Consider the following 288,358-nt stretch of genomic DNA (forward strand, 5'->3'; position numbering starts at 1 on the left):
AATGAATGAATTGATGGGTAACTATAAACTGGGCTACTACACACACATAAACAAAGGGAAACAATCTTCAAGTAGAAGAACTTGAACTTAAAAGTTAGAGATGATTTAAGTTCAGGAACTGGAGGCAAAACTATTTGCTTCTCCGGTTAGAGTTGATGTGCCAAAGGATTTGTCAGAGTGCCCTGAAAACATCCACAGTGAATGAATGAGTGGGTGTTATCAGGGACCTTTACTCCAGAGATAATAAGAGTGAAAGCTATAAGGCAAAAGTTTTCCATTCGTGAGCTATCATATATATGTTATAATCTCAGCTCAAAGCCACCTTCCTATAATTCTGAAATAAAGACTGTTATGGTGAAAGACTAGATGCCATTTTAATTTTTGATGATTCCCCAAACCAATTTTGAGCAATTCATTTCTTTTTCTGTCCTATTTTTAAAATCCACCCCCCTCCGCCTACCCCCCCCCCTGCCTTTTCCCCCCTCCCACCTGTCCCCCCCGCCCCGCGCCTGCCCCCCCCCCCCCCCCCCCCCGCCGAGTCTTTAGAATGAACCACAGTCTTTGCCATTGTTCTGAAAGGCTGATTTATCAGCACACGTGCCTGCTATCGGAGCTGCCAAGTGACAAGAGACACAGAGGAGCTGAAGCCTACAGTCTTGTGTGGAGGGTGAAAATAAGGAAGTTCCGTTTTATTGGCTAGCAAGTTTCTGACAGATGCACAGAGAGAAAATGGAAACAAACCCCTTTCTGGGAAGGTTTCCTTGTGGCACTGACCTTGACGGCAGCAGCCTCGCCTTGCTTTGGCAGCAACCGCCAAAGGGCACTAGGTCAGCTTCACAAATGACGCGATAAGTGAACCTGCAGTTCCCAAGGAAGCCAAACACAAGCAAACACATCCTGTGCCCGACGACGGAGGACTCTGCCCCAGTCCACGTGCGGCCGAAGCTGCCAGGTCCCTTTTCCTTCCAGGCAAAGAAAGCCAGTTGTGACAACCCACCTCTCGGTCTCATAGGGCCCAGGACTCTCCCACTAATTATTTCAGCCCCTTCTGGTCTCCTTTATCCAGCCACTGTGAACGAGATCAGAACCCACGGTGGTATTCTCCCTGGGAGGATTTATACAAACTTACGTATGGACATCTGTGACATAATCAAGAAAGCTTCCCCCTCATTTTTCAGTCTTTTCCAGAAAATCCTCCCCCACCTGCACAGGAAATGGCTACATTCAGAACGTTCAGAAGGGTGCAGCCGGCTTGGTAGCTAAATTAATACTATATGCAAAACAAGAGAGGAAAACACCCTTTTATATGTCTTGTTGGATGTGTGCCATTGTGGTTTACAGAAAACTCCAGAAGATGTGAGAGAGGCAGTGCAGACATGGTGGAAGGCTAGGGAAAATGGACCATTGGAGGGTTGGTGGGAGAGGGGTACGTCCTAGAAGTTCTAGACCTTTCTGTTGTAAATCTGATGAGGGGTGCAAAGTTGAGACCACCTCCATGTTGGTGAGGTCTTCTGCCCGCCCAAAGCCCTTAGAATATAGAGTCAGTCCAATTCTGGATCTCTCTCTCACACAAGACACCAGAAATACACAGGGGCTCTGATTAATAGTTTCCTAGCACACCTATCTTTCTCCAAAGGGGAAGCTTGTTGGTGTGATGAAATATAGATACTAAACAACAGTGAAGCGTTGACAGATAGCTAAAAACCCTGCTGCATTTGGAGGGACTGAACAAATCCAAACAAAAGGGGTGCTTACCCCACTTCCCACCCTCACTTCATCTTTTACCCGCCCCCACCCCCAACAGCAAAATAGCTTTTGTTTTTCCAAAGTCCTAAGAGGCACAAACAGGAAGCAAGAAGGCCGAGTGAAGCGTCGTCTTTCTTGGTGCTCTTCTGTCCTGTGCTCAGGTGATGACGGTGGGCCCCCTCCGGCCAGTTCTCTCATGAATCTGGGATATTTTCAGTGCTATGGCTATGAGAGGGCTCAGCACCGCCTGGAGAAGAAAGAGAGAGAATCATCAGTTTGAAATCAGCCACAGTCCAGGCTTTGGGATGGATTTCCACCTCAGAGGTGCCGACTTAGATTGCATTTTATAGCCTACAGGCAGTGACTGGAATGGACAGGACACAGAAGCAGAGTAGAAAATTGCTCTGTGAGGTTTTACTTCACCCCAGAGAAATTAATTCATGATAGGAACAAGTATAAGCCTGTGAATTTCGGGAAGGCTGGAAACTTCCATTCTTTCTCTGATACACTAATCCCTTCCAAGTTAGAGCCCCGTCAAATACCTCCCCACATTCAGCGTGAGGGCAAAGCTCATCCCGAGGCCACAGGCCTAAAGAAGCCACCATTCTGACATTTCAGAGAAGATGGCCACACTAACGCTGTAGAACTAGCCGATCCACTCCCTACCCTATACCATCCTGGCTACTGAACTTCTTCCGTGTTCCCAGGGAGGAGGGGGTGGTTAGCGAGCTTTGGAACACAGCTCAACAAAGGACTACGAATCACTTCTTGAACTTCAATTGCTTGTCCAGTTTCTGAAGAGTGGAGCACATGCCCAAGCATACTCCTAAGATGTGAATTATAAAACGGTGGGGGAGCTGGTCTGTCTGCATTCCTCAGTCCAGATGCTGCCACAAACCAGAAAGGCTCTTTTCTGCTGACCTGCAGCCCTTTAAAGAAAACAATTCTTGCTGAAGAATGACTTCACCTGAAGACATTCACGTGCATGTTTTTACTAAATTTATGTGTACAGTGCACTCATATTTATCAAGCAATATTGCTCTTCCATGTGGAGGACTAATGTAAACTTCTATGTAAGTATAAAATGAGTCCATTTAAAGACAAAATCCCAAACAAAGGCATTGATAGAGAAGTATTGGGCAGCAGTGGAGTAAAGGAATAAGTAAAGATTCCATAATTCTGGAAAGTAAAGCCTGGGCTGAGGGAGGGAGCATTCTGTTCCTGGCACCCCAACCTGTTCCTAGCGGATGAAAGCGTGAGGCATGCTCAAGTGTTGCAGCCCGACAGAAGAGCACGCACAGGGCACAGAGAGCACAAGCATCCTGGTATGTCTTGAGTACAGGGAGAATCCTAGAAGATAGGAAAGCCAGTCTGAGGTGAGGGGACCCAAGTGCCAGGGTGGGATGCACTGATTTAATTCACTATGCAATGGGAGATGCTGCCATCTTTGGAGCCAAAGGCTATCATAATCAGAGCAGTGGAGATAGTGGTCTAGGGCATGTTTGGTGAGGCATTACTTCAGGGGCTACTACTTCATGTAGTTCAATTGCACAACCTCAATAATGAACAGCCACAAAATAATTTCACTTCATTCAAATCATTATATTGAAATTTCTTCAATACAATACCCAAATAAACAGTAAGATGTCAACACACATATAGAGGAGTTTTTCTTTTAAAAAATAAAATTTAGTATTTTAGAGACAATAGAGAATGATGTTTAGTTTATCTGTCAAATTAGATATGCATGAGATACTGTAACATATTAGTGAGAAACAAAAAAAAAATATAAAAGAATTCTAAGCTCGCTTCACTATCACACTTAGGCTCCAATGGCATTAACTAAATAAGGATGAAAACTGGCCATTATACAGGATGAAACAGAACCACAATTCTCAACAATGTACTCATATTCAAAGAAAAGATGTCTGATCCAAAACTGAATGACTGGGAAATGATCAATATGTGATTGGAAAGACACAGTGATCAAGATATGTATGCATCTAGTAACTTCTCTGAAGTCTTTGTTTTAAAGACTCAAACTTGTCTCTTGTTTTGATTACATCAGGCATGAGGCCATCAGTGACGATTAGGCCAGCTCACGGAAGTCAGATCAGGGTGCCCCTTTACCCTTCATCCAGTAACTGGGCAGCCCTTACTCAAAGCACTTGGAGTCATGTTTCTGACTTTTCTATGTGTTTGGAAATATGTGCATAAATAATGAAATATCTTGGGGTGGAACTCAAGTCTAAAGACAAAATTCATTTTTATCTCTCATACATGTTCTTTTACACATAACCCCAGGTCATTTTATACAATGTTCTTAATATATCTTCATTTTGACTGTGACCATATCACATGAGTCAAGGCCTAGAATTTTCCAGTTCTAACACATCGGGCCTAACAGTGTCAAAATTGGGAGCACTTTAGGCCTTGGAATTTGGGGTTTGGTGTGCTACACCTCTCCACGCTCTCCATTAGGGCAGCTAGAGCACTTTTTGTTGAGTCTTTTTTCCTTCCCAACCCACTGGTAGTCATCAAATCCTTTGGCCTTATTCCCACAGTGGCTCCTCACACATATTCTCCTCTCCCCTTGATTTCCCCTAACACGGTTTCCTAGCATCCTTGGCTCATAGGTGACAGTCGGCCGCTTCCAACCTTGCCACACCAAGCTTCTTTCTGGAAGTGATCTTCTGACGTCCAAGTTTCAGGAGGCTTCTCAAGCTCTGTGGCCAGCCACTCTCACTCAGTATGGCTGCCGGGTTCCTGATGTGCTGTTGATAATCCTTCGTGCCTCTTCCCACTGCATGCCACATGATCTACCTTTATTTTAATGTACCTAAAACTAATCAAAGTAGACAAGGAAAAAAGGCCTACAGAGAAGTCAGAATGCAGAGCTCAACTCTGAGAGAATTTATCTTCTCCAAATGACAAAACAGGCCTCAATAAAAATACTTCTGAGGGGGAAAAAAATCCCTCTCCAGATTGAAGCAGAGGAAATATTCCCAAAGAGATTCATCAAAGCAAAACCAAGCCAGTGTCTGTGAGTTCAATGTGCCACCCACAAAAACCACACAGGCAGGCGAGATCAGCCTTCTTCTCTGCCCACCCTTCCCACTTTTATCATTGATTGGGGCCACTTGCTAAGAGGTGGCATTTATATTCCAACCTAGCAAAAGTACGAGAATCGTGAAGACAACTGTCCCATTTATTCAGTTGTGAGCTCTGTCTGGCTCCACACATGGAGGCCTCTGGAGAACACAGGGTGGGGAGGAAGTAAATAGTAAATCTCTATGGATTCTGCTAGTGGCTGGAAAACACTGGGCGTCCGCCCTTGGAATCCTCCCGTGTAGATACAAACCAGCCCACAAAAGTTCCCATCTTAAGCCTCACAGTAGTCCCCTGCTCACAACTTCCCCCTTTCCTCTCCTCTCGGCCTGTACCCACCTCATTTTCCATGCTGCCAAGAGCATGGCAAAGGGATGGGGAACTGCCAGCTGGTTTAGGTCCCTGCATGCCCTCCCAAAGGTCCCCACTATGTCCTCATGTTTCTATTCACTGGGCATGTCCACAGCACACTTCAAATTTTTCCTTTGTGCAGAATACACTTGCTAGTTTAATGGAAGATGGCCTCCTACCCCTCACAAAAATTTGTAGCAGAAATAGATCTAAGAGACTGAAACCAGGACTTTTAAAAAAGGGACTGTAATCTATAGAGTCTGTCACTCTGAGTCTTCTCTTTCTCTCCGCTCTAAGGCTGCAGAAGACTAAGGTCACTCTGTTGTTTATAGCAGCCTGAGTTCCTGTGGTTGCAACACTGGTATGCTTCAGTTTGGTGCTCTGCTTACAGATGTTCCTTAGGAACAAAGTCGAAGCCCCCACAGGTCTACCTGAGGTTTGCCAGCGGCCTGCTACCCAAGGAACAGCCAAGAATCACCCAAGGATACTGCTGTGGGTCCTAGTCAGAAAGATGGAGTACTTGTGTTCCTATGAATCCTGGAGTGTGTAGCTATGACAAGCTTCCAGAATGATCCCGGCGCATACTCAGGTCTGGGACCCTGTCTTGCAGCATTGTGTTTCTTATCTTAGGACAGGCAGAACAAGACAGTGCTGAAATGACTCTGGATCAACTGGCTCTATCCCTTATGAGCTGTGTGATCTGAGTAAGTCACTTAACCTCATTGGACATCAGTTTTCATTTCATTTCACAGAGGTGAGGGGCTAGGCAAGCCAGTGAGTAGGAAACAGGACAGTCCCAGGCACACAGGGCAGACACATAAGTGATCATTATTAAAAACTGGGAAAGGAACTGTAGCATGCCAACTGGCAGTCACATGGCTGCTTGGTACAATCTGTGATCTTTTACCATAAAATCAACTCACACTTCCTCAAATGTCAAATGAATGCCTCTGGTATGCACAGTTCAAACAGTAACTTTCTTTGGTCAGGTCTTACTGCACGTTTTACTCTTGTGAGTTATCAGCCTGCCATTTGGACCTCTGACCCCAGAGATTGCCAAGAGGACCGTGACTTGCATTTACCATGGCTCTTTCTGAGAAGCCGGCCCCTGCTGTGATATGGTGGGTGTGTCAGGAGTGTGGTGTGCACACGAACTGTGCTCTTCCCGAATATAGCTTCACAGTAAACATGTCCTTGAAAGCTGCTGGCCAGAAATACCCCCCACCCCCACCCCCGGCTGGGCTTTAGGGCTGCACAACCCATGCTATGGTTTAGATATGGTTTGGGTTTGCCCTGCCCCCAGGAGTCGTGTGTTAAAAGCTTAACCTTGGGTGGTAATACTGGGAGATGGTGGGCCCCTCTAAAACTGTGAGCCAAAATAAAGCATGAATTCTTACAGGAAAATTATCTGGGAAATTTCATCATGATGATGCAAAGTTGACTAATACACTAAATAAAGGGTACAAAGAGTCTTTATGTGGCTACAGAATCATTGGCACTTCTCACACTAAACCATGGGTTTGGAGCTGGAGAGATGGCTTAGCAGTTAAAGGCCTTGCTGCCCTTGCAAAGGACTGGAGTTTGTTCCCAGCACCCATATGGTGGTTTACAACCATCCTTAACTCCAGTTCCTGGGCATTTAATGGCCTCTTCTGACTTCCATAGGCACCAAGCATTCAAGGCTGCACATCCATACATACAGGAAAAACACTCATATACATAAAATAAAAAATAAAGTGGCAGATTTTCTTCACCTAGCCTTGAAATTTAGCAAGCGTTTGAACTCCAGCCATAGAGTTCAGAAATTATTTGATGTGACTTCACAGACTGGTTTCCAGGAGGTCCTGACACATCCCATCAAGCCCTTAGCAGTTGAGTCAAGAAATCTGACACAGGCCTAAAGCATGAATACAAAGGTTCCTCCGGAGCATCCCAGCTCCAGCCATTTGAGTCAATCAGCTTTCCCACTAGACACTAACATCATAGAGGTGGGTAGGGCGAGCTATTCCAGAGCCATGTTCAAATACCTGGCTGGTGGGATCCACAGACACACAGAATGTGTCGTTGCAGTGTGCTGTTAAGTTGTGAGGAAACTTGTTAAATAACACCAGCTGATGACAGCAGCCAAGGTCAAAGTGCTTCGTTAGGTGAGGGAAGAGGTAAGGGCTGAGCGATACAGGAGACTCCATAGTGAGTGGTTGACTGCCTGTATGGGGAGGGGGCTGGCTTTATTTCCACCTCGAGTACAAACTAGACAAGACATTTAATCTCTTGTGCCTTACTTTCCAAATTGGAGTCTAATAATAGTTCCTACCACACAGAGTTGTAAGCACAGAACGGGATGATGTATGACAGTGCTTAGCAAAGTGCCTGTCACGTAGTAAACATTCAATTAATCGTGCATATTCATGCATTAATAATATCATTATCAAGTGCTCCCGGGCAGTTTTAAGTCAGGATACTTTTGCAAGCATCAAGTGACTCTCAGATACAGAATGTTTGGTTGGCTCTTTTCTCTATGGACAAGCAATTTTTAAAATCCACATCTGAAAGCTATACCCTATCTGCCTTTAAACTGATACCAAGCCACATTTCAGAGCTGTTCTTGCAAATTAATGCTAATGAGGATGGATGAAGGGATCTTTTTCACACGGCAGGGTCCTCTGGATCAATACGCTCCACAGCTGACACCAGCGCTACAAAACAGGCTGGCACAGTGGTTAGCAGGCAGGCAGGCAGATGTATGTACAGCTGCATCCTCAGCATCATCCTACTGCTGTGGGATGTTCTGTATGTCCTGTGGGAGCCTGTTCTTGGGTTCCTCCGTGGCTTTACCCAGCAGGTCCGCATAGAGGATGATCAGGACCACGGGCCTAAGTGCAGGTGTCTGAGATGGTCTGCACTTGGCTGTGCTGGGGGATGATCTGTATGGTAAATGTGTTGCTCTGATTGGTCAATAAGTAAAACCTGATTGGCCGTGGCTAGGCAGGAAGTATAGGCAGGACTAACAGAGAGGAGAAATAAAAGAACAGGAAGGCAGAAGGAGTCCCTGCCTGCAGTAGCTGCCAGGACAAGGAAGATGTAAAGTACTGGTAAGCCACGAGCCACGTGGCAAGGTATAGATTTATAGAAATGGACTAATTTAAGATATAAGAACAGTTAGCAAGAAGCCTGCCACGGCCATACAGTTTGTAAGCAATATAAGTCTCTGTGTTTACTTGGTTGGGTCTGAGAGGCTGTGGGACTGGCGGGTGACAGAGATTTGTCCTGACTGTGGGCAAGGCAGGATAACTCTAGCTACATCCTACCCTGTAGTCAGGGTTGTTAATAGGTGGCCAAGGGCCTCACTAAGTACACATGTAAAATTAAGAGTAGGGACTCCACACACAGAGAACCTTCTCACTCTTGCCTAGGCAGATCTGGACACCAGAAAATAGCTCCTGGCTGGGGCTTAGCTCACAGGCAACACAACCGCCCCCAGTAAGGCAGGGGACTGAAATATTGGCTTTGTTTGCTTCTTCAACAGTGTTTAGTAGTGGACAGACACCGAGTACCAACTATGACTCCAACACTGTTCTCAATCTGTGTACCAAACTGATCTTGATAATGGCTACTGATCTGAGCCTCTAAGTTGGGCTATTATTAGCAGAGATGACCCCTCATCCATAAGGAAGTTTCCCTTTTCTGAAAGGGGGGGGAGGCGTTGTTTGTTTGTTTGTTTGCTGTTGTTATTATTATTATTTTTTTTAGAGTTGTCTGAACGCCTGTACTGTAAAAGGGTTCTGTCTCAGGTGTGGCATTTGAAATCTGTCCCTTAGAAAATGTGAACGGTCGTTCGGTCTGTGGCTCGCCGTGATCATATAGTGGTTAGTAGAAAATGTGAATGGCTGTAACTCCAGTTCCAGGGGAATCCAACATCCCCTTATGTCCTCTGAGGGCAGTGCACACACATGGTGTGCAGACATACATGCAGGCAAAACACCCACACCACATAAACTAAAAGAATTGTAAACGGTTATAACCACAGAGAAGTTTATTGAATTTAATCTACTTGAATTATATGTAAAGTTGATGTCTGGACTCCTGAGCATAGCCTGAGTCGTGTGCAAGCCTGCCCACTGGCTCTCCTTAGCAGTACAGTTAGCAGCACATACTGCCTGCACCCGAGAGGTCCCAGCAGCACCCTTCTCTGAGTCTAAAGGATCCTCTTCTTCCTTTCCGAAGAATTTTGACCATAAACGAGTGCCACATTTTATCAAATGCAGCCTGTGTGTTTTTGACAGAAGCCATTCACTCTACCCATAGTTAATTATTACATTGTCTCTGGGTCATGTTTATGTCACCTGCTGAGGTATCTATATATGCCCATTAAGTTGGGTGTGTTAACTGATCTATATTAGCACTAATAGTATGTTTACTTGTTCTGATAATTACTCAAGCAGGGTTAAGAATACCCTAGGATTAGTAAGGATTCCCTTAGGTTTTTTTTTCTTATACTTTCTCCAGTCTTTTTGGTTTAGAGATTTATATTTATATTTTTTGTGGAGAAATCAAACCTAGTTTTCATTTTGAAGAGTCCCTCTTTATCTTTAGCAAGAGTTTGACCTTAAAGTCTACCTTTTCTGAAACAACGATTGCTGTTTTTGTTATTAGTTGTGTGCACGTACACACACACACACACACACACACACACACACACACACACTTCTCAGTTTTAAAACCCTCAAATTCTGATTTTTGTTTCACATGGCCTTCACATTTCATCCCTTTAAAATCTCTTCTGTGGGGAACATAAGGACACAGCCCTGTCAAGGACCTCAACACCTCAGACCCACGCGAATGGCCAAACCTTTCCATGGCCAGGCTCAGAGGGATGGCAAAGCCCTCCTCTGATCCAAGTGTGAATGTTGATGGTGTATGCAGCAACTATCCACCACAGCTTCCTTCTCAGGGATGACTGCAGCCTGAGAGCGCTCCCTACAGAGACCTCCTGCCCAGATTAGCTAAAGCGGCCTCCTTGTTGGGCTGTGTACTGTAACCCCACGCCCATTCATGTGTACACAGTAAACCTGCTTTCTTGATTCAGATGTAAAAACCCGCTGAGGTCCTGACCTGCTCCTGCAGTTGATGCTGCTGTCACCGTGAGCACAGTCCACCCAATTCCAGCTTTTCTGTCTGTGTGTCTGTCCTAGCTTCAGTCAGGTTTCCAGGACCAAACCATGCGGGACACCGTACTCTTTGTTTTTATTCTAGAATCCGTCTAGGATAATGTCCCCCTGCTCTGACACTATGCTGGGGGACTTCTTTGTGTGTCAGTAATGTGGGGCACTACTTCCCTGTGTTGGTTGTTGGAGAAGCTCCTCCATTTTGCTTTCATTTTACAAGGTAGGTTCCACTACATCGGGAACTCTAGACTTTAGGTGGTTCGATTTCAGCCCTTTGATCTTCAGTGTTGTTGCTAAAGCTAGTTGTCAATAAAACAATTACTTTTAAGACTTTCACTTTCTGTGATTCCAGTCTGGTGTATCTAGATATGAATTCATCATTAATTATATCTTCTGTTTTGCCATCTAGTTCCGTCTGACTGATAGCTTTCCAGGTTCTCTTCTCCTTTTGAGACTAATTGATCATGTAACTCTCGTGTCTCACACGCTCTCATCTTTTTTACTCTAAAGATTTGTGTGTTTTTCTTTATGTGTATGAGTGTTTTATCTATGGGTTGCTGTGTGTGCACCACAGGTGTTCCTGGTACCGGAAGAGCCCAAAAGAGGCTGTTAGACACCTTGGAACTGGAGTAATAGTTATGAGCCACTTTGTGTTTTCTAGAAACTGAACCTGGGTCCCCTGCAAAGGCAGCACGAACTTTTTAACTGCAGGCCTGTCTCTCTAGCTCCCAACATCTTCATTTAAAAAATACTAGTTTCTAGTTATTTACTGATGACTTTTTGTCCAGTGTTTGAATTCTATGAGTACAGTGAAAACAATTGCTTTATAGTCTGGCCAGATAAACTCCCCCACCTGCGGGTCTCTTCTGGCTGTATATAAGGTCTGCTGATTCTGATACACAGTGCTTTGTCTCTTTGGGTGACCTGCAGACTTTCACTGGGTGCTGTCCATCTTGTTTGAAAAGAGGTTATAAACATACCATGAGGCATCAGATAATGTCAGCCTCCTTCATTTCCTTCTGTGAGACATCTGGGGGATCCAGCAGTTCTTGAACTTATGACTCTTTGATTCCCACCTTTATCATGGCTCCCTTTGTGTTATCACCCAGAACAGGGGTCACCATGAGGATCTCCTGCCTTTGGTGGGAACTCACTCACTTCTCCTTCAGCCACATGAAGCTGCCACAGGTCTGCCTCACTGGTGCCTCTTTGACTAATCCTTTTCATAGCAGGGTTTGTAATGGAGTAGGCTGTCCACCTGGACCCGTCGCCTGTCACCTAGACCCTGTGTAGATAAGCAAATGTCCTAGACAGAAAGGGCCTTGGCTCATCTCCCAAACTCCATCTCCTTGTTTCTGTTACTGCCTCATAGGACCGGTGGTGATGGATGTCTCAAAAAAGATGCTTTTACAGACGTCTTTCAGTTTGTTTTTGCTGTCTGATTTTCAGATAGTTTGAATTACGCAGACTATTGCCACCGGCAGCTAGCAACCTTTCACACAAGGTTTGTTCTATTTTATAATTATATTACTGCCAATTAAAAAATATATATGAAAATCAAATACTTTGAAATTCTTTTAAAACCAGAAAATCTAGCAACCTCAATGCCATATATTAATATAACTGTCCCTCCAAATTCCCATCCCACTCTAATGTCTCAAACACTCCAGTCTACACTCAGGGCCCATGCTGGTGGGGTTCTGAGTTTGTTACCATGGAAAGCAATAATGGAGCAGAGGCAATAAAATAATTCCATATGAGTGAGTGAGCAAGCATGGATTATACCTGGGTAATTACACACCCAAAGATCGAGGACATTCTAATTTATTTTTTTTCTCTTTTTCTGACATAGATTCTTGTTATGAACTTGAAGACCCTGGGGAAGGCTGACACATTATATGTGGAGCCCAGAAACCTTTAGAGGGAGGAAGGAACTGAGATCCCCATCACTGGCACTGTTCCCAATGATGTAAACTCTCAGCATGGACTACTCGGAACTGACTGTGACTCAGGCACAAATCTGTAATCTACAACTGTCCCTGTGTACCTGGTCTTCCCTCGGGATACATGACAGCCTGAAAAAGCACAGTGAGACAGTCTTTGATTCTTCTCTTGGAAGCATTCTTATTTATTCTTTGAGAATTTGTAAAAAAAAAAATAATAATAAAATAAAAAAATATATTTACTTTCCTGTCAAATGCTTCATTTCCATGGGTAGATAACTCAAAAGTTACAAGGTAATGGAAAAGTTCCAGGTAAATCAAAACACCACAATATCAAGGTCCTAAATATCTGCGTATAATAATATTAGGAGACAGGTATTTAGTATGGATAGACACAGACTAGGAGAGAAGAAATGGCAGAAGGTAAGTGCAGAAATAAGAAAAATAAAGAGTGATTAGACCACAAAGTAATATTTGGATGTTACTGGATAGGTCAATCATTTCCTCTGGAATGTATGTATTTTAATTTATTACTGATACTTAAATTAGAAGACAAAGACAACCCAAACAAAACAGTATGCATTATTTTGCTAAATAAATATTTGTAAACAAAAAAAAAAAGGAAGGAAAGAAGGAAGACAAACTACTGTGAGAAGAATGGGCTGAACAGAGATACCCAAGCCTTGTGTCTATGTTAGCAAGGAGGGTTCCCCCCAAGTGGAGCCCTGAGAATGCCTACTCTTTTCTCCTCACACCCTAGGAACTGCCAAGGCCTAGGCAAGGACCTTCACTGCTTTGAGATTGGAGGCCCAGCACCACCATGTCCTTTCAGGCCAACCCTTGGGAAGGCCATGCTGGACTGGTAACACTGCTTCTCTGGGGAAGAGTTAATAGACACTCTGTCCAGCCGCTCTCCCACAGCCTGCTTTACACAGCTGATATGCTTGTCCCCAGTGCCTAGAGGACATTGCTTTCTAAGAGGGCTGGTCTCCTGGAAGAAAAAGGGTGTCAGAGTTAGATCTGACTTCTGCTAGTCTGGGATTGTGCTGCTGGAAGATGAGATCTGGGAACTCCCCTGGAGGGTGGGCTGATGTTCAGTAATTCTATTCCAGACTGAAGGTGCTCTGGGTACTTACTCCAGGGCATTTTTTCAGAGGTGGAGAAGCATCCCCATATTCTTGAGTGGCATGTAGTACAACACCATAGCTAAGACCATGGGCTTTGGGGCCAGAATCTGGATTCAAATAGCAGTTGTGCTATTTTTAAACCATATAGGTAATTTAGATTTTCACAGCCAAAGTTTTCTCATATGTAAAACATGGATGGTTCACATAAGCACCTGTGGCTACCAGTGCCATTGGCATGCGGTAGGATTAAGATATGGTATGCAAAAACCCATAACATTCGACACAGCAAACACATGCTCTATGCCGATGAACACTTTTTGTTTTTCTTGAAGGAAGCATATATGCCGTAACAGTAGGCAGAACCAAGAACACTTTTCATCTGCCCCGACGGGCTGACCTTTAGAAGGGAGACAGCAAACCTCCTCTTTCATCTCCCTTTATCAACATAATGAAGTTCATTTATCTTTTCAAATGAAAGATAAGATTTAAGAAGAGATCAAGCATGTGAGAGAGTTCTCAGTTCTTTGAATGAAAGCCACTTAGCTCTGCTGCATCTCTGGGCCAGTAAGGGGCCCAGCCTGCTTTCTGTTCCTTGCACTGATCCCTGCAGTCAGCCAGAGGGAACGCCATCAGATTGTAGCTGGACCAGACAGTGATGACAACAGTGGGAATGGACGGTAACAGCCATTGGCCACGTGTTCCCTATGAGCATCTCAACTTCTTAGAGCAACATCAAGGATAGCGATGTCAACTACTGCATAGCTCAACACTGAGCCGCAGAAGCATAGAGAAAGGAGGAGTTCTACCATGGAGGCTGCTTGAGTCTCAATAGAGCAGGCAGCTCAGCAGGGCACTCATTCATGCCACAGACCAAGGATGGAAAAGAACCCATCACAGCGAAGGAGTCTTCCTTGCACAGCCATTGGAGGGGTTCATGGATGGCCACTATACATTTGATGAGTGTGCTTAGTCATAGGAGCCTGGCTTTTTTTTTTTTTTAATATTCTGTGCCTTTAAGATGCAGCTGTCATACAAACTCTAAGTGTTTTAAATAATTGCCTTTTTTTTCTGAGTAATTTGAGTTGTGCTAGACTGTCTACCAACAAATTTAGCAAGACATCCGTGTCTTGGAAAAATATCAAATTAGAAGTGTCTTCACTTCATCCAGGGCGTATTTTGAATTTCTCTGCTTAGCTAAGATAACTATGCAAAGAAAACAAGCTCACTTGTGGATTGACATTGAAGTAAGGTTCCCATGGAGACACAAAATGAAAGTGATCTTGTTTCCCTTTTTGTGAATTGACCTGAAAAGCAGGAAGAAATCTTCCCAGATGCTCAGGATTGTTTCTTCTTGGATTGTTTTCCACACTCTCGGTAACTTTCCAGGTGCAGGAAGGAAGGGCAGAGGCCGGTTACCCTGGTAACTACATGGTAGTTGGGTTGGCATTTGAAGATTGATCTGCTAGGCAGAGGCAGAAAAAAGGATCTCAAAGGTCATCTACAGAAGACTTTTCCAACTTTAAAGTACACGTGAGTCACCTGCGAGCTTGGGGCAGTGCAGAATCTGCTAGGTATGTCTGAAAAGGGGCCTGAGCCTGCAATTCTAAGCAGCAGCCTGCTGCCGTGGATCAAGGACCTATTGAGTAGGGAAGGTTCTACAAAGTTTGGTAACCATAAAAATATGATTGCTTTGTAATTCCTTATCAATTTTTACTTGTTAAAAGTGAATTTGTAATAACTGCCAATTCTGAACCCTGTTAATACGAACTATACAATATTAACACAAGTGTGAGTGACCGGCTTGATTCACCGATAGACGAACACCCACGGAGTCAGGAACAGTGTGACATGGACAGCTGTAGACTCTCAGGACTACATCATCAAAGTGTCTCAGCATTTTGGGAACACCACACTAGCCATCCGGACTGTAGCTCCTGAAGATGTGCCTAAAAGCCAAGAACAGAAAGCGAGGACAGGCTCATGGCTTTGGGAGGATGTTGACTTTGGAAGTGAGTCTGGGAGTTCCCATTAAGGCATCTGTCCCTGGTGACCCTTCAAGGGAAGCTCGTTCCCACTAGTGTGGCTTGGGCAGCTGCTGAAGAAGCCTGTGTTCTAACAGTTCGGCACAGTTAGCATCCAGACTTTTCTTCCTCCGTCCCATTTAACCCTTTTCTTCTGGCATAAGTAAAATATTATTCACCTGCAAATCATGTGGAAGCAGCAGCTTAAAGTGAAAAGAAGAAGAGGTGGAACAGGAGGAGGAGGAAGAAGAGGAGGGGGAGGAGGAAGAGGAGGAGGAGGAAGAAACTGTCCAATAGGAAAACAAAACACTTGAAATTAGACTTCAGAAACCAAACATACTTTAAAACATTTTCATGTTTTAAAACATTTCAAAAGCTAAGAAATTCAATCTCATTAGGCTAATTTTGCTGATTTTTATAAACTCTTGAAATTTATCTGGAGTCACAAGTACACATAAATGCTAGTGTAATTTTGCTTTTTAAAATAGTTGATTTATTTTTATTTTATAGGTATTAATATTTGCCTGAATGTGTATCTATGTACCACACACATGCAGTGCTCACAGAGGCCAGAAGAGGGATGGGGTCCCCTGGAACTAGAATTGTCATGTAGATGCTGAGAACTGAACACAGGTCCCCTGAAAGAGCAGCCTATGTTCCTAACCACAGAGCCATCTTTCCAGACCTGTAATTTTTACCTTCTATAAAATAAAATCTTTAGACAAATACATTTGGATACGTGCATCACTAATGTAACCTGAAACTGTGTGCTGTCATGTTCAGAAGCTACAAGGCAAAGGCACTCATGGTACAGTCCTTGGTCTGAACCTGGCCTCCACTCATTTCCGGTATAGCCTATGAACTAAAAACGGGTTTTGTGCTATTAACTGATCTTTTAAAATTTATCCAAAGACATCGTGACTTGTTAAAATTTGAAATTCAAGTTTTGGTACCCATAAATGTAGTTCTCTTGGGATGCCAGCCTCACTGATTTATTCATGAAAACCTGTAACTGCTTTTGTAGCAGTCAAGAAGTCGCACACAGACCAGGTGACTAGCTTCTTGGGTTGAATCGTGCCCACCCACCCACCTACCCCCAACATCCCTACATTGTAGTCCCAGCTGCTGGTACCACAGGATGCTACCTTATTTGGAGACAGATATCACTAAGTTAAAACAAGGTCACTAATTCCATCATGATGTATGCTATTAATTGAATTTTAAGTGTCTGCCAAAGGTCCTTTTGTTAAAATCCCAGTCTCCAGTCTGGGGCACTATTAGGAAGTAGAGTCTAGTACAAGAAAGTTAGGACACCAGGCACTTGCCATTAAAAGGAACATTGTGACAATAGCTTCCTGGCCATCATGAGGGAAGCCATTTTGCTCTGCCACACATATCCCACCCTGACGTGCTGCCCCTACTGGAAGGCAGTAAGTGAACCAAGCATGGGCTAAAGCCTCCAGAACCACGAGGCATATGTAAGTCTTCCTTCCTTCTGAGTTGATGGCCTCGGGCATTTTGTCACAGTGATGGAAAGCAGACATGACTGCTGTTCTTATACAAAGAGGGAATTTGGACAGAGAAACACAGGGGGGAGATAACACAGAGACAGAGAAGACAGCTGTGTTCACACCAAGAAGGGAGGTCTAGAACTGTTCCTCAGAGCTACTAGAGCAGTGGTTCTCAAGCTTCCTAATGCTGTGACCCTTTAATACAGCTCTTCATGTGTGGTGACCCCAACCATAAGACTGTTTCATCACTATTTCATAACTGTAATTTTGCTGTTGTTATAAATTGTAATGCAAATATCTGATATGCTGGATATCTGATATTCAACCCCTGTGAAAGGATCGTTGGACCCAAAGGGGGTTGTGACCTACAGGTTGAGAACCACCACCCTTAAAGGAAACAAGCCTTTTGACCCCTGGACCTTGAACTTCTATCCAGAGTCAAGACATGGTGAATTCCTCCTCTTCAAGCCACCAGTCTGCAGTGCTCTGTTATGCCAGCTCTTACAAACTAATGCTGCTAGCACAGTCGCCCCCCCCCCCCAATTTACTAACAGGCATTTCTGGAGGAAGCTTACCGGCGTCTGCTCTAGGAGACTCATTTTTCTGTTCAACTCTGCAAACTTAACAAGCACATGCCTACTGGCCAGCAACAAATACTTCAAAAATTCTTCCTTTGGTGAACCCACCCTCTATCTCACACTCACTCGAGTGTTTATTATGTACATGTATAGAAATGGCCCACAGATGGCACATTTTCTTGGATACATTGGATCACTGAACAAACCCAACTCCATACGCCTTGCTCTGAGCCAGGAAGACATTGAATTTGCGTCACACTCTCTATGGATGTGGGGCTGCTCCCAAAAGATGGTGGCAAAGAGCTAGCAGAGACTCTGACGTTCATTTCAAACCCTTCCCCACAGCACAGTAGGAGAAGAATGCCGTGGCTCAGGGCCTGGCAGCTTCTCCTAGGAACCAGGTTTTTAGACACTGCCAGCTCCAAGGGAAGCTTCCCTAGACCCAGATAGACACCAATGACAGGTTAATTCCATTTTTAAAAAGTTAATAATTATCCAGAGAATCTTTTATCTTCATGTGAGCAGAATCTTGTCCACACTATTATTAATTTAAAAAAAGGGGGGGGGATGAAACAATGATGAAACCCGGCATTTATTAAACAAATTCATGAGCCATGCATGGGGCAAACTTTTTACATGAAGAATCTGCTTTACGGGTTATTATAAAAATCCCGTAAAAATCAAAGGCATCTGAATGTTGCAGTTAGAGTGCTCTGGTAAATGACTGATATTCAAACAAGCTCAGCTATGCAGTCTCATGGAACTGGGCAAGGGAAGTAACAGAGCTGGAAACCACACTCCTGACTCTGAAGCTTGACTGACCTCTGACCCAGAGACTATCCATCTGACACTAACTGTATGTAAAAGACAAGCAAACAAACAAACAAAAAATAGGCCCTTCTTGGAGCATCTTTCCAAATTTTAGCCACCTGAAGAATTGATTGGCTTTACCATTTTATCTCTGTATTCAGTCCATCTGGTTATTCTGGTACTTTGACATCCCAGGGTCTCACTGACATGGGAGAGGTGGCCCTCCCAGAAGTCTTAGAGGTATCCACCACCTGCAGGCCAGTGGCTTCCTTCATTAGAGGTTCATCTTAGGCCACTGTTTTCCTGCCCTGCATATACAGGCAAAGCCATACACAAGGCAGTTTAGGGCCAGGCCCTGTACTCTGGAACGGAGCCTCCTGGAATTATCCAAACCGACTAGCCCTAAACTTGCTTGCCTGGCCCAGCCTACTTTTATCACGGAAAACTAATGGAGGCTTCAGCCCAAGGTTTCCCCTTGCCTCTTCTGCCTCCCAGCTGCCCCCTTATACACTCTGCGTGATCTGGTATGGGGGGGGTGCCCCCTCTTCTTCAAGAATGTAATAAATCATTTTGTCACTGGCAGTTATCTCCTGATTTGCTGGCCCTTTCACATCTGACAATAATGGAACCATTACTTTAAGCCACTCTCATGGTCTCATCTAACTTACAGGGCTTACACGGGTCCCAGCTAGCCACGCAGGGCCTCCCATGACAATTTCTACAACGGATGTGTTCTGAAATGGGCCCCTCCCCTCACACTACTTAAAACCAGAACTTCATTACCCCCCTTTTCCTTTCCTCCTTCCCAAGACCTAGTATTCTGCCATCAAAATACCCCGCCCCCACCCCGAGCTCCCCTTAGACCCCAGCATTACTGAGAAGCAAAGTCAAGGACAAGGGACTCCCCTGTTGAGCATCTTGCACAGGATCTCTCAATACGACACTAGAATGGCAAACTTAAACCCAGCCAAGAGTCTAAGGAGAGCTGAGGCAGCTGACCTCCTCTCTCACAGTAGCGGCCATCTCCCAGCTGGTGCATGGCTCTGGTGAAGCCTGGCAGTGCCCTCTCCAGGTGCTAGCTGAATACACTGAGTCTGGAGCTTTCTGCCAAAGGTCTCAGCCTCTGCCCAGGTTCCCTGCTAGCATTCATGTGCTGTGACACACGCCTGCTGCTGAGCAAAGGCAATGATTTACTAGCCACACCAAAAGGCTTCTACTTCAAAGAAACCCTGAATCACCACCAGCCATGAGACTTGTGTGGCTTTCTATGAAAAGGCTCTAAAGTGTTGTGTTGTGTAGCGGGGCTGGAACAGACATGACGCTAGAAAAGCCAGATGGCGCTGGTCACAGCTTGTCAAACCCATTCATCTGGTGAGAGGAGTTGGACTAGTGACCTTCTGTACTTGAATGACCAGCACAAATTCATTCATGCTTTCTTCTGAGGCCGAGTAAACAGGATCCAGCAAGACTGGATGATGTGTAGACATAAACAGTGCGGGGTGAACCAATGGCTGTTTAAACAGGTGCTTTGCACACAGCAATGCTGAGGCTCAACAGAGACCTGGTAAGAGCTGAAACTGTCTTTAATTTTGGAGAGTCGGTAGAGCATCGGAAGGAACAGAACTCGAAAGTGATGTTTCCTTACACTCGTTTCATTGTTCTTGTTTTGACCTGTGAGTGTTACATGAGAATGGCACATCTCATTTTGTTAACCTTTGGGGTTTCTAAACCTTAAGCCAAACCCAACCTGAAGCCAAGGTCAAGGTACACGCTCTGTTCCTCCACGTTCTGTTCTTAAGGCCACTCGGTTTTCTTGGACAGGTTGTCAACTTGAGACTCTGTCATAAGACTTGGAGAGTCTCTTCTGTTTATACTGCTCTAAAGGAGATGTGACCTGGGCTCTGCCTGTAGGATTGACATGAGGGATATGCACAGGCAGTTGTCTATTTCTCACAAGTTCTAGACAGAGGACAGTGTGGGTAGACAGGGCCATCACACACTCAGTGCCTTGAAGAGAGTTCTGATCACAAAGGTTGGTTGAGGAAAAGGCCTGTTGTCATCAAAACTCTAATCAGTGCTGGTGTGTGACACCCTTCGAAATGTCTGCCAAACTCCCAGCTCAAAGGAGGCTTTCACCTGTCATCGGATTCCCAGCCATCCAAGGAGGCTTCTCAGCTCCAGGGAAATAACAGAAATGGCTGAGTTGGGGGTCCAGATCTCAAGATCAAGGCCAGAAAAGGGAGAACTGTGGGTCTGGTGGTTCTTTTGACTTCGTTTTGGTTTTCCTCAGCAAGTAATTCTACTAAGCCAGCAGAAATATAAGAAAACCTGTACAACAGGGCCAGAGATGGCTCTGTGGGTTAAGACCTGGCTGGGCAAATGCAAGAACCTAAGTTCAGATTTCCAGTACCCACCTCCCACACTGACCACACACATGCATGGGAGCGAGTGGGAGAGAGGGGGGAGGATGGAGGGAGAGGGAGGGAGAAAGAGAGGGAGAAACAAGACAGTAACAACAAAAACAAGAAAACTATATAACTTTTTATTTGTTTAAAGATTAATTCTGCTCCAAGTGGCAGAGTTGTGAAAGACAGTTTCTTTCTGCACCACTAGAGGGAAATCTAACCCACCCTCTAGAATGTGATCTCTCTCTCTCTCTCTCCCTCTCTCTCTCTCTCTCTCTCTCTCTCTCTCTCTCTCCCTCCCTCCCTCTCTCCCTATCTCTCCTCCCCCCCTTCCTCCCTCCCTCTAAGCAGAATTGGCATTTTAAGGCTGAAAAAATACATTGAGACATTATCTTAGTCAATCCTCTGCATTCTTGCCCACATTTTAAAATTATTATTTGAATCGACACGATTACAGAGACTTCTGGAAAAGCACAAACCAGCCATCCCTGCAGGGCTAGTGGAGACATCACTGTTGGGAAATGGTCCTGACAGCGGATCTGAATCTCTCCTCCTTCAGCTCGAGCTTATTTCCATTTCCTCAAATTACATATTCATTAGCTATGGCCAACAGCTGGTCATCTTTCACCACCTCATATTATTTTTACATCTCTGAAGATGTCTGGGTCATCCATCTCTCCCAAGGAAGAGAGCCAACTCCGTAACTCAGCCATGGAGTCTATAACCCAGCTCTTTCACCACGTGTTTCTTCTCTAAACTCTCTGCCTGACTTCTCCCTCCTGCTCTGTGCCACATGACAGCAACACATACTAAATTCTGAGGAGAAAAGGAAAATGAAGTATTTCCTCATGGATTTCTTCAAACATGTGTCCGTTAAAACATTCCTATGCAGATTTTCTGTCTAGATAACAAAATAGTGTTTTACTATATGTTTATCATATGACTCGAACATCATGCTCTCTTTCTCTCTCTCTCTCTCTCTCTCTCTCTCTCTCTCTCTCTCACACACACACACACACACACACAGAGACATATAAATACATATGCATAAATGTTCATATACACACATGTTTTCATTGTATCATGAAAGTGGACTGGCTAAGTAATGCTTATTTGTGTTATGTTGAAGTCTGGTATGTTTCCAACTCTCACATCATAAATACCTCAATTTCTAATTCTATTCTTCAAGGTTTTGACTAATAATTTCAGGCTCTTTATTAGCTATAAAATACAACCAGTATGTATTGAGAACATTATGCTTTCAATAATGTTGTAAAAAGCTACTCATTGCTAATAAAAAAAATAAAGGGGAGAAAACTTACCATTTACCCATGTCTGATATGGTAAAAACCATATGTGGTTTTGTTCCTGTTTCCTGACATAGACCTAACTCTTTTGGGACTTCCTGGGTGATGAGTGTCTGTGTTGATTATATTCCAACCATACCCAACTTCATACTCACAAGGTGTCTTCAGGCTGGGTGATGTCTGACAAGGACACACCCATGTGGTTAGGCAGTTTGAACTTGTGGTGACTCCCTGACCCCAAGGTGAGTTCAACAACTAAGGACAATGGCTTTATCAATCAAATGTGAGTAATGAAGGCTCCATAAAAACCCCTGAAGAGGGCTGGGAAAACTCATGGGAAGGTGCACACAAAGAAGTATTGCGTGGGGGTTGAGGGGTGTTGGAGGGGTACAGAAACTCCTCACTCATCCCCCATAGTTGACCTTGCATATTTCTTCCTTGGCCATCCATGAGCTGAATCTTCTGGAACAAACAAGTCAAGTGGAGCCCTTTCCTGAGGTCAGGCAAAATGGAGTTGAATTGAATTTTACTGAGTTCTTGGAACCCAATTGATGTTGGAGGCTCAAAGAATAAATAAATGTGGAAAGATAAACCTCATAACTGCTGAGCCATCCCTCTAGCCCTAAAAGGCAAGTCTTTTAATAACAAAATTGAACTAAACTTCCAGACACAGCATTGAACTCAAGCTCAGGTGAGAAATACCCGCCCCTTTGGACTCAACCATTAGTGTGGAATCTTCCTTTATACTGTGTAAATATGCGTCACTGTGATTGGATTAATAAAGAAGCTGACTGGTAGAGGTCAGGTGGGATTTGCAGAAAAAGAGAGAGCATGAGGTAGAAGAGGAGTCTCTCAGAATCTTGGTGAGATGCAGAAAGAAGCAAGATGAACATGCCATGTTGAAAGAAGGTACGAGGGTAGATAAGAAACGTGGGTTAATGTAAAATGTAAGAGTTAGCTAGTAACCAGCTTGAGCTATCAGCTGAGCACTTCTAATTAATAATAAGTCTCTGAATGGTTATTTGGGAGTGGCTGCCAAGATACAGAGAAACTCCACCCACACATTAGTCTGATTGGAAGTCTTTCTTAAAACAATACCAATGCAGAAATGACCTGATCCATGGATCAGAACAACTCCCTATCTCAGTTTTCTCTTTTGTAAAACTAATGACAATCCCAGGCTGGGGGCAGTGAAATGAGGGATAACAGGGTATATGGAGTATGTAGAATTGAGCCTGGCACATTACAGCTACATTAAAAACCAGCATTAGAAGCATCTCAACAAATCACAAGTTCTACATCAGGCCAACTGAATCTCTGCACATGGGCCTGCTGTGGATGTTTCTATAGATCTCGCCAAGTGGTTCAGATGATAGTCTGGACTGAACGTTGATGATCTGACTCTTCACTCCTTTCCTCTTCCTCAGAAGTCTCCATCTAAGAAGCCATACAGTTCTACACCAGGATGGAAGCAAGTAGCTGGAGTAACCACATGGCCAGTTGATAGGGGCCAATCGCAATGTATTAGTAGATACCTCCACTCTCAAAAGTGCCCTGACCTATACATTCTCTCTGTAGACAACAAAATGGCTCTATATTGTCTCCTTCTGAACTATAAATTATTATAAGAACTGTTGGAACAAAATGGCCATGGGCTTGGGCTTATCTGACATGTGAATTAAATATAAAAAGACTCCTGGTGCTTTAGGCATTCATCTGCTAGATGCAGCTTATCAAAAAGACATCACTTAATCAGTTTCAAGGAAGGTTCACGAGTATTGGCTCCTTCCCAAGATTGGAGCGGGCTGGGGTGTGGTTACATCTTGATTAGTCCCAGGCTGACCTTCATTCTCTGATAACCTAGCCCTTAATAAAACGTTCTTCCTTTTCCCTTCAACTGTCTTTTGTACATTAGCCACTCCACCCACGGGCTCCTCTGGACAGGGGACTAAGGCGAACACAATGTTAATTGAGCAATCCTGTTGAGAAGCGGGATGGAAAGACTATGGAAACAACCTGCCATTTCTAGTTACCTGTGAATTTAATCCATTTTGGCTTGACCCTTTCTACAAATTCCCACCAGCTGGCCTGAGAGCTCACCGGGTTCCTGCTCGCCAGTAACACTGAAGTAACTATGCTTGAAAACCATGTGAATTTTCAGCATCTGCCCTTGGGGAGGCTTTCTTTCCTCATATACCAAGGACCAAAGCTGTGCAAATACCTTCAGTCCTGGGGCCTTCTCTATGTCCTTCCTCCACTCACCACTGACCCACAGGGTAAGGAGTATGGAGAGAATATTTGAAAACAGTTTGTGTCAGTAAATAATGACTTGACATCAACTTAAAACAAATAACATGACCGTCTCTACAAAGCGATACAACCGACACTCTAGCTGTAGGGGTCAAGAGCAGCATGGGTGTAGGTCATGGGGTTTCCTGGTAGAATCACTAGGCTAATTGAAACACTTCCTCCTTGAAGTGATGAGTCTAAATGTCTAACACTTCCTCATGTGCTTTAAACATCTGAGAAAGAAACAATCCACATGCAAATGAAATAGCCAGGAACCAGTATGGTATTTGAAGAGAACTCTGGCCTCATGCAAAATAACTAGTATGTAGATGACTACAGCATTGGGCCAGTGTGTGTGTGTGTGTGTGTGTGTGTGTGTGTGTGTGTGTGTGTGTGTTTGTGATGTGTGTGGTGTATGTGTGTGGTGTGTATGTGTGTGGTGTGTGTGTGTGGTATGTATGTGTGTTTGTGGTGTATGTGTATGTGTGTGGTGTGTATGTGTGTGGTGTGGTGTGTGTGTGGTATGTATGTGTGTTTGTGGTGTATGTGTATGTGTGTGGTGTGTGGTGTGTGTGTGGTGTGTGTGGTGTATGTGCATATGTGTGGTGTGTGTGTATGTGGTGTGTGTGTGTGGTTTGTGTGTGGGGGGTGTTGTGTGTATGTTGTGTGTGTGTGTGTGGTATGTGTGTGTGTGTGTGTGTGTGTGTGTGTGTGTGTGTGTATGGTGTGTGTATGTATGTTCTCTGCAATCTGGGTGATAAAACCGAAGTAGAATCTAAGGAAGTACAAGCCAGTCTTTGCCTGCTGGCCGCTTGTCAGTGGGGACTGGGCAGCTCCAGGGTCCCTCTTTATCTCTGTTAGTGGCCAACCAAAGCTTTGTCTCGTGGTTCTTAGAAGGAAAAAACAGTTTGTGCCAGAAAGCAACATTTCTTAAAAGACTTAGAGCCGCCAATGGAAGGACCCAGATGGAGCTCAGCAGTGATTAATGCGGGTAAGCTAGCTGAGCCTCCCTCCCCTCCCCCTTCCTCCCTTCCTCTCTTCTCTTCTTCCTCCCCATCTCCTCCCCTTTCTTATGGGGTTAGAATTCTTTTACATTTTGACTATTATATCATGATCCCAATGTTTTATGCAATAGGGCTCCAGTTAGTGAGCTGATGATATGTGCTATTTTAATCAGGAGTTCTATTTTAATACAGAACTTTTAACTAGATCATGTGCTAAAATAAATGTACTGAGCCCTGTCCAGCTGGGTCTAGGGAAAGACTCTTACTTGGGTTAGAGAAGGAGAAAAACGACTGAGATCCTAAGAGAAACTGTAAAGAAGGGATTCCTCAGCCATTCAAACTGGCGAACTAGTCCACCCACAGGGTGGAAAATGTGCAGTAATGGGGGCTAAAACAAGCACTAGTTATGTTTTCTTCACCCACACAACCATCTAAAAGCAGGCCTGTGGAGAATTTTTGGCCTCAGGGAAAACCTTTATCAAAAGCGCCACTTGCTTCATGGACCTCCTCGGAGACGTATTTGTGTACAGAAGGCCTAATGGCCTGGATGAAGCCCAGCAAGGCAGGTAAATAAAAACAAGCAAGTATCTTAACTACTTTTCCTGTGCAAATAGGGAAGAGAATGCTAAGAAAAAAAAACAGTCTCAAGTCAGAGTGACTCAGAGCTGGGGAGGCCAGGAATCCCATCCCTCACCCAGTGCGGAGCTCCTGCCTTTCATCTCCGGCCTCGACGTGAGACACAGAAGACAGTTTTATTCGGAAAGAGAATGTAAGTTCTTGCGTGGCTTGGGACTATCTCGGGTGAAGTGTGCTCACTAACAAGTTATTTTGGCAGAGCCTGACCCTCCCTGCACGGAGAGCTCACAACCCTGAGAGGAAAGGCTAAGACTAAATGCTGGTCACGGACACTGTCTACTCATGCCCTGGTGACCCTGAGAATGGCTCTCGGGCCTCTACTTCCCCGTGTGGGATGATTTTGTTCTGACAGACCTTTGACTTATGGGAGCAGGTGGAAGAATCCACAATATGCAAACTAAACTACCTAGAGAAAGGGATGGCCCCGGGAGACAGATTAGAGCCAGAAATTCTAAATAACTGTACAATGAGAAATAGCCTGGATTTCTGCCCTCTGCTTTTCCAAACAGAAGTATAGCTAATGTTTTAGCCCAGGGAGGCACCCAAAGCACCAGATCAAAGGAAAGACCAAGGAGGCAAGAGCACCTGGCAGTATGGCATGATGCGCTCAATGATGGAATGGGTCTTTTCTGATTGGTCAGTCTGTCTGCCATGTCAGTAAATGCTGAAGTGCAGTGGTTTATGGGTAAAGTATTTGTGAGTGCTTCCTCAGTCTGAGAGAGGAAGCCCAGGGCGGTATTTGTACAGTTACCTCAATATCTTGCTCCAATCCAGGGTTTTCCTGATACCTAAAGGTTAATCATTTACATTGGCACAGTCAAGGGTTTGAAAATTTTGACTTTAATTTCCTTATGTATACAATATGCCTGTTCTTATTGGAACCCATGTTCAGCCACAGGACACTGAAGAGAGGTGAGTTATTTGGGAAATCCTGGCCTGAAATCATCCCAGATCTTGGAGAGAAGTTCTTCTGCTTCAAACACTTCCATGAATGAAGTAAATTTACTTGAGGTCACACACAACTTACCTCCCACTGAAGCTATCATTATGTCTTGTCATGAAAGGCCCATGGGAGCTCTAAAAGGCAAGACACACAGTGCCAAGAGCAGAGCTCTGATGGTGTACCTGTGGTTCCTGGTCGTGACCGCTGGGATCCCTCTCGTAGCTCTCTGCATACAGTCTGATGGTAGCCCGCACACCACTGGAGGAACTGAGCCGGAAGATGAGCCGTGATGCATCCGAGAAAATGATCCTCAGGCCCTGAGACCAAGAACATCCCAAACAGCTCACTGAACAAGTGAATACACAGGCCACGATAACCAATACATACCACAGAAATCAGAATAGCTCTATACACCAAAGCCCATCAGGGCCATGCCAATTTATAGTTGGTCCTGTGTCCTCACTCAAGCACAACACTGTGGTAAACCCAAAGGCTACTTGAGGTTATTCATTTGTTTCTCGATTCTATTTCTGGTGCTAATGTGGGCAGATGTTGAAGAGCCAAACTACAATCACATGTTCAGATTGTCTTGGTCTAGTGATGTGAGAATTGGAAAAACAGTAGAGACAGCTGGAATAGAATACCATTTAATAAATGTTCTCAAATCCATGGTGGAACCCTTATAAATCTGAACTTAATAGGCATGAAGCAAATTATCTACTGTAATAAGAAACACTCGCCGGGCGGTGGTGGCACACACCTTTAATGCCAGCACTCGGGAAGCAGAGGCAGGTGGATCTCTGTGAGTTCAAGGCCAGCCTGGGCTACAAAGTGTGTTCTAGGAAAGGCTCCAAAGCTACATAGAGAAACCCTGTCTCAAAAAACCAAAAAGAAAAGAAAAGAAAGAAAGACTCTGTTTCCTCCCTCCCCACCCTGCCCCTATTTCTTAGACTGAGTCTTGCCATGTCAGCCAAGCTGGTCCTGAACTCAAGACCCTGTCCCCACCTTACAAGAGTGGTATTACATGTGTGTACCCACATGCTAAGTAGCTGCTTCTCATTTTAAGGTTCAGGTTTCCCCGTACACTGTTAGGCTTAGCTTCACCCCTTTTCCCATTATCATTGTGGTAGAACCCCACAGTGAAGTGCTCAGGGCTGCCTCTTCATCCAGGCTGGGAGTGTTGCTGAGAACAACCTCATCGTCTTAGGTGACCATTTCTTTCTTACCTAGAAATGCTGGGCACCAGCTTGGGGTCAGGACAGAGCTGTGGCCAGGTGAATGAAAGGCTACCCAATATTAAATTTGTTTTTAGCTTAAAAAACCTCTATTCTATGTACTTTTTTTCTCATTGGTGACAGGGATAGTCAATATATGACCATACTTTTATGACCATGAGATCATATTCAGACCACCAATGGAAATATGTTCTAAGGCAGCTAACAAAGTCTGATCAGTACAGCATTAGTGAGTAAAAAGGATGTAATAGAGTGTCTGCCAGTCACCACTTCCTAAAAAGTAGATGTCTTAGGTGACCTTGATGTCAGACATTTTCCCTAAGTAATTTATCATGGCGATGGCCCCGGCGTCCAGTCCTGCTGGCTATGAACTGGCATTACCAAACTCACACCTTACCTGCTATGTACATCTGACTGCAAGTTCCTTACCCCATCCCAGACCTGACCACGGCTGATACAGGAGGGCATCTGATCCCATATGCATGGTTTTCTACTTTTTAAAGTTTTGTCTCAATCCTCAAACACAACACTTTTGTTTCTTTTAGAGTTGTTCAACACAGACCAATGGAAATCAGCTCCCTTATTGGCAACCAAGTACTAGTTTTTACTCCTTGGGTTCACATATGAAAGTGGTCCTATGGAATAAGCACTAGGCTATGTCCTAGGTATATGAAGGTAAAGACACAATGTTTGCCCTTCATAAACCTGGGGTCATTTATTACAATCATCAAAACCTCATTTCTTAGCTAGCTACCCTTTGCCACCAGAGAGCTGAAAAGTCAACAAATCCCAAATGGAGTAAAGGAACTGAACAGTGAACATGGAACAAAGAAATATATTTCCTACTATCCAGAAAATGCCTGCTGCAAAATGCTGTTCAAACCAATCCCAGAGCCCTGAAAGTCCCACAGATATGCTCACAGTTACATTTTCACAGATGCTTTCAAAATTGTTATTGATATTGAAGCCTACATTCTCATTGTCACAATATGAGACACACCAGAACATACATACCTCATCACTCCCAGGACTATGTATGGCTTGTCTACAGGTTGATTAAAGCAATTCTAAAGCTAAGGTACTTAACACACCTCTCTTTGCAAGTGTCAAATAACTCAGGAGATACTTTTTCTGGTCCTTTCACAGACTCAAGTCTTTGAGACAGATTCCATCACACAATGAACCTCCTGGGTCTGTTTATGGCCAGTGGGAGGTATGTAAGACTTCAGGTCATATTGACTCATCAATTTCTAATAAGTTCATAACTAAGCCTTTACAAATGAAATCACACTTCCCCATTGGTAATACTGCATGCTACCCACATAGAAGAGCATTAGTAATTAGTAGGAAGGAAGAAAGTTTGAACTTGAAGAGGTGATATCCAAGTGAATGGCACACACCTGCCTACTGAGAATAGTTTACCATCATCTCTCTTTCCTAGAATGCCAACCATAAGATCTTAATTGAGAACCAAGGTTGTTTGAGAAGCCATTACAGGCAAACAACATCGCAATTCTCTTCTCCGCATGGAATGCATGACTTTTCAGACAGACCCTCCCCCCTTCTACATTACAATGTCATGTCCATGGGTAAGGTTAATATTCATTGTTGATTTGACTTAGAGTTATCTAAGAGACACACTTCTGAGTGCATCTGGAAGAGTGTTTCCAGAGATGATTCTCCAAGGAGGAAGACCCGCTCTACATATGGGGGCGCACCATCCTATGACTTGGATCACAACTAACTAAAATGGGGAAAAGGAGAAAGACATCAAAGCACCAGCATTCCCCAGCAAGTGGCTTTGCATGCCTACTGCCATGCTTTCTCTGCCAAGGCAGACTGTCGCTATAGCAACTGTGACACAAAATTAACCCTCCTCCTCTTCAGTCACTTCTTCGCAGGTCTTTGGTCGTGGGGACCAGAAACAGAACTAATACACCATGTCTGGTGAGTACTATTTCTACATGTGAAGAGTTAGATTGGATGTCTTTGAGATCTGCATGTTCCTTCCATGAAAATAATGACTTTGCAGTTCATACATGAGCCATGTTCTTTTCGGCATGAATCATTATTACTATGAATAAAACCAGTAAGGCCAAAGTCACTATTAAATAAGACTTGTCAAGCTTCTTGCCATTCCTTCATTTCACCAAAACCAAACAACAATAATATGGGTTTCCTTTGTTTTCATTGGTGTTTTTAGGTTTTTCAGAGGTTGGCAACAGATTGCCTGTAGGTGAAATCTGTCAGACCCTCTGTTTTTGCTTTGGTTTTTAATTAAGTTTTATTGGGACACAACTATGCCTCTTCAGTTAGGGATTGCCTCCAGCTATTTCTGCCCTGTAGTTTTAGAAACTCATAATTGTGGCAGAGATCATCTAGTGCATCAGACCTAAAATATTTATTATATAGTTCTCTACAGAAGTGTTTGCTGGCCTCGGGTATAAACGATTACATCATGCACAGCCTGGAATATTTACCCTTTAACCTTATAGTAGAGAACAGAAACTGTGGCCAGCTGCCATATCAGAATTTTAGTAGGCAAAAATGACAGTGATGGAGATCATCATCAGGAGATTCAACCCCTTCGCTTCCCAGTGTTCCCGTTCCAGCTATAGATGCATCTGAACTACGGTTGACCCACATCAACTGCCTTCTGACCACCTGCTCCTGCTGTAAGTGATTTAATGAATGGAACTTTAGTTTGCCATTCTTTCTCTTGGTGCACACTGCTACACCACGGTCTTATAATGTCCACTTTCCCAGTCCTATAGAAATACTGTCAGAGACAGTAGGAAACTAGATATGAGACATTGTCTCACAAGCCAAGTGTTTTGAAAGTCTTTCCTTCCCTCGAGGAACTGGTCATCTTTTGCTTTCTGACAATAAACACTTTGTAACTAACCATATTTCCCTTCCCAATATGGCTGCCAGAACATTTAAAACTAAACTTGAAGTTGCGTCCAAGTGGACCTCCATGATTATGAGTTTTTCTTCTTCTGCCCTTGGCGTTTCAATTGACACATTCCCCAGTTTTGATTTCTGTTTCTTATTTATATTCTAACAGCTTCATTATGTGTTTCAGCTGCCATAAATCCTCTTGAACAGACAAGGCCCAGAGCAAATGGCTAAAACAAGTTCCCATGGCAACTTGACACTAAAGTGTTTGACCTACTGTGCTTTGTCTTCAAATCACTCATCAGCTCTGAGAAGAAGAGCCTTGCACATCCTGTTCACTTCCACTTTAGCTGCAGAGTCAGGACAATGCCAGACATAGTGTAGATCCGCCATAACCACTTGTTAATTAATGTCACTACATGTTCAACACCTGGAGTGAGCAATTTTAGGGACCTCACCAGGCAGTCCTGAAGGATCTTGGACCTTTAGCTACATGAAAACAGATACACATTCTTTGTGGTGAACTGGGACTGATGGCCCCACCTGAGCAGGGAGTTGTAGAAGATAACAATTAGAGATAGAAATCACCGGCACATTACAAAGAAGTCAGCATCCTACACTTACTAGCCCATCCTTTACTGGCACCATGTGCTAAAACCGAGCAAGTTTGTCTAAAGCAATAAAAGTTGAGCCAGTGTGGGTTCCTGGCTATGCAACTGTGGACAGATTGCAAACTTTGCTGCACACTGGAATTAGCTGGGAGGGGACTTGTCCTTATAAGACAGTAGTGCTAGGCCCTTGGCCCAGACATGGTGATTGAATTTGTATGGGAAGTCCCTTAGGCACTGGGATATAGTGGCTGTCTTGGTGAATTGGATGTTGCAATCAATCGGGACCACTGCAATAATATCTTTGTGCTACATGTCAGTTTTTAGATTTTAGCATAGTATTCTAAGGAATTCCCAGAATAGCCATGAAGGAATCTATGACTTCTCTGTAGCTATAGCAGCTAGAATGTCAGAATGACACACAGCCATGATAAAAAAAATGCATAGGAGAGGGTGCTGGTCTCCTTTAGCAGATGGGGTGAATTATGGGGCTGGGTGGTATAAAAGTTCCTGCCTTAAATTTGCCTGCAGTACACACCTCGGTGCTGAGAGCAGAGTTGGGCCCACCCTAGATCTGTTGCAATATCACCTACTGCACACAGCTCTCTCCACAAATACCCCATCAGTGTCTAGACACCACAGTAGCATTTCTTTCTTTCTTTTTTTTTAAATCTCAGATTTACCCCTCTCTGATTTACTGTGCATAGGCAGTTTGGAGACATTCAGGAATAGCAACCAGATAAACCCAGGCTAGAATTCCAGCTTGGCCACTCACTGGCTGGTGGTCTTGAGTAAGTCATTTAAGCTCTCCAAGCCTTAGTTTCCTATCTTGGATGAAAAATCGTACAGCCTGGCTTATAGGGTGGCTAGAAGCATCATATCAGAAACTGTGTGTGAAAAGTGCTTTGGAAAGTATCAGTCACCATAAAAGACATGATTCTTCCTATGTTAAAGTTGAATGATTCTGAATATGATTACCAAGTAAAGCCTTCAGGCTGATACTGTACAATGTAATGGTGCATCCTTGTTTATTTTTTTATTATATTTTATTATTATTGTATGTGGGGTGGTGGGGTAACACATGCATGTGCCACAGTGCATGTGTGGAGGCCAGAGGACAACTTTTGGGAGTTGGTTCTCTCTTTCTACCATGTGGGTTCTGGGGATTGAACTCAGGTCATCAGGCTTGTTGGCAAGTGCCTTTACCTGCTGAGTCGCCTCACTGGCCCTTTTTAAAAAGTAGGCAGAATTAAGATTAGTCTTCATTTAACTAAATCAGAATGTTGCCTTCCCTCTGAAATCACAGCTGATCTTTTCAGTCTCCTGCCAATGATCTTCCCCTGAAATGGCTTCTTCAGCAATAAAGGGCTCCTTTGTTAGTAGTCATTAGACACTTAAGGACCTGAAAACCCTCAGATGTGATCCTGGCCTTTTCTCTGCTTATGGAGAAGAAAGGAAATTGTCGAGACTGGCCCACTGTTGGAACACAGTAAGAGCCTCTAGGTCTCGTGACTCCAGGCAAATATGGATGCTACCCTACATGAAAGAGCTCATGTTCACATATCCATCGCTTCTCATGCAAAATGTCCAACCAATTTCTCCTGTTTTGTACGATCCTCAAAGCTGGCTCAGAGCCATATGCAGAGTAAGTATCTGATAAGTGTTTGATAAATGAACGTTGGAGGAGTTGTTATTTGGGTTTTTTTTAAACCCAGATGTAATTCAAGGCAGAGAGATCTGCTAGTTGCTAAATCCATGCAGAGCCGCCAGATGTTAGCTTGGAGACTATAGGACATGTTGCAGCCAGGCAGCAGGAGGATCTGTACATTACCAACAACTATTGGCAGCAGCAGACTCACTCAAACGCTGATGTAGGATGAATTCCAGGGGAAACAGCATATGGCCCTGAAATCTGGTACAGCGTCACATGGACAGTCAGTTGGCCACATGAGGCATGTGACCCTGGAGAAAGAACAACTTTGGAAGACACTCTGAGTCTAATGTGGATATTATCTCCCACAGGAAATCCTGGCCATTTATCTGGAAAGCGTCAAGGTGCAAACATCGCCATGTAACATCTGAACCATATTTTGTAGAAGAAAGCACGCAGCCCATCGAGCAGGGGATTTGGATGGAACACACACACTAAACTACATGGAGTTGCCTGTTTTCCTTTATTTAAGTCATAGAATTAATTGGAAACATGAGTTCAAAAATAATCAAGTAAGGCAGCAGCTCCTCCATACAGGGCCTTTGTTTGAATTATAAAATGCGACCCCTTCTGGGTGGGAGAGGGACACCAAAGCATCTTTCCTCTTGGCTAGCTTTGGACTTTCACCTTTCCCATTAGGCTAGCGGCCTTTGTGCAGTGTACTGACTGCACACCTACACCCAAGGACACATTCTCACTTAGGCTTGGTCTTAGGGATTTTTCTCCTGCTGGGACAGAACATCATGACCAAGATAACTTATAAAAGAAAGCATTTAGGTAGGGGCCTCAAGGTTCCAGCAGGCAAGAAGGCATGGAACCAGAGCAGTGCCTGCTTATATCTGATCCACAAGCATGAGGCAGAGAGAGAGAGAAGAGAGAGAGAGAGAGAGAGAGAGAGAGCTTATGGGCCTATGAAGTCTCAAGTCCCATCTCCAGTGACACACCTCCAACAAAGCCACACCTTCTAGTCCTTCCCAAATAGTTCCACCACTACAGACAAAGTGTTCAAATAATAAGCCTATGGGGACCATTCTCATTGAGGATTTTTTTTAATAACAAACAAGCCCTGTTGGGTCCAACAATTAGAAAGAGTGAAAGAATTACCTGGGGGGAAAATCAAAGCCAAATGGCTCCTTAGATGCCCTCTCAAAGCACCCATCTAGCAAATGCTACCTCAAGCAATGAGAAGTTGCTTGTGTTTTCCTCATCAAAATCCTAACCATCAAATGTGGGTCAGTGGAAACAGATCACACACATTTATCTATTTCTTGGTTAGAGCTATTGCTCATCCCTGTTCACCCAGCACCACACTGGCCCTGAGTCTGGAAGACTCTGGATTCAGAGACACTTCCCCAGTCATAGTAGCACTTCCTCCCTTATTTCCTGTGAGAGTGTACGGCCTTGCCTTTTATACTAATATTTCCTGGTTTGGGTGACCCTCCTGACTGTACAGAGACATTAGCATCTCAGTAAGAAGTGCCTATGACTGAAGAACACTTAGATGTGTCTCCTCACAGTTTAGAAGACAGCCCTAAACCTAACAACTTTTTCCAGGAGAGTTTAATTCATTGTAACTGAACTCTCTAGAAGCAGAATGGGGTCTCCCAACTAGCAAGAAACCATGTTCCCATCACTCTATTTTCATAGCAGTAACAAGTAGATAACTATAAAAAAAAAAACTGTGTTTGGTCCTTGGAGGACAAATAGGAAAATTTCAGGGAAATGGAATACTAGAAAATATTTTTTCCAATAGCTTTCAAGATGTTCCACTAAGAGGCATGTATAGCAAAGCAGATAGCTAAGTTGTCTTCATTTGCCATGACTACAAGTGTGTCAGAAGTGTTGAAGTCCAAAAATATAACTGTAGGTATCATAATACCCCATGAGATTGTCAAGAATCAATCTCATTAGCAAGAAACCTAAACAGTCATGTAATTATATTCAGTTGAAGAAAGTTACAGAGTATGATGCAATGATCTTACCTGGGCCAGCTCCTGTTTACTCTCCTGAGCATGGCTTAACTGTCACCTCCCTCTGAAGACCTTTCTAGAATCCTGGTCTACGTTAGTTCCTCTGATATGCATGCCCAACTAAGTTCTTTCTCCATAACACTGTTCAATAAATTCTACAATAATTTCAAATTCAACATCAAGTTACCTCTCCAGCTAAACTGTCATTAAGCAGAGGGCAGGAATCATAGCTGCCCTGTACACCGCTGGGTTCTCAGGACCAGAAGACTGAGTGGCATACAGCAACTGTGTGGTAAATGCTCATCCAATGGGTAAGAACATGAAATAATCAATTCAACTACCTGAGTGGCATACAGCAACTGTGTGGTAAACACTCATCCAATGGGTAAGAACATGAAATAATCAATTCAACTACCTTCTCCATAGTTTCCTAAGTAAGGACAGGAATTCATATTTATCACTGGGATTGTTTTTCAATACCACTCAATACCTATTATGGTAACTACACACTTCTGTTACTCCACACAGAAGGATTACTACATCTGAGTGCCAACTTTCAGACTTAAATAAACTTTATTGGTGGCTTACCAGTCCAACTGAATCTTTTCCAATGTTCTGCTTCTAGATGCAGAAACCACACTCCAGTAATGGCATACAATAGAGCAATGGTCGCTGTCACTGTTCTAGTCTCTCAGGTGGTTCATCGATAATGATGTGATTGAAGTAGACAGGTGAAGCTGAAGGTTGACCAGTTATCCCGGATAGAGAAGCCCTGGGCTTTGGAGCTCCAGTGTCCTCAGTTAACACTATCCAGTGGCCTTTGTATCATGTAATAGATGCTGGGGGCTCAGTAAATTCTGGGTGTGGGGTGGAGAGGGTGATGGCACCTAGGGACAAAGTCCAGCACCACACCCCAGAACTTAAGTGTGATTTCCAGACTGCCAATTTATGTTCTTTATTGTTTCTAAATACAATAAACTTTATTGTATTTAGAACAATACAATTAAATTAAAAAGGACAGACCAGGTTCCTGTGTGTTAAAATGACAAGTCTGAAAATGAGTGGTCTTCACATTTCCTCTGAATGAATTTCTTTCTCCCAGGTTGAGAACATCCAACTGTTTCCATGAAGCCTGCATACCTTGAAGCATTAACATGCCCAGAGTTACAAATAAGCAGATTGGATTTGGCTTTCCTTATTAGCTTGCTGGTACACATTTACACCAAGTTTTAAATATCAGCTGAACTGCTACTTGCCAATTATTTCATCACTGGTAGGATTTTCTGATTTTTGAGCCTGCTAAATGGAAATACAGAAGATTTGGGTGGATGAGTAGAAAAAAGAAGTCTCGGTTGCTTAAATTGTGTTCCTTAAGTATCAGGTTTTCTCATTTAAAAAACAAATTTTCATGATACAGCTATACAGGTATTAGCTCTGGGTTGAGGCCACTATGGTGGCAATAATGCCAGCTCTCAGTGTGTGTGATCACCTTTCCCAACTGTCCTTCATTCACAGGAGCAAGACTAAAATTTTCCTACTGTTAGCACTGGAAGAGTTTCATAGCTGTGGGCACTACAAGTGCACAGGACTGAGGCTATAGGTAGATGGAATGAGGTCATGGCAGGACACCATCTTGGTACTAAAATGTGCCTTGGGATGTTGGTGGTAAAAGGGATAGAGGCCCAGCCACAATGGCATCCTGGATGTCAACGGCATCCTGGATGTCTGCACAACAAACTTGGGGTTTGCCAAACTTCCTCTCACCTTATTACAGGGCATGCACGGAGAACATCTTAAACTACTCAGTGATTTGATCAAATGACTCCCCTACTCACTCACATTGCAACTATTGCTTATTTTTCTCACTCATACTTGAAGAAAGCAGCATTCGTCACTCCTGTGACTCAATTTTACCTGAGAATAAACAGGGACAGATCTCCCAAAAAAACATGGAAGAACTTCAGTGGAACCATGCCTTATTAAATTGTGATTTCTAAATCCAATAGACGCTTGGTTCCAAATGGAATAAATAGCCAGCACTTTAAAAGAGGTCCTAGCAAATCCCATGAAGTCTGGAAAGCCACACAGGATTGAGGAGGCCCTTGGAATTCAAGTTGGGGTGGAGTGCTTCAGGGCTTCCTTCTTGCCTCTGGCATGACCCTTGCAGGGTTTCAGGCAGGACAGACTTCCCTAGATGTTTCCTTGGCCATGGGGCTAGCCAGGGACTTATCATCACAACAGGATTTTAGCTTCAATTTGGTTGGAAAAGCATTTCTACTTTATCTCTAGAGATGCATGTGGAATGGTTTTTTTCCCCCGTTATCTGTTTCCTGACTCTGACCTCAAATTAAGGACAAAAAGGGAGGACTAAGCTGCTATAAAGAACCATTCCTCTTCTGATTCAGAACGTATGCGTTATGAGGGGGTGTTGTGGGGAGGGGGTGCCAGCAGTGGGGAGGGAGTATGTGAGTGGAATCACTGGGCGATGGCTCAACACACCCTAACAAGGCTACTTTTCCTTTGCTTTTCTTACTTGCTGTGGCTCACCAAATGCCCAGATCTCTCCATCCCAGGATGGTCCTTTTGTTTCAGTGGTTAGAGTGTTGGGGGTCAAGGTAGTAAAACGCTCAATGATTGTGACATCCCTAGTGCTCTCAAGGTTGCTTAAGTCAGCTTAGGTAATCATTTCCTAATGGTCCTTTTGTGGCAGGAATTCACAGGTAGTATTTAATTTTCCCAGTGACTGTGTGATGTAGCCGTTTATTAATTATTCTTATTTTCTCAGATAGGATATCATAGGGAGCGCAAATAAGATAACTCAAGAAAGTAGAAGATCACCTCATTGGATTGAAGGTCTACTCCATATGAAGGAATTCATGCCTGGTAGTGGAAACCTAGCCAATTAACTGTAACTGAAGTCATGGATCTTAGAGGAGAACATACCACTGCCACTTTCTTTCACCAGAATCATTCCCAGCTGCATTCCAAATACTTATCCTCATATCCACAAGTGCAGCCCCTCCTCCACTCCCCACCAATCAAAGACACTTTTTTTTTTCCTGTGGACAGAGACCATTAGAGAAATCCGCAACTGGTTGACATGAAGAGAACAATTGACTGTGGGGACCCATCCCCAACTGATACATCTATAGCACAGTCCTCATACCTAAGGCTCAGGGAATATCATGAAGAGGGCGTGGAAAGACATGAGCTCAACATGTAGGATCAACATGTGCCTTCTGTATATCACAAAGAGTTGTACCCATGAAATCTTGACAATGTGGTCACCTTGACAAGACCTGTACAATGATAACACCAGTCAACTTCCCAAAGTAGATGGAGAAATCCTACAAGGTCCCATCTTTGGATGAAGAGCTACAGACAATTAATGGCTGCGAAGAGAATAATCAGTCTTTGACTGGGGACCAGACCCTGATAGGTTATCCAATCCCAAGTGGTCAGCCCTAAACAATGTATATATGAGCAACACTAAATGGACTCATCACATTTATTATATACATACAGATATATGTAACAACAATACCTAAAGAAGAGGGGGTCATGAATTTGGGGAGACATGAGACATGGGAGGAGCTAGAGAGGGGAAAGATTGGGGAAAAGATACAAATACAGTATATAAGTATAAAATTCTAAAAAAAAAAAAAAAAGAAAGAAAAAGAAAACTTTAAAAAAAAAAGAGGCAGAAAGCTAGGCGGCTGACTCAGTCAGCAAGTTCAAAGCCAGCCTAGGATATATAGTGAGTTCCAGGACAGCCCGAGCTACAGTGTGAGACCCTGTTTCTATATATATGAGGCATAGGCTACTTCAAAGCAGAATGCTGTGCTTACACACAATTTCTGCAGCTGGGCGTCATGGCACACACCTTTAATCCCAGAACTCAGGAGGCAGGTGGCTCTCTGTGAGTTTGAGGCTAACCTGGTCTACAAAGTGAGTTCCAGGACAGCCAGGGTTGTTACAGAGAAGCAATGGAGAGAGAGAGAGAGAGAGAGAGAGAGAGAGAGAGAGAAGAAGAGAGGAGAGAGGAGGAGAAGGAGGAGGAGGAGGAGGAGGAGGAGGAGGAGGAGGAGAAGAAAGAAAGAAAGAAAGAAAGAAAGAAAGAAAGAAAGAAAGGAAGAAAGAAAGAGAAAAAAGAGAGAGAAAGAAAGAAAGAAAGAAAGGAAAGAAGAAAGAGAGAGAGAAAGGAAGGAAGAAACCAGACAAGTTTTGTATTAAATAAACCACAAAACTTTTGTATAAAAGGTATTGTTGGAAGCCATGTTCATTATCTACTTCTCTCCTCTAGTAAGTGGAATTTAGACCAAATAAGTAACTAGAAACCACCCACTACTATGGGGTCATTCATCTGAGCCTCAAATTTCACTGCAAATATCTGAAGGCTAGGATAGAACACAAACTTAGCATAATGTTTTCTAATGCTACTACACACCATCTATCATTTTCAAACCACATACCTGTTCATGCATATGCATGCATGTGTGTAGGAACACACACACACCTCTGGGAGTAATGGGGATGGAAAGACAGAAAAAGGGGAAATGATGTATCCTCTGCTCACTCTGATAGTCAAGTTAAGGATTCTGGAGAAAGAGAAGGAACTAATATTTCCTGAGTGTGGATTAGCTACCAGCCCCTACACGGGAGCGCTATAGAATTTTTTCCGCAAGCACCCTCTATTATCATACATGCTGATTAAGTTGAAGTTCAACCCAAAGTCAAATATCTGGACAGTGACAACAACAGTCTTCCAATCTGTGTCTGTCTGACTTCAAACAATAGAGTGCTGAAGAGAGATAGGATGCCAAAGAGGACCACATGATGCTGAGGAGGAACAAGATGCTGAAGAGGACAGTGAGCTGCCTTCCGTAGCACATGCACAACTGAAGGAGTATCTCTGTGTCTGGAATACTGCTGTTTTTGTTTTCCCTTAGGGTTATAACATTTTCTGAGGTTTTTTTTTTTTGGGGGGGGGTCTCATTATATGGTCCAGCTTTCATGACCTCAGATCATGATTCTCAGCTTCCTGAGTGCCAGAATTTTGTGTGTGTGTGTGAGAGGGGAGACAGAGAGAGAGAGACAGACAGAAAGACAGAGAGACAGAGAGACAGAGACAGAGACAGACAGAGATAGAGAGACTTGCTTGGCTCTGCTTCTATCTTAATATTAAAATAATCCACAGTATAGTAGGTTGTTTAAAAACAACAGTATTTGAATATCAAAAAGATATAGTAATAAATGTTAGCAAAGGTGTGGGAAGCTGGACCCGTCACATTCTGCTGGCCAGAATGTAAAGTGGCAGAACTGGGTTTGAAGATGGAATGACAGTACCTTTGAGGTTTAGCCCAACAACTCCACTCTAGTTGAATACCGAGAGTGCTACAACCTATGTCTGCAGAACCACTGCATGTGAACATGCACCCCCGGTTCATTCCAAGAGTCAACAATGGAAACTGTACTGAGAAGTGGACACCCATCAATGGACAAATGGAAAACAAAGTGTGGCATTGACAATGGAGGAGACCTCCGTTAACAAAGGAAGGAAGTGTTAGTGTGCAGCACAATACGGAAGGCCAGGGAAATGGTCCACCCAGTGAGAATGGTCAAACCACAAAGACCACACGTGATTCCATCTAGAGGCCATGTCCAGAACAGACAAATCCAAAGACACAGAAGTAGGTCACTGATTGCCAGAACCTGGAGGCTGGAGGGTGTCGGAAGGGAGATGGCAGCTAAAATGAACAAGGTCACACTGTGGTGTGATGAAAAGGTTCTAAAAGTTAATAAGGTGGTGACTGCATTACTTTGTCAATGTAAAAACCATTGAAACATACACTTTAAATGAATGAACTGCACAGTGTGTAAGTTATAGGACCATAAAGCCATTATATATTTATGTTTAGAAAACTGCACAATGAATAAATGCACAAAAAACCAAAATTATGTATTTTGTAGACTTTCAATAAATATCTACTTAGTGAGTACCCCAAAAATACTTTATGACTATTTTGAAATCATACTAGTTAATTTAAACTCAAGTATGTCTTTTAGGTGTCTGTAACTCAGAAAGTATGCTGATTTTGCACAATATTACCTGAAGTGTGCCTCAGACTCAGTGATCCTTGAGTTAAATGTTGGTTTCTGCTGATAACCCCAAAAGGTTGCACAGCCCTACGAAGCTGAGTCCCCCTATACAACACCTATACAGTCCCTCTATGCTGAGTCCACCTATACAACACCTATACAGTCTCCATGCTGAGTCCCCCTATACAACACCTATACAGTCTCCATGCTGAGTCCACCTATACAACACCTATACAGTCTCCATGCTGAGTCCCCCTATACAACACCTATACAGTCTCCATGCTGAGTCCACCTATACAGTCTCTATGCTGAGTCCACCTATACAGTCTCTATGCTGAGTCCACCTATACAGTCTCTATGCTGAGTCCACCTATACAGTCTCTATGCTGAGTCCCACTCAACTGAACAAACTGTGTCAAAGAAGTCACTTTTGATTAGCTGACAATGCACGAGCTCAGTGTTAACTGGTCCCTCATCATCCTCACTAAAGCAAACCCAGGCCTGCAGAAAAGCTCCAGCAGGGATCAGAGCCACCCTTAAATGAGGATGTCACTCACAGGGCCCTGATATGTGAGAAAAGGAGACAGTCTCTTTCCTTCTCTACAAGGAAATTCCCAAGAGCAGGTCCTGGTGACACTGATCTATTTATAACTACATTTGTGCTCTGGTGGAACAGTGGAGGGAGGAAAGCATGAGAACTACTATCTGTGGTTATGGAGGGAACAGGGAGTGGAATAAACCCACATCAGAATCTGAAATCCAGGTGAAGAATGGCCTGATATAACTGACTAAAGAGCATATAAGAATATGGCATCTGAATACCAAATGCCCCAGAAAAAAAAATAAGGTAGAGAAATGTTGAATCAAACAACTAATAAATTAGCTCAACAGCTAAGCTGCCCATGACTAGACAACATCATTAATGTAGCTGTATCTAGACCAGTCCCCCCAAAAGATGGTCCCAAGCTTTCTCCAGAGACCAGAAACCTCACAAGGATACTTCAGACAAGATGGGGGAAATCCAGGGAGTTAGAGCTGTAGATCCAGAAACATACTTTAGAAAGTATATATTTCAAGCCTCTCAAATCTTATGGCGTCAAAACGCAAGTGAACCTTGAGGATGGGGGAGGCTGGTCCAGAGGGAAAGTGAAACAAAACCGGAAATGTGGATTCAGGACAGAGGACGCAGAGACGTCAAGTGAGCACCCGACCCCGTCACCGCCGACGGCCGAATCACTGCTGTCATTTCACAGCGAGGCCGGTTGGCAAGAACTATCCTTGGTGAGACGATGAGCCACAGACGTGTGAGGTGCTCCCTACCGAAGGGGAACTAGTGCTCCTGTCTATCTTAGAAAGGAAACTTATACATCTTTCTATCTTATTTCATTCCACTTCTGAAACAACTGTGTGCAGTGAGTACTCTATGGATGGAGAAGAAAGTGCGGGCCTAAGAAAACAAGGAACTTCCCTGAATTCCACCTAGCAAATGGCATGATTCCATTCTGTCTTCCAGATCGTGACTGTTTTCTTGACTTTTGCCTTTCTCAGCTGACCTTAAGAACTTCTAGAATAAAGGACTGCTTATTTTCATTGGTTGGTTGGTTGGTTTTTCAAGACAGGGTTTCTCTGTGTAGCCCTGGCTGTCCTAGAACTCACTCTGTAGCCCAGGCTGGCCTCGAACTCAAAGAGATCCACCTGCCTCTCTCTCCTGAGTGCTGGGGTTAAAGGCGCGTGCCACCATCACCTGGTGCATGTTTTCATTTTTAATGCATGTGAGTGTTTTGTCTACATGTATGTCTGTGTATCACGTGTATATCTGGTGCCCACAGAAACCAGAAGCGGGCATCAGAGCCACTGGAACTAGAGTTTCAGATGGTTGTGAGCTGCCATGTGGGTGCTAATAACTGAACCTGGTCCTCTGTGATAGCAAATGCTCTTAACTGCTGAGCCATCTCTCCAGCCCAAAGGACTGACATCTTGATGGTGATTTAAAAAAAATAGCTATAAAACCAAGCCAACTGGAGGTAGTACCAAGAGAATAAGAAAGAATGTACCAGGATTTGGAGTACCCCAGTACTGGAGCTTTCACATTAAAGATGAGAAGGGAACTACTAGTTAAATTAGGCTAGCAGTAACCCATCTTATCTAGTCCCAAACACCTGCAGCACCTGCCTCATGTTACTGTCTTCACTTACAAAAAAATATGTAAGAAGACAAGAACTTGGGGATTTATGAACTGAACCACTCTTAACATTACTTGGGTTATGTTACATACTCTGTAAATGTTAATGTCTATGATGTGCTCCCGAAAGGGTCAGCACTTGCCATAACCAATAAATACACAAGACCGAGAGGGAAAAAAAAAAAATCAGTGTAGAGACATCAACTTTTCTCACACAGTTCACTAAGACAAGAGAATAATGGAGTTGGCTGCAGTTGGCTTTGCTACTTGCCTGAGATTAGCGTTCATCCATGAATCTTCCACTTGGCTTTCTGGGCAAACTTTCCAACTGTTCTTCCCCTCCCAGGGACACTGGACTTATCTAAGCCCTTAGGTTTCCTTGATGACATAGGTAATAGAAGATGAAGTACCCATAGACTGGGAGACCCCGACGACAACAGGGATATTTTGCTTTAGGAACTCCTCTGAATTTATCACCAAGAATAGCCACCACACAAAAGCACCTGTAGGCTGCTACCATTAAAGGAGGAAATGAGAGACCTATTCCTGTTTGAGGTCTTGGTTCATCAGTTACCAGGTGTAAACAATATGGGACTAAAAGGCCCAGGTTCTAATCTACCCTCCACCAGTAAGGAGGTAACCTTCATGGAGGGCTTCCTTTTCCTATATAAAGAACTCTTGTTCAAAGTGAAGAGCATGGAGAAGCCGACCCCTCAAGATTTTTCCAGCTCGGCACCCTTTGCCCACCAGCTTTGCCTGATCCACCTGTTTCTGTGATTCCCTAGCAAGTACCTGTTTCTTGGTCACGGTGCCATCCACGGGGTCCACATATTCAAAGCTGTCTGTCTTTGCAACACTGTAAATGTGGCTCCCCACGGCAAACTGCTGGCCGATGAAGGACTTGTCTGTAACCAGAGCCTCCAGGTCCCGCATGATGTAATAGGTCGCCTTGGGCTCCAGTCCCTCATAGTCAAACCTGTTGTGGGGAGGACAGAAAAACCCAATCAGAGAACCAGCAGCTGGGTGGACCGATCCCAGGAAAGGAGATAAAGAAAAGCATCTTGAACGGGTCTTACTTTCTCCTCACAGCCTTTACAATGCAGTCTCCACATGGCGGCCAGTGGCCTTGGAAACTCAAATTATGTCGCTCCTTTCTTATAAGCCCCTCCCCAAACCCCTGTCATGTTGAGAAAAACAAAGACAAAAAAAAAAACACCCAAGCACAGACTGTGGGATCCACCCCCGCCCTACTTAGCCTGATCTGAACTGACTTTGTCCCACTTTGCACTCTATTTAGTTCACTCGCTCCAGCCACCATGGCCTCCACGCCAGTCCCCGGTGACACCGCAGTCACTCCTGACACTCTGCTCTTCCTGTTTGCCCCTCCATCTCGTACGTTCTCAGATTTCTTCGTACCCGGTACCCTCAAAGCACTAGCTCATCCCTTTCTTTCAGTCTTCAGATCTCTGAAAGTGACACTCTTGAGCATCCATCCATCCATCCATTGATCCATCGATCCATCCATCGATCCATCCATCCATCCATCCACCCAGGGCGCTTCCCTTTCTCCCCTCACCCCCTGCACATTTTCTTCTGCATTGTCTTGAGGATTCCCTCTGGCTTATTTGCTTACTTCAAGTCTGACTTTGCCCTTCAGAATGTGAGTCCAAAAGGCCACAGACCTCAGTGCTCTTATCCTCTGATGTCTCTGGAGCACGGTGCATGCTATGTAAGTAGTCTGGGATAAGGAAGCAATGGGGTGGGGGTGCGGTGGGGGAGCAGGAGCAAAGAGAGAGGAAGAAAGTGAACGTACTATAAAAAATCCCTGGAGAACTTGAAAGAACTGTCACAAGTGTTCCATTCCAAAAGTCTCCCTATCCACAAGCATCAAATGTAATAGTAGCACTGGGGTGATCAGAAGGAAAAAAGAAAGACTAAAAATTATCCCTGCCCTGTTTATTTTGGAGTTTGAAATATGATGATGCATACCACACAGCTGGTACATGCCAGGCATCCGAGCTTTTCTTTTCTTTTTTTTTTTTTTTTTTTTTTTAAAAATCTGTTCATTGGTTGGTTGGTTGTTTTTTTTTTTTCCTTAGTCACTGACATAAAGAAATTGTCTCTCCAAACGTCAGATAATAGGCTCCAAATTCAACTGGCATCCCAAGGAGGGGTTGACTATTTACAGAGGAGCCAGAGGAGGAGCTCTGGGCCCCAATGGCTTCAGAAGGACTTCACATCTGGGCTTTCTGCAGAACAGAAAATGCTCAGGGTGAACCAAAGGATGGAAGCCCTGAGTAGTTTCTACTACTTTTATCACCTTGAAAGGTTTAAAGACGCTTGCCAAAGTGGGGTCATGGACCGACACCACATCTAGTTCATCCTCTTCTTCCTCCTACACCAGGCATTTCTTCCTCAGCCTCAGAAACAAAGTAACAGGAAAGTCCTTAGAAACACTGTTGGTAAATGTGTTCAAATGTGGGACTCTTATTAGAGATAGACACTCTGGGGGTGGGGGAGACCCATCTAGGAGCCAGGCATGACTATTATTTGTAATCCCAGCACTCAGAAGGCTCAGGCAAGAGAATTAAAATCAAGTTCAAGGCCAGCCTAGCTCCACAGTAAGAGTCTATCAATCAATCAATACATAGTAAAATTCTATAAATAAATAAACAGACCAAGACACAGCAGACAAGGGCAGGAAGATGGACAAGACAGGAGAACATCAGAGGCAAAAATTCAAAACTTGAGAAGGTTTACTAATGAAGAAGCCCATGCTGAGTCTAAAGCTGAGATCTTGTACAAGCACCAGACCTAATGGGTTCATCTGCTGGTACGAGCGACTCCTGAAGTCACCCTCCCTTTTCCTCCCTCCCTCTACAGCCCGACGGCTCCTCCAGCTGCCATGACCAGCACCACATTTTCATAGGAAGTGGAGAATTGCTTCTGGAGTGTACCCAGACCAAAAAAATAAAAAAATGAAGACTTTTCTCCACTGCAACTTCAGTCTCAGTATCAGTGACACTGAACTTGTTTTATCATTTTCTCCCTTCCTGCCAAGAAATCTGTCAGCTAGAAATTACTAATTTCAAAAACTTCTCCACGTGCTGTTTGCTAGGAATACAGGAGACTCTCCTTCACTGTGTCTGCTCCCATGGCCCTCTTCTTAATCTCTGTGAGTTTTCTGGACAGCAATTGGTAATACAGTTGAATGTCCTGCAAGAAATTAAGTCTCCATTGCATAGTATTCTCTAATATGGTATTGTTATGAAAAAGGCAACTAACATTACAAGCTCTTGGCCACAAAACATGAAGTATATTATAAATACACTTATCATCACACCATTTCTTCAAAACACAGGCAGGAACCTAAACAGTCATTCCACAAATTATAAGGAGCATATCTCTGACTCAGAGTAATCACTCAGCTAGCTAGCAAGCACAAAATATTTTTATCAGGATGAAATCTTTATAAAATATTCATGCAACAGAAGAAATTCATGTGCTTATTAGTCTTTGGATGTAATTTAAACAAATATATAAATAATACTCCCCAAGAATCAGGGGTATGTGGCCCATGTTAGAAATATTGATGAGTAAAACAAGGTCCTATCTACCTTGAGAATTTCTGTTTTATGGCTCAATGCATAATATGCTGGTTTATTTATTTTCACATTCTCAGTCTTCTTAACTAACCAAGGATCAAAGCTATTATGACTGTTGTCTATATTTCCCAGAACATTGCAGTCCCTTAGAGTTTAATAAGCACTCTCATGGTCTCCCTTATTCTCTGATATTTATCTAAGTAGATGCTTCTTAAAAGAAAAAACAATCACCATATAAGGGAAAAGTCTAGAACTCTTTGCCCCTCAAGCTCTTGAAACTCAACTGAACACCCAAAGCTGATAACTGCACACAAGCGAAGCAAAATGAGTCACACCCTCTGTCTTTAGCAGAGTCTGAGGTTCCTTTTCCCACATAGTTGCTCATGGTCAACTCTTTTTTCTAGCACCCTTTCCCTAAGCATGGCTTGGTAGTAGGTACACACACCTGGCACACACCTAGGTGGCATAACCTTGGAATGTTCTTATACTTTCTTACTTCATCAAGAGGAAAGGGATAGACCAACTACCCTGAGTCCTGGCCCACCATTCTTTCATCTGCTTCCTTCAGAGATAATATTTCCCTCCACTGTGTCTCTTTTCATCAGGGTAAGCCTCTAGCAAAAAACCTGGGGCTGCTGAACCATGTGGAAAATGCAGAGTCCTGGCTCAGCCACGTCAGAATCCTTCTGACCATTAGTATGGACATTAGACCCAGGGTGGGAGAAGATTTCCAAATCATCATATTGTGAGCTTTTGTGTCTGCCCACTTCTTTAAGAGATCCATATAGAACAAACAAGTAATGTGTCTGCTTTGACTACAGGACCCACGGCTCCCCAGGAGCACAAGGAATTTCTCAAAGCCTGGCATTTTGATACCCTCTTGGCATGACCACCCACTTACCTTATAATTTCAATGAAAAGATTAGGGCAGGATGTTACAAGTAAAATCTGTCCTTTCATTTTAGTAGCCCTTGATACTAATCCCAAACAGCCAATCCCAGCCTTCCAGTCCCTCAGATGTTTCTAAAAGATGCTTTCTTCTTAAATTCTAGCCCATAAGGTTTAGAAACCATCTCTAAGAGTGGTGCTCAAGACACATGCAGAGACCCTGCTCATGCTCACCTGCAGTAGTAGTGGCGGCCATATTTGGCCCAATGATCTCTAACTATTTCCTCCACACTCTGCTTCCGGGCAGCAATAATGGACAGCCAGACCAAGACAGCCCAGAGGCCATCTTTCTCTCGGAGGTGATCAGATCCTAAGGCAAAAAGAGAGACTCTGGTGAGGGTTCTCTCCTGGAGAAAAGCAAATTTAACAAGACCATTTAGCAACTTGGAATTTTATCGACAAGGCTGTATGTATATTTTTATCCACTGTGCAGAATTGACATGCTATCATATACATGTTTTTTTTCTTTAAAAACATGTAAATGAAATTGAAGGAATTGAAGGCCCAAATGACATAATGATACATCAAATACAGACAAATGCTTTGAAGAAAATAGAGCAGAACCTGGCACCAGAGGGTAGCAATAAAAGCTGTGGTCAGTACAAAAGACACATCCTTCCGTAACCTATGGATGTGGATTTATTGGGGGAAATGGTCTTTGCAGGTGTAATTAAGTTAGGGATCTTGAAATAAAGTCATCCTGGAATATCCAGTTGGGTCCTAAATCCAATGACAGTGTTCTTATAACCAAAGACATGGAAAAGGGGAAATAGAGCCACAGGCCACACAGACACAGAGCCTGGAATTGTACTGCTGTGACCTAAGACATACACAGAGACAGCTGAACCTGAAGAAGCCAGAAGGGATGCTGCATCATAGTCTCAGTGGAAGCAGGCCCTGGCAGCCCCTTCACGCTGGATGCCTTTAGTGCTCTGGAACTAATGAGAGTCCATTTACACCACCCAAACCACCCTCACTGTAGATCATCAAAGGAAGTCAGGACAGGAACTCAAGCAGGGCAGGATCCTGGAGGCAGGAGCTGATGCAGAGGCCATGGAGGGGTGCTGCTTACAGGCTTGCTCCTCATGGTTTGCCCAGCCTGCTTTCTTATAGAACCCAGGGCCACCAGCCCAGGGATGGTCCCACCCACAATGGGCTGGACCCTCTCCCATCAATCACTAATTAAGAAAATGCCCCACAGGCTTGCCTACAGGCCAATCTTAAGAAGGCATTTTCTTCATTGAGCTCATGTTGAACCATTGCAGCAACCCTGGACACTAATGCAGCTGTGAGGGCCAGGTTCAGTGAGTTAATCACACCTGAGACTGAGAGAGCAGGATGACGAAATGGACACAGACATCTAGAGAAGGCATCCCAGCCAAAGGACAGCAAACCCAAAGTCCCAGAGGCAGGGATGACTGAAAAGCTGAATCCTGCAGCTATTTATACAGAAAAGTGAACCATTTCTAACTGTGACCCTAATACAAATAACTCCTCCAGGCTGAATGGGGAGTTTGCTGTGCCACGCGGGTCCAGGAGTGTGTGTGTTGCAGATACACTCTCTAGGGCAGCTTTCTCTGGAGCAGATAAGGCACTGACTTGGAAGGAATATGCTGCAGTGTGGGGTAAGCATGAGGAAGGCTTTGACATGTGGAGCACAGCAAACCTCTGCTGCTTGCCAGGTGTGAAACGGCATTTAGAAGTTACTAGCCCATGTCAGGTGGCGGCAGCGCACGCCTTTAATCCCAGCACTCGGGAGGCAGAGGCAAGCAGATCTCTTGAGTTCGAGGCCAGCTTGGTGTACAGAGTGAGTTCCAGGATGGCCAGGGCTGCACAGAGAAACGCTGTCTCAAAAAAAAAGTTGCTAACCCTTCCAAGCCTCAATTTCTCATCTGTAATATAATGATACTATCACCAATCTTGTGACCTTGTAACAATTTAATCAAGTTCAAAGGGCAGGCACTAGGATAGTGGTGCTTGCCTGTATCCCCAGCTACTCAATAAGGTGGGGCAGCATTCGAAGTTCGAAGTCAGCCCAGGTAACATAGTAAGGCCATGTCTTTTAAAAGACAGTGAAGGGAAGCACATTCTAGAGACCAATTTTGCATGTTCAGATCCTATCTTAGCCACCTACTTTTGTATGCTATACTTGGTTATACTACAAGAACAGTTAACAGCCTCTGCCCTATGGCTTCTTCTGGGATTAATCAACTAAATCTCCATAAGTATTTAGAAGTGACTGAGATGTCACAGAGGCTTGTGGCTCAGTGTAATTCTCATAAGATGCCTACAATGCTGATTCCTGGACACTTGTTTTAAAACAAGTCATTCTGTTATTAACACAAGCCTCTTTCTCCTTCTTCTCAACCTAGCAATAGCAACATCTTAAGAAATGAGACTGGGATCAGAAGCAGACCATTTCCTATTGCAATCAGGCAATGAGAATGGACAAGCTCATTCTTGGTTTTAAGGTGATGAAAAAGCAACAAAGTAGACTCATGTCATGGAGCTCTTAAAACCTTGAAAATGAGACAAAGTGTTTTCTCAGTTAAGTCAAACATCTGTAAGGACTAAAACTGAAACTACAGACTGTTTACCATTGTTTTCTATCTACATTACTAAATGTTAAATGTTTTCTCTAGGGGAGAAAAACTTGTAACCAGAGAGAACAGCAAAGTAACTTAAACCAATAGGAAAAAGAGTCACATCTTTAGTCTTTAGTTCTTAACACATGCTGATCAATGGTCTGCCAATGACACTGTTGGATGTCCCACTGTGGCTGGCTCCAGGTTAAGAAGACCCTGGGCATTAATCATCACACCATAAAGAAACTTGTCCCAGCCAGTGAACTCTTCATGCTGCTACAAGAAATGGAAGAAATTTGGAAGACTCAAGCATAGCAATATGGCCAGCTGCCCAAACAACAAGCCTAGGACACCCTGCCCAATGCAATCATCTCAATCCTTCTTGTCCTTTTATAGCTGAAAAAAAAAGTCAATTTTACTTACTGGCTGGAGAAAAATACCCCTTTGTCTAAAACAAGAGCTTTGCATACCTTAGATCTCCAGCTGGATTCCATTACCAGAGATAGAACCATTAGATGCTGTTAAGTCCTTAAGAAAGATGTCAGAATTTAGTGGCATGGAGACATGGAGTTCTTTCAGAGGGATAAAACCCACCCCAGTCATCTGCAAATAACACGCAGTAAATTGTGAGCTGTCCTGAACGTCTTTGCCAACAGGGGTAACATTTGCCAAGAATCATAAGGGACCAGTGATCAAGTCAAGTTGGCTGTGCTCTCTAGTTCATTGAAGAAGTGAGAGAGACAAGAAAGGTGCTGCAATTATTTAGATGTTGCCTTTGGATGATCACAGTGCTCGGCGGGAGTGGAGTCCTTTAACACATTTTCAAGGCAAGTGAACTTTAATGCCCTATCAGTGTCAGGTAAATTATGTAAAAAAATATGAATGCACAAAGAAGCAAGGAGTTTCCCAAAAACCTACTACAAACAGGGGGGAATGCACGCACACACACACACACACACACACACACACACACACACACACTATAAGATATAGAGAGATAGAGAGATGATAGATAGATAGATAGATGATAGACAGATAGATGATAGATAGAAAGATAGATAGATGATAGATAGGCGATAGATATAGATGATATTGATAGATAGATATAGATGATAAATAGATATATAGAGATAATAGGTAGATAGAAAGAGATAGATATAGATGAGAGAGAGAGAGAGAGAGAGAGAGAGAGAGAGAGAGAGAGAACATAAATAAGGAACTGACTACTGTAAAATGTTTCCAGGATTTAATAATAGAGGAACCCCAACCCAATAGACAGCTGTGGGAAAGGCACAGGCACGCCCTTTTCTTTTGAGGCCACAGCACCGTAAGCCACGTCCCAAACTAGCAACTGTCAAGAGGAAAGTAACAATGGCCAGCAAACATCTGAACAAATGTTCAGTCTTACTGTAGTCAGGGGAAAGCCACTGGAGTGAGACAGCATTTGGAGACGACTGCCACACTAGCAAAGGCTGCCTTCAAAAGGAACTTTCCCAGCAAGAGTAAAGCACCAATAGATGAGGGCAGTTTGGTCCAGTAGTTTGATAATAATGACCAAAAGCCTCTACATGCTGGTGACCTCTGGTTCTCTTCCTTAGCCTTTACTCTTAACAGACGTTCACTAATGGATATAACTTAGAGGGAAAACTTGGAAGAATAAATATTAATTGTTGAACAACAGAGTAATTGTGAAAAAGCCCAAGGCAAACCTCTTGCATAGATAAGATATTAAACAAGAGTCTTCAGAAACATAGAGTCATGCTCATGCAATTTTAATAAATGGAAACATTAGTTTAACAAAAATAATATTGTGTGTAGTCTTGTGGGAAGTACATGAACGCATGTGGGCACAGGTGGCTAACAGAACTACTAACAATGCTTATACAGCTCTGAAATGTCAGAACTCTGGTTGATTTTCTTCTCTGCCTCTTGCTTTCTTTCTAAAATAAACATGTACATATTACTTTGAAAAGAAAACTTGAATTTTTAAATTTGTCAGTGACGCATAGAGATTCAGATGTGAAACACGTATGTTTCAGAATGTCGCGTGGTTGGATTCAGCCAGGATGCAGCCTTTCGAGTGGGCGTCTTTCACTCTGCAATATGCTTATCTGTGTCCTTCCTGTCTTTTTGTGGCTGGGGACGGGCATCACCTCTGGGGTCCTGAATAACACCAGTACAGTTTTTGAAGCTTGGTTCCTCTAGCTTCTGGCTGGCCATACAGCCAAAGACTACCATTTGGTTGGGACAAAGTGAGGAGAATTTAGGCCCAATTTCAAAAGTCTAAAGGTACCACTCAGCTTTCCTTCCTCTATCCAAGCCAGCCTGCCCCAAGCGCACCTCACCTTCATCTGCCCAGCATGCACCACTGCCATCATGCCTGAATGGGCCACAGTTCTTCGCTGCCAGACTCCAGCAAAGGCGGCACAAACAGGATCTATTTTCTTGTCACAAATATCACTGATCCCTCTCTCCATTCAAATCAGACCTGGAGCATTTTCAAGCTTTAAAACCACATTCCTTGGGCCTGTGTGATGTCTCAGTGGGTAAAAGTATCTACCACACAAGCCCGATGACCTGAACGTGACCCCTAGAACCCACAGTGAAAGGGAGAAGCAATGCCCAAAAGTTGGTCTTTGACCTCCACACACATGCCCCCATATTATACATGCACACACCATCATCATCATCATCATCTGCTGTGGGATGGTCTGTATGCTAAATTGCTCTGATTGATCAATAAATAAAACACTGATTGGCCAGTGGCCAGGCAGGAAGTATAGGCGGGACTAACAGAGAGGAGAATTAAGGGAACGGGAAGGCAGAGAGAGTCACTGCCAGCCACCACCATGACAAGAAGCATGTGAAGACGCCGGTAAGCCACGAGCCACGTGGCAAGGTATAGATTTATGGAAATGGATTAATTTAAGCTATAAGAACAGTTAGCAAGAAGCCTGCCACGGGCCATACAGTTTGTAAGCAATATAAGTCTCTGTGTTTACTTGGTTGGGTCTGAGCGGCTGTGGGACTGGCGGGTGACAGAGATTTGTCCTGACTGTGGGCAAGGCAGGAAAACTCTAGCTACAATCATCATCATCATCATCATCATCATCATCATCATTATCATTATAATTTCCTCAGGGTCAGCAGTCACCAATGCACATACTATACTCACCAGAGGGGAGAAGAGATAGGGAAAAAAATGAAAGAAGGCAATAAAAGAAAAGTAGAAGGAATATCCTTAAATGAGCAAATCAATAAAGCCTCACACACAGATGTTGCTACCAGGTCCAATTTGCACAACTAAACCTCAGGAATCTTGAATCTGTCAGTCCAGGACATCCTGCACTCACACCTAACACAGATAGGAGATCCAGGGCATCCTGAACTCATACCTAACACAGTTAGGAGATCCAGGGCATCCTGCACTCACACCTAACACAGATAGGAGATCCAGGACATCCTGCACTCACACCTAACACAGTTAGGAGATCCAGGGCATCCTGAACTCACCCCTAACACAGTTAGGAGATGCAGGGCATCCTGCACTCACCCCTAACACAGTTAGGAGATCCAGGGCATCCTGCACTCACACCTAACACAGATAGGAGATCCAGGACATCCTGCACTCACACCTAACACAGTTAGGAGATCCAGGGCATCCTGAACTCACACCTAACACAGTTAGGAGATCAGGACATCCTGCACTCACACCTAACACAGTTAGGAGATCCAGGACATCCTGCACTCACACCTAACACAGTTAGGAGATCCAGGACATCCTGCACTCACACCTAACACAGTTAGGAGATCCAAGGCATTCTGAACTCACACCTAACACAGTTAGGAGATGCAGGGCATCCTGCACTCACACCTAACACAGTTAGGAGATCCAGGGCATCCTGCACTCACACTTAACACAGTTAGGAGATCCAGGACATCCTGCACTCACACCTAACACAGTTAGGAGATCCAAGGCATTCTGCACTCACACCTAACACAGTTAGGAGATCAGGACATCCTGCACTCACACCTAACACAGTTAGGAGATCCAGGGCATTCTGCACTCACACCTAACACAGTTAGGAGATGCAGGGCATCCTGAACTCACATCTAACACAGTTAGAAGATCCAGTACATCCTGCACTCACACCTAACACAGATAGGAGATCCAGGACATCCTGCACTCACATCTGGCATAACAAGGTGCATCCTGCACTCCTACCTGCATGTCTAGAGAAATCCAAAGTGTCCTGCACTCATGCCTGATACAGCTAGGCAATCCAGGCATCCTGCACTCACATCTGGCATAACAAGGTGCATCCTGCACTCCTACCTGGCATGTCTAGGAAATCCAAAGTGTCCTGCACTCATGCCTGATACAGCTAGGCAATCCATGGCATCCTGCACTTGCATCTGGCCCAGCAGGGCTGTCAAGACTGGGACTAAACTCTAGCACAACCCTGGGTAGCAAGTTACAGTCACTGGAGAGCTTTCAGGCTAACAACCTTTCACTCAGTCACTGCACTCCCTCCTCAATAAGGCCTCTTAGTGACTAGTAATCTCCCAAAACCCATTAGGGAGGCTCAAAGCACAATTTCAGGCATTGCATCTAAATCCCAAAGGACAAGACACCTTCTTTAAAAGCCCCTTAATAGACACTGTGCAAAGTAACGCTCATTCTATTTGCAAGTCCTAAGCCTGTGACTAATCAATGGCCATGATCTCCTAGGCTCTAGGTCCCAGAATGCACTGGAAAGTGCAGATGTAGCTCAAAGGCGCCAATCCATTTAAACAACAACTCTCATCACTTTTCATCTTCAACATGCAGGATGCACTCATGGTCCATGGAACATGTCCCATGAAAATCTCATGGAAAGGGGTCATGGGATGGACACACTCTTCTCACTCCAATGGGAGTTTTGTTTCCAACACAGCGGGTGATGGCTTGCAGAGAATCCAAAACGTAGTTTCAATTTTCCAACTTTACAAGGAGGCTCTTGGGGATGTCAATCACGGTGCCTCCACACTCTGCCTAACCTAGACTGAATTGCACACAGCCCATTTCTAACAGTCCTGCAGAGAAACTACTCTCCCAGCCCTGATAATACTGTCATCACAATGGTTCACCCCTTCTGCAATCTAGCCAAATTTAGAAGCACTGGCCACAGAGAAGGAAAATCACTGTACTTGATCATCTGAAACTCGGAGGTACGCTGGCCTCTTTCTTTCTCCTGCTGGCTTGGCAGAATTGAAAACAGACAAATGTGAAATTAAGTCCCCTTGGAAGGGAGCAGACATAAGCTTTCCTTCATTTGACTTGGAGAAGCATAAAACAGTTGGACAACATGGGAGATTTAAGCCTACTCCGTATCTGTGGAGCAGCACTGTTGTGAACCCGGTCTTAAGCAGCGAGAGTAGAAATGAAGGAGAATGGCCCGAGACTGTTGTAAACTGTACAACTTAAGATGTTTGTAGCTCATATGTAGTGAGACTAGAAATGAAGGAGAAAGGCCTGAGACTGTTGTAAACTACAACTACTGGGGACGATAAAACTTCCTTATGCAAAGGAACTGGACAATAAGTCAATAAGGCGAAGCACAAGACAGCAGATCCCAGGATGACTGTGCTAAAGACACTAAGCTTTAGTAACATTGAGGACTGAATCACAAAAGCTGGAAGAAGCCCACGGTCAAGCATAGCCATATCCCAGTTAGTGTCAGCACCCACATGGAAATGGAGAAGTTAATGGTACAAACTACCACACTTTAAAACTCAACCATGAGTATGGGTTTTGGAAGGGGAGATCTTTCTAGAACTGTTTTATTAGCTATGAATTTGTGCTGGTGATGATAAGACAGCAAAAAGCACCAAAACTTAGTTTTATAATTTTATATAGTTTTCTTTTTAATCTTTATTACATCCTCTTGCAACTGGGCTACACTCATATGGTTTGTATGTGTTTGAATTGTTCCAGTGAGTTCTCCAAAATGTTGAGATACCCGTATTTCCAGATTTTAACAAATACAACCACTTGAGAATGATAAAAATACAATTACGGATGAAAGGAAGAAATAGCAAAGTTGAAATCTCCCCTCTTTGCCTTCCCTCTTTCCCTCCACCTATCTTTCTGCTTTTCTATGGGTCCTGTAAGCACTTACTGGAAACCTACCTTATATCAAAGAATGAGGTCAGAAGAAGACAGACATGGCCCCTATCCTTGGCACATTTACAGAACCTGCATGACAAGCAGAGAAATCCCGCAGACCTCAGAAAATCGGAAGGGTACTGAAGATTCTGTGTGGCAAGGCAAGCCACAGGCCTCTTTCTGTTATACTAAAATCCAAGATGTGAAAACTGCTGGTTCAAGAACATGATGCTGTACTCAAGAATTCACAGGGCAAAAATCCGATGGGACAATTTGGATAAGTGTGTTACTGTCAGGAGTTCTGTATACAATTTTAAATTTCCATAAAGAAATGGATGCATACATAACTTAGAAATGCCTTGACTCATTTAAAAAAATAAACAATGCAATTATTCTAGAAAATTCAACATAGCATACTTGTTCAGAAACAATCGATACGGTTGTACTGCATGGTTTTCTTTGGTAGGTATGAGAGCCTTTGCTGCTATGCAGGTGACGGTACTAAAGCTGGTGGTCAACTGTTGTGTGGTATTTTGTTTGTGTTCTGACAAATAAAGCTTGCCTGGAGATCAGAGTGCAGAGCTAACCACTAGTTAACCATAGAGGCCAGGCAGAATGGCTCACACAATTAGTCCCAGCACTTGGGAGGCTCACGCCTTTGATCCCAGCACATTCGGGAGACAGGAATATAAGGTGGATGGAGACAAGATCTCAGCCCCTTTTGGTTCAAGGATTGAGAGAGGAAAGAAGTCTCTGGTGGCTGCTGCTCTGCTTCTCTGATCTTTCAGCTTTTACCCTGATATCTGACTCCTGGTCTTTATTGATAAGTCTAATTAGGATCACGCTTCAGTCAAGTTTGGAGATCTTGACCTAGAGGGTAGTTTTTCAGCATTGCCTGCCACAGGACAAACTCACCAACTCTGGGCTAGGACAATCCACATGCTCTGAGAATAACAAGGCCTCTTAGAAAACTGATGCTAATGATGAAAAAAATGGAGGAACATTTTCAACAATGCAAAAAAAAAATTTCCTCAAGTTTTGGCTTTTTAAAAAATTCCTAATTTTAGTATATTAGTACATTCTCTTTGTTTTTGGAATAAGCCCAGATTCCTTTAAAACTGGAAGAAGAAGCCCAAATGCCATTCAGATGAATAATCTTCTGTTTGAGTATGTACAAAATGTCCCCACCCCCAGGAAAGCAGCTTTCCAGATCCTTCCTGGGACATGGATGGACACCTGGTACTAGCACAAAAGATGACTTCACTTCTATTATCCAGTGTCTTTGATAGAGCAATGAATGCAGGTTCCTACTGCCTGGCACCTGGACCTTCTCACACAAGAGAAGCCTGAACATAGATCTGTTCACCAGCCTGCTACTTTGGCACACCCTGAGAACCAAAGATGCCAGCAGGGACATTTCTATTCAGGATATATCTTGCTCCCTGAGGACCTAACCCTGGGCAATGTCTTGGCATCCTTGAGCTGAGATTGAGTCTTACTTCCAAGCTTTCTTGGCACGGCATTGAACATTCTTGGTTGGTGCACAGTCCATGCCCCAGGGACACTGGCAAAGGCCTCTGCTTTGGAAAGCTGAAGTATACTTTAGAAGCTCCTCTGAGTCTTTCTGTCTCTCCAGTTCTCTTCCTATGCTCAGTTATGGATTCTGAAAGCCATGTTCTAACATGGAGAGATAGCGCTTATGATGGACCCATTGTTACAAGTTGGAAATGAGGGACACAGAAGCCATTTGGTTGGCCTTCAATGTCAAACAAGAGTCCTGGATGTGAGCCACAAGCCTTCTGTCCCTGTGTCCTTGTACTGCTTAGTTCAACTCAGTGTGGAATCTCAGACACACTCTTTCTCCCAGCCCTGATGCAAAGCAAAAACACTGGTATCTCGTCCCTGTCCCTGGATGTACACCAGAACTACTTAATCATATTTTTCTTTAGAATGCAAAGACCCATGGCACCATTTTGAATCACTCTCAGGGATTCAAAGTTTGTGTACAATAGAAACACACACACACACACACACACACACACACACACACACACACACACCAAGCTTCCCTGTGACTCTGACACAGCGGCTCAGAGCTCTTCTAAGCCCTGGTATTAAGGAAGCCTGATGCAGGAGCTGAATGAAGCCGTTTCTCTTCTCTAGATGCAGCGCCATGTTCCTGCAGGTACCAGAGCGCTCACATACTTTCAACTGTTTCCCAGGCAGAAGGAGTCATTTTCATGGAAAGATTGACAGCATGCTGGAAGCAGTGCACACCAAAGAGACAGAGAACCATCTTTTAGTTCTGCTCTATTTAATGAAAATGCAGACTTCTCCCAGACTCCGGCACCCTGGGAGAGCCATTTCACTATTCCTTGGGCTCAGAGGCTTCATCTATCAAAGTAGGCTAACATTTTTAGCCTGCCAAAATGGCAGAGGATGCAACAATTTCAAAGCCCTTGACATGAATGAAAAAATCTCCTGTGTTTCTTGAAAGAAAAATGATAGGCACCTCTGGAAGTGAAAGTTGTTCAAATCCCCATCTAGTCCAGCCTCCATGCTGCGGTCAGCATCACTATCTCAAAGCAAAACTCGCCGGACGCGCCTGCAGGCTGACCTCCCCGTCCATGTAGAATGTGGCCTTCCCACCGCCAGCGAGCTGAGAGTTGAAGCTGTGTCTTGTTGAGGCTCAATATCTAAGGCAATGGGCTTCAGAAACTCCCTTCTCGTGATATTTCCAGCTCTGTCTCTGGAAACCCTCCCCTTTATCTGGCCCTGTGTTCAGAGGTAGCAAATGACAGCCCTTGGGTAAACTCTGACCTCGTGCTTCTGTCCAGGACTAGCACTTTATTGGAGGATAGTCGTGCTGGTCTGTCTAGTCATCATCTGTGACTCCTTTGTGCTACAGTCATAGAGCTGAGCAGTTTCGACAGAGACCCCGTAAAGCCTATGGCTGGCAAAGCCTAAAATATTTACTATCTTGCCTCTTACAAAAAGTTTTATGACTCTTGCCAAAGATGCTTACAGATATTTCCACCATGATCCACAATGAGTGCATTTTACCAAGAGAACTATTGTACACGTATGTGTGCATGTGTATACTTACATGTATGCAGAAATTTTGGCAAGCAACATCTGAATTGCCATGCACTCTCACAGCTTCTATTCCTTAAATCAATTGATGTTACCATATTAATCTCATGATCCATATTTGAAAAATAACATTCCAGGAAAAGTGAGCCATTGAGCAATTGACGACCTAAAAGACACATACATCCCTGCTCTTCCACCTCCCCTGGCTTTCTGACACTATACCATATCTGGCAGGGCCTTGCTTTTTCCTGTCTCGGTCTAAAAGTCCTCCCCATTCTTCAAGTACAAGCTCAGCTCCCATCTCTTTCAAAAAGCACACACGTTAAACTTCCAGCCCCCGTGTCTTGTTCCTTATCTCATTTTCTGAACTACATTCTCTAGGCCCCTTTGTGGTCCTTCAAAGTTTCTGTTTTGTAGATATCTTCTTATCCTTAGGAATATGGTCTTCATCACTTTGTAGTCAACATAGCACCCAATACAATGCTCTATAATCACAAAGCAATTAATAAACGTTTATTAAGTAGAAATGTGTATTAGTAAGTTGTCCTAGTCTGCTATCTGCTGCGGCAATCAAACACTGACCAGAAATCAATGTAAGAGGAGAAGGATTTATTCATCTTACAACTTCCAGGTCATAATCCATCACTAAGAGAAATCAGGGCAGGAACCTGGAGGCAGGAATGAAATGGGGCCATAGAGGAAAGCTGATTACTGGTTTAGTCTTCATGACCTGCTCAGCCTGTGTTCTGAGGACCGCTTGTCCAGGGAAGCACTACCTAGAGTAGTCTGGGCCCTGCAACATCAATCATTAGTTAAGGAAATGCTCCCCCACACTTGCCTACAGGCCATCTGATGGAGGAATTTTCTCAACCAAGGTGCCCTCTTCCCAGATGACTCTACCTGGTATCAAGTTAACGACAAACAAAGGGAGGAAAGGGTTTGTTTGGCTTACAGGTTCTAGTCCATCATCAAGGATAGCCAAGCAGGCACTCAAGACAGGAACCTGGAGGCAGGAACTGAAGCAGAGACCATAGAGAAATGCTACTTAGTGATTTGTTCAACTATCTTTCTTATACGGCCCAGGCCCACATGTACAGAAATGGCACCACCCACAGTGGACTGGGACTGCCTACATCAATTAGCAATCAACAAAACGATCCACAGGTGTGTCCACAGGCCAACAGGATCAAGGCAATTCTTCAGTTAAGGTTTCTTCTTGCCAGGTGACTCTAGGTTTGTGTCAAGTTGACATGAACTAATCAGCACAAAAAGGTACAACATGGCTTGTACATGTAACATTTTATCCTCTTAATTATAAAGAAATTATAAAGCACATAGCACATTGCAAGCATTCTGTAAATGCTTATGAAGATAGAGGAGATGGGATTATGGGAACTTCACAGTTTCTACTCCAATTGCCCTGTTTGTGCTATATTACTAGCAACTGAGCAGAATTGCTATATGCAACACTGGACCTGGGTTAAGCATCTGAAACCTCAAAGCCTGTTGACTTCCCTGGTCCTTCTCTCGTATGAAACAGATTGAAAGCCTCACCCCTCACCCTAAGGGTCCAGGAGAAGATTTATCACTCCTGTATGAGAGACAAAGGTAAAAACACCTCGGCTTCTATGGAGATATCAATAAACCTTCTTGGGCTCAAGACTTCTACATCAATGCTAAGCAAAAAGCACCACCTGATGAGAGATCACTGTTTGTGTTTCAGGCATGCAATATCTGATTGCTGAGTATGAAACAGAAGTATGCAAAATAAATAAGCAAGCAAGAAGCAAAACAAAACAAAACAAAAGCAACCTCCCTGCAGATTCTCATCTCTGGTTTAGTCCACAGTAAAGTGTCCTACTTCTAGAACAATTTTAGGCCTGTGGTACACTAAAGTTTATAATGGAAACAATAAAGCCTCAACCCAACTCAACTACTGCCTACATAAACTTAACATTCCATATTAGTTGGCCTGAAGGAAGAGATGGATTAAAAATGATGGGATCCACAAAAGGCAAGAAAAAGCTAGTAAGTGTATGTTAATAATCAATTGTAATCAGTACAACTAGAATCTCAGATGACCCAGCTATTAGCCAAACGTAATGGAGATGATCAATCAACTTATATAGACAGGCAGTTCTCCTGGAGAACTATTTTAAAAGTAAAGGTAAATGGTAGAAATAGAAAGCAAACTAAAGTATGCTGGCACACATTAACCATCCCAATATTTGGGAGGCAGAATCAGAAAGATTGAGAGTTCAAGTTCAACTCAAGTTACATAGTGAGACTCTAGCTGAACAAACAAAGCATCTCACAGCATCAGAGTTCCTTCCAAAGGCTTATCACACACTGGAAATGAAGGAAAAAATCGATCAATATAAAGATAAGTTGTCCTGTTCCATTCTTTTTTTTGTCAGCCTGAGACAAGCCAAAGTTATTTAGGAAGAGGAACTTCAATTGAGAAATGTCTCTAGTGGGTTGACTATAGGCTAGCATGTGGGCATTTTCTTGATGTAATGATTGACAGAAGAGGTTCTAGCCAACAAGGGGTGGTGTCACTCCTAGGAAGGTGGTCCTGGGTTGTTAAGAAAGAAGGCTGGGCAAGTCATGGGGAGCAAGCAAGTAAGTACATTAGCAGCATTCCTCCACAGCTTCTACTGCAGCTCCTGCCTCCGGCTTCCTGCCTCGAGTTCCTGCCTTGACCTCCTTCATGACAGACTATAAGCTGTAAGATGAAGTAAACTTTTCTCCCCAAGTTGCTTTTTGTCATGGTCTTTAACCAAGTGACAGTAACCTAAGACATATGTCAATGAGGATCATCAAAACTTAAACACAAAAAGAAAAAAGAATAAGCCACATTAGATGAGTGCATGTAAAAGCTTCAAGTCATCTTTGGTCATAGGTGATCCAACATATAGTGTAACTGGAGTCTCATAAGAGAAAATAAAGGATAAATGTTTGAAATGGTAGTAACTGTTTTCCAAAATTAACAATAAATGTAGACCCAGAAACAGGAGAGTTAAAAGGAGGACTAAACACATACACACACACACACACACACACACACACACACTTGCACACATCTAGACATATTAAATTTTAGCCACTGAAAATCAAAAATTAAAAAAAAAAATTGAAGGCTGCTAGAGGGACTTGGAGAAGGCACTTTATATAGAAGAGTCAAAATACAAATTATAACAGTTTTCATGGAAATATGCAAAGCAATGAAGTGACATCTTTAAGTTATTAAAAAAGTAATTTTAAACATTTTAACTGTGACAATGGTGCCATGGTTATATACTTTTTACAAGACAGTTTTATATTTAAAGATTCCCACTAAAATATTCAGGAATAACAAGATGAGCTTCAGGGTGGGAGGCTGTTTCATAACAATTAGGAAAGGTAACTTTCTTTGTGGAGAGAGTAGAGAAAGCCATGTTGATGATTAATTTTAGAGAAGAGAGAGAAGAGAGAGAGAGAGAGAGAGAGAGAGAGAGAGAGAGAGAGATATGGTAGCACCTGCCAGTCATTCAGGAGGTAAAGACAGGAAGATGAAAAGTTCAAGTTTGAGGCCAGCCTGAGCTATCTAGTGAATTCTATACTAGCCTCATATACATAGAAAGACCTTTTAAAAAAAAAAAAAAAGAACAACATAGTGAAGCACACCCATAATCTACTCTGGAGGCCAAGGTCACATGTTCAAAGCTAGCTTGTGAGTGACCCTAACTCAAAATTTAAAAGGTTTGAAGAGGTAGTTTAGTGGCAGAGCACTTGTCTAGCATATGAAAATCCCAACGTTCAGTCTTAGTACTACAAAATCATTATCAAATAACAATCAAAAGACTAACCACAGCCTGGCAGTGTTGGCACACGCCTTTAATCCCAGCACTCGGGAGGCAGAAGCAGGCGGATCTCTGTGAGCTCAAGGCCAGCCTGGTCTACAGAGCTAGTTCTTAGACAACCAAGGCTACACACTGAGAGAGAGAGAGAGGAGAGAGAGAGAGAGAGAGAGAGAGAGAGAGAGAGAGAGAGAGAGAGAGAGCATGAGTTGATAACACTAGAAATTGAGTGGTATGATTAATATGATATTCTGTTTACACTTACCATAACAGAACTTCTTTTTTAATGAAAGGGATTTTTTAAAATAAATATCCAAAAGAAGTAAATGTGTCAGTCAGGCGGTGGTGGCACATGCCTTTAATCCCAGCACTTGGGAGGCAGAGCAAGCCAGGCTCATCTCTGTGAGTTCAAGGCCAGCCTGGTCTACAGAGCAAGGTTCAGGAAAGGCACCAAAAATACACAGAGAAACCCTGTCTCAAAAAAAACAAAAAACAAACAAACAAACAAACAAACAAAACAAAAAACAAAAAAAAAGAAGTAGATGTGTCACTGTACACATCCTACTGGGTTTCTCTGTTGTTCACTTGTTTGTTTGTTTTGGCCTCTAAGTAATTCTTCCTCCAGCCTTTGATGCACAAAAAGATTTACAAGTCTCCACTGGGTTTGCAGAAGTGCAGCCACCCTCACCAGGAACATCAGCCCAGCCCAGCCTACCAGTGCCAAAGCTCTCTTCTCCACACAGAGAGCATCGTCCGGAGTCCATCAGATTTGAGAAGAATCTCCATCCAGCAGGGGTCTCATACACAGGGACCTTCATTGACTTAGCCACTCTGGAAAATGAGATGGGAGGCAACATCAATCCACATGTCCGATTTCCTTTCTTTTCTCAGCTCAGCAGGAAGCCTTAGGCTCTATTTGTTCCATAGGTACATTTAAGAACAACCTGAATGGCTCTAGAGTTTGAAGCTGTAAGTTACAGAACAATTAACATACTTCAATGCTCTCAACTCGGCTTTCTATATAATATATACTAAGTTAATGTATGAATGATTCTAATATCAGTGACCCTATACATTTTCTTTGTCATGTTGCTAAGAGTCTACTTAAGACAAGAAAATCTAAACTAAGATGGCATTTGAGTACAAGCATTTAGGAGTATTGTTTGACAATATCTACTGTAGACAATATCTACAGTATGAATCTGCCCATACCCTATGAGACACTAGAGAATTCAACTCTAGAAATGATATGTAGTGGACACTATGGTTCACTGCTTCTGGACACATGAATCTACACTACACACACACACACACACACACACACACACACACACACACACACACACACACACAGGCATGTTAGATATTTTATGGCTGGAATCTTCATTTGGCAGCATCTAGGAATGCTGATGATTTCCAGCTCATAAACATGGCTCTCTTTCAGGAAGAGATGTCTCACTCAGATTGGAGAGGTGGCTCCGTGGTTAAGAGCACTGGCTGCTCTTTCAGAGGTCCTGAGTTCAATTCCCAGCAACCACATAGAGGCTCATGGCCATCTATAATGGAATCTGATGCCCTCTTCTGGAATGCAGGCATATATGCAGACAGAGTACTCATACCTGAAAAAATACATAAGTAAAATTTTTTAAAAAGAGATGTCTCACTCCAAGTCAGAGAGCCACACTGCTAGGTGAACCCAGTTAGTGACTGACATCTGTGGAAGAGTCAAAGGTCCGTCCTTCCTCGTGTTGGTGCAGCTCTGTGAAGCTATTTCAGTTCCCAGGCTCCTCATGTGTTAGCTGAGGCCTTTCATGTGTCTTCAGTAGTCAGGTGTCTGTCTGATCGTCTTCACTGTCCCTTTCTTATAATGTGGATGTGACATGTTCCCTAAATGCCCTCATGTTAGGGCTTGGTCCTCAGCTCAGCACTATTAAAGATTATGAAAACCCTTAAGTAATACTCAGTGGGAGGTTTAGGGTCACTGGGGGCATGCCCTCAAAAGGACAACAGGACTACAGGTCTTATATTTTTTCTTTTTTTACTTCTCATGAGGTGATCAGTTTCCTGAACCATGTGTTCCCACTGATGTGGGGTGCATCACCATAGGCCCTAAGGCAACATGGTCCAGTGACTATGGAATAAAACCTCTAAAACCAGAACCAACATCTCTTCTTTCTATGTAGACTGCCACAGGCATTTTGTTACAGTAATGGAAACCTGACCGACATAGTGTTGATCATGGAGGCAACTTTGATCTCTAAGGTAGAAAAGAATAAACTCCCTGCAGGCAATTTTTTTTTAGAATCATTTCCTGGAGAGCCCAGTGTGTGATGTTACTCCACAGAGTGTAACGTGAGATTTAACAAGGCTGATCAATCACTATTTTTTTCCGTTTTTGTTTTTGTTTTTGTTTTTCGAGACAGGGTTTCTCTGCGTAGCTTTGCGCCTTTCCTGGAGCTCACTTGGTAGCCCAGGCTGGCCTCGAACTCACAGAGATCCGCCTGCCTCTGCCTCCCGAGTGCTGGGATTAAAGGCGTGCGCCACCACCGCCCAGCTTCAATCACTATTTATAATAATTGAAACAATATAAACAAATGTGCGAGGAGAATGGACAAATAACTTATGATGTTGAGATAGTTAATCTTAACTATCTACTTGACTGAATTAAGAGACACCTAGAAGATTAATGAAGCATGCCTTTGGGCAGGTTGTAGGGGTGTTTCCAAAGATGATGGTGTCATAAGAGCTGTGACCTAATGGTTCAGTGCACTGATGGATTCACATTTTGAGTAGACTGTTCAGAGGGAACAGAACTGTGGAATCCTAGCTGGAAGAAGTAGGTCACTTAGGCTATGCCCTTGGGGACCATATCATTAGTCTGCTTCCTGACCACCATAAGGTGAACAACTACTGTCCTATATTCCCACAACCATGATATTCTTCCTTACCTCAGACCCAAAACAATGGCTCTAGCTAACTTGAACCAAAACTTTTGAAACTTTGACCTAAAATAAGTATTTCCTTATTTCAAAGTACTTTCTCTGGCATTTTGTCATGGAAATAGGAAGTGTACTAACACAGATATATAGACACCATTAAACAAACAATTGTGTTAGGCTCCACCCTAAATGAATAAAGCCCCAAACAAAGAAATATGTGCAATATTGTTCTGCAATACTTACTTAGCGCTCATTAAGCTCAAAGGGTCTAGCTTATCTCCTTTTCGATAGTTTAAGAAAAACATATAATTGCACTTATATCCTGGGAGGAGCAAAGGAAGAGCCTCTCCACAAACTTGAGAACAATGGAGAATGTTCAGAGCTGCTAAGTTCATCATCAAGAGCTCAAAGAAGGAAGAATAAATCACACAGAAGGCCAATGGAGCATGTAGGGAAATGTGGGTCATAGTTAACCTAACAAATGTAAACTCACTAGAGTGCCAAATAGTTTGTACAACACACGGAGACGGTGGGGGTGAGAGAGGCAGGGAGCCGGCATAATCTTGGTCTAAAAGCACTCTTGTGGGTTCAAAGCCAAGTTGGCAGAACTGAAGGGAGGGGAAAGGATTTCCCCAGGTCCCACCCTTGCCAATTAATCACTGTCAGGAGGGCACCAGGCTGTGGCCGCTGGCTGGATTGTAAAGAACCAGACACTTTTGTAACTATGAGCCATGGTTACAGCTTTGCAAGCTGAGATAAGATGGGTAATTAAATTCCAGGACCCTGAACGTTTAAACTGATTGTGCCCCAAGGTCAGAACGGAATTCCCGTCCCTACCTTGAACTTGGGACTCATCCCAAGCACAGCACTCAAGCAGACACTCTGGTTTAGACCTCCTGTGAGCTGTCCACCATCCCCTAATACAAAGGCTGAAAGTGGAGTGGTGTGCGAGCTGGCGCCATATGCCAGGAACAAATGGAAAGCTCTACCAAGGAAGGAGAGTAGGAAGCCTATGGAGGCCGCAACGCTCCTACGAGGGAGAAGGAGCCCTGGTGACTAACAGGACATGCCGCAGTAAGTTATCTTCTCAGCCAAGGTTTGCAGACCTCCACAGAAGTGGCTTCCAGCTGGACACAGTCTTAGCTTTACAACAGCTTCCCCTCCACTCCCCTTGTGTTCTGTGCTCCTAAAGCTCTTCTCTGTTTCCCAAAGACGCCCCTGCCTGCCTTCTGCTATTGCTGTATAGTGCTGGTCCTTCTATGCCATTCATGGAACTCAGAGTAACCCTCCGTTTCCAATCTCTGTCAAAATCTATCTTAAATGATCTGCCATCTGAAAGTCTGCCTGGGTACATTTTGTCATGCTAAAAACAAAATGCCTGAGACTGAGTGATTTATAGAGAACAGAAAGTTATTTCTTATAGTTCTGGAGGGATGCCCAAGAGTACAGTGCCCATATTTGGCCTGGTGGGGAATTTGTTATGTCCTCACAAAGCAAAATATGGAAAAGCTACTTGCCACCTGCTCCATGAAGCATCTTTCATAGGGCTGTAAATTCATTAACAAGGAGGGACCCCTGCTGGCCTCATCATCTCTTCAAATCCTGCTCCCCCACTTTTTTCAAATCTTTCACCAGTTCAACACCTGGGCCCTGGAGGGGATGAACTTTCAACATGAATTATGGAAGGGATCAAAGTTTCTTGGGCACATCCAGTTGATTGTATAATCTCACTACAAGAAAATTGTAACAGATTTAAAGGTAACAAGATCTGGGTCCCTTTGCCTAGATCCCAAATATCACCTTTCTTAAGAACCAAGAGAGTCCACAGGACCATATTCTGTGTTCTGAATTCCTGGCCCTCCTTTAAAAGCCTTTACCTTCACAGTCTGGGAGAAGATATTTGCATCACACATATCCAACAAAATTCTTGTGCACTTTCCACATTTTAAATTCCTATGAATCATTTCTAAAAATTGAAAGCCCACAAAGAAAAGTAAAACAAAATGTAAAATGTGCACACTTTATACAAGATGATATCCAAAGGACCAATTAGCATATGAAACATACTTGGAATTGCATGCTAAAACCACGGTATAGTATCACTACCCACAATCCTACCGGAAAAGAATGGAATTGCCAGTGTTGGAGAAGATACGGCATCTCATCATGGAGGAATGCAGAGTCATACTGATTACAGTATATTTATTCAACACAGCACAGTGCTGTACCATAGGACAACAAGAATGAGCAAACCTCTACAATGTAGAACAACATAAGGAGCTATTAGTAACATGGAGTAAAGCAGCCAGACAAAGGGATACCCCAGTATTCCACTTAGACATGGTGCAAACCTGGCGACAGAAATCACTGGTGACGGACATCAGGGTGCTGCTGCTGATCTGGGGATGGTTGGAGAACGGGATGAGGCAGGCATGAGGAAGCCTGTTTCTTCATAGCAGGGCTGTTGCATGTGTGTGTTCATTACATGAAAATCACTTAGACTATGTACACTTACGTACTGAGCCTTTTTTACATGAATGCTATACTTCAATTAAAAGTTTATTTTAAAGCTAGGCATGGTGGTCTAGTGCTCAGGATGCTGAAGTGGGAAGACCAGGAATTTGGAGCTAGCCAGCCTGACCTCAAAGGGTAAGATCTATGGGGTGTGGAGCAGGGGAACCACAACTATTTAACTATTTTTAAAAGTTCATTTGTATGAAAAATCCCTCTGGAGTATTTAGGATAAATGCATGTTTGAATTAGCAGCATTTTCATACTCCTAGGAAACAAGCTAGCCTCCCATATGTTGTTAATGTCCAGCAGGCACATAGCAGTCTTCAGGTTCATTCTCTGGCATCTTTACATGTTTGTGTTCACTCACAGAGCCCTCTGATGTCTGGCTCTGCTGTCTGGGGATGCTCTCTAATAAAAAGCTTATAGGAACTTGTACTTTGAAATCCTTTCTAAAGGAAGCCTGTCCAGATCATAAATATGAATGAAGCAGAGTTCATCTAAACCTGGTTTTCTAACAGCGGCCTCTCCTGACCCTTTTTCTTTTTTTTTTTCTTCCAGTGATAAAACTTGAATTCAGGACCTTGCACCCAGGGGGCAAGAACTCTGGCAGTGAGCCATACTCCTGAGCCTTCTAATAGTAATCTTAAATCTATTCTGAAACCATTTTTGTTTCGATGGAATGACTCACACTTTCAGGTAAAATAGACACAAAACATTGAGCTTTCACACTAAAATGACTGCAAACATTTTTTTTCAAGCATTTACAAACATGAGCAGAGTTGGATGACCTGGGGCCCATACCATCCCAGCATTGTCTAAACCTGAAAACCCACATGTGAAGTAACACCTTTTGGCCTGTCTTATCAGACAGGCTGTAAGGATCAGATGAGCCAGCACCCTGCAAATGGAAAGAAAATCCTCTCACAACTATAGAAAGGCCTCCTCAGTTACAGCATTATCTCTCTTCTCGGTGTGGGATCTTTACTCAACCCAAAGGAAGCGGACTTATCGCCTGAGAATATTTAAAAGGCAAAGATCAAGATAACCATGTGTCCCTTGTCCCTCTCGCCTTGTAGGTGCTGGCCAACTATAAAGCAATGAAGAATTGAACCTTTGATGCCTCATCTTGACATTTCTGCATATTCATTTTATGCCTCTGCTATGGGAGAAAGTAGAGGACCCTTCCCTATCACACTTCCAAGTGTCCGGCAACATAAGGCACACAGATTTCTAAAGATCCTGACTTAACTTGAAAGAGAAAAATAATCTTGGCTTCAGAAAACTGACCAAAGATCCAAGAAAATAAATATGCAGAACTGAAACAAGCAAGGTTTATTCTCTTTGAATAGTAAGAGATCAAGATGCCTCTGTGTGGGAAACCAAGTTCATGTTCACAGCCCTGGTGCTTGAGTGCTTTGATGGAACTGCCTGTTCTGATTGTCTTCAAATAATAATTTTTAAAAAATGCCTAGGAGCTGAAACTGGAAAAAAAAAAAACTTAAGGTCTGAGTTCTCCAGCCAAGCAAGGGATGGCCAAGAGACAGTTGTCCTATGTCCTTCAGACTTCTGTAAGAGTGTACTAAGAACAGAAAAAGATAGCTCACCTTATTTGATTTCATTTTGCTTTATTTTCTGACTTACGGGGACTTCTGAAGGAAGCTATTAAAAAGCATATTAAATACCTTCAGGAGATCTAGAACAGACTCGTTTGCTTCTAGAGTCCAAAAGTGTGGAGAAGTGTCAAGACAGCTCCCACCTGGGAGAGAAAACTTTTCAGTACAACAAGGCTCCTGAATTTGTAAAAGAGTTGCTTTTCTTCTCTTCTGGGTTCTATTGGCATCTTTCTCTAAAGGGTACCCTAGAAATCTATGGAGTCTACATTGTAAGCAAGAGAGAAGAGACACCTGGACACTAAAATGAACACAAAAACTGTGCACAGGTGCTCACTGTAAAGGAAGAACAGAGACCAGAGAAAATTAGCATCTGTATAAGGCTGCGCCACCACTCTGTGAGGACTGAAGGATCCAGGGAGGCAGCAGTCGTACCTGAACTGTCAGGACTGTTCAGTTTTCCCAAAGCAGACATCTGCTCCTGGTTCTCATGTTTCATAGTGGACTCAGCTTCAGTAGAGCCACAGAGACCTCAGTGTCTGTTCCCGTGGGCTATGAACCCACTTCCTACCTAAACTCATTCTTTCAAGGCCTCATTCGACAGAAGAGCATCCGTGATTTACTTCCATGGATGACTACAGTGAGACTTAGAGGAAACAAGGGAAGAATATGTGTCTACTTAAACGCAAAGGAAATGTGATCAATTTAGTGGCATTAAAAATTACAAATATTTCCATTCCTGCCAGAAGTCCATAAAAAGAGGGCAAGCTGTAGATTTAGAAAAAATATTTGCAATGTGTGCTGAAGGATTCATCAACCTCAATAAAATACTGTAAAGCAGTAAGAGCATCTGAAACGACCCATGCAGTACACAGGAAACAGACTGATTGGTCAGTCTGAAAACATACAGTAAATCACAGGATAGCGGTCAGATAATAGTCCACATCCATGAAATAAATAGCAAAATAAAGGGGTTGGGGAGAGGGTGGAGGGTGGAGAGAGAGGAAGAGAGGAGAGAAAGAGGGGTGTGGAGAGAAATAGTGTAGAGAGAGTGGGGAGGGAGGAGAGAGTGTTGGAGTTTGTGGGAAAACAGAATCTCAAACACTGTCAGCAGGATTATACAGTTATCTGAGAGTTTTTAGTAGAATCGATCATGTTCTATCATCCAGCAAGCCCACTCCTGGGGAACTCTCTAGAGAAACTTGAATGCACGTCCAAAGGTGTCTATTTCAGTGCTATCCTGGGAGAGAAATAAAGCCAAATCAGAAGCAACCTTATTATCCATCAAATGGGAACTCGACAAACTATATTTTATTCATAGCACAGCTCATAGATGGTGTGACTCAAGGGCACTGAAGTTCACAGGGCAAAAGAGTTCAGGGAAGAAATCGTATAGTCTGTTCCTTAGCATTATCGCAGACTTCCATCTACCAATTCCTGCCTCCCCTCAACAGTCCCAGCAGAGAGCCTAGTGGCACAGCATCCCAGCTCTCTAGTAATGGCTTTCAGATATTTGCAACTCTGAAGAACTATTTTTTTTTTTTGAAACAGAGCTTTACTTTCCACCAGAGACAGGTCGATCCAATCGTTGTCTGTCGATGCTGGATACGTCGCTCTGGAACTAGAATTATTCAAGAAAGAATCAATGTCGTACATCATCGTCTGCTGAACTCTGGTAGTGAAGCAGCCAGGACCTCCTGGTGCCACCATAGCCACACAGGCACTTGGAAGATTTACCTGCCCCATAGCTGTGCCTCTCTGGCCAGAAGGCAAGTCCAAGTGTGCTAGATGAGGACAGCTGTAGCTGACTAGTCTGGGTGTTTCTCGGGCCTTTCACTTGCATGGATGGAACACAAGCCCCTTCCTACACGAAATCAAAAGATTGTTTTTGTTATTGTTGGCTTTTTGTTTATTCTGTGTACTTGTACTAGAGGCAGGCAGTTCCCTCCTTTCATCCTGCTGATCAGCCCAATGACCTCATGAAAGACATGCACCATGTCTGTATCGGGTCCCTAACTGAGGCTCATGTTCAGCTCTCTGTCAGATGGTGCTGCTCCTTAGACATGAAGACCAAATATCCCTAAAGGCCCAAACTCTTCAATTTCTATGAGTTGATTCCCTGAGCAGGGCCATATGTAGACATTCAGGGCCCTAAACCTTCAGGGTTCCAGGAGATCGCTCTGGGGGTGAGACGCAGCTGCCATACTAAGTTTGGAAGTCCGTGGATGGAACAATACTTCCTACCTGAACCCTCATTCCATCACGTGACTCTGACCTGTGTCTTATCAAGTGACTCAAGCTGCTGTTTCTCTTGAAGCCAGACCAAGTTACCAGGCAACCATCTCCATCTGGGAAAATAAATGCCCATTAAGAGACTGTGCCTACCTTTCATGGTTGCTTCTGTCCCGTGGGACTGGGTTCATTTTCGCCAGTAAGTATCAGGAAAGGTCAGCCCACATTAGTTCTGCTCTAATATTATTTTTAAAAAAGGTTGTGTTTAACAAGTCAGCATTGTGAGGAAAGCAACTGATGGAAAGGCCAATGTCTTTTTTGTGGAAAATAGAGCTGGACACTAAAAAGTACTCTTGCGTGGGCAAAAGAGCACGTAAACACTTCGTGCTCAGTCATGTCCAAATGCCTTGGCAAGGATAGGCAGGACCCCTAGTCCTCTTCCAACTCCACCCCTTTCTGGTTTTATGAACTTGGCTAAGATATTTGTACTCAGTAAACTCAGCTTTTCTACCTGTGAAATAGAGTAAGAAGCCATCCCCTCACTCAGAGGGGACCGGTTGGAATGGTTCCTGAGAAGCCCTGATTCTGGTACCATCAGCAACAGTGAAGAGCATTTCTGCCTCCTCCTCTACCACTTCCAACCTTGTGGGAGCCCGTTCTGGGGTTCCTCGTGGCTTTACCCAGCAGGTCTGCATAGAGGATGATCAGGACCACGGGCCTGAGTGCAGGTGTCTGAGATGGCCTGCACTTGGCTAAGCTGGGGGAGGAGGTCTTTTGCTCCACCCCCTTGGTGTCTCTATAAAAACCCTGGGCCAGAGACAGTCGGGGCCCGTTGGAATAGGTTCCAGGCCCTCTTGAGGCTATCCTTTATTTTCTATCTGTTTATCTCCACAAGATTCTCCGCTATAAATCCTTCTATCTAATATTTCCTGCTGATCGCACTCAAGAAAACTCTGAGAAGCTGTGGGGGTGGTGGGTAAATGCCCCACACAACCTCAGACTCGCTCCTCTGATGCAGAAAACTGCTCTTCTGATGAGGCCTCCTTCAATCCTGCAGCTTCAGATTCTTGTACATGTCATTTATGCTTTCTCTTCGTGGAGGTCCCATCAGGAAGAAATGATCCACTCCATTTGAGTAATCTTAAGAGAGTTTTATACAAATACTGTCTACACAGGCATGCAAGGTGAAGAAAAGTACAGTGGAAATCCTACTATCCCCCACCCTTGGGCAGGCACCAGATAAGCTGGATTCTCTCACCCAAATATCTATTACTGGAATCCAAAGGTTCTGCCTGGCACCAGCCAAAACCTTTGGAAAGGCATGTTGCCAGCTGATAGAAACCTGTCAGGAGAGAAATAAATGCCTGACCACATTCTCTTCTGCCATACATTTGCAGTATTTGCAACTATCCAACCTTAAAATAAGTCTGAAGAAAAGAGGAGTCTCTAAATAGTATATAGGGGTCAGCCTTCAGGCCATAGGCCTGGAAGAAATGGAAGATACCAGCTTGAGACAGGAAAGCATAGGGAATAATTTAGGAACCTAGGACTCCACTTGGTTTGAGCTATGCACATACCCCTCATTTAACAATGTATGTGGCAGCCTGAGACCCTTGCTGTATGTACTATTCATATACCCTCTCTGAACAATGCACCTAGCAACCTGTTAGCAACCTAGAGCCTCCACATGCATTGAGTTGCATGCACTGCTCTCTGAAGAGTGGAATAAGCTTCTCTTCCCCTTAATAACTACCCAAAACTCTTTTTTCATGGACAGTTTCTATTCAAATATACTTCAGAACATGTTCATAAATGTAAGGGGTCAATCCAGCATAGACTGATTTGGGGTGCATGCTCAGTAAGACAAATGTTATCCTCTGAGTGAATTTTTTATGGTTAAAAAAATCCCTATCTACCATCTTATGCCTATACATAACTGATCATGAATGTGATTAAAAACAGATTCATCTCCCCACTACCATCACCATCAACACCTGAGGCGGGTGGGAGAACTGGTCCTGAGATCACAAGAGCAGGAGAGCTGCCCCCATCCCCCACCAGCTGCAACACTTGGGAAAGCAGGCCCTGCACCTCACCAGGACAGTACAATAGAGTCAACCCTGTGGGTGGAGGTGGAGGTGAGCCAGTCCCAAAGTTGTAAGCATGGGAGAGCAGTCCTCACTACTCATCTGCCAAGCAACGGCGTTGGTGGGGGAAGAGTTGCCCCCCCCCTTACTCCACATCCCTTATTGCCTGCAATAGACAAGAGAGCTGACTCTCCCCCTTATCAGCTGCAGCCCTCAGGAAAGCAGGCCCTGCTCTTCACCTAGACAGCACAGCAGCGTTGGTCTGGTGGTCTGAGGTGAGGGTGACCCAGCTCTGATGCTGTGAGCAAGGGAGAGCTGTCCCCATGACTCATGACATGTGGCAGCATGGTGGGAGGAGAGGTGCCCTCCCCTCCCCTTCCCTCCCCTCTCTCCCCTCCCACCCATCAATGCCTGAGACAAGGGGAGGAGCTGGCTATGGAGCCATAAGAGTGGGAGGGCTGTCCCAGCCCCTCACCAGCTGCAGCACTCGGGAGAGTGGTCCCTGTACTTGGACAGGGCAACACAGTAGAGCTGGCTGTAGGGGAGCACCAGCCCTGAGGGCGTGAGGGCAGGAGAACTGGCTCCACCCATCACTCGTTGCTGCAAGAGGTGAATGAGCAAGGGGCAATGCTGGAGAGCTCCCCCTGGTGGTGAGGACAGGGAAGAACTGGCAGGTAGACCAACCCTACAGCTACCCAGGCCTAGAACCAGGGCTATGACTTGGCCTACCCCAACATGCACCCCAACTATGATCTGCGGGAGCACATGAAGGAAGCTGACCCACACACCCAAAGCTGCAGGATCTCCACAACACAGGGCAACAACAGGATATCCAAGAAGAGCCCCAGTGAGGGCCCAGCATCAATAGTGTAATAGAAACCAGAGGCCTCCAACCAGACCAGTGACTCTTGCAGTGAACTAATGCAAATAAAAATACATGGACAAAGGGGTTTACTGTGTGACTCACTGTGTCACACTACAGCTTCCATGACAAGATTTTTAATATTTTCCTTTTTTTTTTTTCTTTCCTTTATTCTCTTAAATTTTGTTTTATTTTATCTGGGGTGGAGGGTGGGGTACAGGGCAGAGGGCCAATGAGAAGGGATGGGGAAATGAATGAGATCAAGATAAATGATGTAAAAGACACATAGAATAAATAAAAAGAAAGAAAAAGAATCAATGTATCATGGGATAAAAAACGCATGGTGAGCAAAGGCTTCTATAATTTAAGCCTGACTATCAAAACAGAGAATGAGCCAGCCAGATGACTTAGCGGGTAAAGGAGCATGTCACCAACCCTAAAGACCCAGGTTCAGCCTCCAGATCCCACACAGTGGAAGGAGAGAACGGCTCCTACAAGTTCTCCTCTAAGCTACACACACATACACACTAAATAAATAAACAAACAAACAAACAAATAAATAGTTTTGAGGGGAAAAAAAGAAGAGCCTGTGCTACGTCCCTGATTCTCTTGAAGTCTACAAACGTCCCAACAATAACCAGGCCCCTCCAGTACTGTCCCTCCTGTGGCCTGCTGTTGTTCTTAATAGCATAGCTCTTTCTGATCTGTAATATTAAAGAGTTTTCTTGCTGCTTGGTAAATCTGTTTGAGTCTTTATTACGATTTCTTGAGTAACAGGCTAAGAACTTGGAAACACCCTGCCAGGTCCCCAACGACCACTGGTGACAAGTTCTCCCCACTGCTGGCTGGCTATTTCTGCACTGTCCAGCTTGATCCAGCCAGTCAGCTAAGAACTCAGCGGAGTAGTGCACTGGGCGTCCAGAATCTGATCCCCTCCCACCTCTGGGAGGCCTTGCAGGGCAACTGCTCTGGCTGGGCACCCACAGGCGTCACAGGAGCCATCAGAACACAGCCATAGGTAGAAAACAAAGTTTACATTCCCGAACCCCTTAAGAGACAAGCATGAACAGCTCCACAGAATGAGACTAGAAGCTGAGAATAAATCTAAGCGATAGTGGATAACTCTCTGAAAGAGCACAAGATGTGGCGGAAAGTGTTAACAACCTCACTGCTATTATGCACAGTGTCTCTCAGTTTACCAAAGCCAGTGCTGCTGTAGTTCTGTGTGAAACAGCCTAGAGGTCTGGTGACGCCTCCATCCCTGTACAGAGTAAGAACCAAGTATTCCTCTCGCTGGAACGCTTAGAGGAACAGCACACACTTCTCACAGAGCATCCTCTGGGGCTGACCGCTTCATTCAGCACATGCTGGAAAACACTGGCTCAAATGAACGCAGCAGCTACCCTTTACACGGCTATGACACCGGTGTGGTTCAAAGGATTCTACTCCCACTGAACACTCGTGAGGACCGAGAAGAAAGAACATGTCAAACTCTGTTCATCCACCTCAGGGATCAGATCGTGAGCAATTTGCTTTTTTCCAAAGAGGCTCAGGAGAAGAAGGTGAAGAGAATTCCAGGAAGCAGAAAGCCCACCCTCTAATCCTGAACTGCAAGAAACTCTGAGCTCAGCAGAGAAAACAGACAATTGGAACGTCCACCCTCGGCCTCGCCAGTGGGGACACCCACGGCCAACACACGTGACGGCAAGGCTCGCCGCTATCTGAGTGACCTGGCAGTCTAGCCCCGAGCTGACAGCCCTAGGGAGGTGGAGGTGGGGTGAGGGAGAAGGCTGGAAAAGCAGCTGCTCCTGGACAGGGTGACTGTGCCAGCTACAGCTGAGACAGATCCTCTCGGTGGGCCTCGCTGTCGCTAAGGGACAGGAACCAAAATAGGTTGGCAAGAATACAGAGTTCCTGATATGAATGGAGACGCAGACACTCCCAGGAAAATAAGAAGGCCATCCACTGTCCCATCATTCTTCTCTGGGGACCTGGTGGGAGAGTTTGTATTGGTGAGGTCTGATTGCCGGTGGAGCCCATTGGGAGCTTAGGGAAACGGCCAGAACAGGAAGTAAGCCAGGCTGCCGGTGGAAGAGAGCCAGAAGCAGGTAGAAACGTGTGTAGAAATATCAGGGCCCCCGGCTCTGGGAACAACTACGTACAGGGACAAAGAGCTCCCTTCCCGTCAAGATCCCCCCCTTAGAGGAGAGATTGAAATGACAGGACAGGGGGCAATACTCCAGCAGGCCAGAGCCTGGACAGTGCCTTCAGACTCCTCTTACAGCTTCCACACTGGTGCCCCAACAGGCCTATGCGGGGAAGGCTTGGTCTGCAGCCCACACCCTGCTGGGAAGCGGTGGAGTCTTCAAGAGACGGGCCTCGTAGAAGGAAGTTAGGGCAGTAGGGCCACGTCCTTAAGGGAGTATTGAGACCTTGGACTCTCCTCTTCCTCCTTCTCCCCCTCCCCGCTAGTCCCCCATTCTTGCCTTCCACCTACCATGAAGTGAACAGATCACCTCCACTAGGCACTGCAACCATGATGTGCTGTGCCACCACAGGCCCAAAGCAAGGAGGCCAGCTGACCGTGTACTGAAACCTCAGAAACAGAGTGGTCCTCCCCACATCTCAGGCGTGTGTTACCCAAACCTCATTTCCAGCTATCCAAGGGTAGTGCACTGAGTTCCGTAGACCAGAACACATGAAAATCATCTGCTAAAACATCGTCATAGCATTCAAATGGGGGGGGGGGGCTCTCCACGTGACTGCCTCTTGCTACGTAGTACCTTATAAAGGATACATCCAACACAACGGCATGCAGCAGCTCTTCACTGCGTCCTCTGGGTTCAGGCAGAGTAGATATGACCTTCCAAGTCCCTTTAGGACATATTTGAAGTAGAAAGAGGGGATTATACCCTCCCAAGATAGTCACGTCACTGAAGGTATCCCTACTGTCTTCAAAACCATTAAGGACAAAGCATTTCATTTTCCTGCAACCCTGTGGCCTGTTCAATAGCATTGCATTATGGGAAACTCGTGAGTATGTCTTTAAGTGTGTGTGTGTGTGTGTGTGTGTGTGTGTGTGTGTGTGTGTGTGTGTGCTCCACCCCATTTCATGTCAAACATATTAAAACAAATCCACATTTCACATACAAATCTTTACTTTTTGCTCCAAACGCATCTTGAAAGGATTTCTGTAATTTTGCATTTGAAATGATGAACCTCCAAGTCACTCATTTAATTAACTATTGGCAATGATCTCTCATCCCTTGTGCACACTCAAGAATCCTTTCAGAATGAGCAAATCCAGCCTATAAATTATTTTCAAGTGTTCTAATGAGTTCTTGAGTACTAAATTTAATAATAAAATGACATGTTGCATTTTTCACATATTCAGTTAGGCAGCTAATCATGGGAGAGTTTTCTTCATTTTGGAGCTCACAGTGGGATTTAGGCTACTTACAGGCTTATGGATAGCAAAAGCCTGAGGCGAGAGGCTAAATATGGTCATGAGGAAAAAATAAACGGCCCTGGTATGTGTTCAGCATGTGTACAGGTGGCCGGGTGCATATGTGGGCCAGAGAAGGGGGTAACTCTCCTCAGAGCCATGGGCTAGATCCTCTGTGGCAAAGCTTGAAAGACAAGCCTGCTTCCTGTCCACCACTGTCCCCACCACATTCTGTAATACTATACACTATACTTGCTTTCAGAGGCTCCTGAAAACTTTTTTCTGAGCATTGCATTCCACAGTCATCTTAGCCTCTGTCAAAAATCCAGTGCAACTAAAAATGCCCATTAGGAATAGTAGACCTATGTGCAAGCATCCCCAGACTTCAGCCTACTGCTCAAGTATTGACCAAACTTCTTGAAAAGTTCAAAACAGTCAGAACAAAAGGCGGCCAGTCTCATGAGGTAGGAGGATTTTCCAGTGAGTATGAATGCTTTCTGTACAAGAAAAGAGACAAAATTCAGGTCCCGGGTACCCACCAGCAAGCTTAACGGCTGCCAGGACAGCTCCAGGCTTAGTGATAAATCCTGTCTCAAAGAAATAAGGCAAGGAGTGATGAAGGCAGAACCACCAACATTCTCCTCTGGCCTCTGCATGTGTATGCATGGTGTGCATGCACACACACACACACACACACACATACACACACACACACACACACACACACACACACACACACCCATATACAAGCACACCTCCAAAATAAACAAATAAAGCTAAACAAATAGAATGGAAAACATTGTCAATCCCTTACGGTGGTTCATAAGGACAGTTAACTTGATAGAATCACCTGGGGACACGGTTCTGGCACATCTGTAAAGGCTTTTCTAGATTGGGTTAATAGAGGTGGGAAGACCCACACTCATTGTGAGCAGCACCATTCCCTGGGCTAGGGGACCAGGCTGAATGAAAAGGAGAAGACAAGCTGAGCACCAGCGTCCATCTCTCTCTGCTTCCTGATTGTAGATGCAATGTGACCAGCTGCCTCCTGCTCCTGCCAACACTTCCCCACTGTGATGGACTGGACCTTCAAACTGTGACCAAAAGAAACCCTTGATTCTTGCAGTTGCGTTTGCCCAGTACTTTTGACACAGTAACAAAGGCAACTAATTGATTTGTAACAGATTTTCCAGAGGAATGAAGAAGGACAGTTGGCTTTTAGTTCCAATCATGAAGCCAAATGTGTATATCCAACCAAACAAGAGTGGAAGCTGACATTACATAATGTAAACTTGTGTTAAACTTTAAGGCAAACTGCATGTATAGTGTCCCAGATGGTAGCCTTTCAGGTCCAACCCAGAGCACCAGCAAAGACAAGGTTTCCCTCACCATTGCCAAGCTGGAAAACATTGGGGGAGCAGGGAGTGTGCTTACCCACCTAGCTTCTTGAAAGCTGATGCTTCATATACTTTCTGGAGTCTCCCAAGAAGATCATTAAAATAGCAAATTTCAAGGCCCCTCTCCTGATTAAATCTGAATTACATAGGTTTGTTAGATCCCAGGAGTCTGTACTTCTATAAAGTAGCATTTCTTATTCTTGGAGCTTCTTCTAGGAAAGATATACAACACTGAGTTGAGGGAAATTGTTGTCTTTCACTGATCTAGAGGTTACATTCCTTGATGTCCAGAGGTTGTGGGAAATTTCAGAGATTGTCAAACCCTATATAAACGTGGTATTGTGGTTTTCTTATAAATATACACCTGTGATAGTTTAATGTCTAAATTAGACACAATAAGAGATGGGCAACAATAACTAATAACAAAAAACAACTAATATTAAACAATAAAATTGAAGAATTCAACTATAAGAATAAAGGAGAACAATCCCAGCAGGCAGCCACCACTGCTCATGTGCTTTGAGGCCAGTTAAGTAAAAGAAGGGTTACTTAACACGCTGAGATACCCTCATGCATCTGATAACTGAGATAACCACCAAGTGAGCAATGGGCAGGCAGCATATACAGTGTGGACACACTAGACAAAGAGATGAGTCCCATGCCAGCGTGAGATTTTAATCTCATTACTCCGACAAACATACAGTTGAAAACCTATGAACAGTCTTTCTGTGACATTTCCCATTTAATGTTTTCAGAACATGGTTGACCGTGGATAACTGAAACTACAGATAAAGGGAGACTGCCCTACATGCAAATGACAGTGACTGAGTAACCTATGGGAAAGAACGCATCTATTCACAGTAACAAGTCCAATGCACATTACAAACTGTGCAATAAGTCATCAGATAATATTAGCTGCTTAGGGGTTCAGATACAGGCACTACCTGGAAAGCCCACCATGTGATAATCGTGGCTGTGCATGTAAATGAGAGTTGGAGTCAACATCTCTGCTGATGAAAGGGGTTGGTTTTCCTTCCTTACTGACTTCCCACACGCTGACTGAGGGAAGCTGTCAGCACAGTGAAAAGACCTCATGCTTCTTAGTTACCAAAGCCTGCTCACAAATTCTGGCCCCACAGCTCATGCTTCTGGGACTCCAATATGCCTCTGTGTGCTGAATTCAGGATGGGCCTGGTTATAATGCGCAGTCACTGTTCCACAGATGCAAGTAAGACTTTTATAGAGGAACTTGCACTCTGGTGGGAAAAGGGGTATTCTTGAGGGCATCAGATAAAAGTGTCCACACTTCAGTGGCAGCCTGCTAAGATATGGATCTGGCAGGAGGGCATGTAAGAAATGACTGTGTGGGCTCAGGACTGCCTCTACCCTATCCTCACCAGCCATGGTACCTAAGAGGCAGGAAGCAGGCCCTCACTATACAGTAAATCTGCTGCTGCCTTAATCTTGGACTCTTCAGACTTTAAAGAAGGTAAGGAATGAATTACTGTAGGCTACAAGATGCCCAGTCTATGAAACTTTGTTACCATACCCCAAGTAGACTAAGGCATCCAGAATAGAAAATCACCCATAAGACAACCCTGCCATAGTTACCCTTTTAGCTCTCTCAAAGCACTGTGTTATAAGCTTTCTTATTCTAGATGGTTCTGTGCATGTCTAGTATCTTCAAGCAGAAAAAGGTCTCAGCTGAGCAGTGCCATTGCTAAGGAAGCTGGCATGGGGTTCTTGGGTGCTGGGTGGAAACCTCTGGTAGGACAGGCCTCTGCGTGGATCCTTGGACCTGGATAATTTTGATACGGTTGCTCTGAGGGCAACATCATGACCACTCCACTTGTCCCAGAACAGGGGAACATTTAAAAACATACACTCTATCCTTCCTGTCTGTGGTGGTTTGAAAGAAAATGACCCCCAAAGGGAGTGGCACTATTAGGAGGTATGACTTTGTTGGAAGAAGTGTGTCACTGTGGAAGCAGGCTTTGAGGTCTCATATATGCTCAAGCCACACCCAGTATTTCAGACCACTTCCTATTGCGTGTGAGTCAAGATATAAGGCCTCTTAGCTCCTGCTCTAGAGCCATGTCTGCTTGTATGCTGCCATGACGATGATGAACTAAACCTCTGAACTGTAAATGAGCCACCACAACCAAATTCTTTCCTTTATAAGAGTTGCCATGAACCCCGGGTGGTGGTGGCACCCACCTTTAATCCCAGCACTCAGGAGGCAGAGGCAGGCCGATCTCTGTGAGTTTGAGGCCAGCCTGGTCTACAGAGTGAGTTCCAAGACGGTCAGGGCTACACAAAGAAACCCTGTCTCAAAAAACAAGAAAAAAAAAAAGGAATTGCCATGGTCATGGTGTCTCTTTACAGCAATAGAAACCCTAAGACTCGGTCCTTTGGGCTCATCCTATCAACCTGACCTTTTGTATGCTGCAAAGTAAAACTCAACAAGGTGGATTTCAAGACAGAAATGAGCCCAGGATTGACTGCATCCCGGGGGGTGGAGGTGGGGTCATCTATTTGCCCACAAGATGGAGCTCCATCTTCTGAGATGCCTCTTTCTCTTCTACCTTCCCCAGCTTTTGAATTAAGACATAGTTTATTTCAGAGAAATCCCTATCATTTTGTAGTGAATCATTTCTTTTTGCCCTTATTCTGATTTGATTTGTTTCTGCCCCTGGCAACCAAAATGCCTGGATTTAAACAACTCTCATCACCAGACCACAGGCTACAAAACTAAGGTGCCAGGAGATTAGATAGTTTGTCCAACTCCATAAACTGAGGGGTGGCTGGGTGGAGAGCCAGGTTCTGGCCCACCTCACCTCATTTGCTATGCAGAGCCCTGCCAAGTCATTCTTCAGGGATTCTAAGACTAGGTATGAATGTGTTTGGCCCTTAAAGCAAATCACTTTGTCAAAATGGTGCTCAATCAGAAGAGCAGGATTCCAGGGAATACTACCCACAGACGCCAAACCTATAGCGCTCTTCAGCTAACGCAGTAACACCAACAATAACAGCAACAATGGCTACCACTCACCAAGCTTTCATAATGTTTCCAGCTCTGTGAAGAACACTTTGAATGCATTTTATCACATTCGTTTTCTCTATTTTTAGTTGAGAACATTGAGTCTCTGAGAGTTACACCACTTATCTAAGATCTTGGAGGCACTAAGGGAACTGTCTATGGCTTAAAGCAGTCTATCCATCTATCTGTCTCTCTCTCTCTCTCTCCTTCTCCAGAAGTGAACACACAACAGTACAGACACAACCAATCACAACTAAAAGAGGTAGGAAGGAGGGGGGGTGTCATTGTGCCCATCATAACCATCCATAACAGACAGGGGAGCACCCCAGTGAAGGCTAGGATGTGGCACCGGTAATGTTTTCACTAAAAGTCAGAAATTCAGGTGTGAGTTGGGCCATTAATAGAAAGTCCGATGCTGACTGCATTCAGCAGAGAGCATGATCTCTGAATTGTCCTCCCAAAGCCTGATGCCAACAGGCCCCTGTGATTCATACTTCGGAGTCACACAGAGCGTGCAGGCACCGACTCTGCAGCAGCATAGAAAATGGATGGACTGCCTTGAGATGATTTCTCTGCACACACCACGTTTCCTTAAAAGGTCTCCAGTGTATGTACAGTTCTGACACGAGGGAAGGACTGAATCATAGCTGGGCCTCTCTCTCCCCCCTTATATGGTCAAGTATCACAATGATATTCTCCCTTCTAACTGATGAAGCAAAGGAATAGAAGACTGTTGATCAGGAGCTGCAGGGATGTTTCACTAGGGAAGATAGAAAGTTCATCCTGCTGGCAAAGGACTCGAAAGACCAAGAGGGACAGAACGCGTCTGCCTCAGTTGTTTTCTTTTAACTCTGAAGAATAAACACTTCCTTTCTTCTCTTGAATGTCAACATGTCATGAAGCCAAAGACTATGCACGGCTCCTCCCACACACTGGAAAGTGAAAAGTAAAGCAAGAACAAAGATTTCTAGGCGTTGGCCTTCATAAGACAGCTTTTCCCTACCCATGTTTTGTTTCTCTGTTGAACACACACAGAGAAATGCATTCACACACAGAGACATGCAGACACACGACACACGAATGTAGACATGTCAGTATAGACAGAGTCAATTAGGCACCCGACAAAGGGACAATTTCATCTTAAACAGAATACAGAAATGGGACAAGAGACCATGACACTACCAAGAGTTCTTCATATCTGAAAGGCCCTAGCCATGTCAGAAGTTAGGAACCAAAATTTTATATCCAAACTCTGTCCTAAAATTGGAACTAATAAAGATACGGGGTGCAGATACAGTGCAAAGGTATGGGAATACTTCAGCTTGTCATCCTCACAATGGGCTGCTTGAATGAAATCAAGCAAAAATTATATTCTCATTTAACCTATCTTACCCATTGTGACCATTCGCTCTTAAGACTCTGAACCGATCTGATTGATGTGCACTCTGGGCCAAATGATCAAATTCTTGTGCAAGTCTGGTAGAACATGCAGAAGAGAGGTTTGAGGGAAATGGTACGCGCCCTACAGTGACTCACTCCCATAGGAATTGTTCTGTCCACAAGATCTTTAATAATCCCTTCCAAGGATGGTGATCTAGTAGATTAATTATATTCCACTAGGCCTCAGCTCCTAGAGGCTGGACTACCTCAATACTGCCACACTGGGGACCAAGCTTCCAACACATGAAAATCTGAGAGACAAACTTAAGCCATATCAAAAGCAGAGCAAGGGTCTTAAGGACCTTCTATCATTAGTGAGAAAAACAGAAAGACCAGGAAAGAGCAACTTCCCTTGAAATCTTCTCATCAGCTCCCAGCAGGGAGATCTCATTTGCATGTAGCTCCTAGGTCAATGTTTTTTTCTCCCATGACACCTGACTCTGTCACCACACCTCTGTTCCCAACCCATACCTATCCAAACACTCCATAGGAATGTCTAAAACCCACCATGATGTCTGGAAGCTGTTGCTTCTCCCTGAACAATCCCAACTTCTGTCTGAGAAACGAAGACACCTAGGTTACCTCTGTAGAATTTCCCTTGATCAAAACCTGTCACTCAACACAATCTCCTTTCCCATGCAAAAAGAGTGGGTGTGTGACTCGACTTACTCTGAGAAGATGCTGGATTGAGGTGAAAATGGGGGCAATGTATAATCTCCCTTTCCTGGTCAGGAAGGCTGTCAGTCTGGGTTTCTGCTACTCTTTTTAGCTCGTTCCACTGGCAATGAATCTTTCTCCTTTTACTACATTCTTTTTAAGTCACCTAAAATTGGTCTTATTACATGCATCCAAAGAACCCTACCTGACCTCTTCTTCCTGACCCCATCGCCATAAATGCTGAAGTATTTAATCCCATCCACTGCAAAGGGAAGTAGAGAGGATGGCTAGGGCTTTGCATTTGGATGAAAGGGATGCTGGAAACCACCATCCCCTCAATATATCCAGTCACCCCAAATTGCCCAGAATTTTTGCCTTTGATACCCAAACACACCATCCCCAAACTAAAATCTTAAGAGTCTATCTCTGCAGCTTCAAATAGAAATAATCAGGAACCCACTCAGCAAAGTGATCCTCCCAATCCTTCTAAGCAGTTCACACAGCCCTTCACTGGCCAATGCCAAGAAGCCATTGGGCTTTGCCACATCTTCACAAGGAGATGGATTGCCCTGCTTGTCAGTCTGGGCTTCTCTGCCTGGGACAGCACCACAGTCACTGACATCCAGTCCATCTGCATGTGATTTCCACATAATGGGAGCAAGGCTCAGTTATTTTAAAGCCACAAGTACCATTACGGCCCTTCTGCCAAAAGCCATATTTCTCTTTTGTTACAAAGCTATACAAATATTTGTGTTTTCTGTTGAACTTGGCAGCATGGTGCACGGTCAGACTCCCTACTGCTCTTGCTTTGAAACAGCGGCCTGGCTCGTGCTGCAGCTCCCTTACTATTGACTGCGGTTCTCAGAAGAGGTTCGACTTGCAAGAGATTTTCTGACGCTCTGCTGTTAAAGACGGCCATCCACGATACTTGCGCAGAGAAGCAGGGATGCAACCTGGACAGCACACTAGCACTCTGAGCAAAGATTTTAAAATACACAGCCCTTTTTAATGTATTTTTTTTACATTACTACATTTATTTATTTAGTGTGTGTGTGTGTGTGTGTGTGTGTGTGTGTGTGTGTGTACATGCACATGCCATGGCACACATGGAGGAGGTCAGAGGACAACTCGTGGGACTCAGTTCTCTCCTTCTAGGGATCCAACTCAGGTCTTCAGGCTTGGCAGCAAGTCCCTCTCTCTACTGAGTCATCTCGCCAGCCCTGTGTTCGTGTTTGTTGCTTGCTTTTCTTAAACTACCTACAGTGAAATTGCCTTTCTGGTGTGTTCTGTCCTTATCAATTTTAGACGTGAGTTAGATTCACCCACCCAGCACCACACTCAGGCCACAGGACATTTCCACCACCCAAGGAAGGAAGCCTTTGCCATGTCACAGCTGTCCCGTCTCCAGCACCGCTCCGTGTATGCCCTCAGAGTTTTGTCTGTTTGAACACAAAACACATGAACTCATACGGTATGTGGCATTTGAGTCAGGTCCTTTTCGCTGAGCAAAATCCCTTAAGATTCATCCAAACTTGGGCAAACCATTAATGTAGTTCTATTGTGGAACAAACATATCAGTTTGTTTGCTTGTTCACCTATTAAATGGCTCTGGCTCTTTCCAGTTCAGAGCTATTATGAATGAGCTGCTATAAATATTTGTACACAGGTTTTATGTGGATATAAGACTTAATTCTCTGGGGTGTATACATGGGAGTGAGATTACAGGGTCATATGGTAAGCATCTGTTTAACTTCATACGCGTTTGGCACACTATTTCCCCGAGCGGCTTTCTGTTCTATTTGCACTCCCACAAACTCCACACTGTACACAAGTCCCAACGATGTGTAGATTCATCAGTCCCTGGCTTGGCATCAGCACTAACTTTTATTTTTGATATTCTAATTGTTCTGTCGTAGTTTTAATGTGTGCCCCTCCAGGCAAACAGAGTGGACTATCTTTCTGCATACTTATTTGAGATCCGTGTATCCTCTCAGGTGAAGTGTCTGTGCAGATTCCATTTGTTTTTATTTGAGTAGCTATGTTGACTCTTCTGTTATCCTGAAAACATTGTGCTTTGTCCCATGAATTACTTTACCATCATTGTCTGAAATCAACTAGTCGTGATTACTAGGTTTATTTCTGGGTCTCTGCCTGCTTTGTTGAGCTAACCTTTCACTGTCCGGATGTTGCTTTTTAATCCATCAAAAGACATGGTTCTTCTAACAGCCTCCCTCTCCTTCCTCTCCTCTCCTCTATTAAGGGATCCTCTTCTTCCTCCCACTTCCTCTTCCTTCTCTGCTCTCCTCCATTAAGGGAGACACTCTTCTTCCTCCTGCTTCCTCTTCCTTCTCTTTCTCTCCCTTCTCTCCTTCTTGTTCTTCATTTTCTGTGACCTTTTTCTTAATGATGCTGAGGATCAAACTCAGGCCCTCCTCATACATGCTAACCCAGCACACTAACACGAAGCTCCTTCCTCAAGCCTATTCTTTCTCAATCAAGACAGTCTTAAAAAAAGAGTTGTAGAACTAAAAAAAAAAGAGTCGTAGAACTATCCCAATTATCAGTCTCACCTTGAGTTAATGTTGGTAATATGTGGTCTCCAAGAAATTGGCCCATTTCATCAAAGTTGTTGGATTTTTTTTCCTGAAGAATTATTTGTAGTACTCTCTTTTTTGCCCTGCAGGCAAGGCTACAACGGGTTCTCAACCACCCTAAGGAGGGAATGTAGGGACAGGAGATACAAAGGAAAACACACCAACTCTAGATTCTGATCAAGGTGCAACTTTATTTTCTTCCAGAAGGGTTTATATAGTTCCTGCAGGGTTGGGGGAGCTAGAAGCTGTCATCTGCATAAGGTGGGGCAAGCTAACAGGATGTTTGTATAGGATGTTTACAGGGTGAGAGGGTCAAGGGCTCTGACTCAATGTCCTGTTGCTAGGCAACCTGACTGTAAGATGATCTAGTTCCCTATCTTATCGGGGGTCTGTATTTTTCCACTAACTAGAGATTCTAGCCTTGTCCCTGACACTTTTTTATTTTCTAAAATCTAAAGAGTTCAGACAAATATTGCTGAATTATGGGAGACTGAAATCCCAGCAGCATCAAGACTATAATTTTTCAATAATACACTAATTGGGACTTTCATATGAAATTCCCAAGTTTTTAAACATTAGTAACATAATTCAGAAGCTAATTTTCAAGGCCATAAGTTTTGCTGTTTTGGATCTTGAAAGAAACTTGTTAGAATTTCTATAAAATAATTTTAGTATGCATATGTAGTATGTGTGTGTGTGCACATAATGTATGTGTGTTCCTTTAAAAAAATTATCTCTGGCATAGAGATGCCTGGAGATCTCTCATATAGATTAAGAGCAATGCCACTCTTTAGAAACTTAGTGATGAAGTAATGTGTGTCAAGAATACACATTCACAAAGACACTCAGCAGCCCAGCAGATGGCCACACTCCACTGAAGTCCCTGAGCATTGCTGTGAAACCCTTTCTCTTTAAGACATTATCTTCTCATGGAAGTTACTGGGCTTCCTTTTCTCCACTAACAATGCCCTTTATCAGAGCCTCTTCCTTCAGGATGAACCCGGAGGAAATGAAACAAGAGGAGAAAATTGGTAAGTGTAGAGAAGTGAATCTCAATTAAGCTATGCTGTAGAGGGATTTTGATTTGCAAGTCACAGAAGAGAGTGGAAGATGAGGCTGGGTGTGTCCTGCAAATGCTTCATCTACAATGCAGATCTTGACTGTCAGTAACAAAAGCAGGAGCTGGCTCTACATAAACGCAAGCGATTTTCTTATTTTTGTGAAGAAATTCATTGATACAGATGAATGTTTGCATAGTTCCAAGCTGGCTCACTTAGCTGACGTGTGTGTTCCTACCATAACTAAAATATCTGAGAGCATGGGATAGGGCAAAAAAAAAAAAACCCTACATTCCAGCACCTCTACTTGCTATACCATGATCTTGAGCCTTGATTTCATTTTCTATCAAATATGGTTAATAATCAAAGGGTTTAAATCATCTTTTCTAGATTCATGGAATGAAGTCTCAGCCCCAGTGGCCTTGTGTGATAAGGTGAAGGATGTGGTTCTCAGGAATACATGGAAGAACCAGGACAATGACAATTCAATCATAAAATCACACATCACAGATACCTAGCGAATGCTGTACCACCACGCCTCAAGAACACTGTGTGCTGTTTAGGATCTCAGGGGTATACACAGCTTTTCGCTGGGCTTGTCACCACCACCTTGACCCAGACATTCCTTCCCTGGGCTTGGTATCTTCCTTTATAAATGGGGATGTTTTTATCCTCCAGGTTCTGCTTCCTCAATACCCTGTTTCCTGCAACTTTACTCATAATGGTCATCACTCCATGAGTTTCCCTTTGCATCATGACCTTTAAAATGCTCTAGCTTTTTCTCCCTAGTTCTTACATTGTGTGGTGGTTTGAATGAGCATGGCTCCCATAGGCTCATATATTTGAATGTTTGGTTCCCAGTTGATGAACTATTTGGGAAGAATTCGGAAGCGCTGTGTTGTTGGAGGAGGTGTGTCACTGGGGGTGGGTGTTAGTTTCATCACCTGTCGCAGTTGCCTTTCCACTGTCAGCTACAGGTCGCCAGGTCTCTCTTTGCCTCTTTACCTCTCTTGTCTCTGTCTCTCTTGCTCCTCTTTGTCTCTTCTTTCCTCTCTTGCTTCTCTTCTCCCTCTTGTCTGTCTGCCTTTCTCAAATCCCCACTCCAACACAGCCTTCCCCTCCCCCGCCCCATCCCCAATAAACCTCTTCCACTAACTCTGTTGAGAGGGGCATATTTGCTTAATGGCATACTTGGGCAGGGCCCACCAAAAGGTAAACACTTTGCCTTTATTTTTATTTTTATTTATCCTTTCAGTGGACTTTGAGGTTTCAAACACCCAGCCATTCCCAGTTAGTTTCTCTCTCTCTCTCTCTCTCTCTCTCTCTCTCTCTCTCTCTCTCTCTCTCTCTCCCTGCAGCATACAGATCAGATGTGAGCTCCCAGCACCATGCCTTCTTGCCTGCCACCACACTCTCCACCATGATGATATGGACTCGCTCTCTGAAACTGTAAGCGAACCTCCAATTAAATGCTTCCTTCTATAAGTTGTCTGGTCATGGTGTTTCATCACAGCAACAGAGCAGTAACAAAAACAATCAGATTACTAAATTCAAGGTAATTAAAAATAAGACTCTTACAGGGTTCAAACTCTCTGTTTCCGCAGAATTTTTTTTTCTCGGTCTCAAAAGACATTGTAGGTCTAGATACACACTGTAGACTGATCATTATGATCAAAGCTAGAGTCTCGCTGTGAGGGAAGTAAGTCACTTCGGATGAAATTGACAGGCGTGTGGCAGGATTAAAGCCTTCACAAATGTGTAGATGCTGGCACTGGGGTTGGCATTTCTGACACAGTCCTCTTCAGAGCACATCAGACACAGACTATTAGCATGTGTCTGATGCCTGGCAGATCCAATGTATATTAGCTAAACAGCAAAGTTATCAAGCACTACCTGAGAACCCACTGTATCTAGATAGGCACAGAAACTACAGACAGTGACAAGTCAGCTGTGGTTTTCACCTTTATCAAGTTTATCATCTAATGGAAGAGGCGTTACACAAGCCACGAAATTCACAGGGAACCCGGTGAGTCAACTCAGGTATATAATCAAAAGAGGAGAAAACATATTTTTATACACAAACTTGCCATTATTGTTCACAATAACCACTAACAATAACATTCGTCAGTGGAGAGAAGGAGAAGCAAGCTTCATGTGTAAGTTATAGTCACCTTGTCTGGGATATACAAATTCTAAAACCAGACTTCACAACTTTTGGTTGAATTTGCACACAGGGATTATTTACTGGATCTCTTATCCTGGGTCTGGAAATAACCTATCAGTGTAAAATCTGAACACTTGCCTGTGTTGGCATAAGTACATTTCAGATGTGCTCTTTGGCAGCTGAGCTAAAGGAGGGATGTTTCCTTAAGGATCTCCTTGGACAGTGGTTTTCAACCTTCCTAATGTCGCGACCCTTTAATACAGTTCCTCGTGTTGTAGTGACCCCCTCCAACCATAAAATTATTTTCATTTCGCTACTTCATAACTACAATTTTGCTACTGTTCTGAATCGTAATGTGAATATTTTTGGAGCTAGGGGTTTGCCAAGGGGGTCATGACCCACAGGTTGAGAACCATTGTCTTAGGGACTCCTGAGCAGTATATAGTTGCCCCCAACTGTTACTCACAGCTTTAGTTACCCAGGGTCAACCACCATCCACAAATAAGATGCATAAAACGCATGAGGTAATTTAGACATTTTAAATTGTATGACACTTTGAGGAGCATGGAATCCTGGGCTGTTCACTTACACCCCAACCACCATGTGAAACATGCCTTTTGCCTAGTGTAGCCACACTGTACCCACTCCCCACTCATCACTACTGTAGAGCCCTGCTGGCTTCAGCCTGACTGCTGCAGTACCTCAGAGCAAGTGCTTGATACTTATTTAATAACGACCCTCAAGTGCTGGAGTGATGCTGTTTGCTTTCATTATTGTATTCCATTATTGTGGTTAATTGTGAATCTCCCACTGTGCTAAATGTAGAAGAAGCTAAACTTTATCATAAGTGTATGTATATAGAAAAAAATCAGGTCAATACTAGCTACAGTTTCAAGCATCCACTTAAGGTCTTGACTCTTTGCCTCAAAGAATGAGGACAGACTATTGTATTGTACAGAGGGAGGTTCCAGCCATTCTGTAGCCTGGCCCTGTTGAGTACAGTAACAAGTCATCTATTGCCCCTACATCCTCCTCCTTTGGGCCCTGATCCCTCAATAAGCAGAAGATTGAAATAAACCAACCCAGCATCTTTTCCAGACTCTTTGTTTTATTTATGGATCTGATTTTTACAGGGATCAGTGAACAAAACATGGCCTTCAGCTGGAAGATCACAACCACGTGAGTGATGTTCCATCTGACTTGGAACTTGATTAAAACCAAAGCTGTTCACCAGCCAACAGGTCAAACATGCCCCATCCGAGCACCACAGAGCACTTAAGAGTATGCATAAACACACAGCCATCAAACTGATTTGAATCGGACAAAATAAACACACTCTGGCCTAAATGGGGCTTCGCTCAGCAGCGGTTCTCAGCTTGAAAAGGCTCTGAAAGAAAAATTCACAGCTTGAATGTCTCAAAAGAACCTTCCAGGGAGGTTAATGGATCTGTTTACTAATCAAAGCGACACTGGGTGGGGGGGAGCCTAAATTAGCTCTGCTCCCAGCAATCCTGTTTGGAACAGCCCTAAATAAGTCTCAGAAACTAGGTAGCATCTATTTGTATGTAGTAAGATTCAGGGGATGGTGGAGTTGAGAATTTACACCAATAAAGTAACTTGTCGGAAGAGCAAAGGGGGTGGGCAGCTAAATTTGATTAGGACCCTCGGCTTTTGTGCTTTTGTTTTTAGAATACACAGATGGAACGGCGGCAGTTAAAATTCAAAGGCACACTCTTTGATCTAGAAATTGCAATCTTAGAAATCAAATAGTACATGTATAAAAACAGCATATAGACACCCAAACACTGGGGGCTGCCTCCGTGTCCAGGGAGAAAGGAATTGTTGAGTACAGGATGCCATCCCCGTGCAGCGCAACCAAACAGCTGTTCAAAAGGTTGCTGCGTATTTGCATGCTCTGACACGTATCTCCATGACAGACTGCAGAGTGTCAGCGGCGGGCTTCAGATCAAAGAGTGGATATGACCTCACTCTTGTTTGTTTAGGAAACAAATTAAAACTCCATGCACGTGCCTGAGTGTATAGACACGTGTTCACACAGATGTGTACATGCAATGTCCGAAAAGCCACATTTCACGGTCAACAGGGGTTCAGTACAAAGACAGGGACTTTTGTTGTTGTTGTTGTTGTTTTGTTTCCCGAGACAGGGTTTCTCTGTGTAGCTTTGGAGCCTTTCCTGGAACTCACTCTGTAGCCCAGGCTGGCCTCAAACTCACAGAGATCCACCTGCCTCTGCCTCCCAAGTGCTGGGATTAAAGGCGTGTGCCACCACCGCCCGGTGAGACAGGGACATTTTAAAGCAAAGAGCGACACAGTCCAAAACTCCACAGACAATAAAATAAGCTAACTTTCCCGAGTCATACTATATGTAAGAAAGGGCCGTGACCTGCAAGCAACTCACGGAAGCCCTGGCAGCACCAAGCCACACACAGGGCAGACTTTAGCAGGGCACCGGTCTCCATAAGTCTCATCTCCGCTGCAGAAAATGCTGCACTCTACATCTAGCACTCACTTTCCCCAGCAATGCCCTTCTCGCCAGCTGCCTCATTAGCCACTGGCGGAAGGGCATTCTGAAAAACTGGAGCCTGGGGTCCAGGAAAACCAGCCATCAGCTTACCATGGGACAGACACAGATCCTTAAGGGTAGACTTGTCAGAACGTGGTTCTAGACGATTCTAACTGTATTACTTTGAGCTTTCTCTAACACACACCACACTCCGTTGCTAGTGGCTTGAGAACTGGGGACAGGTGGCCTCTTTTGGAAAGTTTGCCCCCTGCTAAGTAATGCAAGAACTTTAATAGCTGCATCAATCCCGTGCTCTTTGTAAAAATGCTTGTGTGACAGAGACAAAATTTATTATTATTTGAACATTCCCAGCCTCACTCTGAAGTCCTTAAAGCCTCCACTTCTTAACACAGATGCTTTCTTTCTCTTTGCCTGTTCAGCTTCCCCCCCTTGCCTCCCCTCTCAGGAGACCACATCTTACTAATCTGATCCCTGGGGTGCCTGATTAGTTGTTCCTGGGCTTCAGAACCAGGAGACAAGGTAAAACTAGAAGTTAATTAAAATAAAATAGGAAATGATGTATTAGAAAGGAAGAAGAGCCGGGCGGTGGTGGTGCACACCTTTAATCCCAGCACTCGGGAGGCAGAGGCAAGTGGATCTCTGTGAGTTCAAGGCCAGCCTGGTCTAGAAAGTGAGTTCTAGGACGGGCACCAAAACTACAGAGAAACCCTGTCTTAAAAAAAAAAAAAAAAAAAAAAGAAAGAAAGAAAAGAAAGAAAGGAAGAAGGTGGAAGACAGAGGCTGTGCACAGGCCTGCAAAGAAATGGAGGGATAAGGTGGATCTCGGACATTATGGCTGGGAACTGTGAAGGGGGTTCCTTTACGTACGCTCTGGGAACTGCAAGTAAAACTTAGCACCCCTCTCATCTGCCTTGGGGGGTTTGTTCGAATACCACCCTGCCCTGAGACTTGGTCACACAGGGCCAGGATGCCCTCTGGTTACACTGTCATCAAGGGAGAAAGTCTGGGCTGGTGCCTTTGAGAGAGGCATGGTTGCTGGCTGCTGAGGGCTCTTTAACCGTAAATAATCAATACACATTATGAGGATTACTCCAATCTCACAAGACAACTGCGAGTCAAGGAAAAGAACCTTCAAACTAGACAGGAGTAGTCACATGAAAGTTTTCTGACCTTCTGTTGGGCTTCACTTTTGATTACAAAAGACAATGGCATTTAGAGCTAATGTACACATACTAAGAAGTACAGTAATGATTATGCTTACAGTTCAGAAGCTGTACCCAAAAAAACTTCACCTCCCATGTTAGGCGTCTCTCTGTTTTAACTTGAACTCTGACCCACATCGGAAATGGGGAATTAATCTTTTCCCAAAATCTCTGGAGTAGGGGCTGAATGGCTCAGAGGTTAAGAGCAGTGGCCATTCTTCCAGAGGACCTGAGTTCAATTCCCAGCACCCACATGGTGACATACAATCATTTGTAACTCCAGTCCCAGGAGAGCTGATGGCCTCTTCTGGCCTCCACGGGCACCAGACACGCGTGTTGTACATACATACATGCAAGCCAAACACACATCCCATGGTATAAAATAAATAAATCCTTTTTCAGTCTCTGTGGTAGTGGTGGTTAGTGCTGACTAATGGCTCACTCTGGGTTGGGGGCTGCTCTGAATGTTTTCAAGTATCACTTCATCTAAGCTCACAGCAACGCTGCTGTGATCCTTCTAATGTGGTGCATCTGATGGAGCAGACACTGGGTATTCTACCGACACACCTCTGACTAGAAGATGTCAAAGCTAGGGTGTTCCCCCTCAACTTTGCAGGTGAGGAGAGCAAAGGACAGAAAGACCAATGATTTTGTCCTAACTAGTAAGTCACAGGCAAAAACAGCACTCCATACAGCATCACGCTAGCTGTAACTCTGCCCCATGTCAAGGTCATACATGGCTGTGTTTCGAAGCATGAAAGTGGAAGACAGCATGGAAGGAAGCCATCCCAGTTGTACATGAAATGATTCCATGCATGAAATCCGAGTTATGGGGAACATTTGATAAAACATAAATCCTCATAGAAATTCCCTGAGTATCGTTGAATGTATGTGCAGATGAAATCACAGGATGTGAAACAGGGAGACAGAAGCTTCCAGAACAACCCAGCCTCCTGCAGCTGCTCTGAATTAGCAGTGAGGCAGGAGACAAGCAAAGCAGAGCTTCCTCTAGCAGGGCCCCCTCACCATCCTGATTCCATGCGGAATCAAAAACCCCAGACACAGATTTCCATACTCCTCCTGACAGGCTGTTAGCTTGCAGCTGAAACGCAATATGTGACCTTGGCTCCGGGGAAAAAGACACTAGTGTGTCTGCCTGAAAGCCGGTCAACAGAGGCAAAGGAAAAGATACAGCCAGGTTTGAAATAGAAGGGGAAATGTAAATTTTTGAAACAATTTGCTCATTGGTGTAAAATGAAGATAATGAAGACATCTATGAGTGGCTAAAATAAACATGTCCCAAACTAATATATGTGTACATGTGAAATAATAGTCAACATCCCATGTACCACAGCTACTGTAGACCTATCTCCCAAGTGATGCTTAATTACAGATAATTAGCATTCTCTAGAACACAGAAAGAGTCCTCAAACCTAGGTATGATCGTTGGTTGAGAGTTTGAGGCAGATAACATTTTTCTGGCCAAACCAAAACAAACCCTGTAATAAATATTTCCAGAGTGCCATCTGTTCACAAATTCAAGCGCATTTGTTTTAACTGAACTGGACATATGACTGTACCAGGACACACAATAAAAGAAGAGTCTAATTGTTGAACCCAATCTGGAGAGCTCATCGCAGCATTGGGAAAGGAAAGCCACAGCATTCTTACTCACAAAGAACCCTGAGTCATTAATGGCTCAGGCGTTCAGTGTGGAGCCTCAGAACCCTGAGTGTTCTGAGGGTTTTCACACAAAACAGTCTTTGGAAGTCTACAACAGGGCTACGCTTAATCGTCTTTGCCCTTAGAGGAATACAAACTATGCCGGCACTACGGGAGGCCTCATGGTAGACCGGCCATTGGTTGTCAGCCAGCCTTCAATAAATTACACAGATTCCCAAGGAATTGGTTGCAAAATATCCAGAGTCTGAGGCCAAAACAAACCCCAAACCTTCTACACCCTTTTCAGAACCTTTGCCCAATTTCTAGCCCCTTTATCAAATTTTCCAGCAACAGCCAAGTGAGAAACATAGGAAGTTTAGAAACATTTTCTCAGACACAAGTTGAAAGCTCAGAATTAGATCTTGCCTGAATTGGCCAGACACCCTGCCCCTAGCGTCCATGCCCCCAGCAGGTGGCTTTATGATTCTCAATAGGATCACATAGGGATTTTCTGCTCCAGGGGGGATTTGGAAACCCTCCCCATCCTGTTGCGTCAAAGAATTCTGTTCTCACATCCAGGCTTTCACAACACAGCTTGGGATTCTTTGACACGGGATACGGTTATCTAACAACATGGCAGGGGCCTGATCTGTCATCTCCGACTCTGAAACAAGATCTGCGCGGCAGAATGACAGACATCAGTGAGGCAGGTGGTGATTAAAATATCTGAGTGAAGCAAGGGCCTTCCCTGTAATTACGGTGCAAAGGTCAGGTCAGCTTTACCCGAAACCCCTTCTCAAGGCATTCACAGAGCTGAGACTTTGACCCCTTCTGTTGCAGGGTTGGGGGAGTGGGGCCTAGACTGGCTGGAGGGATGAGGCCCCATGTGTCACATTTGTCCCAGTCAGTTCCTAGCACCTGTGCCCAGCGTGGCATCTTCAATAACTCTTGAATGAATGAACAGCTTGGCAGGTTGGGTGACAGTAAGAAACCTATCCCATGCTAGCCGTCTGCTGAATTTATTACCATTTAATCATCAGTCACTGAACTCTTACGGGCAGCCTGGCCAGGTGAGGGTACAAGGACGATTAAGCTACAGTCTTGCCCAGAGAAACTTACACTCCCGTAGGAGGCCTCACAGCTGTGTGGGTCTGAGAGCCTAAAGACAGAAATATGGCCACCAAATGTCGATTCCACATCTCTCTTGGCTGTCTTCGAACAGGCACTGAAACACTTAGTGACATTCTAGGAAAGCTACCAAAGGGAAGGGTATTTGGATGAAAAAAAGCTCAAAAGACAGAATAGATTTTTAAAAATGCTCATTCACACTGGCTCTATAAACCCATCCCAGAGCAACTCGTCTCCAAAATAAATGAATAGTAATACACACAGAAGGAGAGACACCTAAGTGTGCAAAGATTTGCATCCCTGCACTCATATAATTGGGCATAAACTGTCTAAAAGTCTATCACAGCAAAAGATCTGAAACTACAGCATCATCATAAAGGTGGATGTATGAAGTATAATGTGCAAGGGCGTCACAACTGGACCCACACACACGTGAACGACACTGAGAGAGGCCAGCACATGCATGCAGGAGGAGGCTGAAGCTAAGTTTCAGTTACGGATTTTCACAAGCCACTCACGACACCCTGAGAAATAAGTAGGATAACCATGACCTTTTTAATGCATGAGGAATCCACATGCTGGGTAGACACATGACTTGTCCAAGGTTAGGGTTGACAACTTATATAGAAGAAAGACATCAAATCCTAAATGATTTCTTTGTGCCATACTTTCTACTTTGGGAGGAACGTGGTTCCTGTGCAACTTCTGTGGATTTTTAATCATTGGTTCATTTTTATCTATTCAAAATGTTCTTAACAGTAAATTAAATTTCAAATATGTATTTTTAAACTTGTCCTTGGACTTTCTAAGGGGCAGAATTTAAGAAAGAAGTAATCTAAGTAAGAAAGGTCATATAGATAAATCCTGACTAACAGAGTTCCCATTGTATTTTCTATTGGATTATTTATTTGGAATAAATAGGCGTTATGCCATTTGCCCAATGAACACAATAACATAGCTTGTTTTTCCTCCCATATGCCATGCTAAAATTTGAAAATATAAAAAAAATACACCAAATATGCAAAACACCTACTATTTTTAATGACTCTAGAAGGTTACACCAAATCTATCTTAATTGAAATTTTGTTTAATCACATGATTATATTATTCATAAGGAAGAAAGAATGAGAAAAAGTCAATTTTAGACATCAAGAAGTCAACCTGAAAGCGCAGTACCACATCTTTCAAAGATTCTTTTAAATGGTTTGGCTTTTCTCCTTATATAAAATCTCCCCCTTTAAAATAAATGATCATGGAGTAACAAACCTGTTGTTCGAATCTTAGATGGTCTTTTAATTTAAAAAAAAAAAAAAAACAGAGCCAGATATCAGGGTGAAAGCTGAAAGATCAGAGAAACAGAACAGCCAGCCACTACTTCTTACCTCTACAAAATCCTCAACCTCAAGAGAGTGAGTTCCTGTTTCCTCACACCTTATATACCTTTCTGTATTCTGCCATATTACTTCCTGGGATTAAAGGCGGGTGTGCTTCCCAAGCAGAGGCATGAGATCTCAAGTGCTGGGATTTAAGGTGTGTGCCACCACTGCCTGACCTCCATGTCTAATCTAGTGGCTGGCTCTGTCCTCAGGCAAGTTTATTAGGGTACACAATATATCACCACACAAACCTCTTTGCTGTTTCAGAGCTTGCTAGAATGTCCATTTACCGCCCTCACATGGGAGAATTAGCAACACTTCTCTTACACTGTTGAATATTTTCCCTCCTTCAAACTGCCACCAGCATGTGCCATCTGAATAAAGACAGAATAAACCTGTCCTCGTCAGGATTACTGCCGCTGTGATAAAACACCATGGCCAGAAGCAACCTGGGGAAGAAAGGGTTAATTTTGCTTATCACAGTTCATTGAGGGAAGCCAAGGCAGGAACTCAAGCTGGGCAGGCAGCTGAAGGCAGGAGTTGATGCAGAGACCATGGAGGACAGCTGCTTACTGGCTTACTCTTCATGACCTGCTCTGTCTGCTTTCTTACAGAACCCAGAATCACCAGCCCACTGGTGACTCCACCCACAATGGGCTGGGCCCTCCCACATCAATCACTAATGAAGAAAATGCCTACAGGCCTGCCTGCAGTCTGATCTTATGGGGGAGGGGGGCATTTTCTCAATTGAGGCCCCCTCCTCTCAGATGACTCTAGCTTGGGTCAAGTTGACCTAACACCAGTCAGCACAGGATCCAAAGTTTTTCTGTTGCTGACTTAGGTAGAAATCTCTGAGGAGGTTCCAATGAACCTGTGCCTCTGCAGCTCACAACGGCTGTGCCTGGGATGGGGGTTCTTTGTTCAAATAAGCATGGGGAGTAGTGTATTCTGTTCTCCTCTGCTGGAAAATCACAAGAGGCCTTGAAAGCTGTCGAAAGTGAAGGGACCAAGACACATACCGTCTTTGTTTCATCATTTTCCAGAAATGCTCTGTCTAGGGAAGTCCTCTGTGCTGTTTTAGAACAGCCACTAACAGTGCCCAGGAGCAGTGACATGATCTGAATGCTTGTAACCCCGCCATCTACACACTGAAGCCAAATCAATATGAGAAGGCTTTATGATGCAGGCCCTTCCAAATGGGATTAGTGTCCTCACAAAGGATGCTGCAGAAAACTGCACGAAGCTCTTTCATGTAAGGATCCAGCAAGACAGAACCATATTTGAACCAGGAAGTAGGCCTGTGGGTCTGCCAGTTCCTTCATCACAGACCTCCCACCCTCCAGAACTGTGAAAAAAATATATTTCATGGGGGGCGGAGGCGGCCCAGTATGTATATATACCCATGGGTGCTGTGGGATGCCTTTCTGTATGCTGCGAATATGTGTTGCTCTGATTGGTTGATAAATAAAGCTGCATTGGCCTATGGCAGGGCAGGATGGAGTCAGGCGGGAAAATCCAAGAGAGGTAGTAGGAGGAGAAAGGAGAGAGCAGACACTGCTAGCGGATGCCAGGAGAAGTGGAGAAGCAAGATGTAAAAGTAGTGGTGAGCCACAAGCCATGTGGCAAAGTATAGATTAGCTAGCAAGAAGCCTGAGCCATTTGGCCATATGGTTTGAAAATACCAAGTGGTTGCAGAACTCAGATGGGAGAGAGTTGTCTGGATCGCAGGGCCTAGGCAGGACCAGAGAAAACTTCTGGTTCCACATGTATTCATGTATGTGAATGTAAGTAGGCATGTGGAGGCCAGGGAACAGCCTCAGGGGGTGGTCTTCACGTGCAGTTTGAGACAGTCTCCCTTAGTCGTTTTTCCACTGCATACACCAGGATAGCGCATGAGGTTTCTGGGGATCTCCTGTCTCCATCTCCTGCCCACTCCCACCCCCTTAAGAATGCTGGGATTACAGAGGTTTCAGCAACACATCTGGCATTTACATGGGTTCTGGGGATTTGAACTCAGGTCCTTACACTTGCATGGCAAGCCCTCTTGCCATTGAGCTACCTCCTAAGAAATACATTTCTGTTGTTTATTGGTCTGTGTTTACAGCAGCCCAAAGGGACTAAGACAAGTAGCACATGGGGTCTCGTCTACATTAAACGGGTCGGGTTTTATCCTTAGCTTGTCCTAGGAGAACATTCCTGACACTCCAACCCTGCTAACTTGAGGTCTGAGGTGTCTACAGGGCAGGTGTGGGTTGGAAGAAGGAAAGGAGTTCTGAGGTGCTGTTAGAAGAGACAGGGTCACAGGGATGTCTGCATCTTACTTTCCTAAGGGACACAGCGGTAGTGACTTCAGAATGGATTCAGAAGATTTCGAAACTCAGCCCAGGCTTCCTCATCTAGGTAGGTCCTGCTTCCCAATTGTTGTCCTGTCGACTCTTTTCTCTTCCCATGGCAAAGAGGGACCAGGAGAAGGCAGTGGAGTTGGACATGGTAAGCCACAGTGCCCCACGTGGGATATTGCGGTCTAATATTTAAGGGATATCTCTCATTATTTGTGGAATGGTCAAGAGTTCTCAAGGTGCTTAGCCCTTAAAAGCTGAAAAGAGAGATAAAAGGAGGGAGAGGGAGAAGGAAGAGAGAGAGAGAAGGAGAGTGGTTATATTCTTTCTCTTATTTCACAAGGATTTCCTCCACGTGGGAAAAGAAATGACCTTTCTGAACAACTACCCACCCCTCAAAAGAAAAAAAAAAAAAAAAAAAAGCTGCTGCCCTGGATAGAAACCTTGACTGAACAAAACCTTTCTGTCCAGCTTCTGCACATCCCCTCATCCACCCCAAGCCAGGACTCCCACTCCCAGGGGTCCTTTCAAATTCAGATCTGTCCCTGCAGACCACTGTTCTCACACGACTTATTTTCCTATTGGTGTGCTAATTTATTTCCTTTATCTCATGGCAGCGTTTACCCTTTCACTTTCTAAATGGACTGGGGGTGGGGGGGTGCAGATCCATGCTGGGGAATCCTGAGGCTAGGATTTCAGCCCTGCCCCAAAAGTCATCCCCTCTCTGGATGGAAACAGCCTTTTTAAGAACAGCCAGCTTGCAGCCAAACAAACCATGCCGCTCACTTCCTCAAAGATGGAGGAGCTCAAAATCCCCTACAGACACACTCTAGAGTCAACTAACTCGAGCAAATATTTTTTTTTCAGGCCAAGTCATTGTTTTATTGTTGCTGGGATATCACCCCCACCCCGCCACTCTCTTGACCTGTCAAAAGTTAGAATTGCAGTGAGATTTCTTACTTGAACAGAGTTCTGATTTTTTTTTAACATTAAAGAATCATTTCTTTATATATTTTGATGTTGTTTAACTTTAAAATTTCATGATCACTATTTAACATGAACAGAGGATCATCTTTGCTTTATTAATATTTTATTACCTTGATTCTTACATTATTTGCTCATGATTTTATAATATTTATATGCATATATATATCCCCTAACTTTTTGTTTTCCACCATTTTTAATTATTTTGCTTTTGATACATCTTTTATAAACAGGATGAAACTAAATCCTGCACAAACGGTGATATTGTGTCTTAATCTAACATTCATCTATGAAGAAAGCTCCTTATTATTCAGAGTCCAGCAGGAAAGCAGCATCGACTCTAGGTATTTTAAACAGAAGGAGTTTAATATGGAAAATCTGTTACCAGGAGATGGAAGAACAAAAATGCTGAACTGAAGAGAATGAGAGGCGTTAGCGACATTAAGACCCTATCACAGCTGTCAGGACAGGAGAGATGCCACCCGTGAGCAGAAACTGGTGGCAGGTGGGACTTAGGAAAAACCGCTGGGCAGACAGGAGAGAGCCAAGGGTAGAGGGCAGGGTATGCTAGCACACTCTGTAACAGGTAGGGACTGAGGGATGCTGGGAGAACCTGGTGGTCAGGTCCACTTGGATATGTTAAATAGGCACCTCAGCCATGTGCTCCAGGATTGAAACTTAACACTCTGGTAACACACACACACACACACACACACACAGAGAGAAGAAGAAGAGAGAGAGAGAGAGAGAGAGAGAGAGAGAGAGAGAGAGAGGCATAAACACACACAACTTAAATAAACAGGAGACTTGAACCTGCCAACATCCTTTGTTTCCATGGGAGATGTTCTGTCTGAGACTGAGAACACAGAGAGCTGGGCGGGGTTCCATACAGTTGACTGCCTGCCGGGCTAAGACTTACATGCTACGTAAGAAGAGCGAGCAGCACTAGGTCTGTAAGAAGCTTCTGTGCAAGACCAATTATCTGGGCTGATCTTCAGAGAAGCTGTGGGGCCCACTCTCCACAGTCCAGTCCCACTCTCTGCTACTGCTCCCACCCAGGAGGGCTTCTTCCGCTGCAGCTTCAAAATGCCCCAATGTATCCGACATGCTGCCTACTCTAACCACACCTTCCCACACGAGCACATCTTCCTGGGTAGGCTGCCCCTCCAGTCCTACATGCCTGGATGTAGAAATGGAGGCGGAGCAAGCTGGCCTGGATGCTAACCATTTGTTAAACTATCATATAAACCATTTGGTTTGCTGTTGTGCCAGTAAGGTGCCCAGCAGTAAGGATTCCACATGGGCACACCTTATAAGGTGATCTTTAGACTTGTGGTACCATATCTAATGACATTTAACCTTCTGTTCTACCACAGGCAACTCAGTGTCTGCACCAAAGCTTATACCTAACTCCTAATTAACCCCAAACAGGAAGATGAAGAATTGCAGTCAATTGTGTTAGGTTGAACCAAAGGAATCTGCCCATGCTTAACTAAACAGACCTAAGGTGGTAGTCTGCTTCTCTATTTACGCTGGCACGGGGCAGGACACTTGGTGAAGTGACTATCGCTGTGAAACAGGCTTCCTGATCCTGCCAGGTTCCTCACAGGGTATCATTTTACCCTCAGATTTTCATTTCCCAACGCCTCCTCCTCCTCCTCCGCTCCAGCTCTGACACCCAAAACTAGAAATTGAAAATGGGCTAGTGGGGTAGTTTTGGCAAGCAGACAGAAGGAGTCCTGAGGGAAAGAGAGACCCAACTCCAGCGTCATCTCGACCAGCCAGTAAGACCTACCCCTGCCCCACCAGGCTCCAGTGAGGTGCCACTGCAGGGCATGCAGGGCTGGGGGCCGCACACAGCAGACCAGCCTAGAGCAGGGAGCCATCCTGCCAGGCAGCAGGCAGAGCCAGGCAAGAGAGGGAGAGGGGCGGGCTGCCTTTGAAACCAGAGCCTGGGTCTTCGCTCTTGAACACAAGCCATCCCATCCTCTCCAGTGCAGGGCAAGCTATCAGAGACAGGGTGTCATTCCCCAGGCGCCTCTCCCTCACACCCTCAACACTGCAAAGATGTCAGCTATAAAGTCTGAGCTGAAAATAACTCCACTTGTGTGCAAAGCTGAGGAGTATAAGACAGTCTGAGCCAAAGGGTATAGTGGGACTTTCCTTTGGGCCACCAGCTCCCAAATAATGACACGGAGACATTAATTATGAAAGTATGCCTTAGCTTAGGCTTTTGTCTAACTAGCTCTTATAGCTTAATTAACCTATTTCTATTAATCTACATTCTGTCACATGACTCGGTTACCTTTCCTCTGTCCCATATGTCCAGTTTGTTCCATTGGCATATCCTGAGTGCCTCGATTATCTCCTCTTCCTCTCTCTGCCAGGAAGTCCCGCCTATTTCTCCTGCCTAGCTATTGGTCGTTCAGCTTTTATTACACCAATCACAGCAACACATCTTCACACAGTGTACAAATATTCTGCAACACAAGGGTGGTGTTGCTTAAGCCAAAACAGAGTGGGTGGTGTCAGAAAGTTCAAAGGGTAAGTTCCCCACCGATCCCTTCCTCCTGTAAATGAAAAAGCCTGTGCTGGCCTGCCCAGGGAAATGGGAGTGTGCTGGGTTGGCAAGCAGGTGTGCCCCTGTAGTTCAAATAAATAAACTTGAGACCCTTTGCTCAAACTCAGCAAACACAAATGGAGCCAGGCAAGCAGCTCATTGTAAAACTGAGAAAGGCATTAGGTGAGCCTTCAAAAACAACTCTGGCTTTTGTCAGGACTGAAACAGAGCAAAAGAGAGAGACCAAAGGCGGAGAGTTAAGTTCCCTGCTCCTGGAGGTATTAGGGAGGACTTTGGCAACTTCTTGTCTCCTGAGAAGTGAAGCCAAGCTGAGAACAGATACTATCCGAGGGTCCAATACCACAGAAGGTGCAATTAAAACCACTCAAGGAGCCAGGGGCAGGGCAGATACGGTCCAAATGAGGCAGAGCTAAGAGGTCTCCTCTGGCTCTCCCTAAGTTCTGGTTTATACCATCAAATTCCAGGAAACCTAGGTTGCAATATAAAATAGTAATCTTCCATGACAAGTGATGGAAAAGAGCATGGGCAGCCGTGGTTCTCATCCTTTAACACTGCGACACTTAACACAGTTTCTCTTGTGGCGAACACCAAGCATAAAATTATTTTCATTGCTACTTCATAACTGTAACGTTGCTACTATTATAAATCATTTTCCAATGGTCTTAAGTGACCCCTGTGAAAGGGTTGGTCAACCCCTAAAGGGGTTATGACCCATAGGTTGAGAACTTGGTCAGGACAGGTTACAAGGCAGATGTTGGTCCAGAACCTAGCATCATTTACACTTCCCTAGCCTTTCTTGACATAGGCATGTAACGAGCTAATTTCCTGCACTAATTTTCCATCTCAGGCCAATGTTGAAGCTAAAAGTGCCTTTCCTGTATCTTAAATATTGACCTGAATGGGGGCATAAGAGAACAACAGTGCTGCATGAATGAATCATCCAGGATAACATCAACATTTCCCACTAACAGAGACACAAGTTCAAGGCAGCCCAGAACCAGGATGGCACTTCCCCTTCTGACAGGCTGCTTCCTTCCTGAGGCCTCCTGGGTGGGCAGGGATCTGGATGGGACTGAAGTGCTTCTGCTGTGTTAGCCAAGTAGAACCCACTGTGGAAGCCCGGGCCTCCAGGTACAGTCTCTACAGATACATCGACCCTCCGGGGGTTTTGATATGAAAACCCATTCCCTGAGAAAGTCTGCTGACTCGGCTGAGAAGGCATCCTGGCTTCTCCTAGCTGTGCTGATGACAGCCCAGGAGTGACAGGCCTGTGTCTGCCTGGAAGGAGGTGATTTTAGCAGAGGAGAGCTCAGCAAAGGATGGAGACTCCTGGGACCTGAGCTCGCCAGTCTTTGCACTTCCATCTGTCATTCATCCCGGCCTTCTTGTCAACCCGCTGAACCCCATTCGAGAAGAAAGAAGGAAAAAAAAAAATCTGTCAACATTCTGAGCTGAAGGGGAAATCCCACTTTAAAGATAAGACTTCCTATGTGCCAGATGCATATCTAATTGGCTTTCTTCAATCTCTTTCCATAAAAGAGTTCTACAGCAGCTAGTCTCATAAAATAATAAAATTATATATAATCAGCAAAGGTAGAAATGCTCCTTTGGGATTACTTATTCAAAGGGGCCCAAGACAATTCCCCAGAGCTGGGCACTTTCTAAGTTACCTGCTCTAATTGTGGAATGTTTGTCTGCAGACATGAACTTTTTTGTTGCCTACTCTTCAAAAGCCAAGTTTGAGTCTGTGTGCAGAAAATTGGCAGGGCTTTAAAATGTCTCAACACCAAAAGAGAAAAAGAGAAGAAACACACTGAGCCTTTGTTTGCACTCTCTGGGGAGAACCTTGAAGCCCGTGGAGATTCAACTACACATAGCTTATTGTGATAGAGAGGAAAGTATGAGAACACAGATAAACACGTAAAGGAAGAAAACTAATACAAATTAGGATCTCAGGCCAGCTGTCTCCATGGGTGACAAGAACTTAATCATACATGGGCTCTCTGGGAACTGGGATTTTAAAAAAGGCCCATCACAAGATCCCTCACAAGGGGCAAGGGAGTTGGGATGTTTACACAGCACTCCCATCATGTGCTGGTTTAGGGGTGCCATCAGAACCACACATGACTTCCCAGATAGACTCCTTTGGACTAAAAGTACTTCACCTAATATCTGCTTTTCTCTTACTTTTCTCCAGTTCTTATAAATGACATAAAGTCATTGATTACCCAATAACCAGGCCGAACACTTATGGGAGGAGCCTCTCTACTCCTCCATCTTCCTGTGCATGGCTAATTTATCTCTCAGGTCTTGGGCATCATTCAATACAAATCAGCCATGCTGGAACTGATATTGCTAAAATCTCAACAATATTGGGCTCTTCTGCGATCATTTCTAGGCCCTAGAAATGGAATTTTTCTGAAAGAGAATGAACTTAATTCAACAAAAACATATCCATATCTAGATATAAATACTATGTCTAGAAACCACTCAAATCAATATGTAACGGTAAAGTATAGTACATAATATTAAGGTATCTTTCGCCTTAAGGATTGAAGTAATATGGCCAGGGTAGTCGGTAAAAGCATTTGCTATGCAAGCCTGATGACCTGAGTGGAATCCCCAGCAGCTGTGTGAGAAGCAAGGCTCTGTGGCATCTGTAGTCCCAGCAGGCCTAGGTGAGGTAGGAGGCAGAGGCTGGAGAATCACCCAGAAGCCTGTAGGCCAGATAGTCCGGAGTCCACAACACAACAGCAGAAATGAGAAGACCCTGCCTTACACAAGACAGAAGGCAAGAACCTTCTGGAAACTGTCTTCTGACCTACATGTACCTGCCCTCACATACACATACATAACACACACATGTGCATACACATGCAAGCACATGCATGCACACACATGCACACACACACACACACACACACACACACACACAAAACTTGAAGTGTGGCTGTATAATAATGCTAGGAGGTAAAAATGAAGGAAGTATGCAATAAAATGAATTAGGGCTGTGCCTAAGCCAAGTCAATCCCTGTTCTGGAACATAAGTTCCTCTGTCCATGCTCAAAGCCACCAATTCAGCTGTCCCATCTTCTGTGACACAGAGATGACCACCCATCACCACCACCCCGCCCAGGCTCCAGGTTGTATTTTGAATCCCCTGACTATGACTTAATCTCTTACTTAGTTCTCATGGTAGTGTTAATGTTTGCCCTGTGGGATGCCCTCCTCCCAGGCTTTGGCTTCAGGATCTCCCAGCAGCTGCCTCTCGGAACATGCCTCTTTCTTCCCTCCTTATGGCACAGAGCTCAGTCCTGATCTCCAGGTCTTCAGATTTGATCTAGCCAGGTTTTCCACCCATATGTGAGGAGCAACTAGCACTTGATCAGGGATCATCCGAAAAAAGGACCTTGATTTAATCTGATTATGGTTGGGGATTCTTGTCTGGGATATCAGCTCCCGTGTCTGTTAGTTGCTTATGATGCCTAGGACATGATAGGCAATAATATTCAGAAATAAATGACAGAAATGGTAAGTGAGGTCAGGGCTGTGAGCCCATACATCTCATTTTGTCAGCCATGTCATGTAGACAGATTTTTCTTTGGGCCACTAGCTCACAAAAAAATGACACGAAGACATTACTAATTATGAAAGCTTGACGTTAGCTTAGGCTTGTTTCTAAAAAGCTCTTATAACTTAAATGAACCCAATTTTATTCATCTACCTGCTGTCACGTGGTTCGTGGCTTTTACCTCTCCTCCTGCATGTCCGGCTTCCTCTCTGTCTCCTCTGGCGTCTCCCTCAAGCCTAAATCCAATTCCTCTTCTTTTCTCTCTGCCCAGAAGTCCCACCTAACTTCTTCCTGCCTAGCTACTGGCCATTCAGCTCTTTATTAAACCAACCAGAAGGCACCTTGGCAAAGACACATCTTTACAATGTACAAAAAGATCATTCCACAACAATGTCAGAGTTGTATCACAGATGTACTGATCTAAAATGTTTAGACGTCTGGGGTGGGGAGGCTGGATCAGGCAGTAGAGTGCCACACATGCATGCAAACCTGAGTTCAGATCCCTAGTCATCACACAGAAAGCTGCATACAGCAGCACTGCCTGTAATCCTAAGTCTAGAGAAGCAGAGGCAGGGGGATCCTTGGGACTTAATGGCCAGCCAGCCTAGGAAATCAGTGAGAACAAGTTCAGTGAAAATCTCAACAACAATAACAAAAAGTAGAAAGTGACTGAGGAAGACACTTGCCACCAACCTCTGGCCCCCACAGACACAGACATACAGACATATGCACACACAAATACATATATAATACATGCAAAAGAATGCTTAGAATTCTTTACAAGGGCAAAAAGTAAGCATCAGGCACCAACACCGCTTTTTCAAATAGTGAGAAATAAGGTAGTTTTCCCCAAAGTAATATCATTGGTTAATTCCAGATAACTATTGTTTTTTCCCAACTGTTTTTGTATATGTGTCTGTATATACATGATATGTATGAATGAGTGTACCTCTCTCTCTCTCTTTCTCTCTCTCTCTCTCTCTCTCTCTCTCTCTCTCTCTCTCTCTCTCTCTCTCTCTCTCTCTCTCTGTGTGTGTGTGTGTGTGTGTAGGGGCAGCCAGAGAACAACTTTGTGGAGTTCAGTCTCTCCTTTGACCTTTACATTAGTTTGACAATTCCATTCATGTAACTAGGTCACATGCCAAGCACCTTTACCTACTTAGCCATCTCACCAGCACGTTTACATTTCTTTAATTACATCTGATTTCTTTGGGGAACATGTGTATGGGTGGGGTGCACGTGCCACAATGTACATGCAGAAGTCAAAGGACAACTTGCAAGAATTGGTTTACTCATTCCGTTGTGTGGATTAAACTCAGGTCTCCAGGCTTGTGGGCAGGCATGTTTATCCTATGATTCATATCCCCAGCACAACCGTTGATTCTTAGGACAAAAGGAGGCAGATAGACCCTAGGTGCAGTTGACAACATCTACGGTTTTGTGGTTGAGTGAGTGTGCCTGTGAGTTGACACAGTGATTCCAGATGTTTTGACACTCTTGGGCACAAACCCACTGCACCACAGGGAGCCTTTGCTACTCCTATGGTGGTAGAGCCCAGGATGCAAAGCCTAGACTTATTTGAAACCCAGGATGGAAATACGCTGAGAGGGGGAAAAAAGAAAACATAAAAGGAAAATGGTGGAAACAAAGATAGCTGGCCAGGTTTAGAAGAAAACAGCCCCTTTAAATAGAAAAATAGCCACAGGATATTCCCAAATACCACTGCTTGTTACATCCACATTTTGACAAAAGAGACCACCTGGTACTGCCTGTCCAAACAGTGCTGATCTCAGCCAAGCCCTGGCTGGAGACATGGAACCAGCACAGTAACAACAGGTTCCTACCACATCGATTCTGTTGATGTTGGAGCAGATTAAAGCAGATGTTTCCTGTCGGACTGTGACTCTCCTCCCAAAGAGCACAGCAGCATCCTCTGCCTCAGCAAGAGCCTCATGCCACTGGATTTTCCCCTGCCTTCACTACCCTATATGTAAATCACATCATACCATTCGCCATCCCATCCCCCCACCCCATATCCAGCAGCTCCACACTCTGGAATCCTCTTCTTAAAATGGAAGATGGGTCGTAGTTCAACAAAGGAGAACTCTATTAAGAAAAGTGCTCTATAGTCTCAGGGGAGGGGCTGCCAAGGACAGCTGTGCACAGTGGCTCAAAAATACTGAACAGTTTTGGTGGAGGAGGGGTGGGATTTGAGCATGGTCCCCAAGATCTAGAAATTCTGGTGGAAATTTATCTGTTGACAAAGGGTGGGTTCATCAAGCCCAAGAGGAGGGAATTTAGCAATGCTTGACCCTCGACTCTTTCATCTCTCAGGAAGTAGCAAACAGAGGAAGGAGAAGGTAGGAAATTTTGTACATGGTAGTCATCAGAATCAGACCAGAAATGTAAACAGCGTAGCTCTCAGCTCAGGAGCCATGCAGCATATCACATTTAGGTTAGCTTCCAGTTGTCATAATGTTATGATATGATTTAGAGACAGGATTGTCTTCAATAAACAATTCAAGAATACAAAATTCTTACGTGAGGGAGAAAATCACAAAGCCGAGGATATTATTAATGATTTAAAAAAACAGATACTGAGTTCTTATTCCATATGGACCTCATTACTTTACTATTCCCCTCTCCAAGCGATGGGGATGAATCCAGGGCCTCCTGTATGGCAGGCAAGTACCTACATTAATAATCCCGTGTGAGTTCATGACAAGCCAACAAAGTTGACTTTCATTTGACAAATGAGAAAATAAACACAGAAAGTTAGATAGTGGAGAAAGGTTAGGTAGGGGTGAAAGGTTAGGTAGGGGTGAAAGGTTAGGTAGGGGTGAAAGGTTAGGTAGGGGTGAAAGGTTAGGTAAAGGTGACAGGTTATGTAAAGGTGAAAGGTTAGGTAGGGGTGAAAGGTTAGCTAGTGGTACATCTACATGATGGTTAGTAACATGGGTCTCAGGCTCAACCTTGGATATGGTGAGGCTCAAGTCTAGGCTTTTGCCACTGTTTGTGACTCCAGTGGGTGGCTTGTTCCGGAATGCACACTCTCTTCCTGATCGAGTTCACCCCACCCCTCACCACATGGGTCATTGCTGCACTCAGCACTCTACTCAAATTGAAATAAAAAGCAAAGAAGATGTGGTTCATTCTTAAGGTGCTTATTCAAGGGTTCCCATGAACAGCATTCATCACGTAAAAGAAGAAAGAACCGTTACATGAAATCCAGATCATTTTGGCCCAACAGCAGGACTTTTATCCACTTCTTAATGGCCTGTCTAGAAGGAATTCCTTGTATCATATCCTATTGGTTGCCACTAATACCTGGCCCTCTCACTAAATCATAAATATGAGCCTGTTGGCTATACCACCAGACAGAGTGTAATGGCTGATCTTGTCAACTTGACACACCCGGGAAGAGAACGGCCTCCATAAAACTGGTCTGCAGGGCATTTTCTTAACTGATAATTGATGTGGGAGGGCCCAGCCCATCGCAGGCAGTGCCATCCCTCGGCAGGGGTGCCTGGGCTGTGCTAAGAACGGCAGCTGAGCGAGCCAGCAAGCAGTGTTCCTCCACGGCCCCTGCTCCAGTCCCTGCTTCCTGTCCTGACGTCCCTCAGTGATGGGCCTGACCTGGAAATGGTAAGATGAAATCAACCCTTTCCTCCCCAGGTTGCTGTTGGTCAGGTGTTTACCACAGCAACACAGAGCAAACAAGGCACACAGAGAAAGGAATTCAATAAACGTTTGTTGATGAGCAAGTGAATGAGTCACAATAAGCAAGAGACACCAAAAGTGATGGCATTTGGAGCAAAGCATTCATAATTCTGGGATGTTCTTTAATGATAGGCAAACAATTTAAATGGATTTTCTTATCAGCAGACCTGGGACTTTAACAAGGTGTCACCTCCCTGGGAAGAGCAGGGTCAGCTCCACAGAGGGGGGCTTCAGAGATGTTTTTTGTTTTGTTTTGTTTTCCTGGATTTTTTTTCTTTAATATAATATTTTTTATTAATTTTCGAGAATTTCACAGAGTGTATCTCTGTGATTTCTGCTTTTATTCTTTTTGCTTGTTTGTTTAATATATTTTTAGAATGCCATACATAAGTATTGATTTTCCTGTTTCCTGCCACTCTCTCCTCTCTAACTCCCCCTCCCAAGTTCATCGTCTCTTCTTTTAAATTATTGTTACATGTACACACATATGCACATGTGTGTATATATGCATACATGTATATATAGCCTATGGAGTCCATTTAACTTGTATGTACATGTGTCCAAGGCTGACCACTTGGGGTTAGACAACCTATGTGGTAGCTTCTTCCTGAAGGAGACTGCTCCTCCCTCTCTCCCAGGCACTGACCCCCAGTAGCTCTTATCTAAGGGTGGGACAATATACAATTTTCCCTGTCCATATATTGGCATGTCAACTGGTATTGTCATTATGCTAATCTTATTCAGGTATCCACGTTGTTGAGATTTCATGAGTACCACTGACCTGTGGTATATAGAGGGCACTATCTCACAGGAGTCATCCTGGTCCTCTGACTCTTACAATCTTTCCACCCTCTCTTCTGTGATTTCCCCTGAACCTTGGGTGTAGGGGTTCACTGGACTTGTATCAGTTGGGGTTGGGTGTGACGTAAGTAAAAAGCAGTCCCCCTTCTTTCCCTAAGACCAGGTCCTATGTCAGGGTAACAACCAGCACTGCTGGAGCCTCTGCCACGCCTTTGCATCTTCAAAACTATGAGTTAAACCAGCCTTTTCTCTTTCTAACTTTGGTACCTTGGGTATTTTATTGTAAGAACAACTCCCCTGATGAAAGATCACACCCGAGCATGACAGAGCAGGCTCCACCAGGACATTGTATTGGCAGAGCATCAACTGCCCTCGGGGGCTGCCCCTTCAACACGTTTTAATAGGCAGAATGTAACTTTCCCCCACAGCTAGGACGCTGGATGGCTGAAGTGTGATCCTAACTAGTCTTATCAATAAACACCAGGAGTTAAATATCAGGGTAATAACCTGAAAGATCAGAGAAGCAAAGGAGCAGCCACCAATGACTTCTTACCTCTCCAGATCCTCAGACTGAAAGGGGTCTGAGATCCTGTCTCCACCTGCCTTATATTCTTGTCTGTACCTCCTGATTGTGCTAGGATTAAAGGCAAGAGCCTCCCAAGTGCTGGGATCAAAGGCAAGAGCCTCCCAAGTGCTGGGATCAAAGGCATGAGCCTCCCAAGTGCTGGGATTAAAGGTGTGCACCACCACTGCCTGGCCTCTATGCTTAACTAGTGGCTATCTATGTGATCTGATCTGCAGGCAGGCTTTATTTGTCAGACACAAACAAAGTATCAGACAACAGATGGCAGTCTCTGTTGGTTGGAATTGAAAGCCTTTAGCCTCCTGAGGCCATGACACTCACTACTGCCAGGCTAGTTTTCTCTTGGTGCACTTTTCCCATTTGGATCAACTTACTTATTTTTGAAAGAAGAAATTTATCCCTTTATTCACTGGGCTCTGAGTTACTACATCCTAATAACCTGAAATCTTTCCTCTGGAAGGTATTCCTCCTCCCTTCCTCCCTCTTCTTCTCATCATTATCTTTATTAGTACTGCCAACATCATAGTTTACGTCATCCTCTGGAGTTCTTTAAAAGAAACTTTTGAGCAAAACCCAGATATTTTATATCTCCACCAAGCACACTTTTCTATAGAGAGGGTTGTAGGCACTGTTGAAAACTACAACAGAGACTGCCCTGTGCCCCCTCTGACCATCCTCCCCTGCTTTCTTCACAAGAACACCCAACTTCAGCTGTGTGCATGGGAACACTCACTATGATGTGTACATTTCTCAACCCCAAAAGTTCTCAATACTGAGCCCTGATCATATGTGTCTGTCCATGTCTGTGAGCCATCTTAAAAGCTATGTATCCTTGGCCCTTCCTTACCCTCCCCTGTTCCTAACTAAGACATGAATATGGTAGTTGGAGTTCTTACCATCTCGAGCCCTGAGAATGAAGACCGGGTGGCGGGGGCGGCAGTAGCTAACTCTCCTGATAGAGCTTGAGTGTAGTTTCACTACCGAACTGTGTCCCTTGAGGGCCCATGTGGTGAAAAGCTTGGACTCCAAGGTGGTAGAAACATTGGGATGTGGAGCCTAGTAGCAGGTATTTGGGCTCCTTAGGGTATATTCATAAAGTGGTAGAGCCCCCCAGCATCTCTCTCACCTAAACATCCTGTATGCCAACATTAGCACTTTCACACATGTTTCTGCCATGATGTGACTGTAGCTGGGAGGATCTTCACCAGAATTGAGGCCATGCCTTGCCCTTGAACCTCCAAAACTGATTTAAACAAACCTGTTCTCTTTATAACATTAGATGCCTCGGGCATTTTGTCATAGTAATAATGCAGTGACCTCAACTTAGTTATGTCCAATCAGAACTACAACCCAGCCTATGGCCCCTAAAATGTCATTAGACGAGAGTTTTCCCTAGAAATCTCTGAGACCTTGACTGAATAACTCACTGCTTTCACGTTTCCAGTGCTCCTGGCCCCTCCTGATTTGATAAGGTGCATGTAAAGAAATCCTGTCTGAGAGGTTGAATATTTCATCTTCCATCTCCTGAGTCTGTCTGTAATGCATCAAAAGACTTGACTAGTGGCTTAGCAGAGAAAGGGCAACATTAATATAAAATGAGAAAGCAAACACTACTAGAGCAATAAATTGAGGTTTGTTACAGAGTAACAAAGAAATCCATTCTCACAAATCTGTCTGTGAACAAGTTTATCACAAAACAGTTCATGGTGGTGTGTCTCGTATTTTACTTTTGTAGCTTTTGGCTGAACTACTGACCAGATTAGGAAATGGGCAAATGCTTACAGTATGTACACAGTTCGCACATGTTTTAGTGGGATGTCTGTGAGATACAGTCAAAACCCTATCATCACAATTAATGGGAGAGATAAATGTTCGGGGGATTTAATGGACTTTGGCCGGCATACAGACAGACACAGATGTGTCTTAAAAGAAAAACAAAACAACAACAAAAATCCTCCCACCAACCAAATTTTCCAAAGAGATAGTCTTGTGGCGTCCAACATGTGTCTATGAAAGTGCCTGACAGAGGGGACAAAAAACACAGGATTTCTCATTCGTCACAACTTCATAAGATGTTAATTAGAAGATGGGTCAAAGGGCAATAGACCTAGTCCTGGGTCACTAACTAAAAGCCTGATGTCCATATGAAGAAGAGCTAAAGAGAATCAACAACCATTAACTACCAGGTAAGCAGAACATCTGTGGATATGTGAAGCCACATGACAGTCGTCCTAAAGTCTCACCGTGTTGTGACAGGTACAGGGCCCACAGCCCACATGACAGATACAAGCCGAGTCAAGCCACTTAAAAGGCTTTAAGTGGCTAAGGCCTAAATGCAAATTGTATTTTTTTTTTTTAATCTTTGGGTTTTTTCTTTGTAGCTCTGGCTGTCCTGGAACTCACTCTGTAGACCAGGCTTACAGAGTTCCACCTGCCTCTGCCTCCCAAATGCTGGGATTAAAGGTGTGAGCCACCACAGCGGGTGAAATGTTTCCCACAGGTTCATGTGTTTGAACACTTGGCCTCCAGCTGATGGAACTGTTTGGGCAGGTTGTGATACCTAGAAGGTGGAGCCTCCCCAGAGGAAGTGGGTCACTGAGGTGAGTGTGGAGATTCTACTGACCAGTCATTCTCACTCTGCTGCCTGACTACAGATACCTTGTGACCTCCTGTCTCCTGCTCTTCTTACCATGACTTCCCCGCTGTGATGGAATGATCCCCTTGAACTATAAGCCAGGACAGACCCTTCTTGTCTTCAGTTGCTTCTTGTCAGATACTTGCTCATAGCAATGAAAAAAGTAACTAACACAATATAGAGCTGAAGACCCATCGTGAGACTAATTTAGCATGCCTCAGTCTGGTATCTGCAGAACACAGACTGATAGCAACTGCCCATCTTTCCTGAGCTCCTACCGTGGACAACACTGCTCTAACTAAGCAAGTCACATATTTCCCCATCTTCTACTCAGGAAGGAGAGTGCTCCCATCATCCTCGTTTAGGAAAGAAGACCAGAAGAATCAGGTTACCAAGCCAGGAAACATCGGAGTCAGAGTTCAAACCCACACACAGATTTCAGAGTTGCTCAGAGAAGACCATGTCCCAGTTTCTGTGGAAGCCTAAATACCCTAAAAAGCTCTAAATGCTTGCTCTTCTCAAATGGTGTTGTCTTCCCCCTCCCACCCCTAGAGAAGATCTTTAAAGATAAAAGATCTTTAGGAAGCTGTGCCTCCATGATTTCAGAACACTTCCCTTGTCTGCCCTTGAGCTGCGGATGGGTAGCCCTCTCAGAATCTGGTCAAATGCCTTCTAAAATACCCATTGATTTTGTTGTAGTGTGAAGTTTGCTTGATGAAGACAGAACGTAGGGTGGAGATCAGTGGCAGAAGTAATGTGCTGAACCAAACAGTGGGCCAAGAACGCAAGGAAGGCTGAAAATGTTGTGTTTGTTGGTTTGTTTTGAGAAGTGAAAAACTGAAGGTAGGTAAGGAGAGAAGATGACAGCAGAGTAGAGGAGATGATGGGGAGATGGAGGAAGGAGGGAGAGGAAGGAAGGAGGGAGGGAGGAAGAACGGGGTCCAGGTGGATAGGAGAGGACAAGCACTGTGTGACCATGAATATGTAAAGGTCATGGATGGCTGCACAGATGGACCCTGCCTTGACAAAACCAAAGACCAAAGACCAAAAAAAAAAAAAAGGTTACTGGTAAGCACTACCATTATCAGTAAATAGCGTAGTAGAGGATTTGTAGAGGCATAAGGAGGTAAAAAGAAGGGGACCCTGAACTCCCTTCTGAAACTATACCCTAATACACTCAGGACTTCACAGCCCAAAGGCGCTGCAATTACCACTTTGAGTGGGCAAAAAGAGCAAATGTATCCACTAGTCATCATTTGGTCTGAGAAGGAATGACCCTCATCCTGGCTCTGTTTACGGAGGGGAGAAGCTTAAGGCTGTCCACCCATCCTGCTGTCTAGGGCCCTGGTGAAAACTCCAACCTGGGTCAAGACTCAAGGAAATGTGTTTAGTGTCTTTGTCTCTCGGACTCACAAGCAGAGTGCCGCAGAGTATGAGGTTTTGAAATCCTGCAGACATTTGCTTTATCAACTCTGCCCTAGGGAGAGAGAGCAAGGAGCCTGACAATGTGAGCGAGAAACACCTTCCAAGAGAGCGGAAAGGAGACTAACCAGGTCAAATGAGCTGCTGGGTCAAGGTTCACCTGAGGCCAGCCTAGGCTTTGTGTGGGCCAAACACTGCTTAACTATTTAGGTCCCACTTCAACTAGTTTCTCTCCTGTTCTCTACACAGACCCCGACAGATACAATCTGAGTCCTGGATAGAGATCTTGCTGTCTCAAATACAGGCCTGAACTCACCAAAGAATTGTCCTCAATGCTGGGATAGAAACCACTGATGCAATCAGATTTACTGACAGGGGACTCTGGAAGAGTCTGTAATTCCAAATGACACAGTCACACCTCAGGTAGACACCAGATCTGAGATGCAATGAAGGATGCTCAGGCCTGGCCTCTACCCTCACCTGTGCAGAGTACATGGGCAGAGACTGCCTAGGGTCTTTTTTTTTTTTTTTTAAGGTACGTGTATCTGAAATGCAACTGCTAACACATTCCCTTCTGAAGAAACTCATCGCACTTAATCAATACCACTTATGTTTTGGGTCACCGGTGTTGTCTGTCTTGGATTTAAAACTCTCAGAGAGAAGAAATCTTATCCACTTACCCCACTTGCACAGAAGGCAGCCTGGCCAAGCTGCTGAAACCAGATCAACACCCTCGGGGCAGCCGTTCATGCTGATATTACAGCTGGGAAGACGGTGTAAATTCAAACTTTACCTTGAACTCCTGTCAATATTTTCCTGGAAGTCTCAATTAAAGCCAGGAACAGCCTCCTCCCAAGCTTGACTAATGCTTGCTCAAAACAAACAAACAAACAAACAAACAAAAACCAGGATCAAAATTACAAGACATTTTGTGTTCAAAGTATTTATGTGTATCCGGTGTCTCCCACCACCATTTGGGCACTATGTCTCTCCTGCACAGTGGTCTCCAAGCCAACCAACACAGGCGACACCCGTTCACGATACAGGCAGAACTTTTGTTGTTCCAAGCAGCAGGAATAGTAAAGAAGCAAGATTGGAGGCAGACAATCTGAGGGTTACAGCCTTGATGGCGTCTTTGTCATGTGACCCTGGACAAGTTATGTAACCTCTTAGCATCATCTATTTTCTACAAATGCCATGTCCACACTACAACCGGCTCCAAATATTTCCGTGGCTTTGTGTGACAAATCGTATACTTACATCAGAGCTCACTGCAGATAAAAACGCAGTCACACTGTCCTCTTCCTTCAGGTGGGCAGGCAGCAATTCCAGCAGCGCCTCAATTTCCCCTGTGCGCCTCCCTCACATCTCATTCCTTCCTCCCTCAAGTGAAACCAATAGTTAGCAAGCATTTGAGTGCTTTGACAAACCCAGGTTACCATGACCCTGGGAGGTTAGAACTTAAAAGTCATCCAGTTTTTTGTTGTTAGTAAGCGTTACAAAAAAAGCATTTCAAAATAGAAGCATATACAAAAGTCACAACATTCTCACGTCCTGGAAAATGCAGTGGGCCTAAGGTGGATTCCTCGCTCTCTCATGTAAAGGTGGTGCTACATGCCAAGCACATGCATCAGAGTTACACAGCACTGGCTGGCTTCCCTCTATCTTCTTTTTTTTTAGGGTGTGGTCAATAAATGTGACTACTGATCTTCAAATCTTAAAAACTTCCAGCTCTAACTGAAAGGTAAGTCTTTGTCAAAGGAGACCAGATTGCTGGTAACACATATATGTCCTGGTGTGGAACAAAGAGGAAAAACAAATCCAGAGGTCTCTCCGTCTCCTGACTCCAACCAGCATTTTCGGAATTCAGTGTGTGAAAACCTCCATGATGATAAGGGGAGTCACCCACAGTAGTAAGTGATGGTTCCTGCTGCTGGCCATAGAGGAAGGCTCTAAAGAAATACACTCTTCACTTCTACACAAATGGGTTTGATTGTGTTGTTGCTCTTATTAAAGTGTAACTTACAAAATATAAGATTCCTCCCCCCTCCTTCATTTTAATTATATAGGTCTATGGATCTTAGCAAGTCTATACAACTGTATAAATGCCACCATCATCAAGACGCTGAGCATTGTTATCTGTCCAGTTATCTCTGTACTCTTCACAGTCACCAAGAGGATGGCTTTCTAAATCACTAACCCATCTCTCCAGCCCCAAGATCGCTTTCTACAATAGATAACTATTTTAAGTCTCGAAGAATGAGGGGAGGTTATTTAAGCAAACACACCCTCCACAAGCCAAGATGAAGCTACAAAGAATGCCATACCCTCGAGTTACTGGAAACCTCTGAAACCCTGCTTTAGTCTTCAACCCAGCACATATCTAGAAGGCTGAAGATGTCATAACAGTGGGTGGGTGAGATCACCTTGTACAGGATCAGAGGCTGCCAGCCAATTTTCAGGAAGGAGAGAGGTGTGATTTTTATGCTTTAGGATAAGGTGCTTGGGAGAATCCAGAATATGAGATGAAGAGCAGGAGTCCAGTTTATCGATTATTGCAATAACCTGAGAAGAAAGCGGTGGGAACCAGAAGCAGTAAACGCAAGACAAGACTGGAAAGGAGAGACTGAGTCAGAAATGCAATGGGACACTCAAGCATACCACTGTGGTCTGTGGTGGAGCAATCAATTAGAGAAATCACAAATATTGGATTTTTTTAAGTGATAAGAAATAAGCCTTCCAGGCTAGAGCAACACTTCTTTGCCCAGCATGTGCAAGGCCCTGAGTTTGATCACCAGTACCAGAAACCTAGTTTATGTAAGAAGGCAATTTTAAAAAAGGAAAGGCTTTCTCATTGGGCCAGTTATGAAATGATGGGTATGACAAACTTATCTGAGTCTGAGGTCCCTAAAGGAGAGAGACTGGAACCACAGTGAGCAAGTTGAGAGGTCCAGAGTGGCTAATGTGTCAGCTGCCCTGATGATATTCTGGTTGCCCCCTTCCATTCCTTGATCCCCATTTCCCTCAGTGTCCTGCTCTTCTTCCTAAAGGCCCCTTCTGGGTTGGTCAGTAGGAGGCACCAGCAGGAGACTGAGGGGGAGGGGACAGAGGTCCTTATTTCTCCCTCCCTACAAGTTCAGTCCCCCTCCGACAGCTGGCTTCACAGCTCCAAAGGCCATGGTGCTGGACTTCACTGACCCTTGCCCTTGACCCTCCAGTCCTAAGGGATGCTCATCTATTACTGCTAGTCATATTGGTCTCCCTATTCTTTTTTAAGGGGTTTCCTTAACTTCACGCATGCCTCCACAGACGATTAGATTCTCTTTATTGCCTCTTTTTTTTTTTTTAAGGTGAATTTTTGATGATGTGTATACAAATGTGTCTGTAAGGAGGTATGCTCACATGAGTGGAGAGCAGAAGGAGGCATCAGATTCCCTGGAGCTGGAGTTCTAGCCAGTTGTGAACTGACCAATGTGGTTGCTAGGAACCGAACTCAGGGTCCTCCTCAAGAGCAGCTCTTTTGAGGGCACTGTCTCGTTCCTGCCCACATCCTAACAGGTGAGAAGAGTTTCATAGCAACCTATGATAAAGGCTTTCCCAGTTTTTCCCTCTGCTGTCTCAGAATAGGAGACACAGCCATATTTATCTGCTGAGGCAAAATGCTTCCATCATTCTTTTTCAAAAGCAACCTATGGAAGCTGAGTGATCAGGCCCTAACTCCTATCACTGTTTCTCATTGCCATGTACATCATGGCTGAAGCAGGAGATGAAACATCACAGAGCTGTGGATATGGCAAGGGTCAAGGTCGCCATACATCAGTAGAGACTTGCATACTTGCAGGATTAACACTGTCTGAATTCCAGGAACCAGCTGAGCATGATCAAGATAAGCAACAGTCCGTATTTTAGACTGAGGATTGGCAGCAGACCACGGCAAACCACAGACTCGGGGTAAGTACTTGCATATGTGTTAGATGGGACTTCTCATCCCAGCCTCATGGCCAGGCCCAGCTGCATGTTTCTGATGGCCCACGACCTATCTGTGACCTCCTCAGAGAGTCATTCTGTAACTACCCTTTCTCAGCAAGATGCACCCTCCTCACTAAGTTTTACTGTGCCAAGTTCACATCCTCACACCTTATATTACAATTTGTGTGTCTATATTTTTTTCTTTACGTGTTATTTTCCGCCTTTCCCGTTAGATAGTGAGTTCTGTCACAGCCAGGACCACATCTAGGGCATAGAAAAGTGCTTATAAAATATTCTGTAGTGAATAAATACTAAATTTACAAGTGGCACCAAAGGTAAAGAAAAGATTGAAGGCTACTAATGTGTCACTATCCTGTTTACACATATGGACTTGTGTGGCCTTGTTTGTAGTCAAAACATACTCCTCACAGCTGGGTCCTTTGGATGTCTTCAAGGAGTGATGTCTCAAAGGAGCGGAACTCTCCCTAGTGAGTAAAGCTTGAGGCTGCATGTTTGACTTGCTTTGCACAGAGTTCGGCACAGCCCCAAGCACAGATGGGAGCTTCATAAATATTGCTGAACGATGATGACACCAAGGATTATTTAATACCTCCATGTGGGTGGAGATGGACCTTGGGCCACAAATATACTTTGAATGTGCATTGCTTCTCCAATCATCTGTACCAGAGTGTTTTCATCAATGACTGTGCCACAAATCAGACACATTCAGATGACAGAGTCCCCAAAGAATGCCATTTTCAAAGCTGAAATATTATTATGCAGGGGTAAATGCAATCTGTTTTAATGACACTGTAAGAACAGAAATTAAAGACAATGAAAGTCTCTTTTTGGGAAACATCAGTTTTATTCTGTGAATAATGAAAGTTTGGATAGTTCATGAGTTTCAAAGGTGCCCACCCATTCTGAAATACCAGGAGTCAGTGGGCCTTTGGATATATCTCAAGCATTCAACTGTTACCCTGGCAGTTACAGATACAATCCTATGGTTCCATTCACTCAAAATAATAATAATAAGTAATTTGGGAAACCAAAAGAAGACGGACTTTGGAAGCTATATTTGTTCACCAGGAAGAAAGAGGCTTATAAAGTGTCCATCATGAGAATCCACAAGGGAGCTACCCAGCAGATCAAATACCCAAAACAAATCAGCACGTCAGAGCCCCACAGAATTCTGAATCCCAACCAGCAAGCATGAATAATCCTTTTAAACGGTCGTTCACGTATCAGAACAGGCCCTTTGTGAATCTCTAGGCAAGGCCTCTGGCTTCTGACTGAACGGAGGTTTTCTTGGGAAAGTGGATGAAGTGAAATCAAGAGCAACGGGGGCCATTTCCACAAGAAAAGAGGACAAACAGTCCTGTCAGCTACCTCACAGGAGAGCTAGGCAATGTTTTCAATGGTTTCAGCTGAGACTCTCTGGATCTGAGAAGCTGTGATAGTAACCTGTATCAAAAGACACAGGATCGGATCCTGCCAGTTCCCAGGTAGCTGTGGGACCCAGCACAAGGCTCTTAACTCTCCTGAAGACTGGTTCATTAATATGAAGAGAGGGATGCTGACATAATGTCCTCACAAAACTATTGTCAACTTAAGGAAGAGATATGCAAATTCTCTCTAAATTATAAAATTGGGCTTAAGTAGAATCCTGGAATATCAAATAAGCTGCAAAGTGCCCAGGATCCTTTCCTTGGGCACCTGCACCATATGACATTCACTCACAAAGACACATGCATACACATAAATAAAAATAAAAAATAATAAAATTCTTTTTAAAAAAAAACTCACAATATGATCAAAATGTGGAAACAGGAATAAATTTAACAAAAACTGTGAGACATCTGCATTAAAAACTTGGAAGCTTATATGTAAGCAAAATTGAAGAAAATCTATCTATAAATACATCCATGGATTGGAAGATCCAAGATTATTCAAATGCAATCCTCCTCAAATGGTTTTGTGGATTCAACAGAATCTCAGTAAAGGTCCCAACGGCTCTGGTATGAACGGACACATCAATTCTAAAACGTATGTAGTAATGGAGAAAGCCTAGTAAACACATGTACAAACTAGAGAAAGGATGAAAATGACTGGATGATTGACCTGATTTCAGTGCAGTGTCTTTGTAAAGGCCAGTAAAATAAACAGAATAGGATGAAGAGTCCAAATAGATCCACATACACATGATCAGTCAATACTAGTCAGTGGAAAGAAAATTTCCTCCAGTTAATAGAGTTGGAGTAGCTGGACATGGGGGAAAAATAATTCTCAACTGTCACCTCACGCCACACATTAAAATGAACTGAAAATTGAAAGCACAAATGTAAATGTTACGACTGCAATCATTCACAAGAAAAACCCAGGGGAAATACCTTTCTACCCTAGAGTGCTGAGTAGCAATTGCCTCTGAGTACCATCCATCTTGGAGGGAATCTCATTAAGATTCAGGAAGTAAGTAACTGAACGGCTTCAGGAAGTCCCTGAAACTGGCCAGGCACACTAGGTCCCTCCTTTCCCACACATACGTAAGCTATAAGGACCATCATGAGACTCTCAGATAAGCTAGGCTCCTTAGGTAAAGCTCAGACCAGCCAAGGCACCTGGGAGAAACAGACCAGCCCGATATCCACAGAGGCTCAGACCCCCTGGAGATGCTGAAAAGGGCGCTCCCCAGCCTATTGAGCTGCCTGCAGGCTACGCATTGTGTTCCAGAGTTCCAACTTTCATGAGCTGTCACTCACGCTTAGGTGAGCTTTGGTGATACAGCTGTCTTTGAGTCACTTCCGCTCCTGTGCGTAACCCCTCCCCCAAATTCCTACAAGCAACCTCAATAAAACCCGCTTCACCAAAGTGGACTTCAGTGGTATCCTTACTGAGAGCTGTCTTTAGTCCTTATCTGGGGTGAGTAGATGCTTGCTCATGTCTCCCAGGAACAGTACCACACAACAAGAGTAAACAAACATTTCTCACACAAGTCAAAAGCAGTTGTAGTAACAATGTAATTAGTGAAGCATCAGAAAAAAATTAGTAAACTGGATTTGATAAAAATTTCGAATCTCTGCCCATCAAAAGACACTAATTAGAAAATGAAAACTGGAGATAATTCAATCAGAAAAGTGTTTGCCTTGAATTTAATGCCCCAAATCCATGTTAGAAAGCTGGGTACGGTGGCAGACTGGTGATCCCAGCCCTAGGAAGGCAGAGACATGTGGATCCCTAGACCATGAGACAATTTCCAGTTCAGTGAGAGACCCTGTCTCAAAACTGAAATGTGACCAACATCTGAGGAATGATACGTGAGGTTGTCTTCTGACCTCCATATGCAGAGACAGAAACAGAGAGAGAGACAGACAGAGAGAGAGAGAGAGAGAGAGAGAGAGAGAGAGAGAGGAAGCAAGCTACAGGCAGGGAAAATACAGGCAATGCTATATATGACAAAAGATTGATCCAACAAATACAAAAATCCTCCACAAATCAATAACAAAAAAACCCCACAATAACCCAACTTTAAGTACATGCAAATACTTTTTGGATGAATATATAATGAAAGAAGGTAACAAGTAGCTGATAAGCATATGAATTCAAAGTCATCACTTATTGGATGGTGAAATTTAAACAATGATAAAATGATATCTAGCACACAATAGCATGGCTTAAGTTAAGAGTCTGTCCCAACCTCCAAATATTGGTGAGGATATGAAGCAAACACAAGCCCCCACATTGCTGAGAAAAGTGTAAGATGGAAAACCATTTGTCAGCTTCTTGGATGTACACCTACCCTAAAAATCAACATTTATTCTTAGATATTTGCCCAGGAGTAATTGAAATGTGCCAACAACAAAACCTTTAAATAGCTACCAGCTGCAGAGAGCCCAGATGTCTATCAATGAGAAACTGGAAAAAATAGTGATATTCTCATATATTAATAATACACTACATAACAAGGAGAGATGTACTTCTGACATATGCAATAATAAGGATAAATCAAAATAAGGGAGGATGATGCACTGCAAAGGATCCCACCTGTGTCTAGTCTGAACCAGGAAGGCTTCAACTGATATAAATTATGGTGATGGCTGCAGGTACAGGAAGAGGTGGGGGAGTTATGGGAAAACCACACCTTCATATGACTGGTGGTTAAATGCATGCTTACACTTTCCGAACTCATTGAGTAGAACTCTCAAGCTAACACATTTCACAGTATGTAACTTTTACTTTATGAATGATTGAGTAAATAACACTACAAGAAAATAGCCACACAATCTAGAAGGTGGAATTCTATAGGACAACTGACCAGATCTCTCCAAAATCACTGCCAAAGGGCAAGGATTGTGATAAAGAAAGGCCACAGGACATAACCAGACCCAATGTATGGTTTTGGATAGGATTTTACTTCAGGAAAACAAACCTTCAAAGTGTTTGGGGGATGTTCAGGGGTGATCTAAATGTCATGTTGGTTTCAGACAATAAAGAAAAACTTACTAATAGAAAATTGAAGATTATAAATTGATTTTTTTTTTTAAAAAAGCAGGTTACAGCAGTCTGAACCTTCTGGTCTTTTTAGTACTATGCATCATGCATAGATACTGTATATACTATTTTACATATTTTAATTATATCTATACAATACATACACAGAACAAGACTCAGCACAGGTATAAATTTACCTATGACCATGGGTAACTCTGGGGATGGTGTGGTAATTTCTGTCTTCTCATTTGCCTGTTTTCTAACTTTCCGCAGGGCACATGTTCTGCTCCTACAGTAATGAACACTGTTTGAAAACATTAGATGCAGGGAAGGAACGTAGCTGGGCAGCAGGGCGCATCCCTAGCATGTCCAGAGCTCTGGTTTTGATCAAATCCAGGTGCCACTGTCAAGGGCCTCCAGAGCAAGCCTCCTGGAGCTCTCCGCACACCATCATTTCATTCACAACCTGTCGTGCAGCATCCCTGCTTTTACTCTCTTGATGAAAATAAAAACTAAGCTCTGTGTATAACAGAATCTGACCTCAAACTCCATGCTCTGTTCATTTTACTTATATATAAAACCTTCAGATTCGGGAGGACTACCCATTTATGAGATATTACTATGTTTCAATGAAATGCATATGGATGAACAAAAAAAATATTAAATATACCAAGCCAACAACAAAGAAGCCCAGAGTAGAGGATTCTACGTATGTGACTTTTGGAACAAGCAAGCACCTGAGGTGATAGAAAGCAGGACCTCATCCATACCTCACCACGGTCTATGGGAGGATGGTACTGACATATTCGCATCCCCATATTACAGACAAGAGAAGTAAGACTTAGAGATCAAATAAGAAAGAAGACTCCAGCTCAGGCCACCTGATTCTGACAGGCTACACCACAGCAGATCCCTAAGTCCCCAGGCTGTCACCTGGTAGTGCCAGTGACCAACAAAGAGGCCTTGGTATCAGAGGTCTACCACCTGGTGAGTCACAGTAACATCCTTACCTGTCCAGAGCCATGCTGGTTGGCATACTCCTCCCGAACCCTCGAACGCCCATCTGACGGAAATACGGAATGCAAGAGAGGTTGGCGGCGATGATGGCCAGGGAGTCTGAGGGACTCACAAAGAAGCCATTTTGGCCAAGGATCATATAACGGTCCTGTGGGAAGGAATGTGTGAAAATTATCAAGGAGAAGCATCTGGTCTTCATACCCAGTTCCCATCATCAGCACAAGCCACTTTCCTGCCGTTTACACAACCTAAAACAATTTGAATAGGCCAAAGGAAGCATGGGAAACCGTATAAATTCCCCGGGGGCCCAGAATCTTGACACAGCTGGAATGCACCCCACCTGTTGAGATGTGTGCCCAGCTATTTCGTGCATCCATGGCCTTCCTCTCCCGCACAGACTGCAGAGCTGTAGTAACTGGGAAATAGCTGTTTGTTTTTTTTTTTTTTAATGTTGTGCTTTCAACAGAGCCAGCGATAAATGAAAACTGATTGCCTGGCTATTTTTTTAAAGAAATAATTTCTCAAGAACATACATCAATCTTGAAACTAAGAGAAGCTGTAGCTGTCTCGTGGTGCAATCTGGCACTGAACAGCAGAGCAGAGGCATGCCCACGCATGTGCACTCCAGATTCTCTGGCTTCTGATACTCCTTCCATCACGGGGTGAGCAGGTCACCAACTGGGAACCCTCCAGCTTACCCCATCAGCATCAAATGCAGCTCCAAATCCATATTCTCCCCCTTTCATGGCTTCCAGAAGGGTGGTTGCATAGGTCAGGTTTGGGTCTGGGTGCTGCCCTCCAAAGTCTTCTAGTGGGACACAGTTTATAGCAGAGTTGGCTGGGGCCCCCAGTTCATCACACAGAACTTTTCTCACATAGGGTCCCATAACTAAAAAAGATGAATGAGAATGTAAAAACACTTGAAGAATACTCTTCCCTAGGTATTTTCTCCTGGTTAGAAAAAGACAAAAACAACTCACTTAATAGAAATTCTACCATCATTTTTTAGGCTATAATATAAAATCATATAATTTTATTTTTAGGCTATAATATAAAATAATAATCATATCAATTACCACTTATTGAATATCTACCATATGTCAGGGACTCCATTAAGCAGATAAAAGATGTCAATCATCCATTGAGATGAATTTTTTTTTTTCCTTGTGGATTCCTAGAACACTGCCTTTAGGAAATCAACTCTATAATAATGATTTATTACCTTTGGTTTTTCATGTATTAAGTACTTCAACTGAGTATATCAAAAGCATTAAAGGGCACTGGTAATTCTCCTTGCATAATTGTTGTAACATTGCCAAGTTAAGCATCCAAATCCCAGAAGCTTCATATAAAACAAAGCACCTCTTGTAAAACAATGAATGCTATACAATAATAGCTGTTCTGTGGACCGGGAGACCTAACGTTGAACCCCTGTGTTAAGAACTGAACGGATCAGATTACAGAGGGCGAGGTGCACAACTCTACATTCCTGGGCTCTTATCTAACAGTGAAACAAGTCAAATCTACTGATGAGTGGAGAGGGGAGACGAAAGGGAGATACCTAGGGGACTCCATGACTTGTAAAAAATGATACCCATAGGTGAGACTTCCCAGAGAAAGCAGTGTTTTGAGCAGGACTTGAAGGAAGAATAAAAGTTTGAGAAGGTGGTAGTAGGGGGATCACACAAGTGGAAGCCATTAAAGCAAGGGAGGAGAACCTGTTGGAGGGCCACCATGCACTCCTGTCAGCTGAAACGCACCTGAGATCACTTTCTTCTGTTTCCTCCCAACACAATACAGTTCTCACATCATGAACATCTCTTACCACACAACCCCTTTGTCCCTTCCTCCAGAGGAAGCATCAGGTTTCTTTTGGAACACCACATCTTTCTCCAAATCCACTCAAACAACTAGGGTATGGCTAGATCACACTGTCCCCTCAGGTAGGGGGAAGTGACCTACATCTGACCACTCTGATCCCCAGTCATCAACCCAAGTGCCTGATTTGAGGATGGATATACAGTACAAGCCAAGCAATGAGATGCAAACACAGAACTTCAAGAAGAGGGAGCTGTCTTTTCCATGGGCCTGATCAGGCCAAGAACTTGAAAGAGCTTTTCCTGGAGAATAGCATCAGCCCAGGAAGAAGGAACAAAGCATCCCAACCACATACCCTCAGAGCAAAGCCCCAGGAGTGTGCTCAGAGGTCCCAACAGATAGTCAACATGCCAGGCAGCCAAGGGTGCACTAGAATATTATTTTAGGGTGTGTTACTTTTGTTTATGTTGCATTTGTTTAACTCTGTGAAGGTGTGTTACTGTGCCTGACTAAAACACCTGATTAGTCTAATAAAGAACTGAATGGCCAATACCAAGGCAGGAGAAAGGATAGACAGGGCTGGCAGGCAGAGAGACTATAAAGAAGAAGAAATCTGGGAGACAGAGATCTAGCAGCCAGAGAAGGAGGAGGACCACAGGGGCCAGCCACCCAGTTACACAGCAAGCCACAGAGTAAGAGTAAGATTTACAGAAGTAAGAGAACAGGAAAATCCCAGAGGCAAAAGGTAGATGGGATAATTTAAGAAAAGCAGGCAAGAAATAAGCCAAGCTAAGGCTGGACATTCATAATTAAGAATAAGCCTCTATATGTGATTTATTTGGGAGCTGGGTGGCGTGTACCCCAAAAAGAGTAGAACACCAAAAACAATAATACAGGGGTCACCAAAATCTTGAGGAACATTCTAAACATGACTGAAACAAACAGGAAAGAGGAGCATATTCACACAGGGAGAATGCTTTAAGAGAGATGAACAAATGGAGCAAGATAGCTGAAACGGAGAAGAAGATGCTACCGAGTGTTGGTAGGAGTGCACACGCCAAAGCCCTCGGTGTTTCGGGTGTGTCTGTAAAGGGCACGGCTACTTTGCACAACAGCTGAGTTCTTTTTTAAACAATTTATTTATTTTATATGCATTGGTGTTTTATCTGCATGTATGTCTATGTGAGGGTGTCGGGTCTCCTAGAACTGAAGTTACAGACAGTTGTGAGCTGCCATGTGGGTACTGGGAATTGAACCAGGGTCTTCTAGAAGAGCAAGTGATCTCAACCCACTCTCTAGCCCAACAGCTGAGTTCTTATATAGTTCAGCAGATATTTACCATCAGACTCCACAATCCTGCTTCTGGAAATTTACCCAAAACAAATAGCAACATACATTTCCACAAAAACTTGTTTGTGAATATTCATAACACCTCTAATTGTAGTAGCTAAACACCAGGGGTGGGGAAGGCTAATTTTTATCAACTAGCAAATAGATAAACTGTGGTACGTCAGTATAGTGGAATACTACGCAACAGTAACAAAGAACAAAAAGGGACATACGTACCCTGAACTTCATTTTAAAAAAACAGTTGGCTGAATGAAATGTGAAGCAAAAGACTACTGAGTTTATTCTTCCATTTATATGACTTTCTAGAAAAGGCAAAACAATGAAAGCAAAAGAAAGATAAATGGCTGCCAGGGGCTGCAGAGAGAGGTGGAGAGTTGACTACAAAGTCTGGCAAGAAGCCCATAGTCCTCAAAAATGAAAAGTTAATGAAGAGTTGTGTGTTTGTGATATTCATGACAAGGCAAATAAATACTTTTAAAAAAATCACTAGAAGAAGGTTGACACTGGAAAGTAGGACATTGACTGCAGAAAAGAATTGGGCATCCATGTTTTCCATGATAATTTAATTCAGCTGTTTAAATTATAGAATGTAGCATGATTTTTTTTTAAAAAGTCAATAAACAGGTAGTCTTGATCTGCCTCACACTCACATGGTACAGTCCCAAATTTACTTGTTCAATTTTTGTTTTCATTTACATCAAAAGAATGTAACTGGAGTCCTGAAATTTTCTAGAACATTCCATAGACCTGAAAATGTAGCGGTCTCTTTCACAGTTCTCAGCCACTGCTTTTAGAAAGACACAAGCTCACCTCCATGCATGGCATCAACTCGGATCTTCAGCTGGCTAGGCCCAGTCAGCAAACTCTTGATGGCATTGAAGTCAAAGATGGTCCGAAGAAGGTTAAGATAGATGTCAACGGGGTCCACAATCTCCACTGATGATGGGAAAACAGAGAGACGGAGGAATATCAATGAGCATACCTGGGAATCATCTTTAGAGGCACAAAAAAAATTACTATCCTAATGATGCAAAATTCTGATTAAATCCCATCTAACCTGCATGCTACATGGGCAAGGAAGGGTCCATTTGCAAACAAAAACTTAAATCACAGTACAACCAAAATTCAACAAACTCTTCAGATGAGCAGTGGTACAAATAATCTTCTATACTCTTTTTGCAAGGGAAAATTAGCCACTAGCAGAATTCAGGGTACAAATGCTCTGTCATCTCTGCCCACACCTCCCCAACACCTCCCTCCCCCAGCTGCACACACACTAACAAGCATCCCACATATGCAGTGGTCTCTCCTGTGGGTGAGCCAAAGAATGACTCAGCTGGTGGGAAACACAGAAAGGAGTGACCTCAGCTGTGGCCCTTACTTTTCAAATGCTATGATACACACTCCAAGCACAGAGCTGGTGATGTGGGGCTGGATTCTGATTTGACATAAACCCTCTTTCACACTCAACCTACTACCTAATTTCCAGGGGAATGCCAAACATCTGCAGCTCCTCAGTAAACGCAAGAGCTCTCCAGTGTGTCACTGAGAATCCCAAGCAAACCTTCTGATTTAACTCATGAAAACCAGGACACAGAATATGGCACCGTTTCCAAACATCTAGCAGCATGTAATTAGTGCTCAGAAGGTATTTTTCCTAGGAGAAGTAAATGCTTGAGTTTGGGGGAACCTAAAATTTTTTCTAGGAAGAAAAGGATTGCTTTTTTAAATTTGTACTTACATCTATTTATCTCTTTAATTGTGTGTGTGTGTGTGTGTACATGTGTGTGTGTACGTGTGTGTGTACATGTGTGTGTGTGTGCACATTCATTTGGTTATGTGCACATAAGTGCAAGTGCCTGCAGATGCCATACGTATTGGATGCCCTGAGGCTGGAGTTGTGGGTAGTGATGAGCTGCCTGGGTGCTGGAAACCAAACTTGGTACTCTGGAAGAGGAGTAAGTGCTCATAACTAGTAAGCCATTTTTCCAGCCCCCTATAATTAAATTTTTAAAGTTATACATTTATTACTTTTCAATGTCCTACTACTTTGGAGCTGAAATACTTAGGCCTCATTAAAGATATTATCAATCAATAATTTTTTCAGTACATCCAGGTCCAATATTTAATATGTGATATAAATTACCCCTTCATCTGGTCAAATACATGTCTCCAAAAATTTCCCTTACATTTAAATCGGTATATGAGTATTCACTCAAATTTAATTACTTTTTAAGGAGCACATCCTATATTTCATCATCCTCTGAAATGAGGAGACTATTAATTCAGAAAATAATTAAAAACCACTATCTGTGAACTATACATCTGAAAATGCTTGATTTTAAGCCTCAAATGCTTTAGACATTTCACTTACTCTCTAACATAAGATAATTTTGGAAATTTCACTCTGGTTCTTCATCTCTTGAATCATTTGCCTAAAAATATTTAATATTCACAAGGGACAGTTCAAGGAAGCAAGGCATTCAGGAAAATCGAACACTCCCATTGTCTAATACATGCTCTCTACACCTTAAGATGAGACACCACGGACTATTTGCTTCCAATTAATTCAAGCATTGCTCATCACTTAAAACAGTAGGAATATCGCATATAAATTACTTCAAAGGATTATCTCCAAATTATTGTGAGAAACCAGAAAAACTTCCACCTACATCCAGACTATCACCAGCACTTTAGGGAAGTCACCCAAGGAACAATGTGGCTACAGCAATGAGTTCCCTAAAGACTCAAGTCTCTCAAGACTAAAATCATAAATTTGCCTAAAACAATTAAAATAAATATGACTTCTTCCTGATGGTAATGCCTGACGGTTCTCATCCCTCTTATAGCCCAAGTCTTTCTCATCATATATAGTCAGACATATTTAAATTACTTTGCTAGCTAAAGCACAATTGCAGTTGTCTAGATAATCCACATGAGCACATTTTTGCATGTGTGCACCTTTAACTAGATCAACAACAATAGACACTTTTCAGCCAGGCAGTAGTGGCTCACACTTTTAATCCCAGCACTCAGGAGGCAGAGGCAGATGGATCTCTGTGCGTTCAAGGCCAGCCTGATCTATAGAGTGGGTTCCAGGATGGCCAGGACTGTTACACAGAGAAACCCTGTCTTGAAAAAACAAATAGACACTTTTCACTGATGTAATAGTGGTATGAAGGTTATATGGGTAACCAGTTGCTTTTGCATTGGATTTGAGGCCTTGCTCTGCAGGAGGGAATTAATATCTGCTACTATAAATTGGTCAAAAGTCCATAATCCAAGAGATCAGAGGCTCTAGGGGGAAATCTTCTACTGTTACCTTGCTAAATTGAAATGTTACCAAACTTCCAAAAAAAATATTTTTATTTATGTTTATATTTATGCCCACAGATTAGTGCTGCTTTCAATGTTGGCACCAGTAGCTTCTTCTACTATGGAAAAATGGTTAATGTTAATATAGAACTCATAACTGGTCCAAGTGCTGACAGGTGATTATTGAGTGCTCAGCCCTAAGTAGGACATCTTTATCAATCCTCTCCCCTCTCAAGGCACAGAGATCACCACAGAAGAGGAGACATAAGGATAGAAGAGCTAGAGGATGGGAGGAGCATTGTTAAATACCGTCTTCTATATGTAGCACGGCCATGGTGCTTAGGAACTCATTGCAACTATGGGTGCCCACTCAAGATCAAACAAAGAAGATCCACCAGTGTTCCAATGGGGGAGCACCAATTAGACTCAGTGGGTCGAAAACAAACAAGGCCAACAAAACAAAACCACAACAGAAGAGAACATAAAGATGAGAAGAGGGCCGGCATGATGGGTGAAGAGTAAAGTGTGTGGGAGTGGTCGGAGGTGATATCATCAAGATCCACTGCTTACATGTATGAAGATACTGAAGAATAAATAAAGGATACTGTATTTTTTTAAGTGGGCACTGCTGCTTCTAGTGAATATCACGCAGCTTTCTGTAAATTCTCACTACCTGAGCAAATGATCAACTCAAAACTCTTCAAGAAAGACCTGCTCTCAGTAGCCCATCACACAGTCTATTTTAAGCTTTCTCTGACTTTAAAAATCATGTGCCCAGGTTGGGAGGGTAAATCTAGAAGAACTTATGAGGAGAAGTGGGGGATGAATATGATCCAAGTGCATTGTATGATTATAAAATTCTTAAAGAGTTAATAATATTATATTTTTAAAAATCACATGCCCCATGACAGTTCATCTTTTTAGTCTAGTTGAATTACTTGTAACATCAGGACACCATTGATGCAAGCTATACCCAAGCTTGTAGAGGTACTAGAAAAATAAAATAGGTTGGTTCTATTACTCCCTCTGTGCCTTCGATACAATTTTAGTTGTATAAAATGGTAAGGTGAATATTCATGGCATGAACGTTGCTAGAGTACTCATAAGAAAATGGTAAAATAACAAATTGTGTTCTTAGTTCTTCCAAAGTTTATTTACTTAACCATGTAAGATAATACTTGTCAAACTCATTCTGGTTGTTTTTCTTTCTTTTCTTTTTTTTTTTTTTTTTTTTTTTTTTTTTGAGACAAGGTCTCTCTCTCTGGATACATTGGATGCCACTGTGCCAGGCTTGGCTGTTTAATTCTTGAACCACTTGCCTAAATACACTCAGTAATTACCAAATTCCTTTGTGAAAGCTCTGAACACAGTGCTTGGTAGAGCAGGCGGTCAGCCATGGTGTGTCAAATTAAGCAGAACTGCGTGGCCCAGGCCTGGCTGAGAAACTCTTCCCTCCCACAAGAAGTTTAACAACCCACTGGCTTTTTAGCTCTCTTACATTTTCCCACATCTTCACCTTAATTACTTAGAAATTATTCAAAGACAAGTTTTGGTGACCCACAGTTTATTCCATGTATGCTACGATGGAGTCAACCTCTTTCTATGTGGAAAACAATAGTTTGGATAGTGGCTTTTGAAAATGTCAAGCTCTAAATACAGAGATTTCTTCAGTTTCTTTCCGCACTGCGTGTCCTTTCTAACCATTCATCCAGAGCCACTCCTCAGATGACTAAGTGAGTATTTCCCATGAGAAGCCTTCCCTACAGAAACCACTGATCACCAACAAGGACTGCTGCAGCCTCATGCGTCCTAGACTCTACCATACACACCCCTCTTGGAAAGCTGTCCCACTCATGGGACACGCCTTCATAATCCGTTACCTCTGAATGGTTTGAACTTGTTCTCCAGGTCAAATTCTTGTCTTCCTAGTCGAGACAGGTCGATTCGAAGATCAGGACATATGGCATACTCCTCAATTGTTTTGCTGATCTGGTAGATTTTATCTGAGACAGCATCTGGTGCAGGACCTAAAATGTGACGGCCAAAATGTGTTTATTTTAAAGCCAATGTTCTCTGAATGTCAATCAGAGAAACAGGACTGCCCTCCTGTACTAGAGAGGAGGATTCATCAGGTCTCTACACAATGAACAAAGATGTACTGCTGTGGGATGGTCTGTATGTCAAATTGTTCTGATTGGTCAATAAATAAAACACTGATTGGCCAGTGGCCAGGCAGGAAGTAGGTGGGACAAGGAGAGAGGAGAATTCTGGGAAGCGGAAGGCTGAGGCAGGAGACACTGCCAGCCGCCGCCATGACAAGCACCATGTGAAGACTCCCATAAGCCACAAGCCACGTGGCAAGGTATAGATTTATAGAAATGGATTAATTTAAGCTATAAGAACAGTTAGCAAGAAGCCTGCCACGGCCATACAGTTTGTAAGCAATATAAGCCTCTGTGTTTATTTGGTTGGGTCTGAGCATCTGTGGGACTGGTGGGTGACAAAGATTTGTCCTGACTGTGGGCAAGGCAGGAAAACTCTAGCTACAGATGCACAGTCCCACGGACCAGACATTCCCAGCTTGGAGTCACTCACTGTAGAGGATATTTGATCAGCCCTGCCTGCTCTGTCTAGACTAACAACCCACATGTTTGTTTTAATCTACTTCTAAGTAATGATACATATACTCTAAAAATAGTTTTACACCTGCTGGGGAGACCCGGTTATGCAATTAGCTTTATTCGGGATATGACACACAAACAGGATATGCATTTGACAGAAGTGAGGGCTTCCAGATTCAAACCGCAGTTCCCCAAGTGCACCTAAAAAAAATGATTTCTCCTTCTCACTATTGTCTCATTGATATGTGAGCTTTTCCAGGTAAATGATTTTTTCCAGTTTACACTCTCTAGCACAGCTAAGTTTTAAAATGACGGATAACTAAAAATGCTTGATACATTTCCTCAGAAGATCAAATTGGGAACAGTGATGGAGAAAGAGATTTTAAATGAGTTGAGTATAAAATCAGTACTTGGTTTCCTCCTCTTTTTAAACACATGTATCCTCACACAAGGCTTACTTGGTTTTTGTTTGGTCTTGGAGAAGGTAGGAATTGAATAAGTATACTTCATGGCCTTATATATAAAAAACAGCTAGATAGTTCTGAGTGAGAACCACAGTGGCTGACTATATTATAACTTCCTACCGAACAGAAATTGTTTCTACATTTGTCTCATTCCCTGCTCCTTTGAACTGCACTATCCAATACAATGACCATCTACCATATTTAGCTACTGAGTACCTGGAGTGTCACTAGTCAAACTGAAATTATAAATTGCTACAATTATAAAATGCATACCAAAATTTTAATGTACATAGTACAAATTTAATGTACATGGTGCAAACAACCATGTAACAGGTTATATTAACACTTTATATTTATATATTGAAATATTTGAATATAGTATGCTAAATAAATTATATTACCTAGACATTCTCTTTTACATTTTTAATACCACTATTAGAAAAATTTTACATTGTATATATGGTTCATAACACATTTGTATTGAACAAAGCTACCTTCTTAGAATAAGATGCAATGTTTATAAGAAGGAATGGCAATAGCCCCACTCCAGCAGGTAGGGCAGAAGACAGCCTGATTGGTTACATCAAGAGTTATCTTACATGGGATGAGTGAACACCTCAACCACACAGAAGGGCCTGGGTGATGGATCAGTCAGTAATGTGCTTTGCCATACGACCACGGGGACCTGTGCTTGGATCCTCAGCACTCACATAATATAAAAAGCCAGGGATGGCAATTCATGCCTATAACCCTGGTGCTAGGCGACATGGGCAGGAAAATAGAACTCCAGCAGCTCACTGGCCAGCTAGTCTATCCAGTGAGTGAGAGAGACCTTGTCTCAAAAGAAAAGGTGGACAGTGACAGAGGAAGCCACCTGATGTCCATCTCTGGCCTTCATGCATGCACATAACTACACGTACATACATATGTAACTATGTACATACACACACACACACACACACACACACACACACACACGGAAATGCACTGAGCCTTTTTCCTTTACTCCTTGACATTTTAAAATGTTTTTAAATTATTTATTTTTATTGTTATTTTTAAGTGTGTGTGTGTGTGTGTGTGTGTGTGTGTGTGTGTATGTGTGTGTGTAAGCACATGAGTGCAGGTGTCCACAGACGCCAGGGGGATTAGATACACTGGAGCTGGAGTTACAGGCAATTGTGAATCATGTGATGTGGGTGCTGGGAATCAAACTTGGGTCCTGTGGAAGGGCAATGCATGATGTCCTTAACCATTGAACCATCTTCCTAGTCCTCCTTACCATTTTTTGCCCTTCACAAAACTTAAAAAAATGAAGAATATTGTTTTGTGTTTGCATTTTAGGTTTGCCAGATTAAAGAGAGTTTTACACACACACACACACACACACACGCACGCACACACGCACGCACGCACGCACGCACGCACGCACGCACGTGCATTCAGGTGCCATATTACATTATTTGGCTATGTATTGTTGTGGGAGACTTGTTCACTCTGTCTCCTGAAACTGCCGATAAACTGAACTGTGAGTTAGAGGACCGAGTCCACACTCAGCTGACCAGAATAAACCATAGAGTTTTGGGGGGACTCAGATAGGGAGAGAGGGACACAGGAAGGAAGGAGGTGGGGCTTAGGAGTTTTGTAGACCTTTTTGGATCTTGAGAAAGCAGAGAGGAGGGTCTGCTGGGCTTTTCTCCATCTCTTTTTGGATCTACCAGGTTCATACCCTATTATCTGATTCCCGAGTTTTGATTACTAATAGAGTAATTTAGACAATAATTATAGTGTCTATCGCTTTTATGAAGTCTGAAGTCTAACACCAAAGCACACTGGTTTCTAAAACTGAAGTAGCAGGTTACATAATGCCACCCATGCTGATGCCCTCGGAATTGGGCAAAACTTAGCCAAGTACAATGACACATATGTAGAGAGATGTCATACTAAAGCCCCTCATTTCGCCGGGCGGTGGTGGCGCACGCCTTTAATCTCAGCTCTCGGGAGGCAGAGGCAGGCGGATCTCTGTGAGTTCGAGGCCAGCCTGGGCTACAGAGAGAGTTCCAGGAAAGGCTCCAAAGCTACACAGAGAAAGCCTGTCTGGAAAAACAAAACAAAACAAAAATCATAAAACATAAACCCCTTATTTCACAGGCTAGCTGAAACCATCCTAACATTTACAAACGCTCCGTCCCCATGACTCACCTCCTCGTTTATCATTGCTGCCCAGCACCGTCACCACTGTTACTGCTCCTTTAAATCCTTTGGAAAATGTTACACTAGAGCTCCTATAGTTCACAAAATCCTTATCATCCATCTGCCTCATATGAACCCACCCTGTACTCTTACTTGGCACCTTCCATCATCTGATTAATCCCAGAATATCAGCCCAATTCTAGCTGCATTGGTTTCCTTATCACAGACAGGACTCTGGGGTCCTCATGTGAACCAATGTATATGAAAACTTATATATAACACATTAGATATGTTACATGGAGCTTTATACTCAAAGAGACAAATAAAGTATTATCACCCTCTTCAAGTGGAGAAGCCGAATTAGACAGCATGCTATGTCTTTGTCTGTCTGTCTGTCTGTTTGTTTTAAGTTTTTTTATTTTATGTCTGTGGATATCTATGCACCACCTGAGTGCAGTGCCCACAGAGGCCAGAAGAGGGCATCAGATCCCCCTGGAACTAGGTTAAAGCCCAGACCATAGTTAGCTGCCATGTGGGTTCTGGGAATCAAACCCTAGTCCTAGAAAAGAGAAGTCAGCCTTCTTTCCAGGGGCAGGATAGCATGTCTTACCAAGGCAGCATCTCAGAGATGCCACAGTCTATGCCAGCTTGCCAACCCCTCACACCACCCTATGCTGGTCATGCCCTGCCTCTCTCACTCGGCCATTTTCAATCTCAGAGCATTAGCAACGACTGCTCTCCCTGCTGCCACGCCCAGATTCCCATGCACCAATGGGAGACAGCATGAAATTGTAACCTGGGTTCCCAAAGGACAAAAGTGCTCACTTTGATCTTCACAGTTTCTCAAGATCACTCCACAATTTACCCAGAATACCTTCCACAAAATAATTTCATTTATCTCAAGTTCCCTCTCTATTTCTATGCCGTCCCCCCCCCCACTGTCTTAGCAAGAAACTTTTCATCGTACCTTAAATAAATAAACAAACATGCAAGGGAAACTATCTCCTACCATTTCCATTCTGCACCCTACAAAGCTTCCTCCACAGCCACGTCTGCCTTCTTCAGAAGTCTTCCCACTTCCTGGACTCTAGGCAGAATATTCGCTCCACGGCAGACTAATCACGTGACACTTTCAAGCCCTTCTATCTCACGCCTCTGTCATTTGACCACTTAGCTATAAGAATTCAACAGATAATGTTCGGGGGGGGGGGGGGCTGAGCAGGTTACCAGCCTAGAGTGAGGACTGAACATCAGCGTTTTTATTGTCCTCAAAACATACTTAAAAGGCAACTTGATTCCAAATATTCCCCCACTTCCCTGAGCCTAAGTCTATAGACAAGTTCTATCCACAAGGTGCATCAGTTTAATGCACGGTGAGAAGAGGCAGATGCTGTAACTTTGGAAGATAGATGCCATGATAAAATGCACTCTATGGATGAAGAAGCTGAATCTCCCCCAGGCCATTAGGAATGTTCATTTCACAAGTGCAGCCAAGACATGCAAGCATGTTAGAAGTTAGGAGTTAGTTGGAATGATAGAAGGATTTTCGATGTAGTGAAGGCTCAGTGATAGGGTCACCCCAAACCCTCTCAGTAAAGCACAACCCTCTGCATTTTCATCTACAGAGTGGGTATATGAATTGCTTTGGCTTGGCTATAGCTAATGTCCACCAATGGTTCACATTGGTCCCCTCTGTGTTGGTGCTGATGTGGCAGGACCTTTGGACTAGAGAAAAGTGGTTAAGCCGATGGAAGCACCATCCTCAGATAAGATTAATGTAGTTCTTATGGGACCCTGGTGAGTTCCTCAGACAGGAATGTTGTTATTAAAAGAGTAATTTTGGCCCCTGAGACCTTTTGGCTTCCTGTCTCATAATGTGACTGTTCTCTGTTGTAGAATATTATTTTAAAGTGTGTTACTTTTGTTTATGTTGCATTTGTTTAACTCTGTGAAGCTGTGTTACTTTGCCTGTCTAAACCACCTGATGGTCTAAAAAGAGCTGAACGGCCAATAGCGAGACAGGAGAGAGAAACAGGTGGGGCTGGCAGGCAGAGAGAATAAATAGAAGGAGAAATTTGGGAGGAGAAAGAGAAGAGCCAGAGAAGGAGGAGGACATCAGGGGCCAACCACCCAACTACACAGCAAGCCATGGACTAAGAGTGAAAAGTATACAGAAGTAAAACAGGGGAAAAGCCCAGAAGCAAAAGGTAGACAGGATAATTTAAGTTAAGAAAAGTTGGCAAGCAACAAGCCAAGCATGTTTATAATTAAGAATAAGCCTCCATGTATGATTTATTTGGGAGCTGGGTGGTGAGCCCCCCAAAAGAAAAATGAGCCAAAAACAAACAACAGTTCTCTTCCTCTTATATGTACTTCCACAATGATGTCACCCATCATCTTGTGATATAGCCAGAAATGTCCCAGCAGAGATTAAACATATGGGGCTAACTAATCTAAACTTTTAGTCTTCAAATCTGTGAGATAAATGAAACTCTTCTCTTTATATACCACTTGGTCTTAGGTGTTCTGTATGTAACAGAATTAGACGATTACACAAATCATATTTTCTCCTCTCATGCCTCACAGAATATCACAAAGACAGCTGAGACACTTATAAGATATGAAGCAGGGTTGGCATGATGGTACAGCAGGTAAAGTGCTTGCTGCCAAGCCAGACAATCTGAGTTTGATTCCTGGAACCCACGTGATGGAAGGAAAGAACTGACTTCCACACGTTGTTCTCTGACTTTGAAACACACTGCCACACTGCCACACTGCACACACACACACACACACACACCACACATACACACACACACACACACACCACAAATACACATACACACACACCACAAATACACATACACACACCACAAATATACATACACACACCACAAATACACACACACACATTACAAATACACATACACACTACAAATATACACACACCACAAATACACACACAAATACATACACACACGCATACATAAAATAAACAAATCAATGTAAATACATTTTTAAGATATGAAATTAGATACTGGTTTAGAATACCTGTTTGAAATTCATTATTCACTTGACAGCTTACATATCCTATTTCTCTACAAAATAGAAAACTTTGATTTCTGGCATTACCAGTGTATAAAAATCTCAGAAACTTCATATTTCATCTGAAATCTTCCAAAGTTGCTGCAGAACTGGATGTAGGCTGTAGGGGAGCTTTTTTGAGTGAGACAGCACAGCTCTAAGCTGGCTTTCAGAGACAGGGCATTGTTGGATGTGGTAACACACATGTTTAATCTCAGCACTTAGGAGGCAGAGGTCAACCTGGTCTACACAGTGAGTTCCAGGCCAGCCAGGCTACATAGTGAGACATAATGGAGGGGGGAGATGGGGAACTTAGGTAATTTAGTTTTTGCTTTGTTTTTTAAATAAATTTCATTATGTATATTTGAGGTTTTCAACATGATTTTGTAGAATATATAGAGAAATAAAAGAAGGCCTGGGTAGATATCCCAGTTGGTAAAAGGCTTACCTTCTAAGCATGAGGACCTCAGAGAAAAAAAAAGAAAGGAAGGAAGGAAAGAAGGAGGGAGGGAGGGATGGGATGTTGTGGCATGAGTTTGTAATCCCAACACTAGCAGACAGAGACAGGTGGATCTCTAGGGCTCACTGGTCAGCCAGTCTAGCCTACATGGCAAGTTTCAAGATAGCAAAATAACCCGTCTTTAAAAAAAGGAATGACCCTAAAGGTTGACCTCTGGCTTCTACATGCACACACATGCACACACACATACTGAATAAAATGGTTACTATGATAGAACAAATTAACTTATATATATATAAATAACACAAGTAGTTTTTTGTAGCAAAGCAAGTAAAGTAAAACTGAACAAAGTCATGAATATACTGCAATTCAATCCTCCATAACACTCATCCTGTACATTGTATCCCTAGAGTTGTTCATCCAACATGTCTGCTTCGTTGTGTCCTCTGACCTCTATTTCCCCATTTTCCTCCCCTTGGCCTCACCAACAATGACAAGTGCCACTTTATTCTCCTTCTCTGTATAGCTGATGATCGTTGACTCCACCTGTAAGTAAACTCACACTTACTTCACTTAGCAGAATGTCCTCTAGGTCCACCCATGTTGCGACAAATGACATCCTTTTCTAAGGCTAAGTAGATATCCCATCATGCGAGTATCACATTCTTCATCTGTTCATCTATTAACAGATTGCTGGGTTGTTTCTACATCTTAGCTATTGTGGACAATGCTACAAAGAAAATGGAAATGCAGATTTCTTCATAATATAGTGACCCAACATTGTGGTGTTTAGAGGCAGAAGAGGCATGGCTTGCTCATATGAGTTTCCGTTTTTCCTCCATACCGTTTTCCTTAGTGGTTGTACCAGTCTATGTTCTAGTCGACTGTGCTAGGCTTCTCTTCTCCGAATCCTCTCAAACATTCCTCTCTTGCTATTTCATAGTCGCCATCCTAGCAAGTATCAGGTGAGAGTCCATACATTTCTTGAATTTGTCATTGTATTCTCTAATGTGTTCTCCCTAAAGAATGCTCCACATGTCCTGGGGAAGGACATACACCCTGCTGCCATGAGAGAACAAGTTCTACACATGCCTGCAAAGTCCATTTGGTGCAAAGTGCAGTTCAAATCCCAGATTTTCTTGAAAACTTTGTCTTGTTGATCTACCCGTGGTTGAAAATGGGACATTGGAGCTCCCTGCTATTGTTCTCCTGATGCCCATTTCTTCCTTCCTATCCATTAAGATTTGCTTTACAGATTCAGGAGTCTCAGCCCTGAGCACATAGTATAATTCTATAGCCTCTGAGTGAACTGATCCCTTTATCATTACACAACGGCGACCTTCTTTTGACCTTGTAATACTTATTTGACTGGAGTTCTACTTTACCTAAGTGTGCCAGCCCTGATCTCCTTTGGTGTCTTATCTTCCAGAAGTATCTTCTCCTGCCCCTTCCCGTTCCACTGATGTGTGCTCATAAAGCTTCAAAGAGTCAGTTACAGGCAGCGAGGATATGGCTCTTATCTGTCTGTACTCATTCAGTCACTCTACATATTTTAATTGAAGATATCAATCCATTTACATTCTGGGGCATTACCCATAATTACTCACCCCTGCAACTTAGTTGACTGTTCTCTGTTGTTTGCTAGGCTCTCTGTGACTGTCTTCCACTTTGGGTCTACTTTTGTGGCTTGGTGATTTCCTGTACTATTAAGCTTTGATTACTTCTTCAGGTGTAGACATACTCTAGCTTTTCCTTGTAATTAGTGTGTGTGTGTGTGTGTGTGTGTGTGTGTGTGTGTGTGTGTGTGTGTTTAACATTCAACATGAATTGTTTATGAATGGTTTATTTTTTAAATAATGTGCAGAATGGCTACAGAGAAAGAACAATAATAAAGTCTTCTTCATGATGTTCTGTTGTACTGTTTTGCCTGGGGCCAGGAATAACTCACAATAATAACTGGCTTTTACTAAAATTCAGCTTATGATCTCATAAGCAAACATATTTGATATTCTAGATTAAAAGAGACTGAAGGGTCTTAGCAAACAAATGTACAGTTCTGAGATGCATCTTTTTTTCTTAATGAAATAGCTGTAAATAACACTTTGACAATCATTGGGAAGAAAGGTGACTAGAGATTAAGTTTCAAACAGTATTAGAGGATTAGTGTTATTTTCGTTAGATCTGTGTGATGATTAATCACTATTGTCAGCTCGACCTAGGAGACACACCTCTTGAGGTTGTTTCTACAGAGGTTTAGTTGAGGAGAGCAGGCTCACCCCGAGTGTGGGTGGCACCATTCTGTGGGCTGCATAAAAATGGAGATTGAAGCCAACTAGGCACCGGCTTTTCCTCCCTCCCCTCCCCCGCTTTTTCTCTCCCCTGCACACCTTCCCTTCCATGATGGACTGTGTCCCCTCAAACTGAGCCAAAACAAGCTCACCCTTCCTCAAGTTGCTTCACATCAGGAGTTCATCACCAGAAGAAAAGCAAGTCGCCCGGTGGCATGTTACTCTAGTTGTGTGGGGATGTGTCATTCTTTAAAAATGAGCACAAAAATATCTAGGTATGGAATGTCTTCATGCTGAACTGTGCCTTAAAATACCCCAGGGGTTAAAATGATTACCAAAATGGGGAAAACACAGTAATGGATACCTGGAGTGTATGTATTATCTCCCTGCTTTTCTGTACATTCTGTTTTTTAAAGAAATTCATCTCACTGTTCACTACGACTCCAGACTGTACATTTCTATAAATTTAAGAACAAAGTAAATAATTCTATATATGTAGCAAGAGAAATTCTACACTGAGATCAGACTTAGGCTACATTTGTCTGTCTCTAAGTTACTTTTGAAAGGTCACTTTTGGAAGTTACTTCCAGAGTAACTCAGTCTCCTGGAGCTTCCAATTGTTTCTTCACAAAATGAGAGAGAGTTTTTAAATGGCCTTCGGAGTAAGTTCTAACTTTAAAATCCAGAGTCCTCCTGTATCAGTTAAGTATCAACTATCCAGCCTTTCACTTGGCTGAAGCATACAGAAGATCAATAGACCAGCCCTGAGCATCTGAGGGACCATATGTTACTTCCTTGGGATCACATCACCTTGGGCCCCTCACCAAATTTTCTGAGCTGATTCCTCTTCACTTTGCCCACTTACCATCATAGAATACAATAATGCATGAGGAAAAAAAATCAGGTAAGGCGTATTTGGAACCACATACCTCCATTAGCAACATTAAACTTCACTCCAAACTCTCCCCCTGGTCCTCCAGGACAGTGGCTGGCCGTGAGGATGATTCCACCAGCTGCCTTGATCTTCCTGATAATGCAGGAGACTGCAGGTGTTGACAAGATGCCATTCTGCCCGATAATCAGTCGTCCGATCTAAACCGTCCAGAAAAAAAAAAAAATCAATTCAAGTTTCACAGAACTGAAGGCATTTCAGCAGGAAAGTACCCCATGCTCTGCTAAGAGGTACCCCAGCTTCTATCCAAAGAAACTGAGCAGGTTTTATGTTAGGAAAGCCAAATAAAAGGAATTCCAGCATTGTGTGCCCTACCCAAAGTTTCCAAGCCCATTCGGGCTGCTCATACCTTGTTTTCCACCAGTAATTGGTAAGTTCCTAAGAAACACTTATCTCTGGTGTTTGAAATATCTACTTTTGATGACCAACAGGTTTGCTGAGCCCACATTAATTCTTAGTCGGTTCTGACTCAGAAACTGTAATGATGAAGGTGTTAGAAATAACAAGGAAGAAGAAAGGGACTACTTCCTACTTCTGCTTCTTCTGTGTGGTACCTTAACCTTGATTGCCACATTGATGGGATTTAGAATCACCATGGAAACAAATCTCCAGGCATGTCTTGAGGGATGATCTAGATTAGGTGAGCTGAGGGAGGAAGACCTGCCTTAAATGTCTGTACCATTCTATGGGTCATGGTCTTGAACCAGATAAAAAGAAGAAAGCCAACCGAGCAGAATAATGCATAGCTCTCTGCCTCCAGACTGCACATTCGATGTGACCAGTCACATCCCACTCTTGATGTCATACCTTTGGGTTTCTACTCCAGTGTGAGAGATAGAAACCATGACAGCCCTATGAAATGCAGTACTCACAATCCCTACCTTGAATGGTTTTCTATTTATCCTGATAACATTTCCTGTGTCATATATTATCACCTAATACTTCCCATATTATTTATTTACCCACTGTGTCTAACCCTCAAGAACTATTTATTTCACTGTTTCTAAATAACCTAGAACAAACCTGCCAATCAGCAAGTGTGTAAGACAGTATCTGTGAATTGGGTAATATTAAAATTAATGAACAAGTTCTGTATGAAAAATACATTGGGAAAGGGGAAGATGGCAGATGATACCCATGATGCTGTGATGGTTACATTTGGCAACTTGACACAATCTAGAAACACCTAGAAAGTCTCAACAGGATATTATCTTCATTGAATTGAGCTGTGGGCATGCCGATGGGGGACTGTCTTAATGAACTGATATGGGAAGGCTCAGCCCACTATGGGCAGCATCATTCCCTAGGCAAGATCCTGAACTGCGTAAGAGTGGAGAAACCAAGGCGAGCAGAAGCAAGCAAGCATGTATGCATTCACTTCTCTCTGTTCTTGACTGTGGGTATGATATGATTATCTGCTTGAAGTTTCTGGCTTGACTTCCTCACAATGAAGGACCATAGCCAGGAACGGTACGTTGCTTTTGTTGGGGTATTCTATCACAGCAACAGAAATGAAACCAGAAGACATTGACTCCTAGACTGTCCCCGTGGCGGCAGAGGGACAGGGATACTTGGACATCAGCTATCCTAACAAAAGGGTGAAAGAAGAAAACTACTAATCTAAGTAGCAAAGAAAGAAAGAAAACTTTGGAAAGCAGAACAGGTGGAAAAGTCCAGAGTGCACTCTCGAGGGCTCAGCCCCAATTGTGTGTACTCTCCTCCTCCCAATGCCAGTGAGGGCACAGCAGTGTTTGAATCATAGTATAGGAGAAGAAGAGAGTCTCATAAAGCTCACACTGTATTTTCAGCAACAGAGCATTTAAGAGCATTGAGTAAGGATGACAAAAACCACACCCAAGGCAGCTGCACTGGCAGAGGATGGGGTGCTGTTGGGAAATCTTCTCTTCCCCACACTGGACCAGAGCAGTGGCAAGAAATCATGATGAGGGTAATAGGGGTGTGTATAATCAAAAATATATCATATGCATGATTGTAACTAAATACATAATAGATAATTAATATATACTAATCAACTTTTAAATGAAAATTAGAAGACCTTCACTGAGTCAAGAGCTAAGCAGTTCTGCAGGCAAAGGTCCATTCCTGGTGATCACTCTGGAAATTCAGGAAAGCACAGGACACATGAAGGAATCTTACACACTAAAGAGACAGATAAACATATCCAGGAGGGCCCAGGAGGGAATATACCATAGTAAAGCAGTAAGTGAATGAGGACCAGGAACATACAAAAGACTGCAAAAACAATAAACTTGTATTTACTGCATAATGATGAATGGAACCATCAATCAAGAAAAAATTACCATTATAAAAATAATATGCGCAAAACATTGGCATACCCAATTTTATAACACAAAGACAAATAATACTTGATGTACTAGCACAAACTGACCTAAATACAATTATGCTGAGTGATGTTAATATGTCACTCTCACCAACTGACAGGTCTCCCAGACCTCCAAAAAAATCAGTTAAGTAACAGAGGTCAGAAGAACTTAATAGACATCTATAGATGATTCCACCCAAATACAGCAGGACACACATTCCTCTCAGCAGGCCATGGAAACTTCTTCAGAGAAGACCATATTTTAAGACACAAAGAAAGTCTTAACAAACGCAAGAAATCTGAAGTAATTTCCTCTACCTGATCACAATGAAATATACTAGGCCTCAAAAGTAAGAGATCATAGAATGTACAAGCCCATGGGGATCCAACAACAGGGTGCTGAATGATGAATAGGTCATCAAGGAAATTATAAGGAGTTTTTTTTAAATTCCTAAGACCAAAAGAACACAACATACCAGAGTCTACAGAATATGATAAAAGATCTCTTAAGATGAAAGTTGATAGCTATAAATATCTACTTTTAAAAAAATCAGTAAAATGATCAGCAAAATAACAGAAAAGTAACGTAATGATGAACTCCAAAGTCCTAGAAAAACAAAAACAAGACAAAATCAGTAGATGAAAAGAAATTATAAGATAACAGTAAAAAAAAAAAGATTAACAAAATATACAAAGAATCAATGAAACAAAGATTTGGTTCTCTGATGAGATAAATGTGATTACCAAACTCCTAGATAAACTGAGAGAGACAGACAGACAGACCAACAGAGACAGAGACAAAGAAAAAGCCAAATTAATAAAAATTATTGGTGTTAAGGGGACATTACAGCAAACACCAACAAAATCCAGATCATTTGAGAATATGTCTGCAACATATTATAGTAAATTGGAAGATCTAAAAGAACCTGATACATTTCCAGACATATATGATCTACACAAATTAAAACAAGAGGATATAAACAACTTAACTAGATCTGTAGCAAAAAAAAAAATGAGATTGAAACAATAACAAAATGTCTGTCAACTCTAAAAGCCCAGGCTTAGTCACCCACACCTTTAAAGAATTAATACAAGTGCTCCTCAAACTAGTTCATAAAATAAAAAGGAAGGAACACTGTCACCCATTTTCCAAAGTCAGAATCACTCTACTACTGAACCAATTAAGTACACACACACACACACACACACACACACACACACACACACACACACACTATATATCTATATATATCTATATATATATATTATCATATATATATTATCATATATATATAATTACAAGTCAACCTCCCTGATGAATACACATGTAAAAATTCTTGGTAAAATACTTACAAACTGAATTCAACTACACATTATTCACCGCAACTGAGTTGGAGTCATTCCAGGTTGCAAGAAGGTTTTGAAGCATGCCAATCAATAAATAGAATGCATTTAAATTACATCAACAAACTCAAGGATGGAAATTATGTGATCACCTCAACAGATGCAGAAAAGGCCTTGGACAGTGTCCAACACCCTTTCATGATGAAGTCCTGAAGAAACTAAAAATAGAGGGAACACACCTCAGCATAGGGAAGGATGTATATAACAATCACCCTGCATTTATTCTAAACTTGTGGTGAGGGATGAGATTGTCTTCTATAAAGTCAGGAAGGAGCCAAAGGTGTCCACTTTCTCCCCTCTTACTCAATATGGTTCTCGAAGTCTTCACCAGTGCAATAAGATGAGAGAAGAGAATGTATGCAGGTAGGAAAAGAAGTAAGTGATCTTAATCCCTATTTGTAGATGACATAATTCTGCACGTGGGAAATTCTAAAGATGCCACAGGAAAACTCTCAGGACTGGTAGACAATTTCAGCAAAGCTGCAGGACACAAATAAACCAGCAGCTTTTTTTTTAATCTCAGGAACATGCATGCTGAGAAAGAAATCAGTAATCCAATCCAATGCAAGAGCTTCAAGAACTTGAGTTAAAAGGATAGGAATAAACCTAACTAAGGAAAAAAGATTGCTATGATGAAAAATCTAAAACACTGAAGAAATAACTTGAGGAAGACATTAGAAGATAAAATGAATTATCATTGATAATTGACAGTGGCTCTGATATTAAAAGCTATTTGGGCTGGGCAGTGGTGGTGCACGCCTTTAATCCCAGCACTCGGGAGGCAGAACCAGATGGATCTCTGTGAGTTCGAGGCCAGCCTGGGCTACCAAGTGAGTCCCAGGAAAGGCACAAAGCTACACAGAGAAACCCTGTCTCGAAAAAACAAAAAAACAAAAAAAAAACAAAAAAAAAAAGCTATTTGGTGTAATCCCCACTGAAGTTCCAATGACGTTCTTCACAGAAATTGAAAAACAATCCTAAAATTCCTGTGGAAGCATAGAGAGCCTCAAACAGCCTGATAAAAAGAATAATGTTGGAGGTATAGCCACACCTAACTTCAGTCACACCACAGAACCATAGTCACAGAAACAGCACTGGTACAAAAAGAGCCATGTGCTCAATGGAGCAAATGTGAGACCCAGACATACACCTCCACACAGCTACGGCCACCTGGGTTCTGACAAAAGTTTCAATAAATAGTGCTGGGGAATATCACTGGATATCAATGTGTGCAGAAACAAGAAACCAGATCCCTACCTCTCACCCTGTACAGAAATCCACTCAAAATGGATCACAGCCTTAATGTGAGACCTGAAACCCCAAAACTGTTAAAGGAAAGCATAGAGAAAACATGTCAAGACCAAGGCAAGGGAAAGACTTCATGCACAGGACTCCAATAGTTCAGGAAACAATCTCAAGAACTGACAAATGGGTTGTATGGAAGTAAAAACTTCTTCACAGCAAAGGAAACGATTAATCAAGTATGGGGTCAACCTGGGGGTTAACATAATGGAGAATGAAATTATGTTATTTGCTGAAAAATAGATGCAACTGGAGATAACCATTAAGCAAAATAAGCCAAATTCTGTAAAATAGTATCACACTTTATTTGCATTTGTGGATCCTAGATCTTAAAGAGATACATTGTGGGGGCCCACAAAGGTTTCCTAGTGATATCTGAGCTTGCTTTACCCAGCAGGGCTGTATTAGAGGATTGTTTGACCATGTGCATGGTTACTAAGTGATTGAAAGGGTCTGCACTTGGCTGAGCTATGGGGAGGTCTTTTGTTCCACCTCTTGGCATTCCAATAAATAGCCCTTTAGAAGAGACAGGAGGGGCTGGTGGATAATGATCCAGGCCCTCCGGAGGCTATCTTGTATTTCTGTTTCTCTCTCCTATATCCTTCTATCTAAATATTTCTCATTTCACCATCCTCAAGAGTACCCTGGGGGGAAATGTGGGAATGGATCTCCCACAATACATAAAACCATTTGTGTGTCTGGTGAGGGTGAAAGTCTGTGTGAGTATGAATGAGTATGTGTGTATGTGTGTGTGTGTGTGTATGTATGTATACATGTATGTATGAATGTGTGTGAGTGTGTGTGTATGTGTGTAAGAGAGAGAAAAGTGTGACTGTGTGGGTGTGTGTGGGTGTGTGGATGTGGATATGTGTACATGTATGTATGAATGTGTGTGTATGTGTGTGAGAGAGAGAAAAGTGTGACTGTGTGTAAGTGTGTGTGTGTGTGTGGGTGAGTGGGTATGAAGGAAGGAAGGAGACTGACAAGATGTGAGGAGGAGAGATGTCGGGGAATAGGGTCAAAGTACACAATATACTTGAAAGAAACTGTCTTTGTAAAACTAGGACTGTGCACAATGACTAAGAGCAGGATGGAGGGGGGAGGGGAGGGAAGCAGGGAGAGAAAGAGGAGGGGAAATACATTGAGTAGTGAGCAGAGCAGAGGCTACAGAGCATGTGAAAAGCTATCAGGGGCTATTAGGTAATAGTTTCCTAAACTAGGTAGAGGCTGTAGAAATAGAGACAAACATGCCATTGGGATGAATCATGGAAGGGAGGTGTTGTGGTAGGCAGTCTCCACACAGCCCCCAGGGGGCCTTGCCTTCTGGCCTCTGTGCAGTTCCCAAACAGTGCCAATCAAGGTGATCAACACAATCCCACCATCCACTTCCCCAGTGGGGCTGAGAATGGTGCTGACACTCTTCGCCTGGCTCTCTTGGACTGCTTATTCATGAGGACTCTGGCAGCATATGTTCTAAGCCCTCCAAAGGTCCCTGTGGAGAGGCCTCTCTATGGAGGAACCACTGCCTCTCAACAACAGCCCACACCATGTGGCAGCCTCATGAGTAAGTCACTTGCAGCAGATCCTCGGGCCTCTATCGAATCTTCGTGTGACAAAACTTCTACCAATAGCTGACAGTGACCTCATGAGAATCCCCAGGCAGAAGTGACCCATCCTGTCTGACCAAAGCAAGAGAGAGTGAGTGCATCCTACTGTATAAGGCTGTGCTCAGTTTTTAACCAGTAGGTAAAGCTGGAGCTCTGAGGAAGCAGTCAGGATAATGCCAGTTTTCTACCCTTAATAACTCCGTGCTCAGTAGTAACTACTGACCAAGACATAGAAGACGGAGGATGGTAGAGACATCCCATTATTATCCAGGGCCACGACAAAGCATCTCCCATACACTTCCATTGAAATTGCTACTGTCATTTAATTCATGGTGAGTACCTACCATGAAACAAGCCATGTGTAAACAGGAACACAAACACTGCCCTCGAAAGTATCTGGGAAGTGCTAATGACATCCATTCATAATTGTTTGTCTGCCCCATTATTTGTACTTCTCCTTAAAGAAATAAGTTTGTAGCTGGTACACAGGAGGCTGAAGCATAGCTCAGTGGCAGGAATTTGCCTAGTATACTTCATGAAGCCATGGATTCCATCCCGGCACAAGGGATAAGTTATTAAAACTGGAAAAGGTGTATACATGTAGATTTGTCCTGTGGTACATTTACACTTACTAAAATAAAAATTTTAAAATAATCTTATCCAGGAATTAAGAACCAGTTAGACAAAGCAATGCAAATATATATATGGAATACTACTTAGCCATTTAAAAGTAATTAGTTCTTAATTGCCCAGGTGAGGCAAATATAGCAGCCCACAAAAATTCAGTAGAGGGCCACAGGGGCATGACGGGCACCAGAAGTAAGCAGAGTAAGCGATGGGCTTCTGACCTAGCTAGGTTTCTGTTGCTGGGCTGAAACCATGACCAAAATCAACCAAAGGGGAGAAGGGTTTATTTCAGCTTTCAACGCCTAGGAACTCTCCTTCACTGAAGGAGGTCAGGGCAGGGACTCAAGGCAGGATCCTGGAGGGAGGAGCTGAAGCAGAGGCCTTGGAGAAGTGCTGCTTACTGTCTGTTCCTCTTCTGCTCCGCTACCTTTACTATGGAGCCCAGGCCCACCTGCCAGGGGTTGACACTGCCCAAAGTGGGTGAGGCCCTCCTACGTCAAATAGCAATCAGGGAAATGCCTCCACAGATGCCCCCACAGGTCAGTCTGATGGAGGCAATTCTTCTCTTGCCATTTCCTCTTCCTTGGTAAGCCTGGTTTGTGTCAGTTGACCAAAACTAACCAATACAATGATCGAGATATGAGAGGCCATTCTATGAGTTCCCATCAGCCCCTTTGCCTACCCATCCCTGTCATTATCCAAGAGCTCATGAGGAAAGTGACCACCATGGTAAAGATGTGTGGAAGAGCATGGATTAGAAACATGGATTTCTGTTCAGCTAGGCTGACCTGCCCTCCTCCTCTGCTGACTCTTCCATTTGCCAATAGTAGAGATCAACCCCAAGCTCCAATATGGCTGCATTCCCCTGTGGTGGTCAGACAGATAGCAGGCTGACTCATTTGATCCAGTTCCATCATGAGAGGTCAGCACTTTATACTAACATGGACACACAGAGGGGAAGACACCCAGAGAGAAGGTGAAGACCGAGGCCAAGACGGCCATGGCTGAGCAATGTGGCCACAAGCCCAGGAAGCCAGGGAATGCCACCAGAAGCTAGAAGAGCCATGGAACAGATCTTTCCAGAGAGTCTCCAGGGAGCATGGCCCTGCCAATGCTTCATTTCAACTTCTGGGCTCCAGATCTGTGAGAAAATAAATTGCTGTTGTTTTAAGCTAAGTGGGTCATTTGTTATGGTAGACTTAACAAATTAATACAAAATCTGCAAACTAATATAAAAACCAGTAAGTACCCTTTCCTAGGGCTGCCACAGCCAACTGTCTACAATAAAGTGGCTAAAACAAGAGCATGTTGGCTTCTTGTAGTTCTGAAGACCTGAACTGCAAGCAAGACCACACATCCTCTGACGGTCCCAGGAGAGAGGCCTCCAGTATGCTTTGGTTTCTGGTGTGTACCTGTTACTCTGGTCTCAGTCCCCCCCCATCTTCTTCTCCTCTGCATGTCAACATTGCTCCCTCTTTTGTCAACCTTTCCCAATTAACCCAAGACAAATGTCGCCAGAAAAGTCACAGTGTCCAACATCTAGCAATTGTGAAGATAAATGCACGTTTGAGACTTAACGAATAAAGGAAGGCACCCAATTTGAAGTTACATATGAGTCTTGTACCATGTCCTAATTCTGTTTCTATTCCCATGATAAAACACCCGTGAACAAAAGCAACTTAGGGTAGGTGTATTTACGTCAGCTTATAATTCATAGTCCATTATTGAGGAAAGCCAGGGCAGGGACTCAAGGAAGGATCCTGGAGGCAGGAGCTGTGAAGCAGAGGCCTTGGAGAAGTGATGCTTTCGGGCTGTTCCCTTCATTTGCTCTGCTACCTTTATTATAGAGCCCAGGCCCACCTGCCAGGGGGTGGCACACTGTCCTGAGCAGGCTAGGACCTCCTTCATCGATTAACATTCAGGGAAATGCCTCTGCAGATGCAGGAGCTGAAGCAGAAGCCATGGAGGAACGTTGCTTACTGTCTTTCTCTCCATGACTTGTTCAAGCTGCTTTCTTTTTTTTTGTTTGTTTGGTTTTTTTTTTGTTGTTGTTGTTTTGTTTTTCGAGACAGGGTTTCTCTGTGTAGCTTTGCGCCTTTCCTGGAGCTCACTTGGTAGCCCAGGCTGGCCTTCAACTCACAGAGATCCGCCTGCCTCTGCCTCCCAAGTGCTGGGATTAAAGGCGTGCGCCACCAACACCCGGCTCAAACTGCTTTCTTGTACCTCCCAGGACCACCTGCCTGGAGCCGGTCCCGCCCACAGAGGGGTGGACCCTCTCAGTTGTGTCCAGGGGTAAATACGATGGAGGCATCTTCTCCACTGAGGTTCCCACTTCCCAAATACTTCTAATTTATGTCAAGTTGAGGGTGAGAAAAAAAATCCAGGTTGTACCATTTAACTCCTCTGAGCTTAATGTTCTTATCAGCAAAGCCAAAAGTGTTCACCTAAGGTTCTCTAAAGAACTCTTTTAAAATTAGATATGACCCAATATAATACTAATGTCTTCCTCAAACCCTGCACTTCTTAAAAATTAATTTTTTTTCTAGATAGCAGATTCTTCTTTAATCCATTGTTTCACTTTCTGGGAAAGTCCTAAAAATGCCACCCTCTACCAAAGCAGCAGACAGCTGCCTTGCGAAGAAACCATGGTCTACTCACCTAACTGGCTTAGGTTCTGAGTACAGCGCTGAAGGGCAGCACCTGCCTTGTGTTTCTGAGTAGACCCCAGGCTCAGCTGGGGAGGGCCAAGTATGCTATTCTGAAGTCCCTACTCAAGCTCCCACTGCATGGCTTTGGCTGCATCTAAGAGTGACCCCACCCTGCCGTGCAGAACCAGACTCCCCTGGAGGGTTCTTATGGCCACTACAGAGCATTTCAGCTCCGGCTTGGAAAGACGGTGAGACAAGCCCTGGTTCCCTGCAGCACAAGAGGCAGCCAGCCAGAGACAATCCCATGGGAGAGAGACGTTATCACGCAGGACTCTGCAGATACGCAAGTGGGGCACATGCCCTCCCTCCCAGATTCAGGGCTGAGAAGAGAGATGGGTCAGCAGGCTCCCCTCAGCGGGAACTTTAAACGCTTGGCGAAAAAGGACATGGCGGCGGCTCCTCTGCTTCCGGTTTGTTCTAACGATGCCAAGGCCTCCCACCAACTCTTAAACTTCACCTGCTTAGTATTTGTATTGTCTTCACCCAAGAAGGGACATGGCTAGTGCTGAGGGAGTAACATGCCCCTCCATGGGTCACAGACCAGTGTCTAAGATGGAAACAAGATGGCACAGAGGCTTCTCATCACTCCCATTTCTTTGTATCATGTGCACATAACTAATCTATTATTTTATTCATGCTTTCCCTTTTTTTCTTCCAGAATGCTAACAACTGTTCTTCGAAATTAGATTTAGTATGAGTTCACTTTCTAATTAGTTCCAATTAAAGTCCTTGAGAGCAGAGATGTACAATTGCAACCCTAAGGCTGAAATCGCACAGCAGATACAAAACGTCGGTGCTGAGTGAGTCTCCGGTAACATAACACTAATAAAAGCAGATTGGTCTCATGTGTGAACTCTCTCAAGAAAAATGCCCTGCTGCAACTCCCTTTTAGCTTTCAGCAAGTCATTTATTAAAAGGGAAAAGAAAGGTAAGTATGACACTCCTCAGTGTCTCCCACAACCTGGGTCGTGGCCCTAAAATGGAATCACATCCCTTTAATGGAATCACACCCCAGAGTGAGTCAAGGACAGTCAAGAGAACACTAAACAGACGCTTCCTTCATACTTCACCGAGTATTCTACAGGACCACACAGATGCTGCCATGTCCACCTATGAAGTGCTATGGCTAGTAATATATGAAAGACCTGTTTCCTGTCCTCTTTGTTCACACACACACACACACACACACACACACACACACACACACACACAGCCCAAAGCCAGGCTGCCATGAACATGAATACTAAGCCTCCGGTCTCTAAGTCCCAGCTGTCAGAGAAGGATGCCAGCCCTTAAGGAGTGCTGCGTGAGTAAGGAGATGGATGGCTCAGTGGAATTTAGAGAAATAACAGACTCGAGGCAAGGCATGGATGTGGTTACCCAGACATCAAGGGACTTCTCCATTTGCACATGGATAATTGTCAGCTATGTGCTCTCTTACATGGGGACCAGATGGGAACAACCGGATACATCCTCAGCTTCCTGGACCCTTGGAAAGCATTCTATACACTCTGGAGCTGGAAAGAGGAATGGGGGTGCATTTGAACCCAAGCAGCACAGATTTCTCATGCAATTCCTAGTGTCTGAGCATGTGAAGAAAGCTCACAGGCAGATAGAAGTTTGGGCCAAGTTACGTTGTTCAATCAGCCTATTATAAAAAATCTCACTGAGATCGGGAAATCTAATTGCCTTCAGCTGCAAAACAGAGTAAAACCTGGAAGTTGCATCCCTTCTAGCAATCAGGTAGTTAAGTGCTTGGAGAGTGCTCTGCAGCCTTGTCCTTGAGCCTGACTCAGTAAACTGCTAACATTCTGTGAGGTATAATCACCCCAGTAGACCAAGGATAAAAATCGCCAGTGTCCACTGCATCTCCCTGAGTGAAGAAGGGAGTCGTCAAGCTAACACAAGCTGGTACCCAGCAGAAAGTTCTACTAAAACAGACTTTGCTCCCCTGCCTGTGGGACTCTGGGCAAGACCCTTGGCCCCTCTGCACCTCAGTTTTGTTATCTAAAGGATCTAAAAGATCACATGATGGGAGCCAAGGAAGCAAAACAGCAAAGCTCCAGGTCACGGTGTCCCGCCCCCAGCTTTCTCTAGCTGGTGACATTTCCTAACAATGAATGAATGAATGTGTCATCGTCACCAGGTACTAACTTGAAATGGTTTTTCATTGTTTATTATTTCATGTTTATTGTTTCATGTTTATTTTTGTCAAACATCTATGAAGTACGTAGTAAAGAAATAAAAATCATCTGGAATCCCGCCACTTACAACAACTATTGTCAACATTCCCAGACCTCTGTCTGTTTCGGTTGTCTTCACACATTGTTACAAAAGAGATTGTTATGTAGCCTACATTATTCACTTAGTGTCTCTCTCTCTCTCTCTCTCTCTCTCTCTCTCTCTCTCTCTCTCTCTCGTGTGTGTGTGTGTGTGTGTGTGTGTGTGTGTGTGTGTGTGTGTGTGTAAGCTTACAGTTTATACATTGGTTTCCATACAACTTAATCAAACTTGATTAGTGTTAATCATTCCTCCCCCACCTGCTCTTTGGTCTTCCCCTCCCCTTCCTCACTTAATCACCGCCCATTATTCCCTTTTCCCACTTCCTACCACTGCTTCCTTGAAATCTTTCTCCGGTTCCCCCTAGCCTTTTTAGTTTCCCAACTTCTACAAGTACTCCAAGTCAACCCCTCAAATCGAAAGACTCAAATTAGGAGAGGACATGTGGCATGTGTCCTTCTGGGCACGTCTATCTTTTTATGGCACTGAATAATTTTCTCAACATGATTTTAATGGGTATATAATCTTCTATTATTTAAATGAACTATTATTGACTGCTCAACTTTCTGTTTGTAAGACGATTTCATGTTTGAAGACTGAAGCCATCTCAAGGTGTAACTTAAACTGGCTATTATTTGCCAATAGTTAAGAAGCACTTCAATCCATAGCTACAGTGTCTTTTTAGCCACCAAATCTGCCCATTAAGAAGCTGCCAAAGTCTATGGGAGGGAATGACAACCCACATCATCTTATAGTCTCCTGTCTAAGCTCACTGACTCTGTCCGCTTCCATGTTCCAGACTGGCTACTGATTCAACAATGTCATTGACCTCAGCTCACAAAGCCATCCTTGAGAAGAGGGGGGAGCCTGCCTAGAACCATCAGACTCATACACATTATATTCTTCTCTCATTCCCTCACCAGATCTACTGACTGTTCTAGAAACACAGGTCAGTAGGAAGATTTGGCTATCTATTTTGGCTCTACGATATTAACAAATATTTCTGACATTTGGGATCTTCTTCTGTCCTCGTGATAGTGTTATTTGTCAAGTTGACAGACTCTAGAATCATTTGGAGAGGGGCCTCTGGGCTCGCTTGGGAGGGGAGATTGTCTTGTTTACAATAAGATCCACCTTAATTGTGGATCAGGCCATTCCTTGGGCAGGGATTCCTGACCTGTATAAAATGGAGAGAGATGCTGAGAACTATCTTGCTTGCGTTCATTCCTGCCTGTTGCCTGAGTGAAATGCAATCTGACCAGATACTTCAAGCTCCTGCTGTGACTTCCCTGCATGATGGGCTGGACCTTGAACTCTGAGACACAATGAACCCTTTCTCCTTTGGATTGTTTTAATCATGGCAGTGTATACAGCAACAGAAAAAGAAATAAAGACTCCTCTTAAACATATTCAAGGAAAAAATACAGCTCTGTGGGTGTGGGAGTCAAGCTCCCACCTTTTGAGGAGTCTCTTAGGTTGAGAAGAGAGGGATAAGAAAATACCAGGTAGAAAGAGAGGTAGCCGATGAGAAGAAAAACAGAAACACAGGATACCTTTGGGAGGGCCTGGGTCGATAACCAACAGCCTCGTCCTTTATTGAAAAGGGCTTTTTATAACATGCCAAGGGGAAAGGCAACAGACCTCCGCCTTGCAAGATCAAAGCACCACCTTACAGCCAAGTGTAAAACCTTCCAAACACCTGGTAAACACACCTGTGGCCAAATCATCTCCTTACGCAGCCCTGCCAGGTAAAGCAAACCCTGATTCTCTGACCCTGAATAAGGTCTCACTAGAGAGCTTCTGTGGGCTCCCACATGTAGGGGGTAAGGAGAATGAGGCCCTGGGCATATGCTACTTGATAAAGTAGACAGAATGCACACATATATATCCACTCACACTATGTGGGTAGCTTCTACATTAGAGATTGTGCATAAGATTTTTAAACTCTCTTTAAAGTTACATATTTTCTCTGAGTAGTTATCACAATCAATTAAAATTCATTTATGTGTGTTTTTTTTTAAATGAATCTCCTCAGACCAATTTCTGCCTGACTGGGAAATAATAACTGCTCTTTTTCTAAGTGGCCCCACCCTTTATCCTATGTGAACTGGTGACCTGAAGACCCCTGCCATCAGATTTACAACCCAGTGAGATTAAACAGTTTACTGTTATTTATGACAGCCATTCTAGGCCTTCCGTGTCTGCATCTGTCACTGTACATTTGAGAGATCCTCCCCAAAAAAATAGCATGCCTCCTAACCAAACACTGAGCAGAGCTGCAGGCACAAGCCCCTGACAAACATCCGAACCAAGCGCCTGAAAGCAAGGCAAGCCCCACAGCTGTGCGTTTTCAGACTCCTCAGCCGATTAGTGAGATTAGCGTGGAGTCGCTCGGCTTCTGCTGGGCCTGTCCCTCTCAAGGATCTCTCACATGGCCCAGCCCATTAGGTCAGAAAATCTTCATGAAATGAGCCGATTAAGATCTGGTGGGCAGTGGGGTAAGCCGGAAGGCCGGGATTGGTGTCTCCACTGAGGAGCAGAAAGGTTAAATATGGAAATGTATGGTGTTGACCCAACCAGCTCCCTTCAGGAGACAAGACACAGACTATCCCAGGAAAGTCCTTTGGGTTGAGTCAGTCTTTGTGGGAGCAGCTGCCGCCACCTCAAGGACCCTTGAGAGGAGTGCATATGTGTGTGCGGGCACAGCTGGGAAGAAAGGGGATGGATGGTATCTTCAGCAGCTGCCACCACCCAGTTTGCCGGCAGCGTGGAGAAATGCCAAAAGTCAAGAGGAAGCCATGGGAAGCAACTGTGGTCCCCAGACCAACAGGAGCCTCTGGTTAGAAAAGGCAAACACACTCTGCCTCCTTTTCATCAAAGCAAAATATTTTTGTAATAATTGTGTCATATGAGTATACAAAAATAATTCTTAATTCATTACATTAAGTCACTAAGCAACCTAGGAAATGTGGAGGCAAGTATCACTGCTCTCTCCATTTTTATAAACCAACCTCAAGGCTATGTGATGTCCCCCGTCACGCAGGTTGCAAGCAACAGTACCATAGATGAACTCCAGACCTTTTCCTGCCTTTACTTTGTTTCTTAAATCTATTTGTTGTTGGTGGTGTGTTAGGTTTTTATGTGTTTGGTTAGTTGGTTATTGAGATAGAGGGCAGCTTGTGTCGCCCAGACCAGCCCTGTAAGCTTGTAGGATCCTCTACCCAACTCCCTTGCACCTGGCTGTTAATGTCTTTAATTATGAAATCAATGGATATATGTCTGTATAACTGTTTTAATTAGAAAAGTGTGTAATATAGAAGAAAGGGGGTTCTCCTCCCATCCCACCACAGACACACACAGATATGCCCTCTCTAACTGTTTGGAGTGCAACCCTATTTGCTGACCTTATATACAAAAAAAATGGGATCATGAGTCCCCAGTGATTGCTTTTCCAGTTGGGGAGCCGCCATTCTTGTCTTTCTCATACCATACAGTCCCACTCCCTCCATTTTCAGATTTTAATAGTGTCCTTGTGTAGCCCTGTCAGAAGCCATGTGTCTCTTCTCCACTGTGGAGTATATAGGTTGCTTTCTATGTTCTTTTGACCAAGTGCTAGAGCGAGCATTATTGAATACAGGCTTGGCTTGTACACTTGGACATAAACATCTACAGAGCTGATTCTTAGGTTAACACACTCCTGGCCTGTTCTATAAAGACTGTGTTAGTTAAGCTATATACTGACAAGCTGACTGACCCCAATGTGTGTCTGTTACCAATATGTACTGTAATATATGCAATATGACATAGAAAATATATCATCAACAATATGTAATGAAAATATGATGCCTTTCCAACAGCCACACCAACTCCTTCATATTTTCAATTTTTTAACATACTGATTATTTTTATTTAGATGTATCTGGTTACAATGAGGTTGATTATCTTTTTTGTGTGTGTTTGTTGGTGACAACTTTTGTATTAAATTGTTCAGGTTTTCTTCTTGATTTGGAAGAATGTGTTCTGTGTTGGAGATATGAACCATTAGTTTTGAAGCCCTCCTCTCAGTAGTTTTTGAGATGTTTTCTTGAATAAGCCAAACTCTGAACCTCCAATTTCAGCCATGCTCCACCTTGGGGGTCCTAAATATAAAACTAGATAGCACTAGCTAGAAACCAGAAATCTTATTAAAGGAAAACAAGAGAAGGTAATAACTTAATATTATGTTTATACAAAATGCTTCTCAGTGAAGACTTGGAATGGGAAAAGAAAAGTCAAAAACTGTGACTCCAGGCCAAGGAAAAGAATTTCCTGATGGTTGAGTGTCCCTGAATTATTTTCTCTTCATACAAATACAGACATTGCTCCAAAAGTTGATGTCACTAAAATCATACAAGGTACATCATTTAAGGACTCAGAAAACGTGGGTCTTCACTTTTAAAAGTCTTGTATATATTACAGATATGATTTCACTCATAACCAGCAGGGTGAAATCAGATGAGAGGATTTCAAATGCCCCTTTGGCTGTGTGAGCATAAGCAGGGAAATCAGTGAGTGTTTTAGATCTAATCACAAGGCCAGTGGCCGAAGCCCTGACTCTCTATCTTCATTGTTATATTCCTGGGATAATCAGATCCGTTTTCTCCTGTGTAGTATTCTCAAGTAATCTTGCTAAAATTCTGTTTTAATGCTTAGTTATATTACTGTTCTCTAACAATGGGCAGGATCCTAAAATGAAAATTAATGTTGATGGATTTAACACCTATGTTTGGGCTGCTCCAAAAGTGGACCCTAAGACCTAGTCCTCAAGTCTATGAAGAAACTAACAACCTTCCAGAGTTCACAAAGTTCCATCAAAGCAGACTTTTTATCAAAAATGATTCTTAGGGCAAGTTTTACACATAATGTTGAGGATGTGTGTCTGCCTTTTCAATAAACATCATTATATTTTATCACAAGATTTCACAAAGCAGCTTAGTTCAAAATGCCATCTCTGGCATGGGTCTCTGGATACATTAACCAAAGCTTAAAATAACCACCCAGCAGCTGGGAAGACCCAGCTGTTCTCGAGACTCTCCCACTCCTTCAACGTCCCCATAAAAAGCGTGAATGAGGACCAGAGGCTAAAAATGTCAGCCAAACACTGGTCATACAGGGTAATGGAGGCAGCCAAGGACTCCTGAAGTATGTAGTTGCTCCCAGGAAACTTGCCTGTTCCACACTCAGGTATGAAAATCCAGAAAGGGCAGTGGGACAAAGTTGTGGAAGGCTCCTTCAGGTTCCTCCTGAGTGCACCGTGACCCTGCTTTCCCTGCTGTCTGAACTGTAGTAGCTTATTCTGTCCACCACTTCTGTAATGAACACCAGTTTAAAAACATGAAGCAATCACTCTTCTGCTACAGGCAAGATCCGGGACCACCCAAGCCTGGATCTTCAGATCTAAATCAGGAAAGAGGCCCTAGGTGCTGAAGCGCAGGCAGGCAGCGGCTCTTGCTTCCTTCTCTGCATGCCCACCCACTACCAGTACAGCCTACTTTGTTTCAACTTCTTGTCTGTGCTATTCCTGTTTGGAACCATGCCGAGATCCACTCCCCAGAGAGGTGTAACAAACTCCGAAACAAGTATGTTCTCATTTGGGGGAACAACCAGCTTTTCATGGACAATTGGGATCATGCAAGCCGTGGGAGCACCTGTCTGAGGGACAGTCTCAAATCTCCAGCTGACCCCCCTTGTCTCAGGTGATTGCAGTTCAGCGTCCACCTCCAAAAGATTTCACGGACATTGACTAGTGCTTGCGATCTCTTGAACGTACTGTACCCTTTGGTTATCACTGCTGGTCATCATGTTGTCAGTACAGTTCATACATCAGCAGCAAATGCATTTCTCTTGGCTAAAATGTACAATGAAGCTGTGAAGCTTTTCTCAAAGGACCCAAGATAGGCTTTGTTCAATGCATATGGTTAAATTATAATTACCTACATTCAGTTGACCACAACAATACTTCTTTCTTTTTTCCTAAAACATGTTCCAGTTTGAAGCTGAGATGTCTCCCAAAGGCTCACGTGCTGAGCAAATCAGTAGTGGGTTGATGGACTTTGGGAGAAATGATTGAGTCCTGGGGGTTCCCATCTACTCAGGATTAAGCCCTTGATTGGGGTCACAATATAATGGCAATGTTGGTAGGTCGAACCTATTTAGGGGAAGTGAGTAAATGGGAGCATGCCCTGGCAACACATAACTTGTCCCTGGCCTCCTCCTATATCACTACATTTTTTTGACCACCAAGGTGGGGAGCAACTTTGCTTCTCCACGTGTTCCTGTCAACATGGTCTTCTGCCTCATCATGGCCTCATGGCAGATGGACCACAGATTGACACCCCAGAAATGGTGGGATAAATTAAACATGTATCCCTAACACTGTAGGCATTTGTCACAATGATGAAAAATGACTAACACATGCTGTGGAATAATCCTTCTGTACACTGTGAAGATGTGTAGCTCTCATTGTTTAAAAAAGAAAGCTGGTTGGCCAGTAGCTAGGCAGGATTGGGGGGGGCAGAGAGAATGCTGGGAAGAAGAAGGGCCAGAGTCAGGGAGTCACAAGAGTCGCGACCAGACGCTGAAGAAACAACATGGGAAGTTCATAGTTAAGGTAAAAGAGCCTCGGGGCAGCCCATAGATTAATAGAAATGGGTTAATTTAAGTTATAAGAGGTAGTTAAAAATAAGTCTAAGCTGTTGGCTGAGCATTTATAATTAATAAGTCTCTGAGTGGTTATTTGGGAATTGGCTGGTGGGACAGAAAACTTCAGCTCAAATGTTACAAAGTGCATTCCGGAACAAGGCTTGACTGGACTCCCAGGGTAGTTCAATGGTATTATACCAAATTTGAATATGGACAGTGGCTTCTAGCATACCCGGTTAGTGTGTCTGCCGTGAACTTGAGTGGCAGAGCAAGGAAAAGCAGTCCGCCTTCCAGCTGCTGACCCAAGGCTATTTCTCCCATCCCATTACCGCAAAGGTTATCACACTCAGAAATCTTGTATGGACTTTTCGAGTGTGTGCTTGTAATATTTGATGATGCAGGAGGCATGGCTTAGAGAAAGCACTAGAGGAACCAGTTTTAAAAAGCACTGGAGGAACCAGAATTGTTAAACACACAGGTTTTTGTTGTTGTTGTTCAAGAGAAGAAAATGACTGATACTGGTTACCCATTAACTACTTGTGACTATTTCTATTTCTATTTTATTTAATTAAAATGAAAGAAAATTAAAAAAAAAATATAGTTCACCAGTCCCACTAGCGTTTCACGTGTTCAACTGTCATAGATAGAGCCCAGGACAGCGCTGATTCTGAAACATCTCCATCATCAGAGAATCATGCTATAGAACATCATCTCCAGAGAAGGAAGATCTCAGTCACTTCTTGGTCTGCTTACTAAGGTCAAGTGCAGAGAAAGAAAATTTTAGAAAAATCTAGAAACATCTTGAGGAAAACCCAGCGCCCAATATTAAAGGCAGTTAGAGCTAACTAAGAAGATTCCTGCTGAAGAGAAACTGTGTGATTAATCCTAACTGCAGGTAAACTCACTCAGAAAGAGACAAGGAAATCTTTACAGCAACTGTGCTGCATTTAGCTCGGAAACTCTTTAAAGTGTCTGTCTGTCTGTCTGTGTCAATACTGAAGAGGTTCTGAACCAGATGGAAATAGAAATAGATTCAAAGATCAATTAGTCTCAGACTAATTTTGTTCCTAAAATTAAAAGCCATTTGCTTTTCAGTTCAGTCCTATTGACTTTTTATACATAGACCCTGTTTGTCTTTCACTCTAGGGTATATCATGGTTTGTGTCTTTTTTTTTTTTTTTTTTTTTTTTTTTTTTTTTTTGGTTTTTCGAGACAGGGTTTCTCTTTGTAGCTTTGTGCCTTTCCTGGAACTCACTGGTAGTCCAGGCTGGCCTTGAACTCACAGAGATCCACCTGGCTCTGCCTCCGGAGTGCTGGGATTAAAGGCATGTGCCACCACCACCCAGCATGGTTTGTGTCTTTAAAAAAATAAAATAAATTTTTTCTCAGGAGGTTTTAGGTAAGTTTATATAACAACATAGAAACTATAAAAAAAAAAAAAAAATGAGAGAGCTGCAGTTGTTGGTGAGCAGTAGAACACTTGCCCAGCATTTCCAAAAGCCTGAGTTCCCCCAGCACTGAGTAGAAGTTGGAAAGCTAAAAGTATCTTCTTATTTATTCACTAATCCACTGAAATTGAATGCATAAAAATCCAAGTATTCCTGGAACATTGCCAAAAGCCAAAAGTGAAACAGATTCCGCTGTCATAAAGTTCAGTTGTGGAGATGGCTTTTTTCTCAAATGCCTACTCCAAAGTTGGCAGTGTGAAAAGAAAGAACAGGGTGTCTTCTTTCCAGGAGGAATAACTAAGTAGTCCAGTTGTAAGGACAATGTCCAGTTCATAAAAGAATGTCCCTAAAGGCTGGGACGATGACGCAAGTAAAGCGCTTGCATTGCGAACAGGAATGCCTGAGTTCAACCCCCGTGTAAAAAGCAAGGTACAGGGCTGAGGAAATGGCTGAACAGGTAAAGGCATCCACTGCCAAGCCTGAGAAGCTGAATTCCATCTCAGGACCCACATGGCAGGAGAGAACCAGCTCCCAAAAGCTGTCCTCTGACCTAAGACATGCTATGGTATTTCTCTCTCTCTCTCTCTCTCTCTCTCTCTCTCTCTCTCTCTCTCTCTCTCTCTCTCTCTCTCTCTCACACACACACACACACACACACACACACACACACACACACACACACACCATGCCAGCTAACACTATTTTGAAACCTCCAATGAACTAGTTTAAGAGATGATCATTGGTGGATTTTAAGCCACTGAGTAAATGTTGATCAGAGACCGAACATGCACATAGTAGGAAGTTGAGCCCACAGCTGACTAGAACCAAGGAAGGAACGTGGGGCGTGGAAACGGTGACCGCCAGGACTCTGCAGCCCTTGTGCTGTCACTGATGCAGAGACCGTACAGCTTGCACTTCACAAGATCCAGCTAATTCAGAGCCCCTTGAGTGCTGATTGGTGCACTTGATGTGCCGCTGGATTGGGGTGAGGGGGGAGAGTGGGGAACTGAGTAGATACACCAAGAGGTGATCCCACCTGTAGGAGAGGGAAGAAGGAGCAGAAGAAAAATCTAAAGTCTGGAAAAATGAATATACTAAATTACTATGATTTTTCTTGCTTTTTTGTTCCCCAAGTGGACATCAAACTCATCATCCTCCTATCAGCCTCCCAAGTGATGGCACCAGAGGCACCGCCACACCAGGCTTTGAAACACTCTTATCAAAAAATAAGTCAAAACTGAGTCGATTGGGCTTTGTGAAAGGACTGAATGCTTATATCCCCCAAAATTCACAACACAAAATAACCAGAGCCCTGACCTTGGGCTTACAGCCTCTGGAACTGCTTTGAAATGAGTTTCTGTTGTGTAAGCTACAGTTCGTGGCATTTTGTTACAGCAATGTAAATGGACTGAGACAGGTCTTCAGAACCCATTTCTAGTCAACAAGAAAAGCAAGGGGTAGAACGAGAAGTGGAATGGTGCCAAAAATACATTCGAAAGGCCCAGAAGAAAGAGTCTGCAAGACAACTGGTCTGATTCTTTGACAAATCAGCTTCATAGACAGATGCACAGACAGACAGACAGGAGAGAGTGTTTTGTATTAAAAATTGACCTAAATTTCCAAATGCAATGTTTATTTCTTGATTAGGAGAACTTGTCTTGAATAAATCACCCATAAAAGAATTTCAAAACAACTGAGTGAACCCAAATGTAGAATTATAACTATGTGGGGAAGGGTCCTTATTTTTTTAAGAGCACTATACTGAAGAATTTATGGACAAATGCTATTTTTCTTAAGAAAATTTAAAATATTTTAGCCACAAAGAATGGCACAAACATAAAATGGCCCTATGGCTGTCAATAAATCCTATCTTGACTTTTCTGAAAACTGGAAATTTTCATAATTTTAAAATATTTTTAGTTTTTTGTTTTTGTGTAGATATGTATATGTATGTGGTGTGGATTGTGAGAGTGTAGGTACACACTATGCCAACCATAACTTTTAACTTTTTACCCTTACTTATTATATGTGTGTGCGCACATGCACACATGTGCACACATATATCACAATGCACATGTGGAAGTCAGAGGACAATTTGTAGGAGTCAGTTCTCTCCTGCCACATGGGTTCCAGAAATCGAACTCAAATTATCAGGTTTAGAGGCAAGAACCGTTACTTCTGAGCCATCTTTCTGGGTCCATACTCATAATTTTATCCAAGAAATGTTCAAATTCCAAGTTACACACTTTACTAGTGTGAAAGACTCCAGTTTGAAGTCTGACGAACTTGTAAAATATGTGTAATATGTTCACCATTTAGAAATCTCATCGTTCTGTTCTCCCCCAGCAATTACCAAATACCGAGTACAGCTTTTCTCAGGAAAGTTCCTTGTAAAATTGACTGTCTTGGTCAACGTTCTATGACTGTGAAGAGACACCATGATCACAGCAACTCTTATAAAAGAAAGCCTTTAATTGGGACTTGCTTACAGTTTCAGAGGCTTAATCCATTATCAGCATGATGGGGAGCATGGAGGTGTACAGGCAGACATGGCCCGGAAAAGTAGTGAGAGTTCTACCTTCTAATCCACAGGGAGCAGGGAGAAAGAGACTGGACCTAGACTAGACTTCTGAACCTCAAAACCCACCCCCAGTGACTCACTTCCTCCAACAAGACCGCACCTACTCCAACAAGGCCACACCTTCTAATCCTTCTCAAATAGTGCCACTCCCTGATGACTAAAGCGTTCAAATATATGAGCCTATGGGGGCCCACTCTTATTCAAATCACCACATTAACTTTTCAATCAAACCCACACTTTTTCAGATGGAGAAATGGCAGACCACTTGACAATCAGATTTTCCCATTCAGAAAGAATAAACTCTAATTTTTGTCATTTTTGTATGCTGTTTATGAATGTCCAGTCAGGAATCTATTTAAAGGCTTTAGGAATCCAGGTTGGTCACCCCTCAGCCTAACACAGCATGCAGGTTAAAAGGCAAGTGTTGCCTTGGAGGAGGTGGGAATGGGGGTTGGACTGGGGGGGAAGGCTGGGGGATGGGAGGAGGGAGGACAGGGGAATCTGTGGCTGATATGTAAAATTAAATCAATTATAAAATAAAAATATTTTTTAAAAAAAGGCAAGTAAGTTCCCATCCATGTTCAATCACACAAGGACCTATACAGCTCATTGTTTTCCAGTCCTGCCAAAAAACTACATTTCTTCTAGAGCCAACCATCTGACTCTTCCCTTCAGAACAAGTCTCCCAGAAGATGAAGAAAAATGAAGAGGAGATGACTGGTCCAAGTCACTGCTTGAAATGCAAATCAACAACTACCTCCCACCAATATTCTGACCCACAATAAATACTGGATAGGCTATGTTTCTCTTGCCCCCTGACAAACTAGAGCATGGAGCAGGGTGGATGCTGTCCCAGCTCTCCTGGGGCTCATTATCCTCCCATCATTCCCAGGAATAGCTTTGTCAGACAAGAGAGAATGAGCATTTGTCAACCTCTCACCAACCTCAGACTCCAGCCAACATTCATCAATCCCAGCTGAAGAGCCAAAGATAAATGCCAGTCTGGAATCCACTCCAAAACCTCTGGTCTCATTTCCCCCCGCAAACATTTTCTGGACATTAAAAAAAAAAAAAGCAACAACAACAAAAATCTCACAAAACATCTTTTCTTCCCTATTTCATTCCTAAAATGGTGAGAAGGAAAAGATCGTGGTAGGAAACGTGAAGCACAGGCATCCCTTTAAGAAGAAACACTATGAAATGAGCATAGACAGAAGTGTGGGATGGCCAGAATCCACACGACAGGTAATTATCTAGTTTCACTTTTAAAGTTGTTTACGTCTGTACATCTGCAAGAGATTTCACTTCGGGCAAAGTTTCGTTGGTGTGAATCTGGTCCTGAATCAGGCTCAGATAACATTTTCAACCATGTTTCCTACAGATAATTCAGAGACCCCTAAAGTTTGGCAGTCACGAGTTTTGGCAGCTAGATCTGGGGGTGAGGGGAGCGAAGTGGGGAGAGCAGGGTGGATTTACCAGAACGTGCTTCTGTCTGTAGGGTAAGGAAGAGGGTTCAGAAGGCAAGGAACTCAAAGTCTGAAAAATCAAGTTACAGTAGAAAACTGCAGAGGTCTTGGGAGGAGGGAGACGAAAACGAAGATGTAGATGAGGAGGAGGAGGCCTGGCTTGTCAAATGCCCAGAGCATCTTGGAGGGAAGTTGGGAATTGCGATAGCCTTTGGAGATGTGCCTCCTGGGAACTGAGAGGCCAGGCTGCATGCCCCTAAAGCCGTCCACCTCATCCTTGTCCCAATCAAAGTAGTCACTAAGGGACTACTGGGCTAAAGCGATTCGCCGGGGCCCGCTCTTGGCAAATAGCTCACCGGCTCAATATTGGTATGTGCATGCAGTTTATTATTAAGTTTGACAGCTAAGATTTGGAAGAGAGAGTATAGTGGCAAAATAATAATAATAATAATAATAATAATAATAATAATAATAATAATAATAATAAAGGACACCGGGGTGGGAAATCATGTTGGCAGACTCAAAAAAAAGTCTGTGTGGGGAGGTGGGCAACAAACCAGTTTGGAGAATGTGGAAAACCCAGAGGTGGGATGGAGTGGAAAATGGATGTGGAAGTGAATACAGAAGAAAGTGGAACAGGTGCTGGAGAAATCTAAGGTTCCAGACCCAGGGTTTTGAGAAGAACAGCCCCTTCAAGGCCAGTGCCTCAAGTGTGCCCAGTGCGCTGGTGTGGGACGCTGAAGAGAACACTAGGGAGGTGGCCGGGGCGCGGGGACCCGCACAGCCGGGCGTGAGAGTCACTCACCCCGTTGGCCGCAGCCATCTGCACCACGATCTCGGTGGCCGTCCTGCTGAAGTACCTGCCATCGCTGCCCACCACCATGGTGCAACCCTGGCGGTCGCGCAGGTCGATGGACGACAGCACGCTCTGGATGAAGTTGGGCAGGTAGTTGCGCTGCCCCTCGAAGAGCCCTGTGGGCCGCCGCAGCCCGCCCCCGCCGGCAGGCCGCTGGTCCTCGTAGGGCGCCGTGGGCACCGTCAGCACCGGGATGGGGCTCCCCTCCATGGCGCCGCTGGCCGGTCCTGCCGCGGCTGCGGGAGCCTCGGGGATCTGCCGCCCGCCCGGGCCCCCGCGGCCTGGCCCGGCTCCCGGCTCCGCCTCGCGCCCTCCCCGCCCCTCCCCACCCTCCCGCCGCTGCTCCCTGCGGGTCCCCTCAGACGCCCCAGAGTGGAGTCTGCCTCCACCTTCAGATAAAGTTTTCCGCGGCCCAGCTTCTTCCCAGATGATCGCTCAGCTGTCCTCGGTTTCTTTCCCCCAGCTGGCCTGACTTTCCGAGTGTCCCAAAAGCCAGACTCCAGGGCCAGCTACTGCGTCCCCAACTACACCTTCGGTCCGGCGCCGGGACTCAGCCTTCCAGCTGCTCCCGAGCACACGCTGCACTAGAAGATAGCCTAGGACTGGAGTCTGAGCTAGCCCGGGTCCTCTCCTGCTGGCAGCCCTCTCTCCCCACACCCTGGGAGTCAGCTTAGCTCCAGCACAAGTTTCTCTCCCTAGTAAGGACAGAGAGAGAGGTGGGAGGGGGCTAAGACCTTCTGCCTTCAGAGAACAGTCCTAGCCAAAAATAACCCTGGAAAGGAGAGCCGAGAATTGTTAGGCTCTGCCAGAGGTGAAACTGGAGGCTGGGCAACGTGTGTGTGTGTGTGTGTGTGTGTGTGTGTGTGTGTGTGTGTGTGTGTGTGTGTACTCAGCAGGAACATTTGTTGTGAGGAATCACACCCTGTCAGGCCCTTCAGTCTCCGGGACCTACCCCGGCATCCATTTCTCAGGATGGGAGCTTTTTTTTTTTTTTTTTTTTTTTTTTTTTTTTTTTTTTCTTTTCTTTTTTTCATTGTTGTAATTGCAGCAAACACATGATTTTCTTACTCTTGTCTTGTTTGTCCTTCCTACACATCTGCTTGAAAACGTGCTCCCTTCACACCACATCTGTCCACACTGTTGAACTTTCCTCTGGATAAAGCGCCTTCAATGGGAGATTAAAGCGCATGTAATGTCTACCAGAAACAGATGAGCAAAGCCAACTGCAACAGAAGTGAGCTACAACCTACTCTGCTAAGCATTTTTGCCTGACTTCTTGCATTCTGCAGGGCCTAGGGGTTTTGCTTTCTCTCCATAAAATCCACCTCAAACCCCAAACCAGGAAAATCTTCCTACAGAGAAGAGTGAAGAAGGAGGGAATTCAAGAGAGAAAAGGCCTGAGCTTGGCAGCACAGCTGTAACCCCAGAACATGGGCGGTGGAGACGACAGAGTCAAGGCCAGCCTTAGCCACCGCTCTCCTTTCCAAAATATTAGCCACTTTCTGGGAGTACAGTTGACTTGTTGCCCGGGGTGCATAGTGTTGGATTTTAGTGACATAACTCAGTAGTCATTTGCACACAACCTAAAGCTTTGTATCTACTTCACCCCACCCCCGAGGCTAAAAACAACCAAAAGGAATAGGGATGACATTCATACTGACCCATCCTATGGATGAGGAAAAGAGAATCTTTTGTGAAGTCAATGAAACAGCCAAGACACCCCTCGGAAGCCAGCTCAAATTCTCCTATTGCCTCTCCTCTTCATTAGTATCCTTGAGCTGTGATGGAGAAACCCATGGAGTTTTCAACTGAAACCTGCAAAGACCTGCTCTCCACTTCTTAAGCAGAAATGAACGGGACCGTTCTAGAGTGGGTGGAGAGGTAGAGATCAAAGCATAGAAAGCTTCAGCTACACGGGACAAATGTCTTGTCTAAGATCTAATGCACCATGTGGGAGAGGAGGGCAAAGGAGCCAGACTAGTCGTTGTGACCACAGCTGGTGACACCTCCGCCCATGTCCTAGGTGGACAGGGATAAAACCTGACCCTACTTCCAGGGGCTGGTACTCCTCTACGCTGAGCTCAGAGCTTCTCCTCAAGGTGAGCCACAATGAATTGGAGGCTCCCAGCCTAGAGATGTCTCTCAGCCTTCTCTGTCTGAGCCCCAAGTGAGTAGCACCACCCAGAAGACTTGGTGTGAAACTGGAGCAGCTGCTGTCCCCTTTCTTCCTCAAGACTTCCTTGCTATCAAGACAGCGCCGACCACCATCTTCACACACAGCACACACTCACTCAGCAAGACCTGCACTTACTGCCCCAGTAAGAACCTGGGGTAAGTAGATGTTGAAAGTCTTCATCCCCATCCCATTCTCACAGGTCTGTAGAACGTGTTAGTGTGTTGAAGACATGGGAAACGGCAGAAAAGAGCCTGCTTTAACTTCCAACTTTTACTTAACAATGATGTCCTTTTCTAAAATGCCAATGAATAGATCAAAGACGAGAGTGTTTCACGAGACACTTTACACCTCCGGGTCTCTCCCAATTACATCATTCTGATTTCTCTTTCTTTCTTTCTCCCTCTCTTTCTTTCTTTCTTTCTTTCTTTCTTTCTTTCTTTCTTTCTTTCCTTCTTTCTTTCCTTTTTCTTTTCTGAAGCATTAAGACATTATTTTTTATCTGTATTCCAATTAGGAACTTGTCAGATTATAGGAAAGGCAGCATGTAAAACTGCCAGGTGAAAAACAGAATGTAGCTATGGTTCTGCATGCTTGTAATCACAGACAGAGGCAGGCGGGTCAGGAGGCAGGGGTTCACTCCTAGGTGATAGCTGGGGCTGTGTGTCCATAGCCCTGTTGGCTGCTAAGAGAGACTTACTCCTGAAAATAAAGTCACCTCGAGAAGTTAAGAAGGATATGGAAGTATTTACACATATATATTCCGGGTGCTTTGCCTCCATGTATGTCTGTGTACCATTTGCATGCCCAGTGCCAGCAGAGACCACAAAAAGGTCCCAGATCCCCTGGAACCACGGTTACAGATGCTTGTGAGCTGCTATGTGGGTGCTGGGGATCAAACCCAGGTCCTCTGGAAGAGCAGCTGGTGCTCTTAACCACTGAGTCATTTCTCCAGGCCCTGACACATCTTAATGTTCATTTAACACTTTCATTGTGCAAATGTTTCGTTTCTCTTTCAGTGTTTTGTATTGTCTTATGTTTGGATGACACAGATATTTTTACATGTTATTGGATTTTATAAGTTTTTTGATGTATTCAATATGATAACATAGTAAATTATATATTTGTTATTATATCTTCTTTAAGAATGACAATAACAACAAAAACACCAGGACTTTTCATATAATCCTCTTACAGGATTCCTTGCCTATTGTTTTGATCATTTATTTCCTTTCAAAAACATGGGTTACAAAGAAAGACCATAGACTAACAGACAAATTCAGGAATTCCCACGAATTCTCAGAAAGTGTTTCTTCATCCCCCAGGCCCATTCGTGAACGTCTGAAGTCAAAGGGATAAGGAATAGTGAAAGTGGGAACATCTTCTACTGGACAGGTAGTGGCAGAATTAACAAAGAAGCACGGTGAACCCTGAGCTGTTCTCACTAAGGACCACGGAAGTGACCTGGGCTGAGAGGGTCTGAGACACACAAAGCATTCCACTGTTGTTGGGTAAGAACTTCCTACAGGTAGTTGTAAGAATCACTCTGGTGACAAAAAGTAACCACTTTTCTGGGACACAGCTCTCACTTTCTGATGTCAGAGGAAAGAACAACACTGCCGGGTGAAATTCCAAGTCTTTGGAAGCCCTTGGGAAAGCCTGGTGGTGGTGTTCAGGTTTCACGTTTAACCCCAGCATTCAGGAGGCAGGGGCAGGGGGATCCCTGTGAGGGAACGGTTAGAAGAACGGCAGGTGGAGTTTTCCATCCAGACCACCAATCAGCTCTGTCCCACCAACTGCTCCCCAAATACAGAGACGTATTATTAATTACAAATGCTCGGTCCATAGCTTAGGCTTGTCTCCAGCCAGCTCTTACAACTTAAATGGACCTATTTCTATTCATCTATGTGCTGCCCCAAGGCTCATTTACCTCATCTACGAACTTCCCATGTCACTTCTTCCTTGTCTGACTCGACTCTTGTGACTCCCTGACTCCACCCTTTCTCCTTCCCAGCATTCTCTCCGCCCTAAAAATCCTGCCTACCTATCTGTTAATCAGCTTTTACTAGCAATGAGAGCAACACATCTTCACAGCGTACAGGATTACTCCACAGAAAACAACAGTTCCCTTAGATTAGAACACAAATTCTCTTGTGTATGAAGAACTTCGATGAGACTATTTCTGAAATTTTAAAATCATCTTACTCTGTGTCACTGATGTTTCTATCCAGGACAGTGGGAAATCAATCTTGTCCTTAGGAGGATGAAAGCCTACTCTCTTTGTGAACAATTGAATTAAAATGAAACCATTGCTTTCCAAAGTCCATAATTCTCACAACTCAGTTGATTAATACTAAATGCTTTTCAGGTTGGGCCAAGTACAGATGGGAGTAGGGAATCATATCTATGTTAATTTTCCTCCTTGGCTTCCTGTGCTGGACTCTTATGAAAGCACTTAAATATTCCATGTATCTGCGGCTACCTCCAAAAACGAACTGCTAGAGAACTGGATCTCCTTTAAAAAATTTAATACATGTTTATTTATTGTGTTGTGCATGTGTTATGTGCATTATTGTGTCACAGCACACATGTGGAGGTCAGAGGACAACTTGCCAGAACCTAGACACTTCTTCCACCATATGTATTCATTCTGAGATCAACTGTGGTGTCCAGGCTTAGCAGCAAGCATCTTCCTGCGGAACCATCTTGCTAACCCCCTGAATTTCTTTTACTACTTAGAGATCATATATGGGTCAGTAAAAATGCTTTTTCATTAGCCCTAATTCTCTAATTTATGTTATTATACTTGATATCAGGCTAAAAGGTTAAGCTGATGTTCAATTAAAATCAGTACTCTTTGATACAAAGAACAAGAATCATTCTTATGGCAATGGGAAAGGCCTGTTAATTCCTGTTATTTTTAGTAATAGTAACTGAATAATGATAATGATCACAATAGTAATCAGACCTATTTTATAATAGTAAGAACAGCAAACCAGGCACTGAGACAGCTAGTTAAGACCCACCAACCCTAAGAGATAGGAAGCTCTGTGTGTACTTGAAAGACACAGAAACTGAGCACCCAAGACTGACTGGCTTCTTAAGGCCACATGGGTAGTTGTGGATGAAGAAATGAAGCCAGGAATGTTAGGACACTGAGGCATGTGGGCCAACATCTGAAGGTCCATGTATGAAGCTCATCTTTGTATTTCTTGGCACTCATGTGTGACCTCATCATGAAGGACTTGAGGAAGATGTGAGTTCCACTGGAATCTCCTTAGGCTGCTTCATTTCTTGGGGAAAAGATGGCTTAGTGGAAGGCGGTATTTTAGTTGTTCCTTGAAAATAATGTTTCCCCACCCGAAAGTGTTCAGGCAGGCTAGAAAAGGAATGTGGCCTTCCTTGGAGGACTGCCCTGTGACATTTCCTACTCACTTTTCTGCCTCCTCGTGTCCTGAACTCCTGGCATTTCTCTGCTCTCAAAGTCAGTGCGTCAGCAGCATGTTTTTAGCATTCCCTGTGCGCACAGAAGTGGACAGTGACTCAGAAGGAATATATAACTACTGTGGGCCAAATACATCTGGGCTTCCCTGAAGCCAGGGGAGCAGGGAGGGGAGGATGGGGGAAAAGAATGTAAAATCTAAAACCCCATGTGTGTGTGTGTATTTAGGGGCTATCTGTGAAATCAGTTTCCTGCCCTCTCCACCCCAAACACAACCCACCCCGTATCTGAGCTAGATCGTACCCAAAGTATCTCATACTCAGAGTATCTCATATAAGCTTTACTAGGCAAATCCTACCATGGAGATACACCCCAAGGGCATTCCCCTTTCCCCAGGCAGAAGACACCAGCTTCACTTTCTTTAACCTAAATGTATCTGGTTTGTTTAGGAAAAGAGTCAGGCTAGCTTTGTGACCACAGCTGGTAACGCCTCCTCCCATGTCCCCAGTGGGCAGGGATAAACCCTGATCCTGATCTCAGGACCCAATGACTCTTCTACACCCATCCTGGTTCCAACAACGTGGAACTAAACCTTCAACTCCACGTGTCAGTGATCCAGAGTCAATGGATGTCTCCACATCAAGAACATCCTCTAAATTGGCTAGTGAGTGTTTCTTAATTTTCACAAATGGTAAGAGGTCATATTAATAAACAAGGAATCTTTTTTTTTTTCATCTCAACTGATTTTTCTCAAATAAATTGAAATGCCAGGTAGGAACTCCCAAATTGTAACACTTTTTTCTTTGTCCTTTTTTCTTTTAAAGAAATTGTATTTTCATTCTCATCTCTAATTCTCTGTTCCCATAGAGTCATCAACTGCTCAGGTACCCAGCTCACAGGCCCTCCTCTGCAGTATCCCCACCCAATTCACCGAGAAAGGCTCTGATTACAGTGACCCTGCTCCATCATCCTACACTCATGACCATATATAGGGGGTAACTCAGGGAAGAATTCCTGGCTTCATTAGATTTTCTCACTATCTCAGGAATGTGAAGACTGGGACCCAGGCATGCAGAGGCTGGGGCCATTGTGGTCCACCTATGCCAAAGATGAGGAGAAGAGAACTAAATCTCAGCTACCTGTTGCTCTTGTCCACGGAGCAGCCCTCAACTGCCTTTCCTAGTTATGAAGCACTTAGGTATGCGCCACTGAATCCCTCTATGGCTTAAACCAGCAGAATTACTTCCTGTTGTTTTCAATCAAAGGAACCCTAATTAATGTCCATTATCCATGGCCCTGGTTCCTTTCATCTTCCAAAAGAACAGAAAATGCCTTACTGGTTTCAGAAAGTGGCATATGAGACCGTTTATGTAAAAATGTAGAAACACACAAAGGAATGCTCTGGATGGCTTCTCAAGCACACATGTGCAGGGTAGGCGGCAGTCACCGAGAGTGTATCAAGAGTGTGGTTGCCATGGTTGCTTTGATGTAATGAGCATTCATGTCCAAATTGTGGTGCCTTGCCTGGAAGAGGAAGGATGGCCAAGGAAGAGGCATGGGGAGACACAACAGTCACAACACTACCTAATGTCTGGTGATGGTGCAGCCTGGTTTAAGTTTGTGATCCTACGTGTTTATCAAAAGCACCCAAGCCTGCATGTGCATGCACACACATGCTCATATTTTAAAAATAAAACAGAGATGATACATTCCTAGACATGTAAAACCTACCAAGGGGACTGGAGAGATAGATTGCTCAGCAGTTAAGAGGGCTGGCTGCTCTTCCAGAGGTCCAGGGTTTGATTTCTAGCACCCATATGGAGACTCACCACCATCTGTAACTGCAGTTCCAAAGGATCAGATGCCCTTTTCTGTTCTCCTGGAGTACTGCATGCATTTGGTACACATATGTAGATGTGCAGACAAAACACCCATACAAATAAATTTTTTTAAAAATCTTTTTAAAAAATGACTAAGACTTAATTGTTAAGAAATAACATGTCTACACAGACAAATAATGGGTGAAGAGATTGGTTCAGTAACAGAATACACACCCGTGTAAGAAAAGACCAGGACCTGATAGTTCCATGGTTATATTCTACCAAATGTTTAAAGTTATCTTCCTCAAACTTCTAAAAGTGGTCAGCATTATCCTGACACCAGATCCAAATGAGGACACTTACAAGAAATACAGGATAGTATTACAGATAAACAGATTTTAAAAAAGTCCTAACCAAATACTCACGAATCAAGTTTAACAGCATATAAAAAGAATTACTACAATCAAGAGGGATTTATCCCTGGAATGCAAGGACAGATCAACTTATACAAAGCAATAAACTGGATATACCACATTAATAAAATGAAAGATGAAAAACATATGATCACTTGGACACATGCAAAAAAAGCATTTAATATCCCTTTGTGATGAAACTCAACAGACTAAGCATAAAATAAATATACCCCAACCAAAAAAAAAAAAAAGAAATTAAAAACACATAGGTAACATCATATTCAACGATGAAGAATTGGGAGTTTTTTCTTTATTTGATTAAGGCAGTATGCCTGCTCTTGCCATTTTTACTCAACAGAATACTGGAAGGCCTTACCAGGGTGGCTAGAGAAAAGGGGGGAGAAGGAAGGGAGGGAGGGAGGGAGGGAGGGGAAAGGAGGGAGGGAGGGAGGGAGGGAGGGAGGGCATCCATAGAGGAAAAGTGAAATTGTCTCTGCTGATGCATGGCTGTTGTATGGGTGTTTTACTTGCCCTATGTCTGTGCACCGCGTTTGTGCAGTGCCCCAGGAAGCCAGAAGAGGGCATCAAATTCACGAGGACGTTTAAGAGGGTTGCCAATCATGTGGATGCAGGGAATTGAACTGGGGTTCTCTAGAAAAGCAACCAGTGCTCTCTGAGCCATCTCTCTAGCCCTGGTGGTGGCATGCTTTTGTTACATATAGAAACTGTACACACAAAAGAAACTGTACACACACACACACACACACACACACACACACACACACACACACACACACTCTGTTGGAACTGATTAAATAATTCAGTAAAATTATAGGCTGCAAAATCAATAGACAAAACCTTTCCTATAATGGCATTCAGCTGTTTTACATGACTGTCCCAGAGGCAGGAGGGATCCAGAGGAGTGAAAACCTGTACATAGTTCACTCAGGAACACTTGTCTATAAACATTCTGTGTCATTCGCTGGAGGCAATCTGGAGAGCCAACGGGATATTTATTCAAAAATTAAGAAATGACAGTCTGGAGGGAAAGCAGAGGTGAGGCCCTACCTTGGAAAGGTCTGGTGATTAGCACAATGCAATATTCAGTATCTGTTTCTGAACCAAAGGCTTGTCTAATGATTTGGATGTTACATACACAACCAGAGAAATCTGTCACCAGTGGAGAAAATGTGTGGCTGTGCTGGGGCTCCGCTACCTAACAAGAGAAGGTAATGTTTCCAACACACACAAGGACTCTTGTTTGTCTTGGCTTATTATCATGAAGTCCACAGCCTCTAAATAGCGTTGAAGTGCATGACTTACCCACACCTACCCCCATATTTCCCATTGTTCCCGAAGGACTTCAGCTGCATGAAGGTCCACCACTAACAAACCTTCGGCTGAAATCTGATTTTCCCGAGAAGACAGAAGGCACGGATCCAGGAGGCCTTCCTACCAGAGCTGCCTCAGTTTAACTCGAGAAATCCCACACCAGGGTCCTAATGGCCAACATCGGAGCCACCAGGTCTTCAGGCTCGCCCAGTTCTCTAGGCAGTCCACAGGTTGCTTGTTGAGAAATGGAAGTCTGCAGGGAGAGTAACATTCCACCACTCTCCAGTTGAGCAAGACATTTCCCGATCATTCCCTGAGACTGCTGCAACTATTTCCCTCTTCTCTGGGGTTAAAAAATATCAAACTCTGATTGTTGAATCTCCTGACTTCACAGTCAAATTCATTTCACCAAACGTGTGACAGGGAGAAAACTGAATGCAGCAGGTCACTTCCAGATGGCTCCACACAAATGCAATGCCGTCTTTAGTCTGAGAAGATAATGGTCCAAAGTAATCTTCAAGAGGTGCCCGATCAGCACAGTGGTCTCACTAGTGCCACAGGATGTTGGCACCAGGGGTAGGGGATGCCAGTTTGTCAGTGACATCATCCCCCAGCTCACCCCTCTATGAAGGAGACGACAAGCTCGATGTCACCCACTGCTTTGAAATAGGCAGTGCAACATTAAAAGGAGTCACACTTGACTTTAGTGCTGTGCTGTGCTGTTTTGAGACAGGGTGTCACTCTAGCTTAGGCTATCAATTCTGCTTTAGCCTCCCAAGGGCTGGAACTGCAGCAGTGTGTCACCATGCCCAACAGGCGTCACAGCTTCAAGAGTGACATCCCTTCCCTAAGCAGTGAGCTCCTGAGAGGTGCTGTATTTCTGTTGCCAACTCCACTGTCTTAGGGTTTGTATTCCTGTGAAGAGACACCATGACCAGGGCAACTCTTATAAAGGAAACATTTAGTTGGGATGACGCTTACAGTTTCAGAAGTTCAGTCCATTATCATCAAGGGTGGGGGCATGGTGGAGGGCAGGCAGGCAGTGGTGGAGAGTCCTACATCTTGCAGGCAACAGGAAGTCGACTGAGACACTCGAGGTATCCTAAGCATAGGAAAACTTAAAACCTGCCCCAACAGTGACACACTTCCTCCAACAAGGCCATGCCCTCTCCAACAAAGTCACACCTCCTAATAGTGCCACTTTCTATGAGATTATTGAGGCCAAATGTATCCAAACTACCACACCCACCCAGAGCCAGAGTCTTAAAATTCAACTGTCCTTTAGTATTCTGTAATCAAATGATGGTTAAAAATATATATATTTTTTTTTAAAAAAAAAAAAAGAGCCTTCCAAGAGGCCAATGACTTCAGGAAGAAGACCACGAGAAGGAAAAATAATTCAATTTGCTGATTGTAAAAGAAAAAAATGAACAACTACATGGAACTGTGCATGCATGCATATATACATACATACAAATTTTAAATTAAACTTCATTTTCATTTAATTTTAGTTTATGGCTATTGTGCATGTAACAGCCAATGATAACCTCTCCTGCTAACCCCTCAAGGCAAATCTTCCTTTTTCTTCTTTCCTGCGCCAAGTCAGGTTACTTCTTCAAGCTTATTTTATATGTAAAGGATCAGTCCACATTGTGTGATTTGTAGATCTCCCCATACCTTAACGAGTCTTTCTCTGTCCCGCCAGCCAGCTCCCAAATAACTACAGGGAAACTTATTAATTATGAAAGCTTGGCCTTCGCTTAGGCTTGTCCCACCAGCTCTTATAACTTAAATTAACCCATTTCTATTCATCTACATTCTGCCTCGTGGCTTTTTACCTTTCTTTCATTCTGTATGTCCGACTCCCTCCATGGCTCATTGGCGTCTCCCTGCACCTCGACTATCTCCTTCTCTCTCTCTCTCTCTCTCTCTCTCTCTCTCTCTCTCTCTCTCTCTCTCTCTCTCTCTCTCTCTCTCTCTCTCTCCCCCCGGAAGTCCCGCCTTTACCTTCTGCCTAGCTTTTGGGTAGTGAGCTTTTTATTACACCAATCACAGCATTATATTTTCACACAGTGTACAAATATCCCACAACACGATACCCCCCTTTCACTCTCCATTTATACTTTCAAAGGCTGCCACTGTCACCTGGCATCCTCAGACCCACCAACTTCAAGCAGACCAACAATGCCTCGGGCAACACTACATCATCCGTAAGTCTTTATTTGTATGGCATCTGAGAGGCGTCTCAGGCTTGCAACCCAGAAAGAGCACTGGCTGTCTGTACTCAACACAAAGAGAGCATCATGTGAAAAAGTGGATTTTATCAATATCAGACCATTCCTCGGAACGCACACCGAGGCTCTAGGGAGAAAATGGTCAAACAGCGCCACCTAAAGCAGAAGCCAAGAACTGCAACAGAGTTGTATATTCCCAAAGCAAAACCAGCTGGTACCATCCCTACACCCCAGTAACCGCATAAAGTGTGACGTTGACGGGAAGGCTGTGTGATTAGCTTGTCATCGCTCAAAAGGAACACAAATTCTTAAGAAGAAAATGTTAGATCAGGCTCTACTAAACAGTGAGGAGAAACTCCATGTTGAGAAAAGTAATTTTTTTTTCCCATTCAAGACTCCTGACATCTGAAATGATAGCCTAGTGAATCCTTACATCTGGAATACGAAATGAAGCGTTTCTTCTTTGTAATCAAGGCTCCCCCACAAAACTCAAAGCAAACCCAGACTTTAGGAACTGTCTCTTTTATTCATAACTAGCTTCTTCTCAGAGTCTTCCCTTAAAAGGGAACACGGCACAAAGAAACTTTCCCCTGAGCGGTACACACAACTATATGGGCAGAATCTCTCCCATAGGGGGCAGCATTGCCCTCTGGCCTCCCCACCTTCTCTTAGGACCCTTCATGGTTAGTGTTAAACACCTCCACCCTCGCTGCCCATGGCAGCCTTGCCCAGGCTCCGTTCCTTTAGGCTGCCTGCCCAGCCTAGGACCTGCTTCTAAGCCAGCCAAAATGGGAAGGCTCAAGCAGTCACCATCACCTTTCAATTCCTGGACCCACAATTAACAACGGAAGTCTTAGTCCTTTGGCATATGTGTGAAGGTGGGAATTTAAATCCTTCCTTTAACAGGTTCCTTATTGAAATCCCATACCAACTCTGGCTTCATTTTCCCTGGGATGAGCCTTTTGTACAGCTCCAATCAAAGAGAAGAACTGGCATTCTTGCTAAGTTCGAATAAAGTTGACTTTATTGTTCATTTGAATGCAGTTATTATCCCAAGGACCATCTTCTGATAAATTCTGACCAAACAATGAAATTCAGGTCGTAGGCTTCCGAATCTCGCTGCACCGTCAGTGACCCTAACTTCCTCATGTGCTCTCTACAGAGCAGCCTATGTCAGTCAGCTCTCTGCCACTGTAACTAGATGTCTAAGGCAACCAACGAGAGGAAATGTTTATTTCAGTTCACAGTTCTAGAAGTCTCAGCCCGTGTTCTCTTGGTCTTGTTGCTTTGGTCCAGTGGCAGGCCAGTCTGCCACGGTGGGAGAGTGTGGCAGAGAAGGCCTGTCTACCTCATGATGGGAAACATCCCCTTCTAGGATTTGCCCCAGTGAGCTAATACCCCCTACCAATCCCTACCTCTTAAGAGTTCCACCCCCTAACATTGCCTAGTCTGATGCCCAAGTCTTTAGCCCATGGGGATTCAGGAGACAGTTACCTAAACCACAGCACACCCCTTCTCAAATTCAAAATTTACAGAAACTAAAATGTCATGCCTAAAGAGAGCCTGACTGCCAATCCTAAAAATCATTGGGTGGGACTGCTGAAGCCCAGAGGAGTTAAGAGGTGTGTTCAAGGGCTAAGGCCCAGGGTCATGAGTTCTATATTCCTGTGCTTTTTTTTTTTTTTTTTTTTTTTTTTTTTTAAAGAATTCTCGGCCGGGCGGTGGTGGCTCACGCCTTTAATCCCAGCACTCGGGAGGCAGAGGCAGGCGGATCTCTGTGAGTTCGAGGCTAGCCTGGACTACAGAGTGAGTTCCAGGTGAGGCGCAAAGCTATACAGAGAAACCCTGTCTTGAAAAAAAAAAATTCTCATAAAAATCCTTATTTTGCATCAGAATCTATGTCCACCTTCTCAGCTCACTGAGCTTATTCACCGCCACAGGGCATCCTGACATGTCACCACACTGACTATTTTGTTGATTCGGGAAATCAGCATAGACATGAGGTAAAGAAACATCCTCCCTGGCTGGTGAACTTGGGATGCCATTAGAACCGGGTCTTCTCCTTGCTCCTCCTTTTGATTTGTACCCAAGTCAGTCAGGCTGGGGCCGCTTTCTCAGCTTGTTAATGAGCAGACCTCTTCCTCATAGTGATAGTGGAAATATGGAGAGTGTCAGCTGTTATTTTGTGACTTTTTGCTTCCCTGTTGTTGCTGTTGTTGACATCAATGATTTATTTTTGTCTCCCATCCTCAGTGACCAAAACAATATCTAGCAGAAAGTGAGTACGTATGAAATACACATCTAAAAGGAAATAATCATTCCAGTAATGCGGCACATGAATGCAGCGGAAGGCCTGCCCCGGAAGTGATCCAGCATAGGCTAGCACCAGTCAGTCAAAGTCAAGGGCTCTTCCGTTCCCTCCCTTTCCTTCGCTCTCACAGCCCCGTGTCTGCTTCCTCAGCATTTGTGAAACTTGAGTCCTCCTTGTCCTGTCTTCATAATTTTGCTGATTCGTTCCTTCAGTGTTTTTTGAGTGGCTCTGTTTCTAAATGTAAGACCTATCTTGGGCTGTCGAGATGGCTCAGGGAATAAATGCACTTTCCTGACAACCCGATGACCCCCCCTGACCACCCCAGCCCTTAACACACCCTTAACTCCTCTGGCCAGTATCCCCCAATGATTTTAGATTGACCATGCTCTCTTGGCATGCCATTTTATTTCTGTAATTTTGAATTGAGAAGTGTGTGTGGTTTAGTACTGTTTTCTGACTTCATCAGACTAGGCACTGTAGGCTGGAATCAGAGGTAGATTGTATATTAGCTCATTGGAACAAATCTAGAAGACAAGCCCCACCCCCTCTGTCATTGACAAGCTGAGAAAGCAGCCCCAGCCTCACTGACTTGGGGACAAATCAAAAGGAGGAGCAAGCAGAAGACCCAGTTCTAATGGCATCCCAAGTTCGCCAGCCAGGGAGGACGTTCCTTCACCCCGTGTCTACGCTGATTTCCTGAATTAGCAAAATAGTCAGTGTGGTGACATGTCAGGATGCCCTGTGTCGGTAAATAGGCTCAGTGAGCTGAGAAGGGAGTCACAGATTCTGATGCAAAAGTTGTCCCTTGACCTCCTCATACACACTAACACACACACACACACACACACACACACGCGCACGTAATTACAAATAATTTTTTTTTAATTTTTTGGATTCATTTATTTATTCTGTATGCAGTGTTCTGCCTGCACGTTTGCTGCACACCAGAAGAGGGCGCCAGATCTCACTACAGATGGTTGTGAGCCACCCTATGGTTGCCGGGAATTGAACTCCTGAACTCCTGAACTCGGGAATTGAACTCAGGACCTCTGGGAGATCAGCCAGTGCTCTTAACCTCTGAGCCATCTCTCCAGCACCAAATAGGAATGTTTTAAGTACATCTTTGAGGGCTCTGGAGATGGCTCCGTGGGTAAGAGAACTTGCTATGAGCATGAATGAGAACCTGAGTGGGAATCCCCAGCACTCAGAAGAAGTTGAGCACTGCTCTACTTGTCTATAAACCCAGAACTGTGGAGGCAGAGATGAGCAGATCCCGGGAGCTCTCAGTCAAAATTATAAGCCTCCAGTTCAGAGACAGATCCTGTCTCAAGGCAAAAAGACAGAGAGCAATTAGAGGAAGACACTCAGTATCATCCTCCAGCCTCCAAGTGGGTATATACACACCAGCACCACACACATCATATACATACAACACACACACACACACACACACAAAAAAAAAAAATCCCATTTTCTAAAAGAGCTGACTCTATAGTACTACATGCTGCAAAGCCAATATCATTGTTCTAAATACTCACAATAAACTCACAGCCACTAGTCAATTTTTGTAAATGTCTATTCACATGGGGTATGTGCACACACTTGAGGACTGCCCTGCATTGCCCCCTACACCCTCTCAGTATCCCTGAAGCAGGATACATGATGGAGCAGACAGTAAATGAAGCAGAGCAAGCGAAATAGCAGCCAGAAAAGCCCTGACCAGGGAGACAGGACTACTGACCCCTGAGATCCTGGTCCTTGTATTCCAGCATCTCCAAAGGAGGCTGGAAGTCCAGAGAAAGTAGCAGATTCCCAAGCACCAGCTGCCCAGAAACAGTCAATGCCTTTTCTCTCTCCGTAAAACTCACTCCTTATCTCATGCACCCTCATTATCTATACAAAGCCTTCTGCTGTTCTATCCCACACTGGTCTATGGGGAACCTCTCCAGTTAGCTCCATGTATGTCCTCACATATGCTCACATCTCTGTAGAAATGAAAAGGGCTCTTCATGTGTGTGTGTGGGGGGGGGGGCTTACATGCATAACCACAGTGACCTTTCCCCCATCTGCTGCACTCTGCATCAGGAGTGAGCCCCGCACTGCTGAGGTTTGCTAACTCAGAAGCCATCTGTGTCTACCTGGCCCTCCTGCTGAAATCAGCTGCTTCTGCTCTCAGGCCTGGGTGAGATTGTTCATTGGAATTAGTCTGACAGGAGGTGCTGGGCCCCACTTAGGGCTGTGACTGAGTGTCACATCACTAAGTTTGGGCATCACTGGTATCCTTGAGAAGAAAAAGATTCTGTCCCTCAGTCTCTTCCCCCTCCTCCTCCTTCTCCTATTCTTCTCTCCCCCTCACCCCCACCCCTTACTCAGCACCCCATCTTCTCTCCTTTTGGATTTTGTTATTTCCCATGGAATTCTTACCAAAAGAACCGGGTCAGATTCCTCCAGGGAAAGAGTCTCTCCTAAGACATATGGCTGCTTAAAATCATGTTGGCCCACAGAAGAGTAATCCTTTAAAAACACAGAGTTATCTCAGTCTCAGACTAGAGGAGGTTTCTCAACAAAATGGGGAAAGCATAGTTCAATCGCTTATCAGAGAGCATGCTAGTCTTAATCCTTCTACACAGATGCGGGAAATAAATCAAAGCCACGGCCCACGAAGAGGGAGGTTTGGCTCATGTAGTAATCCTTCATTGAAATGTATGCTGTCCGTATGTACATGAGAGATAACAAGAATGTGTCTTCGAGCACGTCACCAGGCCTATCTTTCAAATATGTTAAATGGTATGTCTTTTTGTAAAAAGAGCCCTTACTTACAAAGTTAAATACAGGATACCAAGATGAGACAACATGTAAATGATGCCTTCCCTGACTTTGAGGTTCTGGATGAGTTCATCATAGATGCGCAGTCACAAAACATTAGGATAATTAGCATCCACTCGGTGTGCCAGGCGCTGGACTGGCGTCATCAGGTACGCGTTCCCATTTAATCCTCAGCAGCCTGTAACACACCTCGTTCACTTTTTCAGAGCCGAAAACTTGAAACATAAAACAAAGAGACAACTGCAATCTCTTCAGAATCAGCGAGTCCCCAGATAGCAAAAGGATTTGCATTACCACCCTCCTCCAGCTGCTTTCTCCTGAGATCCTGCCCTCGCCCTCCCTTTTCTTCCCTTCCTTGATGGTCTTCAGACAACTAACTATAGGGCCCCACCTGAGGCCACTCCTACTTCCCCTCGCCTCCCCTCAGCCCAGTCTTAGGGTCACGAAAAGGAAAACCACTTCCTCAGTCCTGAGCCGACTCCAGGTGGTAAAGGTTCTAGTCCCGTCCCGTCCCCCCGTCCCGCCCCCCAGGCTGTCCACTCCTCCCCTTTACACTCTCTGGTAACCTCTTAAAACCTCTCTGATGCATCGTCTTGTCCTCTTCCTTTCCCTCCCGGAGGTTTCTGGGTGGCTCTGCTGAATCCTCTTGTACTTGACAGAACATATCATCTGCCTTGGCCTCTCTCTTAGCTCTGACCAGTGCCCCCTGACCCTCCGGCCCCAGAGCTCCACACATGGAGCTGGTCCCCTCCCACTGCATGGCACCCTAGCCTCGACTAGCGGGGTTGTCACAGGTGACTGCTAAGGTCTCAGGCCCTGCCTGCTACATGACTGCCCTCAATGGCCATTTGTTAGTGTGAGCAACTAACCTCAGGGTCCTTCTTTAGAAAACACTTACCTATAGCATCCTTTCTCAGTCTATCATTCTCTCTCTTTTTAAAAATATTTTATTGAGCCGGGAAGTGGTGATGCATGCCTTTAATCCCAGCACTCGGGAGGCAGAGCCAAGCAGATCTCTGTGGGTTCGAGGCCAGCCTCGTCTACAGAGCGAGAGCCAGGACAGGTATCAAAGCTACACAGAGAAACCCTGTCTTGAAAAAAACAAAACAAAATAAAAAAATTTATTGGTGTGTATTAATTACACATTTCATTATATTTTCATATATGGCTATAATGTAGTTTGTCATATTCATCTCCTGCTGCTCTCTCTTGTCCCCCGCCACAGAAGAAGATGTCTCTTCCTCTCCACTAGTCATTAGCTACATATAAATCCTCAGGGATGGGTTGGGCCTCATGAGCCCTTTCCTCTTCCTTGACAGGGTGTTCGCAGGCCTAGTCTTATGCAGCTCTTGTGCAAGTAATCATAGAAGCTATCTTGGTTACTTTTCTATTGCTGTACAGACACCATGACCAAGGCAGCTTATAGAAGAAAAATGTTTATTAGGGGTCACAGTTCCAGGGGGCTGGAGTCTGTGATCATTATGGTGGGGAGCATGGCAGCAGACAGGCAGGCATAGCACTGGTACCATAGCTGAGAGCTGACATCTGATTCACAAGCACTAGGCAGAGAGAGAGAGCGCAAACTGGAAATGGTGTAGGCTCTTGTCACCTCAAAGCCCCACCCCCCGTGGCACACCTCCTCCAACAAGACACACCTCCTAATCCTTTCCAAACAGTCCCATCAATTATATGAAGCCTGTGGGGGCCATTCTCACCCATCTGCCACAGATGCTATGGGTTCAAGAGTGCAGCAGCCGCAGCATTGCCCAGAAGTCGGCATCCCATACCACTACTCGCCCATCTTCTGGTGCTTACGTTCTTCCTGCCACTCCTTCTACAATGTTCCCCAAGCTATGAAATAGGATGATGCAGGTTGAGTTATTTATGGATGAACATTCCACATTACTTACTCTCATTACTTTGATCAGTTTTTTTTATTCATTTTACATACCAACCACAGATCCCCCTCCCATCCCTGCTCCTGCTCCCCACCCCACTTTGATCAGTTACAAGTCTCCATAGTTACCACTGCCCACGGCAAGAAGAATCTTCTCTGACAAAAGCTCACAACAACGCTAATACATGAGCACAAATGTGCTTATTTACAAGGGAACGGTATGAGGACATCATGTCCATTTAGCAAAATAGCAGTAGCTTCCCCACCGGGGCCTATGACCTCCCTAACCATGAGCTGTCAACCAGGTTTACGGTATAAAAAATGAATTTCCTCCTGTTGTGCAGGCCTCGAATCCAATTTGAAAGTGGTTGGCTACCCATCCAACAGAAGTGCCACTATCACATCACTGGGTACATATTGCCTGGCCAGTTAGTAGGCAATAGATGAGTCAGATTATTGATGAAAACTCTTCAGTTGTGACCTGCATTGCATCTTTCCTAGCACCATGAGAGCTAGCTAGAAGGCTTAGAAGCTTCCAGACCAGTTCCAACTTGATTTCTCTGTGTCTTGCAACTGAAGTATGTAATTTCTTCAGCAACAGATTCTTACTAGCTAGTTCTGGTGGACAATTGTAGATGTAACTGTCTTATTAAATAAGAAACACAGAACCAAATGCAGAGTTAAAAGCCCAAGAGGTCAGAGCAGTAGCTAAGAACTGAGACTAAAACCACCGTCTTATCACGTGCTGCCGTTCTTCCCCTGAAAACGAGACCTACTTCCTGTGTGTCTGTATTTTTATTGACTTTATGTTCTGCCTTCTCATTGGTTGTAAACCCAACCACATGACCTCCTCATCACTGCCTGTCTATACAGACCTCCAGGTCTCTGTGGTTGGTATTGAGATTAAAGGTATGTGTCTCCATGCTAGCTGTATCCTTGGACACACAGACTCTGCCTGCCACGTGATTGGAGTAAGGGCGTGTGCTACCACTGCCAGACTTCTGCTATGGCTTGCTATTAGCTCTGACCCCCAGGCAACTTTATTTATTAACATACAAATAAAATCATATTTCAGCACAAATAAAATATCACCATAGGCAATTGTAGTTTGGATGTAACTGGCCCCCATAAGCTCATTGGGAGTGCCACTATTAGGAGTTGTAGCTTTGTTGGCGTAGGTATGGCCTTGTTTGAGGAAGTGTGTCACTGCTGAGGCGGGCTTTGAGGTCTCATATATGCTTAAGCACTTCCAGCGACTTGGTCCACTTCCTGTTGCCTGTGGATCAAGATGTAGGACTCTCAGGTCCTTACCCAGCACTATGTCTGCCTGCATGCTTCCATGTCCCGCCATGATGATAATGGACAAAACCTCTGAAAACGTAAGCCACCCCAATTAAATGTTTTTCCTTTATAAGAATTGCTGTGGTCGTGGTGTCTCCTCACAGCAATAGAAACCCTAAGACAGCAGTCAGTAGCAATGGTAGATGACTATATTGTTTGGGGGCCTCCCTGACCAAAACTTGTAGCAAGCTAGCCCACCCTAGCACTGGGATTTTCTTTTAATAACATATTTCTGGGAGTGATTTTATCCACCCATGCAAACTTCTTTCTTTGTAACTTTCCACCTGTCTTGTTTTGTTTTTATTTTTTGTTGTTGTTGTTGTTGTTTGAGACTGGTCTCACTATTGTAGCCTTGGAACTCAAGAAATCCACAGGCCTCTGCCTCCCGAGTGCTAGGATTAAAAGTGTGTGCCACCATGCCCTGCTATTTTATTTTTAGCTTTTAGTTCTGTGTATGTGTCTGTGTCTGTGTGTAATTGTGAACTTGAGTGCAGCCCCCAGAGCTGGAGTTACAGGTGGCTATAGACCACCTAACATGGATGCTGGAAACCTAACTCATGTCCTCTTCATGTCCTCTTCATGTCCTTGGCAAGAGCAGTAAGCATGCTTAACCACTGAGCCATTGCTCCATGCTTTTTTTTTTTTTTTTTTTTTTTGTAATTAGCTTACCAAGTGTTGGACTTCTTTATGGCGTTTTCATGAATGTTAGCTTAGTGGACCCTCCTCTCATCCATCCCCCTGCATCCTCCCCTCAAAGTCCCTTCCACTCCCAGCATTCCCCTCTCCACTTCTGCAGAATTACATTCTACTACCCCACCCCACCCCCACTTAACGCCTCCCTTTCCCCTCTCATGGGCCCCGGTCTGGTTTTCTGGGCTTTACATACACTCACTACCACACATACTAAAAATTAGGAGCGAAAATCCACAGATAAAAGAGAACACGTGGTGTTTGTCTTTCTAGGCCTGGATTATATCACTTACTGTATTTTCCAGTTCCATCCATTTTCCTACAAATTCTATCATTTCATTTTTTATTTATACATAAACCTTCTTCTAAATAAAATTCCTTTGTATGTATGTGTAACATTTTCATTACTTACTCATTAATTGATGTGCATCTTGGCTGATTCCGTCTGATTGCTACAATGAAAAGGTATCTTGGTGTGTAATTCTTGACAGTTGTCCACAAAGAACAGACGGGCACTCCAGGCTGCCTTTAGGCCCCATGCTGTACTCTTATCCTTCCCTCATCCTGAAGCACCCTGGAGCAAACAAACCCTGCAGTGCTTCTGTGTGGTTTAGTCGCTCACACATGTTGAGTAAGCAATAAAACGTTAGGCATTTTATTATTATTATTAGTGGGTTTATTTTGTATCTCTTAAGTATGGCAGCCTGCAGTGGTGGAAAAAGGGACAAGGCAGTTCCAAGAAAGCAAGACAAGAAAACCTGGTCACCTTTCTTAATTAGTGCAAACCCAGCTCTATTTTAAAAATAATAATTTTAGCGGGATCAGGTTGGGAGCAGGATAAAGTGGAGGATATGAACACCCAGCTTACATAGAAAGCTGTTCATGTGAGCTTTCAAGATGCCTTGGCAGGTAGACACTTGCCACCATGCCTGGCGACCTGAGCTACATGCCCAGGACTTACAAGCTGAAAAGAAAGAATTACCTCCTGCAATTTGTCCTCTGACCTACACACACACACACACACACACACACACACACACACACACACACACACACTGTGGCATGCCTGCTGGGACACATAAACTCTCACATACATACACAGATAGTAAATTAATGTATTTAATTGTACATGAGTCCTTAAAGTAGCATTAATTTTTGGCATCAGTAATTGCTGTAGGTGGAAGTCATAAGCACAAAGTGATTAGGGAACAGTCAATCCATAACAATATTGTTGATAAGGCAAGAACAAAAATCCATAACCAGTAAACAGATGCATGGCCTTAAAGTCCACAGGCGGATAAACAGATAGTCCACCAGTTGTCAAAAGAATCATCCCTGTCCGTCCCTTCACCTCTGCTCTTTCAGTGAATTAGGGAGTAAGCCCCCGTATTTCACTCCATCACTGTACCCCAAAGCCAGAAGGGAACTGGGCAAACCAGGGGCCAGCTGGTGACCTGTTCAGTTCCATCCTCTGGCTTGAGGAGACTGAAGGAGACCAACAAATAAGCATGCCCTCCAGCTGAAGGCTGTATGTTGTTACCTCATTAGTCCTTCTTTGACAATTGGAGTATTGGTTCACTTTCCCTGCCCACCCTGCTGTGGCGCGTGTAAGAGCCAGCATCCTGACATCCCCACAAAAAATGGAACATGTCACCACACCCTGGTCCTCACTTCCCTCCCTTTCCTACAAACCCAGACCGCTTCACCTGATCTGCTGCTTCCGCCTTTTTCCTCTTACCTTCCTCCCACCACACCGGTATCAGGGCATCTCCCTGGGCCTCTGCATTCCAGAATGGAGTTTCCCATCCCCTCGCCTTACGTGATTGGTTTTTGTAGGATAGATTTTTTTAATAAATGGAAGTTCACTGCTGTGTGTGTGTGTGTGTGTGTGTGTGTGTGCATGTGTGCACATGTGCCTGCATATGGAGGAGGGTGTGGGATTTAAATTTATAAATTCATGATTTTTATCATTTATACTTATCTTAATGATAATATGTGTAGCAACTAACATGCCTGAAGACTCAATAACTTTGTCCACTTTGTAAACAGTGTTGTAAGATGGAGAACTGAGAGCGTTAAAGGGGAGTGTGTATGTTCACGTGTAGGGTGTGTTATGTGAGTATCTGAGTGTGTGCATGTTCTAGCATATGGGCATGGGGGTGCCGTGGTGTGTATGTTGAGATTAGAGGCAATCTTAAGGGGTCAGTCCTCAGTTTCCCACCTCATTTGAAGAAAGGTCTCTTCAGTACTGCCTTGAGCCTGGATAACTGGCTCATGAGCTCCCTGGTAGTCTCCTGTCTCAGCTACCCTCTGTGAAGGGGGCACTAGAATTAAATGTATAAGCTACCATGTCAGACTTTTACCTGATTTCTGGAGATGCAAACTCAGGCCAATTGCTTTCATGGACCACTTCCCCAACCTACAGGGGACTTCCACCTGACCTTCTTAAAGCCTGCTTCCAGCTGGACTCTTCCTGACTCCACAGGGGACTTTAGTGGCTGAATATGGTCTCAAAACTTCAGAGCTGTGATGTGAGCCCTATTTTCACTGCTCAACTAAAACCATTAAGAAGTGTAAGGACAGGGCTGGAGAGATGGCTCAGAGGTTAAGAGCACTGACCGCTCCTTCAGAGGTCCTGAGTTCAATTCCCAGCAACCACATGGTGGCTCACAACCATCTGTAATGAGATCTGGTGTCCTCATCTGGCCTGCAGGCATACATGCAGGCAGAACACTGTATACATAATAAATAAATAAATCTTTAAAAAAATTTCAAAAAAAATGTTTAAAAAAAAAAGAAAATTTAAAAAAAAAAAGAAGTGAAAGGACTATGATGAGACAGTGTTACCTCAAACGGCTTCTAAAGAAAAAAAAAGGATGTTAAGAAAAGAATTGCACAGGTTGGAGAAACAACTCGGTCAGCAAAATGCTGCCTTGAAACACAAGGACCTGAGTATGATCCCAGAATCCATAGGGGAAAAGGGAGTGTGGCTGAAAAAAAATGACTTGTGAGTAAGAGTGGTTGTCGTGCATGCATAGGAACCTGAGTGTGGATCGCTGGCGCCCATATAAAAATGGAGCATGGCTGTCTGTGTCTCTAACTCCAGCATTGGGGAGTGGAGACAGGAGGATCCCGGAAACTTGCTGGCCAGCCAACCTAGTTGAAACAGCAAGCTTTAAACTCAGTGAGAGAACTTGTCTTAAAGGCAGAAGATGGAAAACAGCAGATGAAGACATTCACATCCTCCTCTGGCCTCCCACACATCCAGGTGAAGGCCACCACACACCAAGAAAAAAATGAGTGTGATGGGGTGATGTAGTTGTATTCGCAATCCTGGGGTGGCAGGGAAAGGCAGGTACCAAGAATATGGGGCTTCCCTCCGGCCTTCCAGAACAGTTTTCAGGTTAATGAGACGGTGCCCCCGAGGTGCCATCCGTCAGCATGAGTAGGTTGCCCCCCTCCCGGTTCCCATGGGCAGAACCCTTGCTCATCTTCTACCCACAGAGTGGAGCTCGTTCCCCGAGCTGTTGTTGCAGCTGCTCACACCGACCCCTGCTCTCGATTTACTCGCTGGACGCCTTCAGCATTCCCAGAGCTGTGTTGTCCAGATCCGCTCAGCTCTGCCACTTGCCTCCTCCTCCCCCGACACCCGCATTTGCACCCACCCATACATGTCCCTTCTGCCCTCATCTCCAAGTCCATGAATGACCCACCCACCTGCACTTCAGACCCCAGTCTCTTGTGAGCTGGCGCCATCGATGACTCGCTTTCTGCTTGCACTCTTTGGCTTCCCATCCTTAAGGCTCTCCAACATATTCAACACAGAAATATGTTCAAACCTCTTCCATATTAAAAAAAAAAAAAAAAAGCTGCCTTTAACTTCCTTTGTGGCTTCTTCGGTCTGCAATCTTCCTTTTCCTTAGTTATTTGCTTCATGTATCAATTTGAACAGTGCTCCTACTCATACAAATCGATGTCCTTCCTAGAAACCCCAGAAGGGGGCTTTATTTGTAAACAGAGTCGCTATGGACATAGTCAGTTAAGCATATGCCCTTAATCTGCTGTGGCTAATGTCATAAGAAAAGGGACACAGACATGCACACAAAGAAAACTTGATAGAGGCAGAGATGATAGCAGAGTAGCAACCATGATACCTGAAGACTGCCATGGAGCAGCTTTCAGACAGAGTGATTAATACCTGGAGTGATGGGAACATGCCCAGCCTGGCAAGCAACACCAGAAACCAAGCGACGTGCAATAGATCCATCCCTGCAGCCTTCAGAAAATGCATGGGGCTACCAACAGCTTGGATTTCTGGCTTCCAGAACTATGAGACAATTGTTTTAAGCCACCCAGCTTCCGGTGCTTTGTTTGGGCATATTTATGAAATGGGCATGCCCCTTAGGTCACTACAATCTTCCTCCTGGATCTAAGGCCCCTTTACATATAAACTGCTGCGGCAAACCCAGCCTGCATTTTATGTGACCTTCTGAGTCACACAGTGTCTCCAGCCAGCTGTCTGAGAGTCCTTTGGCTCTACCCAGAGGGAAACCGTGGGTAGGCAAGGAGAAGCTCCTCAAATGCAGGTGGCTCTCCTCTCTTTCCTGTTTAGATGGAGAGCCACAGGCATCAGGAAAGAGGAAGCAGTGGAAATGGTACCCTCTAGTGTTAAAGTCTTGGTACAGGCCACAGACAGTGATACTCAGCCCTTGACATCAACCATTGTCAGAGCTCATGGTCTGGGGTCTGAGACCTTGGACCCTGAGGCCTTGGCAGCTCTCTGGTTTAGCAACCATGGCTTACAGATGCTCTCCTTTGACTACTTAAAGATGTTTATCCTTCAGCCCTTGCTCTCCGGCCTCCCTGTCCTCTCCTTCACCTCCCTTCTTCCTCTCTGGCCACTCCAGGACCACTCGGCTGAGAAAGCCAGATGCTGCTTTCACAGCCTGGGCTACTGATGGCTTGGGGACAGCTGCTCCTGACATTCTGCTACATCTGCCACTTCTGTCCCTACCACCCTGCTGTCTGTCCTGCCTCTTCATGCTCCCTGCTCAGGCTGCAAAACTAAAAGTTAGCAAGAAAAGCTCATGTTCTAACTCCAGGGACAGCAGGAGGCACAGGACAGTGTTTCCTACCTTCTCGCTTCTGAGAAGTCTGTGTTTACAGCCACAGAAGGGCTGTATAGACCGTCACAGCCAATTGTCTGGGCCAATTACCTTGCCTTTTAGCACCAATCAGAGTCCTTGAGGCTTATGTTTTGGACCAATCATGGCCTTGCCTGAGCAACAAACACAGCAGACTTCCATTAGACCACAAGAAGCACCCCGCTCTAGCAAAGGCGGAAATGTTTCCTGAGGCTTGTGATAGGCTGATTTCAAACAGCCCTGGCTGATGCTGTGCCTCCAGGGGCCAGGGCAATCAGCTACAGGTAGTTTGGGCATAGTTATCTCAAGGCATCTGTGGAGTACTCAAGACAGCTGGTCCTGCCATAAGGGAAGTTCCGTCCGTGTTAGACCGATAGTCCTTTTGCTCAAGAGAGCCAGGACAAGAGAGAGTCCAGCCAACAGCTGCTAATTGAGTCGGTTTCTCCATCCCCGACCATCTCTGCTTCTTTACAGGAAAATGAACATTGGGGGTGCTTACCACAGAGACTTAAAGATGTTTCCAAAGCACTAGCTGACTTTAAGAGAGTTTTCTAAGGGTTTTGTTTTTTGTTGTTGTTGTTGTTGTTGTTTTTTAATTATGTGTATGTGGTTAGGGAAGGTACGTGCATGTGAGTAGCAGTGCCTGCAGAGGCCACAAGAGGGCAGTGGACCCCAGGAACGGCAGTTACAAGCAGTTGTGAGTGACCAGCAGCGGATGCTGGGAACAAAACTCAGGTTCTCTGTGAGTACAATAACATCCTTAACCACTGAGCCATCTCTCTCCAGCCCCACTTAACACATTTTAACAATGCTATCTTCATCGCTGCCTAGTGCCCGGGGGAGAGGTCCTTACTTACCCTCACTGATGCTCTTCTTCCTCGTCTGTCTCAGCCTCCCTACTTCTCCCTAATCTCACAACTCCCAGCTCCCTCCTAAGTCGCGAGAGTCCTCAGTCCATCACTGCTTTTTCTTGCTGCGGTGCTGGGCTGTGAGCTCAGCGCCCCATCAGCTCCCCTGCTAGCTACACACCAAAAACTCCCAAACTCCCTGGCTCTGAATCCCCCACTGTCTTCCGCAATGTACCCCTAAACCTTGCCCACGTCTCCAATACTGCACGGATGAAATGGAAGTAATGATCTAGAGCCACGCTGACCATCAATATCACCATGCTGCATAGACTCTGACAGTGAAAGATGCCAGAAAAGTAGCACCCCAGCCACAGAAGTGCACACATGCATCCCCAGCTGGAACTGGAGAGCAAAGAGCGACATCCGATGGAGCAATGGGACATGCATGCATACCTGTAAGTCAACATCCACGACAACCTGTCCTCAGTGCACTGTGTTGTCTCACAACTTTCAGACATCACAGAGGCTGTCTGTGACGGCATTTTCCAGTCCTCGCACAATTTTTCTTGTGGCTAAGCTTAACCTGGAGCCAACTGGAGAGAGATTCTGAGAAATGTGGTTCTGGCTTAGCTGTATTGAGATAATATGAAGTCATCAGAGAGAGAAACAGCTGGCAACTGTGAGTCATAGGGAATAAAATAACACAAATAAAACACATGAGTAACAAGCTGGAGAGTTCTCATCTGAGTGCTACAGCACTCCGGAGGAAAATAAGTCTGGGGGACCCGGGAAGCTGCCTCCTGAAATACAAGCAGGGCTAGGAAAGGGTATGTAGGATTTGGCAGAGATGGAATAGTCTGGCACTTGGGACTGGAAGAGGGGGATCTGTATGGCAGTGCTGGGACCACCAGTGAGAGAACCAGCCTGACCAGAAACAGAACTGAAAGGCTGTGCTATGAAACACACATCACTACTGCAATGCATCCGACTGCTTGAAGAGGCTGCATCCCGATGTGGAGAAGGGAAAAAAAATTAACACAGTTGGCCCAGTATGGGTAGAAATTATTCAAGATGGGAGCCAGTGTGAACTGTAATAAACACATGGGATTTCTGTTATTGTTGTTGTTATTCCCTAAACAAAGCAGTACATCAGACATTCACAGAGCAACATACCGTATCCAGTATGACAGACATCCAGACATCATTTAAAGAATGTGGGAGGAGATGCATAGTTTGTGTTACATAACACTATTTCCTAGAAGGGTCTTGGGCATGTGCAGATTTGAGTCGCTATTGAGAACCTGGAGCCAAGCATCACAGGTGTGTGTGTGTGTGTGTGTGTGTGTGTGTGTGTGTGTGTGTGTGTGTGTGTTTATGGTTCATGATCAATCAAAAAGGGTTTTTTGGTTTTGGTTTTGGTTTTGAAGCCTCCTGAGGAAATGGGAAATTATATTTAAAAAAAAAAAGTCTGCCCTTTGGTCTAGACTAGGGAGCTGCAGAACAGAAGAAAGGGGGGGGGGACTCTCTTTGGGGACAGAGCAGTGGAGAGCAACAAGCGGCTGAGAACACTATATACTAGTGCCACCGACTGGTGTGACAGCGGTGCACCACCCACAGAAATGGGTAGTTCCAGTCCCAGGACACCACAGGAGAAGGCACATTAACAGCAGGCCAAGTTAGCCAGGGGGAGCGGGGAGTGCAGAAAAATGCTTGAGTGGGAAGAGTGGACTACACAGAATGAAAGGGAGAGTCTCACCTTGTTAAAGACGCTGGGAGAGGACATGAAGGGCAGGAATAGGTGACAGCAAAGAGCAGGGACCATAATTTGTTGACCTCCTCATTTCTTCACACTCTTCAAAACTCATCTTGTGCACAGTCCAGTTGCCTCTGAGCTATACTGATCCCTGGTGTTCTATCTTCCAGAACTTTCTTATCACAAACATACATTCTGTAAAACAGTAACAGCAGGGGAAAAAGCCTATTCATTCAGGTCATAGATCCTTGCTAGGTGACAAGCTCTGTGCCAGGCACTAAAATACCAGTAGCCAAGACGACATCTCCCAGGGAAGAGCAGAGATCTGCAAAGAGGTGTGGCAGCCAAGTGTAACCGGGAGGCGACTCTCTAGTGCTCTTAATCTACACAGGCAGGGCACTCACCCCTCCATCCATGCTTCCTGTATCACTCTAAAAAAATAGGATAAGATCTCTGGGGGTAGAGGTTTCCAGGTAACTAAGGGGGATTTGTTAGATGTGCTTACACAATGCAGTCTAGGAGGTCCAACAATGTCTGTTTCACACTTGGAGAGGCAGAGAACCCTGTGGTTGTGATTTTTCTTTGGGCTGCCAACCAGCTCCCAAATAAAGACACAGGGTGTATTAGTAATTATGAGTGCTCAGCCTTAGCTTAGGCTTGTCCCACCAGCTCCTTTATCTTAGTGTAACCTGTCTTTATCCATATGTTTTGTCTCAGGACTTTTTACCTTTCTTACATTCTGTTTGTCCTACTTCCCTGTTTCCTCCAGGTCTGGCTGGCCGCTGGTGTCTCCCTGTCATCTCCTTTTCTTTCTTCCTTGAACCTAAATTCTTCCTCCTACTTACTCTCCCTGCCAGGAAGTCCCTCCTTACCTCCTCCCTCACTACTGACCATTCAGCTTTTTTTTTAGACCAATCAGGTGCCTTAGGCAGGCAAGGTGAAACAGCAGCACATCTTTGCATATTAGACAAATGCAGCACATATTTATATAGTTAAATAAATACTATGCAACATAAGCAAATACAACACATCTTTGCATAGTTAAACAAATATTCCCCAACAGAAACCAGGAGTTTCTCAGTCCACAGGCTGGGTGCTTCAGCACATCCAATCTGGTGCTGAAGGCCGAAGGAATTCCTAAAGAGCAGCCGGTCTCCAGTTCATGTTGGAAGGCCAAGCTGGGACCTAATGTTGTGGAGTAGCCACCAGAGAAGAGTACAGGTTTAAGCCAATAGAAGGTCTTCATTAGCCAGCCAGCAACTACACTGGGTAGTCGTGATCCCAGTGTAGCCCTAAATCTTTCTCAGGGTGAGCTTTTAAGCACAAAAACCATAATCTGGGTTAACACACTTCAGTTAACAAGAACAGTTAGCCAGAGGCAGAATACAGAAGCCAAAAATCAGGTTAGTACATTGTGAGACTTTTCCAGAACTGTGGACTTTGATGAATCAGGTCTTTGTTTTCATTTTGGCAGGTGGTGATGTCTGCAGGCTGTTTTGTGGCCTAAATGAAACTTCCATCATGGAGTCAGTTGTGCTATGGCCTGGGGTCCTGTTACATAACATCAGTGAAGGAGCACACATGGTCTGCCTTTGCATTGACAACTGTTGTTAACCATCATGTCAGGATTCAGGCTGAGGTGAAGTTGGAAACGAACAAGCTGCTACATGGACCCAGAACTGCACTCATTTAAGATGAGGAAATTTTCCATTCTTTTGTAAGGCAGTTTGGATGTACTGAACACTATTCACAAGCACACCCAAAAATGCCCGGGATGGTAAATTGTACATTGTGTGCTTTTTTACAGCAAAAGCACAAAAGCAATCCTCTGGAGAGTCCATGTCATACAACGCAACCTTGAGTCAGTAAATTTAAAATGTCAACTCTTGGTGACAACCAAGACTTTGTCCTTTAGCCAGCCGCCAGACTTGTCCTGAGGTGCAGGGCTTCATTTGTGCTCCTAGTTCTCCTCCAGCTTGCTAAGCGGTGTTCTAATGCCTTCCAAAGCTAGGTTTATGAGAGGAGATAGCTCATAGGATGACCAACTATCTTGTTCTCTTGTGTGCTAGGCAAGCCCTGGACAGTGGGTGACACCCTGCTCCTACCTACTGTGGCTGCAGCGTCCATTGTAGATGTAACCAACCGTCTTATTAAATAAGAAACACAGAACCAATGTAAAAGAGAAAGCCAAGAGATCAGAGCTCAGAGCTCAAATCTCACCCTTCCTCCTGCCATGGTCCCAGCTTCCCGAAAGAGAGAGATTTCCCTGTGTGTAAGTTGTTTCATAGTCATTCTGCCTTCTCATTGGTTGTAAACCCAAACATGTGACTGCCTTGTCACTGTCTGTATGTACAGCCCCCCCCCCCAGGTCTTAAAGGCATATGTCTCCAATGCTGGCTGTATCCCTGAACACACAGAGATCTGTGGGATTAAAGGCGTGTGCCACCACCGCCACACTCTGTCTATGGCTCTAATAGCTCTGACCCCCAGACAACTTTATTTATTAACATACAATCAAAATCACATTTCAGTACAATTAGAATACCACCACAGTCCATGCTCCAGCATCTGGCACATGGTGAAGCTGGGTGTCTCCTTTCTCTCATCTGCTGTCCTCCCTTTAATTCCCCTCCCCTGTCACTCCCCTCCCCCCCCCCACACACACCTCAGATGCACCTGTGACATCTTTATAAATATCTTTGATTGCCAAGAAAGACCAAGAGTGGGCAGATGAATTTGTACCCCAGCTGACTTTTTACCACTCCACCCACAGCCCTAAATCTCTGCAGGCACCTTAGCTCCCTTCTCCTGAGGCCCCCTGGTACTTCCAGGTGGCTTTCTTGCTCATGACATAAGTGAAACCACATGGCTGTCTTGCTGAAATTTACTTAGTGTCCATGAGAAATATTCACATATCCTTGCAAAAATGTAGCGTCAGGACAGTTAAGCTGGCTAGTCACACCTTTGTCGCAGACCCTCTTTTTCACCTGGCAGCTCCTCCACAACCTTTAGGACTCTGTAGTAGTGTCTCCTCCTTCAAGAAGTTCTTCTGGCTGGCTGGTGGTGGCGCACGCCTTTAATCCCAGCACTCGGGAGGCAGAGGCAATCGGATCTCTGTGAGTTCGAGGCCAGCCTGGGTTACAGAATGAGTTCCAGGAAAGGCGCAAAGCTACACAGAAAAACCCTGTCTCAAAAAAAAAAAAAGAAGAAAAAAAAAAGAAAAAAAAAAAAAAGAAGAAGAAGTCCCTCCATATATGTTCTCAAGACACCATGAGTTTGTGCACACATGCACATATCTATGTACCGACACGCATGCACACACTAAAAATAAAAAAAATCTAAACAAGCAAAAGACACCACCGTGGGTTTGCGCAGCACGCCACTATCAGTTGTCTTTATAGCTGTCCACTTGTGACACTGTGTCCAGGGCTGGACTTCAGCCCCAGAAGTGAGGGCTTTATTTGTCTTGCCCTTCGCTGTGTCCCTTGCTCCTCCTGACATAGTGCCTTGCACAGAGTAGTCGCCTAGTCAATATCTTCCAGGGAAAAAATGAATTGGGAACAGTTCTCCACATCAGTGAAAATGAGTTATGCAGAAAGGAAGCCAGTGGTTCTCCGTGGAGGAGGGTGTCCCTGCCGTCCATGTGTGCTAATCTAAATTTTAGAGATAATGTGGTTGTTTACTGTTCTGTGGGGCTTCAGTGCATGGCTAAGCCAGGTGTCTGTATGAATAGAGACAGGTCAATGGTGGGTCTTGTCGGTCCTGGGAGTGAATGGGGTACATGGTTTGTCTGTCACATCAGGGGAGTCTCTGACAGGAACAGCATGCCCTGTCCTCCACACAGCATGCCCTGTGTGGCAGTAAGTGAAGGAAGCCACCATGTGAAGACTGACTAGGAGGATATTAGGCAAGCTTCTACCAACAGTGAGACCCACATCATAGTTACAGTTATGAATTCATAATTTCATTTACAGAGCATTTGTACATGGCACCAAATTGATCTTGGCCTGTGTTATGACAGGTGACCCCCCAGTGACTCCATAAAGGATAAACTATGGCCATTATATAGTTGGGGAAATTGATGGTCAGAGAGGTTAAGTTGCTTGCCTCAAATCACAGAGAGATTGAGGAACAGGAGAGCTAGAAAAAAACACACAGATTTCACACAGCAACTCAACTCCCCCCAGGGTCTAGCCTTGGAAACTGAACTAGTTCCCAAAAAAAAAAAAACATCAGAGTCTAAGCTTGATTTCAATAAACAAGTGATATATCCTTAAATAATTTAATTTAAAATTTATAATCTATCCAGGATTAAGGCTTTAAAACTATTGAATGCCAAATATATGACACATATTAAAATTTGTTTGCACATATATGTGATATATGATATATATATGGCATTAAGTGCAAATGTAGTGAATCAAACAGCATAAGCAAATGAAACAACAGTCAGCACTATATAAAACACCAGCTACACTGGGCAGCAGTGGTACCTGCCTTTAATCCCAGCACTCAGGAGGCAGAGCCAGGAGAATCTCTGTGAGTTTGAGGCCAGCCTGGTCTACAGAGCAAGATCCAGGACAGGCACCAAAACTACACAGAGAAACCCTGTCTCAACCCCCCCCCCCAAAAAAAAACCCACAAAAACAAACAAAAAAAACCCAGCTACTTGCCAAGTAGATATAAAATGATTAGGAAATAAGAACTATTAAAAATTGAAGTGCTGACACATGCCTTTAATCTCAGCACTCAGGAGGCAAAGGCAAGCAGATCTCTGAGTTCAAGGTCAGACTATTCCGCAGAACGAGTTCCAGGACAACCAGGGCTATTACACAGAGAAACCCATGTCTTAGCTAGGGTTTCCGTTGTTGTGAAGAGACACTATGACCACAGCAACTCTTACAAAGGAAAACATTGAATCAGAGGGGCTTACAGTTCAGAGGTTCAATCCATTATCATCGTGGTGGGAAATGACAGCATGCAGGCAGATGTGGTGCTGGAAAAGTGTGGGCCCCGTGGGCCCGGCCCCGACTGTGAGTGGCTGCCGCCTTGCTTGCCGACCTTGACCAGATGTCCTCCCTATTTAGATTCCCTGCCCATTTCTTTCTCACCTAAGGATCACCGGAGAGCTCACCGGATGTTCTTTGTTCCTGTATCCTGTATTTGGTGTAAACAACTTAGATACAAGAATGTAGAACATTCAGTAGCAGGTAGTGAACTTCTGCCCTCCAGGGATCATCTATTGTGCTGTAAGACTGTATTTTAGGTTTCCTCCCTCTTTCAATAAACGGCATTCAGCATTTGGCATTTGGCATTTCAGCCATGGCGAATGACTCGCTGTCTCTTGTCTCTGTTTTTTAATCCGCAGCCCCTCGCTCAGACATGGTGAACAGGTATCAGTAACGCGGGCATTACTGCAACAGAGAAGGAGCTGAGAATTAATATATTTTGATCCAAAAGCAACAGGAAGTGAACTGAGACACTGGGCATGGCTTGAGCAAATATGAGACCTCAAAGCCCGCCTCCATAGTGATACACTTCCTCAAACAAGGTCACACCTACTCCAACAAAGCCACATCTCCTAATAGTGCCACTCCCAATGAGCTTATGAGGGCCAATTACATTCAAACTACCACACCCTGTCTTGGAAAAAAAAAAAATTAAAGAGTACTTTTTTGACCTATCAAGCTAGCCTTTCTTGTTTGTTCTAAGTGAATAATACATTTTAAACAAAAATATTGGTCATTTGAACAATACTTACATCCAACTAAATCTAAATTTTATATCCACTCATTTACACACGTGCCAGTATTACAAACACAACTAGTCATCATATGCATTTTGCACAATATGCTAGGATTCCTTTGAAATAAGTAAAACACGGTTTGATTATTTCCTTCCTGGAGATTCTGTGAGCACAGAAACCTGTGCAAAAGCTGCAAAATGTGGGTAGTTGAAATCACAGAGGCCAGTGATTAATGAAGAATGAAAATGGAAGCTGATTTAGTTTGTAAACTCATTCATAAGTAGCAAGAATGGTTAGCTACCTTCAGCTTTTATGAAACTTGCTTCTTATGTGCAAATGAGTCCTTTCTGTCCAGTCTAATTTTTTTATATATCCCGATTCTCTTTATTTGGGGTTACCTGAAAATGAATCTTTCTATAAGCACAGAATTCGTGTTCTTATGGTGCCATGATACTCACTGAGATTTTTAGCATTTACATCCTAAAACACAACACAATATAAAACATAAAATGTTGAAACATAAAAATGTAAAGAAATAAAGGCCTTTCTTCTCACAATAGAACTAGATTTAAATTGTAGATGATGTATTTGATTAGTAATGCACCCAAAAGGACAATCAATTTTTTTAAAAAATATAAGTTACATTTAAGAAGAATTAACATAAACTTTCCAAGACTCGTGCTTGGGAACATCCAAAAGTCTGCAGAAGAGGCCAGGAGTGTTGATGCATGCTTTTACTGGCAGCACTCGGGAGGCAGATCTGGGCACATCCTTGTGATTTTAAGACCAGCCTGATCTACACAGACTTACTGATTAGTCAGGGGAATGTAGTGAAACTCAGGGTTTTGTTTTGTTTTGTTTTGTTTTGTTGTTGTTAAGTCTATAGGAACAGCATTATCACTGGGTATATTTTGCCATGAGAATATCACCCGTGGGCAGAAAAATCTGGAATGCTAGAAATGTCTCAGTTACTTTCTCTAACTGCCTCAGAGTCCCTGGGGGCAAGGAAAGAGGATGGGGAAGCCTAAAAGAAAGCTAAGAGACTAGTCCATGGAATATTAGCACCTGATCACCATTGCTCAAATAAGAGACTAGTCCACGGAATGTTAGCACCTGATCACCATTGCTCAAATAAGAGACTAGTCCACGGAATGTTAGCACCTGATCACCATTGCTCAAATAAGAGACTAGTCCACGGAATGTTAGCACCTGATCACCATTGTTCAAACTCACAGCTTTTTTGGTCCATTTTGTGGTTTTGTCTTTGTTTCGTATTTGTTTTTGTCTTGTGATGCTTATTGTGTTCTTTTAAGTTTTTTTTTTTTTTTTTTTTTTTTTTTTTTTTTTTTTTTTTTTTTTTTTTTTTTTTTTTTTTTTTTTTTTTTTTTTGTTTTTGTTCATTTTGTTTTTTGTTTTTTTTTTTTTTTTGTTTGTTTGAATGGCATAGCTGGGGGGGGGGGGGGGGGGGGGGGGGGGGGGTTTGGTTGGGGGGGGGGGGGGGGGGGGGGGGGGGGGGGGGGGGGGGGGGGGGGGGGGGGGGGGGGGAGAAAGAGAAAAAAAAGAGGATATAAAGGAATAACAAACTAGCAAACTTAAATAGACTCACAGCTATGCACAGAAAAATTCGTACCTCTTAGACTTCGTTTAACCTTTCTTTTCTTTGCCTGGCTGGGGAAGAGAAACTGCTTCACTGTACGGAAGTCACAACTGTCCTAAAACGTTCTTAGTCACTGACTGCCAGAGACACATGCCTGTTCCCTGTGGAAAAGGAGCTGGGGTTTACACCCAGGTACCTCAGCAGAGGGAACTAAGGTGGAAGTGAATTTCACATTGTGGTCTCAAATGTTTGCTCTTTTCCTGCCTGTAAGTTTTTCTTTTGTGGGAAGTCAATTTGGGTATGATTAGCTGTCACCTGCACGAATTCTTTTCGGTTAGTGCTTGCAAGTAGGAAGTCAACCAACGCTTACAAAGCACTGAAATCATCTGAGGGCTGATGTGGGGGGGCAGCTATTACGACTAAAAATTACAAAGTGACATTAGCAATTCAAGCAACATTTTCGTGTAGGTTGTAATTGTATGTTGACGTCGGAAAATTTTCCTGAATATTCTCTATAAATGCTCAACAGTCTCCCACAGATCCCATCTTAGAAGACACCATTAGTTTCATCTCGCTGCCAGCCTTAACACTGTTGAGGACAGAGTTTGCCCCTCGTTTCTGGGGCGGCTGTAGATTGTCGCGGAATCTAAACCAAAGGAGTGGCTGATATTGCATCTAGAGATGAAACCGCTTTCAGGATCCTAAGCTCGATAAGCAGGTCGTTCATCTGGGATAAAGACCAGGCACTTGAGAAACAGTACCTTAGCACCACTGGCCCGCTGCTCCTCTCCCGTTTCAAGCTTTCTTCCAGGCACGTTTCAAAACACCCGGATTCCCTGTCCTGAGCAGCAAGCAGCCGACAGGAGAGCAAGTGACTTTGGGGACTTCTCCCATGGCCAAAGACTACCGGAAGGAGGTGGCTCTCGGCCTGCATGTTGGGTGTTGGGAAAATCTCTCCTACTCCAGGGCTCCAGGTTCTTAGGGACCGCCAGGAGGAACTAGAACAAAGTCACTCCTTGAATTCTTTCCTGATTTCTTCCTAGCTGCTTCGGTTCTAGTGACCTGGTGGGCTCCTGGTCTTGACCTTGAGGCCTCCTCCCCCCCCCCCCCCCCCCCGGAAGGCTGGGGCAGGAGGCCACACGTTCGTGAAGAGTTCAAGGTTTAGAAACCACATGTGCCACCTGGAAGTCCTTAGGAGACAATTTCTCCTAGTTGGAAAGTTCTCCTCTGCAAACCCTGCGTTTCTACAGTGAGTGTTCCTCAGTGAATGTTCGAGGTACAGCCGTGGATTTAGTGCTTGGCGCACCAGGAGTAGGGGGCCGAGGGCAGCTAATGGTGTATGTCATTCATTCCTGGAAGGCAGAGACTGCGACAGTCCCCTCCTGCTCGCCTTGGCTGGTGGGAATGGCCTGCACTCAATTCCGTTCTGGGCGCACCCAGTCAGTCTGTGCCCAACCAGACCTCCAAACTTCGGGGTCTCGGAAGCCACATTGTTTTTTAAAACCCACCCCAAGACGTGTAATCCAAACCAGCGGGCTGGGGCTAGCGTGGGTCTGGAGGAGGCTGTGTTCGTGACCAGGCTGAGCACGCTGCGTTCCAGCCATGCGCCCGAGTGCTCCAAGGATGGACGGACGGCTCGGCTGCGGGTTCTCAGGAGCCGCCACTGCCGCACGCACGGTCCCCTCTGCCAACTGAGCGGGCGCAGTGCAGGTAGCACCCGGAGGAGGTTCGAGCTGTCCCAGTCCTCAGGGCGCTCTGGCCCAGTGGACTCCTGGAACGACCTTCATCTTACCTCGCCATTCCAGCAACGGTCTTGGAAATCTGGTCTTGTTATGGTTTCACTTGAGAAGCATTACAACTGAGGGGCGAGCCTGGGCCAGGGTCTGGTCGCTCATCCTCGTGCTGGGCCGGGTTTGGGCGCCGCGGCAGGAATGGGAATTCCGTGCGAGGGAGCCCAGCCAGGAATCATTCCTGTCCCGGAGTTGGCTAGAGCGCGGGGGCAGCGGGGAGGCAGTGTTAACTGAATACCTGAAGGTGGCCAGGCTCGGGACATCTTTGCACAAAAAGTGCAAAGCAGAATAGCACAGCGGAGAAGAGCGATAGAGGATCGTTATCTTTTTTATTTGCTTCTAAACTCCCAGACTGCCGCTGGCCACCGAAGAGCTGGTAATGTGAGGACCCAGGGGCCAGGGGCCAAGCGGAGGAGAGCTGCCTGCTTGAATGCTTAAAGCTACCAAGGTCTGAGTTGAGGAACTTTCCAGAAGGTCTCACAAAGCACTCAAGTCGGAAGGGGTGGGGGCAGCAGATGGAGTGGAGTTCTGGGCAATAAAAATGTAAGCAATAAAAATGTGAACATCGTTGCTAAGAGTGGGGAGTGCGAGCCATTTCCTCTACTCAGAGTACCTCTCCCCCAAAGCCACTAATTATAGAATCCGCTTACGATGGACCTAACCTCTAAAATCCCGCCTTTTCTGGCCGCCGTAGGTGATGGGCATTGTCTTGTTTTCCCTGCACCCTGAAGCTGAATTGCTGTTGCAAAGGCCTCTCAGAAATTATTTTTTAAAGAAAAGGCCATGAAAATACTAGTATTTGTTTAAATATACCGAATAGCCGTTTATTTTCCAAGAGTAGAAGCGCTTTGTTTCCAATTGATCTGCAGTCATCCTCCTGTTTGCCTCAGAAAAGTAATCAACTTTCGAAAAATAGCGAATAAACTCGGCATGATGGGGCATGCTAAGAATTCTGGAGGCTGAAATAGGAAGGTCGCTGGTTCTGGGCCACGAAGAAGCACACTGCGGAAACTCCCCTTTCAAAAACCAAAACAAGAAAGTGATGGGTGGGGGTGAGACGGAATGGAGGCTGTATTAATTACTCGAATTCTGTTCCTTCTAGACGTTTCATAAGTATTAAAACTATTTCATAAGATAAACTTTTCGTACACAAATATTCGGAGTTTTAAAGCCCATACTTAAAATGTATCATTCCTGATATTTTTTTAATGGATATAAGGCATGAAAACGAATTTTTAGATAAGAATGTAAATTTTAAAAGAAATCCCATTTATGAAAGCGAATAAAGAGACATAAAAGGAAACAAGCGATATAGCATCCCGATTTAGTATTTTATTCAATCTGTATGACTAGGTTTAATTTTAACACTCCCCGCTGGAGTAGGGCATGCCACAGATACAAGAAATAAAAGTTCCGAAATTATTCTACTTATATTACATACGGATTTCGGGAATCAGAGCATGTACGCATTCTGCATTTGACTGGGGAACACTTGCAGTCCCTAGGGAATGAAGATGGGGGAAGTGTTTTTGTGTTGCCAGCTGTTCTGTTTTTATTAACAACGAAACATCTCACTCACGTTCATAGTTCATAGGTCCCCAGGAAGTATGCAAATCGGAAAAGCCGAGGAAGCCACAACTGAAGCGGACAAGCGAGACTTGAAGCCCCCAGATTTCCCTGCGTTCGGGTCACCAAGGGAGCAGAACACAGTAGTAACAGTTTGGCGGGACTTAGTGCATGCTCCGCTGCTGGTTTTCCACGCACAAGCCTAGCAGGCGGGGCGCGGGTGGGGGGGGTGCAAACCCAGACAGCGAGTGGTTTCACCCTGCCACTTGACTCCAGGTGTGCCAGGGTGAATCAGCCTGGAGGCTGGGCGCGGATGTTGTTTAAAATGCAGGCAAGGTCCCCTCTCTGCCGGAAAGAGCGGCCAGAGTTGTCAGCCTGCAGTCCTCGGCCGCAGGCTGATGCCTCAGCAGCGCCGCAACGGCCGACAGGTGTCGGCCCAGGAGCATGCCTTTACCTGGAGCGCAGCTCCGGGCACAGTGCTGCTGCTGCTGCTGCTGCTGCTGCTGCTCCTGCTGAGGCTGCTGCTGCAGCATTGTCCGGGCGGCGGCGGACACTTGCAGCAAAGGGGAAACGGCCTGGGGGTGCAGCAGGCACGACCGGTGCTGCAGCAGGTGGCAGTAGCTCCACGGAGCGGAGGGCGGACTCTGAGCAGCCCCGGTTCCTCCCCCTCCTCTCACCCCTTGCATGATACTCTCGATGGTGAACGAGGTACACCCACGTCCGGGCTGAGATCCGGAGCCCTCGTCCCCGTCCCAAGGCTGGGAACCCAGGACGGGTTGCAGCGCGGGAATGGCGCGGGGTGTAGCCGGGTCCGCCTCTTCGGCTTTTCTGGGCGCTTCGGCGTAGGCGGGGGCGGCGAGCAGTAGGTAGCGGAGCGGATGCGGGTGCAGCGGCGCGCACGGGCGGCTCCCGGGCGGGGCGGCAGGATGGGCTCCGAGGCCAGGCTGCGGCGGGGCAGAGTAGCGGAACAGGAGGCTGGGGTGGGAGACGTGCAGGGTGGCGGGCACAGCGGGCGGAGGGAAGGGGCCGTGCGGGGGGCCTCCCGGGGGCGGGTGGTGGCGCTTGAAGCGCTTCCTGCGCCGGAGGAAGCTGCCGTTATCGAACATGTCCTGGGAGGCTGGGTCCAGGCTCCAGTAGTTGCCCTTGCCCGGGTGGCCGGGCTCGCGGGGGATTTTGACGAAGCAGTCGTTGAGCGACAGGTTGTGGCGGATGCTGTTCTGCCAGGCGGGGAACTTGCGGCGGTAATAGGGGAAGCGGCCGCTGATGAAGGCGCAGATGCCGCTGAGCGTCAGGCGCTTGTGCGGGCTCTGCAGGATGGCCATGGTGATGAGCGCGATGTAGGAGTACGGGGGCTTGGCGGGCTGCGGGCCGTCGGCTGCGGCGGTCGCGGCTGTCCGCGGCGCTCGGAACTTACGGATGAATCCCGAGGAGGTGCTCAGGCTGCCGCGGTCCCCCGCGCTCCTCCGGGGAAGCGTGCGGGCTCCGGGCCCCGGCAGCGGCGGCTCCAGGCACTTCTGGCTTATCTCCTCCGCCTTCTCCTCGTCGTCCTCCGTCTGGTCTCCATCTTCCTCCTCTGCCAGCACGTCGATCTCAACCTCATCCTGGTCCGAGCTTAGGGGACTGGGCTGCGGAGGGGAGCGAAGGTGCCCAGCTCTTGCCAAGTTCATGGAGGAGGGAGAGGAAGGGATAGGCGCGGTGGCAGCTCACCTGGTTTGGGGGCAGGGAGGGGCGGTTAGCTGGGATGCGTCTGCTGGGAAGCTGGAGCGCTCCTGGGTTAGGCTTCCTAGTTCTTTCTGTTCCTTCTCTCCAACACCATACGGTAAGGTGCACTTAGTGTCCTAAGTTTCTCTGAGACGTATGCGATGGACTTCCCGCTATATATCCTTCTTCCCTTCCTCGGAGTGGGGCCACTTCCTCCTGACGCGGTCCAATGATGAGGGTCCTCGGTCCTCTCTTATACCCACCTACTAACCAAGGAGGATGCTCTGGGCTTGGTTTAACCAGCCAAACTGCTCTGACGTCGTCTAGGCTCGGTTAATTTTGCTCTAAAACTGCGCAAGTAAAACGCAGAGAGGAAAACATGAAACCCAAAGACCTGTGACCGCATCGACATTCAGAACTCGCAAGTGCTGGCTTTGGCGAAGGAGAGGGTAAAGGAATGTATCTCAAACAAATTGGCTCACCGACTTAATGCTATATGCCCTGTTCAAGAGAAATGGCTCCACCAATCGTCCTTCCTATCTCGATTTCCCTAAAGATTAAAACATCCTAGCAATAAGCTGTGGAAGTTCAGTGTGAATTTTAAAAGGCCAAAAAAAAAAAAAAATCGGATTTCCTTAGTCTCTTTACAGTCCCGATTCTCCAAAAAGGTGCATAATTATCTTTCACATTCATTCAGATATGCCTAGAGAAGGCTTCAGGAAAGCAACATTCTTGCACCCTAATGACAACTGATATTTTCTTTTCTTTCTTTCTTTTTTTTTTTTTTAAATAGGCTTGACCAACTACATTGGTTTCACCATAAAAGCTACTGTTTCCCCAAAGTAGTCCTATAAATAAAGGAATGCCCTCAGTGTAAGGGTGTGCCTGCCTGCCCGCCTGCCTGCCCTTACCCCTACCGGCCACCCCCCAACATCCATCCATAAACACGAAGCACTTTTACTTTAGTGATAAAGCTTGAAATTAAACTTAGGAAGGGCTGGGCTTCAGCGTTTCTGCTACTAGATAAGTCCGGGTCCATTGAGAAGCACCCACACTTTCCCAGGACTTACTTGAAGGCTTTGGAGTACCTAAGCTTTTAGATCGGTTTCATGTACATTAGCCCAGCAAATAAAGTAGCAATATGGTAGAATGTGTTTGTTACATGAATAGAGATTGTAGACAGAATACAACACCATGGTACACATTGGGGAACTCCCGAGGTGGAATCTAATAAGACACAGTATGAAAAGATGTTTCTCCTTTTGGAGAACAGCTCCCATGCAAGCCTGAGTTAAGCTTGGTGCTCTGTGGAGGTTTTTACCCTCCAAAGCTCCTATTTTGTGTGGCTATTTGGTCAGGTAGAACAAACAACAAGTCTGAGCCTGACAGATTTGCGTTTGAATCCAAAGTTGACCAATGATTATTTGTGTGATTCTAAACTGCAGGAGGGCCAGGCAGGTGTCTCATTCAATCGGATACCCCCAGATGCTGCCCTCACCCCCTGCTGGAGGGATGCAGGGCCCCCTCCCTGATTACCTGAGAGAAAGAGTATTGTTGGTTTCCCTAAAGTCAACTTCTATGGGCCTTTGAGTTATTTACAAGTGAAAGGGTGTAAGGATGAGCTCAAAAACAAAACCAAATCCCACATTATGGTGGGTCTCAAAGGTGACCCTGGGAGCCAACTAAAGATCTCCCTGTGGCCAAAACTGGGGCAATCCAGCACAGTAGCTGAGTTATAACTCAATGTCTAAAATATACTTGTGTGTCCACATTGCTAAAAATCAATGATTAAATCGATAAAGGAAATCTCTCTTGCAGAATTTCAAATAACTTACGTAGCTATTGGAGATGGAGCCCAATTCCCAACTACTTTCTGTGTGGGCTGCACACATGAGATTTTTCTCCCAAAAAGTACAACAGGAAGAGGGAAAGAGTAGCCTTTCCTGTGGAGAAATCTAATCAATCTAATCTAACCTAATTAACCCCAGCCAGGGGTTGAAGACCACACCCACTTTCATGCAGCATGTTGATGTGAGGCTGCTTGATGTGATGAAACTGACACTCTGACCTTCCCCCGAAGCCCAGCTATAAAAGACAAGTCCCAAATGAAGAGCCAAGAGCATAAAAACGAGGGGTAGCTAAGGCACTGTTGTAGTCTACAGGAACCTGACACTATTGAATGCACTTGTGCTGATATTTTAATTGTGCTGAAATGTGATTTTATTTGTATGTTAATAAATAAAGTTTGCCTGGAGATCAGAGGTCATTAGCTGAGAGCCAGGAATAGAAGTCAGGCGGTGGTAGCCCACGTTCTTAATCCCAATCATATGGCAGGCAGAGCTCTGTGTGGTCAAGGACACAGCCAAGCATGGTGACCCTTGAGTCTTTAATCTCAGTATCAACCATAGAGACCAGGAGGTCTGTATAGACAGGCAGTGATGAGGAAGTCATGTGGCTGGGCTTAGAACCAATGAGAAGGCAGAACAGGAAAGCAATAAAATGCAAGACACACAGGAAGGTCTCTCGGGGGAAGGACGGCAGCTAGTGGTAAGCAAAAGGTAGTCTTGGACTTCACTAGTGCTCTGATCTCTTGGGCTTTTAACTCTGTATTTGGCTCTGTGTTTCTTATTTAACAAGACCGTTTAGAATTTCGTCTACATGCACTGTTCTATCCTGGATGGATGCAATAGAAAAGGAATATGAGGTAAGGATTCCAAACAATCGGAACCTGTATCAATGTTGGTTACTAACAGTAACACATGTACCGTAGCATGGTGAGATGTTGGTGCGTCTATAAACCTAAACCTTTAACACATCCCAGGGTGGGTATTGGATAGCTCAGTTGGTAAAGTGCTTGTCTTGTATGCTCAAGGTCTTGAGTTGGATCCCCAGAACCCACATAAAAATGCTAGGCATGGCAGCACACTGTAATCCCAGGGCTAGGAAGGTAGAGATGGGCAGATCCCTGAGGCTCCCTGGTCAGCTAGCCTTGACTACTTGGAGAGTTTCAGGATGAGATGATGATGATGATGATGATGATGACGACGACGATGACAACGATGATGAAAAAATGAAAAGAAAGAGACTGGCACCTGAAGAACAATTCCTGAGTTTGTCCTCTGGCCTCCACAGGTGTGTACACAATCACAATACAAGACAACTAATTCTTAAAAATTCAGCCAGTTCTGGTGAATTAAGCCTGTAACCTTAGCTACTCTAGAACAGCTGGGCCAGGAGGATTCCAAGTTGAAGACCTGCCAGGTCTATTAAGAGTGCGTTTAAGACCAGCCTGGGAAACTTAGTGAGCTCTAAGCTCAAAGAAGGAAGAGGGCTGGTGTGCTGCTTAGTTTTCTTGTTTATTTGACCCAACCTAAAGTCACCTGGGAAGAGGGAACCTCAACTGAAGAACTGCTTCCATCAGATTGGCCAGTGGTCACGTGTGTGAGAGATTGTCTTGACTGGTCACTCACTGTGGGCAAGTGAGCCTGGATTGCAAGGAAGCAAGCTAAGCATAAGCTGGCTGCATTGTTCCTCTGTGGTTCCTGCTTCAAGTCCCTGCCTTGACTTCCTGCCCCGACTTTGCTTGCTGATGTACTATTACCTGGAAGGTAAGTCGAAATAAGCCCCTCCCCGCCAATGTCACTTTTGGTCAATGATTTAACACAGCAACAGAACAGCAAACCAGAACAGCTAGGGTACAGTTCAGTGGCACAGAGTTGCCAAGCACATATGAAGCCCTGCATTCAGTTCCCCGTCATGTAAAGGGGCTGGGAGTGATTATAAACAGAACCTAAAAGCTCAAGTATCTATCTGTCAACTGATCAGTAGATACACAGTGTATGATGTAACCACACAATGGAATATTATTCAGGAACACAGAATGAAGTACTCATACACATTTACTCAAATAGGCCTTGAAGAAACATGCTAAGGGGTTTGAATATACAATTCTTCAGAGATTAGTGTAAGGAACATGGGAAGTACTTGTTAAGGGACATAGGGCTTCTTTGGAGGTTAATTATAATGTTCTGCACTAGATACCTGTAATAGTTAGTTAACTGTGGACTTAGTGAAACCTGTGAATTGTATACTTTAGGGAAGGTGTCAAATGTATGGGAGTATGAATTGAATAAAGCAAAGAGCTATAGCAATGAAAACTAAGTTGAATGCCCTGCAGGAAGTCCGTCATGGTTCCTCACTCTGAAGAACAAAAGAAAAGACAGTGTTCCACCTCATTGATGGGGTTTAAGCTTTGAGTCTTCTCTTCTTCTCTTCTCTTCTCTTCTCTTCTCTTCTCTTCTCTTCTCTTCTCTTCTCTTCTCTTCTCTTCTCTTTCCTTAGCTCCTGGACATTTGAAGCAGCCCCAGGACAGTGGGAACTCAACAGTGTTTGGTGATCAACTCTCCTCAATATCTGAAGCAGCCCCAGGTCAGTGAGAACTCAACAGTGCTTGGTGATCAACTCTCCAAAGACTGAACAGTTTTGCTGCCATTGTTTTTCCAGAATAAACACTAGTTTTAAAAAAGCCTCATTCTGAGAAAATGACTTAGCATTTTAAGGCAGAATTCACTTTTTTCAACATCATGCCCACAAATATAAGGCATTTCTAGACATGGAAAAGTCCTTTCAAAGCAATATAAATATAGTTTTTTTCACCTAGACTAGTAAGCTAAAGGTACTAATTACCTAGTTCACAGACAGTACATTAGCCACCAAAGTCACCTAGATCTCAATAAAGCACTGACTCTCCAATCCACCAAGCCCTACTATCACAATGTATTGGCCATCACTGCTTTAGAAGTCTTTAGTTTGCTGATAATTACCTTCAACATTCAGTCTAGGAATTAAAGACTTGCACATGCTCTACTATGGAACTATAGCCTCAGACCCAAAAAGATTTAAAAGTCTTTTTATGTTTTATATATATTCTATATCTTTTTATATATTCTAAATATTATATACTTATTTACTACACAAATAGATATTAATATATTATACAGTGTTATATAATAAAAATATGTTATCAATATTATACTTAATATTATATAGTACTATATAACATAAAAATTAAATATAAGTATCTTATATTTTATCTAATATGTAAATATACATTAGATATATACTAAAATACATTTATTGTAAATATATTTTGTATTTTTATAATCTATATAATTCAGCAAAAGTCCACAAAAGAAATCTGAGTTTCCAAGAAGGGAGATAATAAGAAGCCCCCAAGTCTGCTTAGGTGAGTAATTTGAGGGTCTTTTCTAGGTTATACATTGTCAGCCACTCAGAGGGAAACTACAGGCCTGAGCTCCAAGGTCTTACTAAGCTGACTGTCAATCATCTAGTATCCCCCACAACTGTGCTGACACTTCCGCGACTGTCTTAAGAGATGGTACCAATTTTTCTCAACCCTTTTTACTTAGAGCTGAAAAAAGCTCCCCAAAGGCCTGCTTATGTTATGTAGAGGCTGAATTGTACAGCAAACCTTGCTAGAAAGTGGAAATTCACATTTGCTGGGATGCTTTATTCAGCATACTTGAAATTTAGTTGTTGGGATAATCCAGAGAAAATTGTGTATTATTACCTCCACTTTATAAATTGGGAGACAGGGGTTCAGTGAAATGTAGTCTTTGGTCCTATATCCCATGTAAACTGTAAAGTCTTAGGTAAACCATATCTAAACCTTGATCACCATCATCAGAATACCCTGCAAGCCTTCCAAAGCAAAGGGTGGCCCACATTATTATTTTTTATATATAACCAAGTTTCTTAGTTTATTAATAATTAATAAACAGCTTATTAGGAATAAGTCCCCTCTTCTGCATACATCACTGAGCCCTGGGGGGGGGGGTTGTGATCCCATTCATGGCTGAGTACTCCAAAGTCCCTTACTCTCTACATGTTGTTCATTTCAGTTATCTGTGTCAATTATCATCTACTGTGAGAAATTTCTCTGATGAGGTTGAGAAATATACTGATCTATGCATATAGCAAATGACACCAGGAGTTATTTTATTGCTATGTTCCTTTAGGAGAATAATAGTAGATTTTCCCATAGAACACAGGACCTATCTAGTCTCAGGTTCCTGGCCTCATTAACAGTGTCAGGTACGGGTTCCAACTCATGGAATGGGCCTTGAATTAAAAAAAAAAAAAAAAAAATTGGTTCTCCAATAACGTATGTGCCACAATTGCACCAGCATTATCTTACAGGCAGGTCATTATAGCAATCAGGGTTCATAGTTGGGCGAAACGGACAGTTACCTTTCTCCTCTGGTAGCATGCCCGGCACCTTCCAGCACTGTGCTAGCTGGTGGGAATGAAAGTACTAGCCTGATTTCTCTATGTTCTGTGCCATAAACACAGGTGCCCTTAGCAGTAGGTCTGACTATCAGGTTGTGGAGAGCAACCAATAGCATTTGCAATAGGCTGTGATGTTTGGGGGTCTATAGGACCCCTTTGGTGGCCCACATTATTGCTGCATTACAAAAAAACAAACCAACAAAAAACCAACTCCTTACAATAGCCGAAGTAAAGTACAACATCTCCAAAAGCTACAGTTAGAATAAGACACTGGTCACTGGGAAATTCTTCATTCTGGGAAAAATGAAAATAAAAAAAAAAAAAGCAGGACAATATATCTTTTAAGGAATAAAAATAATATGCAGAATAAAATAAAAAAAAACAGTGGTAAGCTTGTCCACTTGGATCAGCAAAAGCTGAAATGTGTTTTAATTATATTTAGGAAAACAGGTACTTTTAAATACTAGTGAATGAAGGGGAAAGACATAGATTTTGTAGGGCAATTCATCAATATCTATTAAAAGTTTAAATGTGCAAATCCTACACACTAGTGACTCCACACACACAATCTGAAGAAATATTCCTATAGAGGTGTACACAACGATGTTCACACCAACACCACTTTCGATTTCAAGCCAAGGACAACTAGTTGAACCATCTCTCAGCTCTCAGTGCTCTAGTGGCATCCCAAGGCTAACGAGATGACTCAGTGAACAGAGCCATGACCTGAGTACGACACCAGGGACTCAGGTGAAGGTGGAAAGAGATCAATTCCATAAAGTTGTCCTCTGGCCTTTACACGTGTGTCACAGCCATAGTTCTCACCCATCCAAACAGCACCTTTTTAAAGTGTAGTCTGGGCATGGTGACACACCTTTAATCCCAGCACTCGGGGGCAGAGGCAGGCGGATCTCTCAAGCTTGAGGCCAGCATGTTCTATTCAGCAAGTTTCAGGCCAGCCTTGGCTTTACAGTGAGACTTTATCTCAAAGAAAGGGAAATTAAAATCCAAGCGCTTATTTTGTCCCACAAAGAACAGCAAACCCTGCTGTTCTGTATTATGCCCTTGCTTTTTAACACTGAGCCACCCCTGCCTCCTTCCCTGTATGTCTCCCAACACATTATGCTGCTCCCCACCTAAAGGTCTTCTCTGCCCCACCCCATCCACCCCGTTATGTATGACACCTGAGATTCAGTTCTCAAAGGGTCACCTCTCGACAGGGGCCTTCCATGAGCACTCCATCTAAAGCTCATCTTTATCAGGTGGCCCAGCTCTACTTCCTACTTTGTTATTTACGTCTGTCCTCCACTAGACTATGTGGTTTGAGAACTTGGCTTTATCCATTGTGTGCCATTAGTGCCCAGGCACGGATACCAAGCAAACTTCAGAGTGCTCCAGAAAGTTTTACAGCATGGATGCATTTTATGTTGTAGTCTGATTTTTTTTTTTTACAAAGCAGTTAAAGAATAAAGTTTATTTGGAGTGTCATAGAAATATCCTAAACTGTTAGGTAAATTGCACTATCACATATATTTTATTAAACACACATAAATAATAAAACCTTGAGGCTATGCGTGTCAAGTTTTAAGTTTAAAATACAAGTACTTTAGACTATGACTCTGATCTGATCATTGACTTTGGAAACAAGAAGACTTCTGAGTGACCAGGATGAAGAGGACAGCCTGTATTTTTAAACCACAGTGTATGTGTGCAATCCATGTGCAGTGAGAAACACTTAAAGGCAAAGCACACAAGTCATACAAAGACAGACCTGTGAGGAGTATGAATGTTAGGAGCAGGGAAGCGCCTGGTGGTTAAGAACACTTGTTCTTACAGAGGACCTGATGTGGGTTCCCAGCACCCACATCCAGCAGGTCACAATTGCCTGTAACTCCAGCTCAAGGGGGTCCTGGATTCTGGCAGCATGGGGCAGTGTACTCACACATGCACATCCCCACACACAGATACATATACATAAATAAAAATAAAAGTAAATTTTTAGAAAGTATAGAGTACTATTTTATGCATTTCTCCTACAAGATATACAAACTACAAGTTCTTTTCAATGTTTAAACATTTATTTGTCAAATAGTATTATGGCATTGTTAAAAAACAATTTTTAATGAATAAACTTAAAGCCCAGATCTGACTGAAATATTAGCTAACTTTCTATTGAAAATCTCATTGCCATAAAATAAATGCATTTCCTATGAGAAAGGATTTCAGAGATGAGTGATAAGAAAAACTTTAAAAATAAACACTAATGTGAAGGAAGGACAAGTTCTCCTTTACTGATATGCCCACAAGAAAATAATAGCAATAATCAATCTGAAATTACTTAATCAATTAGCCTCCCCTTGGCAGCCAGTACAACCATTCAGCATTTGGAAGGCTGAGACAGGAAGGTTATGAGTTCCAGGCTTGTCTCGCTAACACAATGACACCCTTCTCAAAAGTAATTAATTAACTTAATCTAATTAATTAATTAAATCTAGGGGTGGGATATCCTCAAAGTCATTTTAAGAGCATTATCTGATGTTCAACAACTGTTAGTTTGGGAAAGCGCTTCATTATATTCCACACATACAATCTGAGCAGTTAATGCAGGCATGGCTTTCAGTAAGAACAGGAGAAAACTGAGTTATTGCACACAGACACACACATAAAGATCATTATCAAAAGTTATCTGAAGCCAGGTGTTGGTGGCGCACGCCTTTAATCCCAGCACTCGGGAGGCAGAGCAGGCGGATCTCTGTGAGTTCGAGGCCAGCCTGGGCTACAGAGTGAGTTCTAGCAAAGGCACAAAGCTATACAGAGAAACCCTGTCTCGAAAAACCAAAAAAAAAAAAAAAAAAAAAAAAAAAAGTTATCTGAGAGGCTGGAGGGATGGCTGGAGGCCACAGCACTGGCCCTGCCACTACCAACATGGAGACTCTCCCAATTCCAGTTCTTAGTGCTGGAATGCCCCAACCTGAAGCTGAAGAAGCCAACTTGGGTGCACATGCCCCTGGCCATGATGGCATATGCCCTGGTGGTGTCTGTATTGCACATCACTTGAAGGAATAATCTATGATCGTATTGCTGAACCTCCAAGTGCTGGCTCATCTGACAAACAGGGGCACCAGAGGCTACCAAGCAAATAGACAATATATTGTAAAAGGATAAATGGAGGTTTAGATTTCCTCATCTTGGACAGATCCAATTATCAAATATCCAAAACTCAATAGCTTTCTTCTTCTCTTCGTTGGCTTTGTCTGTGTCCTACTGAATTTCTTCATGGCTACCATATTCGTGAGAACGAAATTGCCAGCTTATCTGATGGGCGAATGCTTCTAAGAAACCAGTGGATCCCGGATGTTCTCCTATTAGCCAAGTTTTCAAGGCTGAGTCACTTCCTGTGCCATGTGGGAAAGAAAGGACCGCAGAGTGAAAGCAGCACTGAATGACAACCTAGCAGGCGCATTAAAGCTCAGATTAGATCCCTCAGCATCAGAGTTCACTCCAGCATCACGGCATCAACTAGGTTAAGCAGCATTTTCTTCTGAGTTTATTTCTTAAAGGAAATGTAGTCCACTTCTAAAACTATATTGAATAAAGTGATTGTTTTTTTTTTTGTTTTTTTTTTTTACAACACCCTTGTGATGGCTAATTTTGCTTGACAACATGACTACATCTGGAGTCAACTAAAACCTAAGCTGCCGGGTATGGCTGTGAAGGATTTTTCTTGATTGGGTCCTGAGGTCAGAAAATCCACCCTAAGTCTGGGCCACACCTTCTGTTGGCAGGCCACATAAAAAGACATGGAAGGAGCTTTTGTTGCCTACTCGGCCTTGTCAACTTCGTCTCTCCTGCTGCCGAGGCGCTCTTTTGCTGGGATTAGAACCTACTTCTTTGGGATCCCAACTGAGAATCCAGCCTTGTGGACTGAACAACTGCGGGATTCTTCCGGTCAGGAGACAGCCATCGTTGGCATTCTATCTGTTCTGTGCCTCTAGAGCAGTGGTTCTCAGCCTGTGGATGGCAAGCCCTTGGGGGATCAAATGACCCTTGCTCAGGGGTGACATATCAGATATCCTGCATATCAGATTTTACACTATGGTTCCTAACAGTAGCAATGAAGTAATTTTATGGTTGGGGTCACACAACATGAGGAACTGTATTAAGGAAGGTTGAGAACCACTGCTCTAGAGAAGCATGACTAACACACCCCTAGCCATTTTTTGGACATGGTATTTCAGATTTTCAGATTAATGTAACTTGAGAAGGTCCTGAGGTCTGAGGAATTTGGACAGCTGGTCAGTTCCTCCAGTGGTCCTTTGCCTTTAAACAATGTGTGTGGTACTATGCCATTTCAGATACATATGCAAGAATGTTTCCTGGACAATATGAAGCATGAAAGGAGCAGAAATAAAAGATTTTTCTAATTAAAAAAAAAAAAGAAGAACTCTTACTGTTAATGTGCAGAAGACCTGAATTCAGTGCCAGCATGAACAGTGACTCACCACATGTTCCGCCAGCTTGAGGGAGTCTTGATGCTTTTTTTCCAGGTCTCCACAGACATTAACACACGTGCTCACATATGTGAACATATATAAACATAAATTTTAGACATCTTTTAAAAAAAGTTATCTTTGAGGCAAGATGGCTGAGCTATGGATAAAGTGCTTGCCATAAACCTTTGGCAACTAGAATTCAGGCTTGTTTTGGGTTTATAACCCCAGCTCTGGCACTTCTATAGTGAGATGGGAGGCAGAGACAGGAGAATTAGCTGCAAGTTCCAAAGGCTGGTGTGCACAGCACAGTAGCAGAAATAAATTACCTGTCTCAAAACAAGGTGGAGGGGGAGAACTGACTCAAGAGTTGTCCACTGATCTACATGTGTTCATGCACATGCGCGCGCGCGCGCGCACGCACACACACACACACACACACACACACACACACACACACACACAAGTTATCTGCAGTTATGGTTAGTAGAGGTAGTGTACCTCATTACTTCTCAGATTATACAAAAAACTAACACAGTTCAAAATAGGCAAGATGAATTTAATGCCAGCAATAAAACTACAGTTTAACATTCCACAATGATAATCTTCAAAGCATAATACAGAACAAAGAGCAGAGGTATCATTACACTATCAGTAAGGTTTGGCACGGATTGTAAGAAATAGCTTAATTTCTTTGACTCGGATTTCTTCCTCTTTACGTCTTTAGGAACACGGGAGCCTCATTCCATTAAAAACATAGTGACAGGGCTGCACAGACGCTCAGTGGTTAAGAGCGCTGGTCGCTCTTCCAGAGGACCTTCCAGTCCCAGAGGGTCCAATGCCCTCTTCTGGATTCCTCAGGCAATGGATGCACATATTGCACAGACACACATGCAGGCAAAACACCCATGCACATAACATAAAAATAAAGGTTAAGCATTTTTTTAAATACAATGACAGCATTTAATATTTTTGTTACTATCAATGCAATCATTGTATCTCTGCAATTATCTGAAGTTTAAAGGGAAAATGAAAATGTTAAAGTTTGCCATCATTTTTACAACTAATGAAGCATAACTTGTCAGAATTCATGTTTAAACTTCCAAGAAAATTCTGGAATTTTTGTGAAATACTTGTCTCAAAAAAAAAAAAAACCCTTCAGGACATATTTTATTATATCAATATCAAATGTTTTTATAATGATTTACTAAAACCTTATGTATTTTATAAAATAAATACTATCATAAAATATACTCCTAACTCCTAAGAGAGGTAATGAAAGACTTGAGGATTGAGATACATCCAGCAGGAAACTGATCCTTGTTTTTCTTCTCAGTTCTTTTGGTAAGAAATAGCTTCTAGTGTGATGGACAATCCTGATCTTTGCCAGGTGCTGTCTGCTCTTCCGTTTCTGCTACAGCAGTGATGAAGAGCTGTTTAAGAATATCCTTATCTAAATTCTTGCCTGAGAATAAAACAAAACATCGAGGCTTATTAAAACAACATTTTAATTTCCAGAGTGTTAAATGCATGGCGTTCTCTAGTGATCTACAAAATTAACAGTGACTGCATGATTCCTTCTACAACTTTCTAGTTAATCCTCAAATCTAAGTTAGCACTTTTCTAAGTTGTCTAAAGAGCAAAACCTTACATTATCTGTGATTCAGACAAATACACAAGCTTATTTAGTTAATACTGGTTAAACAACACACTATATCTCCTACAAACCTATTTTGTATTTTCCTTCAGAAATTCGTTACTTACCAATGAAGACCAACTGATTTGTTCTCTCAGCATCGTCCTTCCAGCTTAGTAGGCTCTCTTCCAGGTCGTACAGCTCATGGATGCCTTGTACAATCATTTGCTGTGGTTTGTCTTTGATGGACACCAGCCCCTGCTCAAAGGACAATGATCATTCAGCTCCAGTTCAGATTTGCAAGCAGATACAGTACATAAAATTTAAAAATATTACTTTTCAAAAGACAAACTCATGACAAAGCTATGAAAATCACCTGATTCAATTATTTGCATATTTTAAGTTTTTTTAAAAACTTCTAATCATTTTATGTACGTTGATTCCACCCACTTCCCAAGACAGGGTTTCTCTGTGTAGCTCTGGCTGTCCTGCAATTCCCAGTGTAGACCAAGCTGGCCTCAAACTCAGAAACTTGCCAGCCTTTATTATCTCCTGAGTACTGGGATTAAAGGCACGAACCACATTTCATGGCTACTTCTTTAAAATAGAGAATTTCTTTCTCTTTCTGTTTTTGTTTGTTTGTTTGAGACAGGGTCTTGCTATGGAGCCCCAGCTAGCCTGACACTTGCTATGCAGGCCAGCTGGCCTCAAACTCGTAGAGATCCACTTCCTGACTGCATCACCATGCCTAGCAATGATTCCCTTTTCTAATAATAAAACTAATATATTAGGATTTTTTTCAATGTTATTTATCACAACAAAAACCTGAAAGTGATTAAATCTGTTATTGCACCATATCATACTAATTTCTCTGCCTTTAAGGATTTGGTACTTCTTTCACAAATTTAACAAGAAAATTTGAGAAGTTAAGGTATTTTGTTAGTGAGTCTGTTTTGGAAATATATTACAATAAAGTTAGGCAAAGGTCAAATAGAAAGCTAATCTATTCATCTGAATAAAAGTTCAATGTGTGGGTGGCCAGAGAGTAAAGGCACTTACCTCTCAGACGTGACAAACTGAGTTCGAGTCCCAGAACCCACTGGAAGAGAACTGACTCCACAAAGCTGTCCTCTCCTCCTCCTGCACATTGTGTTATGTGTTCACCCACATTCAGACAAACACAAATGCACACACACATCCAAATGTGAAGTCATATGAATGGCTTTCCAAAAACTGAACAAGAATTCCCGTGTTTTGACCTCTGTATAAAATATGACAAATGCTTATAGTGACATAAGTCATCAAGTGACATAAGGTTCAACAGTGGTACAATTTTCAACATTATTTCTCTGTTTAATGAAGCTCTCCGGGCAATGGTGGCGCACGCCTTTAATCCCAGCACTTGGGAGGCAGAGCAGGCAGATCTCTGTGAGTTCGAGGCCAGCCTGGGCTACAGAGCAAGTTCCAGGACAGGCTCCAAAGCTACACAGAGAAACCCTGTCTTGAAAAACCAAAAAAGAAAAGAAAAGAAATGAAGCACTCTTGGAAAAATAAACCATTTCTCTAAGTGACCAATCTGTGCAAAGACCAGTTTTGATGGTGTCAAGCTTATGCACCAGGTAACTGCTGGGAACACCAGGCAGAGATCTGGGCTAAAGAGCCAGGGCACACAAGTTGTTTTGTTGCTGCTGCTGCTGCTGCTGTTTTTACAGTGATTTCTAAAGCGCCTTTTCGGCAATGGAAATCATGAAAATGAGGGCAGACAACGGTTATTTGCATAAAAGTAGTGTTTCTGTTTAAAACCAAATCTGGTTTTGACATAACAGCCGGTGAGGGCAAACTGCATACTGCACCTTCAGCCGGATGACCTCCATGCAGTGGCCGTCCTTGTTCTGCACGTCCTTTTCCCACAGGAGATTCTGTATGGGGCGACACAATTTCATAAGACCAACCACTGCAAATGCAACAACTATGCAACGAAACAGCTGATCAATCATTAATCAGTTAAAAATTGCATTCACCTGGATAAAAACATTTAGACTCTCTTCCTTTGCACTTCCTGGTACTTCAAATGTGACTGTAACAATACTCTGTAAATCAAGAGAATAATTCATAATTTTTATAGAATCATCCACCTATTTTTAAAACTATAATCAGCTCTAAGATGAAAAAAGAAAAGAGTCATACTTATTGAGCTTTAGCTGACTAATAATATTATTAATCATTAATTCCCTCTTTGGGAATTATCAATTCTACAAAGTAGATCAACAGTATTTAAAAACAAAAACAAACAAACAAACAAAAACCTTTTCAGGTAAGGGGTCTGAGCAAAACAGGAGCATAGCACACACTGTGTGCCTTCTGCCTGTGTTGTCCTATCTTTTCCTTTGCTCTTCACGACAATCCCGGGAGGTGGGAACTATTTCACTTTATAGTTGTGTGAATGACGCTCAGAAAAAATAACCACCCTGATGCAGAAGCACTGCTCACGACAAAAGTGTAATTCTGCTCTCTTAGAAAGAAAGGCATGTTTGGTCTCTAAATGAGCAAGCACTGTGCTGAGTGAAAGGAATTCTCAGCCAGGCTGGCAGGCAGCAGTGGAATTTCTGGCTCAGGTCTTTGGAGCATCACTTACAGAATTCAGATTTATTTTTCCTCCTGATCTCAAAAGATCTGTCTTCTCTAAAGATGCTTCAAGTTATATAATTAAAACTCAGACCTCCCTCAGACAACAATATAACCCCAAACCTCAAACTTAGCAATGAAAATACAGAGGCTAAGCACATCATTAAAGGTACCACTCCCACCCTGGAGAGTAGGCTGCTCAAGTCAAGCTCAGAACATTTCTAACAGGAAGAAAGAGGGCAGAGACTCTGTGTGACATCTTAGAAATGCTCAACTCCCCAAAAAGGCCTCATAAGACTGTAGAAGAAAACATAAATAGGTCTGAGTTGTTTTGTTTACTTATTTAATTTTTGTTTCATGGTTTTGAAACAGGGTCTTGCTATGTATTCCAAGCTGGCTTTGAACTCAAAATCCCCCTGTTTAAAGCTTGTATGCTGGGGCTTCAGGTGTGCATCAGCATCCCAGCTTCTGAATTATTTTTATGCATCCCAGCTTCTGAATTATTTTTTATGCAAACTTAAGAGACTAGCTAAAAGCATTAAAGATCAATGTAGGACAATCAATAGGTTAACACTTAATCCTCTGATATTGTCAATATGCAAAGCAGAGTGCTTTCTTATTCAAACATCGGAAGTAAAGTCAATTTAAAAAAGCTTGTTGGACTTATAAAATCACTTCTCCTTATCTGTGGGACATACAATATAGTATTTGTATGAAACTACAAATAATACTGAGCCACAAGGTAATGTCTTTCCAGTTTAAACTAAGGACTTAACATGCCGTGATTATAACTTCCATATTTAACCCCAACTGCAAAATTAGCACAAGTTTCTTTTTCTTTCTTCACAATGTCATGGATTCATTTAATTCATTCTGACCAGATATCTTAGCAATCTCAATATATGATTTCGCCCTTTCTTATTTAATCACCTTTTCACACACAGGAAGCACTCTACAGCTTCTCTTTGACACATTGTATTGTCAGTATTATTAGTCTTGTGCTTCAGGAGCTGATTCACTAACACAAGAGTCACATGAACATAACATTATGATATTGTAATAGTAGATCTGGCAACAGAGATGCCATCTCATTGAATGATGGGCAGGTACTGTATTCAGCATGGATCCAGCAGACAATGGGATTCACACAACACTCAGGACACAGCAGAATGGTGAGAGGATTCATAATGCTACTCAGAACAGCACAGTTTCACACTGATGAATTATTTATTTCTGGAACTTTTCCACTTAATATTTTGGACTGCAGCTGGCTACACAGAATGGAAACCATAGATTGTGAGGGCTCTACCTGTATTTTGTTATAATAATTAAACCACAAGCTAGAAATTATTTCAATGCTCATCAACAAATGAGTTTAAAAAAGTGACGGGTACCTACAATGGATTATTATTTAGTCTCAGGAAGGAAGGAAGGAAATTCTGCCACACAGTAAAATGTGAATAAACCTTGAGGATGCTATACTAGGTGAAATGTGCTAGGAACAGAACACATATTGTACAACTCCACTTGTATTAAGTACTTAAAACAGTAAACTTACAGAAATCAGAAAAGGAAACTGTGAGGCAGCACCGAGCAGCTGCTGTCCAGTGAGTCCCGTCAGTCCATAAGACACAAGTCCTGCTGTCCACACACACACACACACACACACACACACACACACACACACACACACAACAATGCACACTTAGGATTTCTTTGAAGGACAGAGAGCAACTTCAGCAGTTTTTGTTGTTGTTGTTTTTCACAACAATACAAAGTACTTATTTTAAGATCTTAGTAAACATATCCTACTTCAAAACTATTTGGGTTTTTTTCGTAGTTCAAAGTAATATTATGCATTGTAGAGGACCAGCCCCCACACTTATTCACCCCAGGAACTCTTGAGGAATGAGGGGTAAGACACTTAGTTAGAGAGTTAAGACACAGAGAAAAAACACAGGATAGACTTGGGTGGGCCTGGATCCTTATCCAAAGGGGCCCAGAACTTGATTCCAAAGGTCTATTTATAACAATGCGAAGGGGTGGAGCAAAAAGCCTCCCCTTGCTAGTTACAGTCACCTGGTACCCAGGCCCATGGTCCAATCAACCTCTTATGCAGTCCTGCTGGGTACAGCCACTAGGAAACCTAGTGGGCTCCAACAATGAATTTAAATAAAACTGTGATTTTTTTCCCTCATTAAAAGAGATCACTATAAGTGCCTAGAATCCTCTATCTAGCTATATTGTAAAAGGTTACCAAATGAAACTCAATGTGTCAGTTTCCAAAGAAAGTAATTTTGTCTTCAAAAAACGCATAAATGTATTTCATTTAAATTTAATAACTTAGCTTTTACTACTGAGAATGTCTCAACACAGGACTCAGTATACTTGCTGCTTTATTGTTAGCATAAAGACTTTTAAAATCATTTTTTTTCTTTTGCAGACTAGGGACATGACCTCGTTCAGTTAGTTTTGGTTTTCTGAGACAGTTTCAAGTAACCCAGGTTGGCTTTGAACTGCTGATCCTCCTGCATCAACCTCCTCAGAAGCGGGAATACAGGCATTAGAGACAGGCATCGCAACACCTTGCTATCATTTAGTTATTTAAAAGGGTATAATTAACTCCAGCAATAGGTACAAATGATTCTTGAAATAAAGAGAATACACAATAAGGCTCAAGGTGGATGCCCCTACTTTGGAACTGTGGCTTTTCAAACCAATTAAACTCTTTTCATATGAGAAAAACTCAAAAATGATGAAAGCTATAAATTGTGATAAAAAGTCAGAATTCAAGATTGCTTCTACAAATAAAACTAACCATAGACTGTCACTTGGGCTTATTCCCACCCCAGCTCATCATTAGGATTAAACAAGGAATAATGCAAAATAAAAAAAGGTGAATCACAGTAACTATTTCTCAGGAATAAAGCTTCAATAACTCATATATAGCATATCCTAGGTATTACCACCTTCAGACTAGATTTTGAAATTTATTTCTGCTTGGAATCTAAAACTGTCTTTTCTCATGGCTAATGACACAAAAGCAGAAAAATGAGGCAATAATTCAGAAAACTAAAGCCTAATAAAGAAATTCCCCTAAAATAAAATTAACAGTAATTCTGGCTTGTTGGTTTGACTTATTTTCTCAGTTAACTTACTAGATTCTGTTTTATATCTTATGTAAATAAGATCTACTATGCAATAACTTCTACATGGTTTCTTCATCTGAAAAACCAACTCAGCAATGCAGTCAAACTCAGTACCTCTGTCTCCATGCTCCAGCCTTTAATGCTCTTTGCCTCTGTGGTATTTTCTACCTCCAAATGCCAAGCTGAGCATGTGGCATTCTCATTCAAATCTATGTCCTCGAGATTTTTCTAGCTAGTCTCCACTTCCCACCATTCTTCCCTCTTCTTACTCATTCATATGCAGATAGCTCATGCTTTACCCTGTTTGTACACAGGTATTCACTCCATGGGATAGCATCTTCATGCTTGGTCTCTAGATCCCAAAGACAAGTCCTGCCTCTCTAACACTGACACACAGCAGTGTAAGCCTTCTTTGCCTTACAAATTATACCACAACACTTAGAACAAACCTCCAGTCACCTAAAAAGACTTCTGCACTAAAAGCCTGCTTCTCTGGGACAAACGTTCTCACTTTTCAATGTTTGGATTACCTGTCCCCTTCCACTGTATCTACTAAAACAAACAAACAAAAATAAAAAACATAGAAACCAGCCAACCAGCCAACAAAACCCTACTAGTTCAAAATTTCTCTTTAGTATTCAAGTCAGAATGGCAACTGCCCTTTCTTGGACCAGAAGGTGCATAAGGGACTTCTCTTGTAGATGAATTTCTAAACAGTCTTATTAAATAAGAAGACTTAAATAATATTACTTTTTTTTTTTTTTTTTATTTATTTTTTTTTTTTTTTTTTTTTTTTTTTTTTGGTTTTTTGAGAGAGGGTTTCTCTGTGTAGCTTTGCACCTTTCCTGGGACTCACTTGGTAGCCCAGGCTGGCCTCGAACTCACAGAGATCCGCCTGGCTCTGCCTCCCAAATGCTGGGATTAAAGGCGTGCGCCACCACTTACATTTTTATTATTACTAAATAATAAGATTACATTTTTAGATACTTATTATATTGATCTGAGTAGGAGATATAAAGGTAGGTGTTTGTACACATGGACGAGTGTGTGTGTGTGTGTGTGTGTGTGTGTGTGTGTACAAATAACACTGAATTACACACTAAAACCCGAATGATTTACTTTATATGAAAAATACTACCTTTCGTAAAGCTTTGGATGAGGTTAAGGACAGATGTAATGGTTAACCTTCATTGTCATTTGACTAGATTTAGAAACACTATGGAGGGGCTGGAGAGTTGGATTTAGGTGACTGGGACTGGTTAAGAGCACTGGCTGCTGTTCCAAAGGACCTGGATTCAATACCCAGAAATGACATGGCAGCTCAAAACTTTCTGTGGCTCCAGTACCAAAAGATCCCACACCCTCACACAGACAAACATGCAGACAGAACACCAATGCACATAAAATAAAAGTAAATTTAAAAAACCACTATGGAAACCACTAAGCACGTTTGCAGCAAGGTTTAAGTGGCGGAAGACCCATCCTGGACGTGCAGGTACTATCCAACAGGCTACAGCAAAGGAAGAAAAAGGACAGAACAAGCTGAGCACCAGCATGCATCTCTCTCTGCTTCCTGACTGCAGATGCAATGTGACCAGCTGCCCCATGCTCCTGCAAGCCATGACTTCCACACTTCAAACTGTCAGCCAAAATTAATCCTTTCTTCTTAAGTTGCTCGCGTCAGGTGTTTTGTTAAAGCGACAAGAAAAGTAACCAGTACAAGATTCTAGCCCAAAATATAGCACTTTGGCATTTGAAAAATAAAAACAAGAAAGCCACTCTCACCCACCCTACCCGGTCTGCCTTTTCCTTGACCCTAGCCATAAACAAGGGACTGCCTTCCTGAGCTTCCCCTGTAACTGATCTTACAATTCTCATGTGAGAAGTGCCAAGAAGAAAAGAGCATCCTTATCTGTAGGGAAGGGAGGAAACCCTGAGTGAGTGAAGTCCTGAGTGAATATGTGTTGCTGACAAAGGCTCAGCCATGTCAGGGCACCACCTCAGGTTCAGAGGAATGGCAAAGCCTTGTTTGGGGGACCAAGTGTGGACAGTGTGTGCAGAGAATATCCACCATAACCAGATATTTATGGTCTGAGGTCTGCCCCCTACAGAGACTGCTCCCACCAAAATTAGCTAAACTTGTCTTCTTGATCATGCTGTAAACCATAAATTCTGTTCAACTCTATAAAATAAACCCTGAGCTTCTGGCATGTTGAAGTTTTTTTCAGTCAAGAGACCAGACCACCCAACCCCAGCTTTTCTGTTTCTTTCTGACAGCCTGTGTCTGTCTTTTCCTCATTCTCTCACCATCCTAGTCAGATCCAAGTCCCTGGAGCAGAGGATAGACACACCACTTATGTCTGAAGATAAAAGTCACAAAGAAGAGTCTAAACAAATGAACTTGTGCTAAATCTTCCAATTTAGTATTGTTAGGCCATATTCTTTCTCCTATCTTATCCCTCCACAACTCTCTATTATTAATCAAACCTAACACAGAAACATTCAGGTTTAACCAGTTTTTAAGGATTGCATTATGAAGGCTTCCATATCACATAAACTAAGTAGGTAAAACTGTATGCTTTCTTCTTGCTAATCTGCCTTATGATGGGGACCTTGACCCTGACCTTGCAGTGAGTGAAGAAGAGATGCAGTTCCTCCTCTACAACTCTGACCCAATAAACCAACAAAAGGGTTCATGCTGGAGTCCTAGGACTCTTTGTCTAGAATATTCCTTTGCCCTATGTTTATGCATTTAAAGCAGGGCAGTGTATCAGAGACTCACGTTGATTTTTAACAAAAACAGACATGCCCTATTTACTGGAGAAATGACGTAATGTCTGGGTTTTGCTTCAACACACTGCAGCAGGAGTCATAAGTATATACAGGTTCTTTATGCAATTCTACTTTTATATATGTCTGAAATTTACTATTTAAAAATATGTATGTTAAACTCTAGCAAAGGAATGTTGGGAAGACAGATGAAATAAAATTGGCAAAATCTGGACACTGTTTAAACTAAATGATGTATACAGGAGATCCATTTTAGTCTCCTTACTTTTGCCTAGCACTGAAAATATTCATAGTAAAATGTTAAACTATGATTAATATATATGTGCCCAAGCCTCATTTCTGGAGATTTGAGGGGAACTATGGAGTATCTGAAGTGATTCTGAATTACACCACTGTTTGAGAATCTCAGCTTTTCATTCCTTTGACAATTATTCACTGAGATGCTATTACATATCAAATCCTACGCTATGCAATGAACAACTATTTCTAAAGAATCTGTAGAGTAATTCAAGGGGGAAGCATTTCAAATCACACTGCATGATGTTATAAATACCACGATGGGGTGCATTCAGGATACCATGAATGTAGATACCAGCCATCATAAGGTTCTTGTGAGGACTCCATTTTCTTCCTCTTTTAATCCCAGATTCCTAATGTGATATCTTGAACCCAGGAGCTGAGTAAGAATGTGCTTAAACCTCATCCTAGGACTGCTACTGAATGCCACAATCACTGAATTGCCTCTAAAATTCCACTGCCAAGGACTTACTATTTCTCTCACTTACTCATTTTAGAGGTAATGAATGTTACAATCTTGGAGAAACATGCCATGAACATAAGTGGAACAGCCCCTATGAACATGAAGGCAAATGCACAAATGACTGTTTATCGGCAACAAATGATAAAGACTGCGGTGGTGGTGCATGCTTAATCACTCGGACAAGCATGATCTCTGTATTCGAGCCACCTGTCTACAAAGGTCCAGAAAGCCAAACTAACAAGAAACCTTCAAAAAAAAAAAAAAAAAAAAAAAAAAAACACAAATGATAAAGACTTGAGAACTCAGTTACAGCTTGTAGACAGAGGAGCCAGGCACACAATTCACTCATAAGTACTCTTACTGCTTTAAATGAAGTCAAGGAGTCGCCCTAAAGTTCTACCCTCTAAGACTTGCTTAGGAGAAACATGGATTAGAGAAAACCTATTAACTTTGTTCCTAGCATCTTCCCCCAACCCCCCGCTCCCACCCCGAGCAGAGGACTAAACCCAGGGCCTTGTGCTTGCTAGGCAAGCACTCTACCACTGAGCTAAATCCCCAACCCCCTGTTCCGAGCATCTTAAATATCATCCTGGGGATCACAAAAACCAGAGTTCAAATTTATAGTGCCACTGAAGGTAAAATTCAGGTCAGTTTTTATTTAAATAAGCCATCCTTTATTTTCTCTATTCAATTTTTAAATACAGGTTAAGCAGAAAGCAGATAGAACCTCCAGGTTTCATTTAGGTAGAAATTCTCGTCAAAATAAGCTTCAATACAGGACTTTCTAAAATATCAGGACACATGGACGATTAGAATGTTCTTAACACGTGACAAATTCTCCTGTTTAACTAGATTACACACCTCCAAAGACATGTAAAACTCTGAAAACTGCCAAGCTAATCGATACTATTTTAGAAAGAGATCTAGTAAGAAGTATCCTAAGTAGAACCAACTTAGTTGAAAGAGACACTTTAAATTTTTAATTTTACCTGATCAAGGTGGGGTGCTGTTGGCACATGCTGAAGTTTTTTCTGTAAACTAAGAACAACCAATTACAGATTCAAAGATCAGTACACTTCTGATTTAATATTATCCATTACCCAAAGACACAAGGCCAATTACGGAACAAACATTTCATAATTGAGTCTACCACAAAGTTCCAACTTACTTACTCTTCATATATTCTAAATTTATACATATATGCAATCAATATCTGTATATAACAGTTGAGAGATCTAAGATATATGCAGAGAAAAGCTGACAGATCTAAGATATAAAAAATGCTTTTAAATGTATACCCAATCACATCGTATCATACAATGAAGAGAAAAACTAATATTTTAGCAACATTTGATTGTTAAATGTCAGTAGATTTCTTTAAAATCCCTGTAGGTTAATACAATAATTTCAACAGGCTTAGAAATATATGCATGGCCATTTTGTAGTGCTCCAAGTTTCTTCATTCCCATGCTTCCTGATAGGAAAATATGTTGATAGCTTTAAAAAGTTAGGAATGTAAATTTTCCTTTGTTAAGGGTTTCCATAGGATGTACATATATATATTATTAAAGGACATGTAGAATCCAAGTACAAATTTCCTATATAGTCAGTTACCAGTTAAGAAAAAAATGAAGCTAGGCATAGTGATGCACACCTTTAATCCCAGCACTCAGGAGGCAGAGGCAGGCAGATCTCTGTGAATTCAAAGCCAGCCTTGTCTACATAGGGAGTTCCAGGACAGCCAGAGCTACATAGCGAGAGCCTGTCTCAAAAAATAAAATAAATAAGGAAGGAAGAAAGAAAGAGAGAAAAAATTAAGTCAGAATCTGAAGAATGCATCGTTCTGTTATGAGAAGAGCCAGAAGACCAATACACAGAACAAATTACTACCACAACAACTGGAGCACACATTTAGACAGTGATGGTGACAGGGCAGAGGAAGGGGAGGAGCTTTGCAGATGTTGTCTTGAAGCACAGTGAGGGGTAAATTAGTAACAGCAAGTTTAGGCTGTAGGAACCATTGTGGAAGGAATGACTCACACTGGGGGGTCTTGGTAGGGAGAAAGTGTCAAATTAAATCCTTCCCAGCTGGTTGCTTAGGACAGGCATCTTCTGTTTAACAGCTAAGCAAAAAGAAAGCCTTATCTACAACTGGGGGAAAACATTACGCACATACTCCTTTAAGTATTACTAAAACATTATAACTGCTCTTAATCAAACCCAGAAGGAAAATAGAAAATGGTTGGAAAATCACGTTTCAGTGTTGTCAGACAGTGAGTACATACAACTTCACTTGCAAGTAAAACGTCAAAAAAAAAATTAACAAAGAACATTTAGGATTAGTTCCTAGTAAGTCTCAGAATTGTGTGCCCTTAATTTAGTCCTATCATAAAAAGAAAAGGAACTATACTCTAGTCTAGTGGACAAGCATATACTACTAAAACCTGAAATTTATTAATCAGAATCTTTTGTGTGAAAAATAACCAGTGCAATTCCTAATGATTTTCATGTTTCTTTTTTTTTTCTTAAGGAATTTTTTAATTCATTTTACATACCAACCACAGATCCCCCTCTCTTCCCTCCTCCCACCCTTCCAGCCTCCCCCCCCACACACACACACAACCCACCCCTCATTTCCTCCTCCAACAAGGTAAGGCCTCCCATGGGGAGTCAGCAGAGCCTGGTACATTCAGTAGAGGCAGTTTCATATGCAATCATCATTTAGCATAAAAAAAAAAACTCTCGAGTGCTCAAAATGTATAGCAGGAAAATGGGTCAGGAAAACTTCACACTGTGGAAAGCAACAATCAGGAGCTCTGACCACACCATATACATAGGAATGTATTTAAATGAACATACAGTCATAAGTGATTTACATATACCAAGCATTCCTATCGTCCTACTGACTAGACCAAGAAAAGCGGAGTAGATTTTGTTCAGGTGTTCCAGCAATGGGCATTTTAATTTGTTACTGGGTGACTCTAAAAGTCCAACACTAGAAGCAATGAGTGGAAGTAGCTCTCTACTGAGGACTTAACTTCTAGAATGACTAGTTCTAGTCCTTGACTTGTAGGATGACAAAGCTACCTCTCTGGATTTCCATTTAAAACATGAGGAAATAGCTGCCTTGCATATTCCACACATCTAGGCACCGAAGTAGTCCCATTTTTAAAAATCACAGTAAACAGGAATTAAAATTCTCTATAAGATAAAGAGGTCCAATAAATACCATGTCATGTCCTCATGGGTTATTTTAGAAGCTGTTTTAAAGGGTGAACAATACTAAAGCCATGGGGACAGGGTGCCTACTTGTAGCTCACAAGTATAGAAACACTCACTATACCTACTCATAAGAATAACAGCCTTACTAATGAAAAATACTCAGAGAAGTATCTATTTTCATGATATTGAGTAGACACATATGAAACTTGAAAGATACTATAAGCATTATTTACAATAGCTAAGATGTGAAAACAACCTAAATGTTTATTTTTGGATGAATAGATAAAATAAATGTGTGTACTTTGTGTATATGCATGTTTGTGTATATGTAAGTGGACTTTAAAAAGAAGGAAATCCTGCCATCTGTCACTGAAGGACAAAATACCACAGCCCATAGAAGCAGGCACTTGAATATATTGGTTTCCAAGAGAGAAAGATAAGGACCTCTCATTCAATGAATTTTACAAGTCTGTGTTATATACCATCATGCCTAAAGTTAACAATCCTATATTGTAACTTAAAAAGATCTTATGTTATATATTCTTAGTACAATTAGAAAAGTAAATAAATAACTGAGGTGGACACTTTGGCACATGCTTTTAATTCTAGTACTCTAGAGGCAGAGGCAGACAGATCTATGTGAGTTCAGGCCTGCCAGTCTACATAGCAAGTTCTAGGCCAGCCAAAGCTACATAGCAAGATCCTACCTCAAAACAAAAGAAAACAAAACAACAACAAAGCACTGATGTCCAAGAATAAATTTTTCCAACTCTTATCATAAGGATCCCTCCAAAAAGAAACAGAAGACTATTGCTAAGGGGAAGGGAATGGTCTGTGAGAGTAGTCAGTTAGATTTTTCCATGTATTTCATGAATTTTTTTTTTTAGAGTATTGTAATGGTTGGTACAAAACTACTGGTGAGTTTCTAGGCTTAGTTATCATTTACATTATAATTTCTGTAGATACAGCTTTCATGATCATAATTAGAAATGATCTTATGAGCCAAGTTTGGTGGTACATGCCTGTAATCTCAGTACTTAGGAGGCTGAGGCAGACGATGACAAGTTTAAAGGCCAGCCTGTGCTACAAATTAAGATTTTCTTTTTATTCAGAAAATAATACAAAGAACAAACTTGTATATCAAAGAAATGGCATCTTAAATAATAGGAAACAGGAATAAAACACATTACATAAATAACGACCAATATATTGAAAACATACCTTATTCCAGAGAGAATATCATAGGCATGAAGATCTAATATATTTGAGAGATGAACTCTAAAAGAAAGGAAATGCATTTAAACAGCTGAAAAACTTGTGAAATATATCCAACTGATTAAGAATAAAATTTCAAATTGGCACAGTGGCACAGGTCTAAAATCTCAGCATTGAGGAGGTAGATAAAAGGATCTGAAGCAGCACATCCATGGCTACAGACTGAGTTCAAGGTCAGCCTGGGCTACATGAGACCCTGTCTCAAAAAGAAAAATCTCTAAGGATCTTTATCAAAATATGTAAGCATAAAGATAATCAGCCTTGGAGTTGGAGAGAGAGCTGAATGGTTAAAGCATCTGCTGTTCTTACAGAGGACCTGGGTTTGGTTCTCAGCACTTCTCGGTGGCTCACAACTGCCTGAAACTCTAGTTTCAGGAGATCTGACGCTGTTTTCTGACCTCCATGAGTATTAGACACACATGTGGTACACATACACACATGCAGGCAAAACAATCCTACATACAAAATAAAAATAAATATTTTTAAAAACTAGCATATTACATTTAGGTAGGTACATGAAATGACAGGCTAGAAAAAAAAAGAGAATTCTACCTAAAATTCCTAAAAGTAGCTGAATGGTAAAGATCAGGCAAACAAACAAATAAATAATTACTTGTTCAAAAAAAAAAAAAAGGAGTTTTCCTTTCCACTTCTGATTGTCCTTCAATTATAACTCCACATGCTTTAAAATATTTTTAGAGTTAAAAATGATCTAAATAACCTTTTCTAAGCAACTATGACCCCAAATAAAAGAAGTAACACATGGACAGTGCTTTACAAACATTCCAAATGCCTTTGGGATTTTCCCAATTCTTTAATTTCTTCTTATAATAAAATATGTAATAGAAAAATACTAGGACTAGAGAGAGATAATATAAAAATACTAGGCTCAGTGGTTAAGAGCACTGGCTGTTCTTCCAGAGGACCTGGGTTCATTTCCCAGCACCCACTTGGTAGCTTATAGCTGTCTTTAACTCCTGTTCCAGGGCATCTGACACCCTCACACAGACATACATATAGATAAGACACCAATGTACATAAAATAAATAAATTATAAAAAAAAATACTAGGACTCTAAAGCTGAGCATGGTGGTGTATACCTTTAATCCCAGCACTTGAGAGGCAAAGGCAGGTGGATCTCTGTGAGTCTGAGGCCAGCCTGGTCTCCATAATGAGTTTCAGGACAGCTATATAGTGAGACCCTGTCTGGTGGTGGTGGTGGGGATACTAGGACTCTGGGGCTGGAAGTACAGCACCTTGACAAAGCCTATGTAAAACCATGGAATCAATCCTAAATACCAAATGCTGTGGATATCACTCTATATAAATAAAACACTGATGGCCAGTGACCAGGCAGGAAGTATAGGCAGGACAAAGAGAGAAGAGAACTGGGGAAACAGGAAGAAGGAAGAGAGACACTGCAGCCACTGCCAGGACAAGCAGCATGTAAAGAAAGACACTGGTAAGCCACCAGCCATGTGGCAATGTATAGATTTATAGAAATGGGTTAATTTAAGATAAAAGAACAGTTAGCAAGAAGCCTGCCACAGCCATACAGTTTATAAGTGATATAAGCGTCTGAGTGATTATTTTATAAGTGGATTGTGGGACTGCAGGGCTTGGGGAACCTGGAGAGAAGCCCTCCAGCAACAACCAAAATACATACAAAAAATACCAAAAGGAGTCAAACCACCAGGGTGAGAACATGACTAGAAAAATTTTCATGGCATTGATTATGTTCATTTAATTTCTTCCTTCAGAAATAAAAATATCAGATATTTTCCAAGACATTCAAACAGTAAGATCAAAAAAACATTATTATTTTAAATTAAATAGGGAAATAAATCAAAGAAGGAAAAAAACCCTCAAAAGTTCATTCTTCTCCTACTGTCTTAGACAGCCTGCAGCTGCAACTTTAGAGAGTGCCTCCTAGCCATCTTTTCTAACTCAGTGAGTCTTTCCACAGGGTTCACCAGGTCCACTCAGCTACCGTTATTTCCAAAAACTTGGTGCTAAACTCTAGCACTAAGGTTCCAAACATTCTCATTACCCTTTTTAAACCCACACCCATCCTACTCTACCCAAGTCTTTCCAACCTTCCTGTATGCCGTAAACTTCAGACACTAGACCACAGTGAGTCCACCCCTCAAGTGTCTCACTGCTGTGAAATCTTTTAGTAACTCCTTGCTGCCGACAGAAAATCCCACGTGTCATGGCATTCATGGTCCTTTATGGAAGACTGCTATATCTTTCCCCTCAGTTCATGCAGCCATGTGTCCTAGTCACTCTAAAATAGTATCTTTGAAATAAAGGTTTCTGTACACCTGGAAAAATCACCTGTACTCCAGGCAATCTGGAAAAACATCCATTCACTGTTTAGGACTCTAATCAAATCATTTTCCTAGTTAAGTTTTCCCGACTCTTCATCAAGAAAAATTGAATGGTCATTTCTCTGCCTTCTTATTCTTATAGAACTCTGTGCAGACAATATTTCTGTTGTGATATGTTAAGAATATCTAAGGTGTTGCTTTTTGCTTGTTCACTTCTCAGTTTTTCCCAAATGATCAGTGTCTTAAAAGAACTTGTAACTGTCCCTTATTCCTGAACCCAACCTGAAATGCCTAGAACCAGTGGAAAATTGAAATGGTTAACTTATTATTGACCAGCTGCATTTTGATTTTCCTCTGTTCAATTCACTTGAATCTCTAAAATTTAAAAAGTCCAGAAAAGATAAAAATGCATGCCATCCAATGTCCACTCCTACTTCGGAAGTCTATGCAGCCCTTAGAACTAGTACTTGCCTGCCAATCCACTTAAACACTGCCAGTAAGACAACCCCACACATGATTCTTACTCCTGTTTTTACAAAGTCAAGGTGAGCTTTTGCTTATACATGCTTATAGCACTTTCGCTTTTGCCAACCTCAAAATACTAACGGGATTAAAATGGTAAAAATAAATAATGACTCCAATTATTTTGCTAAGAACTAAATCTCTAGTTTCTATACTAGGAAGCTCAAGTTGCCATATATCTCAAGGAATTTGGGGAAATACTTAACGTAAGATTCATGACCCAATAATAAGACTCCTACGCATAGCTGATCTTCATGGACAAGGTCTTTAACTTAACTCCAGTGTTCCCAGTAAGGACATGTTATTTTAGTCTCAGATCCACTGCCAACAGCAGATAATGAAGAACAAGAAGATAAAGATTTTCTTCACTTGCACCCTCATTCTTAAGTAATAAACACTGCATGATTAATATTCTTGTAAGAGAGCAAATGTTACAAATACATGATGAATGAAACCATTACACAATAAGCTAATAAAGAGGGAACTTTATTTAGAACATAAATAATTTTAAAGTGGAAATAAAGAAAATATGAACTGAATACATGCTGTCACAACAGAAACACCATTACTGATAGGTATGATTCTTAAAAGCTAATTTAAGTGTTACGAAGATATCTGTCATTTAGAAAGGAAAGAAAATCAAGGCAAAAACAAATATAGACTGTGATAGGAAGAAGACATACTGAGGAATGGCTCAGAGCATGTGTTAGATATCATACTTCTACAGTAGAGTTGAAAAATCTGGAAGCGCATGGATAGCAGGATCACACCAAAGGCATTTGGGGCGCCTGCAAATGCCTACCAAATTCATTCTCCAGCTGCACACATGCTCAGAGCAGCTGCCTCTGTTACTGCCTCACACTTCTGTCAGTCTGTCAGCACCTCTAATCTTTGCTATTGCAGCAAGCCACACAGCTAAGGCTTCTTCTGAATTTGACAATGGAAGACTCTCTCAGCTAGAGTCTGGGTGGCACTACACTGCCAGCTGTGTCTCAAAAGGGTCTATTGGCTACTAAGTCACTCTTGTTTCCAACATGAGCTTAACAAAATACCCTTGCACTGAACTTTTCTGAAATCATGCAGCATTCAATGGAAAACAGTTCAATCTACAAAAGTACAGGTCACAGAGGTTTTTAAAAGAGTACAACTATTTCAGAAGATTATGCACATCTTTATGAACAGAACTACATGAAGCTATTAGAAGATGTAAATAAAGAGATGCATTAAAATTAAACATAAAAAAATCCATGTATTCTTATTGCAGTTTCTTGCAACACTAAGGTTTTAAAGTATTAAAAACAGACCTAAACTTATGAGGCCTTTAAAACTTAACAGAGATTCCTGCAAATACTGAGACTACAGGGCCACAATGTGTGGTGTTGTCATGCTCTGTTGTAATCCAAACACTGATTAGGCAGGCAGAGCCAGGTGGATCTCTGAGAGTTCAAGGCCAGCCTGGTCTACAGCAGCATGTGAGACATCTAGGACATGGCATAAGAACAGTTAGCAAGAAGCTGCACGGCCATACAGTTTTTATGCAATATAAGTCTCTGTGTTTACTTGTTGGTCTGAGCGCTGTGGACTGGCAGTGAAAAGATTTGTCCTGACTGTGGCAAGGCGGAAAACTCTAGCTACACAACAACAACAAAAAGATTCCTGAATATGCTTTCCCAGATTTATGTATCATAGCTGTGTAGTTCTTAGCAAAGGTACTAACTAAATATAGCAAATTAATTCGTAAAGAGCATTCAGACAATATTTAGGTCTGACTTTAATGCATCTATGTCTTTATTACATCACAATCAAGTTATCAATTTTTAATAACTAAAGGCTAAGTTACTTGTTGTTGGTATTAATAATATTTTTTTTTCTTTTCTTCCTCCCTCCTTCCACCTCATGTAGCCCAGCACATCCTTGAACTTCCTACATAGTCAAGGCTGATCTTGAACTTCTAGCCTCCTGCCTATATATCCAAAGTGCTGAGATTATAGGTATGTGCACTATGCACAGTTTATGAGTGCTGCAGTCAACTCCAGGGCCTTATTCATGTTAGGCAACAATCTCCCGACTGACATGTACCTTCAGTCCTAGTAATAACTTTAAAAAGTACCTTGATCTTTGAGTTTCTAAAACTTTCCCCAGTCCATTTATTGATCTGAAATAAAAACCAAAAGGAAAGGTTAAAAAAAATGGTAACTTTTTAAAAAAGCATACAAAATCAATCATTCCTAAAATAAAAGTAAACAGATACAAGTGTAACCAGAACTAGTAAAAATTGAAAAACAAACTTGCATTTTTTTATGGATTAGATTCTTTCTCTTAAACCACAAATCTAGCATAATCTAGCTGTGCATTTAAGAAAACTTGCTACTCAAAGCCTGCCATACAACTGGAAGGCTAGGCAAGACTCTCAGTTATAAAAGGTCCTTCACTTTAGGAAAGGGGTAAGGATGTGACTCAGTGGTACAGTCTTTGCATAGCATGTGACTTGGTGGTACAGTGCTTGCCTAGCATGCACAAAACTCCTAGGTTTAACCCCAGCACTGCCAAAAAGAAAAGGAAGAAAAAAGATGATTCATAAGAAGCAGGGATTCCTAATGTTCTTGTATACTAAAAACTTTTGCATGACAGTCAATTTTAACCCATATACTTTGTAGAAATGGTGACTACAGAACACAAAATAAAGGAAAATGGTCCCCTTTGTATGCCACAAAAGACACTTTAATTCCTTGAAACACCGTGAACACCAATGTATTTTTAGAGGATTAATTATCTTTTCTTTACAGATACATATCCAAAGTCTGTGCTGCTTGTTGGGTATGTTCTCACGGGTAAGCCTTCTTGTGTACAATAACTCTGAGGTAAGTCTCACTTTTGAACTACTTAACAAGAGTCTTAATCTTCTCTTCAAAGAAGCTAATCTCCATTGTAGTAACAGCTCAGGAAGTGTTTACTAAGGGCCAAGCACTCTGCATGGCTCACCAGCAATTTCACAGGTCTCCTGTACTCTTACTAAGAGCCAGGCACTCTGCATGGCTCACCAGCAATTTCACAGGTCTCCTGTACACTTACTAAGTGCCAGGCACTCTGCATGGCTCACCAGCAATTTCAAAGGTCTCCTGCACCACTTAAAGCAAACTTATAGGATAGGTTTAAATCTTGTTTTGAAGATGATGTTTAAGAAGCTTAAATAAAACCCCTAAGAACAGTGAGAAACAGAACAAGGATTACAACCAAAGTAGACTTCAATTCCATATTCCTAAGCACTATATAATATTACCTGCCTTCTACAGGAGACATTACTTTTCATAGTGAAACCTAAGGACATTATTATTAAAATAAGAGAAAAATATAAAAGAAAAAGTATAAATGTCTTTCTCTTGTAATCATAATCACTACAAATGACCTCTTTAATGAGATATATTTTTGATTCAGTTTTATAGCATATACTATATAAACTAGTGGTACTATAATCAACATGTAAAGTCAATAAAAATTTTATTAAATATGCTAGTGCTAATCCATTATAGAAAACTCTATAGTCACTAAAAGTGACCAATAGGGAAAGTTACTGAAATATATGGCAGTGTCTAATTTAGGTCTTACAAAATAATTCAAGACACAGTCCCTGAACTTCACCCTCATTTGAAAAGTCCACCTTTGGTTTCAAAAGGAATGGAACTCTCCAAAATAATTTTGATGGCTATTTATTAATAACAGTATGATTCATATTATTCTATTTTAATTAGTTGTGCACATAGGCAATGTAGATATAAGGCAAGCTGGAATACAAATCATTGTTGACAATTAAGGAAACCAATAAAATCAAGGAGAATTCAAGTGGAAGAGACAAAATTTGAGTAAGGAAGACTTCATTAAGGAATAGAAGAAGCTGGGCGGTGGTGGCACATGCCTTTAATCCCAGCACTCGGGAGGCAGAGCCAGGCAGATCTCTGTGAGTTTGAGGCCAGCCTGGGCTACCAAGTGAGTTCCAGGAAAGGCGCAAAGCTACACAGAGAAACCCTGTCTCGAAAACCAAAAAAAAAAAAAAAGGAATGGGAGGAAAAGAGAAAATAGGCTCTACAGATGAAAATATATAATGTTATATATTATAAAGGAGGGGATGGACTCAGAAACCAGCAATTGAGAAAACATTATGAGTAGGTGGGACCTGGAAAGACACATACATGAAAAAGTGAATTAACCATCTTAGGGTGTTATGGAGGCTTGACCTTAGGAAAGAGTCAAAGAAAAGACAGGAAATGAAAATTTATAAAGGGAGTTAGTGGGCCTAGAATATCAGCCTAAAAATTCTGCATTTTGTTTTGCAAGCACTGGTGAATTATTTCATACATTCCTATTTATTTAACAGTCAATTAGTCAAGAATAATATATGTGATTCCTTAATGATCCTTGAAGTCAGTCAACCTTGAATCTTATTTCATGTTCCTATAGAGCAACAGTCATCATAAAAAATATTTTACATATTAAAATTTAGATCTGAAGGCATTTAACATACTTATAATTTTAACTGTTCTTTAAAAATGAATTAGGTTTATTTTTAATTGACATATAAAAACAGTTCATAAAGATGGGGTGCTGTGTAATATATGTACAGACTGACACACTTAGGTAAACATACCTATCTCCTCCAACATTCTTTCTTCTGGCTTTTAATATACAATAGTCAACTGCTGTCTACTGTACCTGATAGTTGTTCTTAATTTGTTTAGCTCCTCTTCTGAAACCAAGTCTGTTTTATTGATAAGAATCATGTCTGCCAAAGCAACTTGCCTAAAAAAGCAAAGAACAAGTATCAGAAGAAAAATGTTAAGAAATCACAAAAATGTTAGAAACAACATTTCAATTAAGAACTAGCTTGGGTTCAGTTTATTCCCAATCTACTCATTCTACAGAAGAATTTCATATATCACTATGTAAGCTCATCCAAAAATTATTTGTTACTAATTCTATAAAGATAAGCCTCCAGAGTTTTTAATCAGAGAATAATTTTCAATTCATGGTGTATGTGTGAGTGTGTGTTATTAAAGAAAAGTATAAAATTCAGATATCCCTTATGACAGGAATAAGGATAGCCTATTTGATAAAAATTGCAAAATTTACCATGAGTTTCAAAGAAATACAGAGAAAAAGTTCACTTAACATTAAAAATTTGCTTTATATTAATATACTTTAAAAATATATATCAAGATCTTGTATAAATATCTTCCCTATGAATATTATTGTTGTAAAAGAGATACACAGAAATCCCAGTTAAAGACTTTAACTGATAAAATGCTACATAACAGATTATTTTTCTCAATTCTTCAGGAAATTCTAATCACTAAACTACTAGTTTCTATTTCTGTTAAGATATAAATATAAGAACACAAGCAAAATTGAAAAAAATAACTCCGGACTGTGTATCGTAATCCTACTTCTGTTTAAGTTGATGTGGCGAACGACAGAATGCACACATTTCCAAATATTAACAGCTACAGTCTTTAAGTTGGAGACCTTCCATTTAATCTTTCATAAACTTCACAAATTTCTGATATTTTCTATTTGACTTATGTATATTTTCTATAATAACCATTTTGTGAGGAAAAAGTTATAATCCTATTTAAATTAATTTTAATTTAAATCACAATTATACAACAACACAATATTTAGGAAGGGCTACAAAAGAATTATCAAACTCCAAGATAACAAGGACTCATTTGCTCACAGTCTTTATGTCCTGTGCTGGGATCATCTGTAGCAAATCCCAGGAGACCTCATTCTTAAGCCTAGCAGCACATTTGGTTTCAAAACCTACATCCCATTAGTGAAAAAATGCTTAGGGTAGGGAAACTAATTTAAATACTTGTAAGTCTACAGACAAAACAATTAAGAATACAGAAGTTATTAAAAATCATTTTAAGTGCCAAGTCAAAGTCTTTCAGTATTTGTTCCTCTGTACTGAGTACCAAGTGAGGAATGAGGCAGTGTCTAAGGGAGCAAATTAACCATCTTCAATTCCAGAGAAGTGGCATGAAAATAAAATGCTTCTAAATGTTAAGAATCTTCTAAGTTCATCAAAATCAACTACGTCCTGTGCCCACCATTCATTTATCCCCACAATATAAATGGTTTAAATAAAATGCTAGTTATGAGTCTGTGATGGGTAGATAGCAATAATGTGTGGGAAGAAAAGAAAGTAAGCTTGCCTTAACTATCTTCATATTGTTTTTCAGGTTTTTTGTTTGTTTGTTTGTTTTTATGTTACTTTATCTTCTTCTAGCTGGTTAGCAATCAATATAAGCTTTAAATATGAATACCTAGTAGCTTCATTGACAAGGCCATCAGGTTTTTCTTCAGTTAAATGCTGAACAAAACAAAATTTTAAAACAATTACTATAATACAATACAAAAATCTAGTGTCAACACAAAGGATTTTACTTTAAAACTATTGTTTTTTGTCTTAATGAGACTTTAAGTTCCATTATGAAATACAAATGCAGAAAGATTTAGTTAGTTACTCTAATTGACTTAGAAGGCCATTAGGTACTTTTCATCTCCAGAAGCAGCCCTTCTCTCAATACTATTCATATCCTGAAGTCATCTATGCCATAAGGTTACCAGGGGCTGTCTTCTGTAAATTAATGTTTTCAACCTATCACCTTACCTCTCAACAGAGACTCTCTATCACAACAAAAAGCTGGCTACTGAGGACTACAGACAACTTGATATTAACATTTTACATTCTAATAGAATTTTATAAATATTTAATTGTGGAGCTAGAGAGAGAGATGGCTTAGCTGTTAAAAGCTAGACTCACAACCAAAATAAATTATTTCACTTTTAAAACATTTTAACTCATTTAGGCATCATGACATGAGAAGTAGCTATTTTCATTTACATATATAAAAACACTTAAATCTAATGCCCTCATCAGCACAGAATACTGTTTTTACATACCACCACCAGATTATTTTTTATTAAAAGTACACCTGATAGAAGTAAAGTGAACACAATTTAAAATCTTTTTTAAAAGCTTTTATGCCATGTACAACCAGTCTTATTTAGAATGTTACTTAATAATTACATAAGAGCATATGTAAAATTATGTACAAATTATATCATATTTTCTCAGGCTGGTTTCACAATTCATGGGGAGGTGATTATTATAGCTTAGGATTTAAGACACACTGAGGATTATTTAATAGACTTGGTTAAGACTACAGAGGTGATCTTTTTTTCTTCTAAAGGTTTACCAAATACCATTTAGGTACAACAGAACCAATCAGAACAAAAGTCATGACAGTGACATAGTCATTTCCTTTTTTAATCCAATTTTACAAATTCAACCACATACTCACTCCCTAGTTACAGAGTTCACAGACCATAGAGTGTATCAATAATTATTCCATGCCAAAGGACCAAGTGTAATATTAATATTTTCATAATTATTCATGGCTTCTTATTGTTAACAAATCCATTTAGCATGATATACTCTGCATCTAGAGAATAAAGCTATCATCCGTCCCCTGGAACAGTCTATAAATGAACTGTAGTTAACACAACCATTTGTTGACATAATAGACACATAAATTCTGTTATTTGAAAAATGCTATACACATGTAGCAACACATCTCTTTCCACTAAGCAGTCAAAAATGATACATCTGCATCTGGATGATCCTATACAACATTCTTTAAAACTGAAATAGTGTTTAAGATGCTCTACTGGAAGCTTCATTTGCATGCATTATCAATAGATGTATCTGACTGTGACTTTGTAACATGGAAAAAAGATATTAAAATTAACGACTTTAAAATTTTTCTTAATTGGAATTTAAAAAACTTGGCAGTTTCACAAAGCAACTTACAATGTTTTGAGTCATTTATCTAAGATAAATTTTTACTCAGAGACTAACATTTGATTACCTCCAGACATGTAAGAGATTAAAAACAAAAATACTCTAAAAACTCCCAAAAGAAAAGCCTGCCAATATGTACAACTTGATTACAAGTACATGTGATAATTACAGAAAGAGATAAATGCCCTGCCTATGCACATATGAAAGCTTTCTAAATATGAAAAGTAGTAAATGTAGATTAACATTTCTTTTTCTGGGCATGAGCCCTACATTTCCCTTATGAAAGTTCTACTTCCCTAAGCCAAGCTTAACAAAAAAGGCCAAGACCTTGTTTGCTATGCAGAAAATATTTGGTCATAAGTCAAACCTCCATTTGTAAAATAACAAAAATGTAAATTCTGATATTCTATTCTACCTATACAGGCATACAATGAAAGTTTTATAAAAGTTAAAAAAAAAAATCAACTATCTCCAAAGGATTCCTCATCTCTGCTAGAGATTGTAGCTTTTGTTTATATTTCAAAACAGGCAATAATAATTTTAGTACTAATGAACCCAACAAACCAACATATTCAATGAGTAAAGGTTCAAACTCCCAATGTGCCCTACCACGACAAACAAAATAAGGAGGTGAGATGGTAGCCAATGTATACAAGTTCTAATTTCGCAGGAGGAGTAAGTTCTGGAAATTTATTCTGGAAAGCTAATTACAGCATGGCAACTATAATTAGGCCTATGGGATGGAATAATAGAAATTTCCCAAGTGATCAAACACTGGTACCTATGTAAGTGGGTGGACAAGGTTAGTATTCTGATTGCTTCACAATGTTTTAGAATATCTACACAGACAGATCAGGGTAGCAAATTGTATATCTTAAATCTATACAATGTTTATTTGTGGCTTATGGCTCATAAAGATGGGGAACAAAAAGAAATCATTAAAAATAAATTACTACTATAGTCACAACTTCAAGAAGGGCTACAGGAGTTCTTTCCTGCAGAAATAAAGAAAAAAGCAGGAGCAAACAAAGAAAATAAATCAAAATGGTCTAAAAATTCATTAACCAAGAAAGAACTGTATGCTGACCACAGTGGAAACAAATTCAATGTCAAAGATGTCAGACATCAGACAAAGAAAAAGGAGAGAAATAGCAGCATGGTTTTTTGTTGTTGTTTTTGTTTTTTCACAAGGAGTGGTTAGACATCTAATGTGGTTTCAGCTTGGAAAAAATTATCACATAATGTCAGTCTATTTATTTTTCTGGACTTTTCCAAGCCAAACTGATTTCTTACTGAATTGTTTCAATAGCTTGTGCAATACAACAGAAGACTCAGAAAGGAACCTCTTACTTGACCTTTTATGTGTAAACTTCATTTATTGATTCTATTGCATTAAATGCTGTCACATTTGTAGAACTGAAAAGAACAATGTCAGTGCCTAGATGTCAAGCCTTGAGAATAGAGAGCTGTCATTTTAAGTTGTCCAATTCTTTGCCCATGATTAAAAAATGAATATTTCAGATCAATGGGTGACAATCCCATTAGAGTGATAGCCTATGATATCAATTACCACTTCAGTTTCAATTTGGCTGGCTGGCCACAGGGTACCATTTCTCAGCTTTACTTGTGATGGGCTGGCTCTGTGAAGCATGACACCCTTAAATTGCTGCCCATTATCCAACTGTCATTACTTGTACTGCCTCAGAATTCTCTGAATCACAAGCAGCTACTGAGGTCAAGCTTTGCAACCAGAGGAATTGAACAAGTTGGCAAATTCTTTATATAAAGGCAAAGTTATTTATCTGACATCTGACTTGGAAAATCTAAAGTTTCCATTATTCTGACAGTATGTCAGTTTTGTGTAGGTATATTGATTTAATAATTTAAGAGGTTTTATCAAAGTGGCAAGGGGTTAAACATATACTTTGTTTGCATTATTCAGAACACTGCTTTGTTTTGGGGTCCTATCATGCCAGTAAAAGATTCTATGTAATTCCTCTCTATATCCAACTATATATATAAAACTATTTCTGTAAGTATAAAACACTAGAGTTTGACTTTGGGTAAAGCATGTTAAGTCTATACAAAAAAAAAAAAAAAAAAAATCAATGAAATGTCCTAGCTGCTATCTTATGTACCCCAAATTTGTGAATCAACTTATAGAGGAAATTAATTCAAACATACCTATAAAAATGTTCAAAATGAGCCAGGTGGCTGTGGCGCACGCCTTTAATCCCAGCACTTGGGAGGCAGAGCCAGGTGGATCTCTGTAAGTTCAAGGCCAGCCTAGTCTACAGAGTGAGATCTAGGACAGGCACCAAAACTATACAGAGAAACCCTGTCTCAAAAAACAAACAAAAAAGTTCAAAATGAGGAAATTTAAGTTTTCTAGTGGGTTTTTGTTTTTTTACTATCTCCATTTACATTTTCTTAAAATATGATTTGAAAATGGCCATTAACATTATTTTTTTCAGTTGAAAAGTGCACACTCACGCATACGTATATGTGTTATTCTAAGTCAGTCTGTTTTCTCTCTTTCTCTCCCTTCCTCTTCTTCCCTCCCTCTTACCCAGCTCTGAATGCCTGTAGTTAAATCTATGTTTAAAGACAATTTTTTTTTTAACAAATTACAACTACTCTTTTTAGAAGAAACCTATTAAGCAAGGTGTGGTGACCCTCAACTATAATCTCAGCACTCAGGAGATCTAGAAGAAGGATTATAAATTTGAGGGCAGCCTGGGTTCCCTACCAAATTCAAGACTACATTGGCTAAACAGTAGGACCATCATACACACACATACATACATACACACACACACACACACACACACACACACACACACAGCCATTAGAATTTTTCTGAGTAAAACTATAATATTTGCAAACTTTCTTTGAGTCCTATTCTATTCATAAGTTTAAATTGTAAACTCTAGAACAGGGTTCAAATGTCTCAAATAGGGTACTGAGAGTTGGGGTGTAAAGGGCCAGTAAAGTAGACTGATAGCCATCTGGACAGACTTGATAAATTTTCCCACAACATAATTTCATTGAAGAGTTGGAAGAAGGACCAACATAAAAATTAAGTTTAGATACATCAAAAGGTAAAACACCCAACAAATGTTTAAACACTGATTTTTAACTCCCAAGAAATTCTATTTGTTTCCTGAGACAGGTTCTCACTGTATAGCACTGGATGGCCTGGAATTCACTATGTAGATGATGCTATCCTCCAACTCACTGACATCCACTTGTCTCTAGCTCCCAACTCCTGAGACAAAAGGTGTGCACCACCATACTCAGCCTCCATGAACTGACTGCTTGTTCCAACCCGCATGCCCGCCAGGTGGTGGGGTGGAGGACTGGCACTAGGACAGAGGTAAGCTTATTCTCCAATGCCTTGGGCAACATTTCCGTTTCTTGAAGAATTTTCTCAGTTCACTTGAAATCTGGGAAGTGCCATTTTATCTTATGCAGCAATAAGCTTTTAAGCATTTTCAGTGCATTTTATAAGTTGAGGCTAAATAAATACACTCTTAAAGACCTCAGCAGTTGGCAAAAGCACAACTGAGTATCATTTAATAAAGAATCTCTTCTTATTATGCACTAATATTTATTTTTTTCAACATTAAACAAATCAGTATTTTGTTTAAAAAAAACTAATTTATAGTTCATGTTTGCTAAGAGTTCTTAACAAAAACTAAGATCTCATATATTTTATTAAGCTGATTTTTTTTTCTGTAGTGGAAATGGATTCTAGTGACAAGTAACACATATCCAAACTTTATACTGACCCTACAACCTTATTATAAAACATTATAATAACTCTAATTTTTATCATAACACCAAACCAGACTAAAATAAATACTATGTTTAAAACCACATAATAATGCCGGGCAGTGGTAGCACACATCTTTAATCCCAGCACTCAGGAGGCAGAGGCAGGTGGATCTCTGTGAGTTCGAGGCCAGCCTGGTCTAGAGTGAGATCCAGGACAGGCTCCAAAACTACACAGAGAAACCCTGTCTCAAAACACAAAAACAAAACAAACAAAAAAAAAAAACACATAATAATAATATAAATACACACAATCAAAGTGTATCTTTTACTTGGACTATTATTTTGAAAAAGGTTTTTCTTAAGAAAAATTTAACAGAAAGAGAAAACAATACAACCAACTCTTCCATTCCTACTCCTTGACAATTAGCAAATTATATTTGCTCAACTTACTTTTAATCCATACTTTGAATCTACAACAGTTACGATACCTACAAAGAAATAAACATGTTAGTTACTCTTTAAAGTTATCAGTTTTATGCAACTATACTTGAGAAGGAAAATTAAAACATCCTTTAGTTCACAAATACTATTCAATAAATTATTTTTTCTCTTATCAATATGGCAAACTAACTCAATCTCAGGAATACACAAAAATGTTTCAAATATATATTGAATGACTAGCTCTGTTTTTAAGAAACTAGAACATTTATAAAATTTAAAAATTAAGTCAACAATAAAACTTCTTTGGTATTTAAAAGTTTAAAGTCCGAACTAAGACACATTCTATAATATATAGTAAAATAAGACAAATTATACAAGACAGGCTCTTTTTATTTTCACAGTCAAAATGAGGCTTTTCTAAGTGTTTAAATTATTGTTTAAAGAATCTGAGACATCTTAGGACATTATATTCCTAACCTCTGCTAGTAGCTAAATTCTCAAAAGATCAATTAGTTCAGTAATTTCTGAATATATGTCAAATCACTTTGAAAAATGTAACAGTATAATGTGATATCTATGAAACAAGCTACATGATATACATACACACACACACACACACACACACACACACACACACACACATATATATCTGCCTAATGAAACCTAGATTCAATGATTCTTACCCTATAGTCTACGTGACTAGTTTAAAGAAATATAAAGAGGAGAAATGAATATAGTTGCTACACTAAGAAGGTAGTATCAAGCTTATAAATTTATACAGACTGACATAGTGTATGTATGTGTACAACATTCTGAAATCTTATCTTCAAGGAAAAATGAAAGCAAGAATATGATCTTTCCATTGTCTTCTTGACTAACTACAAAGCTTTAGCATTATACTATGTGTGCCATGGCAACGGAGGACACAAGCAATCTACGGAGGAGCATTTTGAAAGAAAAGTCTCAGTAGAAATCCTGAACCAGAGTTGAGAGCAATACCTAACAGTCCAGTTTTATCACTGTCTAGGACTTTAGAACCCCTATGAACAAAAATTTGATTCATCAAAAATTAAACAAGTTTGAGAAGAACAATGTTGTAGGAATTAAAACTGCAATATAAACAAAATGAGCGCAACCATAAAATAAATCTTAATTAAAAACAAAAGAAATTATTTTAACTTACCATCAAGATAAATATCACTCCCTAACTCAGCATCAACCCAAAACATAGAAGCCACTGCACCTGAAAATACATAATATAATAATATTCTTCAAATTGCAAAACATGATTATCAGTCTTATTTTTCACCAGTGGAATCAGTTGCTAAACTAAACCTATATGTCAATCTTTTTATGAGAATTACAGTGATAGGACTTTTCAAGATCTGACTGCATTCTATTCCTCTCCCTACTTCTAAAAACAATAAACTCTTAGCACTCATCACACATCATGCTTCTACTGATGCCAAGATAATTTACCAATATATACTGTGAAATAAAATTGGACATAATAGCTGAAAATACATGACATTTTTTATTTCCTGAATATGATTATCATACAGTTTACAAATAATAAATTCCTCCCAAGAAAAAGCAAATAAAACACATTAACTCCAAAAATCACTTGCCCCAAATAAATCAAATAACAAGAAAAATTACAAGTTTTCTGCTGGTATTCATTGTCATATATTTACTTAGTATTGGACATAAAATTTGCATCTGAAGAAAAATTATTTCTAAGAGAGAAATTAAAATGTTTTTGACAGGAACTGGTTTCACACAAAACCACGCATTCTGATTAGTGTGGCACGATACAAGGAAAAGGAACTGACAGCAAGAGAAAGCATTTGAGTTTTCAAAGCATCCCCGTCCCAGTTAGTGATGGTGCTGTCTGAAAGAATGAGCACAGGGGCAAACAAGGATAACTGAACTCATTCCACTGTCTAAAGCTGTCTACCTCCTCTGACAAGATGTGGTCCTGCTAAGCATCACTCTGTGTCAACAGTGAAACACCTGTCAGCTGTTTACAGTGATTACTCATGCAAGATATAGCAAGGGCCACAAGATCTAATGGTTTCCTGATACCTATTGATTTTTTCCCAAAAACTTAATAGTTTTCCAATTTGACTGAAATAGGATTTGTGAGTAACAGGAGCAGAATCAATGTCTGTCCTCTTCAAGGAAATTACTTTACCATGACAATTATTTAGCTAAGAACTGGAGAGTGTCAGTCTCCTAAGCGAGAAACAACTGAATTGCCAATAAGAATTATTTCCACTTTCTTGGCTAAAAACATGGTTTTAATTAATAAAGGAGAAGAAAGTAAATTTAGCACATCATGACACCAAACAATAAGATACAAAAAAGTATTAATTTATTTACTTAGCCAAAGACATAGGTATGTTAGCATCATACTTTCATAACTTTAAAACCTTACTGCTTTTTATTCAAATATAAATGGCTTTAAGCCTTACTTCTTAAGAGGATGAATTGTAAATGTGTATTACAGTTTTTACTCTAAATATCATTTACATCTGATACAATCCTTACAGGATGCACAAGAAAGAACTATTTGAACTATAGATGTAGGTGCTCAGGAACAGTAAAGTTGAGGAAATGGAGTAAGTGATTCTTCTCCCCACGGAATATTAGGCAATGTCTGAAGATAATTTTGGTTGCTTCTAGGAATATGCTACTGGCAGGCAGAACTAGGAGTGCTGTTAAACATTCTATAATGCTCAAGATACACCCCTCACAGAAGATGACTGGTCATTCAAAACATCATTTGTGTCAAGGCTGAGAAATTCTGAACTACATTATAGAATCTCCCTTCTTCAAAACCTGATAAAACAAACAAAAAAATGTTTAAAATATCAAAATGTTATCAGAACAACCAAATAATAAGAAAAGATCAATTCCCTAACCATAAATTTAGAAGTGTAATAGTCAAAATTGGAAACAAAGTTCTCTGTGAGTGTGGTGGTTTGAATAGAATGGCCCCACAGGCTAATCTAGTCGAATGCTTGGTCATTAGGGAGCGCTGCTACTTGACAGGGATTAGGAGGCGTGGCCTTGGAGGAAGTGCGTCACCAGGGATGGGCGTTGGGGTTTCAAATGCTCAAGCCAGGCCCAGTGTCTCGCTCTTTGTGTTGCCCTCAGATTCAGATGTAGAATTCTCAACTACCATGTCTGCCTGTGTGCTGCCATGCTCCTGATAAAGAGGATAATGGACTAAACCTCTGAAACTATGAGCAAGCCTCAGTTAAATGCTTTGCTTTATAAGAGTGGCTGTGGCCATAGTGTCTCTTCACAGTAAAAGAACCTGGCTAAGACAGTGTGTTACTGTGATCTTTACTAACTCAATTTCCACCCACAAGAGAGGTTGCAGAAGAACAGTTTACAAAATCCTACTACTTATCAGAAACATCTCCCCCAAAGGCAAGACGTAGGACTAACTGGAAAGCAATGGGGGGGGGGGGAGGTCAATGATAACCACAAATACTTCTGTGTCAGGGGAATTTTCTTTGTGGGACCATGGGCAAAAGGAACAAGAGCTCTGAGGTCTAATGATGACCCACAACAAGGGCTGGCTATGCACTACCAGATGAGTGGAACAAACCCAAGATAGCCACACTGGATATTCGAGGGCAGAAGCTAATAGCCATTTTACCTCATCTGTCTGTCTAGTCACTCATTTCCACTAGCTTCTCATTTCAGGTGTCCCAATAATACCCAGTTTTCAAACTGGGGCTCAAAAAAAAAAAAATTAGGATAAGATAGTGAAGATATTAAAAGGAATTCCTCATCAATGAACACAGGTAAAGGAAAGTCATCTGACCTCCCATCTGGGGTACAAAAGTACATATGTGATTTCAGCAGAGGAAAACAAATACAGATAAATGCCAAGAAGGGAAAAAGAATGGAGTAACTTAATAGCACAACAAATGTCAAAGGATTCATTCTGCAAGGAAACGATTTAAGAAATCAAATAAAACTTTGAAGTAGCTATTTATAGAAAAAAATATGAAAGCAATACAATACAAAAACAAGCTTGAAGGTCAAAAAAAGAGCAAAATAATATTCTGAGGCTTTGTATCACTAATGAAATATATTTGGAATCAATTTAATATCACCATTGTTTAACCAATAAATTAATTTACAATAGTAAAAAACAGATAAGAAACAAATATGAGGGCAATTATTGACATAAGGAAAACATAAGATTATCAGAGTAAGGGGTTGGGGATTTAGCTCAGTGGTAGAGTGCTTGCCTAGCAAGTGCAAGGCCCTGGGTTCGGTCCTCAGCTCCAGAAAAAGACAAAAAAAAAAAGATTATCAGAGTAAACATAGCTGCAAAAGATAAATCAGAACAATTAAAATAGGGCTAAGGGTACAGCTTAGTGGTGGAGAACCTACCTAGGATGTGCAAGGTACTCAAAAGCAGTAAAAAAGAAATCAGAAGCCCAAGAGATGGCTCAACAGGCAAGGGTGCACATTGCCAAACCAGGACCCACATGGTGAAGAGAGACAACTGGCCACCATGGTGGAGAGGCAACTCCCGCAGACGTGTACCACAGCATATTCAGATTCACTCTCTTTAGTCACAGTCATTCACTTTCTCTCCCTCTGCCTCCATCACCCCCTCCAGCCCCCTTCCCTTGTAAACATAAATATATAAACAAATTAGTAAGACTTAAAAAAGAAAATCAGACTAGTTAAAAGAACAAAATAAAATTCATTATGAAGAAAATTGGTCTCATTAATATAGAACCAAATAATTTGACAGAAAAAATATTTACAGTAATAAAAAAAATGAAAACATCCTTAAAGTATAGGGGAAAAATGGCTAAAAAGAAAAACAAATTCCCACATTTTTACCAGACCATAACTATTTGAGGCCTGACCCTAGTGACTTTTGATGTATTTTGCAAACATTAGGGATCTAATTATTTTTTTAAAAAAATTTTATGTGCACTAGTATTTTGCATGCACATATATCTGCACCATATGCTATATACATATGGCACATACTCATACAAACACCCACACATACATCCACATAAAAATAAATCTTTATAAAAATAACTTATTCCTGCCAATAACTCTATCAATTAACAAAACTTTAAATTCTATTAACAGCTTAAATGTCTCAAGAAGCACACAGATGACTCTTACAGGACACAAGCCAGAATTTCTTCTCCCCTGAACAATAACAAAAAGTAAACCCACAGTGAAGCTTTAGGGCTGGTGAAATGCTCAACAGGTAAAGCAAGAGCCAAGACTAGACCTGAATTGTCCACGGAAAAGCTGGTGGGCATGGTCAGTCACCTGTAACTCTTCATGGGGAAGTAAACAAAGAGAAGGTGGAGATAGGGAACTCCTGAAGCAAGCTGGATAGCCAGACCAGCAAAAGTGACAAGCTCAGCTCTTAATTCATTGAGAGACTACGCATCGTCAATACCCAAGGTAAAAATCCCACACACATTTGAATATGCATACATGTGGTGATATTTTATTTGTTCATTAATAAATAAAGCTTGCCTGGAGATCAGAGGAAATAGCAAGACATTTTAGATAAACACGAAAGTCAGGCAGTGGTAGCACACGCCCTTAATCCCTTAGCAGGCAGGATCTCTGTGTATTCAAGGCCACACTAGGGAACACAAGTCACACCAGGGAACAGAGTCAAACGTGGTGACATACACCTTTAATCCCAGTACCAACCATAGAGACCTGGAGGTCTGTACAGACAGACAGAAAGTGATAGAGCTGTGTAGGAAGAGGAAGTGAGGTAGCTGGGCTAAGAGCCAGTGAGAGGGCAGAAAAGCAAGGCAATAAAGCCTGGGTAGACAGAAAGTCGTGCATTTGGAAGCTGCAGAATTGGTGAGGTAAGGTAGGCTGGTGGCTTTCCCTATTACCCTGATCTAAGGCTTTCATCCCTATATTTGGCTCTGTGTTTTTTATTTAATAAGACAGCTTAGAAATCTGGCTACACACACATATATGGATGTACATCACACAAATATATGCAATAATAAGGCTTTAATCTCATTTAACTATTTCTCTAAGGTATCAAAGAACTAAATGCTGGTTACTAATAATATCATTTCTTACCAGGATCTGCTAGTCCAGTGGTCTCCAATAGTATGTAATCAAATTTCCCCTTCTTCTGCATCAGATTCTCTATAGCTCTAAGGCCACTGTCCCTGAGAATACCAAAAACAGTAATAACTGACTACCTAAACATTTTAAAATAGTCACAACACAACACAAAAATATTTTCAGGTACATACACACACACACACCAAAAAACAAAACAAAACCTAAAAGCAAAGGGGATGTTATCTAACAAAAGTCAGTATTTATTTTACAGCTTTATAAAAGAAAACCAGTATAAATAATGATGAAATTTATTGTCTAGAGTAGTTCTTAATAAAATTAAAGGAGGATATTGTCACTGCATACCTTTTAACTCTAGTCTGAACTAGGGTACATTGTAATTTTCTTAAAAAAAAAAAAAAGTCAGCCTCTCACTATGCAGTCAACCTGGGCTGGAACTGTCAATCTTCCTGCTTCTGCCTCCCAAATGGTGGGACTACAGACTTTTATTACCTGTTTTTCATTCCCATAATACCAAAAGTTAAGGTAAGTATTGAATGTGGTGCCTTTTGGTTAAAAAAAAATCTTTATAACTATTTCCTCTTTCCAAAAAGTTTGACTCAGTTTCAAACATCTACAATTGTAAATAATGCAGGAGAAATTTAATTCACTATAATATAGAAAAATCAATAGCACGTGTAGTAATTATTATCATTTATCCAAGAGTTTATCAGATAATTTATCTGAGTTGTTCTTATTTCAGGTACTCTTCTAGGACTGATGGTAGCTTAGTAAACTAAAAAGAAACTGCCCATGAAAACTTAAGTAGTAACTTAACATAAGGTTCTTTTCTCTGTTTCTCTGTGTGTTTATGTGTTGATACTGGGATTTGAACACGGAGCCACACATATGCTAAGTAAGCACACTACTACTGAGCTATGTTCCCAGTCCTTCTTTTACTTTTTATTTTGAGACAGGATCTCATTAAGCTGCCCAGGCTAGCTTTGGCTCACTTGGTAGCTCAGGTAGGCCTTTATTTGGGATCCTCTTGCATCAGCCTCTCAAGTAGCTAGGATTACGAATCTGTGTAACCAGGACTAGCTGAATCTTCTCTCTTTCTTTTGTGTTTGCATGTGTAGGCATGTGCGCATGCAGAGGACAGATACCAATGTTGAGTGTCTTTCTCAATGGCTTCCTACCTCATTTTTTTCTGACAGGGTCTCTCATTTGCTCCTGGAGCTCACCAGCTAGACTGCCCAGTAAGTAAGCTTCTGGGATCTACCAGTCTCCCTGTCTACCCAGCACTGGATTACAAGCTCACACTGCCACACCTGACTTTCCATGTTGATACTGAGGTTTTAAACACAGGTCTTCAAGCTTCTGTAGGAAGCACTTACCACAGACATTTCCCAGCCCACAGTTACTCTCTCTTATGAGAGTAAACTTATTTTTTTAGTTGAAAGAGACGGAATACTTAGGGGCTGGAGAGATGAATCAGTGGGTAAGAGCAATTGTTGATCTTCCAGAGGACCAGAGTTCAATTTGCTTTTTACAACTGTCTGTAACTCCAGTTTCAAGGCATTCAGCACCCTCTCTGGACTCTGTGGGCACCATGCATGAATGTGGTACATAGGCACACATGCAGGCAAAATACCAATACACATAAAATAAAAACTTTTTAAAGAAAAAAAGAGGTTGAATACTTGGAAATAAGATAAATGACACATTAAATTCAGAATAATCTTTTTTTTAACATGTGAAATAAGACTCTGAAAATAATTTTTAAAAATTCAATGAAAGAGCCAGCAGTGGTAGCGCACACCTTTATCCCAGCAGGAGGCAGAGACAGGTGGATCTCTGTGAATTCCAGGCCAGCCTGGTCTACAGAGGGAGTTCCAGGACAGGCTCCAAAGCTACACAGACAAATCCTGTCTCGAAAAAAAAAAAAAAAAAAAAAATTCAATGAAAGAATAAGAACATTAAAAGCAAAGAGGCAGGCGGATCTCTGTGAGTTCGAGGCCAGCCTGGGCTACCAAGTGAGTTCCAGGAAAAGGCGCAAAGCTTGTCTCGAAAAACAAAAAAAAAAAAAAAAAAAAAAAAAAAAAAAGAATAAGAACATTAGAACAAACTGAAAATAATAGCAAAAAACACTTAAAGAAAGCACAATCTAATGAATGTATATCCTATCCAAAAATACAATGGTACAAGCTATGTAAGTAAATTCAGTTAAATTACACAGAAAAATCAAAGCTGGAAATATAATCAAGAGACATCCTAAGTCAGTCAGCAAGCACACAGTAAACGTGCTCCTTACTTCACTGAACAGCAGAGGCAACCATTTCTAAGTTCCAGCCACTCTTCGTAGAGTTCTCCTCCTTGACTGATTGATAAGGATTTCTCTACTGCACTTCCTAGAAACAGAAACAGGCAGCCTTTAGATTATGTTCACTAGCCAAGCAAAAACAAGAGGAAGATGTTTAGAAACAGAGTAGATTCCAATGCAGAAACTATAGCTTAGAACATGTACTCTTTCATAACTCTAAATCAATCACAAAACTTCAAATTCTATTAACAGCTTACAAGTCTCAAGAATATAGATGACTCTTCAGTGATGCAAGCCAGAATCTCTCTTCTTTTGAACAACAAAAAGTAAACCTAAAGTCAGTATTTAATTCAGTAAATACTCATATTATGGTACTCTAGAAGATTTTCACTTTTCTTTCTATTAAGATTTAAATAAGCCAGGCATGGTGTACACCTGCAATCCCAACACTTGGGAGCCTGAGGCAGAAAGATCTAAGATACAACTGGGCAATTTCCAGATCAGCCTGGGCTACACAGTGAGACCTTATCTAAAAAATGTGAATAAACAAGGGCTGAACAGACTGGGTAGTGGTTAAAAGTATTTGCTGCTCTTGCAGAACACCAGAGTTCAGTTCTAGCACACACACACTGCACATTAGATAGGATAGCTGAAAACTACCTATAACTCCAGCTCTAGGGGATTCAAGGTCCATTTCTAGCCTCCAAAGAGCCTCCATACACACACACACACACACACACACACACACACACACAAATTAAAAACTTTAACAACTAGGGGCTGAAGAGATGCTCAAAGGTTAAGAACACTTGTTGCTCTTGCAGAGGACCTGGATTCTCAGCACCCACATGGCAGCTAACAACTGGCTATAATTCCAGTTCCAGGGGATCCAACACCCTCTTCTCCAGTCACCAGGCATTCCTGTAGTATATAAACATACATGCAGGCAAAACACTTATATACATAAAATATTTACAAAATATTAAATAATTTAAGTTCTAAGAAGACAAATCCAAAATTAATAACTACATCTCCTTCCTCCTTCAGACGCTAACTTGTCTAATTCTATCTCTTAACCGAGGAGCTGTTAAAAAAATATTTTTTCTTCTTATCCATTGAAAACTTTCTAAATATACTGATAGGCTTTTTAAATACTGGGTTTCGTATGTTCTTCAACCTTCTATGAGATTGTTTTCCTTTTAATTCCTCACTAAGTTGGTGGTTTCTGTTCTAAGGTTACACAGGATTCTAAATATATATAAAAACACTACTTCATTCTGACAAAGGTTTTTAGCCAAAGTATCATGTAATCACTTAAAAAATTAGACTATTATTCAAATGAAAAAGTCTCTTAGTAAAGTTTACCTGGGAAATAAGTATACATGAGATGTGTATCATAAGAATGATTTTAGATGTTTTACATATAATGGAACAATGCCCCAAAAAAGTTTCAAATAGAAAAAAATTTTTCATTTTTCATCTATGTATTTTCTGTTCATATTTCAGTTGGGTGATGGTAGAGTATCACATAATACTAGGCTATATAAAACATTAAAAAATACTGAGGATGTTGCAAAAGGCAAAACCATACAAAATGAAGAAAACCAGTAAGAAATAATATTATTAACTAATATACAAGAAAATACCTATTAATAAAAAGCTTGAAAAGGACTATTAGAAATCTTCCAGCCAGGTGCTGGTGGCGCATGCCTTTAATCCCAGCACTTGGGAGGCAGAGCCAAGCAGATATCTGTGAGTTCAAGGGCAGCCTGGGCTACAGAGTGAGATCCAGGACAGGCACCAAAACTATACGGAAAAACTGTCTCGAAAAAACAAAGAAATCTTCCAATTATTAATGGCTAAAAGCATAGCTCAGAGAGAGACTAGAGTGAGAACTTTCTTAGCATACAGGAAACCTTACACCACAATCCATCAATCCATCCATCCATCAATCAGTCTCTTTAAATGTACTTATTATGTATGGAGGAAGGGCTTGTGTTTGATGTGGACAGACTATATGCAGAGGTCAAACTTTTGGGAGGTGGTTCTCGACTGGCTGAGGCAGGGTCTCTCTTGTTGCCTTTTGTCACTATACTGCATACATACTCCAGGCTAGCTCCCACTGCACTGCACACTCCAGGCTAGCTTCCACTGCACTGCACACTCCAGGCTAGCTTCCACTGCACTGCACACTCCAGGCTAGCTTCCATTACACTGCATACTCCAGGCTAGCTTCCACTACACTGCATACATACTCCAGGCTAGCTTCCACTGCACTGCACACTCCAGGCTAGCTTCCATTACACTGCATACATACTCCAGGCTAGCTTCCACTGTACTGCACACTCCAGGCTAGCTTAATAAAAATTAATTTTAATTTTCTGAAACTATTCAATAATGGCCTCATATTAGCATCTGCTCTGATTTTAAGTACAGAGTATCAATTTACCAGTAGAATAAAGGGTCCCAAATATTATTACAACACGACAGTTAATGAACTTTACTTACCTTCTCCAAATTCATTTAAAATAACTGCTATTTTTCTATTATGCTGTTCTGTCAAAATGTAGTTCAGAAGTGTTGTCTTTCCAGCACCTATGAAATATATTAAAGCAACAAAACTCAGAGACTAATTTTCAAGACATACCTAACAATAGCACAGAGGACTTCACAGGAGAGATTAGAACAATCTTTGAAAACTATCATAATATTCCTTATGTATATTTTATAAATACTTACAAATAATCTTACAAATTGAGTCAGTTTTCTAACTTAATATGACTAATATGTCTGTAGCTAATAATAGAGCAACAAAGAACATCTAAAACTTATGCCTAATGAAAAAATAATGAATTATGGTTTCTAAGAAATGTCACTTCTAAAATAAACAATATGTAGATTTCTTTCATGATGCCCCCTTTCTCAAGTAAAAATACTTGGTTACTTCCCTAAATTTATTCAACCTATTGCAACGTCCATGAACTAGCTATAAATTCAGGTTGACTATAAAGCTACTTTTAGTATGTCTAAGCAGTCTATTACTATAAAACTGGTTTCATAAAATGGGATGCAGAGATAGTACACAACAGACTATTCAGTAGAGACATTCGGAAAACTACACTAACTTTATCCAGCAGGTGGCATAAGAAACCTAGTTTGTTCATCTCAAGCAAAAGAAAAACATTAATCATGTGAACCAAAGATTCCAAAGTTCATAATGGAATATATATTTTCAAAAAATCAACAACCCCTTAACTGCACAGCAATGTAGTTCAGTTATTGGAATGTATCATTCACTTTTCTGTAGGCAGACATTTTGAGTGTCTCCAATGTTTTACTGTCACAAGCAGTAATGCTAGAGTCTTACACATAGTTTACACATGTCTACGTAAATACATTTGCAAGTTTCCTAGGGTATAGTAAGATAGAGTCAGGGAGTACAGGATACTGATATCTTCAATGTTTAGGTCATTTTCCTTTGAAGAGTTTTTGAAGAGATGACACTTTGTTTTTAAAAATGCTGTGAAGCTCAACATAAATGGGTGGCATGAAGGAGAGACAGGTTTAAGAACACAGAACCATAAGGAAAGTCTTAAATCAAGAGGCCCTGAACATAATTATGTACAGGCCAATGACAAAGTTGAAAGCCATGAATGTAGGAGATTTCCCCGAAGAATTATTATTTTAGTAATTAACCACATTATGAAAAAAAGACATCAAGATATAGTCTACATTCATTCAAAGTATCTACTGTGCATCAAATTTAAGGCTCTGCCTCCACAGAGCTTAAAAATGTTGAAGGGGGATGGGTAGAGAACTTAGATATAAATTAGGAAGCTATTTTGTCACAAGTTGATCATTTAAGAGGAGACATACAAAATACTATGGAGAACTTAAGAGGGCTATTTAGTCAGAGCAGTTACAGGAAGAAATATTCCAAGGGGTACTTTTAAGACAGCAGTTCTCAACCTGTGGGTCATGACCCCTTTGAGAGTCAAAAGACCCTTTCACAGGAATTGCCTAAGACCATCCTGCATCCTGTAAATCAGATATTTACAGTATGATTCATAACAGTACCAAATTACAGCTATAAAGTAGCAACAAAAATAATTTTATGTTTGGGGGTCATCACAACATGAGGAACTGCATTAGAGGGTTGCAGCATTAGTAAGGTTGAGAACCACTGCTTTAAAAAGTAAAATGAGCCGGGCGGTGGTGGTGCACGCCTTTAATCCCAGCACTCGGGAGGCAGAGCCAGGAGGATCTCTGTGAGTTCAAGGCCAGCCTGGGCTACAGAGTGAGTTCCAGAAAAGGTACAAAGCTACACAGAGAAACCCTGTCTCAAAAAAACAAAAAAGTAAGATGAGTTCAATATGTTGGGCCATCTGACAGGCTAGGGAGGTAGGCAAGAACCAAACCACAAAGGTCCTTGAATTCCTGCTAAGGAACCTGAACTTTCACCCAAGTAGAAGACACTAAAGAGTGTGACGTGATCAAACTAACACTTTGTAAAGATCAGTCGGACTAGCACGCGGCTACATGAAGGAGCTGGGAGACTCGGTACTACTGTAGTTAGGAGACACCGTTAGTGTTGCAGGCGGTTTGGATTCTCAGGAGCAGGGTTTGAGGAGATATTAGTGTATGGAGTGTTGGACATGTGAAGTCTGGAGTGTCTGTAGGACATCAAAACAGAAACTATACAGAAATGAAACTAAAGGGTGGGAGCCGGAGAAATAGGAAGGAAAACGTAGGCTGCAGGCACAACAGTGTTCCCACTATTTCCAAAATAAAAAAAAAAATGGCAGAGGAGGCACACTGTCCCTAGGTTCAGCCAGCAACAAGGAGGTTGCTGGGGTTAGTCCTGACCCCAAGCTTCAGACCATTACCTGACTGTTCCTTTCACATACCAGTAAACAAAATGTGGACAGACAGAGGGGCAAGTCTGAAGTGTGCTCTTTGAACAAGGAATGTGCTCAACTTCTGTGGACTAGCCTCTGAATTCAAAACACTATTCCTTTATGAAATCTAGTAAAATCTAGAATATACTCGGTCTGACTCTAGAAGAAGAAAAAAAAAAAAACTGGTGATGAAAGGCACCAGTGATTTCTTAGTCAGATGTAAAAGGAGGGCCAGGTCTCTTGGAGCACACAGGGATGAGTTAGTCACATGTTTAGTCATTTGTTGTTGTCCTCTGTTACCTATACTGTTTTAAAAGGATATTTGGAAACGGTCCCAACGAAAGATAAGCACGTGAACTGTCCTTCAAAAAACTGCACTGTGTTGGAAAATCTGTGTTTTCGGGTATCCCCTGTGTAGCCCCAGCTTAAGGAAGTGTTCAAGGCAAAGATCTTACTCTAACTCCGCTGTCCTGCAGGGCTTTGCAAGCAGTCCTCCAAAAGAGGGTGGGGGCAGGTTACGACAGGTAAAAACTTCCCACTAATGGCTGAGAGTTTGGTTGCTGTGTCCTGTGCAGTGGACTCTCCCAAGCTAAGCAGGGTGAGAGCATCTTGCATACAGGGCATCTTTTTATTTCCTTCCTTTTTTTCTTGATCAGGGCATCTTTTAATAACAATAGACTGTCGGTTTTGTTGTTTTGTTTTTTTCTCTCAGCTGAAAAAACAAACTCAGATGACATTTTATCATTTTCCTTCTAAACTGAGGTGGATGAGCTGCACAAAGGTAAGAAGCCAGCGTATCACGAGGCGACAAGGACAGTATGGTGAGTCTGGGTTTCAAAACCGCCTTGGAAAACGCGAGGGGAAAGAGACCCCAGCCCCTACCTCGAAGACTTTCGTCCTCGGCCGGGAGGCCCGGGTGCCTGAGAGACACGGCAGACCCCCCCATCCGAGAGCACAGGTCACGGCCTTCTCCGAGCGACCATTAATTACCTAAGTACCCGGTGATAATTGTGACTGGAATCTTAATGAAGAAGTCAAGATTTTCCTCTCCTTCTTGGTTGTTGGTCTCAATGGGAACCAATTCAGGACAGTCCTCCTCCGCGTACTCCTCTTCCGCCGCCACAGTTTTCATAGCCGGTAACATGCCACCGATAGGCAGTACACAGCCCCTCAGCGGGAAGAAAGCTGCCACAGTAGACTTCCTGCGACTGGATCCAGTCAGCGCCGCGCTGATGACGTCACCACGACGCGCCGCACAGCCAGACTCTCCAGCTACGGCCCGACTTGAACCAGACGCGCCTTCCCGGGAAGGCACGCCCCTCTGCCGAGATGAGCCCGCCCACACGCGCAATGGGCACGCCCCTCCTAGGGCGGGACACACCCCCGGATGTGAGGCACGCTCTAGGGGCGTGTCCTCTGAGGGCGAACCAAGCTGCACTGTATTGTTATGACGCTAGGGGCGCTCTTGCCTCCGAGCTGGAGAGGGCTCCCTCCTGCAGCTAGCTACTGTCTGTTGCTAGGGTTGAAGCTAGGCAGGTTAGGACTTGGAGCGGCTTCACCAAAGCCGTTCCCACAGGACAGACTTTAATTACTCTCAGTAAGTCCTTTTTTTTTTTTTCATTCACAAGGAAAAGAATGATTATGAAGTCATGCTCTGAATTGTAACTTTTCTACCAGAAGGATAACTAGCGAAACTTTTTACAATTATAATTACACAGTACAGCTATCTGATCTTTTAAAATGTAGTAATTTATACTAGTTTGGTTTACTTCTTGTTGTTTACTTAGATATCAGGTAAACTCAGTTCATTATTTAATTTGATGGCTCATAATAATCCATGGAGAACGCTACTTTGCATTTGTTATACTGGACTCGTTCACAGCACCCCTAGCCCAAAAACTTTAAGTTGTACCTCTTCTATTCTAACCTAGAATACTAACCAAAATCATGAATTTGCTTGGAATTGCTGAACATTCCTTTACATATTTGTTGTGTCCTTATACACATGCACAATAAATAATGCTTGTTTTTCAACTTCATAAAAAGAGTGTCATACAATGTGTATAATCTCTTGGGGGTTGCTGTATTTCCAGCTTCACTTCTGAGTTTCCTGTCAATTGTTTTCAGGTGTTGCTGTTTTGTTTTGAGATATTCATACATTTTCCCAACAATGGAAGAGATTGTATTGATCTAGTGCCCAGTATTAGCAGACATTAATCCTTTACCAATTACATACAAAATAATACGCCAGTGTGATCTCCAGTTGCATTTTGTTGGTTTATGAACAAGACTGAGCATGTTTTTATGTGTTTTTGGCCATATTTAATGCTTGGCCTTAGGAGGATAGTTCAGTCCAGGTGGCTAGCAAGCAATGTTGTGTCAAAATGAGGCTTTACTCAGAGTAGAAAGAGTTTGTTGTAGAACCTTATTTTAACTAGGCAAAGATTTGCTTCATTTGTTTATGCTGCAGAATATTACTTTGTGTAAAGATGTGTTGCTTTTGTTAATGTTGCATTTGTTTAATTATGTAAAGATTGTGTGTTTGTTTCCCCTTGCCTGCCTAAGGCACCTGATTGGTCTAATAAAAAGCTGAACAGCCAATAGCTAGGCAGGAGAAAGGATAGGTAGGGCTAGCAGGCAGAGAGAATAAATAGTAGGAGAAATCTAGACTTGAGAGAAGAGAAAGGAGGAAGGAAGAGAGGAGAGAAGCCAGGCAGACATAGAGACAGCAAGACAGTAAGAAGAGGTAAAAAGCCCCAAGGCAAAAGGTAGATAGAGAGAAACAGGTTAATTTAAGTTAAAAGAGCTAACCAGAAACATGCCTATGCTAGGCCGATCATTCAAAACTAATAATAAGTCTCTGTATCATGATTTGGGAGCTGGTTGGTGGCCCAAAAGAAAATACACCAGGTGTTCAGTGTACCCCAAACACCCATCAACTGACAGATAAAGTGGTGTATCCAGACAGGGAAAAATGAGTTGGCAACAAACAGTTACAAAGTACTGGTGACCTGCTTGCTACCAGGGGAACAAGTCTCAAAATCAGGCTAAAAATAAAGCCATTCACAAAGACCACACATTGTGTAAGTCCATTTGTACAGTATGCCCAGGATAGGCAAGTCTAGAGACAGAAAACAGGTCTGTAGTGGCAAAGGATTGGAAATTTAAGAGGCACTGCTAATGGATACCATGTATTTTTATGGTAATAAAAATGTTTCAAGGCCGGGAGGTGGTGGCACACACCTTTAATCCCAGCACTTGGGAGGCAGAGCCAGATGGATCTCTGTGAGTTCGAGGCCAGCCTGGTCTACAAAACGAGTTCCAGGAAAGGCACAAAGCGACACAGAGAAACCCTGTCTCGAAAAACAAAAAACAAAACAAAAAAATGTTTCAAACTTGGTCATTATTATGGTAGAACAACTCTGAATTCACTGAAAACCACTGCATTGTGCACATTATTAAGTCAGTCAATTTTATCTTACATGAGTTTTTTTAACTTTTTTATTTTTTATTTATTTAATTTATTTTTTACTTGGGAAGATTTTGTTTTTCACAGGGAATTGATGACTTTATCAATTTAAAGTTCTGATTGAGGTACAAACATAAAGCTTACAACTTGGCAAAATGGTTCCGTTAGTGTTTTTGCATATTCCCCTCTAATAAAATAATTATCTGTGCTGGGAGTGGTAGCACACACCTTTGATCCCAGCACTTGGGAAGCAGAGGTAGGTAGATTTTTGTGAGTTCGAGGCCAGCCTGGTCTACAGAGTGAATTCCAAGACAGCCAGGACTGATACACAGAGAAACCTTGTCTGAAAAAAAAAAAAAACAAAACAAAAAACAAAAATTATCCATTGAATCTATGGATCTATTTTTTTTTTCTCACTCTAGTAACTGAGCAGAATTTAGCAAGCATATTTCTGACGATCATGGTTTTAATCTAGTGACTGACTGGAAGACTCAGAGCTTCAGTTCTCCTAGGCAGCCAGGTCTGACTTTATCGCTTCTATCACAACAGAAGATTTAGCATTTTTCTAAGTGAGCCTTTGTTATTATTGTTCAATTCAAAATGTCTTTTAAAGTAAGTAAAATCAATTCCTGCAAATAATATGTTAGAATATATCACAGTTTTTCATTTATCTTAAAATTCTCTCCACACTCAGCTTTGATATTTTTTATTTCCTCAAAATAAATTTACGGTAAAACAATAATAACAGCAATAATTACAATGTGTGGAGTTCTTACTCTCTAATGAATATTATATTAAGCATATTAAATACATTTAACTCTATGGTAAATACTTCTTGTGTGCCCACTTCATAGATGGGAAACTAAATTTAGGAAATTAAGTAGCATGCTCAAGGTCATCCAAACAGTAAGTGACAGTCCTGTGGATCACTCCAGATCTGCCTTACCAGAAATTCCATGTTCTGCCAATCCAGGGTTCCGCAAGCTTTAAAAACAACAAAATCAAACAAACATGTAATAAACACTTAGACTTAACAGGCTCAAAAGCAAACACAGGGGCAATGTATTTGTAAAATAAAGGAGAAGACAGATGTCTACAACCTTTAAAATTTCAATTTCAGTTTCTTTAAAACTGTGCAAGCCATTCACAACTTGTAGTCCATACAAAACAAGAGAGGCAGCAGGCTGTGGTTTATCAGCTTCTGATGTAAAGTAATGTAATATTTTCTTGCACTGCGCTAAATAAAGTTTAGTTAAAAAAAAAACAACTCACTATCTTAAATTTGAGTTATAAACCTCTCAGCGTTTCCACAAACTCTTGCTTGGCAGTTTTGTGCACCACAATTACCGTAAGCCTAGTACCATCCAGAACAGGGACTGAAGCTCAGAAGGGTAAATTATTACATTATTTATTACAATTATTAAATTATTACATTATTCCTGCCCAAGTCGGGAGAGACCTGAGTTGGATAGTATGTGATCTTTTCAGAGTAGGATCCCTGCTAGTGGGGAGCCAAACAGATAAGCTCCCAGGGAGTCTAGACTCTGGCAGCTCAGCTGTGTGACTGTCACCCTGCTGTACCAAAGTCCTTGGGCATATTTCCCTGTCACTCCCCATTGCTTCATTGTTCTTCCTTGGAGAGTTACATCTGTCGCCATGAGAAAAGGTAAGCACTGTGCCGATCTCTAAAGCAGAGGGAAAATAATGCCAGCTCGCCTTGCTTCTTTCTCTCTCTTTTGCAACTTCCTGCATAGGGGCACTGATGGCCAGCAATAGCTCCTGGCTTAGAGGAAAGGAAACCGAGAGTTTCACAATCAGCCCACTTCTTAGTGAGCAAATAAGTAAACAAAAGAGTTTTACAAGTTTTTAAGGTTTACCAGTGTGATGCATTTTTGAGTGCACATGAACATGTTAGGGACGTATCTAATAGGCAACTATTCTTGTGACTGCTTTAGTTAAGGTTGACTGTCGGTACTCAGTACTTGATAATCTTGTGTTAAAATATACAACCACTCTAAAGAAATAATATCTCCTCACCGGAATATTGAAAGAGGCTGGCAGATGAAATGTGTACATTTACACGTTTTAGGAGATATGGCTTTCATGTCAAAGGCTATTGGTAATACTTTTGAACTTTGATACCTTGTGGTGGTTGAATAACGCTATTAATAAGGCTTAACTTACATGTCAGTCACTTAAAAAGCCAGCTTCCTACAAATTCAATGGCAAAACAAAACGCTAATGAAAGCCTGCAGGGGGCGTAGATGAAGTGGAGCACTACTGTCTCTAAGATCCAAGATCTAAGTACCAAGCAAGGAGCTACCCTGAGCAACAACTACAACACACACACACACACACACACACACACACACACACACACACGTGAAATAATTTGTTATAATTGTTTAGGGAGCTAGTTTAAACAAACTTCTTATCAATAGAAATTTGAAGCTATCATTCATGGCTTTAAATTTTACTTTCTAACATTCACAGTTTTAAGGAAGAATACTCCAAACATGCAGGTGCCTGCTCAGTATTTTTTTTCCGTATTTCCTGAATGTAAACAAAAAACAAACACAGAAATGCATGAAACCTCTCCACCTTTCTTCCTCATGCTCCTATCCCAATCTCCTCTAAAGAGTGTGACCCTCACTTAACAAACACTGTCTGTGCTACCTGACTTGGAGACCCGGATCTTCGGATTCCTCCAACTCCCTCTGCCTACGTTCCACACTGCCTTAGTTCCTCCAGGATATTATAACAGAACATGGGACAGGGGAACTTGTAGGAGAATTGACTCCACAGTTCTAGGGACCGAGAAGTCCAAGAACAAGGCATGGGCAGGTTTGATGTCTGCTGAAGGTCTGGTGCCTGTGCCCTCCAGAGGAGATAGGTGCTGTGTCCTCAGCTGGCGAACAAGCAAAAGCTCCCGTCCAGTTTTTTGTTTTATGGGATCATTAATCTCCTCCATGAGGACAAACCTTGTGACTTACTCACCCCTAAAGGCCTCCCCTCTTAATACTATCACACTGGGGGTCAAACTTCAACATACAAATAGAGGGGATGCCTTCAGAACACTGCAGTCACCAAATTTTCCTGGGGAGCGATGAATGACTTTTTCCTTGGATTAGTTTACTTCCTTTTAATCTAGCATTTCCTTCCCACCCTGGAGTCTCCCGTGTGGACTGCTCCAAACTGGAGGCAGCATAGAGTTTTCAAGTCACTTCCTCCTCTCCACCTCATGACATCATCTTTCTTCAGATTAGCAACTTTCAGCATTCTTGTTCTACGTAGTGACCATATTGTTTTAGTGGTGCAGAGAATGTCTGAACTAATTGGAAAGTTCTGGATTAAGGACTCTATTACCTGTCCTTCCCTTCCTTACTTAAAAAATAATAATTTTTGAGAATTTTTCATATATGGGTACACTGCATTTACATCATTTCAAGTCCTCCCTCTCCAACTCCTCCAGTATCTTCCCACCCTCTCTCAGATTCATGACCTCTTCTTCTATAATTAATAGTGGGAGTGAGTTAGTGTGTGTGTGTGTGTGTGTGTGTGTGTGTGTAGCCATCAATTACCTCAACTACAGATGAGGTCTCATGAAGTTTTCCCTATCCATGTTTACAGGTATGGTCATTGTGCAGATCTTGTTCAGGAAGTTGCGTTGAGATTTTCTGAGTATAGCATCCTTGTCATATCTAGAAGACACCTTCTCACAGCAGGCATCCTGGTCCCCTGGTTCTTACAATCTTCCCATCCCCTCTTCCATGATGTCCCCTGAGCCTTAGGTATAGGGGGTTGTATTGTGTATGTATCATTTGGGGCTACACATCCTATTGTCACTTATTTCCTGTGTTTGTACCAGTTGTGGATCTCTGTAGTAGCATCCATCTGCTGTAGCTGCAAGTTTTCCTGTGCCCACCCGGCTCCATGTCCTTGCAGTTCCACAGCAGCTCAGACCCAAATGAACACAGAGAGGCTTATATTAATTACAAACTGCATGGCCTATTGGCCCAGGCTTCTCGCTAGCTAGATCTTACATCTTAAATTAACCCATCTCTATAAATATATATTTTAAAGTCGGGCGGTGGTGGCACACGCCTTTAATCCCAGCACTCGGGAGGCAGAGCCAGGCAGATCTCTGTGAGTTCGAGGCCAGCCTGGGCTACCAAATGAGTTCCAGGAAAGGCGCAAAGCTACACAGAGAAACCCTGTCTCGAAAAACCAATATATATAACCACATGGCTTGTGGCTTACCAGTATCTTTACATCTTGATTCTCATGGTAGTGACTGGCAGCATCTTCTCTGTTCTGCCTTTCTCCTTCCTCCTGCCTAACCCTATTCTGCCTCACCATTGGCCAAACAGCTTTATTTATTAACCAATCAGAGCAACATATTTTCATAGCATACAAAAAGACATTCCCCCATCAATCTGCTGCACAAAGAAGCTTCTTTGGTGATGGCTGAGAGCTACACTTCTCTGTGGGTACAAGTATTTAGTACACAGTGCAGTTGGAAGCTAGATTGATTTAGGAAAATGGCATTTGTATGTCCTCTGCTAGGGTCTAAGATATCTCCAGCTGTTAAGTTCGTGGCTAGGTTTACAGTACCAGGCATGATGAGTTCTGTCTTAGTTCTATTGTTGTGACAAACACCACGGCCAAAAGCAACTTGGGGAGGAAAGGGTTTATTTCAGCTTACAGCTTGTAGTCTATGGTGAAGGGAAGTCAGGACAGGAACTTAAGGCAAGAACCTGGGAGCAAGAATTGAAACAGAGCCAGGCCGTAGTGGCATAGGCCTTGAATCGCCAAGGCAGGTAGATTTCTATGAGTTTGAGGCCAGCCTGGTCTACAGAGAGAGTTCCAGGACAGGCTCCAAAGCTACACAAAGAAATCCTGTCTCCAAAAGAAAAAAAAGAATTGAAGCAGAGACCATGGAGGAAGGCTAATTACTGTCTTACTCTTCAGGGCTGCCTCCGTCTGCTTTTTTATACCACCTAGGACCATCTGCTCAAGGATGTCACCACCCCTGTGGGCTGGGCCCTCCCACATCAGTCATCAATTAAGAAAATTCCTCCACAGACTTGCCTACAGGCCAATCTGATAGCAAGGCATTTTCTCAGCAGAAGTTCCTTGTTTCCAGATGACCTTGGACTGTGTCAAAGTGACAAAAGAACTAACCAGCACAAGTTCCCTCCTACTGAACTAGCTTGAAGTCCAACCAGACAGCTGTTGGCTATCCTCACGATGAAAGTGCCACCGTGGCATTCTTGGGGATACCTTGCCAGGCCAATCATTGTGCTTCCCAGACCTTATAGCTGGGTAGGTCCCTACTTTTCTCCCTTGGCAGCTTGCACGGCGCCCTCGGAGCCTATGAGAGCTAGCCTTCAGGGAGGAAGCTTCCTGGTCAGACCAGCTTGATTCCTCCAAGGCCTGGCTCTCAAGTGGTTGGTATCTTCAGCAGTGGGGTCCTACCTTCCAAGTTCTGTCGGGTGACCAAAGACAATGGCAATAGCTAGCCTATATTGTTTGGGGGTCCTTTGAATCCCCCCAGTCAGCGACACAAAGGGAGATTTCCCTTGTGTCACACTGGGGTTCTTGTTGGTCTATAGCTCTTATGGGGAGCATTATCACCCCATGTGGGGTAATTGCATATAAATGAGATATGTCAATATATTTGCATACACATATATTATATGTATTTTTAAGTAAGCTTATAAAATGGCATGGCTTTTTTCAAACATCCTGTCACTTAGCTCCTCTTCCTTGCTCTCCCTTTGCGTTACCCTCCTCCCCTCACCTGTTAAACTGGCCCTATTTTTCCCTTTTATCCCTTCATAGTACCAGTGTGCTTCTGGCCCCTCTTCAGGAGCCTCCACCCCACCCCATGGTCCCATTTTACTTTCCTGGATCCTGAAGTTACTCCAGGTTATATACTCTAAAGATCTACAAATAAGAGACACCACGAAAGGACTCTGTATCCCACTGTAGAGACACCTGGTTGGCCATGCTCGCTGGCTGCTCTTCTAGTCACAATAGCTAGGAAATGGAAGCAGTCTCTATGCCCGTCACTTGATGACTGGATAATGAAAGTGTAGTACATGCACACAGTGGGATTCTATTAACCTGTAAAGAAGAGTAAAACTTGAGGGTAAATAGATAGAACTGGACATATTACACTGGGTGAAGTAATCCAGACCCAGAAAGACAGATGCGACATATTCTCTCTTCCTTGCTTCTAAACTCTGATGGTTAAACTTTGTGGATGTCTCTCAGAAGGTGAAGGCCACCCATTGCAGTCTCCTCTGCATCTATATGTGGCCAAGTGAGAATGTTCTGGCTTTGGGACACACCCATGTGGCAGATACTGGAACGTGGCATCTCTCTTCGTTTTCTCCTTTTGTCCTGTTGTCTAGGATGTGGGAGTGATGGCTGCCATGCATCCTGGTTACTGAGATGAGAGCTCCCCACAGGAGGAAGTGGAGCAGGGACTTGGAAACAGTCCCTACTGTGGTCAGTGCCTGCCGAGGGCTTGACGAAACCACAGAGGAGGGGAATTGAACCTGCACGTTGTTTAGATTTCTGTTTATGCTTCTGAAACAAATCATAACCCATATGAGGTTTGTATCTGGCTAGCCATCTTCAGAATTGCACGGATAACCCCTGGATGTGATGTTTAAACAGAACAGAGGTCTGAAAAGGCAGTCTTTCTCACCACTGTCCGTCTCTCTTCTGTCACTGACCGTACAATCAGTGTGAGCAATTTAATGGATGCCAATCTAGTTTTAAATTTGTGACCTATAGCTTTGCAGCTACATATTAAATAATTTAATATGCATTTGTGTGCATATGTATTGTAACACAAATTGCTAAACTGTCTTATTAATAAAAAACCCAGGCCAGATACTGGGGTGAAAGCTGAAAGATCAGAGGAATAAAACAAGCCAGCCACAAGTTTTTACCACTAGGAAATCCTCAGCCCAAGAGAGCTACTTCTGTATACTGATGCCTTATTACCTTTCTGTGTTCTGCTGTCTTACTTCCTCTCTCTGCCCAGCTACATCATTTCCTCTTTCCACCCAGCTCTATCACTTCCTGTCTGTCTGTATAGACCTCCAGACCTCTATGGTTAACTAATGCTGAGATTAAAGGCATGTGCCATCATGCCTAGCTCTGTTCCCAGTGTGGCCTTGAACTCACAGAGATCCAGATGAATTTCTGCCTCCTGAATGCTAGGATTAAAGGCATGTGCTACCACTGCCTGACCTCTATGTTTAATATAGCGGCCGGCTTTGTCCTCTGATCCCCAGGCAAGCTTTATTTGTTAGAGCACAAATAAAATACCACCACAATGTATCTTTTGTTTTTAACATAAATAAGAATACATATAGATTTTGTTCTGGAACTTGTTTTTTCACAGGAAAATGTGCACTGGTGATGCCTTCTTCTCATAAGAATGAGGCTTATGTCCATGGGTGCTAAAGTGGTACAGATACTACATGAGTCATCAACAACTTTCTGATCAGATTTAAGGCTCACTCCACAGATGGAAACACGTGCTTGGTACAACAAATCTGACCAAGAACCCACTACTTTCTTGCTAAGCGGGAATAGTATCGAACTACCCTCTAAATTCATGCCTCTATACTCACAGATTAGTGCAGCTCTCAGACTTCATTGGAGAAGTTTCTTTGTGCAGTGGACAGTGATAAATGCAAAAAACAAAACAAAACAAACAAACAAACAAAACCCCTCACAGTTGACCAAAGTGCAGAGAATACTTGTCAGTGAAGTGCTCATCCACAAATGGGACATCTATGCCATCCCCCAAGGCTCAGGGACAATTGTGAAAGAAGAGGCAGAAAGATCCTAAGAGGGAGCAGTCAGGGAGGACTACAGTGAAACAGTCCTGGACATTACAGGACCACTGCAGTCATGAACTCATGGAAGCTATGTTTGCCAGCACACGACCTGCAGAAGGTAGAGTCAGTGAACATTCTAGCATGGAGGAGGGAGGAGCTCATGAGCTCCTGCCCCTAACGGAGGAACTATAGACAGTTCATGGACAGACTTCTGGAGAAGGGAGACTCAGTTTCGTTTAAGAGTGTGTCTGGGTAGGTCAACCATGCTCCAAAGGTTGACCTCACAACCAGGTATATAGACAACACAAATTGGACTCATTGGGTTACCTAAATAATAATAATAATAATAATAATAATAATAATAATAATAATAAGTTGGGGAGGAAGGGAGGTGAGAGTGGATCTAGAAGGAGATAGAGGTAGAAACTGAGTGAATATGACCAAAATACATTATATGAAATTCTCATGAATGAAAGCATTATATTTTAAATATGAAGCTCATCTAATTTAAATTTTATTATTACATTTATATATACATTTATTTTTAACCATTTCATTCCATAATTGAGACATATAATTTTATCAAATCTAAGATTGATTAGGTACCTCTCTAAAACATGCATCCCAGGTAAAAACCAGTACTGTCTAAAGAAAAGAAAGAGACCAGGCAGGGTGGTACAAGCCTAAAACCCCAACACACTGGAGGCTGAGGCAGGAGGATCACAAGTTTATGGCCAGCCCAGACTTTATATAGGGAGACATCTCAAAATGTTAGACAGAGCTGGACGTGGTGGTGCACACTTTTAATCCCAGCACTCAGGAGGCGGAGGTAGACAGATCTTTGTGAGTTCGAGGCCAGCCTGGTCTACAGAGTGAGTTCCAGGACAGTCAGGGCTACACAGAGGAAACCCTGTCTGGACGAAAAAAATATATAAACAGTACAAGAAAGTATCTGGAGTAGCTGTGTTTTATTTATTTGACAATAAACTTTGTTTCTACTCTAGCTTGTTATTTTAGTTATCAGAACTTCTCATTAAATACAGTTTAATAATAACTCAGTTGCAACTCAGTTGCTATCCTCCCAAATAGCATGGCTACCTTAGAGAGGTTGGTCAGATAACAGGGAAAATGTCGCCATTTTTAAAAAGAAAAACCTACATTTTTGTTGTATTACTGCTTACAAAAGGACATAGGATTGTTTAAACTAAATAGACATCAACAACTCTGCTGTGAAAGAAAAACATTTTTAAATGTTAATTGCATATACCCTTGACCTAGAAATGCTATGACAGGAATTTGTCCTACAGACACATGGATGCAGACATTTATAACATTCTAAGCATGGTCTTAAGGACAAAATCTTAGAAGCATATAAAATTATTCAATTACAGAGAAATAGCTAAATAATTTGGCTTACATGAGAGTAAGGCTAATTGTATTACAAAAGTTGCTAGGACCAACTCTATTTTTAACAGCCTCTAAGGGAAAAAAAAACAGGCAAAAAGATCTTGGATGAAACATCTGATTGTTTGGGGGACTTGGGGTTGAATTCGGAGCTTCATGCCTGTTAGTATACACTCCCACTGATCTTCAACCCCAGCCCTGAATGAAGCATTCTAATTTAAAAAAGAGCCCACGCTGTAAGATGTGAAACGTCCATCTACACCTTAAATACAAACTTAATTCCCTATAGCATCCAAGCCTTATAAACTCACCAAGTCTAATTTCCTCAATATATGTTTTGTAGTTTTATGGTCATTCCATGATTTAAAGTGAAAGGCTGTCTTGCCAGGAGATTAAACAAAGACTACAAAGTGAGCAGTTGGCTTGCTCCTTCTCAGTAAATGTTGTTGAGAAAACAATTTAATATATCATAACAGAAACAGAGTATGCATGCAATTAACCTATCAACAGAGTTGGAACCTGGACCTTGGCCCCATCTGGCTAGTGCTTTTGTTTGTGGTCTGATTGAGGCCTCCAGAATGCACACACTCACCCATCTTCTCTGGGAGGCATTTACACTAGCATGATGCTTTGCTCATATGTTCTTGGGTGAATGATTCTGTCTTTCCAGTATTTGTATTTAAGATGCAAATTTAGAGATCAATTATAATTTCTCTTTTAATATTTGGCAAAACTGAATCAAAATGTTAGGCTTAAAACACAAGATCATTTTTAAAAGATATTCTGTTAGCCCAGGAAATAATATCAAAGATTAATGGATGGGATTGCATCAAATTAAAAGGCTCTTCACAGAGAAAGATATAGCAGAGTGGAGAATTAGTCCACAGAACGGGAGAAAAATGTTGCCTGCTATTCATCTGATAGGATCGTTACCCAGAGTATATAAATAATTCAAAAATTAAACATCAGAAGAACAAGTAATTCAATCAACAAACAGGCAAATGAACTGAATAGCTCGTAAAGGAAAAGAAATGACCAAGAAAATAAAAAGAAGTGCAAATCAAAACTACATGGAGATTTTTACCTCATTCAAGTCAGAATGACTATCACTAAGAAAAGCAAAGCAACAAACATTGACAAGGAAGAAAGGGGGTGGAAGATTGGACCTTTTACACTGTTAGCGGGAATGGAAATCAGTGCAGCAATGGAAATCAGTGTGCAAGTTGCTCAAAAAACAAACAAACAAAAAGAACTACTATATGATCTAGCTATACTATTCCTGGGTATATAGCTGAAGAATCCAAGTCACCATGCAACAAAGAAACATGCCCATCTGAGTTTATTGTGGCATAATTTACAGAAGCCAAGTAATGGAATCAACCTAGGTGCCCCCCAGCAGCTAAAATGACTTCTAAATGCAGCACCTATACACAAAGGAGTTTTATTTAGTCAGTAGAACAAATAGTCATTGGCAGGACAAGGGATGGATCTGGCAATTGTCATGCTAAGCAAAATCAGCCTGACTCCGGAAGACCAGTGTCATATACGTGGAGTCAGAAATAAACCAACAGGACATGAAGGTTCAAGAGACAAAGGAGTAAGAGAGACTGAGAAGGAAGGATGGGCATAAAGGTGCAAATGGGGTGTGTTGGATTTGACGAAAATACAGTACAGCACGTATGAAAATGTCAGGATGGAGCCATTATTTTATAGGATCCGTATGTCCTAAAGTGAGGGAAGGCACCGGAGGATTTAGGGACTGACAGAACTGTCTCCTCCATGCACGCATTTGCCTGCAGTCATGTAATTATACACAAAAAATTACACAATATATGTCCAAAAATTCATGAAAATTGTTGCAAAAAAGCGGATGGAGATCTATCTTTTGAGTGTAATCATAAAAACCCTGGAGTATTAATATTAATAACAAATAAATTACTATTTAGCACAAATTGTTATAAGATAGCTTATATAGGCTATAAATTAATACTTTGTAAACATTAGATTAAGTAAAATACATCTTTAAGCAGAAAAAGAAAAATGCAGCATAGTACACTCAATGGTACCATTTCCATTTGGAAAAAGATAGGGAAAGAGAAAATGGTTAACATAGCAACTGATGAATCCATTACTCAGTATTCTCTAAGCTGCTGCTTTCGGAGCAATGGGTAGAACTTGGGTCTTCACCGTTTCTTTCTCACTATCAAACCACTGCTGTTTACCCAGCTGAAAATGAAACCTGCCTTTATATTTTGACTTTGCACTTTGAAACTTTCAGCTTACAAAAGTTACAGTTGTTTTAAGGAGATGCTCACATGCCCTTCATCTTGCTCCCCCAGCAAATCTTACATTTGCTGTACTGTTACCAAAGACTGAGGATTAACATTGGTAAGTTGTCATTAATTATTTTGTAGACCTTATTTAACTGTTGCCATCTGTCTTGTAAAAGTCCTATTTGTGTCTTGGTTCAATGTTACCTCCCTGAATTCCAAGTACTATGGTGGGGAGTGGGCAGAGGCAGGAGGATTGTCACAAGTTCGAGACCAGCCTGGCCTACATAGACAGTTCCAGGCTAGCCAAGGCTACATAGTGAGACACTATCTACAAAAAAAAAAACAAAAAATAAAAGTAAAAAAAAAAAAACCCAATAGATAAATAAGATAAAATAAAGTCTTATTTCTGGGATTTCTGGACCAGGAACCAACCCACAAAGCCATGCTGCATGCTGTTGTCTTATTTGCTCAGTCTCTGTCTTTCATAAGATTAATTTTCATGTCTTTCATAAGATTAATTTTCATGCCTTGGTAAGTTATTTCCACATTGATGAGTTATTCTGTAATCATGTCTCAACTTTGGTTTGTACTATTTTTCTTGTGCTTAAATTCAGATTACACATTCCTGGCAAGGATGCTTACAAGTTAATGTTGACCACCTCTCCATACATCACCTTAGAAAGAACCCAATGTCCACATCCCCCTAACTACCCTGCTGACACGGATCCCGTGGTTAAAGTGCCTGCCAGTGTTCTCCACCATAAAGTTACTGTTTCCCCACTGTGGTTAATGAGTACCTAGTGTTGAGATACTTTAGAACCATGCAAATATCTTGCTTCCCTTCCCCACCCACTTCCTTTTCAGTGCTGCCTATTGAACTCAAGATCTTATATATGCTAGGTCAGTGCTCTACCACTGAGATATATCCCAAGCCTCTTTGGGGTTTTTGTTCTGCTGATTTGTTGGTTGGCTTGTCTGTCTGTCTGATTGTGATAGGGCCTCTCTAATGTAGCCCAAGATGACCTTGCACTCACTATGCAGCCCAGGATGGTTTCATTTTCACAGTTATCTTGCCTCCACTTTGAGTGCTGGGAATTACTGGTGTGTACCACCATGTCCTGATATCTCTTTTATTGTTGTTGTTTTAATCATATTTTAGTGAGCTAATTTATAATCCATTCTTGTTTCTTAAAATATAGTTTTGATAATGCATAATTTATGTAATACATACTATAACTGTAAAACTCAATGAATTTTAAATGCATTTATACATCTATGCAAAAATCACCACAATCTAGTTTTAGAACACGTTCATTATATCAAAAATTTCTTTGGGACTGGCAGGTTGGCTCAGCAGGTAAAGGAGCTGGCTGTACAACCCTTACAACACAAGTTCAAGCCCCAGAACCCACATACAGATAGAAGGAGAGAACCAATTACACAAAGTTATCCTCTGACTGTCACATATACTTTGTGGCACATGCCAGCCCCAACACACACACACACACACACACACACACACACACACACACAAAAAAAAAAAAAAAAATTTTAAAGTTCTTTTGGGTTTGTTTACCATCAGTCTGTTCTCCATTTCAGGCCCCAGATAACCACTAATCTGCTTTCTGTCTTAGTCACATGACCTTTTTCATCCTTCTCTTGCTTGACTTTTGTCCTTGTTCATCACGGCATATCAGCATCTTTTCTGCATTTTTGAAGTCAAAGTCTGTCCTACTTTGCTTCCTATCGCTATGATAAAGACCATGACCAAAAGCAACTTGGGGAGGAAAGGGTTGATTTCAGCTTATAGCTTGGGTCATACTCCATCACGGAGGGAAGTCCAGGTAGGAATTCAGGGTAGGAACTGAAGCACAGGGCATAGAGGAATGGTGTTACTGGCCTGGTCTCCATGGCTTGCCTAGATTGCTTTCTTAGACAACTCAGGACCACCTACCCAGAGGTGACACTGCTCACAATGAGCTAGTTCCTCCCACATCAATCATTAATCAAGAAAATGCCCCCACCACTTGCCTGCAGGCAATCTGATGGAGGCATCTTCTCAACTACTTTATGCCAAGTCAACAAAAAACTAACTAGCACAAAGACATGATCTTTGATCCCTTAAAAGCACTAAGCATTTTGCCTATTTCCAAACCTACCCCAGACTCTTACAGGATTTTCACTTTGTCCTACTCTTCACTAGCTGGATTGGGTTACCTCCAAGTTCACAAGTTCCTCAGAGTGTAATACATGGAGATGAGGCCATTAAAGAAGGAATCGGGGTAACAGGAGGTCATATAGGCAGGCATTAATTCATTCAGTATTAACGGCCTGATAGGAAAAGGAGATTAAGACACAGCAGCAAAGAAAAGGAGATTAAGACACAGCGGCATTGGCCAACAGAAGGCTATGAGGACACAGTGAGCAGACAGCCACTTGCAAGCCAAGAAGAAAGGCTCCACAAGAAACCAAAGTCCCCCACCTCCACCCCTGTCCCTGGGCGATGTTGGCAACTGTATCTTCGTGTCTTTCTTTTGCAAGTGGTCAGATAGCACAGACAGATTTTCTGATCTCCAGGATCATGGATTAAAATGGAGGTAAAAGACTTGGGATTTTATTGTGTTATAACATGAATGTTCCCAGAATTCTCCCCATTTTTAGAACTGAACCCTATGTCCACATTTGCCAAGTGTTCCTCCAGAAGGTGGCCATATACCTTATCCAGCCTCAGTCAGGTTAGTTCTGGGGTTGTGTGGAACTGAAGAACCACTTCTTAAACAGACTTCTAATTCACTCCTGTTCTTCACCTCACCTTCCTCCCCACTGCCAAAGCAAGAAAGACGTCCTCTGATACAACGAGATACTGAGTAGCTATTGCCACCAAACTGAAATAGTGTCCCTCTTGGAGGCAGAAGAGAGTCTCTTTAAGACTTGGGAAGTAAAAAAAAAAATGTATAAGGCTCATAAAGTAAACACACTTCAGAAGTCTCAGGAAGCTGCTGAAAACTGCAAGAATCACACTCCATACCCCACCCCATCCCTGTTACATAAGCAGTATCAATTGCTAGGGAGAACTCCTGATAGCCCGGCTGCCTGCAAGTTGTGTACAGACCTCCAGAGATGGTTTTGTGAACCATCATTCATAACAGGATGTAGGTGCCTTTGAGCTGCTGCTCCAGTAAATGACCCTCACACATAATCCTGGAACTTCAACAAATTCACTCGTTTACTAAGGTAGACTTGGGTGGAATCATTTCTCTGGTTAGTCTACAGACCTACAGACACAAACAGGCAAGCTGGTGAAGGCAAAAAGCTATGATCTCTGACACAAGACCATATTTATACAGAATCACACAAAAGTGGCACTCTGCCAAAAGTAGTTATGTAACAGATCACATCACTGTTTATTTTGGGAGTCCCCAAACATCTGGTGTCAGCCATTTTGTGCTGATTCATAACATCCCCATGTCCAGTGTTAGCTGACTCATACAGATACACATATTAGAGCTATGTTGCCAAAACATAAACTAGCCCTTTACAACCTTTTGCTTTCAATATCAACATCTCCCAAGGAAAATTCGTATACCAGGTAACTCCCATTTTTTTCACCAAGACATGTCTAGCGGTCATTTTTCTCAGGCCAACTAAATAAGTTTTCTCTTTATCTATGTGGCTTCTCAATCTCAAATCACATTCTTTTTGTCTTCCTAAATCATCCTCCTAGTAGGTTTTGCCTTCAGAAATATCACCTTTACCATCGTTTCTACTAGGTCTCAGCAAAGAACCAGAGCACACGCATGTATTTCACTGATTGCATCTGTTTAGAATTTGCATTTGTGCAAGCAAACTAAAAGCTGGATTGAGAGGGTAAAGATGAACGAACAGGCCTGCTTTACAGTTTTGCCACAGGACATTTCCACTCTTAACGTATTTGGTCAACAACTGTGTCAGTGGAACAGAAGTTATGCCTTTGACTCATATTTTCTCACTTTTGTAGCTTGCTTGTGGACAGAAAAGGAAACTAGGAGTAGTTGTAACTACAACCAAAGGGATCCTGTGAAATATCCTACCTTCTGACCTTAGTCATAGATGGTAGTTCAAGGTTATGACTAACACTCCAGCTGCCACTTTGTAACAGTAACAGACTGAGTTTTTAGTGTTCATTGTGTGGTGGACACCAGCTGGTCAATGCTATATGTATCAGCCTATTTAATCCTCCCTTCAACCTGAGAGTATCCATCTTTTTCTGTATTTTAGGATGAGGAAAAGTGTGGTTCTGAAAAGGCTGAGTCAGGAGACGCCAGCCCGCCGTCCAGTGAGCAGCATGTAATGGCACACAGGCAAAGCCACAGAACACGTGGTGACATATAGATTAACAGAAATGGGCTGAGTTTAAATGTGAGAGCTAGTCAGTGGTTGGCCTGAGCTAATGGCCAACAGTTTTAATTAATATAAGCCTCTGTGTGTTTATTTGGGTCCGAGCAGCTGTGGGACCGGTGGGTGAGAGGGATTTGTCCCAACTGTGGGCCAGGCTGGACACTGAAAAACTTCAGCTACAACAAAGGGTTTGTGCAATTTTACCAACTTTCAGTGGGGAAGATAGAATTTGAATCCAAATCCAAAATGGCTGATTCCCAAGCCCCTTATCCCACCATGCTGGTTTGTTCTTTTGTGTCTTGAAACAGTTTTACTCTGTAAGCATAATGGCTTGGGACTCACCAGTAGTTCAGACTGTCCTTGAAGTTGTAAAGATCTTCCTGCCTCAGCTTCTCAAATGCTAAGATTATACATATTCAGGGTATTAACTTAAAGATTGATTCTTGCCAGGGCTTTTGAATATTCATTTCCACGTCCCAACTTATTTAATTGTTCCTTTCTCCTTGTCCAGTCCAGCACCCTACACTGTATGTCCTGTATCAATGAACAGTCTTCGGTTGTTTCAGTTTCTGCAAAATCCTGGCCTACCTACATTTTTTGCCCACCTTACACATCACATGTTAGAGAGAGATTCTATGACCTCTCAGGCATCAATTTGGTGCCATACACGTGCTCATAAAGCACATGAAGAACCCTCTTCGGGTTCAAGGTTACGGGAGGATTAAATAGGCTGATACATATAGCATTGCCTAGCTGGTGTCCACCACAAAATGAGCACTAAAAACTCAGTCTGTTACTGTTACAAAGTGGCAGCTGGAGTGTTAGTTGTAATTTTGAACTATGGGTTGAGGCTGTAGCGCAGTTACTAGAGTGTCTGTTTGAGGCCCTGGGTTGAATTCCCAGGTTCACCTGTACAAACAAGGTGTGGTGGCACACACTAGTAATCCCAGCACTTGGGAGGTGGAGGCAAGAGGCCTCTAGGCTCAATGTTCTCAGCTACACGTGGGAACCCACAAAGATTCCAACTCGTGGACTGTTTCTATTTTGACTCAAGGTCAGAGAGTCAGCGTTTACGTTACTCTCCAAGGCTGCATAATAGGATGTTTTGGCCAAAGGCATGGTTACCAGGTGTCTTATGCTTCAGGGCCTAATCACAAAGATGCTTTGCCGTGGGGCGTGGTTACCAGGTGTTTTGAAAATTAAGGAAGGGTCTACACTTGTTTGTACTTTGTACCTTGCTCTTGAAAGGGGGAGGTCTCTTTCCACTTCCCCTGCTAGTATATAAAAAGCCCATTAGGAATAAACTTGAGGCGACTAGGTATTGACCCAGGGCCCTCCCAAAGTTATCCTATGTTTCTTTTTCTTCATCCATGTCTATATTTTTTTCCCTATCCATCATTTCTCAATTGCTCACTCCCTGCTGCAAGGACGCTTCGACAGGTCAGGGCTGAACCCCAACAACTACATAGTGACTTTAAGGTCAGGTGGGATACATGAGACCCCATCTCAGGGAGGGGAAAAAAAGGAAGGAAGAAAGGGAGTGAGGAAGAAGGAAGGAAGGACGGAAGGAAGGAAATGTCCTTTAGAAAAGCAATAATTACTCACCACTCTTTGTAAAAATTATTTGTTGGGGATGGTTGACGCGGCTCGTTGGGTAAAGGCACTTGCCACCATGCCTGAGTTTGACTCTCCAGAAGCCACACAGTGGAAGAAAAGGACCCGACTCTGGCAAACTGTCTTCTGACATTCCTATATGCCATGTGGCATGGGCATCTGCACACACACACACACACTCTCTCTCTCTTTTAAATAAGTGTAAAAAATAATAAAACTATTTGTTGGTATATTTATTCCCTATTATATCAGATCATAGATTTCTAAACATGGTGTGAATATTGTTAGTCTTCATGTGATTCCAGGTGCCTATTGACTAGTATAAATAAATGTACAAATTGGGCTTCACATAAACCTCTGACTGAATTAATGTTGTAATTTTAGGCATTTGTTGAGTAGGATGTTATAAAAGTCAGTGATGCCTTTCATTTATTATTCAGAGCATTGCTAAT

General features: G+C 42.7%; 3 protein-coding genes, 1 long non-coding RNA gene and 1 pseudogene across 4 annotated transcripts; 2 read left to right on the forward strand and 3 right to left on the reverse strand.

Annotated features, from left to right (window-relative positions):
- Positions 1–656: 656 nt before the first annotated feature.
- Pgm5 (phosphoglucomutase 5) lies at positions 657–172,118 on the reverse strand. Its single transcript, XM_028894120.2, has 11 exons — positions 171,723–172,118; positions 146,447–146,609; positions 136,291–136,437; positions 131,906–132,031; positions 128,626–128,816; positions 127,921–128,075; positions 64,581–64,696; positions 48,375–48,510; positions 44,440–44,623; positions 27,127–27,261; positions 657–1,993 (listed from the first exon to the last, which is right to left on the reverse strand). Exons 1-11 carry the CDS (start codon positions 171,981–171,983, stop codon positions 1,904–1,906), a joined length of 1,704 nt encoding a protein of 567 aa, XP_028749953.1. The 5' UTR covers positions 171,984–172,118; the 3' UTR covers positions 657–1,903.
- Positions 172,119–211,016: 38,898 nt separating this feature from the next.
- LOC114710799 (forkhead box protein D4-like) lies at positions 211,017–212,363 on the reverse strand. Its single transcript, XM_028895081.1, has one exon. It carries the CDS (start codon positions 212,361–212,363, stop codon positions 211,017–211,019), a length of 1,347 nt encoding a protein of 448 aa, XP_028750914.1.
- Positions 212,364–221,581: 9,218 nt separating this feature from the next.
- Positions 221,582–222,320, forward strand: LOC114710953 (annotated as a pseudogene).
- A 1,780-nt stretch (positions 222,321–224,100) lies between these two features.
- Positions 224,101–268,172, reverse strand: Cbwd1 (COBW domain containing 1). The gene is made up of 15 exons (XM_028894127.2): positions 267,895–268,172; positions 264,515–264,601; positions 261,998–262,094; positions 259,699–259,790; positions 254,768–254,827; positions 253,594–253,631; positions 247,826–247,872; positions 246,213–246,299; positions 243,616–243,660; positions 238,600–238,656; positions 235,146–235,194; positions 226,854–226,922; positions 226,686–226,751; positions 224,961–225,090; positions 224,101–224,661 (listed from the first exon to the last, which is right to left on the reverse strand). Exons 1-15 carry the CDS (start codon positions 268,046–268,048, stop codon positions 224,555–224,557), a joined length of 1,185 nt encoding a protein of 394 aa, XP_028749960.1. The 5' UTR covers positions 268,049–268,172; the 3' UTR covers positions 224,101–224,554.
- A 3,760-nt stretch (positions 268,173–271,932) lies between these two features.
- Positions 271,933–277,094, forward strand: LOC119087463. The gene is made up of 2 exons (XR_005090931.1): positions 271,933–272,039; positions 276,793–277,094. It is a non-coding gene; the product is annotated as an uncharacterized LOC119087463 (long non-coding RNA).
- Positions 277,095–288,358: the final 11,264 nt, after the last annotated feature.

This window comes from Peromyscus leucopus, chromosome 1 (assembly GCF_004664715.2).
Source record: "Peromyscus leucopus breed LL Stock chromosome 1, UCI_PerLeu_2.1, whole genome shotgun sequence".
NCBI lineage: Eukaryota > Metazoa > Chordata > Mammalia > Rodentia > Cricetidae > Peromyscus > Peromyscus leucopus.

Bases quoted from the DNA above. Each gene is read 5' to 3' on its own strand.
- LOC114710799 (XM_028895081.1), bottom strand. From the start codon at position 212,363: ATGAACTTGGCAAGAGCTGGGCACCTTCGCTCCCCTCCGCAGCCCAGT.
- Pgm5 (XM_028894120.2), bottom strand. From the start codon at position 171,983: ATGGAGGGGAGCCCCATCCCGGTGCTGACGGTGCCCACGGCGCCCTAC. The intron at 48,511-64,580 runs GTAGGCTGGGCT...TTTTTGCCTTAG, and splicing joins AGAAGAGAGCTTTGGCACTG to GATCTGATCACCTCCGAGAG. The intron at 44,624-48,374 runs GTGAGCATGAGC...TCCCCACAACAG, and splicing joins GGCCGCCACTACTACTGCAG to GTTTGACTATGAGGGACTGG.
- Cbwd1 (XM_028894127.2), bottom strand. From the start codon at position 268,048: ATGTTACCGGCTATGAAAACTGTGGCGGCGGAAGAGGAGTACGCGGAG. The intron at 262,095-264,514 runs GTAAGTAAAGTT...TTCTGTTTCTAG, and splicing joins TTTAAATGAATTTGGAGAAG to GAAGTGCAGTAGAGAAATCC. The intron at 247,873-253,593 runs GTAAGTTGAGCA...TGTTTTGTTCAG, and splicing joins ATTCAAAGTATGGATTAAAA to CATTTAACTGAAGAAAAACC.